This window comes from Micrasema longulum, unplaced genomic scaffold (genome assembly GCF_059751315.1).
Source record: "Micrasema longulum isolate JH-2025_06_02 unplaced genomic scaffold, ASM5975131v1 h1tg000549l, whole genome shotgun sequence".
Lineage (NCBI taxonomy): Eukaryota > Metazoa > Arthropoda > Insecta > Trichoptera > Brachycentridae > Micrasema > Micrasema longulum.
In genome coordinates, this window is record NW_028277745.1 from 299,229 (window position 1) to 587,586 (window position 288,358).

Consider the following 288,358-nt stretch of genomic DNA (forward strand, 5'->3'; position numbering starts at 1 on the left):
TTTTTCATCACAAAAGGCCTGACTTGTGGGTTATTACTAAGGATCTGACTTATTTGACATCACGGAAGGATGTTTTGAGGAAAAGTAAAGAAAAAAAAGTATAAACAATTTGCAAATGAAACGATTTTTCATTTTGTGTTTATAATCACTCGCAATGTTGTCTGCTTCTTCGATTCTCGAACAGGGGGAGCGTTGAGGGCAATTTCTATATTTAAAATTGAGGTATTCATAATTAGTGCAGAACCAGGTGCACAGATGTGGAACCCCGTTAGGTGTGAGGCGAGCGACTTGGCCACCAAGAGCTGCCGAATGGTTTCACAGAACACGTAAGTGGCTAGTAATGGCGGCCAAATGTACTATATTTATTGTACTTACATAATTATACTTTTTGTCCAGAAAAATACTAAGACTTGTAGGTAGTGTATTTTTGTAGGTGTGCTGTCCATTTGAATAAACCTTGAGGGTGAGGGGGAGGGGAAAGGAAAAAACAATCATTAAAAATGAAATTATTATTCTATATTATTTATTGAATTCAAATTTACATACACTCATATTGAAGCCTTTGAACATTGTGTTCGGATGACCCGAATCATATCTCGAAGTGGTCAAAGCGCGCAACAATTCATGAATAAAGAAAAGGAACAAAATATTTACACGATTCTCAAAAGTAAAATAAGTCATTAAAAATATGATCCATTCTCACAATAGTTCTCTCGGTTAAGTAACAACACTGGGAATGTTACACACCGATTATATTACCTTTAAATATAAAGTGACTTCCGTATTTGGCTAATGAGTATTTTACAGCTGTGATTGCCAGTAAAATACTAGATTAAATAAAAAAATAATTAACAACAATTCATAGTCTCCTGTTTACAAAACTTTATAGTAATGCGACAAATTTTCTAACTATAAGATATAAAACATTATTTTACAAACTCTCCGGAGCGGATAACTTCCTACAAGATTCTTTATAAGAATATGTCATAGATCGCGCCATACATTGTACATTTAAACTGATACGGGGTTTACAATCTTTCCATAAAAAGTTCTGCACATTCGCATGCAAACTGCCATCGGCTCATATTCAATATATGCAACGTCCAGGCACCATCCACCTCTCGTATAGAGATAGTGATACTACAATAATGATATAGACGTAACAAGCGATATAATATTTATGTTCGTCAGCTTGCACGAGAATGTACAGAGGAAAGATTTCTGCTTGTAATTGAACATTGCCGCGGTATGGGTATGTAGAGTTTCTTCAGTACAGAGTACGCGGACTGCCTTATATTATAAGTGGCGTAGACTTTACTAATTACGTCACGATAAGATAATGGGAGAAATGCGTGTTCGAGTAAATAATTTCAGTTCTAACGATTGGCGGTTCTCGTTATGTCTCTAATGAACACGGTGTGAAGAGGGGGGCAGGTGAACACTTTAAATGTAATCAATTCCTAGGAGCCGTATCTACGTACAGCACGCGAGCACTCCGCACTAAATGAAGTGGCTATATGCGGGATTATCTGGAATGTTTCTACCGTAAGATCCGGTACACGGAGCGAGGTGACACAGTTAGAGAACACGCCGCATTCGGGAATGAGACAAACTGCCGCCAGCGGGCAGAAACGAGGCGACTAAATCAGAAGCGGAAAATAAAGTAAAAACTAACATTAATCTCGAGACACGAGCCGGGTATACAGTCTTGGCCAAACTCGAACCATAACGCCGGAACCCGAGCGGGAAATAAGAGGATTATTACAATAGGGTTAAGCATCAACAACAGTATTACGATAATATGTACACAAGTAATACTCGGAACAGTCTGTGTCCGTGTCACTTCCGCCGCACTAAGTGGCCGCCGCGCTCGGTCATTTGGCGCGGCCGGAGCACTTCTTCTTCTTGCGCTTGAAGAAGCAGCAGCACCTGCGGACAGACGGGGCACGTTAGTGCGGGCTGATGCGCGGGAGGAGGGCGGGAGGGAGCGGGGGAGCCGGGTATACGGGACGGGGGGCGGCCACTCACTTGGTGTCGTCCGCTAGGTCGGTGTCCTGCTGTGGCTGGGTGATGGGCGTGTTGGAGTGGCCAGCCGTGGGGTCGTCAGCTGCCAGCTCCCCGTTGGTGGAACTCACCACCTGCAACCAACACACTCCTAGTTACTCTCCATTGCTACTTCCGACCTAGCAAATTCTGACCACAATTTGCCCTCTGTCTTAGCTATAAAAAGTAAGAGTGAATAACTATGCTTATGTCATATTTTTAAAACATTCAGTGCTGCAAAACAGTGTTTATTCATTTAAAGTATCTTCGTCGGTAACCTATAATTGAACATGTCTAAAAGAAAAAAATGTATGCATATTTTGCTTTTCATACAGAAAACGTTATTTTACTTTGTAGATAAATGTAAACTTCCCATTGTAATCGGGGCCCAGCAGGCAGCAATTAGGTTTGGGGGTGGGCCGTATGAATATGTCTATTCTTTTTAGGGGCCACGCGACTGTCGACGTTACTCGTGCTTTTGTGATCCAAACACAATTTATTTAAAACCCATTGGTTTTGCCCAATATGCTATGATGCATATTGGGCAAATTAAAGAATTGCTATGATGAAAGGATACAATTTGAAATTACATTAAAATTCAAAACATGCAGATTATTACCACACTCGTTACTCTGAACATTTTTATTTACAATAAAATAAAGTCCTTAATTGACGGCTGGGCTGGAAGCACTACTATGGTCTGTTCAGAAACTGAACAGGAATCTGCAGGGCCAGAAGGGAATACTTCAGTCGTCAACTGCTACAACAATAGCTGGTCTAGACTTTTCGGTGGGACACAATTTTTTTAAAACAGGTTTGTTTTATGCACATACACATTCAACCTTTTCTATTCCGCTAGGTCTAGGTATTGCTATGGCAGTTCCCAGCAGGCCGCGAAATTTTAGGCAATGTTTGGAAGCTTTCATTCAAACCGCTGTCATGTCGATAATTTTAATAATTCCTAGTGTCCCACTGTTTCATCAAGCTTCTAACAGATGTCTCTGAGTGTATGAAATCTAAAATCATTCCGAATACTTGACCGCAACGCGTAAAGCGCATACAAAGGCGTGCGTCTTTATGGGCTATTTTTGTATGGCCGGCCCTCCAAGCACAGAAAAGTGCGTTAATGCGCTTATGGCACCCTATCGGTTGATAATGAACATTTACTATAAGGCACAAGGAACATTTTTAAAAAATATAAATGAAATGATCATTAAATATTTGTTACTGAACGAACGTTCCATAAACCCAAATATAGTGTATGTGGTTTATTAGTATGCCTCCGCAATTTGATAAGGAAGGTGCGGAGATGATAGTTTTCATTTGACTTATTTGTTTTAACAAGTCAATTGAATAGACCCACCTGTTAGATTCATTTCCTATGCACATAATTTACCAATATATTAAATATTTTAATATTTAAGATAATATTCCAATATTCATAAATGCATGTTCAGTTTAGGGCACAAAAAGGGTCTACTATGCTGTCATAAGCAAAAGGGCAGTTATTTGCAAAAGTCGTATTTTGAGATATTAAACTTTTTAGTATTTTTTTAACTTTATGAAAATTAACAAAAAACTGTAAATAATCATAAGTGAAAACATAGTATGTCAAATTGTGTACATTATTTTTTTTAGTACTTGCTCGCGGGTCACTAAGTCGGTGGTGTCACTCGGAAAAAATAATAAGTTTAGTTGCGTGGGTCAGTGTCTGACTCGCAGGTCACAGGTCTGCCATCACTGTTCTAGAGCATAAAACCTGTGTGTGTCATATCTACACTGAGATTTTGCTTATGGATATCTAGATATGTATTGTGTTATTTCCTTAAAAAACTTGAAATATTTGTAATTAAATATTTTTTTACTATTGCTGTATTTCAAATGGTTCAAAATTTCATGTAGAACTTGATATTAAACCTGATATTTAACTTATTTTGTGATTTTTGTCAATAAAACTGTTTTTTTAACTTTTGACTAAAAATAGGCAAACAACCAAACATATTTATGTATTTTCTTAAAAAGGAATAACTCGCTAAGTTTATATTTTAGAGGCTTGTCAGCGGGTGGGAAGACAGGATATGGAACGAAGTTATGAAAAATACACCACAAAAACCAGACCAATTGCGAAAAAATTCTCTTTGAATTTTTTAGTAACTGGTAGGAATCGAACCCGCGAGTGAGTTTCACAGTTACCCGTCTAACCAACTGCACCAAGGCGCCTATTAACGCACTTACTTTTACTTAATAGTTCAGTAGTAACCATTTACAGATGTTTGGATAGAATACCCCCTCATCAACGTACTGACATAGTTGGTGAGCGAACTATGTTTATAGTAATCATTAGAATACTGATAACTTTGATCTTCACGTTGTAATGCGCAATGATTATTTTAATATCGAAACCCTTTTCATGATGATATTTAAAGTGTAAAATTTATTTGTAAAAAAAAAAATATGCATAATATGTGAAGGAGAAATTTCCAATTATTGTCAGAATTTATCTGTCAAGGAATATTATGTTTTACTCTCCGTAATGACAGCAGCATAGAAATGTTTCCAATATTTAAAACATGATTTAAAAATATATTTATATATACTTAGAAGACAGAAACCCTAGTACACTTTGGATTTGTAAATGAAATCACATAAAATGTAAATAAAAAAATGACAAAATGAACTAGAAAATATTAAAAGTGGAACTACAAAATTTGTAGGCCAATGCCAGTTTAATGAATTCTTTTTTAAAAGTAATATTATAATGAAATTAGAATTATTTTTGAGTTCTTACTAAAAACGATCATCAATATGAATAAAACAATAAAAAGTGGCACCAAGGAGGAAATTTTTAATGTTTTTCAATGTACGTCATTTGAAAGAGTGCAAGGCCGAAAAGACATTGATTGTATTACAGTAAAAAAATATTTTTTGCATAATCATATTTTTTTACGAAATTGCAGGTTACATAGATTAACAATTCCACCATGCGTTATATTTTTAGCATTGCCATTTACACAACAGTGGCGCCCTCCTTTGTTTTCTACTCTATTTTGACAGCCTATAGGTTTAGCAAAGTTTTTAAACGAATTCTAAATTCAAATTTATTTATAAAATGTTTTTTAAGTATTGAAAAATCTACATTACAAAGAAATTAGTCATATTGTTTGTACAATAAAGAATTCTAAAATGTTAATGCAAAAAAAGTTATGCACACTAGTACTAAAAAATCAAGTCAAAAAAACAAGTCTTGATTCAACATGAGACTTCGTATATAAATTAAATAATTAATTTCCTATATAATTAAAACTACAGGAGGTTGGACTACATGAGACTACAGGGAAATTATAATTAATATATTTATGATTGACAATAGTAACTTTATGGAGGGATAAGCAGCACTCGAGTAAAATATCAAAAAAAATATCACTGTAATAATTTTGAAGTATAAATTTATCTTATCTTATGCATATGTAGCAGAAAATTAATTTAATTATCTGATTGACTAAAATGCAGATTATATTCACTACTAAATTCTTACTCAATATGATATTCCATTCTGTTATAAAAAAAACAACGCAACTTATCATTCATTTTATGCGGAAATTGCCGATAGAAATTTGTACCAAAATAAGTCTGAAAACAAAAATTATGTTAGGACATGTTTTGTTAACTTACGAGATACATTAATAATTAATCTGTAAATGTAGTATACTTCAGGAAGAAGTATTGTGGGCTTAAACCAGATAGAAATTTAGTACCATTACACACATCCTGTGCCTTGTAAGAAATTAACAAAACAAATTAATGGGTATATGGCAAAAACGTGATCATTTTTTCGATTTTTGAGATATTAATATGTATATGTATTTTGGAATATTCAAATTAACAAAATATGGCTCCTTGTCTTACAAATTGTAAGGAAAAAAAAATAATACATCAATTAAAAACCTATTTTATTTTATATTAACGCAGTGCTTCACGAATAAAGTTTTTAATCTTGTTTTTGCTCTTCTGTAAAATTTCTCATTTGCCAGCTTGTTTTGCGTACCCTTTCATTATGGTTTAAATGGATACAAGAACGGGTTTATTTTAAGATTAAATTCAGAATTAAAGAAGAATCGTTATTACTAACCATAACATACAACTGCTTTTATTCATAATTTCATTCATTCATTATATAGACAGTGGATGGGACAAGAGGTAATCTTAATAGCAACGGACAGCACAGAACCACGGGTAAATGACAGTGTACAGTGTGACAGTTTGGTCAGTGTGACGGTAAGGTCTGTGTAACCAATACCCCATCTACAAAGGCCCGGGCAAAGACAGCGTCCCCGGTGGCAGAATTAGCTTAGAGGCCATGGGAGAGTCTCTACTGTAAGCCTGTCATACTTACGGGAACATATTTGCTGTTTAAACCACTGCTCGCTTACAATACTTTAAAAATGGTAAATTGCAATAAAAATTATTCTTAATTATTTATTTGCTTTTTGTATAACTTGATATTTTTATGTTTTTTTATTATGTATTTTTGTATTATTTAATTTAGAACTCGGTCTTATTTGGCATATTATTTATTACTCCCATTTCTTACTTCAGTGTAGAGTGAGTTTCTAGAAAACATATCTCAATTATCATTTCAATTATGATTTTATGTATATTTTTATTATTGATTTCAATGATACCATTACTTTGTTTTTTTTTCAATAATACTATATTTAACTATTACTTTGTTGATTTCAATGATACTATTATTTTGTATAGTTGATTATGTATGAATCTAAATTTGTATAATTTATATATTAATATTAAGGTCTGATTATCTTTGTTAAATTGTACTCTTTGGAATTTTATTATTTATTACTTATACCTTGTTTATCTGGATTGTTATTATATTGCATCACATGTCAATTTATTTAATCTAATTAATTTTACTATGTATTTTTTATTGTTAATTACTATGGCTTGACACGGGCACAGCCTAAAAAGCCTAAATAAGTTCACTTATATTTAAACGAGAGTAATTTTGAATGAATAAATAAATAAATTAGTGTAAAAACTATTTCAGTGTACTGACTAGATTTCGGGTATAAAATGTTTCTAACATTTTCCACCAACTAAATACTCTAGTGAAACTGCCTTGTGGTGCAGTGGTCTCGGGTTTGATTCATAACATGAAATATTGAATTAAAAAGGCATTTTTACACTAGAATACTCCATAGTTCCTGGACTGCCACCTGAAGCGTAAGACTGATCTTATTATCTTTTTGTAACAAAAATAATCAAGTTACGCTGCGATTGGTGTACCAATGCAGTGCCTTATGCACCATTAGGCGCGGAAAAGGAATGATGATGATATAGATAGTAAAGAATAAATAGTAGTCTCATTGAATTATAGGAACTATATATTTGTTACAAATTATGCATGTGTTTTAAAAACGAATTGTTCGATTCTATTTATTGGTAATATGTTAATGTGTGTGAATGTTGATGTGAAAATGGAACACACAACAGAATGTAAGTTACATTTGACATTTGCAAATGTCAACATTTTCGGGATCTTAAGAGAACCATTTTGTTTCCAGCGCCCAGGCCTCGAGTCTAGATGGTGTTGGTCTAACGGAATGGTCAATAACAGTGGTCAGTGTAACAGTTTGGTAAGTACGGTGTGGTCAGTGCGACGAGTGTGTGTGTGTGATGGTGTTGTCGACGTGACAGTGTGACGGTCGGGGTACCTGCACAGATCCGTGCCGGTCAGCGGGCGTGAGGTGTCCGGCCAGGGCAGGCTTGGTGTGCTGCGTGGACGCCTCCAGCCACGCTCCCCCCTTCCCCCCCTGCGCAGAGACAACAACCACTCATCACTGAACCTTCTTCGCTAACCCTCGTCCTCATTTTTGAGAAGTTTCCAAAAGACAATGAAATGAAGGGAAGGACAGGTGGGAAGTTGAGCAGTCGGTTCTATATGAGATTGGAAGTGTTGGGGCCGCATTCCCGTGTTATTTGAGTGCCAAGATGAGGACCTTGTGTGAGAAATCTGTGCAGGATTAGGATGATTCCGAAGAGGAATATTTATTGGAAAGGGTGAGGAGACGGTGCGATGATTTAGGAGCAAAATCTGTGCTTATCAAAGTAGTCATGCGGGAAAGGACAAAGGAAAGATGTATTCTGTAATTAGATACACTATTGTAGAAACTTAATTAGCAACCTTAGACTATAATTATGCAACTACAATGATGTATGTAATATTTTACAACATGATACTGATATACTTTTGAGTAAAGTTAAAAAACCTCAATTTGGTACATTTTCAATTTTATACTGCTGAATTTACATTTCACACACATACATATAAAAAGATATATCACTCTAAAAAATACTCAAGCGAGAAAAGCCAAACCACCCGAAATACAGATTTGAAGGAGGAAAAAAGGAATCATTTCACAGATTCAAACATACAAGAATCACAAATTTAATGATAATAATCAATTACGATCAATAAAAAAAATATCGACAATACTCCACAAAATTTTTCTACAAATCTGAATGTTTTACAGCTGCTATTTTGAAAATGTGTGCTGTCAAAAGTTGATGAATACATCGTCTGTGTAAGTTCAATACTGCATATGAGCCAAAAAAAAATATTTTTTTTTGTTGACGTCTTCAGTTGAATGGGACAAGCCAAATTGATTGCTGTACTTAAATCGAAATTGACCAATAGACAGCTTGCTTGCATTCTATTAAATTCAATACTGTGAACGAATCATCTCTACTACAGAAGCAAGTAATACAGCGAATACGCCATGGGCAACTGCCAGAACACCTGCCACAATTAACTTCATATAGGCACATAAGATAGTAAAAATAGATTTTCTTATATAAATCAACAGCATAAAATAAACTGCATTCAAATTAATTTTTTATCTTTTTTTTAGGAAATCACATTTTATTTTTATCTCTCCTGAACATTTTGACAAATGGTTCTTCCACAGTATTTAACTTACATAGTCAAAATATGATTTCTATTGCACAGTGTTTAATTGGCATACTGACTACTACTCTTCAGAAAGCTGGAAAATTATGGCAATGTTTTGACACTGCCATAATGCATGTATGCACCATTTAAAATTAAGTGGAATAAAGTGAAAGTATCAGCCCAAAATAATGGCCAGTTTGTTTAACAATTTTGAATCTCCAAACAAGTTTCCCTAATTTGTGAAGACTTAATTGGACACCGCTATATTTGGGCTAGTACAGACTTTGTTCCTACAGAAACGAGGATAATTTCACAATAGATACAATTATGTGTATGCGCTATCTATGTATGTATAGTGGAACTACTCGGGATTGAGTGCCTGTTCTAAATACTAACACACTTCAGTTCCGGGAGTGTTATTCAGTGTATGGCACATACATTCACACACAGGGACACACGCACACGCACGTATACGCACACACTGGAGGGGAGTAAGGTGTGTGACCAACCTCCAGCGAGGGATCCGCAGTCCCCAAGCCGTCCAAATACTCACACAACTCGTCCTGCCACATACAATACAAGGTATAATATGATACTAGGCCAGCACCTCTCATAACAAGACATGACCAATCCTATTTATTTGCTCATCGGTAATATATTTTTGATCAAAAACACTTAGGCAAATAAATTATATTTTTAGATAAATTGAAGAAATAGAAGTGCTTGGACAAAGAAAAATGGTTGGCTTAATTTGTAAATAAATATACCAAGAAAAGTGTGCAAATACATCCTCAATAAAGGTTGATAAAAATATGTGTTTTTAATACTTACATCTTATTTATTTATATTGCACTTAATAGTGGCCCAAAATATGTTATAAAAGTGCATAATTGCAGCGATTGATAAAAATATAGCGCACTAATTATATATTAAAAATAGTAATGCTGAAATCGCAACAAACAAATTTTTAAAACATTATATTTGAATGAATTGTAAATTATCACAATCTAAAAGAAAATTCAACCAGGGACAGTTGAGCTTTCTACCTGGTGTAAGTATTAATGATTATTTGCAATTTTATTTCATGATTATTTGCAGAGATATTTGATAAAACAAACTCAACACTTTTAATGATTCATAATCTTGTGGAGGGTGACAGATTGTATACTTTCAAGCATTAATAAAGTCTATTGAAGGACAAACAAATAGTGACATTTGTAACTGTGAACGGACAATACATCATCGAATAATGTAATTTATAAACACGAAAAACTAAAAGTTTCTTCTGAACCCGTAAATGTATAAAAACTCATTTTTAGTATCGGATACAGAAGGAAGCAAATGTACTCATAGTAGATGATAAAATTGAAGGATAGATTTATTAAAGAAGTTCTAACTTTGAAGCTGAACGAACACCAGAGAGCAATCCAAAAGTATAATTATTTCAGGGGAAAAAGTAAAGAAGTAATATAAATGTATAAAGAGAGAGGAGGAAGGGTCCCGGAGACCGAGACGAGGGCGTACCTTGTGGAAGGTCGGATGTCGCTCGCGGTTGGGCGATACCACCAGCTCGTGCGCAGTCTGCAGCGAGCCCACCGGCGTGGACTGGAACACACAATACTCGTCAGTTGGGGGACACGATACACGGTAAGGGGGGACAAACGGGGTGAGGAAGGGGACACACGGTGGTGGGGAAGGGGACACACGGGGGTGGGGAAGGGAACACACGGGGAAGGGCGCACCTTGTCAGATTTGGTCTTGCCCACGTTGGAAGGGGGCGCATTGCGCAGCTGCCGCATGATGTGGAGGTTGGCGGGCTGCGAGTACACAGACAGTGAGAACAGTGCAGACCACAGAGTACATTACACAGGGGAGGGGAGACTTACCATGGTCTTGCCGGTCCAGTCGAACTCTCCGTCGTCCAGGTACCCGCGCCGCTCGAACAGTTCCCTGAACATGCGGCGGAGCTGCTCGTAATCCGGCGTCTCGAAGAAGTCCAACCTCCGCACATAGCGCAGGTATTTCGCCATTTCCTCGGGGTGTCCTTCGCATAATACCTGCGAAACAATTATCAATAACTCTTAAAAGATCGTGCTTAAAATCCCTCTAGAGACGGTGCTGTAATGTCGTGTTACATTAACCAAAAGATTTTGAAATACAGATATTTAAAAATAAAAATTTAACACATACATATACTGTTTTATATTTTTTTTTCCAAAATTTGTGAAAAATAATCATATAACCTAGGCTTGTAGCAAAATACGACTTCGTTACTTTAAAAAAATAAGAGAGATATGTATATCAAGTGTTGTATTCTACGTAGACTCATGTGACATCATAATCACACAAGGGTATATATTATAGACAAGCAGACTTTGCTAGTGTGCGGTGCGATTTGCCTACATTATTTTTCCTTAAAAAAAATTTAACAGTTCTTAAATTGGTTGATTGTGGTGGAATCGACAGCAATATTTCAAAAAAATTCTGGTCAGAAGCTACACTGCTGGAGAGGAAGTTTTTCTCAGGGTTAAGGTAGAATCGGGGACAAAATAGCTTCCAATGACCCTGCAAATAGGTGCTCGGGTTACGTTGATACATATCATGCGGGGGTAATAATAGTCATCATTTGTATACATTCTCAGTTCTGTCTTCCTTCCACATTAAAGTGTGTTTTACGTAAATGTACAAAATATCGAGACTTACCTCGATTGGCGTAGCTCTTTTGGTATCGCCAATCTTTTGATATCGCTCCTTGAGCGTCTCTGCCTTGAGTCCTTGCCAGGGCAAAGAGCCGCGTAAAAAGTACATAAACATATGACCCAGCGCTTCCAAGTCATCTCGTCGGGATTGTTCTAAAAGGAAAATATTCATTGAAGATTAGTAATTTCAGTATTATAAATATCACTTGATTTTCAAAATCTTGTCTTAACTAGTGATGAAATGGATAGTGGGATGTCCGGCCGCCGAACATCCTTCAAAAAAAAAATTAAGATTATAATATATCTAGTTTTTCTTAGTATCTTCCTTTGTATATTGACCATGTTCAGGTAAAAGGTGGTAACCCACGAAAGAAAAATTTTACATGATCAAAAAATAGTAAGAACACCCAGGTACTCGAATTTCTCTCAGTTAAAAACTAAACTTTTAATGGTCATAAAATAAAAAGGGGTTAAAATATTTTTATGAAATTTTTAATGATCACTTATTGATCCATGAGTTGCATATCTTCAGGTTTCTGGCAAAAGTTGGTTACTAATATTTCACTAGTTATGAGATACTGCACATTGAAAATTCAAATAAAACCACAAGTAAAATATTATATAACATTATTTTTTGTATTTGTTAATAGACTATTAAACTAAAGCAAAATTTTTATTTATACATATAATTTTTTTGCACCACAACAGGCCAGGAGGCACAATTACAGGGGTGCATTACATCACAGAATACCCAGGCTTGAGAAAAATCACATTTTTTCAATTTTGTGTTGTCTCCGTGTGTGTGTTATATTTCGTATTATCAGCACTACGATTTTTCAAAGTTTTGTATTTTTCGAATAACCCCGCGTGTGACTTCAGAGGTTCTCTTCCGCTTATTCTCGATCAGTTCTGCCCATTGGTCCATTCACGATAAGCAAACCGGAAATCTTCTATAACTCTCTCATCATTGGTTGATTTATATGAACCAGTGACGTCGTTGGTTTGTTTTTATCAAAATGTTTTTTATTATTTTTTTCATACATTTTCAGGAAACTTTGCCATATAATTTAATGCTCAAATTTTTACTGCACTCAAGTAAACATTTATTGTATCCAATTTTCCGTAGGGCCGAAGTTTCCCATTATAATGGTTTTGGGTAATTTCACCCCTTGCGCTTTATTATTTCACACAAATATATTTATTGTAATGTAATTTTAAAAAAAATAATAAAAAAGACATTTTTTTATTTGCGGGTTAAATTCTTTTTCCAGTGTTTTTGTCAACACTGGACTAATATTTTTATGCAATTTTCAAATAATGGGGGTTACTTTTCCTTTTCTGCAAATTTTCGTAGTTCAATGAATATTAGGTATCCGCCGGGTATTTAACTACTATCTGGTATCTGGCCGGATATTGAGTAACTATTAGGTATCTGGCCAGATAGTAAAATTAGGCTGGATAGTTACCGGATATCCATTTCATTTCTAGTCTTAACTCTTACCTTTGCCGAGATGGGTATTGATGGACATGTATCGCGCAGTTCCTGTGAGTGACTTGTGCTCCCGGAAAGGTATATGTTTATTGGTCTCTAGGTCAATATATTCCTTTGCGAGTCCAAAATCTGCAATAAAAAAAAAGAGCATGATTCTCATTGGAATTTTCAATGGTTCAAGCGGAACATTAAGGATAAAGGCGAGGTACTTAATGCATACAAAGATAGAATCATAGTTACTTACCAATTATATGAATAATTTTTTCTCTTTTAGTTGTATTTCTTCCTATTAAAAAGTTTTCAGGTTTTACGTCTCTGTATATGAGATGTCTACCGTGGACATACTCGATCCGATGCAACTGTAATGTGATAAACAACGATATAGCAACAAAAGTTGGTATGCAACGTAGAGAGCAAGAAAGAGCGGACTTAATTACCAGTTGCATGGCGATCATCAGTACAGTCTTGAGGGAGAACCGGCGACCGCACAGGTCAAACAGGTCCTCTAGGGAAGGTCCCAGTAGCTCCATGACCAGGGCGTTGTACTTGCCGCATGGCCCGAAGTAGAAGACATCGGGGATGCCCTCGGCGCTGGAGGGAGCTGCAAGGCAACGAGCATGTAGCGATAGTAGACAGAGAGAACAACGAGTGGTGCGTAACAGCGGCAGTTAGTCAGGCCGCACACCAAACACACATTTGTATCGTCACAATTATTGCCCCGTATACCTGCAGGCGGGTATGCACATCAGATGCACAAGTTTGACGCCGTTGAGTATCGGGCGAGACGGTAAGTGCGCAACATATTTCTTAATCGAATGCGGGGGTTTTTGAATTGTCGAGTTTTGTCAAGTTTTTACCAAGTATACAGCAGAGATCGGAAAAATACTAAATTTCATCAACAATATTTAGAGTTTGTCCAAATTTTTGTAGACAAGGACTGGATTCAACTCCCTGGGGAGCTATTTATATTAACTTATTACAACAGAGATGAAGAACATTATTAATTAACTAAATTTCATGATTATAGACTTGCTATTTATAGTAACAAATTGAAAACAGAAGTCATTTGGGCTAAAACCACCAAAAAATTCAACAAAATGGGTAAGTACACAGGTATTAAAATGTTTTAAATTTGAAAATGTTTTTTTGTTTGCTGTACAATTTTATGAAAAGAATTTGAATCACAATTGAAAAAAATTGTTTAATGATAATTTCAATATTCACATTCTGCATCTGATGGTGCATGGGACACGTTACATTAAGGTAAGATGATCAGTCTTACGCTTCAGATGCCAGTCCTGGGACTATGTAAAATTAAAACATATAATTAAAACACATTTTAAAATAAATATTTCGTGTCAACCATGTTGGGAATTGAACATAAATTATAAGACCACGAGGCTGAAGAAAAAATTATTGCCACTTTTATTTTTTATAAAAAAGAAATATTTGCGTACTTATGATTCACCCAAATATTTAATTTTGCGGGGCATTTTTAACAAATTGTAAATAACTCACTTTTAGAAAATAGGAATCAAGTTGAGGTAAAGTGGGATTCGAACCACAGACTTTTGAGCCGTGAGTCCGAGACACTAACCACGAGACCACAACCCGATTCATTAAAAAACTGTCATCGTCTGACTATGATGACGACTTGAACGAGTGTGCTAAACAATTAAATTACGGTTTCAGTGTGCGTGTATAGGACAAAATTGTTGCGAGTTAATAGTAACAGAAATCGTGGTGACGTAGATGTTGCGCACATGTGGTGTGTTTTTCCAGTGTGCGGCCTCACTTAGTCAGTGCACTTACCATGTGTGCCCAGAAGTTTGTAAAACCGGTACTCAAGATGAAGCTGCGGTGCCTTGGATTTCATCTGCTCCATCTTGATAGCCACATGTTCATTGTTGTACAAGTTCTTACCTGAAACAAATCAATAATAGTTTCATTACTAAGCATCAAAATTGATTGTAAAATGTTTTACCCGAGATTAATAAATTATAAAATATTAATAATAAAGTAAATAAAAAAGTGTTTTGTGTTTCATAAAAAATAATTACATATTATTTATTTTGTAACATGTTTATAAATGAATTATGGTAAAATAACAAACTTAGTTTTGGATTAATAAATTTACTATACAGGGGTAGGCGCTTGAAGTGTTACCAACTTCACGCTGCTGTAGCAACCAAACGGTTAATGACAGTGCCCTCGTTTTGACACGTAAAGTCTGTTATTTTGTTATACTGAAGCATATCGTTTTACGTCACAGTTAAAAAAAAGTTATCAAAGTGGAATTCAAACTCAACAGTGTTATTGCTCTGTGTTTATCTGTAAAATCGGAACCAGCCATTATTAATGATCAGTGACATTTACATGTGAACAAAATGTTGTGTATTGGACCATTTCACGTTACAATGATACTGGTAGCATAAAAAACGCCATGGAGGTAGACATCCAAAAACAGCAACATCGACAGAAATGGTTCGAAAGGTGAAGGCCAGAATTCAATGTAATCCGCGACAAAGTGCAGTTCAATTGGTGAAAAATCTCAATGTGTCTGCTCGTAGCATGGGGCGCATATTAAAACGTGAACTACGATTGAAGCCCTACAAAATACAAAAAGTGCAAGATTTAACGCCTGTACAAAAGGCAGTTCGCTTAGCAAGAGAAAAGGTGTAAAAACACTTGTACGTTGGTGGCGAGCTAGAAAATTTGGTCTTTTCTGATGAAAATATTTTTGCGGTTCAGCAATATGTAAACAAACAAAACGATAGTGTATGGTTACAGTGCAAATTAAAATAAAATTTAGACCAGCAAATTGCACCGCGAAAGCAAGCGCTTGCATCAGTGATGGTTTGGGCCGCAGTAACTGCCACAGGACACTCACCACTCATTTTCATTGAACAGGGCGTAAAGGTAAATCAGCAAATCTACCGTGAAAAGATTTTGAATGATGCGTTGTTACCTTGGGCACGTAAAAAAATTAGTAGAAACCATTGGACGTTTCAACAAGACTCGGCACCATCCCATAAAGCCCGTGAAACCCAACTTTTTTGCAACAAAAAGTTCCCAACTTCATTTCATCACAACAGTGGCCTCCATATTCCCCGGACTTAAACCCAATAGACTTTTCCATATGGTCTTCCCTAGAGGCCAAAGTATCAGATAAAAAAATATGAGACGGCCGACGCTTTAAAGATTGCTCTTCGTCGAGAATGGGAAAAAATACCATTAGCCCACATTCGTGCAGCGTGTGAAGCCTTCTTGGACAGACTAGATGCTTTTATCCACGCTAAAAGTGGCTACATCGAACAATAACATTTTATTTTTAATTGAAATGTTTTTACGATACACTTAAGTTTTTAAATTTAAAAATCAAAATTGACAAAATTACAGAATTTTTAATCGGTAACACTTCGAGTGCCGACCCCTATATTAAAAAAAAACACAAGTATCGCCATCCCGAGAGACATGAATATATAACAAAGTCAATAAACAACATCGTTGTCATAACTCCTTCCTATAACACAACATTTGGTGCAAGATTATTCCTCTGCCTAATTGTTTACTATGCTTCCCCTTTAAATGAAGTTAACATATAACAATAAATATTTATAAAAAGAAACCAAAATCTGGCTGAAACAAATTAGTACAAAAAAAATATTTGAGTGACATGTGAACAATGATGTTAACGTGCTCTCCGTTTCTGTGCTCGACTGGTCATACAAAAAAAATCCCTACTTAATGTCTTTGTACGCCCTTTACGAGGTCAAGAATCCCAAATGATTTTAGATTACGTACATTCGGAGACATCTGATAAAAGCTTGATAAAGCGCCGGACACGAGGAATTATTAAAATTATCAACACGACAGCGGTTCAAATGAGTTTCTAAAAATTGACTAAAATTTCACATTCACAGTCCTCCATAGAACAGGTTTACCTAGTAGTCATAAATTAATCTTGGATTTATTTTTTTTATAGTATAATACTAAAAAAATAGTTTCTAGAGCATATTCCTCCCAAAACTCAATTAGAGTAGGTGTCACATCATCACCATAGTCAAATCCTAATCCGCACCTGGAGGTGCATAGGACACTGTATTGGAAAAATACATGTGGTGCATTTAGTCTTACGCTTCAGGTGCCAATCCAGAGACAGTGAAATATTGCAGTGTAAAACCACCTTATAGACACATATTTCATGTTTACTCACTCAGGAATCAAACCCAGGGCCTCAAGCATGGTAGGCGAACACGCTAACCACTAGTCTACGAGGCGGACTTTTCTCTACTTGATTTTCTTTAGCAGGATTTTTACCGAGAGCAGATATTGAGTCGAAAACACTTGTCCAGGATTCCGGTTCTATTTCACACACACAACTGTATTCTTTATCCACCTGAACACAGAAAGTATGTCGCAGTGATTGCCAATTCAATTAATAAAATTGTTTATATATTTCTGAACTATTTTTTTAGTGTGTGTTAAAAAAACTCAATTACACTTGGAGATGCATATTATGTGGTGTAAACACATGGTGTAAACAAAATGAACGGAGCACAGTAATTTCTAATAAAAATATGTCAATCGAAGCTAAACTGGCAGTGCACAACGAAGTTTTAGTCCCAACACTTATGTATGGAAGTGAAACATGGAACTGGCAGAGGAAGGATGAATGCCGAGTGAACGCGGTTGAAATGCGATCTCTTAGACGAATGTGTGGGAAATCAATGTATGACAGGGTTACGAATGATGAAATCAGGCGAGAGTGTAAATCTGAGTCAAGTATAATTGATAAGATTAAGAAAGGGTCTCTGAGATGGTTTGGTCACGTAGAACGAATGGACGACGAAAGAATGGTAAAACAAGTATATATGGCGAAAATGAACGGCAACGTGAGACGAGGACGACCAAGGAAGACGTGGCATGATCAGATAAACCAAAATCTTAAGTCTGGTCATGTCAAAAGCAGACAGAACCGAAGGGCATGTATGACAAGATGTATGAATGTGGAAGAGGCTAGGATTGTATGCCAGGATAGACGTGTGTGGCGGTCCATTCTCTCTGCCTACCCCTACGGTGAAATGGCGTGATGGTAGTAGTAGCGGTGTAAATATATTGTTGGCTTCACTGATATTTAAAATTTTAGTATATGAATTTGTTTTTCAAATATGGCACATACAATAAAGCCAAACAAGTACATTCCCCCAATACGTCAATAAAATAATGTAGATAAATGATATAGAGCGCCAATGACAGACCATTCGTAAAGAAAATATTGTTTTTTAAATCGGAGATATGGATTTGAGCGATTCATAATAAAAAAATTCTAAATATTAGCATGAAAGACGAAGACTGTAAATATTATATTATATTATGTGATAATCAGGACATTTCTCTATTAGTGATATCCTCCTCTCTATGATTATCGAATGGAGCTTCTCGCTACTATCCGTGGCTCTGTTATAGGTCCTCTCGGATATACAGATCTGGCGGCTTCCAAAAAGAATTTCAAGGTTTATAAAAACTTTTGTAATCATTTTAGGGAATTGATCATGTCAAATCAATTTAATCTCAGTCCGCGAAGAATTCACTTCCCTCTTTTCTCAATCCAATGAAGTGCATATTATGCACTTATGTGGGCATCGCCAAGGAGACTTTTGTCCTCAGATGCGGTGTGCGGTATGTGGTGGGCAAGCTTAACTAAAACTAAACAGAACTAGAAATTTCGATAAATGTTTTTGACTCAATGAGGTAAAAATCCTGGAAAATGTAATCGAGTGGAAATAATAATATGTATCGATGAAGATAGCGTATTTTCCTAGGTATTTGTTATTTTGTTTAATTAATTTGAATTTTTATGATTATGAACACAGTCTAGTTAGTGCCAAAAATAATAAAATATAAACACTCGTTCAGCAACACAAATTAACTGTATTGTCCCATTTGTATCAACCGCCTTTGGTAAAAAGCAATATAATTACTCCAAAGATATTTAATGATTTATTGCCAAATATAAAAGACTCAAAATGTAAAACAAATTTTTAAATAAAAATAACTGCACATATAAATAGTGTAGCGAGAGATTTTGTTGAAAAATATATGCAAATAAAAAAATGTAGTACTTTATATAATTGGTACACATATTATTTATATTTTTATGTATTTCATTGCTTTATATTTGTTTTATTATATACTATACTATATTATTTATGTTTAAGTAACATGTATTCTTGGCACATATATAAACTTTATATTTGTATAATAACGATTTTTAATTTCTTACATTTGATTAGCTAGGCATTTATAATTAAGTAGTTTTAGTTTTTCTTTTTTATGTTATTGTTTTATTAGTATAGGACTACTTATGCTCTAAAGATAGAAAATCTCCATCTTAGAACAGGCTGTGCCATGTTAGATGGAGACTATCATAAACAGAGAACACTCCGTTTTCATTTGACATTAATTGGTTTTATATAGATTCCCTGTTATTAAGTATGTATATAATTTTTTTGCAATAAATTTATAAATAAATAATAATAAATTATCCAAATTGAAATACTTACATATGAATATTCATGTATCGTAGGATACTTAAAATCATATTTTTAGTCGCAAATTAATTCTGTCAACCACATTCATCAATTTATCTCACAATATTTACTTGGCGATATTTAATTAACCTTAAAATAACTAGATAATATAAAAGATTTAGGTAAACAATAGATAAGATTTAATGCTAGAGCTAGATAGGTTTGCGGCTTGTTAATATTTAAATTGTCACAATTAAGGTTTCTAAATTATAACTAAATCCATGCTTCATTATTAGATATTAGGATATTTATATAAGGTGAAAATATACAAATATCACAGATTAAATGCTTATAGTTGCGACAAAACATAAGTATATACATAATCAAATTAACTAAACAGTGCGAGTAAATAATCCAATTAGAGGAATCCTCATGAGTTAGAATTTTGAATTTGATGATTCGTCCAAATATGTTAAATATTTGAGATAAATCTCTGAGGGGAATACAATTTTCATTTATTATTATTTACAGCTTACTGTCTTTTATAGAATATAACTATATATGTTGGTTTTTATAAGTCGAAACATTACATTCAATACTTTTTACATATTTTATTTATAAAACAAATAGCAAGTGTCTAAAAGGAAAGTGTTTCCACATCAATGTTTTATTTTTAATGTGATATACATTCATTAATGGTGTTAGTTAGAATACCGTAAAAAGTTTTCAAGTTTACGTCGTAACTAGAAAATTTTTCATCCCAGTCCATAACTGACAAAAGTTTTGTAATTATTCCACGTGTGACATCACATATTATCTTCTGAGTTCAGTGAGTTCTGCTGATTGGCAAATTGGCTTCCAGTAAACCAGAAATCTATCACAACACTCTATCATTGGTTGATTCGGAAGAACTAGCGACATAGTTCAAAGTAGTAGTGAAAAAAGATTGTGTGAAAAGGTGATGGTTATCAAACAAACAGCTGTTGGAACTAATGCTACCTATATACATGCAGTTAATAATTGTAATTAGTGTAAAATGCTAATGTATGAAAATACAGTGCAAGTTCAGGGAAGCTATGAATAATGAAATAACGCTTACTAAATCAATATTCAAAGCGAGTCTTGCCAGGAAGCTAACCCGAGAACTCGAACGTGGTGGATAAACATAACAAAAAAATAAAAAGCTCTAGAGATATTCAAAACTTTTTTTATGTGTTAAAGTTATGAATAAAATTATGGATTAAAGAAAAAACATTTATGTAAATCAAAGTAAGATTTATCTAAATGTTAAAAAAAAGGTATTTTTACTGAAAACACAAAGAAAAAAACGTTTTAGTCTCTCTCCTCTGAAGCGGTCTCTCCTCTAAAGTTTGAGTTACGCAGTGATGTTTGCTTTTGAATTCAAGTGAAAATTAACACATTTTATTTATTTATTGATTTATTAATGGACATTGTCCATGTATACAATTTATAATGCAATATGTAGGGTATTTTATAAAAATTCATAATCAAAAACGTCAAACAGATCATTGTGACGCCACAAAATAGTTAAATAATTACTCTTCTGTAATATTATGATTTACGACATTAGCCCTTATAGATCCAAACCTACTCTCATAAGTGCTAGAAAAAGAATGTATTTAATTATACTAAAAAAAGAATGTATTTAATTATACTAAAAAAAAATTAAAAAAATAATAATTCGTTTCGCCCGGGTGAAATCTTACAACAGCAACTTCGTTCACCTTACAAGCTCGCATTTAACAGATATGGCTAAATTATATGTACTACTTGGGCAAAACAAAAAACAGTTTTTAATCTTGGTGTACACATTACAGAGTTGAAATTAAACAGGTTTACTTGTACACATTATGATAATTTTTGTATTTGCACAAGTATGCTTGTTTACCAAAATGTATCACTCCGTGATAGTGTTGGTTTATAAACAATCTATAATTACCCCTGCTAAAGAAAATATACGACATCATATAAATCATCGGCAATACAGTACAGTGTAAGATCATTGTGCAGAATATAGTTGGATTTCTTCATCATATACTGAGAATGAAGGAGGCTAAAATAGTAGCAGGTTTAAATTTTAACAATTGAAATATGTACTTAATGTGACTTACATTCGGGAATTATTGTTTTGAACAATTTGAGTAAAGAAATAAACGTAAAAGCGGCCATAACGTAATACATAAGGCATGGGAGTTTGTTTTCTAGTAGAATTACAATTGAACCTCTATATTCGTCAACCCCCATCTTTCTAATATTTTATAATCGCCACATTTCAATGTAATTTTTTTCCCACATATTTGTTAGTATTTTCCGTGTTCGTCGTCACTCCCACTGTTGGCACTGGAACATCGGATGATACAAACAGACAACATTGGACAAGTTCTTTGTTAAATCGAGTGCTGCTGAAACATTGGCAAATTGGACCTGATGATCAGAATTGGGATAACTATTGGTAGTTTTGTTTTAATTGATGGCAACTAGTGTTCTTAACATTAACCTTCTTCCTCTTCTACTTCTACCACTATGTATATCTATTTAGCACAATAAAGTAAAAAAAAATAATTCACATTTGTACAATTTTTAAGACAGATTAATTGAATTTCAGTTATTTATTATAGGAAAAACTGTTTCTATATTTATTAAACCACAGGAACAGATTAACTATGAATATAGAGGTTTCGTATCCTGATTGTTCTGCATCATAATACACTACTGTGATTGTACTTCTTGGCTTAGTGGGATGAAAAAAATCATTAATAAGAATAATAGATGTAGTTCAAATTTCAATACATTAAATGATATTACAATTATTTTATCTTTTGTGCCGCATAAGATATTGGTTGATAAAAACAATATACACATATGAAGCGTTTGATAATGCCTTATAATACTATCTAAACATAACATCTTTAATTAATTTGCGATGACAGTACAGTGAAGAACTTATGAGTTATCTCTACCTGAATTTCTTTGTCAAGCTTTTAGGGATATTGAGTCATTGTCTTTTGTTTTCTTGTCTCACAGATATGGGCCTGTTTTTTCGGGGGAGGGGGGGGGGGCTTTAGATAATCTTGCGCAATATGAAATGTTTTTTAACTGTACTTATTACTGTATGTGAGTTAATAGTTGATTACTATATGAGTAAACAGACAATAAAAAAAACACCATATGAATACGATATTGTCAGTATTTCATAAATCTAACTAACTAACTAACCATCACGCCATTTCCCCGGAGGGGTAGGCAGAGAGGATAGAACGCCACACCACTCTGTCCTGGCACACTTCCTTTGCTTCCTTCACATTCATACATCTTCTCATGCACGCACGTCGATTATTCCGACTTTTCACATGACCACTTTCAAGAATTTGTTGTACTTCATAAATCTAAAGAGTAAAAATTAAAAAATTTTAATGTAACAATGAACGAAATATTTTTGCAGGAAAGTTAACATTTTGGCCTATTTTCATTGGTATCAAATTAACATAGAAACTATATGATTTCAGTCCACGACCCCCTCAGCGGTCACAAGGACCTGTGGGAGTCTGTAAGAACTAATGATTTACACAAATTTGAGATCAGCAGATTGAAAATCAGCCAGGAGAGCAAAAAATGTAAACAGAATGTTAAATTTCAATGAATAATTATATTTAAGTATAGAATAAATTATGAAATAATGTACAGAAAATTATACTTGTGGATTAAGGGTCTCTCTAGCCATCATTATTATAGTATATTAAATTTATGCCTCGGAGTTCATAAGAAAAAAGAGCAAAAATCAACTGCTTTTGAGGGTAAATACCTTTTTTGTATCAATTTTGAGAACACAGACAAGATAAAAACTGAATAAAATGACAGGCAATCTCATTTTGAAATAATTTATCCTTGAAAGCATTTTGGCATGATTTTGTATATAAAACAACAAAATGTTGCTTTGATGAAAATAGATAAGATTTCTAGAACACTATTTCTAATGAAACAAATCCATGGAATTTCTACACAAGTCAAGTGTGACTTAACTCTTAATGCAACGTTTCTCTCGGCCATAAACAAACCACCAAACAACACTAACAGGAACTGGAAGAATTATTTCAAACCTTCACTAATTTTTAAATTACGAATGACTAATCTTAAAATCTGTGAGGAAAAATTAAAATGACGGAACATGTTATTCATTTCTAAATGACTTAATTTACATCCAATAATTACTTATTTGTATGTCGGTTTCGGGTTGACTAAACCACCTCAGAATAAATAATTCAGTGATGCATACTTTGCACTAAAATATATAAATGCCGGTACTTCCATATTTCCTTCTCCATCTCTGTTGTAATAAGTTAATCTTAATAACTCCCTAGGGGGAGATATATACTCTTATGTCTACAAACATTTGGACAAACAAAAAATATTGTTGATTAAACCATGTGGTCCAAGAAGCATAAAAATTGAAAAATGTTTTCAGGTCAATCAGATAATTCTCACCCACATCAAAAAAGGTTTCAGCCATTTAACTTCACAAAAATCAATATTGAAAGCCCCACCAACTTACCTGGATCTGTTGAGGTCTTGTGCCCTCTTTTCAGATCTGCATATTGGAAAAAACTATTTTTATTTTTTAGCTTAATGAATGATTAATAACTTTTTTAAATTTTTAATTAATATTCTTTGTTTACAAAAGATTTCTATTCTTTGAATTTACTACTTTCAATGCTCTTATCACTGTCAATGTACCTCAGTATATATAGTCAATTTGTCTGTCACCTTCAATCTAATTTTCCCAATTCTGATGGCGACAAGGTATGTTAGTTCATTAGCTTGTTAGTAAACCGGCAGAAACAAGACTGACTGGGAGAACCGGAGCCATCACCACCCCTCCACCGGCCATTCTATAACAGTTCATACAGAGCTACCATTTCACTTTTTTTTGCCTGTTTCAAAGACACCCGATTCAGACATCTATAAAAAAAAAGATTCAAACCTATCAAGCCCAAAAGAAAACCGAAGAGCATAAATTCACTCTATTTAATAAATAATAACACATAAAAATTTAAGAAATTTAGTGGTAGTTATTTTCTCCGAGTTCCTCAACCTCTATAAACCTTCGACAGCTCCCTATATTTATCCTGAGTTTTATCTCTCCACTTAACCATTATTAGGTAATCTATGTATTTTTCATCGCATCAATATTTTAATTACTCTCCTAACGTGTATATGTTTAACTGCTTCATGTTTTGTGAATAATTTGCATTTAGAATCTGACATTCACATTAGTAAAACCAAGCAAACGAAAACATTAGATACAGATATTATATTTCATGTTTTATCACAGTCTACAACATTTGCAATTATTTCTGACTATTCAGATTATTTTGTTTTTCAGATTGTACCTGTAAGTGAAAGATAATAAACTTTTAAAGCTTCAATCACTTTTCATTGTAAACATAGCATTATTGGGTAGGTAGATAAACTGTGAATACTTTTGGTGAAGCAACTATACCACTGTGAGGTAAATAAACCCTGCTCAATAACAAACACGGAACTAGGTCAATTTTAGCTGTGAAACAAGTGGAGTCCAGAGCGCACAACTTCTATGGAAGCAGTACAGCTGAATTTCTTATATCGAGGCTGTTTAACAAGCTTCCCGTCGAGGTAACTTCCACATCAAAAATCAAGACTTCTATGTGTAAAAATGTGATGAACTTTTATTTATCTTTTTTGACAAATTTGTAGTACTGTTTTTAAATTTATAGTATTGATTATAATAATAATACATATATAGTTTAATTCCACTTTTATTTGTAATTTTTACCAGTGATCGGGTTTCGTCGTGACCGACATCGCCAGACTGGTGGGAGACTAAACAAATTTCTATGTTATATACAAGTACAATCAAGGGTTACTAATCGTGATTTTTATATAATTGTGGGAATAAACAAGTTATTTAAACTCGTTATTAAATCATGACGAAACCCGGTCACTGGTAAAAATAATAAATAAAAGTGGAATAAAACTATATATGTATTATTATTATAATCAATACTATAAATTTAAAAACAGTACTACAAATTTGTCAAAAAAGATAAATAAAAGTTCATTGGTATTTTTATTTATTTATTATTACCTTATTAATTTATTATTATAATTATTATAATAATGTCAGTAGAAAAACTCAATCTATTTGTAGTATTCTTTCACTTTTTGTTTATTTGATATTGTTTTATTTTAACGATAATTACCTATGTTTCTTTATTTGTATTAGAAGCGCGCTGATAAACATTTAATTTATTATTAGTTTGGTGCATTATAGATTTTGTATACATTCATATATAAATTACATGAATAAAAAAAAGTTGAATGCAGTAGACGGCATGCTAAAATCAAGGTTTCATATATGAATCTAAAAGGTAATTAAAAAAATATATATAATTAAGTTTCATTCAATTCTCAATAATATTTGTAGACACATTCATAAAATATTTAAGTTCTAAACTGTTTAATGCAAGGGTAAAGTAACAAATAACAAAAATATTATGCAATGGGAATTAATCCTCGTACATATACACAATTAGCTCATTAATCATATTCAGCGTAGGTAATTCATAGAGATCGTCACAGTAAATTAAACTTAATACATATATGTAACTTGTGTAAAAGGACATTTAATTTGTGGAATGGAGTGCACATTGGCAAAAAGAAACTTCATAACAGACAACTAATATAAAATAGTGTTGTATTTGCAAACATAATCAGATTATGCGACTGAATTAGACATGCATGCAATCTGTTACAGTAGCATCGTAGAACCATAATATGTAATATTTTGTCCTTATTGATAAGGTTTATCTTACGAGAGAGAAGTGACTGTCCTTCAAGGGACTAGTTCAGAGTACTTCACTTTATTACTACTAATTAGCGGGAGGTTGGAGTTTCCTCTAAATAAATTGGATGATTTATGGAGGCACACAATTTACTATGGAACAGGCCAACATAGAATTTCCCATTTAAAAATGACACTATATTGCCGATATTAGTTTTCTAAGGCAAAATTAATGTTAAATTTCAATAAAAGATAAGCTTAAGCTGAGATAGTGATTGAATAATAACAAATGCATAATTTTTTATGACATAAAAAATATCTTTCAATATAATTAGGTTTCATTTACACCCTCCCAAAGCGAAACCAATTTACATAATTATTAATAATAATGGTTTATTACAAACATAACAATTTCTTTATCTACATTTTTTTGGTAATACATTGATCTGGATTAAGTGTATAACTAGGTGCAAACTGTTTTAAGGCGCACACATTATAATGTGTAGAGCAAAATAAACAAAACATAACTAACTACTAGTGAATTTATTATTTGTAAAAAAATATTTAATTACATTCTTCATCTCTGTTGTAGGATAATAAATTTAATACTTCTTAAGTTAGCTTATGTTACAATTAGTACATAAACTTATATTTACACATACTTTAATTAAATATACTATATATTTAATTACGTATAGTAAACATAACATTTATTTTTAATTTCATTTAAACTCTTTTCATTTTTCATACATTCAGGCATCTCTTGATACATTTTTCTCTTGATACCTTTATACATAATGTAATTTTTGGAATCATTTTATTTTTTTAAAGAATACTTATTATTTCCATATGAATACCATTGGGCACAACCCATTTATTTATTTTGAGATATTAATTTGCATTTTTTTTTTACGGTCCTAGTTATTTTACTATTTTAATTATTCATGAATTTTAACAAACTTTTCTTTACCTAAACCCAGAAACCATTTTTTTGCAAATTCATTCAATTGAATCTGGGTCATGGTTTTACAATGTTCGGGTTATACATTTAATATTTTGGTACCAAAAAATGAAATTTCTTTGCCCGAATTCAGAGTTTGTTGTAGACTCCATGACATGGGGTATCCTGTAGTGTTCTTTTGGGATAATATTTATGTAGAGATATATTTTATTGGATTGTTATTTTTGAACATTTTTTATTTTATATAATTATATTTTGTACCTTTTTTTATTTAATCTACTTACGTATGTATGTTTAAAGATGTTTTTCTCCCTTTTTGGATATATTTGAATTTTTATATGCACATACTGTTTAATTTTTTTTATAATCTGTAAGGTTGTTCTCTGTATGAAACTGTTGTGTATATACATACATGTTTATTTTTTAATGAACTTTATATTTGGAGTGTTTATTTTTACTAAACAAGTATATCAATGCCTGCCGTGTATATTAATAAATAAATAATGAGAGAAATATTTACCGAGGCGAAGTTCCCCGAAGTTACCGCAGCCGATCTTCTTGCCGACGCGGAAGTTGGGCCCCACCATGAGCACCCCAGAGGAGGAACTTACGGAGTGTCGTGCGCCCCCCGTTGCGCCTCCCGTCGTGCCCCCTGCCATGGCGCCCCCGGGCCTGCCGGCGCTGAGACAAACAAAAAACACATCTAGAGACTCGGCCCAAGCTAACAACAAAGCTGAAAGACAATGCTAATTATTACATTGGTGGGCTTATTGCTATGGAGGAATCTTCAATTAGAATCTATACAGGTTCAGAGACAGGATTTACAGTTTCTTATACACAACAGAAATAATATCATCGCCTTAATTTTAATACAATGAAAGTCACTAAATGATAACTTTACAGGAGACGGTTTTTCTTTTTACAAATATATTTAGCTTTTCAGGTATACATGATTTTTAAGTGTTCTATCGAAACAAATGTTAACTACAGTACTACTGACCACCTACTGACTCACGCTATGCTATATTCCAAGAGATATACATCTTCTTTGAGATATGCATTGTTCAAAAGTCATTTCCGTCAACAACTTTTTTGTTAAAATGACTGAGATAGATTTTGAAAATGTTTTTGCACATTTGAGCATGTTTTTCATTCACATATAATTTAATTCTTATTTTAAATCACTGATAGTAAGTTTTTCCTCCCCTTTCCAACATACCTTCACTAATGTTTTTTTGTTACTTAACCTTTTTTACCTGTTATTGGGTTAGTATAAATATAGTTTTTTCTTGAATTTACTTTAGCATATTTTTAATTATTTAAAAAACAAAACTTTTAGTGCTGTTTTTTCCCCGTTATATTATTCATGTAATTATAAAGAAAAAAATATAGATAATTGATAACCTTAGCATGTTATATAATTATGGAAACTTCACTGGTTCATTAGAATTATGTTCATAGGAAATGTGACCACATTTCAGATTATCGTAGGTAACTGAAATGGCTCAAAATTATACAGCGGAGAGACTATTATTCTCAAAACTTCTGTTAACTGTACTTCATAGTTGCTAACGCTCCTTTATACCTTCATAAAAAAAATTCAACGCTTATCAGTTCGGGGTTTAAATTTGTTCTAATTCTCAAAGCACCCTCTTAATACCCATCCACAATTTCTCTTTCTTCTCTAACTCATATAGTGTCCATGCGGCTCGACTGTAGAATCATCTTCCATCCACTATCAAAGATGTTACTACAGTATCTGCTTAAATCACATCTGAAGAAACATCTGTTTTCCCTTCCTTAATCTCTCCTCCTTTCCTCTTTATTCCCCTTTCCCACTGAGTAAAAGTATTGATTTAAGGTTATTTTTATTTTTGTATATAATTAGCTTGATTGTTTTTATTTTCTATTGAATATGTTTTGTAGCTTGAATTATAAAAATAAACCTTTTATTTTATTGGTCAGTTGGAAGAAATTGCCATTTGGTAATAAGCCCGCCAATGTACAATTAACATACAAAAAGTTAAACAAAATAAAAAAAAAGAATTATGTTAATTTCGTATACTCTAAAATTTTGTAAATTGCACAGTATGTAATAGAATTTAAAAAAATAAATAAATTATAAGCTGAAAAATATTAAATTAGTCTCAAATTAAGGCGACGACATACACAAATACACCATTAGATATTTTTCATTTCTCTTAAATAAATTTAATGTAGCAAGGGCGGCACAGAAACGGGTGCAGGAAAAGAGTCGTAAGGAGAGTAAGAGTAAGAGGTTCCATGTAAAGATAATGTTTCAGATGTTTCTTAAAAGAGATTAATGAAGGAGTGTATTTAATGTAGAGAGGTAGATCATTCTAATGTCAAACAGCTTGCACATTAACATGTATTGGGGCAAAGAATGTAGGGCGTTGTCTCTTGAGAAGGGCGGAAGTGATAGACAATGTTTAGGTAAAAGTTCTGGTGGTTGGAGGAATACTTTAGTATTTGGGTTGTAAAGAATGTTACCTACACAATAGTGATGACACTGAAAATTTATACTTTGTTAAATAAGAGGCGATTTTAATTTAGCGCGGGTGTTTTTTTTTTAAATTAAGCAAATGCTATTTTGTAAACATTCTAGGCACTGGACTACAGTGTGAAGGTGAGGAATTTATTGATGTTTGTCAGTATAGTAAACCCGAATTTTTGTTGCCATAATTCAAATCTTGAATTACAAGTCTAAGCCTACTGTTGAACAAGCGTTCTCACACCCTAACAAGTGGTCTCTTGCGAATGCGGTTTATTGTGTGCCATAGAAGATGGCATTCACACAGGATTAGGCTAATTTCTGACAAAACTACAAAACCACATTCGAGACAACCATAATCTTTACCAGCCACGGAATCCTGAGAAGTTACCTCCGTGGTTTCATAAGGGACGATAACACCTGTTGTTTCTATGTTTGTTTTTTAGCTTGCAATGCGATAATTTCGAAGCAGAAAGGTGGAAAAACTAAATATCATTAACAGATGTTCACAGAAAACTGATGTCATGAAAAAAACGTTGTTTGTGGAGAGTGAAAATGGTTATTAGATGCATCAAAACAATGAACATTATACATTTTCAATCTGTTGATCGTGGGGAAAGTATTATTTGTCAAAAAATTTTGGTAATACTTCCATATTCCGTTTTTAAATGTTTATTATTCTTTTCTCCGCTATTGGGATAACAATTTTTAACGATATAATCCTTTGACTGTTATATCAAGTAAGTACTTGTCGATAAAGAGTTGTACATATTGTAGAATAAACGCCTAGTTATAATGGGCCATTCCCCGAAAACATCCCGTGCGAAGACACCCTATGTGACAAAAGAAGACCAGAGAATGTGAGAGCACTTCATAGCCAGGATTGTAGGGTGAGGGGCACACGGGTCGCAGGGACCATCAGGCTGCAGCGGTTACTCACCCCGCGCCGCGCTTGTCGTCCGGCTGCCGCTCGCGCGCGCCGTCCCGCTTGTTCATGATGAAGAGGTGAAGAGTCGGCGCGCTCAGCCCGCGCGCGCCCAGCCGCACCGCCACTACCGCCGGCCCGGCCTCATCTGACCACCATCGCCTCCGCGGCCGCTACTGCGAGCGGCGCCTCACCTGCAACCGACCGCGAGAGCTACACGCTGCGCCCCAACCCCGACCTATCGCGGACCGAATACTTCGAGGTTATCTGCGACACCGGAACGGTCTGGTCGGGTGTCGAGGCGACCGGATCCCTTCCGAGAATACACCTGTCGGAAAACAAAACTCTTTTTAGACGAAATCAATTACAATTTCGCGCGACGCTACTTCGCTGGCGCGAGGTAAATATCGTCGTTATAAATCTCGTAAAAGGACAATGCTCGCCATTACACCGCGGGCCAATACCCTTTGCCGTCACTCACGCGCGATACTCGAACCAGTAATCAATGAAGGCGCGTGATATTTATTTCAACACCTCGGTTTATTTCTCGATATGCCGATATTAAATCCGTCGGAGCGGAAACGAATCGAAAAAATACATACACCGTATCTCTCGGAGCAGCGTTCCAAACTTCAAACGGAACGATCGCAAGTCGAAACCTTAAGAATGATAGTACTAAGATATAACTAGAAAGGTGTAAAAATGAGAACCGTACTTGGGATAAGAACATTCACTGAGTAAACTTCGATATGCACTGCACTTTTAACGAAATAAAGTATCTCACTCGGTGAATAGAGAGTTTACCAAACACGGAACGAAAATATTCTCGGTACAAAATCGCTACACCTCAACACCGAGCTTGAGGCAGACGATGATTCACGTTATGTCAGGAGCGCATGCGTCAAATTTGCGATCGTAATTATTTATTAACTCAAATTTTACCACTTTTTACACGGATTATCAAAGACAAAATGACGACAAAAAAATAATTATTATTTTAAAAGTGTTTTGAAATCATAAAACATTGATGAAAAATTGAATTACAAAAATATATTTATAAAAGCACTTCTTGATATCATTACACAACGGAAAGAGGCGTTTCTTGCGATCATACGTTTTGTATCCATGGAAACCGATTAAACCGTCAAACAAGGTAATATTTGAAAATAGAATGTTCGCAAATTTTGTTTCGGGAAACTGCTCAAGATTGGTTCTCAGGAATAATGAAATTTATGATAAATAATGGAAGAATTAGTAGGGAACGCGATATTTATTATTTTAAGCATAAAAGAAGGTGAGTACACCTATTCCGATAGGTTTGAAATTAATAACCTAAAAATGCATCTTAGCCATAATTTTTGACTTTATCTCGTGTGTTTTCGCTGGTTTGGTTTTCAGGGCAAAATTTCAATTATTTTCGAGAGCCTCTAATAATATCTTGTTCTCTGAATGGGCACACACTTCGCACTGACCCGGTTGGTCCCGCGAATGCCCCACAGTTCGACTCTGAGCTCATTTGGGAAACCGACAAGAAGGCCTTGAGAAGGTGAGGGTGAATTATGATTGACAATTTTATGTTTTTTAATAGTCTAAGTGAATGCCTGTTTTTTAAATATGTTTTTATACATAATTCTCGCACAATGGCAGTTTACTGATTATGATGTAAAAGCTTAAGAACAGGAGGTAATATTCACTCTGCATTTTGAATAGGAAACAACACAACACTCATTATGCCCTATTATCTTTATTGTCTGTAAAAGAACGAATGAGATGTAAAGGCATACCGGCAGACACTGATCGTATTATATACCAATAGAATGCGTGTTGGTTCTGCATACTTATAAACCGCCATTTTTGTAATATTGAGTGCGCTTTACAAAGTGATTCTATGAATATTGATTTTAATTTGACTTAAAATATAATTAATAATTTAATACAAGCTACGGATTTATTAAAAAGATTTAGAGAACAGGTGTTTTATAAATTTTTTAAACATCACTTCAGTTTCACTCTTTTGCTGGGGGAGCATTCCATACCATAGGGCCTACAAACTCAAATGCGCGTTCAGCTAATTTAGTGCGCTGGTTGCGTACAGGTATAATAACCTTTCTTATCGCCGTAGATGTAGCTGATCTAAGCATAATCTTCTTCTCTGGTCTCAATCCTGGGATTGGCTGGCAGCAATTACTTTCATTCTTCTCCTCCATTCCTCCTTGTCTTGTGCGGCTCTTTTAAAGTCAACATATGATGAGCAGCGCACATCCTCTAATAGGTCCTCCAGGTACTCTCGGCGTGGGCGTCCCCTAGAATTTGTCTCCTCGGTCATCCCCTCCATTAAGCATAATATGGTGATAGAATCCAACCCGCGATGCGAGTTTTGTAGTTTAGTGCCTTACCAACTGCGCCACGGCGCCTGTCAACTGGTCCAAGAAGAAATATAAAAATTGGAAAATTATTTTCAGGCGTTGCCTAGTGTGTTCGTTGATATAATTCAGATGAATCTTTTCACAAAAATGAAGGTTTCAGCTCTTTTACTTTACTAAGGTCAATTCAAGAAATATGGATGTTCAAACTGGCAAAATGGTGAATGCTACGCTGTTAAGTGGACACTAAATCAGCCAATGGCAGGTCATAAGCCCTGTAAATGTCTTGACTTCCATATTTCCCGCTCTTAAATGTTCTCCATCTCTGTCATTATTTGTTAAATATTTTTTAGTTAACTCATTTCAGGAATATCCGTTTATTATTTTGTAAATAAAAATATAAATTGATGTGCTAACTTTTGTTAATTTATTAATCATTTTTTTATATTAATTTGCTAATTATTGTTATAATCTGTATACATGCGAACTATGGATAAATAACAGACTAATTTCTGTACACCGCCTTCAAGTGCAGTACAGCGACGCGTATCGTATTATATTTAAGTACTATCGGTATTCTAGTGTATCCAATATGTTTGCAAAAGGAAGAAATCGTGGTTTTGCTGGATTAATGAGGGACCGGGTAGCTGGAGCCAGCGAGCGCCTGATGTCATCAAAAGGAGGCTTGTATGCATCAGACTCCAAGGTTGAGAGAGAGATGAGCCAATCTTTTGTGTTCCTCCCTCAGTGCAACTTATTCTTAAATTATCAATTTTTTTTCTATTTTCATTTAATAATTATTTAATATTTTTGTTAAAACATGATGTGTTTTGTTTTCTTTTATGTATTTTTTATTTTATTTTATTTATACTTTTACATTTGTATTTTTTTTATACAGAATAATGTTCCCTTGGGGTGTCTCGTGCCGAGGGAAACATTTTACAATAAGTGAAACATGCCTTAAATTAGTTATTTAACATAGTTATCATAATAAGAAAATAAAAACGTAATTAATCCAATGAACCTAATTATCATCCTTGACATAATAAGCAAAATAAACTAAAATAATCATAAAAAACATAATAAATTCATATAGACTTGTAGACCAAATTTCATAAACAGGACACAAATTTTTACCTATTTGGCTTGATCCACTCATCGATCCGTGCGCAACCCACCTCCACTATCCATTTCTAAATAGCAATTTTATATTGTCAGTAATTACTAATTGTCCTTGGAAGTAGATTGTTTACTTTAACCGGGTAATAGGTCAATCCTCTTTGACCAAAGGTTGTATTAAATTTTGATTGTTTTGCTTGAGTATCTAGTAACTCTTGTATTTGTAAAATGAGTTATGGAAGGTAGAGAATAATGTTTGTGTGCGTACAGTAAGAGAGCTTTTACAAAAAATTGTTTTACATATGTTACATTAAGATTTACGAATATACAGAGGGAGCTAGTTCTGATTGGGACTCTTAAGATAATTTTTATTGTACCTTTTTGTGCAACTATTATTTGTTTGATCAATGTTTCATTCGCACATCCCCATCCAATTATTCCATATTCCAAAACTGATTGACTTATTGCGTAATATATTTTTACAAGTTCTTTTAGGCTAATTATATTTCTTATAGTTTTAAAAAAGTAAAATTGTTTTTTAAATTTATTTTTAACATGTTCGATTTCATATACCCCAGAGACTTGCACTCACCACCTGAGGGTTTGAAATAAATATTTATAATATTAAATAAATAATAATAAATATGGATAACTTATATAGCTTATAACTTATAAATAACTTATAAATCCGTAGCATGTGACAAAAAAATAAATTATTTAAATTAAATTACAAATTTAAAAGAATCACTATGTAAAGCGCCCTTGAGGTATTTTGTAACGAAAATGGCGCTATATAAGTTATCCATAATAATAATAATAATAGCGCCATTTTCGTAATATAATACCTCAAAGGTGCTTATTGTTATGATTATATAATTAACGGTGAGTTGGTTACAGTTTGCGTCTCCAGAATGTGCCCTTGAAGTTGCGCCTACAGGTGGGAGGTAAAGACACTCGCGGCTACCTTTCCCTCAGTCTCTTGTCTGCGAGGCCCTGCCCCACTGGCCGACCTTTGCCACTTCAGGTACCCTAAATCCATTTATATTTACGATGTCTATTCCCCGTATCCGGCAGAATGTAGAATACAGTTCTGGACATGAAATAGAACCAGAACCCTGGACGAGTGTTTTCCACTCATGGCTACATCATCATTTTCTATCTACACCTAGTGGTGCATAGGGCGCTGCATTGGTATACCAAATGCAGTGTATTTTGATCGTTACAAAGATAAGTGTTTTTGATTATCTAGACAAGTGTTTTCCACTCAATGACAAAAAAGCTTACTAAATCGAGTGGAGGTTTGTGTGTCAATATTTTGAGTACTTATGGACAAGTACTACATGGAACCCTCTCGGAGAGTTTTTTAAGGTTATTTTATAGGTATTTTAAATGCCTGTAATGGTTTTAGATTAACATTCTTTTTTTTGAACATCAACTACATATAAAGCGATTTGAGCATATAAGTAAAATACATAATTTTTAACTAAGTCAATTTGATTGTGCACACATATTCATAATATATTATGCAATTAAAGAATAGCAAACACCTCATACAAAAGAGTTATATGTACATATTATATAGCATAAATAAACTACAACGCCAAAAACACAAAATTTAAAATTTTATATACATATGACTTACAATAATAAACTCCAACAGTAAAAGTATATAAAAAGGCAAAAAAATTGGATATATATAGACTTTCACAACAATAAGAGATGCTCAACCGAATTCAATAAAATTATAATGAACGAACTAGACACGGAATAAAAAATGACAAAAAACGGTAGTAGACATTCGCATAATACAAGATCGGCTGAAATGTACTATATTCAAAGTTTGAAATCAAGGCAACGACAAACAAGATTTATAAATCAAAGACTTAAACTCTACAACATTTTACCCGAGAAAACAAAAAGTAAGTCAACTTTTTCCCTCAGAGCAAAACAGTATCTAATGACTAAAAGAAATTCATATGTGACTTATTAAATACAATAAATGAACATATTGTACAAAGTAATATTCCGTAATTTATTTATGATATTTAAACAAATTTGAGATGAATAAGTCACTCGGATACCAAAATAATATCTAAATTCCACACAAGTCATGGTCAAAATAGTTTAGTTTTCATTAGTCATTTTAATTAGTCATAATCATTTCCTTTCCGCGTCTAATGGTGCATAGGGAACTGCATCGTTACACCAATTGCAGAGTATCTTGATCATATTTGTTACATGAAGGTAAGATTATCAGTCTTACGCTTCAGGTACCAGTCCAGAGACTATGAAATATTCTAGTGTAAAAACACCCTTTCAAATAAATATTTCATACCATGTCGGGAATCAAAGTCGAGACCTCTTGAATGGTAGGCAAACGCGCTGACCATTACACTTAATTAGTATTACTGTATTATTATTTTCTGTTATTTTTTTATTTAGTTAAATTTTTTTCGCGTGTATATTCGAAATTATATAACTTCAAATTACTAAATAAATATAACAGTGTAAGTCACTCTCCAAGGACAAGAGCTAGTCTTTTTTTTGGAAAGTAACAGCTATAGCATTAAAAAATCATAAAAGTAGATTGTATATAAAAAAAAACATGTATCAATTATGTAATTATATTAATCAATAAAAAAAATAAAAAAAGCGTACATAATGATAATACTTGTTAATTCTAGGAAAGGCCCTATAAACATCGAAATGATCAAATTATAGCAACAAATTATTTATATTTTTTAAAAGCAATCTATTGGCATATCACATAACAATTTCTACATTAAAAAATATCATCTTGGTGGTAAGAATATCCAAGTGAAAAATATCTAATATTTATTTTTGTAAAATTTTCTTTAAACATGTAGTATTCTTTTTCTTTCTTCTTCTTTTCCACATCCGCTCCTAAGTGGAGCATGTGGACATCACCAGTTGCCTCCAGGAGACCCTATCGCCCGCCAGCATTTTCGCCTCTTCCCACTTCAATCCAGCACTCCTTAATTCCGCCGAATAAAGTTTAAAGATCGTCAGTGACGGCCTTACAGGACGGCGTGAGTCCGCAGGTTTAAAGAAGAGGCAACTTGGGTTTAGGTTCTCCTGAGGCATGCGCAGCACGTGTCCAAGCCAGGTCCGCCGCCGCATCCTCAAGACGCTCGTTATAGGAGGCTGCTGCGTCCGTTCTCGGACTTCAATGTTAGTTATAAAATCTAACGACCTTATACCTAATATTCTTCTCAAGCACTTACTCTCGAAACTCAGAAGTTTGGTATATCCAGCAATTTCCTGAAAGTTTAATTAAGTTAACGACAGAAAGATGTATTTTTTGTTAACTTATTAGTCAACGTAAAAGTTATTTTTCTCAAAACTTTAATATTGTAGCTCAGTTCTTTTCACCACCAAGACGAAAATATGTATGAATACATACAATTAGGCGATTAATGTTTTTTTTTTTAATATAACGGAAAATAAAAATAACAGAATTACAGTAACCTATTTTTCCAGGCAGGTCACGGTTGGCATCGAATTTTGGGCGCCAAAGGAAGTCCGGAACTTTTACTGCGCCTTACTTTAAGAGATTCCTTGGAGCCACTGCCACCTACTCCACAGGTAATTTTGCATTTTTACATTTCGTAAATTATTTCCTCAATACCGATTATTGTGGAATAATAAAATAAATAAATACTTTCAGACTATATCTAACTACTGACTAATCATTAGAAATGAAAATTGCATTTTTTACTAAATTTTTTGTTTTCTTCACAGAGTAAAAGAGACCCAGCTGATAGTGCAAAAAGGAGACCAATTGCACATCAGTCTCAGTACCCTCATTCTCAGGATGGTAAGTTTTTTTATTTTTAAATTGGGTTTATTTTAACCTAAGTATGTCTAAATGTTTGTAGACAAAGACTGAGTTCTACCAGCCCGTTTCTCTCTACTGCTAGATATAGGACTCTTCATAAATTTTCCATGATTTTCTTTCCTGGGTACTCTGTTTCCACCCATGTCCCACGAATTCGACGATGTCATCAGTCCATCTCCTCTGTGGTCTCCCTACTTTCCTTTTATTTTCAATTAATCTCCAATTAAGTATTCTGGGGGTCCACCAATTAACTTTTTGTTTCGCTGCATGAATCTCCCACTGCTATTTTTGTCTTCTCACTCTTTCTGCAATATCGGTCACTTCTGTACGGCGTCTTATCTACCCACTCTTTATTTGGTCTCTTAACGAGACACTCAAAATTTGTCTTCCATTAGTCCGCTGGATGCACTTAATTTTGTGGACACTTCTGGCAGTGAGTGTCATGGTTTCGAGACTGTATGTTGTCACCGATAGAACACAAGAGTTGTAGGCCTTCAGATTTTTTGGGATTTGTGTGTTTCAGCTTTCCAAAAGCAGCCTTACTTAACCTGATCTGTCTACGCAGTTTCGCAGTTTGAATTAGTTTTCCCAATTTGATTTTGTGCCCAAGGTAAATGAACTCGCCAACACCACCAATAGTTTTATTTCCAGTATAATATACAGGGTGTTCATTAAACCCTGTCACATCCGAAACCACGATGATCAGTATCAGCAAGAAGACATATTGGCACATTAAAATAATTTTTTAGAACGAATAAAATTTTAATAAATAAAATATCAAAAAAAGCAAATGGTTGCTTACTTCTGCAGGGGAGTAACAAGGAGGGGGAGTCTGATACTGTGCCGCGCTCCTCTCACTTCTCCCCTGCAGAAGTAAGCAACCATTTGTTTTTTTTAATATTTTATACCAAAAAAAAATCTTTGTTCTAAATATTTTTTTTAATATGCTAATATGTCTTCTTGCCCATACTGATCATCGTGGTTTCGGATATGATAGGGTTTAAAGAACACCCGTATATTGCTAGGTGTTGGACTCAAAATCTCTCTAAAGGATTCATATACATAGTTCTTTTACCATAGTTTCCAGTTCATTCACCTTTTCACTTATTATTATTATATCGTCTGCAAAACGGATTCTACCCCTAGGGAGTTATATTCTAGATTAAACCAGTTGATCTAGGTTTTAGCTCTTTTAATTTACAAAAATAGACGGATGGAAAAATTGAAGAAATATAAATGTTGAAACATGGGCAAGGTGATAAATGTTACACAGTACGTAAAGCGATCACTAAAGCCAGCCAATGGCAGATCATAAGCCCTGTGAACGACTAGACTTCCATATTTATTTTTCAAAAATGTCCTCTATCTTTGTTCTATTGCATGTTGTAATATTTATCCCTATAAATGGACAATGTCCGTAAATAAATAAATATAGAAATGTTAATTTTAAGCTAATTAAATACAACTCATCGCAGATGGATCGATAAATATTTTTTTTTTTGTTTTAGCTGCAAACTGTTTACTATTCAGTTTGCATGTGTTTTTTTAACAGATAAAAATATTCATAATTTCTTTATCCTCATATAATGATGCATGATATTGTTACAACAAATCCAGCATATTTTATACTATTAATATAGATTCCCCGGTATTAAATATGTGTACTTATTTATGCAATAAATTAATACTAAGGGGAAATTCTGTAGCATTTAGGTTAAGAGGTTCATGTCATTAAAATTGAGAAAATAAGTTAGGTATGCAGTTCCACCCGAGGTCTAAGGAAGGGTTGGGGGAAGAGATGCGAGTTTAGAAAAAATATTCATTTTGATATTTCAATAATAAAATAGGTTAATGTCGTATAATTCGAAAGTACAATTAGGTAAACAAGTACATGTAATTTGTATCAAAATTGTCTTTAACAGCATATGGGAAGAAACACAATATGATATGTACTGCTTTACCTATTTCATTCTTAAGTTATCATATTTCAACTTTATCCTACAATAGAACTCAAAATTGTATGTCAAAGAAATAAATCAGTAGGAAACTTTAAACGCCTCCCCTGCATAATCATCTAATAGTGACCTCTTTATCTAAATGCCACAGAATTAACAATCAGGTTTTGGAAAAATAACAGCCTAAGGTTTAGCTATGGTAGCTAATTAGTACACCACATATACATACATATTATTAAAATACTGAATTTTATCTGATTAACAGGTTCACTGCCAACTCTGCCATTTGGCGGAGTTAGAGTTGGGAAGCAGATTTTAATCCATGTGCCAGCTCCGCCTATTGGCCGAGTTATCATTTTTACATTTTTCCACAAAAATATATACATATTCTTTTGCCTTATTTAATCTCCATGCCAATATGATAATGAAACATGTTCGATTTTTTTCGAGATTTCAATATTTTAGCCTGGCAGTGAACATGTTAAATGGAAAAATAAAATGTGTGAAAATGAGAATTTTTGTGTTTGCAGGAAGAAAAATTGTTTTATGTTTTTGTGGTCAGAATAATTTTGCAAGCATTTTCTTGTAGGTACACTTAAAGTTCCGATGGCTGGACTGGAAGATTTATCAATTTACACTAGCAGAAGTATCTCGAGCAAACGTTCATTGAAATCAAGACCGGGACTTAGTTCCACCTTAGAAGACGGTGTTAACATTTCCAAGGAGCCTACGAGAGATGTGGAAGTCCTAAACTCTAACCGAGAAATAACTTTTATCGATACAAATGCGGAAATTTCTCCAGAAAAAAATAATGTAGTTTTTGTCTTAGATTTGAATTCTGAAAATACCACTCCAAACAAAAATGCTATAGAGAATAAAGAACTTGAAAATAGAAATGAATCCGCAGTCACAGTAGATAAGAATCAACAAAAAGATATTCCCTCAACTTCGGAATTAAAGATTGAAGAATTACCTACTCAGAAATCAAATACAGAAGATGTGCCAACATTGAATTTAAATATTGAAGAAGATGACCATAGTGAAACATTTGACTCTCATGAAACTTTTGAAAGGTAAGTTTATTTTTTTTAAATTCTTTATTTGGGTAACCAACAGCTATATTTATCTCTTACATATAAAACATATGATTATTTGCAAATAAATCTTTGTTTAATGATTTTGTTGTCACATTAAAATTATTAAAAGTAGTTTAGCCAAGTTTCATTTTTGTAACATAAAATCAAAAGATGGAATTGAGTATACTGATAGTAGATAGTATATTTATTTTTCCTTTGATCAACATATTCTGAAAAAGAACACTCACAATATAATGGATATATGAAAAAGGCATAATAATTTCTGCAAAAAACTGTAAAATATTATAGCTTTAGTTTCTTTATTATTATTTTTTTATTAAAAAAGAATTATTTTCGTTCTTATGATTTACCCAAATATTTAATTTTATGGGCCATTTTCAATGAGTTTTCCTATTATCTTGGTTATAAATTTTACATATGAGTCGTCTATTTCCAAAACCCGCTATCTCCCTATGGCGGCCATTACCTATGTACACGTATAGTACCAAAATTGTTATTTACTTCAGGAAACTTTGACTTTTTCCAGGAAAGTAGCCGAAGCCAAAGAACGTCCATCTGCAGTTTGTAGTGCACGGTAAGATTTTTTTTGACTCGTCTATATATTTTTAGAAAATGTTATCCCCTTCAAGGAACAACTCACTAACTAAAAAGCAAATAATAACCATAAGTCATTTGCAGTTTTTTTAGTTATTTTAAATACTTTTTTAAAATTTAAAGCATAAGTATTCAATAAAATAATAATGCTTAAATGTCAACTCTATCCTATAAATGACCTTCTGGTAGTTGGGGAATTCAAATGCGAGACTGACGATATAATACTGTTTTGTTATTACATTTTTTAACTACTATACAAGTAGTGTGTAAAAAATAAATACTCCATCATCATCAAACCCTTATCTGTACCCGATAGTGTATAGGGAACTGCATTGTTAGATCTAATGCGGTGTAGCATGATCATCTATTACAGGAAGGTAAGGTAAGGTGATCAGTCTTATGCTGTCAGTTTTTCTTTTTTGTCTTTTCAAGTCAGGAAACGGTTTCATAAATAAATAAGTTTTTTTTCTTTCTGATATCGATTCTATTACACAATTTTGAACTTCTGGAGGTAAAGCGGTCTGAGTGTATTATGAAATGATGATGTTCAAAATCCCTTAGGGTTCTCTAGTTTGACGGTCGGATTTTGAATCATTTTTTGGGATTTTTTGTGAGAACCAATGAAGAGATAGAACTTTAGAGTTTTTTTTTATTTATTTATAAGTGTTTCAAGAGTATACATATAAATTTTTAGCTAAAAATATCTATTCGAACCAAAGTTATAGCGCTCTGAAGGCACATCCCTCGAAAAAATAGACGCTCACTTTCTCCACAAAATCAGCTGATTGGCTTATCTAAAATTAAAAAAATTATTTTTTTATTTGTAAGCTTATATCCACGGAATGAAAATGTTGAAAATTGGATTTTTGACAGACTTCGGAACAGAAAAATTCGAATTTCATGTATTTTTTGTCAACTTTTTGTTAGAATATAAATATTTTTAATTTTGGGGTAGTAAGAAATCATACCGCGTGCGTCTATATATTTTGAGTTGACCCTATAAATTTGAAGTGAATTGGCCAAGCCGTTCTCAAGATATGATGGAGGAAAGTTTGAAAAACATAGTATTGAAAAAACATGTTTGAAGTTTCAAGTACAGTTGTTACAATTGATACCAGCTCTCCGAGTATCTGCCTCTTCTAACTGCTGTATCCTTATAATGGCTTCGAATTTTGAAAATCCACTTTACCAACATATTCTAGATATATTAAGGAAACAATTAATGCAAATAAAAACGATTTATTTTAACCCATCGAACCAGAGAACCCCCTTAATTTGAAATGATTTATCTAAATAATGTATGCACATATTTTATTGTTGGTTATAATTTCAGAGTTCACTGTTCCTGTGAGCGGGGTAATAGTACGGTTTCTCCTCCACAAGGTTAGTCTTCTTACTCCTTCTGACTTGAAATGCTCTACCTGAAGTACATATATTTTTTTCCACATGCAATTGTTTGAAATCAGCAGAATTGACTATCGTCTTTCACTTTCTATACCACTGTGCCGATCTTTTATTACCTTTCATATTTTTTACCTGTCTTGTTAAGGTGAATGGCAACATTGAAGTGAACGAAAAGTTATGCAATACTCATCATTGTTTAGTCATATCTGTTGCAAAAGTGTAAATGCAATATTTTATTTGATACCGAAAGGCCAATAAATTTATTTATAGCTATCAATGTTTTTGTAATAACATACATACACTTAGGTAATGTTATCTACATATGACCTACCAATCTGAACAATACAATCTTGTAAATAATTACATTCTTTATTGTATATTTATTTTGAATTATTTGAAGTTACTTTTATTTAAAAATAAATAATTTTAACAATTGATTTCCATTTTGGATTTTTTTCTGTTGGAAATAATATTTTAGTTTCTAAATATACAATGAATTCTTCAAAAAATTTTCATTTGTATTATTATATTTAATGGTAAATCCACAAACAGGTCTTAGTATATTTATTTTTAAGAAAGTTTAGTGCTGTGAGAAATTGGATTTAAAAAATGTATACTTACGCGCAGTAATTAGAAGATTAAATTGTGGAACAAAAAACAAAAATGTTCCAAAATGAATGGTTTCCACATATAATCAGACCAATGCCAAAATTTTCAAACCAGCACAAAAGTTAATTTTATGCAGGGGTTCGCACTCGAAATGTTACCAATTAAAAATTCTATAATTTTGTCAATTTTTATTTTTTGATTCAAAAACTTCAGTATATCATAAAAACATTTCAATTAAAAAAAAATGTTATTGTTCGATGTAGCCGCCTTTAGCGCAGATAAAAGCATCGAGTCTGTCCAAAAAGGCTTCACACGCTGCACGAATGTGGGCTGATGGTATTTTGTCCCATTCTTGGCGAAGAGCAATCTTTAAGGCTGCCTTTAAGAGCGTCCGATTACTGTAGCACCCAGCCTATATATTTTTAACTACTACTACCATAACGCCATTTCCCCGTAGGTGTAGGCAGAGAGAATGGACCGCCACACACGTCTATCCTGGCATACAATCCTAGCTTCTTCCACATTCATACATCTTGTCAGACATGCCCTTCGGTTCTGTCTGCTTTTGACATGACCAGACTTAAGATTTTGGTTTATCTGATCATGCCACGTCTTCCTTGGTCGTCCTCATCTCACGTTGCCGTTCATTTTCGCCATATATACTTGTTTTACCATTCTTTCGTCGTCCATTTGTTCTACATGACCAAACCATCTCAGAGACCCTTTCTTAATCTTATCAGTTATACTTGACTCAGATTTACACTCTCGCCTGATTTCATCATTCGTAACCCTGTCATACATTGATTTCCCACACATTCGTCTAAGATATCGCATTTCAACCGCATTCACTCTGCTTTTATCCTTCCTCTGCCAGTTCCATATTCCACTTCCATACATAAGTGTTGGGACTAAAACTCTGTTGTGCACTGCCAATTTAGCTTCGATGGACATATTTTTATTAGCAATTACTGCGCTCAGTACACCGTTCATTTAGTTCCCCGCATTCACTCTCCTTTCAACATTTTTTTCTACTCTTCCATCTCTTGAAAACATACTTCCCAGATACACAAATTCTTTTACTTGTTCAAGACATTCGTTGTTTACATTTACTTTAAATTTAAATATTAACCAATAGGTTCTACTTTAAAATTTGGTTTTTACAGATTCATTATTTTGGCATCTTGGTGATGTGATGTAGCATTAGTGGCATCTTTTTAATATACAATACAATTAAATATGATTCTCTGTTACTTAGTAACTGGCAGACTATCTCCAGACTCCAGGAGGGAAGTTTTACTGAGTGCCGTGAACCAACTGGAAGATTGGAAAGAACAGCAGCAGGAGATATTCAGATCTCGGGTACTTTCATACTTTAATTTTTTTTATTTAATTAAAAATGAGTGTTGTGCCTATGATGTCACATGAGACTGAGCATAGGATACCAGAATCGTTTTTTTTATTATTCAAAATAATGAGGTATATTTTGTAATAAATAAATTATCTGATCACTCTGGCCAACAAAAAAAAGTTTTTTTTCTCTGAAAGAAAAATGTAATTCTGATACCATTTTCCTAACAAAGTGAGAAAAAAGGATACAAAAAACAAACATCAACTTTGCATCGCATTAAAAAAAATCAAAACTGATCAAGACGTTAAAATTCTTTAATGTATGCCGTTTCGAGCAGTATGCTACATGCAATACAAAATCTTGAAATAAAGGTTTAGATTAAGGATAATAATACCTTTACAGGGGCACCTCAGGTAAAGAATAACAATTCCATTGTTATTTGCACAGTTAGGTCTACCTACCTTAGTTCGGAGAAACATTTTTGCAGTAAATATATATTTTTTTCAAATGATTATTTATTGGCAATAAATTTTTGCTCTAGTACAACAATGAGCCACTAGAGCAAATTTGATCCAAATAGCCCCCTTTACCTACCATTTTTTTTTTGTTCCACTCTCTACCAATCGCGTGTATAATAAATAATCTGACTCTGTATGTCCAAAAAGAGCAATATGACTTATGTTTGAGAATTGTAGTTTCATTAACTTATTTATTTAATTTATATTACTCTCTTGTTATATGATGCTAAATAGTATCCTGTATGTTTATACCCCTTGGTAACATCACTAGATTTTCAAAAGAATATTAAATAAAATAAAAAATATGGCAATGCAATTGCCACAAGGATCAACCTAAAGTAGCTTGTGTATTTCATTTATAAGGTACAGACACAATTTATAGTGACACAACCAGGATCGGCATATGGCTGTTAACTGATTGGTAATCTACTCATAACTAACTCGTATTTTTATAAATTTGTTTTTTTTGTCAAATTAAAAAGAATGCAAATGGGGGCTAGATTTCTAACCGTCCATGCGCTCTGTAGCTGAAAGACGTGCTGTAATCTAGCTCCTATCTGTTATAATTTAAATAGATCATAATTGAAAGCGAGAAACTGGAATCCCAACAGTCCAGCGCTCTGTAGCTGCAAGACTGCAAGGTTATTTATTTATTGTACAGCGCCCTTGAGGTTTTGATTTTCACAAAAATACCTCGTACAGTCAGTCATTATTGCAAAGAATAGGGAAATATCACATACTATAAATACCGATAAAAATATATGAAATGAATTTAGAATAATTAATTGTATTTTCAAAATCAATATGTAAATTGTGGAGAAATGTTTTCATAGATAAATGTAAAAAAGAAATTTAATAAAAATATGTTGCAAGAAAAACGCGACATGTTTGCCTTTGATGTGACGTAAAGATTCGTGATAATGTTCTAAACTAATTTCAATGGCCAGGAACAAATATACATGAATCGTGACGTATTAGGGACGTGGCCAATGGAATGACCCTTTTTGCGGGAATTCAAAATTACAAATTTAAAAGTATTTTTTATGTTAGTAATAATTAGCAAAGAAAAAAATTTTTTTACTGGACAGTATTTCATAGACCTTCATTACTTTCAAAATGTAAAAAAAAAAGTGTGATATTTCCCTATCGTGTTAAAGTAAGTTGATGTTCACAGATGAAGCAGCGGGAGGCTGAGGTCCTGCAGCAGCTGGGGAGGGAGTGGGAGGAGCGGCGCCGACTGGAGGAGATGCGCCTAGCCGCGCATCTGCAGCACTCGCAGGACCTTGCCGCGCGTCTGAACTCTGCTGCCGACCAGCTCTCACATCGACAAAATAAAGTTAGCAATCTTGATTAATTTATCATATTTCAACAGGTGGAGAACAGTAGTAAAATTCACTATTCCGCTTATTTTTGAACATGCGTATTTCTCCAATTTGTGAAGTAAAAGAGCTCATTCATACTGGAAATACTGCTGTCTTGATAAAATTTGACTATTTTAGTAAATATATTTATAATTATGCAAGTAGAAATGTCGGCCTCGCGGTGTAGTGGTCAGCGAGTTTGCCTATCATGCAAGAGATCTCAGGTTTGATTCCCACTATAAATGTTTTTTGTTAACTGGACTGGCACCTGAAGCGTAAGATTGATCATCTTACCTTTATTTAACAAAAAATATTGAGATACGCCGCGATTGGTGCACCAATGCAGTGCCCTATGCACCATCAAGTGTGAAAAGGGTATGATGATTATAAAATAGAAATAGATATTGAAATTTATTGCAACAGAGAGGGAAAACATTTTTAAGAAGGGCATATGGAAGTCTCGGTATTAGGCTATGGGACCAGTAGCTCTTTTAAAATAAATAAAGTAAATTTTTATTTTTGATTTTGAATATTGTTTTGATTATTTTGTATAGTGTTGAATATGTTAATAAGTATTTTTGATTTATATATAGAAGAGTCCCGACTTAACACGGAGTTTTCTAACAAGTCGGGACATCAAAAATTATAATTGTGCTCTATGATAAAATTGTGTATTTGGTGCATTAAATAAAATAAATGAATAAAAAAAAAATCACAAATAACTATCGACGTGCTTTAAAATATGCTAAGCATATGAGTGATCACAATGAACAATAATGAACATGCCTAAGTTATCGCGGTCATAAGTCAACGTGTGTGTAATCTCACTCGTGTCGGTTTATTTTTTGTTTTCCTCGTAAATAAATACAGTTCATTGCCAAAAAATCGGCGTTTATTATGAAAAAAGAATACTATATATTGCATTTGCAAAATAGTAAGGAGTATCATTAGATTATCATTGTATAAACAAAAAAAGGAAAATTAAATTACAATTAGTATGGCAACTGCTTTTTTTGACTTTTGGCTTGTCAACCGCCGGTTAAATGCAATAAACAGCATTATAAATAATAAATAAAAATAGCAGTTTTGGAATATTTTCCATATTTACATCTGCGAAATTCAAATATGTAATTGCGCAGCAGGATTATAAGTCGTGAAATGTAAATATTTTGACATTTAATATTAGGTGTTCACGGATGTTCCATTGTGATCGCGAATACGATAAACGACCATGGTGAGAAATTTTTATTTGTGATTGAGCTACAGATGTTTCGAATCTCACCCATATCAAATATTTCAGCTCTTTTACTTCACAAAAGTCAACAGATGGAAGAGTTGAGAAAATGTGGATGTTTAAACATTAGTAGAATGGTGAATGTTACAGTGTGTAAACTGGCCACTTAAACGCAGATCATCGCAGAAGTGATGTAACTTACTAACACATGGAATTGAGATAATCGCATTCAAAGTTTAGTAATTAACATAGCCCTGCGTACAAAATGGGAATGATGCGAGCAGTGCCATTTATTAATGGATGCAAAAGGTGGGTCCAATCACTTCTAGTTTATAAAACACAAAGACCCTTTCCAATGTTTAAATCAATTTATATATATGTATATTTGTGGGTTACAGATGTTAGTATGCTCTGGTCCCGAATCTTCAAAATATTGTATTTTCTTTATTACAGTTGAAGTCGGCTAGAGATGACCTAGAGACATTATATATATCCAAGTACCACCAACTCAACGAGGCCTCTAAACGAATGGAAGATGACTTTACCAATGAGATAAAGAACCATGACAAGAAGTTCTCTCAGTTAGAAATAAAATTCACATTTGCGGAAAAAGAAAATGCAGATCTAAAGGTTAGTTTTAAAAAGTCTACATGTTTATAGCCTTACATATTGCTTAAATGCTCAGTTTATTTTATATATACACGGTTTTTCAGGGCCAGACCGCGAAACTTCAGAGGAACATTCCTCATTGTAAGCTTAAAAAAAAATTCCTAATAACTTTTTCCAGTCATTTGAAAAAAAAAAAAAAAATTATGATCTCAAAATGGAGTAAATCTTAGGTAGGGGTTTATGGAGGGACTGCTTGTCCGAGAATTTAAGGATTTACTATATTTTGAGATCATAAATAAAGAAAAATCCAAAAAGAGTTTTTGGAAAATTTTTATTAGGATTTTTTTTAAAGCTTACTATAAGAAATGTTTCTCTGAAGTTTCGCGGTCTGGCCTTGAAAAACCGCGTATATATAGATCAATATTTGATACATAATATTGGCATTTTTTACCATACAAATACTGCAGTATGTAAAACCTGAGTTGAGACAATTATTTACAAATAACAGTCAGTATGTGTTCGTTTTGTCGGCCTCGTAATGTAGTGGTCAGCGCGTTTGCCTACCTCACAAGAGGTCTCAGATTTAATCCCTGACATGGTTGACACGAAATATTTATTTGAAAAGGTATTTTTACACTAGAATATTTCATAGTTCCTGGACTCGCGCCTGAAGCGTAAGACTGATCATTTTACCTTCTTGTAATAAAAATGATCAAGATACTCTGCGGTTGATGTACAAATGCAGGTGCCCTATGCACCATTAGGTGCGGAAAAGGGAATGATGATGTGTATGTTTTATTAAGTTTGTAATTTATAAAAATGTAATAAAAATAAAAATTAATAAAAAGAAAAATCGCAAAAATTATATTTCCATTTTATCTATAAACCATATACATAGTTTGAAAGTGAGTTTATTGCAGGTAATTAGGTACCTTTTGACTCGCTTCCATTTGCTCAACATCTAAAAAAACAATATGAATTACTCCTATTTACGTTCAATTTTTTTTCTGCCTTTTTTATTTGATTTTAAGTATTTTATAATGATCGTTAATTAGATAAATGTGTCAAAATTGCTAAATGCGTAATGGAAAAACCTTTTTTTAATGTCTTAGGAAAAATTAAGGCGCCAAGAGGAAGAAGTAAAGTCATGGAAGAACTGTTGCAATGCCAAGGATCAAGTGGCTCTCCGTGTTCAGGCAGATATGGTATGTATCTTTTATTAGTTTTATTCAGAATATTACTCGCATAAATATTACAAAAATTATAATATACAAGATAAAACTTATACATATTCCCAACAACTCATACATATTTGTGTGACAAATGTGTACACATGTCGCCACTGTGATTTTTTAAATAATTTAGTTTTTTTAAATCCCCGCTTTACTTTGAAATAATATTTTGTCATAATAATGTCCAAATACGTTGTTAAAGGAAGGGTTAAAAGAGCGATTGGAAAATTCCCAACGCTCTGAGCGCCACTTCAGGGAGAGATGGGATGCCGCTGCTCGACTTCTTCAGATGCAAAAGACGAGAGATACTTACAGGTACAAAACTTTAATACAAAATTATGTATATTTGTAAAGCATTAAAAAAATAAATGATAAAAAGCACATTTTTCAATTTCTTAGAATAGACAAAAAGGGAAGAAGCGCCTATAAAGTTAATATGAAAGCCTACAAAAGGCAACCTTCAAGAGTTTGACATAAAATGTGTTCTTTTGGGGCAAACGCCACAATGACTGAGTAATTCAACAACATTTTCTTGATTTTAGGTAACGTTAGATCTTTTTAGAATTATGTTTACCGAGGATAGAGTATAGTCGGGTTAGCGAAAAGAAGGACCATACAAGCAAATTGAATTATCCCTAAATAATGAAATCTTGGTTACCCGGAACATACTCAACATAGTTCTTGTTTATGTAATTTGATTTTATCACAGCCTTATAATATTCCATAAAATCGTTGTTAAATCTACTATTGCTTAAAAAAGGATTACAAAAGTGTCCCTACAGGCTTCAGAGAATAGTTGCCTGCCTTATTTATAATAATAATATTATGATATGTATCTACTAGTTTTTGTATGAATATGCTTATGGGCTACGAAGAGAATAATGGAATGATTATTTTTAGATAATATTGACCGAAACTATAAGGATGCTGTTGACTTAGTTGCACATTATGTTATTAAAATTTGAGAAAATATTTCCAGCAATAAAAACATTCTAAAATATAAAAACATATTTTTTTTGCAATTCTTGCCACATTTGAATTACTTTTTTTGAATCATGAAAAAGTGCATTTTCAAAGTACAATTTTATTATTCAAGTCTTTTGATCCTCTAGTGAATGCTTTCTGTTACTAATGGAATATCCAATTATTTGCTATTTCGAAATAAAATTCTCAATTCGAAGTAGCAAATAATAATGAAATTATCAGTGGATTTTATAGAAACAGCTGAAGATCATAGGGGTGTTTGATTTCAGGCTTCATCAGATACTTCAAGATGAGGAGAGTATGCTCCAACAAGAGAGGCTCACTCTCCAGAGCCTTGGAGATGTTCTGAGCACATTCCACCAGACATAACTAACACAATAATTAGAAAAAAATAATGCTGTCCAATTTCACTAACACTTTCTGAAAAGGCATAATTAATCAACACTGTATATAAAATTTTTGTGGTATATTTATGTAGTAATTGTTATTAATTTTATACACTAAAGTATATGGTCCTATACTTTATACTGTTTGTATATACTGCATACAACCATCATCATCATTCCTGTTCCACACCTGATGGTGCATAGGGCACTGCATTGGTACACCAATCGCAGCGTATCTTGATCATTTTTGTTACATGAAGGTAAGATGATCAGTCTTACGCTTCAGGTACCAGTCCAGGGACTATGAAATATTCTAGTGTGAAAACACCCTTTTAAATAAATATTTCATATCAACCATGTCGGAAATCGAACCTGAGATCTCTTGCATGGCAGGCTAACGCACTGGACCGTTGCACCACAAGGCCGACAACCAACGTCAACGTTGCATACAACCAGGGCATCACAAAAAGCCAAATTGCTAATTAGGTACAAACAATTGAAATAGGTTCTGGGTCAGGGGTTATCACCTTTAAAAAGGATAAATAGCTTTTTAGGTACCTGCAGTCTGATTTTAAGTTTGCAATAATTTAACAGGAGCTCGTGTTAACAGGGCTGCTATTCTGAACCACTCACGTGGCATGAGAAAACAGTTTTTCTCGTGTATTTTGTATGTAAATAAACGAGATAATACGGCCACGAGAGCGTTTGGAATATCACTTAGAATACGGATTTGAATTTACGTTCGATTCAGAATCAGACCGCTGGAAAGCCCTAAATTTCTTCAATTGAATAACTGCTTTAACAGTGAATAGTTGTTTTCTCGGAGTGTTCAAATTTTATTTAGTATAAAGATCCTCAACTATTAAGGACTTAACTCGAAAAGTTTGTGATTCAGTATTTTTGAATGATTTTGCACCTTTGCCATCAGGCTCGTTCAGTGAGCGTGACATTAAATACATTTTGACACTTTATTTTATTGTATTTATCATTTTTGAGCTCATTTACGGTATTTTTCTTCCTTAAGTATTGCAGCTCAAAATGTCATGGTCAGGAAACAGCCCATATATGCAATTGAACATTTATGTTGCCATCATAGAAAAAAAAAATAGGAAAAAATCTCCTCAAACTATTGAGATTAGACAAACAAGAATTAGAAAATACAATTGAAAAAGTGTGGTATGAAGATATTTCAAAATAACTTTTAAATGTTTATTACTGTATAAATATTCCGAAACAAAAAAAAGCCAAACGTATGTGACCCATCGTAGTGTTTAAGATTTGAACACGATCACAACTTGTTTCTTATTTTCTAATACAATTATTTACCCCTCCCTTGGTGAAACTCTGTCATTCGATTGAGCTGTTTCACCAAACTGTAAAGGTATCTTTTTAGTATATGTAAATGTATTGATAATAAAAGTTGTGTTTTTTTCATGTATTATGTAAACATAAAATATATTTATAAGATTAAAAAATGTTAAAATTATCTTTGTATTATTTTTTTCAATATTTTATTTACCCCTCGCATTCACAGTTTATTTATTTTATTTGGGAAATCAACAGTTCTACATACATATTTTTAGTAAACAAACAGATATAGTGTATAAACTCAGAACTAATAAGAGATTTCCACATAGTATACAAAGTTAGTAAAGAAAATATATTACATATCAAATAAATACATACAATTTATACATATAAAAATGTTATTTTCATGTACTCAATAATCAAAGAATTTTTTATATTTATTTTAAGAACATTAAGTTACTGTAAATTGGGCGGGATTAGGACAAGAATGCTTGAAGAGAGGATAAGGAGGGGAGGGGAGATGTACATATTTATTATTATAATATCTACTAAGTTACATAATGCATTTTTAGTGTAAATTTTAAATCTGACAGAGTGATGTTTGTACACATATTTGGAAACGTACTAAATAAACATTTTATATATTTTTATTTCATGAAGTAAACAGAGGTAGTTAAGGAAACATGCTAAAATATGACAGATTTATTCTAGCATGTTTCTGCATCTAAAACATCGATGGCTTAAAGTGCAAATTTGTTAAATCCCAGTTTTCTCAAAAATAACTTGACAATGCAGTTTTGCTTCATTGCTCTATAAGCATGTCCTGTATAAATTTGATATAAATTCAATGTGAACAAGCTGCCCACATTGACGAAAGAAAATGTAATGAAATGTTATGAATCATTATCATCATACATCGTCGTAGCAGGGAACATGTCCCCCTATAAGGAAAAAAAAGGCAATGGAAATAAGCCCCCTCCAAGCCCCATGATGGGATAGCGAATGGGCAGAGGCAGTTTCGAATAAGAAAAGGCAAGCCAAAGTTTACTCTTTAAACATGAGCCTGGAAAACGTTTTCAAACAGGTTGAAGCCAAAACAAAACACATCTTGAGAAACAAGAAAAGAATAGGATGGAAAAAATTATGTTGCACTTTGTCTTGAGATGTGCCTATCTTGGCCGTTTGGGACATGATACGCAGATTTAGAGGCTTTTTTATTCCATCAGTGAGACGTCTCTTGGGTGGGTTGAGGAGTTCGGCAACAAGCTAGCCTCACAGACTGCAAATAAATGGAATGAGTCCTCCCTATTGGTACCAGTTTACAAATAGAAGCTGGTTGGATCATAGCTATAGTTTATATGAACTGAAGACTATTCTGACCAGACTTGCCAACTCGACTCCAGGGATTGACGGTATCCAATATAGTTTTATCCAACATATCGGTGATACTACCCTCCTACATCTTGTAACTGATCAATGTGATCTTTGAATCAGGAAACATTCCCCCTTCATGGAAAACCCAATCCATTCTTCAATCTTCCAATCTATCCTTAAACCCAACAAAGACCCAAATTTTGGCTCTTCCTACCGCTCAATAACGTTCTCCACCCGGTTGAAGATGGCGAAACATATTTATTTATTTACTTGGTGAGATAATGCTTGGACCGGTTTGTGGAGAACTAGAAAAGTCTCCCCGAATCTAAATTTAAATTCAGGAAAAGAAAATGCACTATTGAAAGCGTGTCAATTCTGACATCCAAGATCAGAGCCGCTTTGACTAAAAAAGAATTCTTAATAGGTGTCTGTCTGGATTTAAGTGGAGCATATGATGTTATTATTCACATTCTAGAAGCTAATATACTGTGAATCAGAATCCTGTGAAAGCTCACGTCTTTCATAGCAAATTTGATTCATTCCAGAAATACAGAAATCAATGTTTGCAGTTATGCTGCGGTAAAGAGTTGAACAAGGTGCTGTCTCAGGGTTCTATCCTGAGCCCAATTCTCTTCATTATCTTATACGCATGACATCAGTGACATAGTTTCTATGGAGGCAAGTTTGCTTCAGTATGCGAATGATTTTTTCATGTATGCATGTGGGAAGAACCCAAAGAATCTAGAAAATGTTCTAAATGTAGGTGTGAGAAACATTAAGAATTGGTTAGTGGAACATGGTTTAGATCTATAGACAGGTAAAAGTATAGATGGCGAAAAACCCCAACCATAAAAGTTCAGCACGGAGATGTGTTAGTCCTTTTTACGACCCAAATATTGGGAATAATTTTGGATGTTCATCTTACATGGAACTCATACATAAATCACATAGTAAACAAGTGTCAAGCCGGATTGAATACGTTATGAGCAGTCTCGCGATTATGGTGGGGGAGTCACCCTTTTATACATTGAGACTTTTTTATTATGCATACATCCGGAGCCATCTTGACAATGCCTTGTTTGTTTTAGAACCATATTAAAAAAATAATCCCTAAAGACTCGACCGGATACAATCCCAAAGTCTGAGATAAGTCACCGGAGCCATGAAGTCCTCTCCAATTAACGCTTTACAAGTAGAGGCCTCTGATGCCCCACTCGGAATAATATAAACATTATGGTAAGGACTTTTAAGACCTAAAAATACAATGCGTACTGATTACAAGTTCTATAATGATCTTCTAAACTGCTGTTGATGAACTGTTATTATTTCACGTCCACGCTGTCAATTTGACCCATGAGATTTTGTTTCACCATGAACCCCAGAACACCAAAAAATATTTCCTCATAATAAAGTGAACATTGTCAGAATTTGATAACAAAGTAACAAATCTACAGCAGTCAAATACTGACCAAGAGGCAGTTGGAGACTTTCTTCACATTTAAAGAGAGAAAAAAAAGTATATCTTCTGTAAATCGTGCTCATGAGTAATGGAAGGAAGCGGAGAAATTATTTTTTTTCTTTAAAAAATACGGCAATCACAAATCCAACAGTTTTTGTAATTCTTACTTTTCGCAGTTTTCTTACAGATTTTATAAAGTAGTTTATTTATTGGTGTAAAATGATCATTTTTAATTTTTAAAAAGGCAAACGAAGCTCCAAAATCCAGTACTTGCAAGTGAAGATCTGTGTTTAAAAGTTGAATTTAAAGTTTTAGAAATTATTTTTTTTAGTATTATGCACAAACTAAACAAAGAAATTACAGAAATAACAAAAAACACAGAATTTGTCTGTGATAAATATGACAAAATCAACAAACAGCTTCAATATATTTCTGAAATTAAAAGTTCAGTCAGCGAACTACATGGTGATTCTAAAAAGAAATGAGTAATCATAAAAAATTTAGAAACAAAAGTTGATGCGCTCGAACAATCAGCCTGGATTAATTATGTGGAAACTTCAGGTGTGAGAGAAAGTGAGTCTGAAAATACAGTAAAAACAGCTATTCATTTGATAAACAAATTGGGGTTGACAGTAACACATGCGGACTTTCTTTCTGTAACACGTTAGTATGATAGAAGATCAAACCAACCAAGAAAAGTATCGATAAAAATTAAAAATGAACAAATAAAATTTGCAATACTCAAAATAAAAAAGAACCTAAATTAAATCAGAATTGAGGGAAAATCAAAGATATATATATATATATTGGAGAGATAATTCTTCATAATACAAAGATCTGTATGGAAAGCTAAAAGTAAAGCGAATGAGCTTTACGTGGATTAAAAATGGCATAGTAAACGTGGCACGAACTGAACAAAATTACAAAAATAACGATAAAAATTTATATTAGAGTGGTAATTACTTCATACTACAAAAGATCTGTTATGGAAAGCTAAAAATAATCTCAATGAGCTTTATGTGGATTAAAAATGAACAATTGATGAAGAAAGACACATCATCGAAAGTAATCAGCATTAAGCACGAAGATTCACATAGCTCTAAAATAGAAAACACTAGGTACCAAAAAAGTATTTTATACCATGGAAATTAAAAATGGACATTTTAGTTTATGGTTTTCTTTGTTTTTTATAACGAGCTATTTCTCGGAGATACTGAACAAAAGTATTGTCAACAGTTGTTTAAAAACTCCTTCAATTGTTTAAAAACTTTATTTTCGAAATAAAAACCTAAGTAATAAAATCCAAACAGGCGGCTTACTTCAGGACCGATGTCGTTGGGCATCAGGATTGGATGACTAAAAGAAGAAATCAAGTGGAGATTAGTCCACCTTAAGGTGTACTGGTTAACTCATTTGGCTACCATACCTGAGATCTCAGGTTCGATTCCCGGCATGGTCAGTCTTTGGACTAGCACCTGAAGCGTAAAACTGATTATCTTGCCTTTAGGTAAAAAATTACACTCCGACTGATCACTGCTGTCTCCTATGCACTGTGAGTGTTCGTTAGGACACGATGATAAATTAAATGACTTCAACTGACATTTGTGTGTCAAATAGCTCCATGAATAGTTTCCCCCCTCTCTTCCAAGGCCTCCCGTTCCTCCTGCGTTAACCGTACCGGCTGCCTCGACTTGCGCTCCACCTCGCCATGGGACTGGATCGAGGAAGCTACGCTATGTCTCAACCTCCATAGCATAGACGGTGTCAAACTCAACACCTCTTTTCTTCCGTTTGAGTATCCCAATAAGAGTATTACCCGGGATCGGTTGTGAAAGTTCTCCACTTTGCTCTGAATTGTGGCAAAGTTATCTGGATTCCGCTGACTAAAATAAAATAAAACAAAGATGAGTAATTATTTTTTCTGTGAACAAACATAATATCTTACAATATTGTGTGTTAAATTCAAAGTAAATATTTTACAAATAGAACCTTAGTGAAATTTTTTGACATTTGAAAAAAAAAAATATTTGCATATTGAACTTAGGATCTCCTGATACGGAGTCCACGACACATGGGACCACAACCGGTCTCAAATTGAGTTAAAAATAGATCAATGCTGGAAAGGCAAAAAAAAAATCAATTCTATTTATTGAAAAACAAATTATGTAATAAAAGTAAATAAATTGAAATATGATTTTGTTCTTTTCTAAGCAATCAATCAAGTCTCAAATAATTTATGCACTCATACGGCATCGCTTGTCGAAAATCTTTCATTGAATTTATTCATAAAAAGGACATGGTAATGTCGTCTATGGATGATTGGTGTATTTCCAAAAAATTTTTGATTAATTTTTAACAAAACTACAGCAACTGCTTTTTCTCTAAAAAAAACTCACTCTCTTAAGGTTAAATGCTTATAATATTGTGTAAATGTGTCCTCCGCACGGCAAAAATTCAAAAATCACGACAAAATTGTGCAAAAATCGTTTATCTAGGCAAGGCATACTGGACTGATTTAGGATCAAAAAATTTTAACACAGCATACATGCATATACATATTATATGTATAATTATTAATGGTGTGCGTTCCATATAAGCACATAAGCAGTGCCTACCCTACTAGAATTTTATTAAAACAATAACAAAAAATAATATACGATTTACTATTTGTAAAATTTTAAAAATGCGTCAAATGTATTTCGGTTAAGTCGTGTTTCGTTCCGATCGGCGCGCCGCTAATGGCAGAGGCACGAACTAAAAATGCCTATTTTTTGCAAATTGCAAATTCTTCAATTGTTTAAAAACATAATTTTCAAAATAAGAACCTAAGTAAAAAAATCCAAACAGGTGGGTAACTTTACATAAACGGCCCCGCCGATGCCGCTGGGCATCGAGGTCGATGACGTTTATAACACTATGTATGTGTCTAAGTATTTGATTGATGTTTTTGCCAACATTGAAAAAATATCACACACACGGTTGAAATTTCTGAAAAATTCTGAAATTTGTAAAAAAAAATCCAAGCTTTCCAACTTAAGTACTGGCTATGCACCGAATTACAATTTACAACTTCTTTTGTAGTTTTGGGGGTTTTTACAATGTTTTTCAGTTTTTTTTAAATGTTATATGGTCAATGCTTATTAAAATTTTTGAGTGAATGGTGTTCGATCAGTTAAAAACTTACCCCTGAATTATAAACATGTCTACTAACTTCCTTTAAGTGTTTCTCAATTCGCGAAAAAGTGGCAATTATTTGTGAAATAGAATGTTGAAATGTGTAAAAAGTTTTCTTTATCCTTATCCACAGTGTCAATATTGTGGAAAAATAAGAATGTTTATTTATCTGCATTTGAAATTTAGAAAATTGTATGTGGATAAACATTTATTATAATTTTCCTTAACAGTTTTATTTTTTCATTATCTGTACGAACTATACATATATTTATTTGTTTACTTGACGACAATATGCAGTGGCAATTAGCTTTTTAAAAAACCTCTTGGGTATAACTAGTAATGGTTATAACGAGCAAATTAAGCCAGTCCCATCTTTCTCGTAATAACCAAGTTCGACTGTATTTTAATATTTTAAACACGTGAATTAAATTCAAATTTCGTTTTTATTCTACATAGTGTTATTTGTTAATAGTATTACACATAATGTTAAATATGTCTTTAGAAATGTTGCAATTTGCCTGATCCTAACTTAGCGTTTTGCTATAAAAAAATAGTTACCAGTGTGACAAATCTATTTTCCACTGCAGAGAAACGAGAGTAGGGCGCAGGCGAATAGATTTTGGAATATTGCTGAAGATTTCTCTGGATAATACAGCTGACACTATTCTTTTGCAGCATGCCTTTGAAAGACTGTAAAAATAATAACACAGTAGAGTAAATAAGAACAAATGTAAACAGCATTTCATCATAATGCTGGTAATAATATCAAGTAACATTGTCAAAAAAGTTAAAGAGTTAGTTCCAATTATTTAAATGAACGAGTGATTGCGCAATTTATTTTTAATCTGGCAATATTTGAACCACCATAGGTTTCTGTTTAGGTACAAAGAGATGCATGAAATAAACCACAATTGAACATTGATATTGTACTGTAGCAGAACATTAGACGTGCTTACTTGATTGACTGAAGGTATTCCATGATTTCAGCTTCGTCAGATAAAGCAGCTTCTCTGTGTAGTATTTCAATTAGTCTCCGGATCGCCAAAGCTTCTAATGGCAAACCTTCCCAGTCCCAAGAGTCAGCCTCTTTTGGTATTTCTCCTTCCATTTCTTTTATCGCAACTGAAATCATGAAAAGCAAATTGATGTAGGTACTTTAGATTCGACATCTCATATTGACCTGTGTAAGAAAAAATGAATGCAGAGGAAACTTGGCTTACTGTGTATGAATTTCTTAACATCATCTTCAGACACTTTTGGAAATACTTTTGAAAAACGTTTTACTTGTGGATCGTCGTAAAATTCTAGTTTTTCTAACAACGAGAATTTTATCTGTGGTTTAATCTCCATTGTGTAAATTGTAACGGTAAAACTTATTTATGATATAAGTATGCACTAATTTCGAAAAATTAATTCAATTATCTTGTCACCTTATTGGGTCAATAACACAGACTATACGTCAATAACACCGGCCGCGCGAAACGCCATTCGACATCGTTATCGTTGACAGATAATACATAGATTACGTGCATACCACAGACTACAGGTGCATCCGTAAACAGGGAAAAACAAGTCATAGAAAAAAACCGTGGAAAAACCAGAGACAGACAAACAAGTACCTACCTTTTGAGTTTCCATTTTATTTTCTCACATTTTGATACGAGCTATATGTAGCTGTTTAAAATATTCATACAAAAAAATCTTTTGTCCCCATAAAAATAAGCAGGTATTTTCGTTTTGGATTATAAAATCAACCTCGTATTGGGAAAAACGCGGCGATATTTTAAAATATTTAAATTCGAATTTAAATATAACTTTCTAATACATTCTATTGTTCTCTAATCTGGGGTTTCTCAGCAAAAATACATTTAAGTATAACATTTTAGTTCATGCAAGCCAATTCCGAAAATAACAACATTTTAATTACCGCCTTTACAAATAAATACATTAAAATAAATCCCCATTTACCTAAGCCGTTACTAGGTATTTACAAGTATTTCGTCCATTATTAATGTCAATTACGACCTCCTGTTAAGGGGGAGTGGCCTGAAAAAATCTAAAATGTGATATTTAGATGGGATATTCAAAGTACTTGTAGTAATCTTAGACAGATTTTAAAAATACCTCGTCAAAATTTGAACTTTCTTCTAGGGCTCAATATCTTTTGTTTTTTTATATTGTAAGTTAACGAAAAAAAATCTCAAAGATTATGAAATCACTGAAAACAGTCATTTTTCGAATAGGTGTTAAACGTATTTGTAAATATGGTACGACCTTATTTTTTAGTTTATCGTAATGCTGAAATCTTCTTCTAAGGCTCAATATCTCGTTTTTTTTAAATAAGTTTTGTTGGGTCATTATATCGTATAAACTATCGCCATTTTGATTTAAAATTTACCCCCCCGTGATAACTTATGTATATTTCATTCAAGGAGACATTGGAAACGTATTCTCTTTTTTGCAATGAGCTCACCTCAAATAATACAAAAACCAAAGACGGGCAAAAATCAAAGGGCTAAAATCAAAGGGCAAAAATTAAAGGGCAAAAATCAAAGAGCAAAAATCCAGGGAAGTTCAATGTTTTTTTTTTAAACAACTGTTTGAAATCTGTTAGTTTTATTATTTATTCTAAGCACAGAATTGGATTTATTATTGAGGTAAATGATTATGGGTAGAACAAGATTTCGATTCAGAAATGCACATAATAGGAACGCTTCTAATAAAAACACTAACAAAAAGGGAGATAATATAGAGTTAATTTAATGTTGTATTAATTAAGATTAGGCTATACAGAATGTAGGAAACTGTGTAGTGAAAAATAATTAACCTTGGACCTTTTGATGCCTAATTTTCACCACCTTCAAAATTTAAAAAACAGGTCAGTAGCACTGCATACGCCAAGACTTTCATAATATCTTCTCAAAAATCTTTCCCAAAATGTTAATCTTAATAAACTTTTTAGAGGATCCAGTATTTATCTACAAATATCTGGGAATAAAAAAATGTTGATATAATGTTGTACCAAAATTAAAGTGAGTGAAAACATTAACGCTTATAATAACTATTTAAAAAATCCAGTCTTTTAAACAAACAGAAATTTTCAAACCCTATCTCTAAACTACACTATTTGCACATATGTACTACGGTTTTACTCAAGGTGCAACTTAATGTGATTCAAAACATAGTTTGAATCTGATTAGGCAAGTTGTATGCATGTTGAGCTGTCTACACATTTTCTAAAATGTATTTATTTGGCTTTTTGTAATTTCAGTGGTAATTTATTAAAAAAAAAACAAAAAAGTTATTGGCGTTATTTTTTAAGTTTCAATACATAATATTTAATTGATTTTTTTTAATGATTTGTTGTATGAACTGCTAAAATATTTGCCACAACTATTCATAACAAAAATAATACAATTCAGTAAAAAAAAATGCAATGGAAAATTTATTATGCTTTCTTTATTTAAATATATTTACACATATAAAAATACAGCATACATCAAGTAACCAATTTGTATTATATACCTATTCATAAAGTTTTTACAGACATTAATAAATAGTAATTCATATATATAAAATTTTATTAAGTACAATGTATATCATAAATAAAAATTACATGTCATTTGGAATGTTTTAAATTGAATTCTTATTCACAAAGAAATAATACTTAATATTTGTGTCAATAAAAGGTAAGTAATGATTGGTAAAATCATTAAAGCAATCCCATAATAAGTGCATAAGAGTATGTAAAAGTCATTAGATTTACTCATCTATTCTATCCATTCTAGTGGTACCAGCCAAAATATCAATTATTTATCTTATTAAGTACCTGGAGATAAAATTAATACTGTTAGAATTTTATAATAAATACATAAATATTTGGTGTTTAACTAATAAACAAGTAGAACAAAAATATATTAAACTATAGATAATGGACATTTCTAGTTACTAGTGCGATTTCAATAATTATTTTATAGCTAGTTTGTATAAAAATTATTAGGAAAAATAATTTTGAATTGCAATGAATACATTTTCCCCCATCTTTCAAATACTGATTTATAGGGCAGTGTTTTCTGAGATGTTATGTCGAGTGACAAAAACATTTCTTGTTATAATTTTTAACTGCATTGAAAGTTTTATTGATTGAATCGGCATTCACTTCGTAACACGGCATAGAAATACCTCTTTAATAAATTTGTATTTTACAATTGATTCGGTGAAGGCATTTATTAGTTATAAATATCCTCCACAGGATTAGAGAAAAGTGAAGCTAACAATTCTGGCTCGGTTAGATTCTTCTTAAATTTCTGTGCGATTTCTTGGATTTTATGTCTTCTGCGAACATGGGGCAGTTGATAACTGAAGCAGAAAAAAAATCATAAATGGTATTGTAAAATATAAAAAGATAAAAAGGTTGATTAAGGCTACCTCTTAACTTAAAGCAAAGAATCAACAAATAATTTATTGCAACAAAGAGGGAAAACATTATTGAGAAGGGAATATGGAATTCATCCGGCTGAACCATAAGAATCTCACCAACATAATAAAAGTTTCAGCTCCTTTACTTCACAAAAGTCAACAGATGGAAGAATTGAGGAAATGTGGATGTTTAAACATGGGTAGAATGGTGAATGTTACACGCTGTGTAAAGTGGCCACTTAAACCACCCAATGATAGGTCATAAGCCCTGTAAATGCCTAGACTTCCATATTTCCTTCTCAATAATGTTTTCCCTCTCTGTTCCAATAAATTTAAATATAAATAACTCCCTAGGGAGGAAATCCAGCCAGTCTGCAAGCATTTGGACATACTCAAACATTGTTGAATAATTTAAAGTAAAAATATTTTAAACACGCGTTTAATAACTCTAATTGTGACATACTTAATTAAAATTGATAGGATTATTATATATTTAAGTATAATGCACAGTTTGACAAGAATTTGCTTAGAACATCTGAAATAAAAATTTTGAGGGCAATTACAGGGAAAGCGCATAGAGATCAAATCCACAATGTAGAAATAAGACAGGGAGCAGAGCAAGAAGAAGATTCTTAAGGTTAAGATAACCTACCTATCATCCTGCAGCCGGGCCCTGCGAGCGATGTTGAGTGCCGTGTGGCGCAGGGCGGCCGGCAGGCGGCGCTGCTCCAGCACGGCCCCGTCGGCCAGGGGGGGGCAGGCGCCCCCGCGCACCTGCACGCGCACCACACCGCACTCCAGGGGACGCACCCACATGACGCACACGTCGTTGCGGCGCCACCACACCCCCGTCTCTGTATAGCGCAAGAGCCCATCTGACCGATAAATGAAGAAAAAAAAAATATTTTATGGCAAAAATTTTACTCCGTAACTATTAGGTGGGCTGATAATTAGTGAGGCTTGCAATGAAAAATAAAAATTTTCAGGCAAAAATAATTTTATTCTTCATCATAGTCAGTCAACTTTTAGCTCGATACTATGAATAAAGCAATTTTTCATATTTTTAATTCCTTCTGCATAATACGATTCCGGTAACTCTGCAAAATTGCCTTCAGTTTCCAACTGAACATCCTCATTCAATTCAAATCGATTTCCACAAAGCCTTCTTTTTAGTGATGTAATAATAACTTATATAAGTTATTAATTTAAAAAATACTTGGTACACTTCCACTTATTTATTTTGACCAATTAGCGCTTTCACCCTCTAATGGGCATCTTCAGACTGGTGAATATTATACAGTGTATGGATAATTTATATAAAACTAAATATTGTCTTAAGTGTAGGTACATTTAAAAATAAGTTGAAAAAAATACAATACGCAATATTGCAATGGAACAGAGTGAGACAAATGATCGAAACACGTGTTGGCGGTGTACTTTAAGAGGATATTCTATGCTATGAAAGATATTTATTGTTTTATTACAATGTACAGGGTCTAACTAAGGGGGCTAATAAGGGTGAGTTTTTAAATTCTATCTGCTGGTTTAATAAAATTCTATCACTATTATTTTTTATCCTATTTATTTCTAAAATTTCTAATCTATCTAACTTTTGACCTTTATGTCCTACATGTAAAATTTGTATGTTTTTTTCTTTATCAAAGTATGTTTAAATTCATTTGAATGTGATGCATAGTTTGATAAGTCGTTATTTAATCTATGTGAAGCTAAATGTTCTTTCACTCTATATTTAATAGCTCTCCCGCTTTTAGGTTTGTGAAAAATGCGAGTGCCTTGGACAGCCAGAAGGACAAATGCATCGATACTGGAAGAGCTCCATATTACAACTCGTCTATCAGTGGTGTGTTTGAGAAGGATACTGTCTTTCTTTGGACATATTGCTAGACGTGAGCCAGACAATCTAGAAAAGGCAATAATGTTTGGCCGAGTTGAAGGTAGGAGAAGCCGGGTAGAATCCCATATAGATGGACCGACCAAATAAAGACGGGGCTAAAATTTGATGAGTCAGTACGTCGGGCTGAGGACAGACTGGAGTGGAACAGACTAATCAAAAGTGTTCACGGTGATCACGATCCTCTGCATTGAGGGACCAACTTGGAAAAAGAAGAACAAATAGAAGTCGCGCGCGGCCAAATCTGGGGAATAAGGTGGATTGGGAAGCAATTCGAAGTGCAATTCATTCAATTTTCATTCATTCAACTTCAGTAATTTTTGCCCTCAATCGATCAATAATGATGCATAATACTTGCCAGTTACTGTTTTTCCTTTTTGCAAGTAATCGATGAAGACAATGCCATTAAATCCTCAAAATAAAGTGGCCATGATCATTTCAGCGGTTGTTTGCGCATTGGTCGCTTTGGAGTACTACCACAAACTTCAACCCATTATTTTTCTTGTTGATTTGACTCTGGATTGAAATGGTGGATCCATGTCTCATCCACAGTGATGTATATCGACGCAAAAACTCAAGGATCAGGCTAAAACAGCCCAAAACAAGCTTTCAAATTGCAAACTCGTTGCCACTTCTGGTCGACTGTATGCAATCGCGGCACCCATCGGGTGGAGAGTTGTCTCATGTTCAAATGTTTATGCAGGATAGTCTAAATGCGTTCTTATGAGATATTTACCATCACTAGATTTTGCTCACTTTCACGGGATCAACCATCACAATATCTTGGTTTTTTTAAATATCTTCTGGGATTGTGACCTCATTCGGGTGCCAACTTCGGTGCTTATCCTAAATGCTTGTACAATCAGTCTGATTTCAGCTGTCCACCGTTTTATGGTTCCATATGGCAGAAAAGGGTCACCATAAACAGAATAAAACCCGCGTTTGATTACTTCCTTTTAAAAATATTAATGAATCACGACATGATATTTGGCTTGATCCATTTTTTAAATAACAAAAAACTGAATTACTGCTCTCACACAAACAAAACACACTGAAATTTTCACAGATGCATTGTAATAGATTGTCCTTGAGAGGGACGTTTTTTTTGGTGCTAGATGCGCCATTTGTTGATAAGCTCACTAATTTTCAGCCCACCCAGTATTTATTTTCAACATAAACTCTGGTAACAAGAACAGCATCATGAGTAAGAAAGTTACCATGTTTTTCCAAATCATTACAGTTAAAACATTCACAATTTAATAATTTCACTATTGAGCCGAGTTCTGGTTCAGTGGTAGTGTCACAAACTCACGGGTCCCAAATTTGATTTTGTTTTTCTGGTAGAGTTGTTTCTAATTTTTAGAAAGTGACTTCAAAATTGAAATACATATTTGGCTAAATATTAAAATAAAAACTAATTTCTGTTTATTGATTATTTTTTAAATGGAATATAATTATGGATTATTGATCTCACCAATAGAAACATCAAGGTGATCTTCATAGCTTTCCAACCACACTATGAGAATTTTAGTGCATAACTGTCTGTTTCTCCTTCCACTACCTATAAAAATGGAAAGAAATAAAGGATACAATATAACCAGAAGAAAATATTTAAAAGAGATCATAACATTGTTGTGGCGGAAATATCTGTTAAGTAACATTTGAAAAATTGTTTAGGAGATTAATGAAATAATTTACCTTTTGATGATGGATTTTCTGTATAAATATTTTGTATTGATATATAAAAAGGAAAATGAAGTAATTTTATTTAAAAATATATTGGAGTAGATATATTCTGTTGAAACAAAATTGTATAATCTCATTGAGAAATAAAAAAATACTTTTAAAATAAGAGTTTTCAAATGTACACCACTTCATACTAATTGTTCAAATTTTGAAAAAGCAACGTCAAAAAAATCATTCCTTTTTAATCTGTTATTTTAAATACTTATTTCTATATAATTTCATTTGAAATCAAAAATAGTTTTTACATTTGACTACATGTTTATGAATATATTTAAGGGTATTAGAAGCAAACTTGGAAATCTCCATTGAAGGAGTTACTGCGATATTTGTGAAAAACTTTGAAAAAAAATTGAGATTTCTAATTATGTTTTCACTAACTCAATGAAGGATTTGCGGTGTCAAGTAGTATAATTGAAATCTGTTTTTGCAAGATTTAGAGATGGTTTTGAATTGCGCTATTATTTAGGTAGGTATGTTTTTATGTATGCTTCTAATACGCTTATTTATTGTACCTATAATTGTTTATTAAATTAATTTATCATAATGGGTTTGTAAAGCGTTTATCAAAAAAAAATATAACGAGAATGTGGTATAAAAAATGAAAATAAAATTATTTCTTACCAACTGAACTGAAACTCGAGTTTGGAGAATGTTTCTCGAAATCGAGTGATAGAGTTCTGGGTTTATCTGCGACAGAAGTTTTGTTGGTAGTGGTCGAGGCGACATTTGCTGAAGATTGACTGTGAGATTCACTCACACTCCTCTCGTACCAGTGGCCGGGTCCCAGGTTGTTGGAAACATCCCAAGAAGAGTTGCTGTTTGCTGATCCCATACTGCAGTGCGAAGGGCAGTTACCGTCTATGTCGGACTTCATGATGGATTCACCCACTTCCGTGTCTTCCTCCTTGTCAGTGGGGACTACGAATGCTATCTCTGAACTGGCATCGGCCCAGTAGAGAATGTGAGTGTCTCCATTATAAAGGGCGCCTCCGTGATCCTCCGTTTCTGCGGTAGATTGGTTCAGAGACTTGGCGTCAAAGCTTTCGTGGAAGTCAGGTTCTGCATCCGAGGTGACTGTTGGGTTGTAGCTGGTGTCAATGTGCCCAGTCCAACCGGCGTGATCTTTGACTTTCACGGGCCATCCGAGACTAAAATAAAATATTTGATCAAAATTTCAGGCACTTTTTCAATTTGTTAACCGCTCGAATGTAGATCTCAGCTCAAAATATCGGTTCCCGTTGAGTGCCGGAGCTAAGATCTGCACTTCAAAATCTTTAAGCGGAATTTATTATGGACTTTAGGGCCTAAAACGGATTTAACAGTTAAAACATTGTTTATACTAGCTAATAGCAAATTACGATTACAGTAGAACAAAATTACGATTTTTACAAACAAATTAGAACAGCGGGCCGGTTGATTGGCTGAAAAAGAAGCCATAGACTAACAAAGGTGCCCATTTTATCCAGTATTAGTAAAAATACTGAAATGCTTCAATTCTTTTTCGATAGCCTGTATATCCTACATTGGCTATTATTATTTAAAAATTCAGCTTTCGTTTTATTTTATTTTTTTAAGACAAAATTTTATATTATTTATGTTTAAAGCATTAACTTTGCGGTCAAACATTTTAACTAATGTTAGTAAATATTAGTATGTAACCACTTACTGACTTTTTATGTCCACTGGTTTCGAGACCTACCCGTACACATAAAAAATAACTAAAATTAAATAACATGGAGGTGTTTCACATTAAAAAGGCTTTGAAAAATAGTATTCCCCTAATAAATATTCAAATATCTTTTCATTATAGCCCACTTTTTGATTTAAAAATTAACCAATAGTGAAGCGTTCAACCTTCTAGCCCTTCCCCTTCCCATTCTCCAACACATCACTCAATATTGTTAATCTAATTTTTAGTGCATGTTCGGAAATGGTTGTGATTGTATCCCCATAAAACTCAGCATGTAATTCATGTATTTTTTCATAAATACTATGTGTACTATGGTGATGATAGAGGTGAAAGCGTATTGAAGTACTTGCATGTTGGAGTAGTGAGTGCCTTGACAAAGAGACGGGTATGCCTCGAAACCGGTAGACATACAAAGTCGGTAAGTGGTCTTATACTTAAATGAATGGCCTCCATTGACCATCAATAAATAAAAGTGAACTCACCCTCTTAGCATTTGTAAAAAGCCCCTGCTGACGGTATTACGCTTCTTAGTATTTCGTAGCAACTGTAAAGGTTCTCGCTGACCACGAGCGCAGTAGAATATGTGCGCTGTAGTAGCAGCTCGAGCTCCTAATCGGTCCAGTGCTAGCAATTCACAGCGGAACTCAGTGCTGGAAGAATCTAGTGCCAAAAGACGTGGTACTCCGCTCTGGATTAAGATAAGTGCATATGAGAAACTACGTACTAAGTTAGATACCATAAATTTATTCGTATTCATTTTAAAACTATAATACAGCATATGTGTATGTATATAACTAACAGTTCTGATGAGGCTGTTTTACGTTTTGTATAATTTTAAGAAGATCCTGTAATACATTATTTTTCTAAATCTTAAAATACTGTGCTAGAAAATCCCTCGGCATACGGTGTTGAAACGTCGTGTATTTAAAAACAAACATTTAACAAACATAACAAAAATTCATTATAAAAGTTATTAAAAAAAAACCGTCTACTTTTCCCACTGTTCAATTATTAAAAAAATTAAGGTTTTAGATATAAAATTGTTACATAAAAAGAATTGTTTGCTTTAAATACATAAAGGCAAAATAAATGATAGTGCTTCTAGGTCACAAAACGTAAGTACGCGACCTAGAACAGGTGGTAATATCTTAATTCCCAAATGAAAAACAACTACAGCTCAACATCATTATACTTACAGAGGAATATTTTTCTTTAATGAGATGAACAAAGAAAGTAAAAAGTACAGTCAGGAATATAATATATTTAAGAAAGAAGTGAAACGTTACATTTATAGCACTGTGTATGTGTAGCACTGATTAAAAACACCATTTATATATTTTTTGTGATTTATACATGTTAACCTTAAAATAATATTAATTAAAAATAAAATAAACAAACTATTGTAAGACGTCACTCCCCATTTTGTACACAGGAATTGTTTTTTTCTTTTACGTAATGGGAAACGTTAATGTAAATATATGTATTTAATTATTGTAAAAATTGTATTAAGTAGTAAAATTGAATTTATATTTGTTATCTGAATAAAAAAAGACAAAAAATAATATTGAAAAAATTCTAGCTAGTAAAAACAAAAAAAAATTATTTACATTTGTAAAGTTATTAAAAAAATTGCAACACACGTTAAAAAAAACATTTCAATTTATCTCTTTTAAAGTGGTCAATATTGAATTACGAGGTGATGGTTTGCTGTCGACAATATACTCTTAAATAATCTATTTTATATAATGAGGAAGTTCAGCGCTACGTGAAATTGAATATAAAAAAATGTTTTCTCACACATGGTAAAAATTAGAGCATTTCATTGTACGGCGAAATTTCAAAAATGTATGAAAAAATTAATAAAAATGAACTACTCTGAAATGTTACAAGTTCTTGTGAACTATCACCAATTAATTAGAGCATTGGTATGTGCTGTGATAGATTACCGGTTTCTGCATAGGCATTTTTTTCAACGTTTAGTGTATTTTGACAGCAACGGGGTTCTACTTTTAAACGTCAGTACAACTCGTGACGTCACTGGCGGAGTAATTACAAAATTAAAAAAAAATCATAGCGATCATAATACAATACACAAAAGCCGTTTTTTTTTTTTATTTTGGATTAGTTTAATAGTCTATTAACAAATTTTAAAAAACCACTGAACTTCTCCATTCATAAAAATAATCATAAAATGTAGACCTGTCTTGTATTCTATGAAAACTTATGTGACACAAAAGAGTTAAGATACACTCATACAAGACATTTAAGAGTTATAGTCTCATAATTACACATTTCATGTTTTATTATTGCATTAATGTGGTGCTATGCAACACAAGTTATTTTCTCCAGAAATTTAGAATAAATATGTAATTATAGACAAAATGTAGGTAATTTTTACCTTTTTCTCTCCTCCAATGTTTAGAAAGCCAAAGTGAGATAGAAAGAGACGAGCTGTTTGGAATTCTTCCACTGGTTCCGGTGGAACGCACTCCTCTGGGTTCTAAAAACATATACAATAAATGATTACGATTATTTTCAATTTATTATTAATTTGAAGAGAGGAAAGCCTTACAATAATACAAAAAAAACAATAACAGTGTAGTAAAACAGTATGTTTTGTTTTTTAGTTTTCAAAAGTTTTAATCAATATTTCAGTAAATACACATAGAAAAAAAAAAAAAAAAACCGTAATTTGCTCTATTGCATAGAACAAAAGCATTCCAAATTTATGGTTTGGTTTTAGTTTGGTTTTTAGTTTAACAACAAACGTGTAATGGACTGTTTCGGTTTGCGCTTGCAATTCTCAACCTAAGTCCCTACGGCTCGTTGTGTTGCTGTAATCTGTAGCTAACTTCGTAGTCAATAATCAAAGAATGGTTTTTCTCCGTACAAGCGACGATATTAGGTTATTGCTCGAAGAGATGAATGGTAAAGAATGTGAACTATACGAACTGTTAAATAACATTTTATAGAATAATGAAATGCTATAGAATCCTAAAAACAAGAGGTATGTACCATAGTTCAAGTGTAACTAAGAATAATCCAAGAAATAAATCTACTTTAATTAGAGTACGGTAATGTATTTGAAAAAAGGTGAGATTATTTACTGATTGTGATTCAGGATTATCCCTGGCAGCTTTTTCAATTGCTGCTTGAGTCTCTAATAATTTGAAGAGTTGCGATGCTCCCGGGTCATTCAATGACCTCAGAACAGAATCCAATGATGGGAATGATTTGTCACTGAAAATAAAAACATAATTTTGTAAGGGAAGTAACTGAAAGACATATTTGAAAAATGAATCGGTGGGTTTTAAACCTGCCCAAGTATATTAAATATACATGTATTTACAATGATAATATAAACAGAAGAAGTGTAAATATTTGATAGTTATATCAACAAAAATAAAAAAAAGATTTAAATTATAAAAGGGTATGTAAATTAAAACAATCTTAACAAAAAAACATATCGAATTTCTAAGATATTCACAGCCGTCATTCATTAGGCCGTATTCACAATCAGTTTTTCTGGGTTAAACAAACAAACAAAAACAAAACAAACCATTCAGTCATTTCTCCGTAGGGATAGGCAGATAGGTTAGAATGCCATATCATTCTGTCTTTGCATACAGACCTCGCTTCCTCTTCATTCATACATCTTCTCATGCACGCACGCTGATTATTCCTACTCTTGACATGTCCATCTTCAAGTATTTGATAGACTTGATCGTGTCATGTATTTCTCAGTCTTCCTCGTTTTTTGCATCTATCAACATTCGCATCGTAGATCCTTTAAGCCGTTCTTTCGCCGTCCATTTGCTCTACATGTGCAAACAGACACAGCACCCCTTTCTTGATTCTGTCGATAATGCATGTCTCGGCCTTACAAAGTTCAAGGATCTCGAGATTTGTGCACCTATCATACATTATTTTACCACACATTTTTTTTATTTTTTTTTATTTTTTATTTTATTTCATTGGAAAGCCAACAGACATTTATACATTTATAAGAATCAATTATACCATAAATACATATCATAAAGTCCAATTAGAGGCTTCCACATAATATTGTTATTGTAAATGTTGTCACATAAAAATTATACATAACATAAAATAACTAATCATACAAAACTTGTAATATTACTAGAAATGTAAATGAATATTGGTCACACAGTTGCACATTACAATAAATAATACAACTATAGTTGACCATACAGTGTTCATTTAATATGTGCCTACATATACATTTGCCTGAGGGATCGCATTTCGACAGCATTTAACGTACTTTCATAATCAATTTTCCGATTTCATACTTCGCTCCCATACATTAGAGTTGGCACTAGAACTCCATTGTGAATTGCCAGTTTTGCCTCCTGCGATAAACATTTATTTGCCAAACTGGGTGTTCTGTACTGTAATTCACCACTAAAATTAAAAACTTTTGTGGTGCAAATAAAAAGTGATTTTTCTGAAGAATAGAGGTTTTGTGCTGTAAATCATCACTGTCATTGGGCCTCCGGGCCTGCTATGGTAGAAAAAAAATCACATAAAAGCATAGAGTATGAAACAACAAAGATTTCAGATTAACAAGCTGCATATAGCAACTATGGCGAACCCCAATGATGGATGCTGTAATGCGAACTTCACACGGCATAATAACCCAGAAAAACTTATTGTGCAAAATAAGAATGTAAGGAGAGATAAAAAGTCAGTTGTCCTTACGCAGCGGAGGGAGGTCCCTGTGGCAGGGGCAGGCAGGAGGGGGCTGGGGCGGGGCATGGCTCCCAGAAGGGCACGGGGCGCGCGCCTCTCCAGCCCCCCACGCGGCCTCCGGCCCGGCTCCGTGCCAGCTGCCGGAGCTGCAGGGTCCAAGCGTGACGCCCGAATGCGCCTCTCAAAATTACTGTCAACAGAATTATAGCAATCAGTTTTTTTTGCATCACAACAGGCCAGGAGGCCCAATCCCGGCCTGAAAAAAAACACATTTGAATTATTGTGTCCTCACCGGAATCCAAACCCGGAACCTTCCGTGCGTGAATCAAGCGTCTTAACCACTACACCGATTGATACATTTTTGAAAACATTACGATTTTCCATTTAAAGCCTATTACAAATTTTAATTATGATACCAGACTTTATTAGTATTTTTAAATAAAAAAAATGTTATGTATCACTACGGTGAGTACATTCAACAAACAATTGTCCTAGCCTCGGGGTAGCGCAGGACCAAGATGCGTTCACTGTAGTGATCGCCAACGTCGGGGGACCTGATAAGGCACGGCAAGAAAAAGAATAAGATGTATAATAAATATTTTTTTATTCTCATTTAATATTTTTTCATTTTAAATCTATGTAAACTTAATGGGTCTTTTACTGTTAAGAAATTTTTGTTGTATTATATATTGTCTTACTAAATAAATAAAAAATCAAATAAACTCACTTTACCTAAAGACGAAAGTTTTTGGGTAATGAATGGACTAATTTTATCAACTACAAATCAACATAAGTGGAAAATAAGCAAAACAAAAACAGCAAAAAAACACAAATAAGAAATGTTATTTAAGTTTCAAAGGAGCAGCTTAAAGCTGATATGCTTAAATCTATTTTAACCAAAGTTAGTTATTTATTTATTTAAAAAACAAGTTATTTAGACCAGCTTTTGCAGCAACTTATTCCAACCATCAACAACCAATGCTTTCGCGGGTTAAGGTTGAATCTGGTACTCTCCAGCCCAAGACTCGAAAAGTCGAGCATCTTGTTTTAGTTTGAACATGGAATCCAAATACGTATCATCTTAAATTTTATGTAGGTAATATCAATGTTGTTTAAAATAATTAAAAATAATTTATACTTTTTGGTTTTGGGAAATTAACAATATTTTAACAAACAGCTATTGAATAAGTATTTTTAAAAATTAGCATGATACTCTCACAATTTTACCATAAGTTTACTAAAAAAACATAAAAATATATTTTCTACATACCCGTGAGAGTTGGTTGAGGATCTTGATCATTGGCAAGAGGTTCTTCTAATAGAGCTAGTAAAGTACTGTCATCTGTGACAAAGTATCGGAACCTGCAAGAATTATCCAAGTTTACAGAATAATGTTTAAGTGATATTTCTAATAATGAGTTATTTACAACTCGTTGAAAATGGAAATATTAGGGTAAATCATAAGAAAGCAAATATTTCTTTTCATATAAAAAAAAAAATACAAAACACATTTTAAAAAAAGAAAAATTATGAGTTAAAAATTTGTAGTGAATTCGTCAATAGTCACATGTAAGCTAGCTATATCGCCTATCAGCCGGAAAGAGAGTCACATGCTTAAACATCACACAAAACGCAAGACCTGCAAACAGAGGACGCTGTCAAAACTATATAAAACAAAAAACTGAAGATAGATTGATCTCTTTTCCACGCTGGCAGCTTTTCAACAAATACGCGTTATTTAATATTTAAAGCTCTTGATTGTAAATGATTCTTATCATTGTAAACTCAGTAAAAAATAAATATCATGTAAGTAATCTTCATAGCATATCATCTAATAAGAATGACCTACATAATTCCAAATAACTGCAACTATCTAATATCAGATTGGGAAATTCTTCTAACGGATCTTATCCAACGATAAATCTAGTAGAAAGAAATGATTACTTTAATGGAAGTATTCTTAATGTACCTGTGAATAACATTTTGTGGGGCAGCAGCGCAATGTCGTGCCAGCGAATGTTCCTCCAGGAGGGAACCTAAAGATGCTGCTCCATTGGCACTAGGATAACCCCCAACCTAGGGAACGGCCATTTTCATTATTTTTAGGACTTTGAAATTGATAAAGAAATTTTATAGAATACGAGTTGGCATGACACAAAATAAATATAATTTTTAGTTAATACAATACAATATAGTCAGGTCAATGCAATGCCAAAATCAGAAAACCATAATAAAAAAATATTGGGATTTGAAGCCGGCATTTTAATAAATTTAAACGTTTTGCTAAAATACTACTACTACTACTACCATCACGCCATTTCACCGTAGGGGTAGGCAGAGAGAATGGACCGCCACACACGTCTATCCTGGCATATATTCCTAGTTTCTTCCACATTCATACATTTTGTCATACATGCTCTTCGGTTCTGTCTGCTTTTGACATGACCAGACTTAAGATTTTGGTTTATCTGATCATGCCACGTCTTCCTTCGTCGTCCATTCGTTCTACATGACCAAACCATCTCAGTGACCCGTTCTTAATCTTATCAGTTATATTTGACTCAGATTTATACTCTCGCCTGATTTCATCATTCGTCATACATTGATGTCCCACACATTTGTTGAAGAGATCGCATTTCAACCGCGTTCACTTCGTTTTGCTAAACCAGCTACATTATAATAAAACAATGGGTCTTACATCCACAATTTCATACATTCACTGTAGTTAGCTCAGTTGGAAACTGATTTTTTAAATATATTTAAAAATTGTAAACATTGCCTTTTTTTTCCCAGTCACAAATGAAAAGTTAAATCTAAGTTCTGCTGAATGTGGGAGTTCAGCGGTTTTAGTTTATTTGTTAATAGACTATCAAACTAAGCAAAAAAAAAGAACTATTATCAGTGCTATGATTTTTTTAAAGTTTTGTAATTTTTAAATTACTCCGCCTGTGATGTCACTAGTTGTCATCGGTGAGTTGCCTGATTACTTAGTTGGCTTCCCGGAAACCGGAAACCAGAAATCTATCCAATGCTGTAGTCGATTACTTGATAAGCAAGAACTTGTGACGTAGATCAAAGCAGTTGATTTTTATAAAAATCATTTTTATGAATTTTTAAACATTTTTGAGAAACTTTGCCATATATTAAAATACTCTAATTTTTACTGCGTGAAAGAAAACATATTTTATATCGGAATTTCATAGCACTGAACTTCCTTATTGCAAGCATATAATTTGTCTTTAACTCACCTGTTCTAGAATCAGTGCTAGTAAATTTTCTGCCGCATCTCGTACTCTCATAGAGACGGGTTTCAGTTCCTTCTCATCTTTCATCTTAATTGGCTCTCCCAGTTTACCTAAATAAATTTAAATTTGAGAGAAAAAAAACTACATCTTAGTAAAATAAATTAAAATTTGAAAAAAAAAAATACATTTCAGTTAAATACATAGTTTCCACTTATCCAAAACAAATTTAGCCCATTTTTTATGTTATTAACACTGTACATTGTGAACAGAGCTTATTCCAACCACCATCAACTCCATTACTCAGAAAGTGCTTAAGTGGGTTTAGGTTAAATCTGTTTTTCTCCAGCCCGAGACAATGGCCTCAAAGTCGAATGACCTGTTTCAGTTTTAGAATGAAATTTGTCTGTTATAATAGAGATACAGAGTGAGACGGTACCAACTGAAGAGATTTTAGGGATCATTGCTCGGGCTGGGGTTGGGGTAGGCAGGCGCGAGTGGTCTCATTGTGTTCCCACCATCGTTCCGTCTTTAATTGTTACCATGACTTGGAATGGAATGTCTTAAGGTTTCATTGTGCATGTGTTTTATGAAAATAATTATTTGGTGGTCGACACTTCGGCATACCGACCCTTCTGCTAATATGATCAAATTACGGATTGAACAATTGGAAGAAACTGGAAGTACAATACGAAAAGGTAAACATTGATAACCCAGAAAATTTAGAACCTCTTAAAATGTGAAGTTGGTTAGAGCAGCAGTTGAGAAGTCAAATGCTCAGTTCGGAAGGGGTTGCTTAGATGTCACACCGCTCTGAGGAAATTTTTTAATAAAAATTGGTCATTTCCATCCCAAATTAATGCTTGTTTAAGAATTGAGTGTTATTGAATACGCAAACCACTAAAGTCACTGTCAGAATATGCTTCAACAAATCCCTCCAAAAGTAACTTTTTTCTGTAGCGACGAAACCCATTTTGATCTTTTTGGAGCTGTCAATAAACAAAAATTTCAATTTCTGAAAATAACCTAGGAAAACTTCACAAAAGACTACTCCATTGAAATCACAGCCATATTCGTCCAAATGAGGCAAAAATCATGTAAAAACTCGGAAATCACATTTAACAATGTATTGCTGCTGCAATTTCGTTGATATTATTTTCAAAATATGATATGAAAAATGGGATTATCTAATAATTTGAATAAAGTAAACTGCTTTTCTTTAAATTATATTATTTCTAGACTCTCAAAACTACTCAGTCGGCTCTGCTCCCCCCTGTAAGTGCAAAACCAATAGGAAGTCCTTTAAAAGGGTTTTCGGGTATGTGGAGGGAGTGCAGGTACCTTCCCCCATGGAACCCGAGATGCCCAGCTCCAATGTGTCATATATATATCGCACATCCGATGACTTTATTTTATCGGATGTGCGAAATGAGCATCCTGTTTCAGTTTGTCTGCTGTAGTAGTCAGTTACCTTGGCTCTTGGAGCCCGAGATGCCCAGCTCTACCACCTCCATGACAGTGTGCAGGCAGTGGGGGTCCTGCAGCAGGGGTGAGGGCGCAGGCAGCCAGGCGGCCAGGCACTGGTAGGCGGCCACAACAGACGAGTGTACGTCACGCGAGTGCGCCGGAGGGGGGCGCGAACACTGCGCGCTGATGTAGTCGCAGATCCAGCCCACCGCGCGCTTGCACTCCAGGATATCTGGAAGACAAAAATTCATTACAAACGTCTTCATTCAAAATCATACTGAAACATACGGGTACCAGAACAGAAAATCGATTCATAATAAAAAGGTCTATATCGTCTTGCCATAATAACTTCCTAAATATGTACCTACATGCATGTAGGTATTTGTGATTTCGGTTGTTCTGTATTTTAATTAAAAATATTATGTTCCATGTATTTAAATTTTGTAATAGGTTTTATCTGATTTCTCTGTTCTATTTGTTGTGTTTTATGGAATATTATTTTGTTCCCTATTTTTTTTTAATGTTCAACATTATTATTCAAACAATTAAGTAGTCTTTTTGTTCAATATTTCAATAGTTCAAGTGGGTAATTGGTAAATAAGAAAAGAACACACAGTAACACTTTATTCTAAGGATATAAAATATGATTTCTCATATCAACTTACCGATAACAATATCTGAAGCATGCAACATTCAAGCAATTAAAACACAAATATGTTTACATATTTATACATACTTAAAAAAGTAGATATCCATTGAAAAAAATAATAGCAAGTTGCTATTATTTTTTGCAAGCTTGATACCATTTTTACTAATATTTGGTATATTGGCTGATTCTGGCGTTTTATGGTTACTTCCCGATTTCGGCCAGTTAAATGTATTATGATCCGTTGTCTTCAGTGCCTGTCATATTTGACACTGACAGATATTTTGACATATTTTTATTTAATTATTTATTTCATTCTCCACTTAATTCATTAGCTATGTGCGATTATTTCTTATATATTAATGACTACTCTTATATTTTTTTATATCGCATATTAGGCAAAGATTATACACGTAGTATTAGGTATACAAATAAAACTAATGTCATTGACCTTCCAGCAATCTTGTATATTTTCATACTTTACATATTGGAATACTGCTTAGAAAAAACATAGAAATTAATACTAGAATTTGAATTTTGATCAAAATACTTCAGTGACTGCGAACAAAATTGGTTTGTAAAACACAACCGTCAGTTATCGTTAGGAACGGTCAAAGATTCGTAGCACTTAAGGAAGTTTTAAAGAATGTTTATAAAATCGACCATTCAAATCTTATTATAATACTTAAAATGTGAATCGAGTTGTGGCAGAGTAAACAAGTTTAATGTATAGGTTTTTTAGTGAGTTTATGTAATATAAACTAATTAAAAAAATATATATAATGGAGTTTTAATTTGTCACTGAATTGATTGAAAATCTACGATATTACCACTGGGCCACTACCACAAAGTGTATATAACCACAAAGTATCGCTGATAATATTATTAAAAATATTATTAATATTATGAAGGCTTTGTTATTATTTTGTACATAAACAAAGTATGAAATTTTTATTTTATATATGCTCATTTCTAAATACCGTTGGAAAAAAGATTTGTCATGTAACACAGTGGCGATACAATAATCCTACTATACCTGAGCGACTATTATGGAGTCGAGCAAAACCAGCCAGGAGTTCCAGAGCGGCTAAAGAAACCACTAAATCTGACTTCCAAGAAGATATTAGTCGATGACACACCAGGTATGTAGCTCGTACCAGCAATGCAGCTCCTAAATATGTATAAGGTTTTAATCAGAAGAATTTTTGCAGATTAAAACTTTCGGGAAAGAAATTAATTTGTATTATACATGAAAACGATATTTGAGAAAATGTGTCAAGTTTATGTACTTCTGTTAAAATAAGCATCGGAAGAAAGTCACAATAAAAATTTATGGGATACATGTTTACTTTAAAGAGCATTTTATTTTTAATGTACGTAATTAAGGAACCCGAAAAAAAAATTACAATAATTTGGCTTACATAATTTGTAATAAATGTGCATTATTCAAATAAAATTTTAGTAGAAACTTAAGTTTTGCAATTGGACAGTGCTATTATGTAAGATATTTATTAAAAATCAACTTTGAAAACGAGAAAATGAAAAATCGAAACATAAAAAAAACCCAGTTTGGAATACTTCATACACATAATAGATTCGGGTTGTGGTACTGTGGTTAGTGTCGTGGACTCACAGATCAGAGGTCCGAGGTTCGAACCACACACTACTTTAACTTGAAGTCTATTTTCCAATAGTGAGTTATTTACAACTCGTTAGAAATGACCCCAAAATTGAAATATATGGGAAATTTTCATTTAAAAAAAAAATGAATAAGAAATGTGTAAGCAAATTTTTAAAAAGATAATTATTGCGCAATTGGTCTACATAATTACTACGTGCAGAGCTGTAAGAGTTTTGATAAAAGAAATAGGTTCTAAGAGTGTCTTGTTAAACTTCAATCCAATCTAAATTACAATTTCAAGGTCAAATGAAATAAAAACTCATACCGAAAATACAAACCAACAATTGAGGGGAAGGGAAGGGGGGGGGGTTAAGCAAAAATGCCACTGTCCATGATCATTGTTTATGGGAAGACCAACAAAACCAGTAGCAAAAAGTCTGTTTAAGGGATACAATTATTATTTTGTGACATAAAAATTAAAAATACAAATCAATGGAGTTCTGACAAAGCTTTAAGCAAACAAAACATGGAAAATAATTCTTAAAATATAGTAAACCATTCGGAAGCAGACAGCACTGATTTGGATATGATATAAGATGATACATACCCAGTTTATGTCAGCACAGTTAAGGAGATGCCAGTTTGCAGGTGTGATGCTGTGTTTTTTAAAGTACATTTACGGAGACTGGATTGTTGTATACATGCGAACCACGAGCTCACTGCGTGATATCACGTGATTGGCCCATTTCACACCATGGCAAAAATCCACATGGCGTGATAAAATAACATAAAGAGGATTGATATTTATTGTCTTATAATTACTTTTCTATTTATTGTACGCAATAACTAGTACACCACGAGGCTGACTAACCTTCTCTTGATTTTCTTTTGCAAGATTTCTACCTCTGAGCAGCCGCTGAGTTAATTAAAAAAATAATATCGCGGGGTATTTACTACAAGTAGGTAACATCAAAATCAGGATAATGAGTTAACCACTAAAACACATTTTTAAATCTTTCTCCAAGAATGCTACAAACAGACGAGTCATGATGCATTTATGTAATAATATGATTTGAATGCACAATTTTATTATTTGTAGCATTCATGGAGGAGGACACAAAAATATGTTTTTAATGGTTAACTCAAAAATGCTGATTTTTAAAATGCCCAGTGTAGTAATTACCTTACGATATAATAAATGTCAAACCACCTTCATTTTACTGTGCCTTGTGGATTTAGATGATACATGTAAAATGCGCCATTCTCTGTTGGATGTCAAACGGCTGGTTTGTTTATTTCGAAGTTCTAGTAATAATGAACAGACAGTAGTGAAAATACGCTTTTGGGAATTTTGAGCTCTTAGAACATACATTGTAGAATGATTTACTATACTTAAAACATAAAATTTCACTCAAACATAAATAAAACAAGTGTAAACAAATAAACAACGAAAAATGGGGCAAAAAATTACCAAAGCCGTGAGTTGATGGTTCAATGTCTCTTAAAAGCGTATCAGCATTTGAGAAATCGTCGATGGAAGATAGAGCACCGTGTAGACTGTCCACAGAGCTGGTTCCGTGGCTCGTACTGCCCCCTTCTGATCTTCCTGGATCCCGCACAATACAAGGCACAAAATATACACAAGCAAAGCCACAAGGTAAAGGTGAAACACTGTGTTACTTGGTACAATTAACATTACAGATAATCAAACATGACATACAAACAAAACTGATCAATGATTGGCCACAGATCAAAGCCTGTTTATAATCCAAGAACTTTTTTAATATACCATTTTAATCAGAATATGGACTAAGTGATAATTTGAATAAAAATATCTTTAAATATGTAAATACTAAACATTTATATAATTGAATCAATTTGGTTGTTTGGATGACATAGTTATTTCACATATACATAAATAATGTGAAAAAATATCATAAAGTTGATAAATACTTACATTAAGGGATTTAAAATATAAAAAAATAATGGAAAAACACGATATTGCACCAAAACAAGCATGTTGTTGTATGACATTGTACCAAATGTGTAGTGATTTAGCAACCAAATGCATTTTTAAATTCTATAAAAAATATTTTAAAAACATGTGAAAAAAGCAGTCATATTTTTTCAAGTCACAAAAATGTTTTTACCTACATATTATAATGCACAATTTTGTTGGATAGCATTAAGTTTTAACTGGAAAAAAAAATAAGCAAAAGGAAAATAAACTAGTTAAAAAATAATCTGATTTAGGATATTTCCACATTATTATGTGTAGTGTAGATGAATAGTGATTGCTTACATTGTGCGATTTTTCTATTAAAACTATTGTGCAAGTGACTGAAAAAAATTACAACACAAACAAAAAACAAAACAATGTCTAAAGCACTTCAATTAAGACAGCAAAAAATAAAATGTGAATTAATACATAGATTAAATATAATGTAAGACACACTTTTTAAAATTTACACGGTTATTGGAAAATACATTTTATTAAAAATGATAAAATATCTTAAAATTTGGCTTAAAAATATTCCTATTTGAAGTCTAACTGAAATATAATTGGTACGATACAACTTACTCTAAAAAGAATATTTGTAAAATATTCATGATGTAAATAATTAATTTATATTACAAATTGAATGAATGCAAAAAAAAAAAAAAAAAAACAGTATATAAACCAGGGCCAGACTGCGAAACTTCAGGGGAACATTCCTAATGGTGAACTTTAAAAAGAATCCTAATATTTTTTTTCCAAAAACTCATTTTTTAAATTTTTTTTTTTATAATTATTTTTTCTGAATTTTTGTGCCTAACAATGTGTGCCTATGTAAGATTTACAAACCTAAAATGCAAACCTTTTTTACTACCTTTCTTCTATACTTCACTCGTTAACTATAAATCTTTTATTCTTTTTTTTACTATACATTACTTTTACTGAGTTTAACCATAACAATTAACTATGTTTTCTTTATATTACATAACTTTGTATTTAACTTTAATTTTGTACAAATTGGCTACGGCCATTAGTTATAATAATAAATAAAGAATTTAAAATAAAATGAATTTTTAATTCTTGAGACTAGCCTTCTACAAATCCCTAAAACTTCCCTACAAAAGCAAAGAAAGCGGCTGTGGGGAGGGGTAGGGGTTTGTGGAAGGGATGCTAGTCCGAGAAATTAAGGATTTACTCCATTTTGAGATTTAAAAAAAAATATATATATATTTTTTAAAAATGTTTTTTCGAAAAAAAATATTAGGATTTTTCAAAAAGTTTACCATTAAGAATGATCCTCTGAAGTTTCACGGTTTGGCCCTGAAACGGCGTGTATATTAGTTACATATTATCAATTTAGAAAGAAATTTTCAAACGTACAGTAAAACCTCAAATTACGTTTTTTAAAGGACCAACAAAAAAATGTAAATAGGGTAGTGAAAAAATTACGCAGAGATGTTTGAACCATTTTTTATTGCAACTTTTTGAATATGATATTCATAAACAAAAAATGTCCGTAAAAACACAATAAACCATTTTAAAAATTACAATTAAAACATGAAAATGGCATCAATAATTTCGATTATCGATTTAACTTACCAACAAGTTGGTATAATGATAGAGACTAACTTCAAACTCTTGTGCTATTAGTTTTCAGAAGTGATTTTGACTTTTTCCGGCCAACAAGCTGGTATGAGAATTAGAGACTAAGTTCAGACTCTTGAGTTGTCAAAAACACGAAAATGGCGGCAATAAATGCTCGCCATGCATATTAAAAAGTCTTTAAAATTACAAATATCTATAAAAAAGTTGGTTTAATGATAGACACTAACTTCAGTTGTCGGGCTGTCAGTTTTCAGTGCAGATTGCAAATTTCTCCGACGTTAATTGCGGGAAAAAATGTAAAACTGGGTTTATAATGTACTAAAACAATCAAAATTCAATGGGACTACAAAAATTATACGTAAATTGCGGAAAAAACGCGAATTGCGAGAACATAGTTTCGGGGTTTTACTGTAATAATAAAATCATTATCCCTTTCTGAAAGAATACTAAATTATATTACATATATTTACGGTTAAATAAATAAATGAAAAATGTGTTTCTACACTTCAATGAATTCAGTAGAATCAATAAAGAAAAAAACGAAAACTCGACACTGGCTAGAACACCCCAGTTAGGAGGTAAAAAGGCCATAAAAAACGAAGAAGAAGAATTAGTATGAAGAAACTAGGATAAATTTTATGATAATTGTACAAATACTAAAAACACTGTGACATTTATGCGCTGCATAGAATTAAGAATAGTCCAGAAACTGCATACGAGCATTAAACAGAAGGCGACTTAACTACTCATGACTGAGTAGTTTTACATTTTGACCCATTAGTTTCTTTGTAGACGTCGTTCAGTACGCAACTCCTGATTTGAATTCAACAATGCCGTGTTGTGTCCTTTTAAAGTGTAGAAATACAGCTAGGATCTTAAAGAAACAGGATGGGATCACATTTTATGTGTAATTAAAAAATGAATTGTAAGTAGCCAATACATTACTTAAAAATTGAATTATTTTTCTAACTGTCAGATTGTCGAAAAAAACTAAATGAACATTTCGCTAGTGTTGCCAGGGTAATAATTTTTTTTACCCTACTTTGCTCATCCAATGAGAGAACTAATGAAAATTGGACCTCAGATTAAAAAACTTTGTTGTGGACATTTGACCGACATTATCTTTAAAACATCAAATATTATTTAACATGATATAAAAATATCTGTTTTATGTAAAATAAAATTTGTTTTAAATTTTAAGTTTAAAGTTCATTAATTCAATTACCCTTTACTTATCTACTCTGTTATGTCAATCAATATTTCCACGTGCACAATACAATTTTAGAGAAATTAACAGAGTGCTTTTTTTTTACCTTACATTTGTGTTATTATTATATTTTTTTCCATCGTGAAACATTACGCAGCGAAATCAAGAATGCGCGCGGCGAAAGAAGAGCATAGTGGGGGGATTTTTGGACACAGTCCGATGTATTCAAATATGATTTTACGCTCCTTCTGGACTATTCTTAATTCTATGATGCGTTGCCTAAATTTATTATATTTTCAAGGCTGACCAGGAGCAAATTTAGTTCTTGAAAGTTATTGTGCATCACAAATTTCAACAGTTGGAAAAATATGGATGCTCAAACAAAGGCAGAATGGTGAAGTTACAGTAAAGTGGCCGCTTAAACCAGCAAATGGGGGGTCATAAGTCCTGTAGTTCCCTAGATTTTCATATTCCCTTTTATAAAACGTTCTTCATCTCTGTTGTAATATGTTAATCTTGATAACTACCTAGCTCCAGTCATTGTCTACAAACATTTGGACAAACTTAATGTCCAAATTGTATATTGTTTACTAATCCATAACGTTAATTGTGTGCAATTAAAACAATGGAATTTAAATACCAAAAATACATTGTAAATACAATCACCTTTGTATGTATTTTAAAATTATATTAATTTCTCACCGCTGGGGGGCTGAGCAGGGCCAAAGGAGCCCTGCGTGGGGGTGCTTCCGGGGGCGTGACTAACACACAGGTACAGGGCAGACAGAAGGGGCACAGCCAAAGGGGGCCACCACTCGGCCTGTACGGCCCCCATTACTAGGAGACAAACTCGCTGACTCAAATCACCGAAAGTAAGACCCCTGTTCAGAGAGACTAATATTATTATTTTTAAAATTTATTTTTAATATTATTTTTAACATTATTTTCAATATTATTTTTATTATTAAATTAAATATTATTTTACAACAAGATTTGATAGGTTATAGAGCTATTTCAAAATAGTTACACTCCCAAAACAGTTGCACAAAAACAAATTGAAATGTTTTTTTTTTTTTAAGTAAAAGGAAGCAGAATCGTTGATCTGCTGACTCGCCGGTATTTAATTTATCACAAAGTGAATTGTGTTTTAATCAATAAAACTTTATGAACATTTTGTTAATTAAATAAATAATTTAGAGGAATGTTTGCTGTGTTTTATTTTGCTGTCGAGTTTCATTTCAGGTTGGAACATACAACTACCAGATCAACAAATTTTAAAAATTTGATTGAAAATCTAAAAAAAAAAATATTTAGGGATATTTATTGATCGGTAATGAGACTTAGTTTAAAAATATTGCCAAAAAACATATTTATGCAAATGGAATAATTATTGTACCTATCTGGGTTTCCGGGCAGTTCTTTAATGGGAAGATTTTGAAAGTGATGAGGAACTACCAAAAGTGAGAGAAGAATAGAGATTGAAGCTCTTCTAAGTTCCTTCTTGTCAACATTTCCTGAGTTCAACTTTAATTCTTTTTCAGGTAACACCTTTTCTAATGCTTCTAGAAAATCAGGGATCAAAATGTATACTCCATCTAGATCCAATCTGCAAAAAAACATACAACTAAAATATCTTTGCTTAGCTAAAATAATAAGGAACACGAAGGCTTAAGTTATAAAATGTGTAAAAATATTCCTGGAATTTCTAGCTATAAAATACAAACAAATTAAATGCATGGAATTTACTTTTGATATAATATTGACCATTTTTGATAAGAAAACACATAAATCAGAAAAAAGGTGGTTGCGCTACATTTTACTACTAAGGTTGGTAAGTAATAATTTTAATATACCTCCTGAACTCTGATCAAAATGTAGCAACTGTGCATGTGTGTTGATAAGCAACACACATGCCACACACTTATAAGCTGCCGCATTAGTAAATTTTAGACCCTTGCACTGGGCAATTGTTTATTAGCTTAAGTTATACAAATGTATTGTGTCATGGGGCACGATTATTTAAGTTACAAGAACCAATTTAAATCATCATCAAAGCAAGCCTGCCTGCGAGAAGAATTTGGACAATAAGGTGGAGGACTCCAGTATAAGGTGAGCGTTTGTCATTTTGTATTGGAGTTCAAAGCATTGTTAATAATGTGTAAATTTTTTTCTTTATAGGCATTCAAATGAACATTTAAAAATAAATAAGTAAAGATAGGTAGTTGTATAATATGAGGAATATCTACCTGAAGATGTCCGAAGCATTTAATAGTACACTAGGTACAATGGCTGGGTCCTGCAATCCCCTTTGCACAGAAATATAAAATCTTGCATAATAGGCTGCAAGAACTGTTTCGCGCGATTGTTTTGAACAGAATACCCGACATAGAGCACCCAAAGCTTCAGCTCGACCTAAAAATTCAAACAGAAGTTGAAAAATTTCCAGCAGTACAAAAAAAAATATATACTTTTGCTTGATTTATTATTCATTCATTTATATTGATTGATTTATACCTTATTGCTTATGTATTTATTTGTTATTTATTATTTATTTATTTTATTTTATTTATTTATTTAATTTTACAATACGCCCAAGGGGCATTTACAAAAAATATACAGTTAAGTACAAACATAGTGCGTAAAAATTTAAAAGATAAACAATACATTTAGAAACAATAAGAAGCATACTGCCATGCAAAATAAAAAGTGAAACTTTACATAGTAAAAAGAAAAAATAATTTTATATGGATATAATAAAAGTAATTGAATTAAAAAGCAAATTGTAAGTAACTTGTAAAGAATTCAAACAAAAAAATAAATACATTTTCATATATTTATAAGTGTAAAAATAAATATACAGGTAACTACAAACAAAGAAAGTAATAATTTTATAAATACACAACGCATTAAAAGAAATAAAAAAAGATTTTATATACATGTAGAAACAATAAAAAGCAAACTGCAATGCAAAATAAAAAGCGAAACTTTGCATAAAAAAAAAAAGATTAAAAATATGAATATAAGAACAATGTTAAAATTAAAAAACAAATTGTAAATAACTTGTTAAGAATTCTAAATATATATATACACACATATATACACATACATATATACGTATAAAAAAAATGTTATTAACAAATTAATCTTAAAAACAAGTAATGAAAATTAGTTAACAGTAAGTATATGTGTGAAAATAATATAATATACGGTACACAAAAATATTTGATAAATTAATATCAGAAAGAGATAAGATAATAATAAAACACATCAAAAACAGAGAAAGAATTGTATGAAAAAGAAAGTTTTATTACGACATTAATAATTTGCTTCAAACAGTGCATTTAAGAACGTTTTAAAATTAATAATTGTCGTATTAAAAATGTCTATTTCACAAGTAAATTTGTTGGCTAAGGAATGTAAACGCGGAATCGGAGAGTGTCGTGCATAGTTAGTACCCACGTATGTACTCATAGTTGCAAACAACTCCGTACTTCTAGTGACTCGATTAGGTATTTTGAAGTTAATGAGATTCAGGAGTTCACAACAATCGAGCTCCGAATTTAAAATTTTAAATAAAAAAAGGAGGTCATTTATTTTTCTACGATCTTCTAATAAAATTAAATTTAAAGTGTCTAATAAATACGTGTAATTTATGTTATCTAAGGGAATATTTAATTTAAAATTTACAAATCTCAAATACTTTTTTTGAATTCTCTCTATGTTCTTAATGTGTAATTTATACAGAGGAGACCACACAATGGAATTATATTCTAACTGACTGCGAACTAGTGCTACATACAAAATATTTATTACTTTAAGTGAATTAAAATCTTTGACAGTGCGAAGCAGGAAACCTAATGTTTTCATGCTTTTGTTCGTTATGTTGTTAATATGATTAACGAAATCTAATTTTACATCAAACACTATACCCAGGTCTCTAATTTCGCTCACTCTTTCGAGCAATATATCATTTATAGTGTATTCATACATAATAGGGTTTTTTTTACGACAGAAAGTAATTGATTTGCACTTACTTACATTCAAAAACAAATTATTTTGTATGCACCAACTATTTAGTTTATTTAAGTTTAACTGAAGTGTTTTACAATCATTAACGTTTGATATTTCCTTATATATTTTTATGTCGTCTGCAAACAAGACAACTTCTACATCCTCAAAAATGGAAACAAAGTCATTTATGAAAAGTAAAAACAGTACTGGTCCCAAGTGACTTCCCTGTGGTAAGCCGCTAGAAGCGTAAACCGGTTGTGATTTTGTAGAATTAACTTTAACATGTAATTTTCTATTAAGTAAATAACATGAAAACCACTCCAACAATTTACCTTCTATCCCCAACGCTTGTAATTTCCTTAAAAGAAGTTTATGAGACACCTTATCGAATGCCTTCGAAAAATCAGTGTATATGCTGTCAACTTGTTTTTTTCTAGTAAATGCCTCTACAATATAATTTTGGTACAGAAGTAGATTCGTGGCGGTAGATCTACCCTTCACAAAACCGTGCTGATTGTGTTCTATCAAATCTAGTAATTTTGGATAAATTTTATCCAATACTAATGACTCAAAAAGTTTTGATATTGTAGATTGAATACAGATAGGACGATAATTTTTTATATTAGTATTATCACCTGTTTTAAAGATTGGGACAACAAAACTATTATTATTTAAATATTATTTAAAACTTCAAGTACAAAAAATAAGTACTTTGGCGGACTTAATGCTAAAAGCAATATCTTTCAGCCAACCAAAAATCAGACTGATCAAAAGAAGAGATGGTCAAAAATTTGTACCAAAAATGAAAATATATATTTAGAGTACATACATGAAAAAAAAAACCCTAATTAATTAAAAATAATAGCAGCTTTTTTAATGGGGAGATAAAGCTTGCACAAACTTTAAATAAGTACATTATGTTATACATATTAAAGGATGAGGAATCAGATAATGAGTTTGGAAGGAGAGAGAAAGAGGAACCAAGATAAGAAAAGGGATAAAATATATATTTTAAAAAAAACAATTAAATACAGCGAGCTCAGGATTTTTTTTCACATTGTAAACAGTGATCAGTAATAAAAATAATGTGACCTCACTGAGGTTATCCGTGCCGAGGACACTTAACAATATACTGTTTTTATATAGTACTGTTTCAGGCGTTTCTTGAAGATGGCTAGAGAAGGTGCATTTTTTATATGAAGGGGTAGCTTATTCCAAAGTCTAGCACCTTGAACGGAAAAGGAATAGCTAAAAAATTATGTGCTATGACGAGGAATGGAAAGTGTTCTCTCCTGAGAAGAGGGAAGCAAAAGACCATGATTAGAAAGGTAAATGAAATTCTCAGCACGATATCATGGAGCGCAAGGGTTGTGAAGAATATTATAAAGTGACAGAGATTGAAAGTTAATGCGCTAATAAAAACGAAGCCACTTGAGTTCGGAGCGAAAGAGAGATACATGGTCATACTTTTTGATATTGAAAACAAAACAGATGCTTTGATTCTGCAAACGATCCAGACGATCTATGAGTTCTGTATTGGCGTCAAGATAGCAAATATTAGCATAGCACAGAAAAGACAATAGAATAGATTTTGACAGATTTTGTAATTTGGTTTCTTTTCAAAATATAATTTTATTCGATAATGTGTACATTTTGAATAAAGTAAGCAATTCATTAGTAAAAGGTGGATAAAAATAGAGGTATTATTACTTTTTGATATAATTAATAATTGATTAATTTCAATACAAGAAAATAATAAAAGAAAAATACTCAGAAAGTGGTATTCTCAAATAAACAAACACAGAACAGATAGATCTTGAGAAAAGAATATGGAAATCCGGGCAACCTGTAGTTTATTTACAATTACCTGGTTGATAATTTTGAACATGATGACCCAATGGCATATCTGGCAATGAAGGGGGAGGTGTTCCTTCAGTTCTCTCTGTAAGTAAACAAATTGTAGGGTTAGATCACACTCTTGGGATGTCTCTACTAGTCTTAACAACGGTCACTTTGAAAGGCATCAGGTTCTGACATTTTTGATGTCCACTGTTGACTGTTGGTTCGCACTTCACACATGAACTACAGGACGTGGACCTGACCTATGAGGATGCACAGGAGTCATCTGCCGACAAAGATGCCTGGAATGAATTTATGGACTACTGTACAGAATGCACAAAATTTGTTTTGTACCTTTCTTACGGTCATTGGTCTTCGGATTTTGTCTTTATTGACCCAGGGAGTCCTTCTTTATTCTAGGCCTTTCTCTTATTACAAATATCTCCTTTTAATTTTGTTCCTTGCATTATGTTTCTTGTATATATTTTTTTATTTTATTTATATTCTATGGTTGTATAGTTGTTATGAAATGGAGATCTTTCTTATGAGTTTTGAGTGACAATCGTGTATCAATGAAAACCAAAAGAAAAATATACAAACCGGAGAAAGACCAGCAATGATTTACAGTTCTGAATACTGGACTTAATAATGCGCATGAACAAAAAATTCTACAGATGTGAGATGAATGCGCAGGTGGTCGGGAGGTGTGACAAGGCTGGATAAAGTAAGGAAATTTAGGGGCAGTTTCGGGGTGGCTCCAGTTGCAGAGAAGATGAGGGAATGTAGAGCGAGATTGTATGGCCATTTAGCAAAGCATGAGGAAAATGAGATGCATACGGTCCAAAAAACTTAATGAGGATCGAAGTAGAAGTCAACCCAGTGCCACACGGTGGAGCACTATAAAAAGAGAGATGAAAGATGCCCAGTTGGATGAAACGATGGATGGTAGGGGATTGTGGAGAGGTAGGACAAGGAGAGATGACTCCAAATGACTGATGAATTGGAAAAGGGAGAGGAAGAAGAAGAAGGAATTCTATAGTTATTGTTATTTGTATAAACAGTGAAACCTCTATCTGTCGTTTTTAAAGGGACCTATTGAAATAATCTATGAATGAAAATATCAGAGATATTGAGGGGATTTGAGGGATGGGGATATCATGTTGGCATCTGTTCATATCATACCATCTCACCTAACATTCATCTGCATAATTTGTATTCTTAAAGAATAAATTGATTAACTTTATACACTACGCAGCTGACAGAGAATCAGCCAGGATTCTAACAGCCGCGGGTAGATAGCGGGCTTTTAGGTCCCCTCAATGTGGACTCTACATGCTTCACCTAGAGAGAGGACATAGATTAAGTGAAATAATAAATAATGTAAAAGAATATCTTACGTTGAGAAGATGCTTGGTTAAATGTGCCGATGAGCGCTGCTTCAAATAACCAATCCCCAAATAAATGGAGAATAGAATTAACTCTCGGGCGCTCTGGAGCGAGGGGTGGTCTCTCCACCGTGTCTAAAAATACGAAAGATTTATTAAATTTTGGCGTCTGATTTTTTTTTACATACTCAGAATATTTGTAAATAGCTCTAGTGTAATTTTCAACTGAAGAAGCAACATATAGCTTTCATTTGTCAGTGGTTATATTCCTGTCAAAAATAATTTATGTCTATGTTTGAACATCCATTGAATTCTTCCATCCGCTGATTTTATGAAGGATGAATCCTTGATGTGGGCAAATCAACTAGTGCACGGTCTACAAAAAGAAACCCATTATTTATTTAATATTACATCATCATTCTCTTTCAGCACCTCATGGTACATAGGTCACTGCATTAGTACTCCAAGCGCAGGGTATCTTGATCATTTTTGCCACATGAAGATAGAATGATCAGTCTTAAGCTTCAGGTGCCAGTTCCAGGAATAAGAAATATCCTAGTGTAAAAGGAAATTTTAAAATAAATATTACATCTCAATCATGTTGGAAATCAAATCCGAGTAAGCAAAATGTGCCGACCATTAGACCACAAGGGAGAAAATTTTATGTATTTAATATTTACAATATCATTTCATAAAGTGAACGCCGAATCAGTAAATGGAAAAAAATCTCACATATCAATAACTATTTAAAGTGAGCAAATGGAAGATTTATGTTAAGTGGCACAGAATTCAGTCTAGGGACCTGAAAAAATATTAAAAGAAGCGCATAATTACTTACTAATTACAGGAACAGGGTTCGGAGGAGTTGTAGGAGCAACACTCACAGGACGACTACTTGTTAATCCGATAAGTGATGCTCGTGGCAGACCTATATTTTCCACAAAAATAATATTAGTTTGTCGGAGAATAAAAGATTATGATTTGAATACAGTTTGACATACGTTTTGAAAGAATCAAAGCATTTGTAGAATATTTGTGAATATTCATAGTTTTTATTCATCACACCTCATGAATACATTTAGCTGAATGTGCATTTGTTACCAAAAAGGTAAATGCTGTTTTTTTTTACTGTTATCAGATATACAAACTATATTGAAGAGTTCCAGAGAATCAGTTAGAAGACAGGCTTTATCAAAATGTGTAACTGATCGCTGGTTGCATCTCATTCAGTTCAACCTCTAAATTCCTAAATGTGAAGAATTATATTTTGTGAAAAACTAGTCATATTTTAATGCTTTATGTACGAAACAAAGATTGGGATGGGATTATTAATTCATGTTTTACTCTTAAAGGAATGCTAAGAAATCCTTCGGCAAATGGTGCTGTAATGTCGTGTTACATTAACCAAAAGACGAAATAATTTGATATACAGGCATTAAAAACCGAAAATTTAACATACACATATTTATATATACAGTTTAATAAACTATTTTCCATAGTTTATAAAAATAACAACATAATTTAGGCCTGCAATAGCAAAATACGACATCATTATTTTAAAATATAAGAGAGATATATCAAGTCCTGTATTCTATGTAGATTCATGCAACATCATAGCCACACAAGAGTTAATATGTAATTATAAAATTATTGATGAACACAAAACTATGATTCTAAGCATATTTCTTAAATAAAATGTAAAATACCATTAATCTAATCTATAAATAATCATTGATTGATTTGGTATTTATTTTGTAGAACTCCATATTTAAACTTATAATATATCAAAAACTGATTTGAGTCTACTGAACACTTTATTTTATTTTTACAAATATAAAAACAAAAATTTCGTGACAGTTGTTTCGTCTTGTTAGGGCATTTTCAAACGAATGTGAAGATTAGATGGATTGAACGTCCTTATATAGTTATATAATTCAAGGTACTTAAGTAAAAAATAAAAATAATCTTATGAAATATAACAGTTCTAGTATAGTATATAGTTATAGTATATGTATGTAGTTATAGTTAATAGGATTATTTTTATTTTTTACTTAAGTACCTTCAGTTATATAACTATATAAGGACATTCAATCCATCTAATCTACACATTCGTTTGAAAATGCCCTAACAAGGCGAAACAATTGTCACGTGATTTTTGTTTTTATATTTGTAAAAATGAAATAAAGTGTTCAGTAGACTCAAATTAGTGTTTGATTTCTTATATTATAGGTTTTAAAAAATAATCCACCAAAAAAGAATAGCATTTTTTATTAAGAGGTAATTAATTATTTATTGGAGATTGTATTTAAAAATATTAAATTGACGAATTTCAACTATGCTTACAAAAAAGTACAAATTGAAAAAATAATTATTATAAAGCTGTGCAAATAAAAGCTAACTGTGCAAAATTAGATAGAAGAAACATGCATAGAACATGTTATATTAATTTCTCAATTTACAAAAATATGTAATATGTATTAAGTACCTATTTTTACAAAAATAAAATTTTAAAAAACACAACACAGAATGATAATATAAACAATTAAAACTCACAATAAGTTATAAAATAACAATACAGAACAACCAACAGTTTTCAGGAGCACATACTGTAAATATTTATTTGATAAAACATTCAGGGAGAAAATTAGAAACCACGAAAACATGAAAATCAAAATAATTGCACACCATAAATAATTAAAAATTAAAACAATAAAACAAAACGTAATATCTGTACCCCAGAAGGTTAAAACACGGGAGTCCACTTTTTACCGTTTAATAAGGTATTTTATAAAACACCGAAGTTCACATTCGTAATATAAATGATTTTTTAAGTTGAAATAAAAATCTGAAGTTAATATAAGGTTAAGTTTTAATGCAAAAAACATCAGTAGTCCCAGATACACTATTTTAATTATGTACTATTATTATAAAAATATTCATCATTTTACATTGAAAGTTCTTCATAAATTGAAATTATCTCATTCAGTTCAAAAGTTAGGATGTTTTGGAAATCGCACAATCACAAAACCTTGTTTCTTAAACATTTAGATCAATGTGACTCCCGTGGTTTATCCTTTAAGGTACAGATATCATATTACCATAAAAGTTAATCCAGAAACATTTTTGAATAAAAATACTGATCAGAAAATATTAGTTAAACATTGATCTTAAATATTCAGTATTCATTAAATAAATTTGTTAATGATAAATCAAGTGCGAAATAGCAAGAAAAATACTGTTTTAGGTTAAATTTATTTTCAAAATTGAATAATGTCAAGTAAACAAGGGCACTTTCACGTCAAGTTCAGTTAAGAAAGTTATGGAATGGACAACTTTCTTACCCGAAATGATGAAAAGTTTTGGTATACTTAATTTAGAACTGGTTATTTGAGATCACAGGCTGCATTTATTCAAACTTATTGAATATAATATAAACAATACATAACATTGTATTTTGGTGTGGATGCTTAAAGTATGTGATGTGAATAATGATCCATAGTACAAAAAATACACAAGTTAAATCCTATTATATTGGCAATGTCGGATCTACCAAATAATATGAATCTGAAATTGCTATATTTAAAAAAATAAATAAATATTAGTGTTCTTATAATTTACCTTAATATTTAAATTTTGGTGGCCATTAAATAACTCGCTATTAGGAATGGAAATCAAGTTGGGGTAGAAAAGGGGTTTGAACCACGGACCTCTGATTCGTGAGTCTGCAACACTAGCCACGGGACCACAAACCGATTCATTCAATTTGCGTAAAGCGGTTTTAAATCACACAAGAAAAAACCGATCCATATGGCCATGGTTGCATTTGTTGAAAATGCCTCCCAATACGCCTGGCTAGTCAGGGACAAGATTAATTGTGAATAGAAATTTTTTAAATATTATAAAATGCAACATAACCATGTGTGTATTTACTATTTTTATACAGTCTTTCCAAATATTTACAAAAAATCTTAAATAATTAAAAAATAACGGTGGTAACGGTATTTTTTTTTTCCGTGCGATGTCGGATAATTTTTATTAAATAGGTTTTAAATATGCACAATCTGAATATCTTAGTCCGCATCTAGACGGATGAAGAATACAGTTCTGTGTGTGAAATAGAATCCTGGACGAGCATTTTCATCTCGATGGCTACTCTCAGGTAAAAATTAGAGATGAAGCAGATATCTGGTAACTATCCGGTATTTGGCCTATCCAGCCTAATTTGACTATCCGGCCGGATACCGAATATACACCAAAATGCGAAAATTTTATAAAATCAAAGTTAATAATTTGATTTATTGATATTGACCATGTTAAGGAAAAAGTAAGTAACCCTCATTATTTAAAAAATTGACTGCCTATCCGTTTCATCACTAGTAAAAATCCTTCATTCAACACATACTCGGTACTGAAGTGGAAGGGAAAAAATCTTCTCAACCTGCCCATTCTGATAAAACCATAGCAGCCAAACCTCACTTCCTGACACTCAATTTAAATCAGCAAATGATACCACCACACCCTGCACATTGATTGTTATTTCATTACAATTGTAAAAATCCGGTCTAAATATTTAGCATATTTTTAACGTTATTCCTGATTTGTAAAAAGACCCTGTTGACACAGCCGTGATATTGATTTTGACATGTGTATGTTTTGTACCATCATTGAAGCAATAAAAATAAAAACATGTATGAAGTTAGGTACAATCATCACATTTTCTTCTTACGATTAGTCTGATGTCCCGCACTGGTGACACTGAAGCTCTTGGCGAGGCGGCGGTGTGGCGGGGGCGTGGCCCCCCCAGGCGCCGCCCCCGCCCCCGGGGCATCGCGCCCCCCGCCCTCGTATAGCTCCACCCACCAACCCGGCTGGGCGACGCCTGATGTGAATGTTTTGCAAACACAACCCAAAGCGTCACACGGTGTCGACATTGTAAACTTACCCTATTATTGTCGCAATCTTCAATTTACACTAATGGGCGACGATAGGCAATGAGTTGCGGATGAATTTGTTTTTTTAATTATGGCATGATTATGTGGCAAATAAATATTGTTTAGGCTGCGCACTTGATTCATTCTTGTTTCAAAAGAAACTCAAATTATCTTGAAAAGAATCCCAGTTCAATATCACCCTTGTTTGCAAGCATGTCTTGAAATTGACAAATTGATAAAATCAAAAACGTATGTACATGCTGATAAGATAATTATTTGAATTGATTTAGGTATGCTATTTATTTTTAAGCTAAGTATAGATATTTGAACATCATGTAACACCAAAGCAGATGGCAAGCAATTTCATAGTAAGTATTAAAAAAGTTGTTTTTTTTTTTTTTTTAAAACAACCATTTGAATTAAAGTAAGTATAATTGTTTTGAAACTTTAGAGACATATTCTTAAAATGATTGTTAGTGACCGACCAATGTTTCGGTTTTAACCAAAAATTGGCCAAAACTTCAGTTCAGCCGAAATCTTCGGTCGGGATTTGTCAGATTACATTTGTTTGTACTCGGATGCATCTTATGGCTTGTGACTCTTAAGTTATCGTGAGTTTTAAGATCTTTCGTTTTAATATTTTTGTAACTCCTTTATAGTTAATAAGTTAAAGTTCCTATAGCACACATTGAAGATCTGTTAAATATAAGTTATATGTATAACATAACAATTAACCAAAAAGTGCTAAATATGAACAAATTTACCGATTACATTTATGCCTTTTATTTCATTGTGTATTTTATTTAACACTTATTTTAATGAACTCGTAAGGTTTAACAATAAAAACGCCTAATTTTGGGCATTTTGAAGAGATATTTAACTTATTTAAATACGTTTCGGTTTCGGCCGAAACTAGAGCAGTAGCCAAAATTCGGTTTCGGTTTTGGCTGAAAATCTTGTTTCTGTCGGTCACTAATAATTGTACATTACATAAGAATAGCATTGGGACAGGCATTTTTTTTACATAAATAAGCTGTTTTATTAAACATTCGTAAAAAGTCTTCAAAAGTATGTTTAGGCGATTTGTGAGGCGCCATCATGAAATAGAAGCATAGTAATGAATGAAACAGATATCTGATAAATACCAATGTATATTGAAGATTGGCAGTTTTTGTATTCTATATAGTTAATAGAGGTGATCAGATACGACAAATCAAATTATAATCGTAACCATAATGAGTATTTTTTAGGTTACGATTGCAAAGTTAGATATATTGAGATACATTTTCAGATTAGTTCCACAGTATTTTTCCTATAAATCAACCCAGGTTATGTAACAATATAAATAGTGTTAGATACATGAAAATCTCTGAATGATTCCAAAGCATTGAAATGAACTAACTGCCATTTTAAAGGTGAAGTAAATTCATTGCTGTAATTAGTATAATAAAAATATAAAAAAATCCTGGCTTTTTATGCTTAACAGTTTGGTAAAATAAATAGGCAAAAAGCTTAGAGATAGTTCAAAGTTTGATCATTTTGTCAGTTGGTTCACTTCACATGGAATGGGCTCATTATTAATACACTTAAGTTCATATTACAGGGGTCAGAAAATGATAATAGATCTTGTGCAAGATTTGACCCAATGAATATTGTGTCCAGTAATATACCAGTTGGGTCAAATTCAGAAAAATTAGAACTCATCCTATTGTTCAACAAATATTTTAACCAAGATCTGCGAGCCATAAAAAATGTGCGCGTAAACCTCACGCCTATGATACTGTTGACTTCCAAGTTCAAAGCGTACTTGTTGGTGCTAGTGTCACATTTTTCATTCGTGGTCTTACTTGTTTCACTGCACTTTATTACTTCACATTTGACTTTTTTTTCTGGAAATACTGATTTTCAAAAAGGTTCACGATTTATGTTATTTAAGTAACACGGTGTTGACTGTTGTTAGCAGAAGAATGTATTGTTAGTTGTCAGTAGTTGAGTCGTTACAAAATGGCTCGTTTTGTCACCTGCGAAACTATCTGTTATCTATCATGGCACCATTAAAATCTACGTACTGAGCATACTTATGCACACTTTTCAATCCCAGAAACTGGTTTGTGTAAAATTGGATGTTTGATGGATGTATCGCATTATTACTGTCCCAGTACCTAATTATAATAATATCCAAATCTTGAATAAGTATATTTATTTTCAGGATACATTACATTTGAAAACTATGTAGCACCAAAGCTAGTGGTAAGTGGACTTATAATATTAATACTCTTGAAAAATAAATATGTGCAGTCTAATCAAAATATTTTTTTAAAAATACAACGATAAAAAATTCTCTCCATTTTCTGATAAAATTTCGCACTGACAAGTTATGTAAATCCTAGACTCCGATCATAATTAATGTAATAGTCACAAAAAATGGCAGATATCATTGTTTTAAGCCTGAACTGAACAAGTCAGATTATTAAATCCGCAACAAACTTGTATATATTATGTGAAAATAATACATGTGTATGTGAATTTATAATTTTACCAGCTTGTTAAATTGCAATAATAAAAAAAATTCAACAGACCAACACCCTCCCACATTTTAAAAAGTACAATAAATAATAGGAAATACGGTTTGTTTTATTTATAAAATATGTACATTAGAGTCCATGGGGTATTATCTTCTATTGTGAAGAAGTACAGTAAAATAAATAAACCCGACCTAAGATTTTTTAACATATTAAATAAGTGATTTAAGCAGCCAAAACCACATTTATTTGGTCCAAACCTGAAGATTTTAGCGAAAACAAGATTAAAAAAAGAAAAACAACCATTATTTTAATAACCCAGTCCTACAGAAGAAAAAAAACATAACTTTGAATTACCAATTTCGTTAGTATGTATATTTACATTTTTGAAATTTGAAATGGTGTTCAAATCATTAAAAATGATGGCCTGTGTTAAATCAATAGATAGTCTATCATGATGTTATAATCTTTATTGGTGATTCAAAGTTTTTCTCAGTCATTTCACTAAAACCTATGTACATTCTAGTCATTGCTTTATAGAATTGGGTTTTCAATATAGATATGTACATTTATGTATGTATTATTATGATCAACATTTGTGTATAAGTAAAATGGAGTTATAAAATGGGGTCATTTTCCAACAAGGGTGGTAATTTTCTTTCCTAACAATTCTCACAGAAAATCTAAACAAGCTTATGTCTCTTACAGATCTGACTGAATAAATATTAAAAAACCACAATTAAAAGGAATATATAAAGGAATATATAAGTACAGTAAAACCGCCTTTTTACATATTTCAAGGGAGCAAGAAAAAAAACGTCAAAATAAGGAAAACGCAAGTGAGGAAATGAAAAATGTATGAAAATAATAGGAATTACATCAAAATAAAATTGATTTGCTAAACTATAGTGTAAATATATCCACAGAAAAAATGTAAAAACGGCGATAAATGGAAATTGTCAATATTTATTTTTACCTAATTTCAATGATTTTTTATATTTTTTCAAACAATATTAAGTAATCTGTTTTTTCATTTCATTTGAAAGCAGCATGTTAAAATTATTTTATGTGTAAATAAAAAAAAAACGAAAATAGAATTTCGAATTAGCATAAAATAACATACAATAATTTTTCCACTATAAATGTTGGGAAATTTTATTTATATGGTATCATTTTTTTTTCTATGGCATAACTAAAAACAACTGTTATATAGATCGCGGCAAAATTGTTTCCAGTTTTATGATAACTTTTTAAACCAAATTTTTTATAACTTTAAATATTTCTATTGTTATGTTATAAACATCGCAATGTAATGATATTAAATCTTTATTGTTTCTAAACATTTGTCAACTGCGTATACAAGTCAATATGACGTTTTTGTTCAAATGAAAACTAAGCTAACCCTAAAGGAAGACACTTAAACAAAAAGGTCAATTACACTGCACCTGCCTTGAATTTAGGTTAAGACAATAATTTATCATTTATTAGTTGTTTACCTGTTTTTATTCTTAATTCGCGTGGCATACGCGGTGGTGCGCGGGCCGCGGCATCATTATTACGACATAATTTTGGCTTTTTTGACACATCAAATGAATTCCGAAAAGTTTTAGGCGTAAAACCAGGGTGATGAAAAATGTAAAAAACGTTAATTGGGGGGAATATTTGTATGACAATGTTTCGGTGTAAAAAGCGGGAAAATGTAAAATTGAGGAATGTAAAAACGAGGTTTTACTGTGAATACATAATGTGGATTACTCTCAAGAATAATGTTTGAATGATCTTTGAAAATTTAATTGATCATTGACAATTCAGTTCAAAATTTTTAGCTAACTCATATAGATTTTGCTTATTTAATTTGATTTAGCAATGATCAAAAGGAATGCACCCAGTATATTTCTCGATATGAAAAAACTTACCGAGAAAGGCATCGACTTGGGCCGCTAAGCCTTTCATTGCTTTTAAAAAGATTATTGGCAACACAAGTAAGCACGGGTGCTGACTGGGGTCACTACCAGTGCCTTGTGTGATGGCAAACTGAAAACAAATCAAAATATTTAATTTCTAAATCATTTGCACCTCCAATGGAAATTGAAATATTATACCATTTTTAGAAAAACTACGCATTAAGGGAATATGCGGTCGTAAAGCTATTTGGTTAATAATTTTTTATTTAAAATTTTAAAATTTGTTTATTTTTCTTTACAAAATTTTCATTACAAAAATACAATTATTTGAATACAGTTTCTCCATCACTCTCTCGCAGATGCCTTCCTGAATACTGTGCGAAAAAAGAGTCAGACTGATTATACCTAACGAAAATCGAAAAAACCGAGGTCTCGCATTACCGTTTTCCGCACCCTAAAACTGAACGGATTTAAAAAAAAAAAAGAGTATCAGAAAGATGCTACTGTGCCGGCACATTTTGTTTTTGTAAAAAATAATTATAATGTTTGTATACCGTATGTACGAAGATGACAGATAAAACTAGTCGCTTTTAACAGTTTTTGGATGGTCCTAGCTTTTATGAAAGACAATTAATCAACAAAAAAAAACAAACAATAGGACACCTTATGGTGATATCTTTACTGTCGTCATACGCAAAAAGGCAGTTATTTGCAAGTCATATTTTGAGATATGACGCTTTTAAATATTTATTAACTTGCCATAATCCAGGGGGAATATATGGAAATATATTTGCATGAAGGAAAGTCAGACAACGTATCCTCTTAAGTGATTAAATTTCATAGATTTTCACGGCTGCTCAGATACACAATGATATTTTCTGGGTTATTATGGCGTGTGCTGTTCACACTTTATTCCGACATTTCGGATTAGAGTTGAAATATCTTGAGATGAAAAATGATTTTTTCCTTTCCTATTGGGTAAATTTAAATGGAACCAAGATTCAACTGTGTAGTCAACTTAGTTTGTTGTTTTTACCTGGAGAAACTGCGGAGTTTGACTTATTACTTGTGGTCGACTCAAATCTACAGGATTCCCGATAGTATGTAACATTCTATACCAACTTTGGGATATGTTTTCATAAGTCATATCAGCTGGAACAAGGTTACAATCTTCTTCACCTGTAAAAATGGAACAATTAACAGCGTTTAGTTAAGTTAATTTATTAGTAAATGTTTTTAAAATATCGATTTTATATTGCAAGATGTGTAATCCTTATTCTATTTTTGACTATGGTATGTAATTGCTTGGACTATGAAAATATATTATCATCTATTCAATTCTGAAGTATCCTTAATGCCAATTTTCCAAAATGATTTTTTGTACAGAATATGATTCTCTGTAAAATTCCATTCCTCTATGTATAATCTAAAATGCCAAAGATGCAATACTTTTCAATAATTTCCGTTTATCTTAAACAAGAAGCATTTAAGGTCATTCATCTGAATTATCCTAATCCTTTAGGATACTATTGAAAGGCAAATATACTTTGAATTCTTCACAGGATTTTCTGGTTTTTAACAATTTCACAATTAATATGTGTTTAATTTAAATTAAGCTATATTTTTAAAAAAATATTGTATTGTAATCCGAAGTGTCGGATCAAATTTAGTATTGTATAATATAAAAATTTTGTAAAACATTTCAGCTCAACACAGGTTTTTACCTAAAGAGCAGAAATATATACAACCCAATGTAGCTCAATTTCTGTATTTGAAAATAAATAAATAAAAATAAAGTTGATGGTTTGAAGTAAATCTTATTTGACTAATACACTGAGACACCTTTGTCGCTGACTGTTTTTTGACACAATGTCTCCTACTATATAATTACTTCTATTTCACGTAGGTTTTAGCTGTCTTTTCACCATTAATGTATTGAACTGACGGCTTTAGCTGTCATTTACTAAATGAGAGATATGACTTTAATAGCCGGCATTATGGCGGAACAAGTTAAATTGAGTCTTGGGTGAATTATTACCAAATGTTTTTTTTTTACTAAATTAAATATTTAAGTACAATAGGTTATACATAGAGAATTCAGCCATTAGTAATTGGCGGCCTTACTTATGTTTAAAGCGGGGAACATGGGTCCGTACATATTTTGGAGAAGTCTTGCAGTAAGGCATAGTGTCACTCTTGTCCATTGTTCAGTTAAAGCCATACGGTGACGCCATTTCATGGCTGATTCTCGCAGGGTTTTCCACAATGGCGGGCTTGGAAAACATCTATAAAGCAAATACAAATGTTTATTACTATGAATACAAATTCCCACAATAATGGTTTAAAAAGGAGTAAACATGATTTTAAAATATTAATTTGAAGTATATACATAATGTGGATTACTCATGAGAATAACATTTGAATTTATTTTGAAAATTAAATTGATCATTGACAATTCAGTTCAAATTTTTAAGCTTACTCAGACAAATTTTGCTTATTTAATTTGATATAGCAATGATCAAAAGCAAAAATATATATATACAAAAAAAAAGTCATTTTAAGTCCACCACTTTCATGGGACACCTGTCTGATTTTTGGGGTAGCCGGTCAGCGAGAGAGCAATGTACTAAAACATAATAGTTTTAAAAAACTGTTTTTTTTTGTTTTAAAAAGACACATTGATTTTGGTTAAGATGACTAAGGAAACATTTTTACTAAGTTACCTGTGGCATGCAATTATCCACACCTCAAACAGTACAGACAGAACTCTCTCACAGAGCTGATCAGCGACATCATCCTTTACAGCAGGTGGAGCTAGTAAAGTATCATTGATGGCCAGTAGGAATGCCAATGACGAGCACCAAGTTTCCCGGGATAGTTCGGCTTTTGCACAAACTTGTTGTACACTGCGTAATACTCGATGACATAAAACTGCCTGTTTATTTATTGTATCAGAACCTGAAAAAAAAAAGTAAAAACATGATGCAGATATTTGTGAAAAATAAAAAGATGACTTAGGTTATTATATTTTTACAGACTAAAAAAATAAATCATTCTATCATAAATGAAACAAAGATATACAATAAGACATTTTTGTGATGCTTTTCACATTCAAATGTGACTTTTTAGTATAAAATACAATCAAAGAGTGCATCTACATATAAACAAAAGCATTAAAAAACTGTTAACATAACTTTATTTTATTTGAAATATTGCTAAGCTTATTTCCCTTCCAGAAATTAAGCGTGAGAGAAGATTATTTTAAATAATATAATTTTATCAAAACTTTAGAATCAAATCAAAATTTTTAGTAAATTTAAAAACATTTTTATAAAATCTTACCCAGTTCTTCCTGATATATAAATGGCAAGACTTGAAAGAAACACATACGAAAATAAGAAAAATCATTTTCATTAGTTTTTAACGGAGAATACAGCAGATTACTTGAGAAAATGTGTGCATAGGTCACTATTACTTCTATTTAAAAAAAAAAATGTCAGATTGAAGTGTAAAGTTTAAAACAGGTGCATATTTTAAATTTGATTACATTGTACTAAACTAGCTAAAATCTGGTATTATGACACAATTTAATAGTTGCAGTTTTGCAGTTTAGTGTATGTATTCTGTTTACAATTATTGTAAATTATTTTATTTTTTTTAATTAAAAAAAATACATTATTTGTTGTTCCTTTGTGGGTTGTTCCAAGTGAATCAGATGCACATTTTCATCAATTGACCATATAACGCCTACCAAAAAACCCTTGCGTGAACTTCAGAAACGAGGAGATGAATATAAAGTTACAAAAAAGAGATGCATAAAGAATTTAATCAAATGAAGAATGGAAAATATAAAAGAAAAAAAAATTGGGAAACATAATGAGTCTGAATGTAATAACTTGTAATATAGTAACTGAAATTATTTTTGTAAATATTGATTATTATGTAAGTTATAATTAGTATTTTAAGTTTTTTTTACAAGTATCTAAATAAATACATTACATTACATTTTGGTGGCGTAAATGGAACCACCTAAAGAGTGTATATAATTGGGGACAAAAGAATTCCACATCTGCTACAAAGTGGAGCATGTGGTCATCACCAGATGCATCTAGGAGACCCTATTGCCAGCCAGCACTTTCGCCTCCACTAAATACAGAAGAAAAACTGACTTTGACGGTCTTCCAGGATGGTGGGAGCTCGTAGGTGTGAGGAAAAGGCAACTTAGGTTAAGACTCTCTTAAGGAATTCGCAGTGTGTGCCAAGCCAGATCCACTGCCGCACCTTAAAGACGTTCATTATAGGAGGCTGTTGTGTCTGTTCTCGGACTTTAATACTCTCTAAACTGGTGTTTTGAGTTTTGGTAAGATGGCAGTATTCGCAGCCATGGATTACTGGCATTATACAAGAGTTGAATAGTAGTCATTTAGTTTTGACTGAGTAAAGTTTTTTCTTTTTTTTTTAGAAAAATAAATATTTGCATTCTTATGATTTACCCAAATATTAAATTTTGAGGGCCATTTTCAACGAGTTCAGATCGGTTCAGTGCCAAAAAAATCTATTAGATAAATCTCATCCGCATAAATAAAGGTTTCAGCTATTTAACGTCCCAAACATCAACAGATGAAATAATTGAAGGAATATAGATGTTCAAATATGGGCAGAATGGTGAAGGTTACACAGTATTTAAAGTGGCCGCTTAAACCAGCCAATGACAGGTCATAAGCCTTGTAGATGCCTAGACTTCTATATTACCTACTCTAAAATGTTCTCCATCTATTAATGATTGGGAAAAGATGGGTTCAACCAAATCTGGTTTATAAAACGCAGGGTAAGGAACCCATTTCAATGGGTTAGTCCATTTATACCTTTTTTGGGTTATATCCCTTATGCGCTGACCCGCCTCATCCTTTAATAAATTAACTTTTTTAGAAAGATAGCTTACCTTCTCCAGGTCTTGGAACAAACAGATTGTGAAGGTGTTGAATAATCTTCCTGGCATATCTCTCTGGCTCCTTCATCACGGGATCCGGAATTACGGGAGGAATGTGAGGAATAGGTCCCGAGTTGGGAGGTATCAAGGCAGATAGCCAGTCACAGTAGACAGTCACACAGTTGCGAAGGATATCTTGTTCCGTCAGTGGTAGAGATAGACCATGTCGAATTACCTCCATTACCCATTCCACCTAAAATTATTAAAATCAAATAAAAATAAGCAGCTATTGGTACACCTATATCTTTCTCTTGCTATTTGCAGAGTTATTCCTGGAAAAATAGTTTAAGTGGTTTTTAAATTGGTTGACTTTTGAATGCTTTCCTTTATGATTTCAAATCTTGTGTTAAATAACTACTTGTGTTATAAACTGATAATTCCATTAATCATAACCCTTTTTTGAGAACACCGCATGAAAACAATCAATACACCCATATTAAAAATAGGTGTCATTGATTGTGTTCATGTTTTGATAGTGAATATCGTATATATTTACTAAATAACACAACTCTGAGCTTCATCACATTTTTATAATAAAAATAGGCCGAGTAAATCATTTTTAGGAGTTGGAAATGGATGAATTGAATTTCAGTTATGTCTTGTGGGAAAAATTGTTTCTATATTCATTATGACCCCCAGGAACATATTCCTTGATCACTTTTAAGAAACGTCTGAAACATTATTATGCATCCTTAAAACCCTACTTCCCATTATTTTTATTTAACTTTAAAACCTTTTTTTTGTTCTTTCTCTTTCCTGGATCCTTCCAAACTCATTACCTGATCCCACATTCCTCAACATGTTATGTGTAGAAAGTCTTTTTACTATTTAACTTTATGTGCGCAAGCTTACCTGCCCACTAAAAGATGGCTGTTATTTCAAATGAATGATTATTTACAAATTTGAACAATTTTTATTTTTTTCATTTTGATTTTTAACAATCTGTTTTTTGGTTTGGTGGATGATATTTCTTTTACCATTATGACTGCCAAAGTGCACATATTTTTGCACTAGAAGATTTAAATAAATAAACAAATATTAATGACGAATACAGAATATCCAGTGTATCTAAATGTCAAACCTCTTGGTGCGTAGCGAGAGGGGGCTGCTCCACCTTGGGCTGTTGGGGTGGGGGCACGAGCTGGCGCAGGACTGCGGCCGCCACGTCCCTCCCTCCCCCCCGCAGGGCACCCAGCACCCCGCCCCCGGCACCCCCACCCAGCTCCACACACCCCCACTCTCCGTACATGTCGGATGAGCCACTCAGGCTTCTCTCCTATAATCATATTTAATATATTTCTAAAATTAAAAACGACAACAGAACAACATCATTATACTTACAGAGGAATACAGTTAAATTATTATTTTTTTAAAAGTATCGAATGACATTATGCTTTATAGATATACATAAGTAAAGATAAAATAGTGAATCAAAGTAGGTAGGTACATAATTAAATGTATTTGAAAATTTATTTAAGTGTAGGTAAGCAAAATACAAAAAGTCATAGTTATTTTTACAGCTTTCGATTAATGCAAGTTATTTTGATTTTATCGCCGTTTTACTCTAAAAACTGACGAGGAAAACGAAACATCAATTTTTTTGAGTCGGTGTGGTCAGACAATGAGGAACTTCAGCCCTACGGGGAATTAGATACAAAAAATGTTTTCTTGCGCGCGGTAAAAATTAGAGTATTAAATTTTACGGTAAAGTTTCTTGAAAATGTACAAAAAATAATAAAAAATATTTTAATAAAAACACACTACTTTGATTGACGTCACTGGTTCATATGAACCAACCAATGATGTGACAGCTGTGAAGGATATCCGGTTGGCTTACTGTAAACGAACCAATGGGAAGAATCAACAGAGAACAACCACTGACGTCACACGCGAAGTTCTTTCAGAAATACAAAACTTTAAAAAATCATAGCGCTGATAATACGATAGGTAAAAAAAATATAAAAATATTTGGCTTAGTTTAATAGTCTATAAACAAATAAAAAAAATTTAAAAAGACACTGAACTTCCTCATTGGAGAATTTACAAAATAATTCTGTCTACCAAAAGTCGGAACAAAAGTAGACTTATTTATTTATTCACTAACTTATTTATCAACTTCAGGATACACATATATTGTCCACTTATAACATTTTATTTTAAACAACTAAAATCCCGCCAAATCACTTTATGTGGCTTGCTGGTGAATAAAGGAAATAAAAAGTATAGCCAGGAATACAAAATATTTAAGAAAGAAGTAAAAATTGCATTAATAATTTTTTTCAAATGGCACTCATTGAAAACACGGTATATTTTGCTATTTTATTAGTAATTTTGTTACAATATGTCCATATGGTGATCTCAGTATTTGTAGCCACTGCTTGAACAGGGGTGAGTGGATCCACCCTGCGGTGGATTAACTTCAAAAGTTGGTATCAATAAGTCAAGTTTGGCTGTACTAGAAATCGGTAAGATAATCACCTTGGCTTCAATATAATATTGAAATACAATGTACCGAGCAATAAGTGACAAAAACTGAGAATAAAGGAAAATAGGTTGTGGAAGATAATGCAAATACACATTGCTTTATGAAGAGAATAAGTAATATGATAGTGAATTATCAATACCGAATGTTATAGTTGTACATTTTTTATCTTAGTCATTCATAAAAACCATAAACATACGATTGCTTCAAGTACACAATGTCAAATGGTTGGATAATTTATTTTTTTCAATATTAACGCTAATTATTGCATATGAAACGGAAAAATATTATTACGCTTTTGTTTGCTAAGTGTATAATATATCTATTTCACAAAGTTGAGAGAAGATTGTCAAATATCTTACTTACATGTTTTTTTAAGCGTGGCATTTACTAAACACTGAGCGAATACGTCAGGCCACTTCAAACAATCATAAAGTAATAATTATATGGCTCTCGCTATGCTTCTAATGTAATGTTCGAATAAATTAATCTACGAAGAATGCACTACCGTTACATCGTTTATTATGTTATCGCTGTATGATAGAAATGGTATATTCATAGTTCACCAAGTTGAAAACCTACCTTGAAATTGACCTTATTGAATACACCCACATTCATAAGTGAAAATGTAATTTATGTTATAGAAACAATATAATTTATTTTGACAAATCGTCAAAATTTATTTTCGCATTTGATAATATTGACAAGTCAGACCAGAAGTCTGGAAACAGAGTTGCCAGTTCAAAAAAGTATGCTCTCGCTTCTTTTTTTTAAAAATGTACAGAGAGGTATCTACTTATTCGATTTTTTCATTATTTTTGTAAATATACATATACAAAAAATAAAATGCAACAAGTTTGGATTATTTTTTTTGAAAGCGAATTTAAATTAACAGGATTCAAGTTTTTTAAATATAAATAAAGGCTCTGCGTGATACAATATATTCCAAAAAATAATACGGAAGTAAACAACAGAGATAAGGAACTTTTTAGAGAAGGAAATATGGAAGCATATGCATTTACAGTACTTACAACCTTTCATTGGTTGGTTTAAGTGGCCTCTTTACACATTGTGTAACATCCACCATATTGCCTGTGTTTGAAAATTTTGTAAATGCTTCGACATCTATATTCCTTCTCTAAAATGTTATCTATCTCTGCTGTCATTTTTTGATCTTAATAACTCCTTAGGGGGTGAAATCCAGTATTTTGTCTACAAACATTTAGACAAACTCATAATATTGAAACGGAAAGTTGTCGATAGTCTTTGGTTCCGTTCTTGTACCGTCCGCTGATCGTCTGTCAAATTAATATTTGTGCATCTGTGGTCCGGTTTTTCTCTACATGGATTGAGGCTAGTTAGAAGATAAAGATTTTTGTTTATTTTTTAGTATTCAGCACAAAATGTTGTGTAATAGGCTGCTGCCGCCAATAAGGCTTCTAAAAGGTTCGTTGTTGTTTTTATATCGCTCAATGAAACGTTAAACTAATACATTTTATCGAATTAAAATCCTAACCTATGTTTTAGCTGGTCTTCCGAAAGTTAAATACTTGAGTACCGATGTCTCTAAATGTGATGGCCTGGTATCTGCATTAAACCGTTTGAATATAAGTAAATCAATTGAAGATGTACTTGATGAAAATGCATCGAATATTATGTTTTCTCCAAGATCGATTACAAGCATAATCCCAAATACCAATCACATAAGAACACCTATAATGGATTTTCCTCTTCTACCCTTTACACACCCCATTCCTAAAATCAGTATAATCAGGATTGAAGATAAACCGTTGATAAATAATCCACTGGAATGTCCCACGGAACACGATTTGCCTGAAAAACAAGCAATAAGGTTGATAGTTATACGAAAGAGAAAAATGAGGAAGCACAAACTAAGGAAACTGAGAAAGCGAATGAAGTTTGAATGGGCTAAGGTAAGAATATCAAAATACCATTCTGTTTAACTCTTATTATTTTAATAAAATGTTACATTTTTCATGCGACAATTTAAAAAATATAAAACTGTAATACTATGATATTTATAGATGGCAGACAGCAAGTTATTACGAACAGTTACTGCCTTGTAAGGTATATGGAAACTAACTCTATCTGTCAATCTCTACTTGGGTTGCTCAAATGTATGTTTAAAATTAAATTTGAATATCATCATCAAACCCTTAGCCACACCTGATGGTGCATAGGGCACTGAATTCCTAGAGTAAATGCAGAATATCTCGATTATCTGTTACTGGAAGGTAAGGTGATTAGTATTACACCTCAGATGCCAGTCCAGAGACAGTAAAATATTGCAGTGTAAAAACATATTATTTAATAGATTATAATATTACTGAATGTTGTACCGTGGCTAGTGTTGCCGACTCACGGATCAGAGGTTTGAACCCCACTCTACCCCAACATGATTTCCATTTTCTGACAGTGAGTTATTTACAACTCGTTGATTAAAAAAACAAGTGATGTCGACCTTCCTAACAATCGAACCCAGGACCTCAAGCTTTGTAGGTGAATGCGCCGACCATCATATTATGAGGTGGACCTTTCTTCACTAACAGTCTCTAGGCGTTTCTGTGAACTGACAATTCTTGTGCTTTTCCAAGTCAAGTCTGCATCCTATAGAAATTGAAGACAGCTTAATTATAATAATTATTATTATTTATTTATTTAATGCACACAATACACAAATTTATCATAACACAATTTTAATTTTTTAGGTCCCGACTTGTTAGAAAGTTCTGTGTTAAGTCAGAACTCTTCTATATATAAATCAAAGTATTTATAAACAATATATGAAATAATCAAAACAATATACAAAATAATAATAAAAAATATACATGATAAAAACTTATACATTTCAAGAAATGGAATGCAGATAAGTTATTCAATAGTACATGGCAATATGTAATTAATAATTAATAATAATTTTATAATTCAATTTGGTAATTAATAATTGATAGTAAACATAAATACAAATAATTCAATAAAATTATAATAGTAACCCATCTATATGGTAGAATATGTAATTTTATTAACATAATAATAAATAATTTTATGCTTTGATTAGCAATAGTTAAAATATATTTTCACCAATTATTAAGCATCACTATTAAGTTTATTCAAAGATAATATACATACGTATATGAATAATAATGAAGACAGAATCGATATTATATGTTTATTCCCGAAGCAATCTTATACAGTGTCCTCTACCCCTTGATAAAAACCAGTTATGGATCTTCATCTTAAATAAAAACATTGTTTTGGAGAGCTTAATATGTTCATCCAAGACATTAAACACTCTTGGAGCTATTTATGAAAAGTGTCTCCAAGCAAACATTGTATGTGTTCTCGGTATTAAGTAGTTGAGGTTATGCTAAAACCTTGTACGGGCATTCCATTGTTATCCATCATTATGGATAACTTATATAGCGCCATTTTCGTAATATAATACCTCAAGGGCGCTTTACGAAGTGATTATATTAAGAAATAAATTTAATTTTAACATTTTGAATTTGTAATTCAAGCAAAACAGTTAACTTTGTTATCACATGCTACGTATTTATTCAAATGATTTAGAGAACAAGGGGGTTTTAAGTTTGATGCTTTATAAAGTAGGTAAGCGTGGTTACGGCCGTTGGAAGACATCAGCAGTATGCGGCTCAACAAACCGAATCCATTATCACTGGAGGTTTCTGCGTATTTTGTCTTCATTTGTTCCTTACAAAGTCAAACTGGTGTTGTAGATAAGGTTTTAAAGAGTATAGGATTATCTAGGCTTCATTAGTCTGACCAATCAATTTGCTAAACAATTTGATTAAGGATCGTTCTATTGTGACTGGTGGGACGTTTGATTCAAGAATTCGACCAACTTTGCATTGTAAATATGTCATCAGAAATCTAGCTATAGTATTTTTTTTTAAAAATAAGATAAACAAAAATTTTATTATACTGCTTTCAAGAAAAAGCCAAACAGTCAATATGTTCTGTGTAATTATTATTTGAATAAATGTGACTCGTGGGACACTGGAAAATCCCTTCTACCTTTTATGTGCATTTGAAGACAAATTTATGCCAAACTACTCAATATAAATGAGAGATTTTTTTGTGTCATATAGCATGTAATATGGAATACTTATGTTTTAGTGAAACGTAAGTCTAAAAACAGTTGTAGAAAAAACAAAAAAAAAACTCAATTGTGACCGGTGGGAGAGAGCTTTGTGGCTAATGGGATTTCTAAATAGTAAATATGTGTAATAGTTTCCATGGACAAAAAGTCATTGTTTATTATTTTGAAAAACATTTTTGTATAGATTTATAAAAAAAAGACATTTAGCCATATTATTATTAAATTAGAGGTGATGCATGGAAATTCAAAATCATCATTTTCCCACTTTACATGGAATACCCCTTAAGCAATCTTTGATTGTGTATGGGTTTATTTTTTGTGGAAATACTTATCTTTTATCTGTGCATTATTTTTCGTATTCTTTTCTTTTAGGTGAGACAACGCCGTGAAATGAGAAAGGAAAAGCTTTTTCAATCAGTTTTGATCGCTCAGATTAAGGAAGCCGAGCAGTTTTCAGCTGAGAAATATGTCACCGATAAATTCAAAGAGGCGTATGATATTCGAATTCCAACTCATTGGAAAGGAAAACCATATCCTGAATTCTACATCAGACAACTCATGGGATTAGATCCCAAGATAAATTATAAAGGATATAAATAATACCACAATGTTTAGTTTTATGTATACAAATCATTAAATAGTTCTGTACAAACTTGCGATAAGTGTTTTATTTTTTTCCATATACATGTAGTACGCTCTCCATCGGTATGCAGTTTGCAGCATATATCTTGATTATGAATTTATTATGTAGAAGTAAAATGAAGACCAAACTAGTGGTGATAGACAGAGCCAATAGACTTCCTTCATCAAACATATTAAATCATCTTGAAAAAGTGCACGACTTTGTCTATTTGGGCTCAAACATCAGTGACACCGCTGGTTGATACAAATAAATTAAAAGGCAGATCGCTATGGCTAAAGTTGCAATGGGTAGACTTATCAAGATATGGAAGGATTGAAGCATTACCAAAACTATGAAGGTTCGTCTTGTCAAAACTCTGATTTTCTCCATATTCCTATACCAAGTTGAAACATTGACATTGAGAGTCAGAGAGAAAAAAGATTGATGCATTCGAAATGTGGTGCTGGAGATAAATGCTCCGGATCCTATGGACGGTGATGCGTATAAATGGGTCCATACTGAATGAATTCAATATTGGGACCGACCGTCAACTATGTGTTGCAGGCAAATACTACAATATTTTGGAAACATTGCCAGGAGAGAACCAGACAGCCTAGAAAATATCGTTTTGATGGGGGGGAGTGGAGGGAAGAAGATCCAGAGGTCGCTCAGGTGAGCGACCTTGGGTGAGTACTAGGCATGGGCTAAGTAGCTCCGGTAAAAGATCGGATATATAATATATCCTTCCAAGCAAAGATATATATCTGCTTAACATATCCATATCCGCTTACTATATCCGGGAGTTGTATGGATCCACGGAGTGAGGCCGGTTATTATCTGTCTTAATACATATCTTTCTTGAACGGTTTTAATATTTCTCTCCTGTTGTGGGTCACGCCCGTGTTTTTGTCACAAATACGCACACTATTTATTACAATTGTATTACATAAAATAGTAACATATCCCGAACTTTATAAGACCAAAAGTACTATGATGAGTTGGGATACAACGTAATGGAAAGTGGAAGACATATTATTTAAAAATACAAAAATGATAACGTAAACATCAATTTCATATCACCAACTGGACAACACGCAGCTCTGTGTGTGCACCATTTTGTGATCAATTACAAATAAATTTATGCGATGTCTCGCAGCAGTTTCTTGGAATGGCCTCTCCCCTTAGGTAATATCCAATTTTTAATATTTCTCCTGAAGATGGCTATTGTTTTGGAGAACTTAAAATAATGGGGTAATTACTACAACAAGGTAACTTTAAAATCAGCAAATTTTCAAAATCGAAATCAACAACTAGACAAGTATAGTCATGCCTACAAATCATCATAATATGATTTGAATAAATTACGACTTGTATATTTGAAGCATTCATGGGGGAATATACAAATATGTGTTTTCAGTGGGTAACTCATAAACTTCGCCAATTCCGGTCCCAAGCCCGTGCTCTGTCGAAACAAAGAAAAGAGGAAATTGAACATCCAAATCAATAATTATAATTATATGATCCGAATTCTCAAGCTACATACTGATGTACTGTGGAAAAAAGAAAACAGAAAGGTCCCACTCGGGAGTTGGAGTCTTACTACACGAACGATATGAAGACCAATGTGTTTCTTTTTTGGGTGATACCGTGTGTGTTGGATTTGTTAAGCACACACGGTATCACCCAAAAAAGAAACATATTGATAATGGTGACCGTGAAAACCTTCGCACCTAAGATAAAGACCACATCGATAACATTGACTCTACGCGAATGACAGAATCATAAGAGTAACCATCGACATAAATGACAAAAAGACACACTTAATTATTAAAAGTATATAAGTACTAATTATTTATTTTTCTTTAGTAGAATCAACAATAAGATATGGTATAAAGTCGTGGGGACATTCGACTAAAACTAATATTAAAATTATCCAGGGTCTACAGTACTCTATGGTTAAGCGAATTGTACCTGCAGAGATTTACGAACAAAGAAGTAATAATGATCTCCTGTACAAAACAATCAAAACTCTGCCTGTTCGAGGACTACTGTGGCTTTGCATCATTTTGGAACAATTTAATAGTAATACATTCAAGTTTCCTCTCAAACATAACCATAATACACGCTTCACGTCTAATGCTGGCTCGGTAGTACCAAAAGTATATAATAAGTATGGAAATAGAACTCTCAAATATTTAGTACCTAGAATTTTTAATTTATTACCAAAAGAACTTAAATTTAACTCACATTGTAATACGAGCAAAATAAGAGAGTGGCTACTCGATCAAGAGTTTATATATGAATAGTAGCTTAGGTGTAAATATTTTAATTTTTAATATATTTTCTTGTATTTAAAAAATAAATTTATATATTATTATTTGTATAAACATGTTTATTCTGATTTTTCCGGCTGTTAATTTGTATCTGTTATTCATTGTTTTCATTAATGAAAATAATATTAAGTTAGTATAAATATAATCTTCACCAACAAGCTACAAAAAGTGGCTTGGTGGGATTTTAGTTTTAGTAAAAATATAACAAGTGAATTTTTTTAAATTGTAAAAATGTATAATTATACTATTTAAATAAAAAAATCTTTTTTGTAGTATATATGCACCAGACATAGAATTAAGAATAGTTCAGAAGGAGCGTAGAATCATATTGGAATACATCGGATTGTGTCCAATAATCCCCCCACTATGGCCGACGTTCGCCACGCGCATTCGTGATGTCCCCGCGTAATGTTGCTTGATGGGAAAAAAATAATCTTAACACATGTAAGGTAAAAAAAAGCAATCTGTTAATTTCTCTAAAATTTTATTGTGCATGCGGAAATATTGATTGACACAACAGAGTAGATAAGTAAAGGGTCATTTAATAAGAGTTGTTGAATTTATGAACTTTGAACTTAAAATATAAAACAAATTTAATTTTACATAAAAAATATATTTTTATACTTAGGTATGTAAAATAATATTTGATGTTTTGAAGATAATGTCGTTCAAATGTCCCCCACGGCGTTGTTTAATCCGAAGTCTAATTTTCATCAGTTCTTGCATTAGATGAGCAAAGTAGGGTAAAAAAATTGACTACCCTGGCAACACTAACGAAATTTCCATTTTGTTTCTTTGACAATCTGACAGATGGAAAAATAATTCAATTTTATAGTAATGCATTTGCTACTTAAACATTCGTTTGCTAATTACACATGAAATGTGATACCATCCTGTTTCTTTAAGATCCTAGCAGTATTTCTACACTTTAAAAGGACACAACACGGCATAGTTGAATTCAAATCAGTAGTTGCGCACTGAGCGACGTCTACAAAGAAACTAATGGGTCAAAACGTAAACCTACTCATTTATTAGTAGTCTAGTCGCCTTCTGTTTGATGTGCGTATGCGGTTTCTGGACTATTCTTAATTTTCTTAATTCTATGGCACCAGATATCTAAAAAACCAAAAGAAGACTCAGAAAAATTCTATGATGATTTGCTAAAGCTAGGGTTTCCTAGGACAGCGGTGCCCGTATCTTAACGGCCGTAGTGAACGGTGATGCGGTGGATAGCCGTCGTAACGGTGCCGAGAGAGTGGTTTCCTATGAAAACGGTGTTATCAACACCGTTTTGTAATGTTTCCCTAGGAAACCACACTCTAGTCACCGTTAAAACGGCAGTCCACCGCATCACCGTTCACTACGGCCGTTAAGATACGGGCACCGCTGTCCTAGGAAACCCTAGCTTTACAGTTAGGTAGGTATTGACAATACACCTCACCGCAGTCAGAGAAAATAATTATCTTAGGTGACTTAAACGCAAGAATCGGTAATGAAGTATTGAATGGATCATACCTTCATGTAACAGCTGATCGAAATATACTACGCTTGGTTTAAAAATGCAGTGCCCTATGCACCACTGGGTGCGGAATGAGGAATTATAATGATGAATTAATACCTACTTGGAAATATTATGTCACGGATATTTCGATTACGGTTCTTTTCCTTTAACACCTGCATGCCCTCTTTTAATTTTAATCTCGGTCCCAGTGACTCAAAACGTATATAGACAAGTGTAACATCACAAGAGTTATTTTAAATATTTTGAGTGTCCGTCGTCAATTTTTGTATAATATTTTAGATCAAAGAAATGAGTTCGGATTAACTACAAGTTTGCGTAGGTATTGGGTGAATTCGGTAACGATTTTAGTTATAGTAGTATTGAAAGTGTTTTACGATGCCTATAATTAAAAATATATTTTTTAAATTTTAAGGTTTTTGTTATTACAGATTGCTACAAAAAATGCGCTTAAATCCGACCTTTATAAGTTCTAGTTTAGTAGTAACATAAACTAAAAGTTATTTAATAACTAACTTTGCTCTACTACAGCCCCTACACGGCGGGAACAAAGTTTTTAAATTATAGAGCTGAACGGTGTAAGCAGGCCCTAAGGTGCCAAAAATACGCCTGGGATTTGGGTAAACTTTGTTTGAATTTAGTGTGAAGAAAAATTAACTCGGATAAAATACACATCAATGTTGTTCTAATTTGTAGATACTAGTGATGATGAAATGTCAAATTAGGGCAATTGCCCTAATTGACTTTGTTAGTAAATACAATATTCGAAAAATTAAATGACATGAATCGAAGGAATCCAGGAATGGTATTCTAAACGGGATTGCGCGCGAAGAGATCGCTTTGTCAGCGTGTATTTAGTATTTAGTACGTAAATACGCGTTAAAAATGCGTTTTCTACACGCGCTTTTCCGTTCAGAATATCAGCCCAGTTAGTGTCTGTTTACATATTTTAACGTCATTGATATCATAAATACACTGATCTTCCATATAAGATAATTGAAGAAGCTGCATTTGGATTACCAATGCAGAGCCCTATTCACCATTGGTTTCAGATAGGGGTGATAATTAAAGACATATTTTTCATCAAAACTGTACATATTTCTTACTTTTTTTTCCCTCTGTTTTTAATGTCTTATCCACAGATATATTAAATGGTATTATATGATATTATACGATTTTTTTTTTTTAAATGAGGGTTAGTACCTTCTTTTTTAAAAATATTATGAGCATTTTTCTTCTTCACTTTATACATATACCTTTATTTTTAAATTGCGTCTTTTTGTACAATATAATTAATAGCATTGGGTACATTTATCTCTTTTTATCTATTTTTTGTAACGCCAAGTTTATATTTTTATTTTGCATTGCAGTATGCTTATTTGGTTTCTACACATATTTAAAAAACGTTATTACGTTGTTTTTTCCAAACTATTACTAGGTAGTTATTTATTTATTTATTATTTATACATTTAACCATATTTTTTTAAAATTAGAAACTTTGCCCATCTTGCAAGAGTTGCATCCCGTTCCAAGCTATGCAATTACATTTTTATATAATATCGTTTACAAATTCATTTATTTTAAAGAAAGAAGAGACAAATACAAAACAAACTTGCTACAATAAATATACATAAACAAAGAAAACACATTTTTTAAACTCAATATGGGCGAAACTTTTTGATTATCATTTGTTTTATTTTTATTTCTCTGTATTATATTTCACCATCCTGTAAGAATTTGCAATCCATGGCATGCATCAACCTCTCTGACTCCCTACGACCAATGTCATGAAAAAGCGTGGTCAACACTTCCCTTAACCCGACAACTCTCCCGCTTTTCCATAATTCCTGTAAAAGTGTTATTTCTGTAAACGCCCCGCGGGCGTGTTGTAAAATTCAATAAATAAATTAACATGTCTGCGTGACATGTGATGTTGATGACCACATCTCCCTAAGTCCTAGATTTGCCACTTTCTTTATTCATGAAAGGGTTTTTATTTATTTATTTTGTTTATGTAAGAAACTGTTTAAATTTTTTGGTTCATATTTTGTTGTGATATTATGATGTTATAAATGTGTTTAACTCGCTTTATTTTATTGTTGTTTCGAACATGTACTTAAAAAAAAAGTTCTACAGTCTCTAATGAGGAAGTTCAGCCCTAAGGTAAATTGGCTATAAAAATGTATTCTTACGCGCGATAAAAACAAGTGCGTTAAATTGTACAGCAACGTTTTTTGAAAATGTATAAAAAAAAAAAAAATAATGATTTTAATAAAAGTTAACTATATTAAGCGACGTCAGTAGTTCTTCTAAAACAATAAATAATTAGAGAGTTGTGATAGATTTCCGGTTCACGGTAAACCAAATGACCAATCAGCAGAACACACCAAGAATAAGGGGAAGAGAACTTAAGAAGTCACACGAGGAGTAATTTCAAAAAAACAAAATTTAATAAAAGTCGGAGTGATAATACGACACAAAAAAAACATTGATTTAATCTTAGTTTAATAGTCTATTAACAAATAATATTTTTAAAAAAACACTGAGGTCATTGGATAATAACTTTTGGAAATATAATTAATTTGTGTTATACTTTATATTACATGATTAATAAATAAATAAAAAAAACAATAATTATAAATAATAAAAAATCGAGTTCGACCAAATTTTTTTTAGACAAGGACTAGATTTTACCACGTAGGGAATTATTAAGATTAAAATATTACGCCAATGATGGGCAACATTTATTTATTTATTGAAAGAAAACAACAGCCATTACAACAAAAAAAATATATTTACAAATAAATCAAGATTATAGGCCAATTATAGTTTTCTATACATTACTAAATACAATGTCAAAAAAAGAAGAAAAAAAGCGTACATTAAAATAGCCACTTTGCATTATTCCACACGTAAAAATAAATAAAATATTACCATAATAATGAAATAATAAAAAATAAAAAAAAGTTTTTTGTTTACTCGGACTTCAAAATCCTTTCGCCGGCGGATCCATACGGAGTAATACGGAGCTATCAGTCCTCCCTTCTTTCTTCTTTCAAACAGGAGAAAATAATTACAATATTAAAGGGTAAAAAAAATAAAATATTAGGTAGGTACAGTTAGGTTAAATTATAATTATTATTTTAAATTAGGGTTCTAGCATTTTCTTTAAATTAGTTTAAAGTGAGGAAATATATATCTATTTCAGCAAAAAACGTGTAATAATTATTTAAAATTCTGGGCATAGATGCATTCTTATTATTACTCGTGCTGGAAATACCAACATGAAATAATTGTTGCAGCCGAGTTGTACGTTGAGGAATACGAATTTTAATTTTCTCAAGCAGTTGAGGGTAATCTAAATTGTTATTGCATATTTTGTACAGGAAAACGGTATCATTGATGATTCTTCTAGATTGTAAGGTATCGATTTTGTGATGTACTGCAGCTTCTTCATAGTTATTGAAATGTGACGATAGTTTAGGTGATTCAAATATTTTTTTTAATTCTTTCAATTCTTGAAATATATTTGGAATATTGAGGAGACCAGACAGTGCAACAATATTTAAGGATACTGCGTACATGTGCAAAATATAGTGTTTTTAATGTCTGTAGATTGTTAAATGGCTTACAGACTCTCATTATGAGAAGGAAATACGGAAGTCAATGCATTTATAGGAATTTTGATATGTGGTAAGCTTGTTAAGGTGACCACTTTACATACTGTGTAACATTAACCATTCTGAATATGTTTGAACTTCCATATTTATTCAATTCTTCCATGTTTTAATTTTTGTGAAGTTGAAAAATGGAATCCTTTATTAACGCAGGAGAAAATCAACACGTGGAAGAATTGAAAAAATATGTTTTTTTTAAAATACAGGCAGAATTGCTCACGTTACACAGTTTATAAAGTGGCCACTTAAACCAGAAAACGTCAGGCCATAAGACGTGTAAATGCCTAGACTTTCAAATTACCTTCTCATAAATATTCTCCATCTCTGTTGTAATATTTTGATCTATTTATTAATTTTTATTTATTTATTTATTTACATACATAAGTTTATTGTACATTATTTGAGACATAAGTCCCAACTCCATGGGACTAAAAGTCCTGTGTTGAGATGGGACTAGCAATTAGTTGACACAGACACGTGATTATATTACCACAAATATAGAATCAGAAGCATAAAAAATAATAATATAAAAAATAACTATATATATGGCACATCAATATGGTAAACAGAAAATTCAAATATTCGGAAAATCATCAAGGAGAGAAGGAAAATGCAGTCCTTAACTATTTTTTTAAAAATAGTTTTTGTCCTTGAGAGCTTAACACTTTGTACCCCGGAGCCGTGTAAACACGTGATTATATAACCATGCGTTGAGTCCCGGTCTCGTGTTTTCACGTGGTTTACCAATTGTCTAAAAAAGTGCATTTTATTGACATCTAGTGACTTTTATTAGTACTTTTTCGCGTACACTTTTACTAGTACACGGGACCAGGACACAACGCGTGGTTATTATAATCATGTTTTTACGCTGCAACTGCTCCGGGATAAAAAACACAAAAAAGAAGTGAGACAATGTATATGTGCGAACATTGCAATGTGTGGCTCTCCATAAAGACCAATGTCGGCAAAACTATCATACAAAAATATTTTATTAAATTATTTAAATAAATATGAGAAGTATCAATTAATTTAACCAAGTATTTTCATAGTTATGACACTTTTAAGAAACCCTTCACAATTTCACAAAAATGGGCCGGGCACAGGGTAAATTCTATATGTATTCAGCCGGTACTCAAAGTGTTAATACTATTTTGTTGAGTTTTTTTTTTACCTAACACGTTAACACATAAAATTAGCGGTTTGCAGTTGGTTTATTTTTTCTATTTAATTATTTAAAATAATGTTCATATTTCTGTGTACAACATGCATCACGGATTAATTATGAGCTCCATACTCCTTTTATGATATTGCATTTAAATTAAACCTTTGTAGGTACGCTACGCCTGTCATGTCCGTTGTCCTAATTTAATAATTCAACGAAATTGCAGTTACGCGTGTAAACATTTATTATGCATAATATGCACCAATACCCAGATCTAACTAACAGACCTCGCTATGTATTCCAGGGACATCAGACATGTCTGCTCCAGCTCACAGCTGCGCCCGAGTCCGAGATACACCCGACTAGGATTTCCAATTAGGGGAATACCGCAAACATAATGACGGTCCGTCCAGTACTATACCGTATAATAGTACCGAGTTGCCTAAGCACCTGGTGGAAATAAATTTTAACAGGACGTCCCTGCAAATTTATGTGGATTTTCCCGCCTGAATCGCACACTACTACATGCTATCAGCTTCCGATACACGACAAGGGTCTTACGAACTTCCTGTATCTATGGACTACAGACGAATGTCGCTGTTAGGCGCCATTACACAGATAGCCATTATTGGGTTTATTGCTAATCATTTAGGGTCGGTATCATTTACTGGAATTCTAGGATAACGTTACGCAGATACACATTAGACAGGCGCCGCACACTGCTTCGCTTCATACAAGCTAGACGCTATAGATTCGAACGATGACGCCACAAAAGTATTCCAGGATAATAAGCTTGGCAAATGTACGCTTAAGTGAACGTAGTAGATAGCAGTCAGTCCACAATTTAAAAAAATAATATATTGGCGTTATCGGATGCAGTAAGGTAAGTTCTATCTTTTGCTAAATACAGCCAGACCGCTTTAAAACAAAAAACTGTAATAATCACCTTCTGAAAATAGGTCGATCACAAAAACGGCGTTCCTCAATTTGCAGAAAACACCCACAGGACTAGAAAAATTTAACGGTACTTAAAAAATCATTAAAATCAAATACATAATTAGATTTTTGTTTGTAATATAAAAAAATATACTGTAAGGTTTTTTCCCTTGATTGAACGCGAAGAGAAGGAGGTGTCGAAAATGCTCATTTTCGTCCTTGCATTAATCATTTATCATTTGTCGAAGTCAAAAACATTCCAAATGTTTGGTAGATTTGATTATTCACTATTTTCATAAAAATGCTATTATCTCAGTTTCACTTTTTTATGGCTGGCTGCTTTCTGCATAACTACGTTCAATTGGTTTGACTAATTCATGGTAAAATTATCATGGTGACTAATTCATGGCAAAGTACACATATTATATTTATTTGTGATTACTTAGTTGTATTCATTCGTTTACTGTCGCGCGCTACTGTCAAGGTTGTATTTTAAGTTTAAAGTGTTTTTTTTTGTTCAGAAAAATATGTACATTACTTTGAAAGTTATGTACTTAAGTTTTATCTCTTATGTTATTTTGAAACATGGTAGGTGCTCCAGTGAAAAAATATACACATTTGGTCATTTTGGTGTCCATTTTTTTTTCAAATTCTCGAGAATTTTTCTCTAAAACTTTTTTTTAAATATATATATATATTTGGACCCCTGTATTTAGTAACCTTACGTGTCATGTACAAAGCTAATGTACTCGGAAAAATCATTTTTGTTTGTCTTGGAAATGGGATGTTCGATCACTGATTTTGGTTTATTACCTTTATGAGTCCAATCATTATTGTTGCAAAGTTCAATAACAATGGCGCGTGATAACTACTTTTCACTACAGCGTGGATATCTGTTAAGGATATTCCATCTTTCCTGCATTCTGCTTCAAGATTATGGCGTTGTAAACTAAAAAATGGGCACTGAAATAACAGATGTTCGATACTCTGTGAAGAAATATCATCGCATGGACCATGGTCATCATTCCTTAATTTAAACCTATACAGATAACTTCTCATAGCTCCGTGTCCGGTAAAAATTTGGGTCGTTTCGAAAGTACTTGGTGATGATGACGGAAGTTTTCTGCATCAGCCAGTGTTGGGAAAAACATTTTAGTGATTTTATCTGTAAAAGAAGCGCAATAATGATCCTCCCAACGCTGCTGCGTATTTTGTTTTATATAAGGTTAAGCAAAGCTAATGGGAAATTTCGAGAAGAAAGGTGCCGTTCTTTTACAAGTCGCGACTTTTGCTCGTTCATCTCTAAAACTTTACAAAATGTATTTAAAAAATTTTTGTTAATTAATCTATTATCGTTTTTTCTCGAAAACCTCGCATCATGCTTATTTATTTATTTTTCAGACACTGCGTGCATGATTTTCATGCAATAGATTTTTTTAATGTGAAAGAGTTTATCTAATCAAGAGTTTGTTGCAGTGTATATTAATTTTAAGAATAAATTTTAAATTAAATATGTTACACTTCAAACACGTACTTTTACAAAGATTTCAATTTCTTGAGAAATTAATGTAAATTTTTTTTTCAGTAAACTATCACATAATAATAATAATTATTAAAAAAATAATAGTTATCATATATTATAACACAATCATGTAAGAATGAAAAATATCGTATGTGTGGGTTTCGAGACCATTGAAAATTTTTACCATTTAGCTTGTTTGAAACGAATCACTGTGCGCCGTGGTACAGTTGGTTATACGCCTAACTGTGAAACTGAGGTCGCGACACGGGTTCGATTCCCGCCAATTGCAAGAACCCAGGATATATTTTTTTATTGATTGGTCAGGCTTGTGGTTTATTTTTCATAACTTCCTACCACATCCTCTCTTTTCCATCTGCTGACAAGCCTCTAGGGGTTTAGGGGGTTTTTCTTTATAAAAATAAAAAATGTCCATGTGTATTTGTCCGCGAAAGAGAGCAAGAAGAACACAGTTATGAGTGTAAAATATAATTAGAACCCTGGACGCGTTTTAAAAACTCGGTGGCTATCTCAGGTGAAATCCTGAAAATGGAAATCGAGTGTAGTGTGATGGTTGGCACGTTCACCTACCATTTTGTGGTCTCGGATTCAACAACTAGGAAAATGAAATATTGATTTAAAAGGTGGTTTTACACCTGAATACTGTCCCCGGATAAAAATACGGCGCATTTAATAAATCATTGCTGTACCCTATCCATCACAAGGTACCGGTAAGGGTATGATTATGATGATGATCAGATAGATGAATAGAAAATAGTTTAAGAAAAGATTTCAGTAAGGTATCACATTTTCATTTTCAGAAAATATACTCGAAAGAAAAACGGAAAAACCAACTCGTAGCATTTTGAAAATTGTTTTGTCAGCATTCATCAATTTGAAGGACAGATATATGGTCTTATTAGTGGCTTGAACAAATAATTTCCAGTTATCAGACTGACATCAAATTAGATTATTTTTAAAGCGCTCGATGTTACCGGCGATTTAAATTAAAATGACTTTGATTATTTTTTGGAAGATGACATATCAGAAAACTATCCTCAATTCTTTACTAAAGGTGAACTATTTTCAAAATACATTAAACAATAAAACCAGAGAATAATTCTATGAATAAAACATTATTTTATCAAAAAAGAATTGCTACAAATGAAATTTGTCGAATGAAAACTAATTGTTCGAAATTTCAAAAGGTTAGACCTTGTTTTAGTTTCGTTTATTCAATAAAATTTCTGATGACCACAGGGAAAATCTACTGGTACATGCATTGTGTCCAATTCAAATGCCCGTATTGAAATACAAGTAATAAAACTCGAACGAATAAAATATGTCAAGTATTCAAATTGTGAAAAACACAGCGTTATATATTCTGTTTATTTTTATTCAAATTTAATGACAATACTTTTAGAAAATTATCACAATTTCCGTAAAGTTCTTTTCCAAAGCTTTTGTTTGAGTGTACCATCAAAAATACTCGCTGTAATTTTATGGTAAAAGCATAAAAAAAATCTGGTGCTCATTAAAACTTTTTCAAAACCTGCGTCTGCGGTAGAAGCATATAAAATAATCTCAAAATAGCCAATTAATGACGTCTCAATCACGTTTCTACACCCTTTTCAAATAAAAGATTTACCATAAGAAAGATTTCAAAATACAAGCATTAAATTTTTATCGGCGTATTAACGGGAAAACTTTGAATAAAGCGTATCTCTTACAATTTAAATAGGTTATATCGACAGCCTTATTTATAACAAAGAAAAACCCAGACAGATAACGTACTTACATTTCAAAAAGAACTTTGAGATCTGTCTAGTTTACTTGTTATTTTGACTTATACTATTAATATTTCGTAGAGTAGATGTATTCAGTACGTCTCAATATTATCTATTAAACTTGCGAATCTGTTTTCCAATAATCCATGTCTAAAGTGAACGAGATATAAAATATTTCGATAGATAAAAGACTATTATTGATTTCAATAGAATTTATATTTACCAGTTTCAATGTTCAAAGCGTCTGATATTTTTTTAGTATTAAAAACTATTAATTTTACGTAATAAATTATGTTGACAGTATTCTGAACGCTGCTGAATATAATGAATGCCAACATACCGTTTAGGAGATTAACAGCTTCGTTCGGTACACAGGCAACTAATTGATTTAGTAGAAATCCAAAACCCTTCATCCTTATTAATTACTACGCAGTCTTTATAACTTTCTAAATTTACTTAAAATAAATAACAAAAGACTAACTAACTTAGACGCATAAAAGTTTCACTGTCATTTTATTTTTCTTTTATATAATGTACAGTAAATTGTTTTACTATACTACTGTTTATTTATTAATTTCAAATTATATTAGTTTACACATTCATCAACTTATTATGGATTTTAGCCCGTGACATAATGGACCTTACTTATTTATTTACATAGATAAGGTTATTGTACATTATTTTTTTATTTTTTTTATTTATTTACAATTTTAAAAAACCCGTTAGGGTTACATTAGAAATTTAATATTGTCTAGTCATTTTATGTCTCGTCTAGTCTAGTTATTTGAGACAATAAGTCCAAACTCCATGGGACTAAAAGTCCTGTGTTGAGATGGGACGATCAATTATATGTCACAGACACATGAGTATATCACCACAAATATTGGATCAGAAACATAAAAAATAATTATAAAAAATATTTGAAAAAACATATATATGGCACATATATATGGTAAACAGTAAACTCATCATTTGGAAAATCATCAAGGAGTTTCTTACTCAAATCCCTCCCACTAAGGAAAATCCAGTCCTTAACTCCTTTCTTGAAAATAGTTTTTGTCCTTGAGAGCTTAATACGTTCTTCCAAAATATTGAACTCTCTCGGTGCGATAAATGAGAGATGTCTCTGAGCAAAAGTCGTACGGGTTTTGGGTATGATATAATTCATGCTCTGGGAAAACCTCGTACGGACATTCTGCTAAGACCTCTTCTTATTGTTTGACCAGAAGTGTGTAAGTGCTTATTTATAGGTACAGTTGTCTCATATCCAGCACCTTCATGCATTGGAACAGCTGTTCTGATGGGTATGTTGGATATAAACTTGATATAAAGTTACGCCAAGGCATAGTGGTAGAATATGGATGGAAATAACATCCTTCTTCTACCATTATAATAAGGATGGTATTCCCATTCGTATTCTGCCACTATGCCAAGGCGTAACTTTATACCAAGTTTATGAGTAAGGCCCAATAATTAATAAAGGAAAAAATAGTAACTTAAAATAAATAATAATGACATAATATGATACAGTTACAATATAATCCCTGCACTGACACCAGAAGCGTAAGATTGATCACCTTACCTCCCATGTAATATAAAGATCTCGATACGCTACAATGAGGAAGTTTAGTGCCACGGGAAATTGGGTACAAAAAATGTCTTATTACATGCGGTAAAAATTAGAGCATTAATTGTACAGCGAAGAATCTCGAAAACGTAAAAAAATAAATTAAAAATGAACTACCATGAACTACGTCACAAGTTCTTCCAAATACACTTATGATGGAGTGTTGTTATAAATTTCCAGTTTCTGGGAAGTTAATTCACTAATTAGCAGTACTCACCGACTAGAACTGAAAGATGTTACTACATTATCTCTGTTTAAATCACGTCTGAAGAAACATCTCCTTTCTCTTCCTTAATCTCTCCTCCTTTCCTTTTTCCTCTTTCCTCTTTTTTCCTTTTTCCCATTGAGTAATAGTTTTGATTTAAGGTAATTTATAAACATATACGTTTATTTCTATTTTTATATATTTTTAACTTTTTAATCTTTTTTTTCTATTGAATATGTACTGTAACTTGAATTATAAAAATGAAACTTTTATTTTATTGGTTGGTTGGAAGAAATTGCCATTTGGCAATAAGTGACTTGTGGCGTCACTGTCAGAGAAATTACATTTTTTTAATTTATTGCAACAGGGAAGGAAAACATTTTTGAGAAGGGAATATGAAAGTCTAGGCATTTACAGGGCTTATAACCTGTCATTGGCTGGTTTAAGTGGCCACTTTACACAATGTGTAACATTCACCATTCGGCCCATGTTTCAATATCCACATTTCCTCAACTCTTACATCTGTTGACTTTTGTAAAGTAAAAGAGCTGAATCTTTTATCACGTGGGTGAGATTTATCTGGCTGAACCAAATCACCTACTAGGCAACGCCTGAAAACAATTTTCCAATTTTTATACTTCTTCTTTTACCAGGTAGTTAATTAAACAACGTTTGAGTATGTCCAAATGCTTGCAGACTGGCTGGATTTCCTTCCAAGGGAGTTATTCATATTTAAATTTGTTGCAACAGAGAGGGAAAACATTTTTGAGAAAGGAATATAAAAGCCTAGGCATTTACAGGGCTTATGATCTGTCATTGGCTGGTTTAATGGAAGAGTTGAGGAAATGTAGATGTTCAAACATAGACTAATGGTGAATTTTATACAGCGTGTAAAGTGGCCACATAAACCAGCCAATGACAGGTCATAAGCCCTGTAAATGCCTAGACTTTCATATAACCTTCTCAAAAATATTTTTCCTCTCTGTTGCAATAAATTTAAATATGAATAACTTCCTAGGGATAAAATCTAGCCGGTCTGCAAGAATTTGGATATACTCAAATATTGTTAGAGAAATTACAAAATTACAAAACTTTGAAAAAATCGTATCGTTGATAATACGATACATAAATAATGAAAAAAAATGTTTGCCTAGTTTGATAGTTTATAACAAATGAGAAAAAAACACCGCTGTTCGGAGAAATAATGCAGTGCTCTGTGCACTATTAGGTATGAATAGGGAAATGATAATGATAATCTTCACAATCTGTTTTATTAAAATTTGTAATTTTTTATGTATTTTTTTTTTGTTTTCTCACAATAAACATAATAATACAACAGAGTATTAAAAAAATAAAGCATTATTAAATATCAACGAAATACATATTAATAGAAAAACAGTAAACAAAAAATCCCACAAAGGCATGGCCTGTTCGTGGGTATACAAGAAAATGTTAATGAATTTTTGCTCCTATAATAAACAATGGACAGTTATAATTAAGCTTATATAGCCAGCATTATCATTCCTTGTTATACCTTCGAAATTCTTATACTGGTTTTGAATGTCTATAAATGCACATATACATATATTTACGTAATATGAAGGTTCTAAGTTAGGGAACGTTAGTAAAAAGATGTTCGAAGATACCCCCCGTATTAGTCATGTCATTGAAAAGGGTTTTTAGAGCGAAATGCTCGGTATTCGCCAATAAGTTGGCATTTTTCGTTTAAAATACAGTTGGAAAGGTTCTTGGAAACTAGCAATTTATAACATAGAATGCAGACTCACTTATTCGAGGGTTAAACGGCTTACTAAACTCAAATAATTCCCAGAACTAAAATATCAATTTGACAAGCATTTATTTCTGATAGATAGCAGCAAATTGTTCCTTACTAAAATATATTTCAAGGCAAAGTAACACTCGAAGCTTGACCCTTAAATTTACCCCCCTTTCATTAAAAATGTATGCATGTAAAAAAAAAACTTAGTAAAACATAGTTTTATTATCAATTAAGGGAAACTATTTGTCCATTGCAATGTTTTAAATATCCCATGTTTAAGAAAAATCACTTTTGAGGATTAATATTTGTAACACATTATCATATTACAACTGATAGAAAACATTTAAGAGAAAGGAATATGGATTAAATATTTAGGGGTGATATTTTAATTTAATTTAATTTAGTAAATTTACGTGCAGAGTCCATTTTAAACAAATGATATTATAACGAAAAATACAGTTATGCACAGTGACACAAAATTATAAATATATGTTCTTTTTTATAATATATTTATACTTATACTATTTATAATATGTATATAAATATCAATAAAAAAATGTAAAATGATCAAAAGAGTCTTTTTAAAAATAACCAATCTCTTTTGTTAAAAAGTTCATATTGTTTACCTATCAGATTTTTAGTATATCCGGTAATTAATATTTCCTAATGGTTACGTGTTGTCTGCGACTCTAATTTATACTTAGTCTAAACAAAATGCCGATTATTTAACTCTTGTATTATGCCAGTACTCCTATATGGGTGCGAACCCTGGCATCTAAACAAAACTCAAAACACCAAATTTCTTAGTTTTGAGAGTAAAGCTATGGTTTCCTAGGTAATCGTTGCTATCATCTAGCAGCCGTAATGTGCCGTGATGCGGTAGGCTTAATAAGATGCCCGTCTTAACGATGTCCAGAGATGTAAACTTAAGGAAAGCGGTGTCGTTATCTAGCGGGCGCCGGGCGTGACAACTTATCTGTCAAAAAATTGCGCTGGAACAAGCGCCCGCGATTTATCATATTTTTCAGTAGTCATCGTGTAGAAATCAATTACGTAGAAATTATATCATTATAAGAAATGTTTTGAATTAGAAAAACAATATTATAGTAGATGACGAACTTTTTTCTTGTAGCAAATAAACATTTTTCATTATTCATATAATCTGATTATTATTTATATTATATTCGTAATACGCATTTGATATTTCAAGTGCTGTCCCGATATTTTTCCATAAATTTTGTTTTCACCGGGCACTTTATAGTCTTTGCTCTTCACATCAGGAATATAAGAAAATTAAAAATTCCATTGACGAAACAATAATTTGTATAAAGAGTTCTTATATCCATGACGGTCAAAATTTATAATAAGCTTACCAAAAAAAAATTGTTTAAAATTTTTTTAGTGTTAAACATGTTTCTAATAAATGTTTATATGGTATAAATAAATAATTTGAAGATGCAATTGAATAAATTAAAATGTATTTAAAATACCGCGAGCAACTGACACCATAACTAATAAAATGTTTAAACTGTTTGTATTTTCTTAACTTTTTATTTATTAACTTTGCTATTTCTTTTTTTATTATTGTCTAATTTTTTTTAAATTTTTTCATTATCATAATTTTTATTTGTTTTTGGTCAGACTGTAAAAAATTGATAGTGGCAATAAGTCTGCCATTTAACTGTGTATACCATTGCTTTATTGAAGAATATATTTATATTTTTTTGGATTTATCACATTTCATAGTGAACCGGGTTGTGGTCCCGTGGTAGTTTTGTTAGTCACTCGACCACTTTCGATTCTATTTATCCAGCACAAGTTATTTACGGCTTTTTCGAAATGGTCGGAAAATTGAAATATTTAAGTAAATGATAAGAACTCAACTATTTCGCTTTTATTAAAAAAATAAAAATATGTGGTTAATAAAGATTTTTTATTATTATTAATATTATCATTACATAAAGCTTCATAATTTTTTACAAAATCAATAAACATTTCGTAACTGTCCAATAAGTGCGAATGTGAAGTTCAGTGTCTTTTTTTATTTATTTTTATTTGTTTAAAGACTATTAAACTAAGGCTATTTTTTTTTTTTACTTATCGTATTATCAGCGCTATGATTTTTAAAACTTTGTATTCTGAAATAACTCCCCGTGTGACGTCAGAGGTTGTTCTCTGTTAGTTCTTCCCATTGGTTTGTTTACGGTAAGCCAACCGGATAGCCTTCCCAACTCTCGCATCATTGGTTGGTTCCTTTGAACCAGTGACGTCAATCAAAGTAGTGCGTTTTTATTAAAATATTTTTTATTATTTTTTTCGTACATTTAATGCTATAATTTTTGCCGCGCGCAAGAAAACATTTTTGTATCTAATTTCCCGTAGAGCTAAAGTTCCTCATTATATGAAGGGCCTTTTTCGGATATTGTCATTCGTTCTCATAACCATATTGCAAACACGAATGGAAGCAAAACTGTATTTACTGGTATCACAATAGCCTGTATCCATTTTAGTATTTTTAAAATATTTTTTATAATTCTTCCATCTGTTGATTTTAGTGAAATAATAGAGCTGGAACCTTTGTTGTAAAGAGATTATTCTGATTGAATTATTTTGCATACAATGAAACACCTGAAAACAATTCCCCAGTTTTTATACTTCTTATTGGACCAGTTGGTTTGTTTCTTAATAACTCTCTAGGGGTTGAAATCCAGTACTTTATTTAAACTCATTTCGACAAACTTATAACTAAATAAGATTCGGTATGAATGTACCTACCTAGATTATGTTACTAAAGTAAATACATTTTTAAAAGATCCTCAAAATAAACATTTGAAATGCGTGTTCGGGGCCAGTTTTTCAATCCAGATTATTTATATATTTTGCTCTTCTTTTAGAAAACTTTTACATTGAATATTTTTCATTATATACAATGTAAAAGAAGCGAGAATATTAAATGACTAGCTTATTGATTTGAGTTAGTAGGTAGGTACACGTACAATGCATAATGTTTTAGATAATTAAATATACCAGACCAAAACAGAGATTTTATAAATCCTTATGGGTGAATTAATAATGAAGTGATATTAGTGAGCATGAAGTGTCCGGGCGGGTGAAAACTACAGTTTTCGGTGTAAAATAAAACCAGATTTTTGGATTCGGATTATTATATTTTTCATTACACTTTACATTTATACATACATATCGGTCATTCACTGGTTATTCCACATGCTATCACAGTGATACATTCCAGTTCGAGCAAATCAACTATTTTTTTATTTATTTTTTGTTTATAAATCATAAAACACAAAGTATTTTACAAGTAAAATACGTTGAATTACGTTCTCAGGAGTTACAACAACTCAATTTGGGGCATAAATAATATTAACATTAAAAAAATAACACATGTTGAGAACAACAAAGAAACAAAGCAAGTTTAGCACCTTGATAACTAAATATAGCACAATAACAACTATGCACAATCCTGTTATGTTTTTTCTGAATACGTCAAAGATGCCGCGTTCTACGTTAAATCAGGCGACTGAAAAAAACTGGTGGTCATAAATGTCAACCGTATTCTATCAAGGGAAAATAATCATTTTTTCTAAAAATTAAGTTGAATAAACTTCCTAGATTGTCCTACCTACTAAACCCTAGTATTGCAAATATGTTATTGCGTCACTCGTTTTTAAAATGTCAACATGAAACAATTGTTTAATGTGTCGTATCACACTGTTATATTTTATCATTATTAAACTAGCACCTAAAGCGTGAGATCGATCGCCTTACTTTATAGTAAATAGTTGCGATAAGCTGCATTTATTTTATCTTACAGCGCCTTATGTTCCGTCAGATAAAGAAGGCCTTGACGATGATAATTTTTATAAAAAAATACGTTCAAAATCAACAGTTTGTCACTGATTTATAATTTCAAATGTATATGTAAAAATATACATGAATAGCCATTTTTTTCTTTTTTGGCGGTTTGTCGTTCTATTCTCTCTGCTTAATCTTTTGTAGAAACATTATGATGGCTATATACTTTATTAATTGTTAGAGCCTTATTGTTAATATTATATATTCGTAGGTATTATTAAATATTGATATTTTTTTTAAAACAAAAATGCAGTTATTGCAAACATAAGCAACGGGAAAAAAACTGATTATTTGAAAATTACAGTTTTAAAAATGTAATTTATCCAATCACAAAAATATTTTTTATTTCGATATCTCACACTTAGCTAAATCTGTTAAACGGACCCTTGAATGTCTAGACTGACCATATATGGTGATATATCACGCATTGAGCTCGTGGCAAGCACGTGTAACGAGGGCCAGTCTCGTTGAACAGGGTATAGTTATTTTTTCAAAGTGAACGGTTTGGGTATGTAGAAGGAATTGCTTTAAGGCAATACGCCCGCCCTTATATGAATATAAATTGTATTTTTTAATTAATTTAAACGCCTTACAGGTTTTTATTTGTTTTACATACATATACGGGGTGTTGTTTAAACCCTGTCACATCCGAAACCACGATGATCAGTATAAGCAAGAACATATATTGGCAAATTAAAATATTTTTTTAAAACGAATAAATTTTTAAAAAATATACATAAAAAAGCAAATGGTTAGGTTAGGTTAGGTTAGGTTAGGCATACTGATCATCGTGGTTTTGGATATGACAGGGTTTAAAGAACATTTTGTATATAAAATCGGAAATGAATTTTATAAAAAAGCAGCAAATAAAACACAAACATTTTTATATATTAGTAAAAAATATATAAGTATAGGTACATAGACTATACATATATTACGGAGGAGAGATTAAAATCGCATTTTCCCCATCAATGAGGAAGTTCAGTGTTAATAGACTATTAAACTAAGCTAAAAAATCTTTTTTCCAATTTCTATATATCGTATTATCAGTGGTATGATTTTTAAACTTTTTTATTTCTGAAATAACTACTCCGCGTGTGACATCAAAGGTTCTCTTCCGCTTATTCTTGATCAGTTCTGCCCATTGGTCCATTCACGGCGAGCAAACCGAAAATCATCCATAACTCTTCTTTCATTGGTTGATTCATATGAACCAGTGACGCTGTTCAAACTAGTTCGTTCTTATTGAATTATTTATTATTGTTTTTTTCGTACGATTTCAGAAAACTTTGCCGTACAATTTATTTAAAAAATACGAGTATATTTATTGTATCCAATTTCCCATAGGACTAAAGTTCCTCACTATATTAAAAGAATCTTAAAATTAGACGAAGTTAGAAAAATTAAAATTAGAATACATTAGATTAGCTCTCAAGGACAAAAACTATTTTCAAGAAAGGAGTTAAGGACGGGATTTTCCTTAGTGCGAGGGATTTGAGTAGGAAACTCCGTGATGATTTTCCGAATGCTTGAGTTTACTGTTTACCATATTGATGTGTCATATATTTGTTTTTAAATAATATATTTTTTATGTTTCTGATCCTATATTTGTGGTGATATACTCATGTGTCTGTGTCAATTAATTGCTCGTCCCATCTCAACACAGGACTTTTAGTCCCATGGAGTTGGGACTTATGTCTCAAACAATGTACAATAAACTTATGTATGTAAATAAATAAATAAGTATAAAAAGTTTATAGAAAGTACACAATTTTAATCAACATAGTAGTATTTAGGTATTTAAATATAAAGTGTTAAATAAATAAAAATCAAATTTTGGTAGGGTGGTGCATATTTTGCTGGAAAATATGTACATATAAAATGCCCTGTAATGCCGCAGTTGCAGTCCATCAGCAACACTACCAATAGTCCTACTCCCTAGCGTCCATGAGTGGTCTCTTTGGCCCCGCGAGCCCTGGGCAATGTGGCCACTGGCATTAACATCAGTGCCATAGCAGATAGGGAGAGGATGAATGGCGAGTGTCCGGCGCCATAAAACGGGACCCCTCCAGCTAAGGGTAGGTAGCCCCGACAAATTCCACCGAAGAAGGCAACGGGAAACCACTTCGGTCAATAATTCCCAGGAACTATAAAGAGAAACCAAACAACCAAACTATAAAGAGAAACCAAACAATGACCCCGAGTCTCGGGTGGTCCTTAAATGGACCAGGGGTGCATAGAATCTCCCGGCTCGACATAGTAGACGTAGAGGGGTCGGAAGAAAACAGCTTTCGTGGCTTCGAAACATCCGAGCATGGACCAGGATTAGAACTGTGGAGGAGCTGTTTCGCACTTTTTAGGATAGAGAACCTTTCTCCCAAGTTATCGTCAACGTCTGGGGGACCCGACATGACACGTGAAGAAGAAGATGAAATAAATTAAACATGTACCAATGTGGGCTTATTGCTATAAACAGTATCTGCTAACAAATAAAACACAAATTGGTGTCGGTTAAAGCTTGTATATATTTTCATAGAGCTGTTAGTAGGCAGATAGCGTTTGTGCATATTTCATTAATCAAAGACATGCGCCGTGGTGCAGTTGGTTAATGAACTAACCGGAAGCTGGTGTCGCGGGTTCGAAGAATGTTTTCGAATCGATGGCTACTCTCAGGTAAAAACTCCAAAAAAGGATTTTAACTGTAGATGAATCCGCCTTACTGCGTAGTGGTTGGCGCGTTTGCTTACCATTTTTGAGTTTCAGAGTTAACTTAACTTCCTGGCAGGGTAGACGTGAAATCTTAGTTTTAAAGGTGGCTAATATTTTATTGTAAGGCTTATTATGTAAGAAAAGTGACCAAGATACGCTGCAATTGGAGTTGTAATGCAGTAACCTATGCACCACTGGACGCGAATAGGAAAACAATAGTCATGGTGGAAAAGGAATTACTCATATTTAATGATAAATTATTTTGCTTTCTTTCCTTTTAGGCTTTTCTTTTCTTCTGATAATACCAGAAGTAAATATTCAATTAAGCTTAGGGACGGTCTTTGTTCGACCTCTTTCAAATGAATGTCGTATTTTTTCTACGCGAGTATAGAATACTGTGATAAATATAAACGATAATAATATCACGAAATATAATACCAGTCCTCGAAGGTCATGAATAAAACAAAAATAAACATATAATGAATTAAGACTAAGAAAGGTTGTAAGAAATAAAAAATAAGGTAAAACATAGAGATAAATTTGTTTTTCCATCTCCGCATACCGCAAATTTTCCTAGACTATATTTCTATCAAATAATTCCGCAAAACTTATTACTTGCTACCTCAAAACCAATATTTTAAAAAGCATGGTTAGCAAACGCCCCAACCCCAACACTACGAAACGACTTATCTCCACTCTATTTTCCGTTTTAGGATTCGAACTGAAAGTAGCCATCGAGTAGACAAAACTCGTCCAGGGTTTAGGTTCTACTTCAAACACAGAACTGTATTCTTCATCCGCTCGAACATGATACATCTCGCAATAATTTGTATCGACTGTCGAAATAAGCATTAATATTTTTTTTTACCTTATCCACGGCGAAAAATGCAAAACACTGTGCACAATTAGGCGCTGGCAAATAATGGAAGAATAAAATTAAAATTTTGCAAATTTAAAAATATATGGTGAAATTGGAAGGGAATCATGAAAGTTACAGACAATAACAGATCTTATGACTTGTTATCTTATGTTGCTTGATTAAAATTACTAAATTGAAAATTATTGCTGGAATGCAATTTTAAAAAAAATAATTTATTTTTTTAAAAATCGTTTTATTGGGTTCTTATGATTTTATTATTTTTTATTTATTTTACTTTTTGTACATAAGTACTCGTAATGTTAATTGTACATTGGCGGACCTATTGCCAAATGGCAATTTATTCTAACCAACCGATAAAATAAAAGTTTAATTTTTATAATTTAAGTCACAGAACATATTCAATAGAAAAATAGTAAAAATATACAAAAATATAAATAACTGGATTTGTATATTGTATTTACACAAATATTCAAAAAATTTCGGGTCACATTCAACGAGTTGTAATAACTCACTATAAGAACATGGGAATCTAGTTGGAGTAGATTGGGTTTCGGACCTATGATCCCTAAGTACGCAACACTATCCACGGGACCACAACCCGATTCATAACAAATAATCATAATTATAATTATAAAGTAAAATAACTCTTTTCAAAGTATATTACGTTATCTATGGGCTATTGTAAAAATACATTTGTAGGTATTTTACGTTCCTCGTAATTTTATAAAGCGCGCCATGTTGAAAATATATGTTTTAGTATTCTATTTGGTGGCCTGGAGCTTTCTAAAAATGATGTCAAATTGTCCTCGTTTGCGGACAGAGCGATGTCGTTTGGTGTCTTCGATTTTCCGTTGTCTCCCGACTACAATAGACGGGACAAATGAGGACCCGAGTGCATTTGTCACTGGCTGCAATCCAGTGAATCAGTTGTCAACTAATGACCAGCGTTTGTGCCAGAGCATTTTCCTTGTTGGCGAAATCCGTCGCAGTAATATAGATACACGAAGCAGAAACTTGCGCTATCGACAAGTCATACATGGACAGTGGACATGACGGAATGATTAATTAATTATAAGCAAAGTACCTACTCATGATTGCTGTGTCTGAATTAGAGATGGGCTTTTCGGTTATTTAAAAGGGGTAGCAGTAACAGTCACTGTTTCACAAATTAATTCTCCCTTTTCGGTAATGTGTAGCTAGTAGACATGGCATCTTATAACTTTAATATATTTATACACATAACATACGCATACCTCCATCTTGAATATTACACTGATATCTGGTTCTCTGTTTATAAATAGAATATTAATTGAATCGAGTGTTAAAAAAAAACTTAAACAAGTAAAATACAAATTTCATTTGCATTTTCCAAATTATACAGATACATTAAAATTTCATAACCTTGATTCATTAATACGCAGAAGAGATATTTTCGGTCAGATCCTGCTTTTCAAAATTGTAAAGAATAAATTTCATCTACTTGCTTACCGTGTCCGCTCTAGACCAACTAGCCTGTCTGATATTTTCGATATTCGTAATATTAAAACTAATCATCGGAAACATTCTACCATCCCTCGTATATGTGAAGCATTTAACAAGAACTTTAATAGTCTAGATGTATTTAACACTCCATATAATAGGTACAGAAGAGAACTAAGAGGCTTGATTCAGAATAACAGAGAATATACGTTTTGTCTCTTTTTTGCTCCTAATCAAATCCAATTTCCACTACTTACTTTCCTAACCATTCTTCACTACTCCTTACTAATTACCTTCTTAACCTTCCTATGATCTCCGTGTCTCGTCCATATTTATTTTATTTTCATGCATAGTATATTTATTCTTTGTATAGTTTAAACCGCCATCGCTTTTTTGTAGTATAATCTAGTGAATACATATTATTAGATGGCAGGCCCTACTATGCATACATTTTTTAAAAAGTTTTTATTTATGTTAATTTATTATTAATATTTAAAGCATTAACTTTTGCAGTCAAATATTTTACTAAATGTTATTAAATATTTGTATATAACCACTTACCGACTTTTCTATGTCTACCGGTTTCGAGGCGTACACGTCTATTCGTCAGGACACCGAGAACATATAAGGTGTCTTCACAATAATAATTTCTCTGAATTCGCAAATCACCTAATCAATTTAAATCATGACTTTAATTAAAATAAACCAGCCAATGACAGGTTATAAGCCCTGTAAATGCCTAGACTTCCATATTCCCTTATTTAAGGTATTCTCCATCCTTGTTGTAATTAGTTAAAAATACAGGAGTTAAAATCTCACACACAAATAATAAAGGGTTAAAAGTAAATAATATGGAAATATTTCACATTAGGAAAGCTTTAAAAAATAATATTCCTTTGATCAATAATGAAACCAACTTCCAATATAGTCCTTTACACGATGTTCCACTGTAATGGTCACCCATTAAGCTTACCCCCCCCTCCATCCCCTCGACTTTTTTCACTAATTCTCAAACAACAGAATATTTTTATAATTTAATCAGTGCATGTTTGTTCTAATCAGTGCATATGCTTAAAAATATGCATGTCGTGTTGGTTTTATATTTTTGTGCAACAACTATAGTGAAGGTGTATAGTGGGTTTTGCATGTTGGTTTGCATGTTGGTTTAATTGGTGTCCCGACGAAGAGACGGGTACGTCTCGAAACCGGCAGACATAGACAAGTCGGGAAAGTGGTTATATACAAATATTTAATAACATTTAGTATATTCATTTAACCTGTACATGAAAGTAAGCGAACTAATAGGCTTGATTCAGAATAACAGATAATAGACGTTTTGTCTCTTTTTTTGCTCTTAAATATTAAATCAAATGTCTTTTTCCACTCCTACTTTCCTTTAATCATCCTTCACCACTCCTTATCAATTCCCTTAATTTACTTTCCACTATTTCCTTGTTTTGTTCATATTTCTTTTATTTTAATACATTATAGCATATTTATTCTTTATATAGTTAAAGCCATCGTCGTTTTATTTTAGTATAATTTAGTGAATACATATAATTGGATGGCAGGCCCTACTATGTTTACATTTTTTATAGTTTTTATTTTTAATTATTTAACCTGTACATCTGTTTATATTCGAAATAAATAAAATAAAATAATAATAAATATAAAAAATTTTGGGTTAAGATTTTCGGTATTCCTCTGTTATACATTTACGTATCGGTTAAAATATTTTGTTGTTAAAAAAATTATGCTTATTGGGAACAGAAAAAGTATTTATTCAAAAATCTGAGATAAATCACCAATACAATAGAAAGTTTACTGAGCATGTTGCTGAGTACGTAGTAAAACTGCAATCTTAATATATAATAATTGTCTCACATGCTCTTTACGTCTCACTCTCGATAATACAGGTATATTCTGGAGCGAGAGAGAGGATTTCCCCCATCACACGCGCGAACAGCAAATTACTTCTCGTATGGAATGGAATGAAGTGAAGTGGAATGTTTGCTGCTGCTAGACTTCCTCACTGGGATGGACTGCTGTGACACCAGATAGCAGGTCTCAGAGAACGGCTGGGAAAAAGCCCTAACATCATCATTAGCCAACTGGTGGAACATTGCTGATAATCCAGGTTGTGGCAGCATTGGAGCAGGACGCTTAACTAACGTCCTTTTTAATTCTTTTGCCTATTGTATGTGTATTATTGTATATTATTTTTCAATCCTTTTTGGTTTTCTCTTGAATATTTTATTTGTTTTACATTGTTCAAATCTGTTTATGCTATTCTTTATCTTGTTTTTCTGATTATTTATACTTTGTAATGGTTAAACCTTTTAAACTCTTTCAAAGATGGTGAATGGTAATTATATTGATTTATTTATACATTCCATAATATACACAATTTTTCTTTCACTTTGCCCAGCTGTATGAAACAGTACTTAGGATTTTTTTGTTATATAATTTGTTTTTTCCATTTATTCTTAAATTGTTTAAACTTTTTACTGAATATGTTGTAAAATTTTAGGTTATTTTTTTTTATAAATCTTGCATTATTTTTAGGTTTCATTTTTTTATAAATCTTAGGTAAAAGATTTTTTCGATTTTTATTTTATTTTATTTTTGCACCACAACCGGCCAGTAGGCCCAATAACAGCAGTGAAATATATCACAGAACACCCAGGCTTGAGAAAAATCACATTAATTTATTGTGTTCTCACCGGGAATCGAACCCGGAACCTTCCATCTTTGAGTCAAGCGTCTTGACCACTACACCACGGAGGCCGCCTTTGAAAGAAAAATAAAATATGATGCCAAATATGTTAGTATTATAAATTTTTGTAAAAGGCGGATTTTCCGTTTATGTTTATAAAATAAAATATACGGCTGGTTGGGTTTTGCATTACCCGCCCAATCGAGCTGGTATAAAAATTATTATTATAATTCTTATTTACTATACGTCAGAAATTCTGTCTTTATATTAAATTTATATTAAATCAATTTATTTATTAAAATACTATTAATTTATTGGCACTGAAAATTTTTATCGAATGTAAACTGGTTTTTAAAATCATTTAAACCTTAAAGCTAGGTAGTTAAGATAGCCATGTAGGTATCATAGAAAAGCTTTATTCAATTATTGCGCACGAACTTTCTTCCAACGTTCTAAATTCGAAATAATTTTCGGCGGTGTTGCCACAAGTGAAGCGGGAAAACTGCGGGGCGCGTTCCGGCAAATATTCCGTGCAAATCACTCGCATTTAAGAAGCCATTACGTGGCGGGCTGCCAGTACTGGCTCTCGTGTCGGGTAATGCAGGTGATGATGGATCACGAAAGGCTCCTAGAAACCTTAATTGATAATGCGAATCGTCCGTTGGTGGTAATTGATTGTAGCGTACCAGGCGCGCCGCTCACCGTCGGCGGTCGGCGGACGTGTCGGGTGTAGTGTTTCGAGTTCCGACACCCAGAACATGAAGCGGCCGAGGATTACATGAGAATTTCACACGTGGCTTTAGGGGCTACTAAATGCTGTATTCATTGTTCGCGGGGGACCGTTGAGGAAAGGTTTACTTATGAAATAGCAGGCTTGTAGGCTAGTAGCCCGAACTGATTCAGAAAAACACATCAGCATAACACCTTCAGACCTACAAAATTTTTGGAAGATAAAAAAATATTTAGTTTTCTATACGTATTAAAAGAGAACATTTGACGAGCGTTTTCAAATCAATGGCTACTCTCAGATAAAAATCCCAAAAAATTAAGCAATCGTAGTGTAGTTCATTCACGAGTCACGAGGTCCCGAATTCGATTCTTGGCAAGGTCGACCTGAAATATTTGTTTTAATTATGGCTTAACACTACAATAATTCAATGTTTTCGGACTGGTACCTGAAGCTTAAGACGTATCACCTTATCTTTACTTACTAAAAGCAGCTTGTTGCTATGTCTGGAATTGAGCTCAAGAACTCTTGCGTGGTAGGTAAACACGCTGAGCACCAGGCCAAATTTAGTAAAAAAAACATGTTTTATAGTTGTACAGTTGTACTGACTGAATCCATGTCTGTTTCATAGGTGAAGTTCATGGCATCCATAAAGTCAATTTAGGCCATGTTGCTAGAGGTCACCTGAAATCAGATCCGCGTCCGATACTTCAGACGTAAATTCCGGAAGGACTCTCAGCCAGAACCAGATGTTTTTTTTTTAAATAGGTAAGTATGGTAAAGGTTCTCGGGAAGCATCCGCAGTATATGGCCCAGCCAGTTCTATTGCCTCCGCTCGATAACAGTTGCCACCGGAGGTCAATGCGTTTTATGTTGAATTTTCACATTCCGTACTATGTAAATCAAACCACTACACTCAAAGTTCAAAACCGATACTGTTTTTTAGATTAAGTCAATAATTAATAATGCTCTGACTTAACATGAACGAATCATTCTGGAGTATAATTGTCTCATCATATTTTCAAAATGTCAGAGCCCCTTCTTAATTCCCATTTAATTCATGATTAAAATGTCACTATCTGAATATTTGAGTTTTTCATTACTCCCCCGTCTTCCTTTTCCATGTTTACCCTTTCCTCTCTTCATAGTATGGTATATTTTAACTTAATTTAGGTTTCTCAAAAAAAATTATTAAAACCATTTTTTGTTTTGTAATCAATTTTAAAGATTCTTATATACCTACTACACTTATTATTTTTTTTTCTACTAACCCGTTTCAAAGCTACACAAGCTTCTTTATTAAGGTATTAGTAAACTATAGTTTGATACAGCAGCTTGAGTAGCTTTGAAACCGGTGGGTAGAAATAATAAGAAATAAGAGGTTAAAAACAATGTTTTTTTATATTTATTTTATTGATTTACAGTATGTTCATAAATTACTTATTTTCTCAAATTTTACGGTAACCCTTTATAGGACACCTAGAACAAAGTGGTACTTACTTAATATACACCAGAATCGAGGTATTTATTTTCTATTATTTTATATTAATAATAAGTTTAATGTCACAAGAGTATCGTAATAACATACATCCGTAGATCAGCCTTTCCGGTATGCAATATGTTAATTATCTTAAAAAGAACACGACGAAAATATAAAAAGGAAGACGCAAATCAACACTAAATATGTTTTTTTTGTATTTTAATTTTTCACCACACCAAAAGACCCAATTCCGGTGGTGAATAACATAACAAAACACCAAGTCTAAGAAAAAAAACATCTATCACCAAAATCATCAAAATTTAATTTGAAAAATGTGTCACATAAAGGGTTTAGGCAATATGTCAGTCCTTATATAAAGACTGTATATATATATATGAAGTGCTCAAATTATTATATAAATAAGCACAACATTGTTTGTTGTTAAAATAAATAAAAAAGACGATGAAATACCTGAAAACTAACGAATATCATTGATATTATTTATAATAATCCTTTTTAGGTAAACTAAATTTACTTCCATGACACAAATAAAACACATACCGCATTCCAAATACCACACTCCAAACTGTTTTATTCATCAGCTAGGACACGGAATGTGATATAAACTAACTTTTAAAAATGACAAAAAAATACAAATAATCGGTCCTCGTATTATGAAAATTAAATCAACATATTATAATAATAATGTACACTGTGAACCTCACCCATAGAATTAAAATTTATTTGTTTATTCATTACAAATTACATTTGTAAACAAATTCGCTTACCAATAATGGCTTTTAAGGCTTTATCCGTGTTAAACCATAATAATTATATCATTAAAGTTTAAAATAACAATTTAAATAAAATACAATATTTAAATAACAAAAAATAATAAAATATAAATCGTACGTATTTAGTAACAAACATAAACCAGTATACATAATAATAGAATCATTCAATTTAATAGAATATAATACAAAAACATAAATGTAATAAAGCCAATAAAGTATCTATAAATTGAAGAAATAAATAATGCCGCGAAATAACGGTTTTTACAATGTTAAATAATAAAACGAAACATTAACACATATAGTGGAAATAAAATAAGGGAGGCAAGAAAAAAGAGATACAATTGATTATTTAGTGAGAGTAGAAACTAACTGGTTTTGAAAGATATTACAAAGATGAAGAACTTTTAGAAAAGGAAATATGGAATAAATCTCACCCGCATCAATAAAAGTGTTAACTCTAACTTCATAAAAATCAATAGACGGAAGAATTGAAGTAATACGAATGTTCATACATAGGCAAAATTGAGATTTCAGAAGGTTTATTTATTAGATTTATTTTCTTATTTATCTTCAAAGTAATAACTTTGTGGTCAAACATTTTAAATAATGTTAGCAAATATTAGTATTTAACCAATTACCGACTTTTAATGTATACCGGTTTCGAGACGTGACCGTCTCTTCGTCAGGACACTCACTACACCAACATGCAAATACTAAAATACACTATCACCTTTACCGTCACGTGGTAAACATAGTATTTACGAAAACATACATAAATTACATGCAGAGTTAAAGGGGATTTAAACACCACCATGTCCGAACTGTCTGCATGTAATTTATGTATTTTTTCGTAAATACAGGGTGTTCATTAAACCCTGTTACGTCCGAAACCACGATGATCAATATAAGCAAGAAGACATATTGGACCATTAAAATATTTTTTTAGAACGAATAAAATTAAAAAAAATATATATAAAAAAAAGGAACTGGTTGCTTACTTCTGCAGCGGTGAAACGAAGAGGGTGAAGGGGGGAGTCTGATACTGTGCTGCGCTCCCCTCACTTCTCCCCTGCAGAAGTAAGCAGCCATTTGTTTTTTAATATATATTTTTTAAACTTTACTTTGTTCTAAATATTTTTTAAAACATGCTAATATGTCTTCTTGCGCATACTGATCATCGTAGTTTCGGATGTGACAGGGTTTAAAGAACACCCTGTTTATACATTGCACAAAAAGTATATGTATACTATAATGACGGAAAAGGTGATAGTGTATTTTAGTATTTGCATGTTGGTATAGTGAGTGTCCCGACGAAGAGACGGGTACGTCTCGAAACAAGTAGACATAAAAATTCGGTAAGTTGTTAACTACTAATATTTACTAACATTAGTTAGATTTATTTTATTTTGGTTTTTTTCTTTTTTTAGGTAGATACTTTCAGCAACGAATGTACGGAAATGTTTTTCAAATACTGGCAATTACTACATGTCACAGCGAAAATATGTAACATATTATTACAGTGTTTGAGATAATATTATAAATGCCTTAAACGTGATGCTATTTTATTCTGATTATTCTGGAAGTTTCACTATAATTATGCGGGCGCTACGTCTTTAAATTTGTCAATACTTTTTTTTTATTTGTGCTCGGAGTTTGCTACAGTTTTATAAAAAAATATGTTCATTATGATTTTAACTGTTTTTTGGGATTTCGCCATATTGTGTAATCTTTTTGATTTCGCATAAAACTCTAGTGTCTTACGGTCGCGTCGCGTTTTATCTCACTTATTAATTATTTAATATTTATAACTAAGTGATGTGCAGTGAAAATAGTTATTAAACGTCTTGAGTATGAAGTGATTCGTACTTGTGTTAAATCTGGGCTGAAGATCTGACTGCAGACATGGGGTAAGTCCTCGTTTATTTCTGAATATATTTACGTTAATAATAATTAATACGGCTTTTTATATCGAAAAACAAATAAAACTATTCTTTCTAGTTTCTATTTTAAACGCTTTTTACTGAAATAATATAATGGATACAGTTTTTTTATTGATATTTCTTGGCGAAACTGCGTTTTAATTATAATAATAAAAATGCTGTACATATTTTTTTCTATTCTTATTTATAATTTTTACCAGTGATCGGGTTTTGTTGTGACTGACTTATCAGAAGATGGAAGTCTAAACGAATTTTTATGTTCTACGAGTATTTTATTTATTTATTTTATTATTTAATGCACAAAACACACCATTTGGCGTATGTATAGCCTGTGAGCTCGCCAATACATGACAGATGACATTAACATAACCATAGAAAAACATGGCAGTTGAGCTCTCAGAAGTAAAGCAACGTGAATGCAGCAATGCTTGAACTACATGTCAATAATATTCTAATAATAAATAATATTATTTGGCCATACGGAACTTTAAAGCACACCTTGGTTTAATTACTAATAGTATTTTATCGGTTAGGTAGGTGTATTTAAAAAAATGTTGCGTACCTGAAAAAAGCACAAATAATTATGTTTTTGTAAATGATGTCAGTAGCGACACTCAGATAGTGGCTTTGTGACGTTATGACATTTTTTATAAGAAATTCATGGCGTAGCCGAAATACTGTTATAAAAACGAGGATGTTTTTGTTGATTGACGTTAGCAGGCGCTACCCAGGGACGACTTTGTGACGTGAGAAATTATTTAAAAAAAGAGATTCATGGCGTAGCCGAAATATTGTAATTAAAACGAGGATGTTTTTGTTGATTGACGTTAGCAGGCGCTACCCAGGGGCGACTTTGTGACGTGAGAAATTATTTAAAAAAAGAGATTTATGGCGTAGCCGAAATATTGTAATTAAAACGAGGATGTTTTTGTTGATTGACGTTAGCAGGCGCTACCCAGGGGCGACTTCATGACGTGATGAAATTATTAATTTAAATATTTTTTTTCATTTTACATAGCGTAGCCGAGATAAGAAATTGCGTGGTGTTTCGAAATTTAACCGTGTAGGTAGCCGCCTAGTTACAATATTATTTTTGTATTTGTATAACTCCTGTTTTATAATGTTTATGTATTTATCGCTATAAGAATTAAACTAAAGATAGTTTTTACTTTTAATCGCTATCCGTTTTTTAAATTATGTTTGTAACACTCAGTAATATTTATTTTTCAAGTATTCAATGTTATTTTTGCATTTTAATTAATATTGTTAATATAAAGCGTATTTTTATTTATTCGAATTTACTAGACTGTTTTTATTACAAAAAATAAAAATGCATATTTCTCTATGTATTTTTCTGTTATAAACTAATCTATTAAAATAATACACGTCAAATTTCCATTGTCTGTTGATTTTATTTGCAATCTTCTTTTTTTTCGATGGTTAAAACTCTAGGAAATTCAAAGACAATAAAATTTTTACTGTCATATATTGGCGAGCTCACACGCTATACATAGCCCCACCATTTTTTTATAGAGCACAGTTATAATTTTTTATGTCCCGATTTGTTAGAAAATTCCGTGTTAAGTCGAGACTCTTCTATATTTAAATCAATAACATTTATTAACATATTAAACAATATACAAAATAATAATATAAAAATATAAATAATAATATTTTATATATGTTGAAAAATGGAATGCAGAAAAGTTATAAAATAATACATAGCAATATGTTATTAATAATTTATAGTAATTTTATAATTCATTTCGGTAATTAATTGATAGTAAAAATAAATACAAAATAATATAATAAAGTAATAATAGTAACACATCTACATACATGGTAGAATATGTTATTTAATAAACATAATAATTATGTTAAAATATATTTACAAATAATTATGCATCACTTTCAAGTTTATTCAAAGATGATATATATGGATAATAATGAAGACAGCGTCGATATTATATATTTATTCTCAAAGCAATCTTATACTGTGGTCTTACAGTATACTTACAAATAAAGGAAGATATTGTCAATCATGATTTTATATAATTTTGATTAATGTGGGTAAGATTCATTTGACCGAGTTATTTCACCTACGTACACTAAGCATTGCCTAAAAATATTTTTCATTTTTTTTGGACCAGTTGGATTTACCAACAATATTTTGTGTTTGTTCATTTTTTACAAACAAAGTCTTGATTCAACCCTTTGGGGAGTTAGTAAGATAAATATATTACAACAAAAATGAAGAACATTTGAACAAATAAAATATAATATATTTTTATATTTTGTAAATGATTTGCTTACCCGTTCTTAGAATTCCGCTTAAAAAATCAAAATGACATAAATAGACATATTTTAACAGAAATGAAGAACATTTTAGAGAAAGTAAAATATAATTCTAGGCATCTACAGAGCTCATGACTTATCATTGGCTGGTTTATGTGGCCACTTTATACACTGTGTAACATTCACCATTCTGACCGTATTTGAATATCTTTATTCCTTCAACTTGTTCCATCTGGTGATGTTTTTGAAGTTAAAGAGCTGAAACCTTTATTTATGCGAGTAAGATTCATCTAATTGAATTATAATCACCCACATACTTTTTTTTTTCTCCTCTTGTTCCGTTATTTATTTCTTTGCTTATGCATACAAATCTTTTTTCCTTGTATGTTTATTTTGTACAATAGTTATTTATCACGGGTCTGAGTCCATTCCTTCATTCATTTTTTTCATTTTTTTAAACTATGGCCTTTAGAAAGTCAATGTATCTTTTGGCAGTGGCTTCATTTTTTATTACGTCCTCTGGGTTTTTTTTAAAATTTGGCCGTATTGTGCGCACATTTGTATGCAGTTTAACCTCTCGGCGTCAAACATAGGATAATCGTGTAATATTTGGAGGACGTCCTGAGAGCTGAGTCCATCACACTAGGCCTACATACTAGGTCCTTCACTTCTCTAAAATCAACAGATGGAATAATTGAAGAAATATGGATGTTCAAACATAGGCAAAATGGTGAATGTTACACAGTGTGTAAAGTGACTACTTAAACCAGCCAATGACAGGTCATAAGCCCTGTAAATGTCTAGACTTCCATATTGCCTTATTTAAGGTATTCTCCATCCCTGTTGTAATTTGTTAATTTTGATTATTATTTTGTCAAATGTTTTGTTAGTGTAAACCGTAAGGGTGTATAAATAAATACATTTTAAATAATAATGAAAATAAAAATAAAGAAAAACAAACACTTATAGAGAGTTGATGAAAATGTGCAATGCGTTAGCATGATTCCTTGATAACACAGGTTAATTTTTTTAATGCGTCCTTTCCGAGGATGAAATGGGAAGAAACGCATTTTTATTAAATTCATTACATTTATAGTTTCGAAAGGTTTGAACCACAGATATATTTAATCCCGTTTGAACATATGAAATGATGGAATAAAAAAAATTCAGTCTTAAAATATTTATTTTTGTCGGCTGTAGGAAACCGCTGGGCGGTATGAGCCAGGTTGGTTTATATCTTTAATGTTTATATCTTTGATGTTCCATATAAAAATCACGTATCATCAGAAATATAAATCATGATAAAAATTATAACCAATTTCGTTTAGAATTCGAAACTCGTATCTCGCTTAAATCCTTCTAAAAAATTGATGTTCCTTAAGAATATTCTTAAAAACTCCATCTCATGTTGAGTCAATCGGAAATATTTGCTTCGTCATCAAGCGACGTTTTTAGGATTAACAATTTTTATTTAGCACACCAAGCTCGTAATACTGACAAGGTAAAATAAAAATAAATATTATTACGAATATAATTCGGCCTTGGAATTTTATCTGCATAACTTATTTTCTTTTCGTAAAAATACGTACTCACTCAATATCCTTGTCAATATTAATATTGTTTATGATTCCATAATGTGGAGCTGGTAGCATTACCATCTTATATACGAGTATATTTTTTAAAAATTGAAAGTAAAAACTTAATATTTATGTTTAGTGCCTTAAGCAATTTTCAGCTTTTTAAAAAAATTAACGTGCCTATTTTAAATGACTTAATAAAAAGTTGGCTTCGTGGTGTAACGGTCAGCGCATTTGCCTACCATGCAAGATGTCTCCGGCTCGATTCCCGGCATGGTTGATATGAAATATTTGATTTAAATGAGTGTTTTCACACTAGAATATCTTTTAGTCCCCGGACTAGCATCTGAAACGTAAGACCGATTATTTTACTTTCATGTAGCAAACATTGTCACATTACACTGCAATTGATGTACCAATTCAGTGTCCTATGCACCATTAGGTGCGGAAAGGGAATGATGATAATGATGAAAAAAAAAGTTTAAAGACTTTAATGAAATGGAAATCTCAGTGTGCATATATCATATATTGTGTATATGAAATCTGTATAAAAATTTACGTGAGGAAGTACAAGTTTATGAAAATGTTTTATTTTCTGAACAAAATTCATTTCTTGTAAACATAAAAAAATAACAGTTTCACTAACTTCGTCTGTTGATCTGAGAGAGCTCTTTGAACCTCTATCACAACACGGACTATCCCTTCGTTCTAGTAACGAGAGAACCCTTTTAATACCCTTTCATCGCTCTAATTTTCTTGCCCCCTTTTTCACAGTAGTAGTTGCTCGATTATGGAATAATCTACCTACTAATGTTAGAGACGCCCCTTCTTTATTTTCAAGATTGAAATTTCACTATTTAAATATTTAAGTTGTTCCTTTATCCTTCTTCTTTTCTTTCCATCCCCTCTCCTCTCTTCATAGTTTAGTGTTATTTTTTAAATATTTAAAAAATTATTTTGTTGATCTTTGTTTTTAATTTTGTATAAAATTGCAAGATTCAATATTTTATCTTTATTTTTAAAATATTATTAATTTATTGCAAAAAAATAGTATACATACATAATAACAGGGAATCTATATAAAACTAATTAATGTTAAATGAAAACGAAGTGTTCTCTGTTTATGATAGTTTCCATCTAACATGGCTCAGCCTGTTCCAAGATGGAGATATGTCCATGTACTTGTAATATTCTCAAACTGAACGGTTTGGGTAGGTAGGAAGAAATTGCCTTAAGGCAATATGCCCGCTCTTATTTTTTTTATTAACATAAACGGCAAATCTGCCTTTTACAAATATTTATAGTATTAACATATTTGGCTTAATATATTTTTTTCAAAAACATGAACATTAAAAATAATATAAAAAAAAAAATCACACCAAAAATTAAACAAGATTTATATTAAAAAAAATAACCTAAAAATTATACAGCATATTCAGTAGAAAGTTTAAATAATTAAACATTCTACAGTAAAACAACAAGAAAATCATAAGTACTGTTTCACACAGCTAGGCAAAGTGAACAAAAAATTGTACATGAAATGCATGAATAAATAAATATAATTACCATTCACCATCTTTGAAAAAGTTCAAAAGGTTTGTTCTATAGGAACAGTACCCTACACTAAATATATTAGATACGTGGGAATAACTATTGCCGAGTTCATGAAGTCTATTTAATACTGCATTACAAGTAGTACACACTGTCCTTGAATTGTTGCTACAAAACGGTGGCACCTGTCTAGTCATTCTTCCGGGCACCCTGAAGTTGATGAGGGATAACAATTCAGGGTAATCCCATATTGAATTTACAATTTTAAATAAATTTAAAAGGTCTATAATTTTTCTTCTACCGTTAAGTTTTAAAAAATTTAATGTTTTTAGTAAAAAGTCGTAATTTCAAAATTCATGACTGATATGTGTATATAAATTGTATATGTATATAAAGTGTAAAATAAATAGACATATTAGTATATTTAATTGATTCGTTCGAATTTGCAAATGACTATAGGCAAGCCAAAAAGTGAGTTTTTTAAACTTATCTTTGTGGCCAGCAGACTTATATAGGCCGTAAATTTCATGTACATGTTAATACGTAGTTTGGGGTTTCTCTAAGTGCTTACTGCTTCCAGTAGCTAGTGGGTAATTACCGAGTCAATAGCAAAATATGCTTTCAGGATTTCTGAACACAAAACTCTTCACGAGTTTATTTTGTGGAACCATTCGGTGAAAAGTCTTAGGTTACGGGTACTTTAATTTGGGGCCGGGTAGTGATTTTAATTATTATAATTAATTATTTAAATAAGGTATAGTGACTAAAAATATAAAAAAAGTCGACCATAACCGAGATTTTCTTTTGAGTATATAATATTTTTTACCCGAGAGCAGGCATCGATTCGCAAACACTCGTCCAGGGTTCTGGTTCTGTTTCACAGACATAACTGTATTTTGATATCTATGTATGGGGGGAATAATCACGTAAGTCAAAATGCCTTAGTTTTCAGGAGAAAGTTTTTTGTGTCTCAAACATTGCGGGAATCAAATCAAACATTTTGAGAAGGTGTATAGTGGGTCTTGCATGTTGGTTTAATTGGTGACCTGACGAAGAGACGGGTACGTTTTAAAACTGGTAGACATAGAAAAGTCGGTAAGTGGTTATATACAAATATTCAATAACATTTAGTAACATTAAAAAAAAAAATACTTTCGTTCTTATGATTTACACAAATATTTAATTTTGAGAGCCATTTTCAACGAATTATAAATAACTCACTATGGGAATCAAGTTGGGGTGAAGTGGGATTCGAACCACGGGCCTTTGAGCCGTGAGTCCGTGACACTAGCAAAATATATTTATCATCATCATCATCATTCCCTTTCCGCATCTAATGGTGCAAAAGGGCACTGCATCGGTACACCAATAGCAGTGTATCTTGATAATATTTTATTATTACACGAAGGTAAGATGATCAGTCTTACGCTTCAGGAACCAGTCCAGGGACTAAAAAATATTCTGGTATGAAAACATCCTTTTTTTTTATGTAAAAGGGTGTTTTCACACCAGAAATTATTATTACATGCATTATAATATACGGCAATTAGCTCAAAAGTGACATAACCCACAAACATGTAAGGCTGAGATAATTGCATTCAAAGTTTAACCATGCAGCTATAAGGTGTTCAAACTGTCAATAGTGTGAGTAGTGCCATCTATTAATGATTGGGAAAAGGTGGGCCATGGGACCACAACCCGATTCTAACATTGAAAGAACGTCCCCTTTTTCTCCTTGCTTATAGGATTTGGATTATTTCTAATAACCGGGAATACATAGTAAGTAACTCTTCAATGTTACGCCATTTAAGGCATAAAGTTAGAAAAGGGAGTTTTTCGATAAAACTTTTTTTGTACTCGATAACTGGTTGAGCCGATAATTTGTTTTGATGTTTTTTAGCCAGAAGACTCATATTATGTAAGTAGACACTGTCTAATTTTGGTTTTGTGTAGTTGCTACGCCAGACGGAACATTTTTAGTTTGGCTACAATGTTTGGCCCGCGTGTCTCTTTACTTTTTCGACTGAATGTTACGCACGTCTTTTTGAATTGACAAGTATTTTGCTATTTTCGCCGTTAAAGGTGTTATAACTTTGCCTAAACTCGCACAACGCCGCAAACAGTCTGGAATGAAATGTGGATATATGATAAAAAATAATTGAAATCTTCTATTACTATCGAGCAAGATAACAATAGATAATTCCTAATATTTTTTTTAATTAAAAATTAATTGCTCTAAACCATATGAATTATTGTGTACCATACAGACCAACTAGGTTTAGTTACTTTGGATGTGGTTCAATGCAAAAGTAAGTACATATCCACTGTCCATAAAGACACTCAGTAAGTAGATAAGTGGATACTGGAGGTGGGTTGCGCACGGATTGATAAATGGATCAGGCCAAATAGCTAAAGCTGTGTTTTTATTTATTAGTTTTTATAGGATAAATGTTAAAAGCAAAATATTTTTTTATGTGTATTTAGGGTATGTATCGAAATAATGATAAATATTTTCCTCGGCACGGGACATCCCAGAAAGGAACATTATTTTTAATAAAATTTAAAAATAGTAAAAGATTAAATAAATGTCGATATCACGAGCGTGAGGTTTTCGATTAGGGAAGCAGTCATTTGGTACTAGCTACATGAGTAAAATATGTACCGACTACTAACATAGAATTTCAATCTAAATTTGTTACAATAGAGATGAAAAACATTTTTGAGAAGGGAATATGGAAGTCTTGGCGTTTACAGGGCTTATGACCTATCATTTGCTGGTTCAAGTGGACAATTTACACACTTTGTAATATTCTCCAATCTGCCTATGTTTGAACATCCACATTTCCTCAACTCTTCCGAAACCTGTAATCTGCAAACATTTGGACATACTCAAAACATTGTTACAGTAATTCGAGTTTAGTGCTTCAAAATATACTAAAAAGCTATTTTAAGCAATAATTTCACTATAAAAGAGTTATAAATTAATATAATATTAGTTAATAATTCGGAGTTAAAAATTATAACACCATCGGCATCGTGTCAATCAATTTAAGTGCTAAATTTGCTATAAAACAGTAACAATATATGAAAAATACATGTGGATTGGTTTGTTCGACCTGCTTCCACAAAGCTCCTAAAGATCTCAATTTGCGTATGAGTGAAAATACGAATTCAGTACTGAACGACCGCCTTGTATTATTCCCGAATTAGGATGAAGCGCGGTGAATGTTACTCCGGTTCACGCGTAATCGCGCAGGAGAAAGATTGTGTGTGTGCTTATCACATTTTTTTCGCAGAACCCATCTCATATCGCTATGATTAATAACAAAGTAATTTAAATGTATTTTTTGTTGTCACAAATAAGATTAATAAACTTAAATCTGATTTTATTATACAAAAAAAAATGGTATTGTTTAGAAGTCAACTTTTTAGGGAAGCATCGATTTCTTCCAATCTATGGACGGACCGCGCATTGTAGATATTGTATTTTGCGGACGATAAGACGCATCGGACCATAAAACGTACCCCAAAATGTATCTATAATTTTTTTGGAAAAAAAAATGTTTTGGACAGTAAGCATCAAACCCTAAGATACACCCTAATTTTTGGTTGATTTTTAATAGTAAAAAAGTGCGTCTTATGGTTCGAAAAATACAGTATGTATTTATTAGATTGATGAAATACGACAAATTCATTTAAATTCTGGGAGAAGATAAATCCTAGTTGGTCCTAGAAGACAAAATTAAAAATAAAATGGAAAAATATTTGATTTACTGGTTTGCAACACAATAAAGTGAGAAACCTAGTTTACGTTTGGGGTTTTAAATAAAGTTAATGAAAAATTACGTTACAAAGGTCTTCTTCTCACATTACAAAGCTTTAAAAAACATTTTTTCGTGTATTTCTTTGACCCAAACAAGTATAAAAACGATTGTGCCTGCAGTAAACCGACAACTTTACGCAACTTTCGATAAAGAAAGTACCGTAGAAAGTTGTTTTATTAGTTTTCAGCCGCGGCTAAGGAATACATTTTATTCGTACTATAAATTTAAACTGCTTTTGTTTCAAATTCAAAACACTTCGGCGTTTTATGAAGACGGCTTTGTAAATAATACACTGGCGTTAAAAAATACTTTCAGCCGACTCGAGCATTCTGAAAGTAATTGAAAGTCATCTAAAAAGATATAAATTTTTATGCAGTGAAATTATCTTTCGAATTAAAATGAAATCTTACGATTTTTTCCCTATAAAAAAGTATTTCGAAAAAACCAATTTAATTTTATTATTTATTTTTGTGGTATAGCATTTTTTGACAGTTTTAATACTATCTATTATCATTATCATATCCCTGTCCACACCCGGTGGTGCACGGGGCACTACACGAGTTCACAAAACGCAGATCGCTTTAGCCATCTTTTGAATTAAAATACAGCCGCTATGCAGAGCTGAAATCTTTAATGACGCCGGTAAGAGTCTTCTGGCTAAATTATTTCACCAATTAGGCAAAGCCTGAAAATACTTATTAATTTTTATCATCATAATTATGATTCCATTTTCGGCACCTTGTGATGCATATACCATTGTATTATGATTACAAATATTTCGATCGCCTGTTACATTAAAATACGGTGATCAATCCTACGCTTCGGGTGCTAGTCCAAGAACAATAAATATTCCAGTTTAAACAACCTTTGAGATGTATATTTCACGTTGACTCTGCCAGGAATCAAATCCAAGTCCTAAAGATTGATAGACGAGCGCGCCGACCAACGAGACGCACTAAATTTCTCTTGATTTTCTTGATGTGGAATTTTACCTGAAAGCAGCCTTCGAGTAAAAAAAATTCTTTCAGGGCTCTAGTTTTTTTCACACAGATAATTATTGTTTTATCAGCAATTAGTAATTTTTATACTAGTTGGTTTAATCAACAATATTTTTAATACACAATTTTGTAAACAATGATCGGATAGCACCCTGTCGTAAGTAATTATGATTAACACAATATTTATTTATTTATTTATTAATGAAATCATACAGTATTTATATAAAACAAGGTACAAAAGAACAATTTTAAAAAGTAAGACCAATTACAGATTTCACACTAATGAATGCAGGAGGAGAGGGGAAAAATAATTTAATTCTAAAAAAGTAAAAATAAAAATATTACATAAAAAGTTCATAAACAGGAGAAGACATTGTAAAGCTACGTTACTTTCTATTGCATCAATAGTACTTTTTCGAAAATGTTTTCCCCGTCTGTTGCAACAAATTTAGAAAAAAAACGTTATTTACTAAGACGCTTTCTAAGGACATTCATAAGCTCTGTAAATACCTAGAACTCTTCCTCGCTCTTCATGTCTTTAATCTTCATTGTTATAACTCTAAGGTGTGGAATCAGTCTTTGTCTACAAATATTTATGTATTAAAATTAACTGAAAATGCTTTTTTTTACCAACGAAAACTTCACGAGTTTTTTAAAAACATTATTTGAAGAATACATTAATATGCATACAGATAAGTAAAACTACATTAATTAATTGAAAAATAAATTAATACCAACAGTTCTTTACAAATTAGAAGTGCGAAAAGGGAAACAGCACAAAAACATTTTTAAAAAATAAAATTATTTTAAACCTATAAATAAAATCAAGGAAAAACACACATTAAATTTATTTATTTATGAGAAAATATATCGTTTACTTTACAAATTACATTACATTACAAATTTTATTTGTACAAAATATTCGTAATCAGCAATAGCGCTGGTATGAGGGGATATAATATATTATGACACTAATAAAAGTCGATAAAATAACATCACATATTACTCGTCATATACTTATACAGAAATTAAAATGATTTTGATTATACTATAAAAAAATATATCATTTTATTATCTAGTACTACCAAGTACTAGTTTCTCTTACCCATGAAATACAAGAGATAAGCCTCCCTGTTGGTACTAAACTTCACACGGAATGAATTACCGATGCCTTGGTATTTATTGTCCAGAGTATGAATTCTATTGAAGACTGCATTTTCCCATATGTTGCCAAAGTATTGGTAGGTTGGCCGAGTTGTCCTTTTCGGTACATAAAAATAAATATTTTTTTATGTAATTCTTCTGTACTTGTGATGTCACTGAACTACTAAACGGCTACCTAAACGGCTTAACCGATTTATGTGCGGTTTTCAGAGAAATGTAGATCTTTGTATTTCGCGTGTTTGTAGATAGATTAAAACCTTCAATCTTATATGCAAAAATAAAGTTAGGAGCATAAATGTTTTATTCACCGATCTACCAGGGTTGCATTCGAGGAGAACGCATATAAAAAAAATGGAAGGATGTTGTTTTTTTTGCATAAAAAAAATATGTTTTTGAATGTTAACCAACAGCATTAGTTTTTTGTTGATCTTGATCGGATTTGTTCCTTAAATTCCTTATAATTTCTACCTATTTCTTTCTTTTTACTGGATTTTTGGTAATACTAAAAAATATTCACTGACATTTAGTACATCTTTAAAAATCGTATTCCTACATAAGTGCACCCTTGTTGGTGAGAAGAGCGAAGTTTGAAATTTGAAACAGATTTCATATTTGGAAAATATTTTATTTTATTTTATGGAATTCAACCATAAACAAGTACCTAGGTACACACTTAAATTCAGTATTTGAATATTAATTATTCATCACACGCACAGAAAAATTATGTATATGGCTGGTGATATTGCACTTTTTTTTATTTTGCTTTAGGCAACAGCAAATAACCCAATGACCAAACGAAAAAAACGAAATGTCAAATATGATATAAATATAGTTTATCGAAAATTCGATTGTAAAAATACGTTTGGTAAACCAACGTCTATCAGGTTAGTTAGTTATACAAGTAAAGTATAATATTTGGTATAAATTAAGTACAGTTATAATTTTCCTATCACTTAATCTTAATAAATTCAAAATACACAGTAACAAATTATAATCTGAAAATTCTATTACATAACCTAATTTGAAATTGATAAATCGCAAAAACTAATAAAAATTACAAAATACTGTAAATAAAAATATAAAAAACTGTTTCAAACATTTGATTACTACGGGCCATTATTTTCATATACAGCAGCATCTGTCATTGTTTTCGTGACTTTCCACGCCACGAATACTGAATCAGAAAATAAAACGGGAACAAACAAAGAGCAGATAATAACATTTTCTTTTCATAAAAGGGCATCAATAGTATCATGGAACGAAAATCTAAATATGGCTCTGAAAATGTTTTCCGTCAAAGTGCGACAGAAGGTTCCGTTTATCGGAAGTAAAACTTCCATTGCCCGAGGGCTAGTGAGATAAACCCTTGTATTTTGTACAAAAAACCTTGTTGTATGTACTTTATGAATAGACGTTCATTTTCATATTTGGACATTCTCCGATCTAAAGCTTTCCTCTACACCATTTTCTAACAAATATTCATTTCTGATATCGTTGAAAAATCCGCCTTGTCAGCCTCGCGGTGTAGTGGTCGCGTTTGCCTACCATGCAAGAGGTCTTGGGTTCGATTCCCGTCATGGTTGACATGAAATATTGATTTAAAAAGGTGTTTTAACACTCGGAATATTTCATAGTCCCTGGACTGGCACCTGAAGCGTAAGATTGATTATCTTCCCTTCATGTAAATAAAAATAATCAAGAAACATTGCGATTGGTGTACCAATGTAGTTACCTATGCACCATTATGTGTGGAAAGGGAATGAAGTAGTACTGAAGTACTCGAAAAAACATATTTTTAGCTATTTGGCTTGATCCACTCATCGATCCGTGCGCAACCCACCTCCACTATCCATTCTTAACAGCAATTTTCTATTGAGAGTACTTACTAATTGTTCTTATGGACAATGGAAGTAGATTGTTCACTTTAACCGAGTAGTAGGCCAATCCTCTTTGTCCGAAAGTTGTATTAATTTTAAGTTGTATTTGCAACATCAGCCTGGAGTATCTAATAACTCTTGTATTTGTGTAAGGAGTAATGCAAGGTAGAGAATAATGTTTGTGTGCGTACAGTAACAGAGTTTTTATATAAAGTTGTTTTACAGATGTAACATTAAGATTTACTAATATACCGACGGAGGTAGTTCTGATTGGGACTCTAAAATAATTTTTATTAAAGCTTTTTGCGCAATGATTAATTATTGGATCAATGTGTCATTTGCACAACCCCATCCAATTATTCCATATTCCAAAACTGATTGACTTATTGCGTAATATATTTTTACAAGTTATTTTAGGCTGATTATACTTCTTATAGTTTTAAAAAAGTAAATTGGTTTTTTCAATTTATTTTTTACATGTTCGATTTGATTGTAACCAATGCTTTCCTAAAAAAATGACCTCTTCGAATAAAAAATCAGTAACTTTTTTTTATAAAAAAAAAACTGATCTGAAGGTTAACAAATCGTTTAAGTAACTTCAACAAATATTTTTTAATTAGTTTGTTGTTGTAGCGATCTGAGATGGGTTTAATGTTCATTCATTAATAACTTCAAAAAAATTGCGGCAAGCTTACAACCTTTCGACTGCGCAGTTATGTGTTGCCAATTTATGGGGAGTTCTTTAAACTGCGGGGAACCTCAACTTGATTGGGGATTTTGTGGAGATTGGCACTATGGGGGAAAAATGCGGTGATTTTAACATTTTACCTTTTATTATCAGTAGCAGATACATCGATAGTTAGTGATTAAAACATCGATTATGACAAATGAAATTGTTATTTATCAAAAGTAACCCTACATCGACTTCAAATAATAATTCGGAGAATCCCTAATTTGACGGAAAATGAAAACAATGACAGTTTAATGAGCACATTAGATACGTTAGTACGACTGATTGCGCTTTGTTTTATTTTCTTGAGAAATGTGCAAAAAAATATAAATTTTTTAGATGATTATTTAAGGAATTTGTGGGTAAACAGGAATCTGTTTTCCTCAAATTTAAGTTATTTGACATAGATTTTTGTAGAATTTGAAAAACGAGATACTTAAGGGAAATTGGATACAATTTTTTTTTTGCGCGCGGTAAAAATTAGGGCATTAAATTGTGATGCAAAGTTTCTTAAAAAAATAGTAAAAAACATTTTGACTAAAACGAACCACTTTAAATGACGCCACTAGTTCATATGAATCAACCAATGATAAGAGAGCTGTGAAAGATATCCGGTTTACTTACCGTAAACAGACCAATCGGCAGAATTGACAGAGAATAAACGGAGGAGAACCTCTGACTTCACATGTAGAGTAATATCAGAAATGCAAAAAATCGTGGCGTTGATAATACGATACATAAAAATATTTTTTTCTTTTTTAGCTTATTTTAATAGTCTATTAACAAATAAAAAAACCACTGAACTTCCTCAATAGTAATGGCAACTCTGAATGAAATACACTAGCGCTCCGTCTAATTTTGGGATGACTGCGTTCATCTTTTGATTTCTGGGCGGTCGCCTAGTACTGAATTCACTAGTCCGCGCATGCGCAATTGAGATCCTTAGTATCTCTGTGGCAGCAATTCTAAAGAACCAATCCACGTTTATTTTCCGTACTAAGTGATTTTGTAATAGTCAATTAAGCACTTAAATCGGTTGACACGACGGTATTATAATATTAAACTTTAAAATACCTATAATGATTTATGATGAAATTACGGAATAAAACTGCTTTTTAGTTTTTTCAAAGCACTTAACTTAAGATACTGTGTTGGTCGTTTATATGTAAGGTTTATTGTCCATTGAACGATGACACTCAGACGTGCAGACATTTCACCTGAAATTGAGCAACGACCGGTAAAGCGAGTTATCACTTTATATTGAATACAATACAACATATTTTGCAAGACTAACAGTATAACACAGAAAATTTCCATCTACGTAAGATCAACGTCCTGTAGTTTATTCACGCCATGGAGACATTTAAATCAAAGAAACGAGGCCTATAACGAGACTACAGGGCGTAGTATGCCTAGTCAGCCCAAAGAGTCAGTCCCAACAAGTCAGCTTAACGCAGTAACTTTGTTCCAGCATGTTTTTCAAGTGCAGCTAGTTCAACTTCTCATCGCTGTAACGCTCGCGCAACATTACTTAATTCATTATATATTCGCCATGTAATGAATAGGCATTAATCAGCAACCTCGTGCCTTCTGGCAATCTCTAACTGGGGCGTAGCTTCTAAGCTCCACACCAAAAATAATACTTATACATATTTGACCTATGTACGAGTATCTAGTACCTAATTAGTGTTTTCATTTCCTAATAGAAAATCTCACCGCACACCCTTGGCAGGGGCGGATCGTGTATAGAAGCGATTATGCGCATCTTAGCATTAAATTTGACTAACCATACTAATGTTTTACTGTCACTTTATTTACAGAAAAACAAATAAATAATTACTATTTATTTTAAGTCATTTCCACCGTTTGTATTTTTATCCTAATATAAATATTAATAATAACAAAGCGCGCCCAGCGCCTGCGGTGAGCCAATAAACTACCCAATTATTCCAACTTATTTTTCATACAAAAAACTATATTTCGAATGTCGTTATCCCAGTGCGGGTATTTTCTCTTAAGCGAAGTTACGTCGTTTGAATTGATTTCATGGATGAGAGTTGTTGTATTTATTTATTTGACACTTTATATACATATACAATAAATATACATATATGGGCGGGCATATTGCCTTAAGGCAATTTCTTCCTACCTACCCAAACCGTTTAGTTTGAGAAAATTATACATGGACATATTGAATCTTACAATTTTATACAAAAGTTAAAAGCAAAGATTAACAAAAATAAATATATATAAAGAATAACACTATACTATGAAGAGAGGAGAGGAGATGGGAAGAAAAGAAGAAAGGTAAAGGAACAATTTGAATATTTAGATAGTGACATTTCAATCTTGACTTAAATGTAAATAAAGAAGGGGCGTCGCTAATATTAGTGGGTAGATTATTCCACAATCGAGCGACTACTACTGTGAAAGAGTAGGCAAGAAAATTAGAGCGATGACAGGGTATTAAAAGGGTTCTCTCGTTACTAGAACGAAGAGATAGTCCGTGTTGTGAAAGAGGTTGGATGAGCTCTCTCAGATAAACAGGCGAAGTGGGATTATTTAAAATATTGTGAAGAAGTGATAGAATGTGAATGTTTCTTCTATGCCTGATACTAAGCCAGTGTTGTTGCGTGCGATACTCGGTTATGTGGTTAAATTTGCGAAGATTAAAGATAAACGAATACAAATATTCTACAATCGTTCTTACTTATCAAGCAATTCAGAGTTAGCATCTGGATAACATACATCCGCGTAGTCAAGGAGTGGAAGAAGTAAGCTCTGGACTAATGTTTGCTTAACATTAATTGGCAAGGAATTCTGTATTCTTTTAAGTGAGTGCAAACTGCTATAAAGTTTACGACTAACTTTATTGACCTGATCGTGCCACCCTAAATCCTTATGAATGATAATACCTAAGTTTTTGACTGAAGTCATGAATGGAATTTCTGTTCCATCTATTTTGAAAAGAGGAAGTGTGGAAAAATTCACCTTTCAATACATTTGTTTACTACCAACAAGTACAATTTGGGTTTTTGTTGGATTTATGAGAAGTCCATGTTTTTTTGTCCATGAAGAGATATGGTCGAGTGCAAGTGACATTACTCTATGTGTTTCAACAATGTCAACGGGCTTGAAATGAATATACAATTGCAAATCATCGGCATATAAATGGTACGAACAGGGGAGGTTTTTTGTTATTGGATTGATAAAAAGGGAAAATAAAAATGGAGAAAGTACCCCCCCTTGTGGCACACCGGCGGTAAGATCAATCCAATCTGAAAAGACATCTGCCATTTTAACGCATTGACGACGGCCACGTAAATATGTTGAAAATCCATTTATCGCGGATGAAAATAGATTTAAGGACTTAAGTCTAGCGAGAAGCAGGTCAAAATCAACAGAATTAAAAGCACTACTAAAATCAAGTAGGACCAAAAGCGTTAGACGTTTATCATTCATTGCTTGTCTAGTGTCGTCAGTTATTTTAACTAAGACGGTAGTAGTGCTGTGTCCAGCCCGAAAACCAGATTGCAGAGGATCAAGTTGATTATGGAGTGTCAAATAACAGTTAATTTGTTTGCAAGCTGTTCGTTCAATAACTTTGGAAAAGATAGGCAAAATGGAGATGGGTCTATAATCTTTTTTGGATGCTGATATGTATCACACATAACCGCAGAAAAATATCAATTAATAGTATATATTACTTACAATATATTATGTACCTTCTATGTAAGTACAAATATATGATTTTTTTATAGCTTACTTCGCCACTGACCCCTGGTACCTATGAATTTTGATTTTGACCCGTGTATATTGATTGCTTATTTAAAACAGTATTATATCTACGGAAAATGGTGAATGAACTAATTTCCGTTTTTAAAATCTCTCTACTTTGACTTCAAAAGATCCAAAAATAAATAAAGGGTCGGTGTTGTCGATTGCGCACTGTGTAGAGTGTGAAGCATACATATGTACAGGTATGAGTAACCTAAAGGGGTAACAAATTATACATTCGTTAGGGCCGGTTCACAAATCTCCAGTCTGACAAGCCTTAATTTAGGGATTCGATCCGGTATTAGCATACAAAATATCGACATCCATTTACGCAAACTCTGTGGAAAACGGATTTGTCCACGTTTAAAAAACGGCCAAATAGGGTATCGGTTTATCTGACGGGGATGAATAATTGCGATTTTAATGAAAGTTTCAGTAAATAGATATCAAACCGTTGAGTAGTGATCAATATGTTTAATTTTTTTACGTATAACTTAAAATGCTGTTCAGTAATAATTGAACTGTAAAATGATTTTCTCTGGATCCGGGCGAATAAGGAATACAAAATTGTGTGTAAAATATAATCGGAATCCAGAATGAGTGTTTTCGACTCGATAGCGACTCGATAGCTGCGTAAAAATCCTGAAAAAATAAATATAAATTCCGCCTCACAGTATCGTCGTTAGCAAGTTTGCCAACCATGCTTGTGATACCAGGTTCGATTTCTGGAAAAGGCAACATGATATATTTGTAATACTTAAAGCATTAAATTTGTGGTCAAACATTTCATTGTAAATATTTTTTTAGTAGTAAAGTAAGTCCTTGTATTGTTTAAATTCATTGTATAGTATTTTTGACTGTCCTGCATTTGTTTTTTTTTGTGGTAGTAATGTAGTTTTGTCTGGCATTATATTTCAGAGAGATTTTAACTACCTCTATCACAACATGGACTATATATTCGTTTTAGCAACGAATGACTGTTAATACCCATTCACTGCTTTAACTTTTTTGCCTCCTCTTTCACAACAGTAGCTGCTCGATTGTAAAATAATGTACTCGCTAATGTCAGAGACTCCCTTAATTTCTTTTCTTAATTTAATTCTTAATTTACATTAAAATCAAGTTCGAAATGGCTTTACTTTAATATTTGTGTTTTTCTTATCTTCTTTTAATTTCCTTTCCATCTCTCTTCGTCTCAATTTTCGTTCAGTATTTGATGTTACTCGTGACATAACGTTATACCTTATACCTCTATTTGTAATATACTGTTATATGTGTATAACGTTATACCTCTATTTGTAATATTCTGCTTGAAACCTCATAGAATTTAACCTTATTTTATATTGTAGACATGAAACCTTTATTTGTACCCACCTAGGTTTATCAATCAAACATATTACTAACATTTGAATATTTTATATCTACTAGCTTTTAAATTGGTATTCCCTGTATTTTTAATATTTTTAACTCATATTTTATTTAGGGTATCACCGTTATCTTTATATTTAATAGAATACTTTTATAAATTAGATTAATTTGTGAACGAATGTATATTTTTTGAAACAATATGTTTTCATGTTTTTATTTATTATTAATATATAATTCTATTTTGTTTTGTATTGCTGTTAATATTCAATAAAGTTTTTTATGAATTATAATTATACAACATGAAATTTTCTTCTGAATTATTATAATGAATTAATATTTTTACAAACAAGAAACTGTGTAATTTTATTTTGTTTTAAACTAACAACATTTCATCAATTATTTTTCGATGCACATTATTAATGATTTGTTTTTTTTATTTTTATTTTATTTCTTTTCACTATCGTACAATTTTATCTTGTTCTAAAATACAATTGGTAATTTAAAATGTTTTTGTTAATTATTATAAAATTCAAAGCTTCGTTTAAAATTATTAAAGGTATTTAAAAAATATATATACATATTTATATTTTGAGGTCGGCCTTGTGGTGTAGTGGTCAGAGCGTTTGCCTACCATGTAAGAGGTCTCTGGTTCGATTCCGACATGATTGACATTTAATGTTTATTTGAAAAGGTGTTTTTACACTACAATATTTCATAGTCCCTGGACTGGTATCTGAAGCTTAATACTGACCATTTTACCTTAATGTAACAAAAATGATCAAGAAAAACTGCGATTGGTTTACCGATGCAGTTCCCTATGCACTATTGATTGCGGAAAAGGAATAATATGATGATGATATTTTGATTCTCTGTTTTACGTTATATTATCATTGATTTTTATATTTTTTTAAAAGTAAACATGAATACTTTTTTGTATTCTTCTTCTATTCATTTTATATTTTTACTTACAATTCATTTAAATACAGTTTTAATTTTTGTTTTAATATTTTTTTAAATAATTAAAGATATATGCATTATATTTATTATTTGTCATTTTTATTTAGAATATTTGAGAAACAAATTTAGTATAACATCATATTAAATTTTCATGCAATACATTTCAGCTCAACACAGGTTTTTACCCGAAGAGCTGAAATATGTTCAACCCAATGTGACTGAATTTTTCGGATTTGAATAAATAAATAAATGCATCTTACTAATTAGGTATATTACAACTGCGTAAGGTGAAAGAGTTTAAAAAAAAGTGTTTTAAGCTTTGAGCGCACCTGATGGAACCTTGTTATTTTAGGGTTGACAAATTGTACCGGCCGCGGCCCAAGCTTGGATTACACTTAATCTTAGTGAATGAATGACATGACCTCGAGGATTACCTGTGATTTCTACATTTCAAACATTTTCAAGCCCTTGATAAGACCATTCATTTTCCTTTTCTTTTATTTATACTACGTATCTTATCTTCAAAACGCCAATCAGTATTTAAAATAAAAGTAAATAATCATAATAAGAATAATAATTATCAAAGTTTATTAACAAAAATTACAATAACTTTATCTACTACATAAACACTTAGGTAATAGATTTCTCTGGATCATGTCTAGTCTGCCTAACTAGGTACAACCTGTTTTAAGGCAGACATTTTCATGCAAAAATAAACAATAACATTACTCCCTACTTGATAATATACTATACAGTCATACAATATTAATGTATTAGGAATTTATTTTTAGTAAATTTTCCGATTTTTCTCGACCTAAATCCAGTAACCAATTTTTCCAAATTTGTTAAATTGAATCCGGGTCATGGTTTTGCAATCTTTGGGTAGCATATAGTTTGCCCGAATTCAGAGTTTGTGATAGACCCCATGACCCATCCTCTAGTTTGACTTCTGGTAGTGTGGGAGTGTTCCCTTTTGGGATTTGATAGAATAATTTACTTGCACAAACATTATTATTCTAAAAATATATAATTGTCTTATATCTAAGATCTCGAATTCCTCAAATGACTTGACGCTGGGGTACCTGAAGGGCATTTAACATTTGCGTTATTTTGGAATAAATTTTAGTGCGAGGTTCGAACCTTAGACCTCTGATCCGTGAGTCTGCGATACAACTACGAAATCATAACCAGGTTGATAATATGTAAAAAATAATAGCAATGCTGGGAAATTCGATATATTTAAAAAATAATATTTAATTGTTCAAACTTAGCAAATTGTAAAAATGACAGATAAACAAGCTAATGAAATGCCATAGGTCCCGAAAATGCAAACATCATCATCATCATTCTGTTTTCGCAACTTATGGTGCATAGGGCACTGCATTAGTACACCAATCGCAGTATATCTTAATCATTTTTGTCACATGATTTAAGATGATCAGTTTTACGCTTCAGGTATCAGTACAGGGACCATGAAATATTCTAGTGTAAAAACACCTTTTTAAATAAATATTTCATCTCAACCATGTCAGGAATTGAACTCGAGACCTCTTGCATAGTCAAACGCGCTGATCGCTACAATACGAGGCCGACCAAAATGCATACGCTTCCATATTCATAATCAATCTAAAATATCGATATATTTTTTGGGATGTTCCGGCTTTTCGTAGATCTCTTCGCGACTAAACAGTGTGGGATGAAGTTGGATTGGCATGGTTTAGCTCAAAGTTTTTGGTCTTTCGTTTTTTTGAATATATTGTATACAATTATTGTTTTGCTCTTGTTTGTCTTTGCTAAATAGTTGTTGTGGTTGAGTGGTTTGTCCATAAACGTTGTAAATTTGGTAAGGTCTCCAAAATAATTTAATTGAATTCTACTTTTATTTGTTAAAGTACTTGTGACGCGTTTCGTCTTGTTAGGACATAATTAAAACTCCGCGTCACATATATTTAAAAAAAAGAGGAATTAAACAGTGTGTGAAGTGGTCATTTAAGCCAGCAACGACAAGTTATAAGCCCTGTAAATGCCTAGACTTCCATATTCCTTTCTCAAAAATGTTTTCCCTCTATTGCAAAAATGAAAATACCAATGAGTGTTTTGTTTTAGATACCTTACCAAATTTTGATATGGAATTCTACCAATTATCTGTATACATAATAAATACATAAACATTGTATTTATTACGTACAAACACTCTAATAAAATGTGTATAAAATTGTTAAGAACACAAGACTACACAGTCAGCGAAATCTCTTGACTTTTTATAGTATGAACAATCTTAAAACGAGTAGAAAGCTAACAGACCTCATCTGGCTATACAAAATCCTTAATTACTACCTAAATACGTCACCTCGTAATTCTCGTAATCCAATATTCTGTCTATACACATAGAGAGGATCCCTAAGCCCAACACCCACCCGCAGCTACCATAGAGTTCTGAGGGACTCAGGACTCAGGTCAGCAGCGCATAGAGGATAAAAATATTCCTAAGGGATGCAAAATCTATGCAGATTAAGAAGGGGGGGAGAATGATGTATGGACAGAGGCCAACACGTCGTCCTCACCCCTCAAGATCCTCTCAAGACCTATGTTTTTTTTATTAAAAAATAAAGTACCTACAAAATTTACAAACAATTTACACAAATAAACGTATACAGCAATAATGACTTAAAAGTAAAGTAACACAGAAGTAGTAAAAATATAAAAATAAAAAAAAATACATGTTCGGCGCCCCTGAGGTATTATATTACGGAAATGGCGATATATAAGTTAGCTATAATAGTAATAATGTCTAAAATATTAAAAAAACAAAAAAGATTTGTGCTGTTACATGAAAAAAATCAAGAGTATCGAAAATAAAACATATAAACAATATTAAATTACAACAAATGATTAAAAACTCGGTTATTTACAATGAGAGAACGGCCTTGAATAAAGAGGGACTCCCTGTGTGAACAGAGGCAGAGGATCCAAATACCACCCCAGTAAGGGGAGGACAAACCAAGAGAACGTGTGCGTTCTGCTCGGAAGGAAAGACAGACCCAACTCTATCAGCATCCCACAGAAACTGTCACCTGTCCCACCATATTCAACCCACCTAGGCGTCCGCGCATCTGAGGAGCTCCCAACGCGATACCCAAGTCCGGACAACCCGACGGAAGAGTGTAAAATTTGGATTGTTGGCCATCAGATCCACATTCCACGCTGGTCGCATAACCCCTGTCAAACTATTCAGCATCTCATCTCTGGCATCATCCAATGGCACACAGTGCCACAGGATGAATTCGGACTATTGATGGTCATCTGATCGACACCTGTCAAAAAAATAATTGGAAATAATCTTAAAAAGTATTCCCGGATAGATCCTGTTCTTCAGTTCGAGAACTATCGGCCACCAGACGTTATCGAAGGCACCAGATATATCCAGAGATGCCTATATACATGTTCAAAGGGACGTTTCAAGCGAACTACATAATATTATCAACGCATAGGCCAGCACTGCACGGATTATGTATACTCGCTGCCCTAGTTCTTGTATGTTCGATTAACCATTTTTAGCAAAATTGAGGTATGAATGCCAATATGTTCATTATCTTATTACGCGTCCATGTAGCTAAAGAATTTTTTTTTTCTGTTATAAAATAGTATTTTGAGCATTTTTTGAGTGTCAATCATAGCCCAGGAATATTATACCAAAATATCCATAAACATCAAATGTTCCATAACCAGCTGATTTTTTGCACACGTCTTCTATTTATGGTACTTAATTTTTACTTAAAACTCCCCAGCCCTCCCCCGCTTGAGTCTGAAGATATTTCATTATACAGGATGTCCGGTGGTATTTATATATTTAAAACCGTTATAACTTTTAAACGCAAGTAGCTACAACAACGTAAAGTGTGGCGTTTTGATCACAAAATTACGTTTTTATTTATTACAAAAAAAATGGTTGAAAGAGTGGCGTTATTTCGCTATCGAGGCGTAATTAAAATACGATTTTTGCTCACTGCGACGGCGACGCTACGCAAATTATATAAAAGTTACAATATTCGTACCATAAATTAAATAAATTTGAAATCGAGTTGACAGATAAAAAGGCTTCAGAAACAGCTGTTAACAGTCGTGGCCAAAGCCAAGCTTCATTTGTATCGTCTGCGTCGCTCAAGCCACGGTTTCACCAGATCTGGTATTTTTCTTTATTTCTGCTGTTTCTATTTCAAATAAATTTAGGGTAAAAGAAACATGCACACTAATATTAGCGCATGCGTGAGATGATAAGATAAAAAGGTCGTCCGCTAGAGCCGAACTCGTTATCTTTTAGCGGTAGTATTGAATAAATCCCAGATTCTTTGTATTACATATTTTTACTATCAATTTGTTATTTACATATATTTTTACTTGGCAGTGTACTGCTTTGATGCTTTCACTTAAATCACTTTTGCTGTGAACGGTGACGGGTCTGTCAATATTATGAATCCAGTATATAATCTATTTGTGTTGTCCAGTTGTTTGTCGTTGTTCCTTTATAAAATAAACTTTTCCGAATAGCGCTAATGCTGTTAAAATAAATGAATAAATACATATATTCCTATCTCTAAGAAATTCTTTATATCTGTTGAAAATTTTGTTAGCAAATATGAGACAGTTAAGGGCGTGAAATGTGTAAACAAGGGTTTAACGTAAACACACGTTTAATCGGGTTGTGGTCCTGTGGCTAGTGTCTCGGACTCACGGACCGAAGGTCCGTGGTTCGAATCCCACTCTACCCCAACTCGATTCCATTTTCTAATAGTGAGTTATTTACAACTCGTTGAAAATGGCCCTCAAAATTAAATATTTGGGTAAATCATAAGAACACAAATATTTCTTTTTAAAAAAAAAAGAAAAGATATACCTTCTATAAGCGTAATTTAGTTAGAAATAAACATTGGAGCCTGTCGGCCTCATGGTGCAATGGTCAGCGTGTTTGCCTACCATTCAAGAGGTCTCGGGTTCGATTCCCGACATGGTTGATATAAAATATTTATTTAAAAGGGTGTTTTCCCACTAGAATATTTCATAGACCCTGGACTGGTACCTGAAGCGTAAGACTGATCATCTAACCTTCATGTAACAAAAATGATCAAGATACGCTGCGATTGGTGTATTAATACAGTGCCCTTTGCACCATTGGGATCGGAAAGGGAATGATGATGACGAAATATTGGAGCTAGGGGAATGTCGCGTCGCTCGAGGTATTGTTGATACATCTACCTATGAAAAACGTGTTTTTGTGCATCGTCTAAAATACCTTTCTCACGTGTGCTCGTGAGCCTACTGAGTTTTGTTTTCGTTTTGTCGAGTCATAACTTTTTAAAGTTATTTATATATTTTTTTAAAGATATAATTTTTTAAACGTTACACAATATTAGAGCATGTAAAATAATTGAATCGGATAATTGAGAGACTGAAGAATGTTATGCGTAATTATTAATGTTTCTAAAAAATCGATTTATGAACGCCTCTGTCTTTGTAAATTTTGTTGAAAATAATGGCTAATAATCCCGTTTCCACATGATTTGAAAATAATGAAAATCTTTTCATGTAGGAAAACAAATGTAAATAAGGATCTGCGGTGCTTATTCCATTTAAGGATAACAAATAAACATTAAAACATCCTTGATTAATGCCCACATAAACAACTTTACTATATGGCTAACATCACTGATTCTCAAACTAAAATACTTTTTTTGTTATTCAGTATAAAAGCGTTATTTCCTCTTGTCCTTGCGGATGAACGACACAGTTTTGTTGTGTGAAATAGAATCAGGATCTTGGACGATCTTGAAGGTTAAAATTTTATGAAAGAAAATCGAATAGAGAAGTCCGTCTCGTAGTGTCCCTGGACTGGCACTTGAAGCAGACTGATCATCATAACTTTATATAATTAATATTTAAAACATTACTGTCAAACATTTACCGTCAAACACATACCGTCAAACATGAACTTTACCGTCAAACATTAACTTTACCGTCAAACATTTACATGTAAGGAAATAATTTTAAATGGCTCCTAACCGACTTTTTTGTTTCTACTGGTTTTGACATGTACTAACATGCAAATTTCACCATGCACTTTTACAGAAATATAAATCCAACGAGCAGATAGGACAGATGATACTAAAAACTAACACTATCGTGTAATAATATACCTCCGTGAAAAATTTCAACGCTTATTTGCTCATAGTTTATCACTTCATTCTTATTCTAAGAGCACCCTCTTAATACCCTTTCACAATTATTCTTTCTTCTCAAACTCATACAGTGTTCATGCGGCTCAACTCTATTATCATCTGCCACCCACTTTTTTTTCCTTTTTTATCTGCATTTTTGGTATACATAAGTTACAAATACGACGTACGACTTTTGCTCAGAGACATCTTTCATTTATCGCACCGAGAGTGTTCAATATTTTGGAAGAACGTATTAAGCTCTTAAAGATAAAAAATATTTTCAAGAAAGGAGGTAAGGACTGGATTTTCCTTAGTGGGAGGGATTTGAGTAGGAAACTCCTTTATGATTTTCCGAATGCTTGAGTTTACTGTTTACCATATTGATGCGCCATATATATGTTTTTAAAAATATTTTTTATAATTATTTTTTATGTTTCTGATCCTATATTTGTGGTGATATATTCATGTGTCTGTATCATATAATTGCTCGTCCCATCTCAACACAGAACTTTTAGTACCATGGAGTTGGGACTTAAGTCTCAAATAATGTACAATATACTTATGTACGTAAATAAATAAATAAAATACCAAAAAACCTATTGCACTTAAAAAAAACCCACAAAAACATGGTCTATGAGTTAGTATACATAAAAAAAACTAAATAAAGCAACAATACGATAGACATCTAAATAGTAAAAAAAATAGTGCTTATATTAGAACACAATTTTTTATCGCTAAAAATAAGAAAATCATCATAAAAGTATCAAATGTGTTCCGAGAGTACCTACAGTCGTTTTTACACAAAAAATATTTTATAGTCCCAAGACCGGTACCTGAAGCGTAAGACTGATCATCTTGCCTTACGTAACAAAAATCATCAAGACACGCTGCGATTGATGTACAAATGCAGTGCCCTATGTACCATTAGGTGCGGAAAAGGAATGATGATGATTATCTTTAGTATTAAGCTAAAAAAATAAGTGAGCATTCTTGTAAGACTTTTAATAGTTGTGCCTACAGTTAAGCCATTTTTGAACGTTTTCGCACATTTTAAGGTAAAATTATCTCTGTTCACGTATTACACATGGAAATAATGTTTTGTTAATAGTAAACTATACATATATTTCTTGGCGAGCATATTAAAAAAAAATCAAATGCTTACTATATGCCGGTAGTTATGCCTTGTTTGCTTATTTCACCCCATTCAAATTTAATTGGTAAGTGGGATTTTTATGTTTACTATTTTTACTGTTAATATATGTATTTCATTACTATGTAATTATTCTTTATTTTTCTAATAATCTGCTTTACCTATTTTGTATATTTAAAAAAAACTTAAAAAAATATTTTTAAAAAAAGTAATAATAATAATAATCATAGTTTATTAACAAAAATAACAATAACTTTATCTACTACATAGTCTAGTCTGCCTAACTAGGTACAACCTGTTTTAAGGCAGACATTTTTATGCAAAAATAAACAATAACATTACTAACTACTAGTTAATCTACTATACAGTTTTACAATATTAGATTATTAGGAGTTTATTTTGAGTAAATTTTCAGATTTTTCTCGACCTAAATCCAGTAATTTTTTTTTTACAAATTCGTTAAATTGAATCCGGGTCATGGTTTTGCAATCTTTGGGTAACATATTGAATATTTTGGGGCCCAGAAACCGAATTCAGAGTTTGTGATAGGCCTCATGACCCATCCTCTAGTTTGACTTCTGGTAGTGTGGGAGTGTTCCTTTTGGGATTTGATAGAATAATTTACTTGCACAAACATTTTGATCCTCAAATATATAATTGTCTTATATCTAAGATCTCGAATTCCTAAATAACTTGACGCTGGGGTACCTGTAGGGCTTTTTAAAAATTATTTGAATGATTAATTTTTGAGCAGATTCTAGAGGTTTTGATATCGATTTATTAGTGCCTCCCCATCCTATTATGCCATAAGTTATAATTCAGTAACATAAAATAAATATAGTTGCTTGGGTTTAGTTAGGGGTGGGTAAGATGTAACGTATTGACCTGAAGATATGGGAAAGTTTTCTAATTTTTTGTGTTATATATTCTATGTGTTCTGTCCATTTAATATATTTATCAATAATTATTCCCAAATATTTTTTTCAAGTATTTCAGAGCACATTTTTAATTGAATGCATTTTATATTTTATGTATTTATTAATTTATTAATTTACACGCTCTACGGGCTTTTACATGTATTAGAAAAACATTCAAGTGCAACAGTGAAACATAAGTATGTACATTTAGTTAAAATTTAAAAATAACATAAGAAAAACTAAAAGATACATTAATAAGTAAAAATAAGAAATTGTACCAACATAGGTATATGGGTATATAGAAAAATATTTAATATATTTACATTTAAAAAACATACACACATACATACACATGCATATATATGCATACACACACACACACATATACATACACATTTATTTATATATATATATATATACATTATTATAGAGATACATGAGAAAAAAAAAGTAAATAAAGAATAATATTATTCTAAGTCTATCAAACTAGGCACCGGTAATTATAAAAAATATAATGGATCTCCAAGTGAACGTAGTTATGCAGAAAGCAGCAAGTCTACAATTTCGAAAAAATGAGATATGAGGGTGCAGTAAGATCAATTCTATGTTCTGCTAAAAACAGCCAGACCGTTTTCATACAAAAAACTGTAAAAATCACTTTATGAAAATAGTGCCGATCACAAAAACGGAATTTCTCAATTTGCAGAAAACACCCACAGGACTAGAAAATATTATGGTACTTTAAAATTCATTTACACTGTTCAAATACATAATAAGATTCTTATTACCTATCCACAATTCCTCTTTCTTCTCTAACACATATAGTGTCCATGCGGCTCGACTGTGGAATCATCTCCCATCCACCATCAAAGATGTTACTACATTATCTCTGTTTAAATCACGTCTGAAGAAACATCTCCTTTCTCTTTCTTAATCTCTCCTCCTTTCCTCTTTCCTCTTTTTTTCTTTTTCCCATTGAGTTCTAGTTTTGATTTAAGGTAATTTATTACGTTTATTTCTATTTTTATACATCTTTAGCTTTTTAATCTTTTTATTCTATTGAATATGTTCTGTAACTTGAATTATAAAAATTAAACTTTTATTTTATTGGTTGGTTGGAAGAAATTGCTATTTTGCAATAAGCCCGCCAATGTACAAATAACATTGTGTACAAAAAGTTAAATAAATAAATAAATTTAAAAAAAACATTCCAACTGTTGTGTGGATTTGATAATTCACTCTTCTCACAAATGTGCTATTATCTCAGTTTCACTTTTCTATGGCTGGCTGCTTTCTGCATAACTGCGTTCAAGCGTTTTCGAAATAAATTAAAGTACTTAATTATAAATAAAAGTTTGATGTTAGCTTGATATTCACGAAATTCGGAATGGAAACTCATAGGAAACATAAACTGTCTGTCTATTTTGTAATTTGCTGTAGGCGTTGATGGGTTTTCATTATTTCCACAAATCAATACTGAAGAAGCGTGGAATGGGCAATTAAGAAGGGTTATTAAAATGTGTGAACACTGTCGACTTGCCGTGATTTGTTTTACGATCGAACTTGACAACGTGTGTGTTATTTCGAGATAAAATTATCACCGAGAGAAATATTGGTAGATTATTTATGGAATACACAAAATACTCGTAAAGACAAACACAAAACGAAAACAGTTGCGATTGTTTCTGTTTTTTCTCTCCGTGTCCGGGTGGTTAAAGAATACAACTCTCTGTGTTAAGAGGAAACGCGGTCTGACTTTTCTTCGTACAAATGTATTCCCGTATTTTCTCCCTGGATTATGGCACTAGAGCAGTGATTTTTTTAAACATAATAATGCTAATATGCTGTTTATTTTTTATGTTAATTTTTTTAAATATAAATCTTGTAAAATTTTTGGGTTTAATTTTTTTTATAAATCTTGGGTATAAGGAAATTTATCATTTAAAAAATATATATATATCCAAATACGTAAGTATTATAAATTATTTTAAAAAGCAGATTTACCGTTTATGTTAATAAAATAAAATAAAATATAGATATTTACTATTGGCGTATCTCTATCGTTTTGATTTTTTGATTAGTTGTTTCTTATGGGAGATAGAATCATCCAAAAACTCATTAAAAAAACACAGTTTTATCTGCCGTCTTCGGACGCACGGTATACAAATATGATGCTCAAATTATAATATATATTTTATCTATTGATATATTTAATGTGTCCCATAATTTATTTTAAAATAAATTAAGACTCATTCTATCGGGTGGCGATACGCTCCCACTTGTTTTTAATGATGAACACGCTTACACACACCTGAATACTTACTCTCACACAAATACAAACAAACTAACCTGTACACTTACACTCATACAAATACGCATGCACACATTTAAAAAATGTATTATATTTTAATATATTTGGTTTATATTTAGAAACTTTGTTGGTTTTTTTTTAAACAGACTTAAATTGTTATTATCATTTATTTATTTTACAGAAACATACGGTCAACAATGATAAAATTACTAAATGAAGATAAGGTTTAATTATAGATAGATCTGCGAAGTTTCTAAATAAAAATCATTCATATTATAAATCCGCGTTGCTGTGTAGTGGGTGGCACATTCGCCTTTCTTACTTGAGGTCACAAGTTCTATTTCTGGGAAAGTGGACTGATTATTATTCGTTTCAAAACTCACTCAGAGTTTTTACGTTTAGTACAAGTTAAAACTAATATGTATGCAAAGAAAAGAGGATTTCAACTCGTAGGTAATTTTCTTGTGTGCCTTCATTCTAAGATTAGACGTGACGTTGCGAAAAAAATATGACGTCGTGCGTGACAAAACGGATATATCGTTTCAGTCGAAAATACAATATAACTTATAGAATAAATAAACAATTAGCTATATTTGTACATTTTCCAGAATTTTGTCAGTCGTCTGCTAGTATCATTTCTATAGTACCCAACAAGTTACACAAAAATAAAAATGAACAAAAGCAATATTTAATATAACCGATAAAAAATGTAAAACGAATTAAAAAAAAATAATAATAAAAATCAATATGTACTTATATTGTGGAAAAACGTTTTTTCACACAACTTTAAAAACATGTATTTTAAAAATTTTTACAAAAACGCGACATGTTTGGCCTTAACAATTGTGACGTTAAGATTCAAGTCAAACGGTCACAAGCTATCACAAGTCACAAATTCATTCGTGGCGTATTAGGGCCGTGGCCAACGCAACGTTTTCGTGGAAATTAAAAATAATAAATTAAAAAATATTTCTTACGTTGCTCATACGTTCGCAAAAAAATGTAAGAAATTAAAAATCGTTATTATACAAATATAAAGTATATATATGTGCTAAGAATACATGTTACTTAAACATAAATAATTAAGTATAATATATAATAAAACAAATATAAAGCAATGAAATATAAATAATATGTGTACCAATTAAATAAAGTACTACGTTTTTTGATTTTCATTTATTTTTCAAAAAATCTTTCGCTACACTATTTATATGTGCAGTTATTTTTATTTTAAAATTTGTTTTACATATTGAGTCTTTCATATTTGGCAATAAATCATTAAATATTTTTGGAGCAATTACATTGTATTGCTTTTTACCAAAGGCAGTTGATACAGATGGGACAATACAGTTAATTTGTGTTGCTGAACGAGTGTTTATATTTGGTCATAAAATTTGAAATTCTATTATTTAATTATTGATGTCCTAGATTAGTTTTGTATCCCTGAAGTCCTTGGGCATCGTAGGGAGACATCTATCTATTATTATTGGTACAGCGCGTTATGTAATATGTGTAATTAGGTGCCGCCCGCGCTTTCAAGCGCATGGCGCTCGGCGGAAGACTAAAATTAAACAAAATCCTCTTTCTGCTATCCAATGGTAAATTCATTAACTGTTTATTACTTTAAAAATAAACTTGAGCTCTAGGCAAAATAAAGGAAATATTCCGGTAAAATAAATCTCGAGATAATTACACTCCTTTGACAAATTTCAAACGGTAATAAATAACACAAATCTAACGGATATTGCATTTCAAGTACCTATGAAATAAAGGTATAATTAGACAAGGAAATATTATTTTCCTTCAACATTTCCTTGATATTAGATTACTTTGATTATTTTAAAAGTGGAGTTTATTGGTTTCGTATAAAAAATGTATGTATCGTCGGCGTGGTATAATGTGTTAGGTAATGAAAAGGAGTTGTATTATTATTTATTTATTTATTCACGCAAATACATTACGTATATTAAAAAAAAAAAAAAAATGTGTCCCCACTTCTATGAGGCCAAGAGCCCTGTGTTGCGTTGGGATACAACATAATGGAAAGTGGAAGCATGTACAATCTATTAAATAAAAGGAAAAAAAAAATTGCATCAGCATATTCTTCCTTTATGAGTGTTATCAAGTGGCAAGATTTGTATGCAAATATAGAGTGATGTGGTGTTCTATCTTCTCTGCCTTCCCTTATTCTTCGAGGGAGTGGTCAGTGCTATTCAAGCTCTTGACGTCACTGCGACCTGTGAAGATCTATTGTGACGGGCTGTCTACCCTTACGGGGAAACGGCGTGATGGTTTGTTTGTTTTTGTTTTGAAAAAATAAAAAATAGACGTAGAGCAAAATTTATTTAATTTATTTTAGATAATAAGTTGGCCACTCTACACACTGTGTAGCATTCACTATTCTGCCTATATTTGAATATCCACATCTCCTTAACTCTTTCATCTGTTGATTTTCGTGAAGTAAAAGGGCTGAAACCTTCATCATGTGGGTGAGATTATTCCGGCTGAACCATTTCACCTTCTAGACGATGCCCGAAAACACTTTACATAGTTTGTTTATTAGCCACTCAAATCGGCCAATGACACATCATAAGCCTAGTCAATGCCTAGACTGCCATATTTCCTTCTCAAAAATATTTTTCCTCTCTGTCACAACGAATTTTGATCTAAATAACTTCCTAGGGTGGAAATCCAGCCTGTCTACAAACATTTGGACATGCTCAAAATGTTGTTGATTTATAACGTTAAAAACCCGTTTGGGTTAGAACCCGATATTTTAAATATTAAAATTACATTTCCTGGGTAAAATATTTTATAATTTACCAACATAATAAATATTCTGGTGTACACATGTATTTTTTTGTGAAAAAATATTTAGGTTAACTGCAAATCCAACTTTCTTGGTGCAATTTTTATACATACCCAAGTTGGTGTTTAACTTATGAAATACACTTATTGTTAGATATAAATAAAATAAAAGCACTTAATATACTACTCGTATCTCTAAAACGATGCTACTTTTTATGCTTGTACACTCGTTGTTCTGAATTCTGCAGTAGTTTTTTGGAATAAAAAATGAAGATATGATTTTACTTTAGTGCTGCAAAACCACATTTACATATACCGATAAAAGTGTGTGAAATAGATTTCGAAAAATTAATTTTATTTTCAAAATCAAAATGGGAGAAATGTTTTCATTCATAACTTCAAAAAAAAATGATTAAAAAATATGTCCCGACAAAAACGCGACATATTTGACCTTTATAATTGCGATGTCTAGATTCATGATGATGTTCTATTTCAATTTAAACTGTCACAAACAAAGTTCAAAATTTAACTAAATCGTGACGTATTAGGGCCATGGCCAATTAAAAAACCGTTTTCGCGGGAATTCAAAATTATAAATGTACATTTTTTTTCGATGCCACTAATAAGGAGTAAACAATACTTGACAGTATTTCTTTATTTATTTGTAAAAAATATACATAATGTATTTCCCTATTGTGCGCTATTTTTTGTTTTTTAAATTAGAAACGTCATATTTGACAAATGACATACAGAGACATGGGAGATTAATAATAGAGCGCTAAACAGCGCCGTACATTCATCAATAAGGAAATTAGGCCCTACGGGAAATTGTTATTAAAAATGTGTTCTTTTGCGCGGTAAAAATTTGAACATTATAGGTACTGCGATGTTTCTTGAAAATGTAAGAAAAAAATAATAAAAACGATTTTAATAAAAACTAACTACTTTGCGTGAGGTCACCAGTTTTTCCGAATCAACCACTGATAAGAAAGTTGTAATAGATTTTCGGTTTATGGTAAGTCAAATGACAAATTAGCAGTACTCATCGAGAAAAAGTGGAAGAGAACTTGAGACGTCACATACGAAATCATTGTAAAAATACATCATAACTTAATTTTAAAAAAAATTAATTAAATGGAAGGGCCCTTTTTTAGACATTGTTTAGTGTCTGTTAACAAATAAATAAATTTTTAAAAAACCACTGAATTTCTGATTGGATGCTGGAGGAACTCGAAGTAATGCGCATTTTTGAACATTTCGATTGGAAAAAATGTGTTAAAAGAATGTTTTTTTTTTATAAAACTAGTTCCTTTTTAAAAACCTTTTCTTGCTAAACAAAAAGAAAGAAGAAAAGATAGATTGAGAAAATAACGAAGTAGCGGAAAGTATTATGTTATTTAAAATCCAATTTAATTTCAGAACCGTTCATGGAAATAAATGGAACCTTTCAGATCTTTATGGTTTGTTCGAACGGACTAACCCTTTTTGTAGTTTCCTGAAAAGCAAATTAACTTACCGAAGTTTTACATAATTTAAAGTTCCCGAAGAACTTACCACTCAGTACACAGAATTCAGCAAGCCGTGAACTGGAAAACGCAATTTATTTATCCAAAGAGTGTTAAATTATTCATTCAACTAATTACACATTGAGAAGACCCGGATTCTTAATAAACATTAACGAAAATTCACTTTGGTAATCTTTGTCTTGGATACAATTTTATATGTCGCAATCCCAAAAGTACACGGTCGTATTTTTAAATCGAACAGGAGGGCAAAAACAATATTTTAAACTTATAATATTAGAAATCAAACACCGATTTAAGTCAACTGAACAATTTATTTTATTTTTACAAATATGAAAACAAAAATTTCGTGACAATTGATTCGCCTTGTTAGGGTATTTTCAAACGAACGTGAAGATTAGATGGATTGAATGTACTTATATAGTTATGAGCAAATTGTGGGTTGTCCTCAATGAGATGGGGGTACCAGCACACCTTATTTGCCTGATAAAATCACTTTACAATAAAAGCTCAGCAATTGTGAATTTTAACAATGAACTATCAGATAACTTCCCAGTTCGAAAAGGCGTTAGAGAGGGTTGCATTTTGTTTCCCGTCTTGTTTAATATATATATTGAATATATCATTCGAAAGGCACTTAACGGCTGGACAAGTAAGTTCACAATTGGAGGAAGGAAGTTATCCAACCTGAGATATGCTGATGACACCTCACTTATTGCATCTTCAGAGATTGAAATGAAAGAACTAATTGACCGAATAGATGCTGCTAGTTCAGATCTGGGATTCTCAATGAATATGAGCAAAACTAAGCTTATGATCATTGATCGAGCTAATAAAGTAGCGCCATTATCCTTACTGGGCAACTTAGAAAGAGTCAACAATTTCATTTATCTAGGTTCTCTCATCAGCGATGGCGGTTTGTGTGAAAGTGAAATACAGCGACGTGTTGGTATTACCAAAAGTGCTATGAGTCGGCTGGTGAAGATCTGGAAGAATCGCAGTATAACCATTAACACCAAAAAGAGACTGGTTAAGGCCTTGGTTTTCTCAGTGTTCATGTACGGTGTGGAGTATTGGATACTGAGGGAATATGAAAAGAAAAAAATCGAAGCTTTCGAGATGTGGTGTTGGCGGCGAGTGCTGCGGATTCCGTGGACGGCCAGACGTGCGAATGCATCTTTTCTCCAGGAACTGGACATAGGAGAAAGACTGATATCCATGTGCGAGAAAAGAATCCTGCAGTTTTTTGGGCATATTTTCAGGGGAGACTCTGATAGTTCGGAGAAAACTATTCTCCTGGGAAGTGTCGAAGGGACAAGGTCGCGTGGACGTTAACCGACAAGATGGAGCGGCACAGTCACTGAGTTATCAGAATCATCACTGACAAATGCCTATAGAAGAGCACAAGACCGTTCCAGATAGAGGGAGACTTTCCACAGACGAGCCATGCCTGGAGTCAGGCGTAATCACCATCCTCAGACTTGAGGCACGGATTGAAGAAATATATTAATGTAATTCAAGGTACTCAAGTAGAAAATAAAAATAATCTTATGAATTATATCATGTACATTAATCATAATTGAGGGAAAAATCAATAGTTAAGGGCAAGGCTAAGTGTTTAATAGGTAATGGGGAATTCAGGTATTTATATTTGAATTTTGGAATAAAATATAACAAAGTAAGTATTTATTGAAATAGATGTATGTATTGTGAGGAAATTAATGAAGTTTTATAGTTTTATAACTTAAGATAATTGTTGTCGAAAAGATATCAATAATATTACAATAGGTTGCTGTTTTTTTTTAATTTTAAAACATGATTGAAATATTATGAAGAAATTTATATAAACATGAATGTATTATTATACAAAATTTCTATTTTTAAGAATTTCTTAACAAAATATACAAATGATTCATCTGTTATTTACGCGTCATGTACATACAGGGACAAAGTGAATCATTCTTCCCTATTCCTTATCAATTGCCTTCTTAACCTTCCCATGATCTCCGTGTTTTGTCCACATTTATTTTATTTTAATACAAAGTATATTTATTCTTTATATAGTTAAAACCGTCATTGCTTAATTGCAGTATAATTTAGTGAATACATATTATTGGATGGCACGCCCTACTATGTATACATTTTTTTTATAGTTTTTCAAACAAACCATCACGCCGTTTCTCCGTAGGGGTAGACTGAGAGGATAGAACGCCATAACACTCTATCTTGACATACAGACCTCGCTTCCTCTACATTCATACATCTTCTTATGCACGCACGCCGATTATTCCTACTTTTGACATGTCCATCTTCAAGTATTTGATGGACTTGATCGTGCCATGTTTTTCTCGGTCTTCCTCGTTTTCTGCATCCATCAACATTTGCATCGTAGATCCTTTTAGTCATTCTTTCGCTGTCCATTCGCTCTACATGTCCAAACCAACGCAGCACCCCTTTCTTGATTCTGTCAATAATGCATGTCTCAGCCTTACACACTTCACGGATCTCGACATTTGTGCACCTATCATACATCGTTTTACCACACATTCGCCTGAGGGATCGCATTTCGACAGCATTCAACCTACTTTCATCATTATTTTTCCAATTCCATACTTCGCTCCCATACATTAGAGTTGGAACTAGAACTCCGTTGTGAATTGCTAGTTTAGCCTCCTGCGATAAACATTTGTTTGCCAAAGTAGATTTTAGTGCACCGTTCACCCTGTTCCCGGCACTATTTATAGTTTTTATTTATATTAATTTATTATTAATATTTAAAGCATTAAATTTGCAGTAAAACATTTTACTAAATGTTATTAAATATTTGTATATAACCACTTACCGACTTTTCCATGTCTATCAATTTTGAGACGTACCCGTCTCTTCGTCAGGACACCGAGAACATATGAGGTGTATTCACAATAATAATTTCTCTGAATTCACAAATCATCATTAATTTGAATCACGACATTAATAAAAATACAGGAATTAAAATCTTACATACAAAGAATAAAGGGTTAAAAGTAAATAATATGGAAATATTTCACATTAGAAAAGCTTTAAAAAATAATGTTCTTTTGATCAATAATCAAACCAACTTCCAATATAGTCCTTTATACGACACTGTAATGATCACCCTTTTAAATCTATTAAGCTTGCCCCCTCCCTCCATCCCCTTGACTTTTTCCATTAATTCTCAAACAACAAATTATTTTCATAATTTAATCAGTGCATTTTTGTCCTAATCAGTGCATGTGCTTAAAAAAATGCATGTCGTGCTGGTTTTATATTTTTATTACTATGGTGAAGGTGTATAGTGCGTTTTGCATGTTGGTTTGCATGTTGGTTTAATTGGTGTCCCGACAAAGAGACGGGTACATCTCGAAACCGGTAGACATAAAAAAGTAGGTAAAGCTAGGGTTTCCTAGGACAGCGGTGCCCGTATCTTAACGGCCGTAGTGAACGGTGATGCGGTAGGCAGCCGTCGTAGCGGTGAATAGAGAGTGGTTTTATTTTTTAACGGAACACCTTGATAACAATCAACACCATTTTTATAGGAAACCACTCTCTAGTCACCGTTACGACGGCTGTCAACCGCATCACTGTTCACTACGGCCGTTAAAATACGGGCACCGCTGTCCTAGGAAACCCTAGCTGAAGTGGTTATATACAGGAATTTAATAACATTTAGTATATTCATTTAACCGGTACATCTGTTTGTGTTCGAAAAAAATGAAATAAAATAAAATAAAGTAAATATTTTGATATTATATGGCTTAGCGCTACACTTTGAGTAATAGGGGTACAGGATTGGAAGTCGGAGTGCATCCATCTTGCATTTTGTAGTTCGCTAGATCTCGTTGTGCGGTGCCGTGTCGCACGGCAGAGGGCGGGGTGCGGGGCGCCCCAACCGCGGGCCGGCCTGGCCCCGTACAGAGTTATTAATGACCCCGTAAGTGAAAAATTTTGCCGATGCATTAGTTTCGGAGACACATTTACTCTGGTAATATATTAGGAAGCAATATGTCACCACTGGTTACAGAGATTCTCAAACTAGGCATGTTTAAAACACGCGATAACATGAATTGTGTCCTTTTTTTTCCAAATCAAAAAATATTAAAAAATAAAACTCAACTCGTCTGGGTCTTATTATTAATACAAAACAGACTCAGATTATGTGCAACAAATCCTGTCCTGACCCTGATCAGCCTCTCTATAAATACTTGGGAGTACACATAACTGAGGATTGAAGGATGCATAAAGAGCTCGCAACCTGCCTAGGAATTGCTGGAGCAACTTTGAAAATGATGAGTGTTGTCTGGAACTCTAGTTTATACTCGGTCAAAATGAAATGCTGATAATTCAATTTTGTATAATGCCAGTTCTCCTATATTGGTGCGAATCTTGGCACCTTACCAAAGCTCAAAACACCAAACTTCTGAGTTTTGAGAGTAAGTGTTTGAGAAGAATATTAGGGATAAGGTGGTTCGATTTTATAGCTAACATTGAAGTCCGAGAACGGATGCAGCAGCCTTCTACAACGAGCGTCTTGAAGATGCGGCGGTGGACCTGGCTTGGACTCGTGCTGCGCATGCCTCAGGAGAACCTAAACCCAAGTTGCCTCTTCTTTAAACCTGCGGGATCACGCCGTCCTGGAAGGCCGTCAATGACGATCTTTAGACTTTATTCGGCGGAATTAAAGAGGCGCTAGATTGACATGGGAAGAAGCGAGAGTGCTGGCTGGCGATAGGGTCTCCGGGAGGCAACTGGTGATGTCCACATGCACCACTTAGGAGCTGATGTGGAAAAGAAGAAAAAATAAGAGTCAAAAATAAAACAAAATGGTAAAAAATACATGTCATTCGAAAGAAATTTTTCTGCTCTAAAAGAAATTGTATTTGCTTTAACGTCACATATTTTATTTTATTTAATTACAAGCCCTCAAAATGAAATGTCAAGCAGACGAAAGTGAACATTTTCGACACCCCGTTCTGTTCGCGTTCAATCGAGAAAATTTAGCTGCTAAAGCTGGTCGCGAAATTTAAGAAGTGTAAGGCAAAGATGCTATAAATTTTTACTAATTTGTTGTAAAATAATGAAGAAGAATACATTATTGCCCAATTTATTGCATTTTTTTTGTGTCCTCTTGTTTTCATCATTCCGGAAAAAACGGGCAAAACTTATGTAAAAAGATTAACCCTTATTTTGATGAAACACACTACACAAAAATAAATATAAAGAATTATATCTTCTTTTTCTTTAGCCAGTAACCGTCCACCCTCGAACGTTGACTTACTAGTGGAGCTCGGGTCGTCCCGGGTTTCTGGTTGTGGTCTAAAGTTGCCAGCACAGGAGGCGTTTCGTCCATTTGTCGTTTGATAACCAGCCCAACGCTATTTCAATGTTGAAACTCTTTAAATAATATCCTGCACCCTGGTTTAGTTCTTATAATCTAATTTCTAACTTTGTCTCTTAGACTAATCCCCAGCATCGCTGGCTCCACGGCTCTTTTTGTGACTCTCGGTTTATATCCACTTTTGTTGGATAGTGTCGGTCTTGAATTCATATTTAGATCCTTTTTGAATAAAATGATATGTCTGTTGTGTTTTTCACAGTTGCAGATAATCGAAACATTTACTTATAAAACACACAAGTTTTTTTTAAAAAATGAACGCAAAGAAGGCAATTACCCACAAAAATACTTTTATTTTTTAAATATTTAGAAATAATATACCTGTACCTCAGAGGCAGACGGATGCAAATCCAAACATCAAATGTTCAAAACGAACCTAAAGAATCTACTTTATTTAAGTAATTTCTAATAATTTATATCATTGATTTGTATTTTCCGTATCTTAATTCATTGGTTTTTTCATTATAAGGCTTACCTTTCTTCAAAATCAATGGACATGATCATAAATTTGATACGAAAATCAAAATGTCATTTTACCAAATTCTGGATTTGCATCCGTCTGCCTCTGAGGTACAGATACTATACATAATATAACGTTTTAGTAATCGATATTGAAATATTTACTTGGAGTCCAAATAAAAATATAGTTTTAGAACGAATACATCTCATCAAACTTTCATCCGCACTTGATGGCGCATAGTACACTGCATTATTAAATCAAAACGTGTCTTAAAAAAACTATTACAGGAATTTAAGGTAATCAGTCTCACGCTTCAGGTGCCAGTCCAGGGACAGTGAAATATTTCAGTGTCAAACTACCTTTGAAAATAAGTATTTTATATCAATCTTCCCGGGAATCGAACCCTCGAGCATGGTAGGCGAACGCGCCAACCATTTTACTGCGAGGCGGACGTTATTCCGCTAGATTATCTTTTCCAGGATTTCTCCCTAAAAGCAATCAAATCAAAAACACTTGTCCAGAACTCTGGTTCTATTTTACACAGGACTGTGTTCTTCTTCCGCCCGTGCAAAGACAAAACAAATACAGGTACAAAGTAAATTGACGCAATTTGTAAAATTAGGTACCTAAATTGAAAGACAAAAAAGTAACTTTAAAAATAAAACGACTTCGACAGTTTGCGAAGAGCTGTCCTAAAGGAAAGAACTTCTTCAAACGTCTTTCAATACTTTGGGAGATAAATGAAGTGATGAGTTAGTAACGACGGTTTTTGTACGTGGGTTTTTGTCACAGCCGTTTTTACTATGTAGCGTCATCAGTTTTGGATCCGTCTATTTCTCCTTGTGACGAGGTGCCTTTCAACTTCCAACCGTCTCGGTTCTTTTTATTCGCGACGGCAACTTTAAACTGATCCGGCGCTTTTTACTTTGTGGTTTGAAATACCTTTGAAATGATCGAAAAACCGCCTCTGACTGGTAACAAGATGACAATAACATTTATTGTAACTTTTCTAAGTAGAAAAAGTTAGTGCAGTTTCAAGTGTCGAGCTGAAAACAAGCAAAGGCTTCGCGAATGCCCGGGAAATACCAGTGAAAACGGAATTTCTTTGAAAGCATATTTTTTAATATTTTAGTATCATAAATTTGTAAAAAAAAGATGCGTTAAGTAATTGGATAAGATGGATCACCTCAAAAATTGATTCGTTTTTTTGATGAAAATATTATCATTTTTTATAAATACCACGTAACGTTATATTATATGTAATAAATAAAAAAAACTTTTTTTTTCTTGAAATAAAAAATCAAATCACGAGAAAAAGCAAATAACGAGGCCAAAACATTGAACTCTTAAAAATAATTCTCATTTTAGTTCGAAGGAAAAATATGTAGTTAGAAGTAATTTTACACTTATTTGTTTATAAATTTGTATAAACCACTTAATTTTTTTTTTTTATTACACTTCGACCGGTTTCGAGGTTACTACCTCATCGTCAGGAATTTAACTTACTTATATTCGTAATTACACGCAATGCTATTTATATAATAAAATATTGTATGAAAGAGACAGAAAATTGAAAGAAAGAAGTAATTTTCTTTACATATTGCCAATAACACTTTTTAATACTTCATTACTATACTTGTTTACTATATTATAACTATACCTTTGTGTAAATATTTTTCTGTCCCAAAATGAGCTTGGTGTAACTCCTAGGAGTACCATTTTTTTGTATGATTTAATATTTTTTTTTTTAATTTAAAAAAAACATAAAAATGTGTCCATTTAATGGTGGAGATAAATTTTATGTTTACTTATTTTTAACCATTAGATTTAGAGTGTCCAATTACTATAGCATGTCCAATTACAATATCACCTACCCCATGTTATTGAAGAAACCTAGGCTGGTATTCCAAACACATTTACAGTGATCTATGATGCGTATTTAGTACGTAAAAACGCGCTATAATTGCGTTCGGAATACCGGCCCTAGGCAGGTATTCTGAACGGGATTGCGCGCGAAGAGATCGCTCTGTTAGCGTGTATTTAGTACGCGTATTTACGATGATGGTTATTTATTGTAGAAAAGTACATCGTTAGTTGTCAATAGTCGCGTTATCACAAGATAGGTCGTCGTGTGAAATTACCCGTTGGTAATGGCGCCGAAAACATCTACAAATTGCGCAATTTTAAATCCCAACTGCCCAGTGTAAAACAACAAAAATAGTAAAATGGCCTAAGCATTGTATAAGAAACAGCAAATCATATTTTTTCTAAATTTTTTGGCCAAGAAAAATGTGCTTTATTGTTTGAAATTTTGTATTGCCTATTCTAAAATTCCTTTACATTTTCTGTAAATAACATGTAAAAATATAAAGTATACACCTGGTTGGATTTTTATTAAGTCTAATCAAGGACTGATTTATTATAATATTAGTTTTTTTGTATTGCCAACTTAAGTTCTTATTAATTTAGGTTTCTTGTATTGGTAGCTCAGAATACGCGCCTATGTTCAGAGCGCATTTAAAGGTTATAATTGCCAACGCAATGGCGTTATAGCTTTATGTCTCGACAAATCCTTATCCTTATCAGTCTAAAGTTCTTTGATTTTATATTGGCTCTGGAGAAGTTAATCACCATTGTTATATTTATACCAATGTAATTGATAGCAATTAAGTAAAGTTGTACAGTTAAAAGTCATACAATAAACTTAAAGATTTCCGAACGGAAAGACAGCGTTTTTATTCTAGTCAGTCTTTTTATAAAATACAGTTCACATTCTAACAACACCGTTTAAATCCAAATAGTGTAAATCCATTAAAAATTAACTCCATGCTTCGAAATAATGTTATTTATTCATAAGTAAACGTGCGTAAAAACTTTGATCACAAAAATCTTCATAGAAAAACCTTTGTGATTTCTACAGACTTTCATGTAAATAGATAAGCTTAAAGAAAATATTATATCCCATTGAACAAAGGTAAATTCGAAGGATGCTCGTTTAATGGGTCAAAGGAGAATAAATATCTCCCCTAGTACAAGATACTCAATCATTGCCTGCCTACAACAAAAAAGATTATTTGAATGCCCTTATCTTTTCCCGTCCTATTTCTTTATACAACAGTTGAACCCTAGTATCTGCAAATCTTGTCCTTTTAAAAACTTTCTCAGCGATTTATTTTCTCTAGGATTTTTTACCCTTGAAGTGGGCGTACAGGGTTAAGCCAGCGTGACTGATAAACGGCTCCCCAACAAACGCGCCTGAATCAAAGCTTTAAGCCAAAAGGACGAACCCGTAACCTGTGAATTTCCAGCAATCATTTGTAGCAACTCACTGATAAATGCTTTAGCAAACAGAATAAGCTTTTTTCTCTTTGTAACTTCGAGAGCAGGAATCAAACGATACGCTTATTTAAGGATAGCGTCATGCAAGATTGAACCTTTGGCTTATAATATATGTACATACTCTTGAATCGAACCAACAAGACCTTTTATGGAATCACGATGTATTTCATTATAGATACATGATTTATTCATGTAAATCTTTAAGAACAAATAATAAGTACTTTGGTGGACTTATTGCCAAAAGCAATATCTTTCAGCTTACTAAAAAACAGGCTGATCAAAAGAAGAGTAGGTCAAAATTTTGTACTAAAAACAAAACATGAAAAAAACATAGTTATTAAAAATAATAGCAGTTTTTTAAAGGGAAGATACGGTTTGCACATGTAAACTTAATCAAATCACAGTATGTTTTATATCGAGCCATAATTGGCAGAACAACGTAGTGAATTGTGCAGGAGAAAGTTTTTTTTTCTTCCATATATTTTTAAAAATAATTCGGTAAATGGGATTTATGATGGTTGGTTATTGCCAATACCTAAATGACAGCCAAATTGTTTAAATACCTTCTACTTTTAAGATAGTGGCGGTAACGCTGTTTTGCCTATAACTCTGACAGTGGTGCGAGCTAGCGTAACCGCCAACATTGTCGTCGGTTACGTTGTTTTTCTTAGCTTAAAAATAATATGTCAGCATATTTTTATTTTTTAAAGAGTGGAATGATGCGGAGTAATACACCGAAAACTATAATTGGCCTATAATTTTGGTTTATTCGTAAATATTGTTTTTTTTGTTATCATGGCTGTTGTTTTCTTTTAATAAAGAAAAATGAATATCCTTAAATTTGGCAGGTGAATTTTATAGAGCTATGATGTTTTTAACACTTGTGCAGGGGGCAATAAGGAACATTTTTCCTTTAACAAACGCAATTCGCCAAACATGTCGTTTATGTTGTTCTGCCGATTATGGCTCGATCTATTAAAGGATGAGGAATGTGGAAACAGGTAATAGTTTGAAAGGAGAAAAGAAAGAAAAGGAATAAAAAGTATTTTTAAAAAAGTGAAAAACCTGATGGAAGGTTAGGTTTTTAAGCATTAATACAAAGCAAACATTTAAAACGAAGCTTTCGAAATCGTTTTGAATAATAATACTTTGTTGTTCAGTAATTTGCATAAACTATTTAAATTTAGGAGTTTTGGAGTTAATATTGATTCTTAATATTTGTGATGGGTTTATTTATTTTACGCTTTTGATAGTAATTTTTGATAATATTGCACACTGAGTAGAATACTGTTGTAACTCAAAATTGATCGATTTTGAGTAATAGACACAGTCAAAACGTGAATATCGTTCTGCATATTTGACTAAAACAGTCATAATTCTATCACAAATACCCGAGAAGTTAAACCAATTGTATATTTAATTTTTTCATTATAAATTTTTATGTATTCTGTATTTAATAAAAAATAATTACACTTTTATTCAATCCTGATGTACCTACTACAAATACATTATAAAAAAATTACTGAAAAATCTATCACCTTTTCTTGGAAGTATAACTTTATGTATAGTGAAACTGAATTTTTGCTATCCTGTAAAATCAATAATTTTGAGTTACAACAGTCTTTTACTCAGCGTACGATATGTAAATTGAGGAACTTAGGATTGGACGATGCTATACTTGGATAGTTGAACAGTTACCTAACATCTAACTTCTGGTACAAATATTGAATTTAAATTCTGATCAATTTGAAGCATTTAGCGGAGTACCTCGGGGCCCTCATTTGGGACCAATTCTGTTTTCTATATTTATTAATGATATAACAAGCATATTTTAAGATGCTAAATTTCTTATGTTTGCAGATGACATCAAGGTATTCAAAACCAGTTAAGTTATTCAAACAAACCTCTAACTTAAAAAAAAAGTAATATTATAATTAGTGACGCATGTGAGGAATAATATTGTTGATGATATGTTCTGCTCAATAATTAATGTGCATACTACAATGTATCTAAGAACGGTCCACGGATTCATGGGCATTGGCAACCATAGAAGAAAATATTGTTTATTGAATTCTAATTCATAATGATCGATTCAATAATTTCTGGTTGATAGAAATGGGAAGATTTTTGTTTATTAAAAAAAATATATTTATTAGGGACATCAACAGTTATACGTGTAAAAAAATATAACAAATAAAATATGCATAGAATAAAACCAATATCAGATGTCCACAAAAATAGATGAATACTTGTACAATAAATGTCAGTGTGTTTGTGTTAGTGCAAGTGTGTGAGAGGGTAGGTGAGTGGGTTTTACAATGAAATGAGGGTGGAGATGTGTGTTTATTTAATTTAGTGTCAAAAAGATGAAAAATAAGATTTTTTTATGGAAACTACTTCGTATAAGAGAAAAAACAACACGTTTCAACACTTAAATATATTATTTTTATTTTCCAAAAAAAATTAAAATTATTTACATAACAACCCAATTTTTGTTTTGTTTTTAAATCAATAAATAATAAATATATATACATTTAAAAATACTGAATACGCCATCGACGTTTGAACCTGATTGATTCATTTTACTTATACGAACCCGCATATACTTTTCCACGACTCGTCGATTTCAAAACAAACAACAAACAAACCATCAAGCAAGATAGAACGCTACATCACTCTATCTTTGCATACATATCTCGCTTTCTCTACATTCATACATCTTTTCATGCATCCACGCTGTTTATTCCAACTTTTGACATGTCCACCTTTAAGTATTTTTTAAATTTGGTCATACCACGTCTATCTTATCTCGGTCTTCCTCTTTTTCTGCATCCATCAACATTCACATCGTCGATTTACAGAACAAAAATTTAAATTCATTTGGAAATTAGAACATCCCTAAGTAGGACAGTTTTCATTTTTAATATTTTTTTCGTGCGATTTCGAAAAAATCGGAAAGGTTTAAAGTATTATGCATATTTTGAATTACCTGAAAACGAGACTTGCGCCCCGTGGGACAAACGTCACGATGACGTTTTGGCGCCAAACTTGTACGCGATGTTTATTAGAAGCGCAGTCAGCAGTCATGACGCGTGACGTCAAAATGACGCAATGCCAACTGCGCTCCTGTCTGATGGCAAAACGATGCATCTATATTTGCATCGTTTTGCCGTGATACGGCTCAACATATTCTACTCTCTGAGATCTGTCATATGGTAACTAAGATTTTTTTTATGAAGCTTCCTAGCTAATTGGCAACTTGGTGTGACAATGGAAAAGTTCTGATTTAATTGCCATAAAGCATTTTAAAATCGATTATCTCAGTTCGATCTTTTTTGAGATGCATCATTTTGCCATAAGACAAGAGTGCGGGCCGTTTTGTATGTGCTCATTTTAAACCCAAAGTATAAACGGAAACTTGTTTTGAATGCATTGATAGTTAAATCATTAGAATCGTAAAAATCCGCTCCAAATATGTATTCTATTATATATTTGACGTTATTTCTGATTTGTGAAAATATTTGTAATATAAAAGAAAATTGTAGAAGTCTGAAAACTCGTTAAATGAAATTCAATCTGTTTCATAGAAATCGTTCGGATTCGATAGTGCAAATATGATAAAAATGATTGCAAATGCAATATTTAGTTGGCCTTAATACCCGGAGTGCAGTCGCGAGTCCTAATCTGATTTCCTAGGGGCGTGTGTAGCGTCTTCTTCAATTTCCGATCGCCGCTAATACGGGGTGGGGGCAACACATTAAGCGGGGCGTACAGCGTAGGTGGGGCGGTATCTACGGTCACCATCTACCGCGGGTGCAAGCCCGCTAACCTCTTCCATTATATGTAACCCTGGTATCCGATACTTTTGTGTAAAGGGCGTGCGTCGGCATTTTAATTAGGTTTTATTTTAAAAAATCTATTTGTGTTCTTATTATTTACCCCAAATATTTCAATTCAACGAGTTGTAAATAACTCAATTTTGGAAAATAGGAATTGAGTTGTCATAGAACGGTATTCGAACCTCAGATCGCTGATCCACGAGACCACAACACTAGCCACCGTACCATAACCCTTAGTTGGCTCAATGGTATTTTGAATATGTCTAAATATTTGTAGACTAGGCTGGATTTCACTCTCCAGATTAACATTGAAATTTATTGAAACAGAGGGGGAAAACATTTTAATAATGAGAATATCAATTCACAAAAGTCAACAGTGGGAAAAGTCGAGGAAATGTGGATGTTTAAACATGGACAGAATAGTGAATATTACATAGTGTGTAAAGTGGCCACTTAAACCAGCTGATTGCAGGTCATGAGTCATGTGAATGCATAAAGTTTCATATTTCTTTCTCAAAAATATTTTCCTTCTTTGTTGCAAGAAATAAAAATAAATCAAGGGTGTTTGATAATTGAATTTATGCACAAATAAAGCGCCGGATGATAAATACATTCGTTTTAAATAAATACGGTTTAAGAGTTTGGATATCCATAAAATAAATACAATTACAAACATAAAACAATTGTAGGTCAAAACATGATTTATTTTTTGAGAAAAAACAAATCAAAAAGTGTCTATTTGTGGTGCAGATAAAGTCTTACGTTAACTAAGTTTGGAGCATCAGATAAAGAGTGTCCAATAACTATAGCACCCACTCTAGTTTAATTTAGTTTTCAGAAAGTCAATTGTAAAAAAATATTTCATTAATGGCACCTTTTCTGTACTTTGTTATTTTGATTTTGTGTAGGTACTAAAATATAAGAATATTCTATAACAGGAGTAGTATTTGATAACTACATATTTATTATATTTCATAATATATAATTATTTAATTATCTATAAAACGTAAATATTAATTTAGTGATTTCACATAAAATAAACACGAAATTTGTACTATTGTAATTTAACATTGAAATTTAGTGGTTCATATATTATTTATTTTATTTTTCAAGTTTTTATTATCCTTTTGTGTGATAAAAACCTCCGAGTAATATTGTGCTACAGCTGTAGTGACGCCATTTCACTCTGTTGCATAGAACTAAAGTGTTGCAAATTTTTGGTTCGTTTTTCGATTCAACAACAGACATGTAACAGACAGTTTCGTCGCTGCGTTTGCGATTCTCGACCTGAATACCTACCGTCCACTGTCTCGTTAATATTAAACTCATGTAAAACGCAAAGTTGTGTGTTTATTTAATATTCATATTGTGTACTGAATCTTTTGAAAAATCTCTGAAATAGGCACGTTTCTCTCGTCATAATTTGAATTTGTATTTATTTATGCTTTAAGTTAGTGCATATTATATAAACTTTTGATAACATTACAATTTTTATTCGAAATTTCTCAAGAACATATTTTTTCAGATGAATTTTAAATGTTTTATCCTTTTTATTTCTTCCGGTAACTCATTGTACAGCTTCAATTCCTTGTACAATGAGTTTTGAGATTCTGTTTTTCTTCTCAAAAGTCATCTTTTTTTTTATCCCTAGTCTCATAAATATGACATTGTTGGTTAAATTATATATTTTTTTTAAATTTCATCAATCCTCTTAGTTATTTTATGCATAAAAATTGCTTCATTATAATTTATTTGTTGCTTTACTGTGAGCGAGTCAATTTATTTCTACATTAGAATGCTTATTTCTTTTGAGTATAATCATCATCGCTTTATTTTAAAGAAGTGGTATATTTTTAGTTTCGCCTTCATTACACAAAAAATGAATGAAGGAACAGTAATTTATGTGGAGACATAATAAATAATATTTTTTTAAATAAGAACACTACTCTTTATATCTATAAGTGATGTCCGAGCTCTGTTGCAATCAATTTCTTTCCATGTTCCCAACCGTGTCACCAGAAGTCAAAATCTGCTATTTATAAAATCTTCTAAGAGCAACATTGGTTTTTATGCCCCAATGTCCAGAATGTGTAGATTAGTCAATACGACTTGGAATTTTTTGGAATAGATCTTCCGGCTTTTCGTAGATCTCTTCGCGACTAAACAGTTTGGGATGAAGTTGGATTGGCAAGGTTTAGCTCAAAGTTTTTGGTCTTTCGTTTTTTTGAATATATTGTATACAATTATTGTTTTGTCCTTGTTTGTCTTTGCTTAATAGTTTTATGTTCTTTTTGTTCAGTTTCTTGCATTTATGTTTCTTCATGTAACTGTTGTAATTGGCTTAGGCCGTATGTACATAATAAATATTAAATAAATTAATAACATTTCGTAATCATCCAGTAAATTATTATTTTTTGATTTTTTTTTGTTACATATTGAGAATGTGTTTGAAATATTTAAATATCAATCTAAGTAAACTCCGAGAGACTTTATTTTATTCACAGAATTTATATTTAAATTATCAATATGAATATTGTATCCTTGGGGTAGATTTTTTCTCTTTATATTCATATATTTTGTTTTTGCGATATTTAATTTTAATATACGAGTATTCACATTTAACCGTTTTGATGTATTTACTAAATCGTAATTTATCTTATTTATCACTGTATCACAATTATCGCCTGATATGTAATCTAGTGCATCATAAATGACCATTTTGAGTACTAAACTGAAAAAGTAACTCATAATAGGCAACTTTTTTCTATTTTTTATTTCCGTTTCGTGCACTCATTTTGAACTCGCCATTGTTTTAACTAGTTTATAAAATAATAAAGCGCTACGTAATCGACCTATATACATTATAGTAGTGCGCGCCCTTGACGTGAGTTCTACCGACCTGGGTGCCCTTTTGTCCGGTTAACCGAATGGCGGCGGATATAGCATTAATACTTTATACCTATACCAAGAAAAATTTCATTGAAATTAAGGTAATTTTGGTTTTCACGTCGTTTCTGTAAGACGGGAGTTTAAAAAAATGGAAATGAGCGAATAAAACAAAGTCAAAGATTCGCGGCCGGTTAAACCAAACAAATTTAAGGTTGACAAAAATATTAAGTTTAAAATTTTGACTATTTATCAATTTTCTTTTAAAAATAAAATTGTTTTAAAAAAAAAATTTTTTTTGCATTAAAAAATATTAAACCAAAAAAAAATATTTATCCTCACTGGAGTTACCCGTGTCGAAAACACTTAACAACATACTTATTATTTTTTTACACGTTAAAATACATTGGAAACAATGTATAACGTACAGAGAGAATTTCAGAAAATTTTAAAACGGTATTACGCATAGTTTAAAACACTACATATCTGTATATTTAATTTCTCTTTTAATATCTCAAACTAGTATCCCTTCCGCAAACTTCTATCCCCCCGTACAAAAAAAATGAGAATGAAACGTATTTGACCAACGAAACGATACTCACCAGACGCGGACAAGGGAAGCGGCTGGGTAGGAGAGGGGTAGGGGTTTGTGAAGGGACTGCTTGTCCGAGAAATGAGGGATTCACTACATTTTGAGATCGCATTTTTTATTTTTTTTTAAAAGACTGTAGTCGGGTAAAACGAATGCAAAATAAGAAAATCACACGATTTTGCCATTTTAAAACGAATGTTTTTTTTAAATCTCGCAATAATAAAAAAAAAAAAAAACATAAATTAAATAAAAACAACAAATTTAAAGGCATTTCTGTTAAAAAATATATTTAAAAAATTTATGTAACTAAAATATAATTACTTTTAGACAGGCAGATTACGCCATTTCAAATTTAGGCTTAACTTAGGTATCTGGGATCTTAATAAATACTAATTATTGAACAAAAATTTATTGTAATAATTTGAAGATAATACATTTAACATAAAAATGGCCGCAGCCAAAATTTAATTTTTTGTTTTTAAAAAAAATACAAGCATTTTAAATCACATACATTTTTGTGACTTTTTCCTTTATTTCTACTTCAAATTATGCCTTCGGTTATACTTTTTAAAAAATTGATCTACTTCAGTTGAAACCTTTTTTTATAGGATTGTATTATCTTTTTTTGAAAAAAGAAGATAATTTTGGTTGTAAATATTCAATGTAAAACAATATCTTATTGAATTTTAGACTGACCTTCAGACCAGCCCTTCCAAAAAGCGATTCGGGCCATCAGAGATCCCAGAAATAATGATCATTCACAGTGGTGGTTTTGCATTTAACCCCCTCATTTGTAGAATATTTCTTCGGTAGATATCTGTATCGGGACCCTAAGTGTTATTTGAATTATTTCACTTTCACAGATGAAAATGATTTTTTTTAAACGAGTCGCCATCTTATTATTTAATTCAAAAAAAACATTTTATAATATATCAACAAACTTCCATTGAGAAATTGCAATAAAAATACAAGGCCGAGATACACACTATCAACAAAATGATGAAAGCGGTGCTGCGTTGGTTTGAACAGCGAATGGACAGCGAAAGAACGGTTAAAAAGATTTACAATGCAAACGTTGATGGCTGCAGAAAACGATGAAGACTAAAAAAATCGACGTGCGTGTGTGAAAAGATGCGTCGATGTAGAAGAAATGAGTGCTGTATGCAGAGACGAGTGGTATGGTGTTCTCTCTCTGTCTATTCCTGACATCGTGATGGTTCGTTTTTGAATTTTCATGTTTATATTATTTTTGGCCCTGACTCTCCCCTTAAAGTCGTTATATTCAGGTGTACTAGCAAATAATTGAATTGGTATTCCCAGTGTTTTGTAAATATGTTTAGTTACAAAATCGTATGATCGCTTAAAGCACGCGACGGAGTGAGAAAATGGCTTTAAACAAAAATTGCAACTACAAAAAAAGTTGTCTAGACGAGAAAGGCACACGATTATTTATATAACCCAGTACATAAAATACAAATACTAAATTTTAAATGACTTTTTGTAAAGGATTTAGGTTTTTATCGTAAGTCTAGTCTGCTAAGTTATTCTGAACCGCTTTCGCGGCCGTAAATAACGCTTTTATTTTATATACAAAATACGCGAGATAAAATCCTTTTCTATGGCCGCGAGAGCGTTTTAAAAATCAACACATTATATAACTCATGAATTCAATTAAATCTTTGCGAAAAAAAAATATTCGTAACATAACGTTTTTTAATTTATTACCAAAAGAACTTAAATTTAACTCACATTTTAACAAGAGCAAAATAAGAGAGTGGCTACTCGATTAAAAGTTTATATATGAATAGTAGCTTATGTCTAAATATTTTAATTATTCATATATTTTCTTGATTTAAAAAATAAATTTATTTAATATTATTTGTATTTACATGTTTATTCTGATCTTTCCGGCCGTTAATTTTTATCTGTTATTCATTGTTTTTATAAATGTAAATAATTTTATTGAGTTAGTATAAATATAATCTTCACCAACAAGCTACAGAAAGTGGCTTGGTGGGATTTTAGCTTAAGTAAAAATATAAAAAGTGAATTTTTTTTTAAATTGTAAAAATGAATAATTATACTATTAAAATAAATAAAAAATAAACTTTTAAATGTAACCAGGGCAGAACCCTTTAGTCTTATGATCTAGATAGGTTGGAATTAAGGAGAAAGATTTTAGACTTGATAATTCTTTACAATATAATTAATTGTAGTATTGACTACATTTATATATATCCTTAAAATCAGGAACTCGTTATATTTTATTAATTTTTAAAATATGTATTTTTATTCCCTTTCTTTTCTTGCTTCCTCTAACTCTTACCTTCCAAACTCATTATCTGATTTCACATTCCTCATCCTTTGATAAGTACAATAAAATGTACTTTTTTATATGTTATGTACGTTTAGTATGGTAATATGTGAAAACCTAATTTCCCCGTAAAAAAACTGCTGTTATTTTATAAATAAGGTTTATTATTCATTTATGTAAATATAATAAGCAAATATTTGTATTGAATCACTTACTATATTTTTACAAATATCTTAAGTATTTCAACAATGCTCTGAGTATGTCTAAATGCTCGCAGACAGGCTGGACGAAACGTTACAATGTGTAAAGTGGCCACTTAAACCAGCCAATGACAGGTCATAAGCCCTGTAAATGCCTCGACTTCCACACTCCCTTCTCAAAAATGATTTCCCTCAACAGATTGCAAAAAAAATAGATAATTATTCACTTTACAAACTGTGTAAAATTCACAATTCCGTCTATAGATAAAAGTTCTTACTTTTTAAAAATATTTTTGTTCGTCTTTTTTGTGAAGTAAAAGAACTGAAACCTTTATTGATGTACGTGAGATTAATTCGAATTATTTTACCTACTAGAAAACGAAATTTTTCAATTTGCTTAGGCTTCCGTATTTTCTTCATAAATTGTTTTCCATCTCTGTTGAGATACGCTGAGGAGGTTTATCGAAAATTATTTAGTTAAACTCCATTATATTAAGATGCAAAAAATGTTCAAATAAAATAAAGATAATATTTCTCGATGATTTATTGTTTCGGGTATAAAGTAAAATCTCATTCTGCCAAATTATTTAGGGAAAGTCCGGCTTAATTTTCCTTTTACGTAATATTCGGGGGATCGATACCTTCAGGATCAACTTTTTGTGAACTTTATAAGGAAAAGGAACAATAAAACCTTCCCAGAAATGCTAAAGCGAAGCTCAAGTATTTTACAATGACTTTTCAAACAACGTCGAATTTCTATTGTATGTTGTTCTTAAACATTACCGATATAAAAGCTAATCGAATGAGATGTTTAGAAAATAAAAGAAAATGTGTGTTTTCCCAACAATGGCAGGATTATATACTTTTACGAGAATTAAAACCCCTTTAGAGTTACTTCAAAAAAGTAAATTCTTCTTTTATGTCACAACGTATTTGATAGAAAACATTTTAACGTTCTGACTGGTTTGTGCTGTAATTTACCACTATTATTGGACCTGCTGGCATGTTGTGGTGCAAAAAAACCAAAAAAAAAACTTTAATACGTAAACTGACATCATATTTTTAAAATGAATCAAAGTATGAAAAATGAATTTTCTAAAGAACAGTGTATTTGTGACACATCCTGTTTCTCGCATGTACCTTTCATATTTTATTCTATGCTAGAAAAATCATGGCTTTTTAGTTTTCTCTGTAGGTGAATGTGTGATTTTATTTTATTTTTATGACAGTGGAACAAAATTTTACTCCCAAATAGTTTCTAATTTGGGAGGGAAAATGAATAATTTAATTGTCAATGACGAAGTTCAGTGATTTTTTTATAGACTATTAAACTAAGCCAAAAGCTATTTGTTTTAATTTCGTATATTGTGTTGACAGCGTTATGATTTAAAAAAAATGTATTTCTGAAATCACACCGCATGTGACGTCAGAGGTTCTCTTCCGCTTATTCTCGGTGAATTCTGTTCGTTGGTCCGTTGACGGTAAGTAAACTGGATATCTTTCAAAGCTCTCTTATCAATGGTTGATTTATATGAACTAGCGACGTCGTTCAAAGTAGTTCGTATTAGTTAAAATACTCTTTATAATTTTTTGTAAATTTTCAAGAAACTTTGCAGTACAATTTGATGATTTAGATAAAATCATCAATAAAACTAAATCATTAACTATGAAGTTTCATCAAGAAATGTCTAAAAACAACATCAGTAAAATTTAATGTCCTAATTTTTATTTTTACGGCGGGCAAGAAATCATTTTTTGTATCCAGTTTCCCGTTGGGATGAAGTTCCTCATTTTTTTGTATGCTGATGATGCCGTGTTACATGCTAAAAATGAGCCCCAGCAATTCTTGGTAACGAAAGGATACGATGTACTCGTATGCAAGGGAAGATAAATGTTGTTAAACTGCGTGGGATGGTTTTGTCAAGAGACGAAAGTATGACCAAATGTGAAATCACGTTGAATGGGGTTATATTGTAACAGGCTGAGAAATTCGTTTACCTGGGAAGTATGTTAACTAGGGATGGAAAGAGTAAGTTTGTCGCAGGAGGCAAAATTAGCAGTTTAAAATGGAGTCCGGGTTCCAACCATTATGTATGGGAGCGAAGTATGGAATTCCAAAAATAATTATGAAAGTAGGTTGAACGTTGTCAAAATGCAATCTCTCAGGCGAATGTGTGGTGAATCTATGTATGATAGGTGTACAAATGTCGAGATTCATGCATAATGTGGGGCAAGCGTTTTTGACAAAATCAAGAAAGGAGTGCCGTGTTGGTTTGTTGAAGTAGAGCGAAAAGACAATGAAAGGATTTACGATGCGAATGTTGGTGGATGAAGAAAACGAGGAAGACCGAGAAAGACACGGCGTCAAATTCAACAAATATTTGAAGACTGAGATCAAAAGTCGGAATAATTGGCGTGCGTGCATGAGAAGATGTATGTAGAGAAAGTGAGGTCTATATGCAAAGACAGAGTGATATGGCGTTCTATCTCCTCTGTCTTTCCCTATGGGGAAACGGCGTAAACGCATGTTTGTTTTTTTGTATAATTTTACACATTTTTTTTACTCTGGGGTTCATGACAATGATGAGATACAAGGTAGACATTATTTAAAAAAAATATTTAAAGTGATGGAATATTTACTTTACTTTTTCATATTTAAGAGAAAACTTTCCGTCAAAAATTAAAGTTACGATTGAAAATAATTTAATGGAAACGTCAAAAACAGATTCATGTTGTGTAAAAATGGTCTTATTTTTCAAACTTATCAATAGACCTTAATCGTTTAGTTTTTTATTACTACCGTGAGTTAATTGTAAAATGGTTTATCATAAAAAAATATCCTTCGTGAGAAAAAGTTACTTTGAAGATGTAAAGATTAACTTTATATTCCAAAATAAATTACTAAATGCATACAGGGTGTTACTTTTTGAATAACAAAAAAAACTTGCGTGTTAATGAAAACACGGCATAAATGAGTATTATTAAGTGAAAATGTATGGAAATATATAGATTTTACATGACAATTTATTGTCATCATAGTTTTTGTAGTTGAATTTTTTTATTTGATGAATATTATTGATTTTTTATAAATGCTCATATAGGTACATGCCTGTATCGAAAAATAAACTATTACTACTGTATTTTACGTGTCCAAGCGGATGAAGAGTACGTGTGTGAAATAGAACCCGAATGTATGCAATTATTGCAAATGATTTGTAAAAATAATGATATAATTTAGGCCTGTTGCAGCAAAACACGACTTCTTTATTTAAAAAAAAAGAACATACACGTATCAAGTATTTTTATTATTATTATCATTTGCATAACAATAGACCAGGATGCCTAATTATAGTGGTGAATTACACCACAGAACACCCAGGCTTGAGAATAATAGCATTTAATTTTTGTGAACTCACAGAAAATCGAACCCGGAACCTTTCATGTTTGTCAAGCACCTTAACCACTACACCTCGAAAGCCACACTACATTCTATGTATGTGACATCATAGTCACACAAGAGTTTTTTTTTTATAGAGTTCTGGGTAAAATTTACGTTACACAGATTTTTGTGCATATTATGGTATTTCGCACATCTATTGTAAGGTAAACAGCTTTAAAGACTTTAAATTGGAGAATATAAAATAAACTTAAATTGACAAAATACTATAAAAATAGTAGGCCTCGTGGTGTAATGGTCAACGCGTTTGCCTACCAAGCAAGAGGTCTCGGGTTCGATTCCCGACATGGTTGATATAAAATATTTATTTAAAAGGGTGTTTTTGCACCAGTATATTTTATAGTCCCTGGACTGGTACCTGAAGCGTAAGACTGGTCATCTTATCTTCTTATGACAAAAAAAAAAATTCACTGCGAGTTGTGTGCCAATGCAGCACCCTAAACACCATTAGGTGTGGAAAGGGAATGATGATGATAAAAATACAGGTGACTGTAAATAAGTATTTATTCCATCTGCCAGTCTGTAGCACTAACTTTGCACAACACTATTTACTTTATCGTTCTTGCTCTAACCATATATTTTTTTTCGTTTCTTGATATATTTTACATGCCCCTTAATTTATTTGAAAATAAATTAAGACTTATTATTTCTGGCTGCGATACGATCTCACTTACTATTTAATGATGCTCACACTTACACACACCTGAACACTTACACCCACACTAATACACATAAACACACATCTACACTTACTCTCATACAAATACACTAAAACACATCCTTTTGTTGTAACACAATTTAATAATATGTATGATTTTTATTTAGAAACTTCGCTGGTCTGTCTTTAAACCGTATTTAAAAAAAATAAATTATTTCATTGTCGACTGTTTGTCAACTGTGTGTTGTTAAAATAAAAAATGGTGCACATTATAGAGTCAGTAATAAATGTTATTTAAAAAAGAACATCCTCTATACTTCACTCTAAAATCGCATAATACAAAGTTTGTAGGAACGTACGTATGTAGTTTACTCGAATAAACAGAAAATCAATATCCTTTTCGTATTTTTTGCTCCCTGGCAAAGTTCCAAATACCCACAGTACTGAAACCTAAGAACAAGTAGCGTTTCGATTTTTTACTAGTCTGGGCTCTGGACCAACAAGACGACGATAATAATAATATTTACAGTTTTCATTATCTGAACAAGAGGGAGGGTAAATAAACAGCTTTTATTTGAAATCACGCCCCGAGAGATGGATGCTCATACAAGCACCACTTAAATAATTCTCTCGTATTTTTCTGCGGATCCAATGGAGTTTTACAGAACCATTATTATACCGAAGGGCTGTAACGTTATATCCTTAACACGTATTTTTATGTAACCTTTTTATATGGGACGGCGAATATAATAAAACCCCTCTCTGATGTTGAGGGTATTATTTTTGTTAAAGTGAAACAAATATTACTAACGGGCCAAGTTGTTTTAGTTTTTCGCTTGCGATTAAACGTCTTTTTATTTTCACACTGTGTTATTTTGGATTGGGAAAAAAACGTTGAGGATTGGTACATAACCTTGACTTATTTAAACCGAATAAAAAAATTGTGGTCTTTACTTTAAGCTAAAATACAAATATGAAAACTTCAGAAGGCAAAATAGTCAAATAAAGCACTAGAAATAGGTACATGAGATGAAGAGATTTTGGAAACATCTTTTGAAAATGTAATTTTATTAATGCCACTTCGGATTGCTGCCGTCATCAAGGCAAAAAGAGCGGACCTCAAAAATTTGAAAATAGTATTATTTTGTATTCTATGATAATGTTCATATTTTTAACAAAAAAAATATGTTCAAAAGTTTTGTTTTTTTAATCTTTTTAAAATCGATTATTTAATTTTCAAAATCTACTATCCCATTTTTCAAATATTTACTTATTTCAGACAAAAATAGCTTACACAAGAGAAGGCAAGCCAATAATGTTATCTCATTAAAATATATCAGGCTGATCTTAATTTTATTTCAAAATATTTGAAATAAATCTAAATTTGTTATAACACAGAAGGTAAACATTTTTGAAAAGGAATAATGGTAAATTCGGCATTTACATGCCACTTTACACACTATGTAACTCTGGCCACTTACAGCCTGCACAAGCCCTGTAAATGTCTAGACTACTATAATCCCTTCTCAAAAATGTTCTAACTCGCTGTTGCAAACAAATTTAGATCAAAATAATTCCTTAGCGAGGAAATCCAGACTGTCTTTAAACATTTGGACATACTCAAAATATTGTTCATTAAGTTAAATTTAGACATGACACAATTTCTGAAAAACCTTTTATGATTAGAAAATGCATTTTTTGTGACTGCTACGGAATATTTACGAGTCATATCATTAATTGTAGTGCTTTTACCTTTATAGGTAGATTACGCACACAGGGTGAAGTCTAAGCTTAAGCGAGTCGTTTAGTTTACATCCGCTGGCTTTGCGTGGTATAAATACAGTGAAGCCTTTATATTCGTCAAATCCCATATTCGTAAAACTCTATAATCGTAACATTTTGATGTCAATTTTTCTTAAGTTCCTTGTCAAATGGAATATTACCGAATCATCGGCAAAACAGACATGATCAGAATTAGGATTACTATTTGCCGTTTTGTTTTAATTTATGGCAACTGTTATTTCAATATTAATTTTCCTTCTCCCCGCTTTTAGAACTATGTATCTATACATCTATTCATTACAATAAAGTTATTAAAATATATGTACTACTATTGTGCAACGTTGATAATTGTATGAAAGATCTGAAAGAATTAAGAATGGGAGCAAAAATTAGTGATATAACTGTAAATTGTCTTTTAAGTGTGCTTCTTGCAAGCAGCAAAAAAGACCTGCAATTCTTGGTAACAAAAGTCAACGATGAGTGCAAGAAAAACGATTGGCCAATAAATCGAAAGTAATGGTTTTTGAAAAGGATGAAAGTATTATTAAATGTAAGTTCAGTGTGAACGAAGGTATTCAGAATTAGGTAGAGGAATTTGTGTATCTAGAAAGTATATTATGTATAAGTATATTATGAAGCCTTTGTAAAAACTAAAATATGTTATACGCAACTACTATGGGGAGCAGGATATCAAAATGACATAAACAGACTACAAAGACAACAAAATAAAATATTAAAGTTAGTTTATGACCTTCCCTATTTAACTGCAACTAGAGAACTTTTTAAACAAACTAAGCAATTAAATATAACTGAACTCTTTCAACTAGAATCATTAAAATTTATCCATAAATTAGCCACTAATGTAATTGTAGACGAAGAACTAAAACTTGTAAAATATTGTAATCGACATGGATATAATACGAGAATATCAGACAAATACCAGGAGGACAATCAAGACTAATAAACCAGGGACTGAAATTATACAATAAACTACCAGACAAAAATAACAAAAGACTCAGACAAACTTTTCAAAAGACGTAAAAAATATTATTTTTAACAACAGAGTATAATTGAAAAATGTATGTATTATTCTATGTAAAATGAAAGAAATAATCCGTAAGGGTTTATAAATAAATTTTCAAATAAAAAAAATATGTTTACTAGGGATGGAACGACTAAGAGAAATATTGAAAGGAGGGTGAGTGCCGGGAACAGGGTGAACGGTGCTTTTTTATTTTTTTATTTTTTATTTATTTGGATAACCAACAGCTATAATGATATCATATTTATATAACAAAACAAATAACAAATAAGCCAATTACAGGTTTTCACAAGTAGCATCACAGTAAGTTAAAAAAGATTCTCGAACATAAAATGAATAGTAATTAAATGTAAATTTAAAAGAAAAGAAAAAAATACTACGAGTTATTTTGAAAGCAAACGCCGCACGTTATTAAGATTATTTTCAAATAAATCTATGTTAGATGATTTATTTAGTACATTAAAATTATTAAAAGTTCGCCATAAATATGAATTTTGCCTATAATTAGATGAAACAAGAGGTATGTGAAGAAAAGGGTTATTTCTTAAAACTTTGGAAGGAACATTGATAGAAAGTTTGCAAAGTAGTTCAGGACAGTCAATTGAACCAGAGGCAATTTTAAGTAAATAAATTATATCCGCTATTTCACGACGTTTTTGCAGAGGCAGTAGGTGATGTTTTTTACATATATGAATATACTGGTCAGATTTAAACTCAAGTTTCAACCGGAAACACATGAACTTTACGAATTTTTTTTGAATATTTTCAATGCGTGATATCTGCACATTGTACATAGGATTCCATATTTGTGATGCATATTCTAAGTTGCTTCGCACCAATGTACAGTAAAGGATTTTAAGTGTCTTTGCCATAGTGAACAAAGTAGAGCTACGCATAACAAAGCCAAGCGCACGCGATGACTTTTTTATGATGCTGTCAACATGGGCGTCAAAAAGTAATTTACTATCATGGAAGACACCTAGATCCTTTACACATAATGAGCGTTGGAGGTTTTGACCCTTAAGCACATAGTTAGTACGTAAAAAATTTACTTTGCGACTAAATGTAATAACTGAACACTTAGAAGGATTAAGGTCCAAGCAGTTGGAGTTGCAGTAATCCTCTAGACGGTCGAGATCTGACTGCAGATCAAAGACGTCAGCTGGGGTCTTGATTGTTGCAAAAATTTTCATGTCGTCAGCAAAACAAAGCAACGCGAAGAGGTAAAGCATTTATCAATATCGTTAACAAAAATTATGAAGAGCAAAGGTCCCAGAAGAGACCCTTGAGGCACCCCGCTGGGGACCCGTACCCAACTAGAAATAAAATTATTAACCACTACCGCTTGCGACCTGTTGTCTATATAAGATGAAAACCATCTGAAGAGGTCACCTCTAATACCGATTTTAGTTAATTTTTTTAATAGTAATTTGTGATCGATTCGGTCGAAGCATTTACTGTAATCGGTGTAAATAACGTCTACCTGATGACCACCGTCCATTGAATCAGTAAGGTAATCATTAAGTAAGATTAAATTTGAAACAGTAGATCTCCCTTTTAGAAAGCCATGTTGAGATGGACTCAGTGAGTTTTTAATGGCGGAATATAGTTGGTTATAGATTATTCTTTCAAATACTTTAGACACTATACACAGTTTAGAAATTGGTCTATAATTGACAATATCGGTTTTAGACCCTTTCTTGTGGACTGGTGTTATAAAAGCGGATTTCCAAATATGTGGGATTGTGCATTCTTTGAGAGATCTTTGGAATAGCAAAGTGATTGGTACACATATAGTACTAGCAGAATTTATGAGAAAACATGCGGGAAGGTGATCAGGTCCAGCTGATTTTGATGTATCTAGCTTTAAGAGTAGATTTTTTACATAGTCTGTGGTAATCACTATGGAATTAATATCTGAGGTATACACATGAGACGAGGTAGATGAGGGATTAGTGGAATTTCTCGATTGGATACTAGCTGGATTTAGAAAAGTGGAGTGAAAATATTCAGAAAATGCGTTGCAAATTTCAATACCAGTGTTTACTCGCATATTACCTAATACAAGACTATTAGGAATACAGTTAGATTTGGATTTGGACTTCACATACGACCAGAAATTTTTAGGTGAGTCCTCGATGGACTTTTCCACGAATGCAATGTAAGAATCGTGACAATCCTTTTCAAGATGTTTGATTCTATCACGTAATAATTTAAAAGTTATTAGATTGGAGTGATTGCCGTAAGTCTTATATTTTCTTAAGTATTTATCCTTTTCTTTAATTGCTTTTACTAGCGCGGGGGAGTACCATATAGGATATGAACTGTTCAAAGTCTTAACAGCGGGTACAAATTTATCTCTCAGATTTGTAAAAGTATTGTAAAAAAAGTTTACGGATTCGTCAAATGATCTAATTGAGAATTCAGTATGCCAGTCGATGTCAGAGATTGTACTATTTATTGAATCAAAGTTTGCTTTATTAAACAAATATTTAGTTAGCGGTTTTAAATCTACCTTGGCAGACAAATGTTTGTCGTAGGAGGCAAAACTAGCAGTTCAGAATAGAGTTCTGGTGCCGATGCTGATGTATGGAAGCGTAGTATGGAATTGGAAAAATAATGATGAAAGTATGGTAAATGCTGTCGAAATGCGAACGTTCAGGCAAATGTGCGGTAAAATGATATATGATATCGAGAAATTTCGAGATTCGTGCACTATGTAAGGCTGAGATAAGCATTATCAACAAAATCAAGAAAAGGGTGCTGAGTTAATTTGGACATGTAGAGCAAATGGACAGCGAAAAAACGGCTAAAAGGATCTACGATGCGAACGTTGATGAATACAGAAAACAAGGAATACCGTCAAAGACATGGCACGATCAAATTCAACAAATACTTGAAGATAGATATGTTAAGAGTAGGAATAATCGGCGTTCGTACTTTACGAGATGTATAAATGTAGAGAAAGGAAAGTCTGTAAGCAAAGACAGAGTGATGTGGGGTTCTATCCTCATTGTCTACTCTAACGGGGAAACGGCGTAATGGTTTGTTGTTGTTGTACAATAAAGTTTACCAACAATATTTTGAGTCTGCCCAAATTTTGTAGACAAGGACTGGATTCAACTCTCCGGGGAGCTGTTAATATTAACATATTAAAACAGAGATGAAGAACATTTTAGAGAAGGTAATATAGAAGTCAAACCAGCCAAGATAGGTCATATGCCCTGTAGATGCCTAGACTTCTATATTACCTTTTCTAAAATGTTCTTTATCTCTGTTGTAATATGTATATACAGTTTACGTTTAAATGACATAAAAAAAAAAAAATTGTACTATTTTTAGGAGTTGAAACAAATTGATTGAATTTCAGTCAAAAATTGTTTCTAAATTTATCACGGTCTATATTCGTTAGATTTCGAAGAATAGATTAATGACGAATACAGAGGTTCCACTACGTTTATTGTACTACACTGGTACATGAAACTTAAAAATTATCACCTTGCCTTCGGGTAACAAATGATCAATATATATAGTGCATTTGAATTTTCAATGATGCATAATACAGCACTGTGTGAATATTAGGGTATAATGATGATGACTATTATAACATTTAAATGACTGATATATTTTTTTCGAATTGACCAGTAGAAAGTCTGATGATCTGTAGAAGCTGTTTCTAGTGCATATTTTTTTCACCGGTAAATAGATACCAATATCTTTATCAAAAACAAATCTCATTTATGTTTAAAGCATTAACTTTGTTTTAAATTTTTTTAATGAATGTAAGTAAATATTTTTATTTAACCACTTACCGACTTTTTATCTCTATCGGTTTCGAGACGTACCCGTCTCTTCATCAGGACACTCACTACACCAACATGCAAATACTAAAGTACATCATTATCATCATCATTCCCCTTCCGCACCTAATGGTGCATAGAGTACTGCATTGGTACAACAATTGCAGCGTATCGTGATCATTTCTTTTTTTGTTACATGAAGGTAAGATGATCAGTCTTACGATTCAGGTATCAATCCAGAGACTGTGAAATATTTCGGTGTAAAAACACCCTTTTTTTTTTTTTTTTTTTTTTTTTAAAAAAAAGAAATATTTGCGTTCTTATGATTTACCCAAATATTTAATTTTGAGGGCCATTTTCAATGAGTTGTAAATAACTCACTATTAGAAAATGGAATCAAGTTGGGGTAGAGTGGGATTCGAACCACAGACCTTTGGTCCGTGAGTCCGAGACACTAGCCACAGGACCACAACCCGATAAATAAACATTTCATATCAAACATGTCGGGAATCGAACCCAAGACCTCCCGCATCGTAGTCAAATGCGCTGACCATTACACCAAGAGGCTGACATATTCACCTTTACCATCACCGTAGTATAAAAAGTATTTTCCAAAAAATACATAAATTACATGCAGAGGTAAAGGGGATGCGAACACCACCATGTCCAAACATGCCCTCAAATTAAGTTAATAATAGACGGCTAACAAAGAGACGGGCACGTCTTGAAATCGGTAGACATAAAAAGTCGGTTAGTGGTTAAATACAAATGTTTACTAACATTCATTAAAAATAAATCTATTTCATCAACTTTAAGATAGTCTGAAAAAATTCGACATCCGCAAAAATAACACGGCGTGTTTATTTTTGCCGTTTCGTAAAAGGGGGCAATATTTCAGAAAGTTGGAATAATTATGGGGGTTAAATTACCATATTAAAAGGTAATGTTTATCTGAGAGCCCGTAGATGAAATCAGCAGGCTAGTTAACCTTTTTACATCCCCTTTATGGCGACAACCATTCTTCCCCGAATCGAGTTAAATGGGCTATAATGGGATATTTTGCCAATAGCCTTACCCGAGAGGATTCTTACTGTAATTTTACGCCCTGCTAAAATATAGCGAAAGAAAATGTTATGTTTTTATTTGGTAAAACGATGATGTATGTAAAAACATCATCATAACGAAAACGAAGAACGGTTTGATCTATATATATTTAATGACGCGGTATCGCAGTTCCTTCAAAAATAAATTAAGGTAAGTTTATATAAAGATTTTAAGAATCGCAGTACAACCATTAATACCAAAAAGAGACTGGTGAAGCCCTTGGTTTTCTCAGTGTTCATGTACGGTGTGGAGTGTTGGAGACCGAGAGAATCTTAAAAGAAAAAAATCGAAGCTTTCGAAATGTGGTGTTGGCGGCGGATGCTGCGAATTCCGTGGAAGGCCAGACGTACGAATGTATCTATACTCCAGAAACTACACATAGAAGAAAGACTTACATCCATGTGCGAGAAAATAATCTTGCAGTTTTTCGGGCATATTTCTAGGGGAAAAACTATTCTCCTGGGAAGTGTAGAAGGAACAACGTCGCGTGGATGTCAACCGACAAGATGGAGCGGCATAGGCTCTAAATTATCAGAATCATCACTGAAGAATGCCTGTAGAAGAGCGCAAGACCGTTCCAGATGGAGAAAGACTGTCTTCAGACGAGCCATGCCTGGAGTCAGGCGTAATTATTATCCTCAAGATACGAGGCACGGGTTGAAGAGAGAGAGAGAGAGATAATAGTAATTATTATTATTCCTATATTATTTTAATACTAACGTTATCATATTTTTAGAATTTATTATTCATTTTATTAATAATTGTAAAATGTTTACAAAGATTTTTTATAATACCTTTTTGCGTTAACCTTTATAATTGGTGTTTTATTGGAAATAAAGGAAAATGTCACAAAAATGTATGTGATTTAAAATGCTTGTATTTCTTTTCAAAATTAAAAAATTAAAATTTAATTCGGCCATTTTCATGTAAAATTTATTATCTTTAAATTATTATAGGAAATTTTAGTTCAATACTTAGTCTTTATTGAGATCCCAGATACCTAAGTTTAGTCTAAATTTGAAATGGCGTAATCTGCCGGTTTAAAAGTAATTATATTTTAGTAACATAAAACTTTTAAGTATATTTTTTTAACAAAAATACCTTTGAAAAATATTGCTTATATCTAATTTATGTTTTTTTATTTTTTTATTATTGCGCTATTGAAAAAACATTAGTTTGAAATGGCATAATCGTATGATTTCCTAATTTTGCGTTCGTTTTACCAGACTACAGCTTTAAATCAGTCAGAGATTAGTGATTTATGTTAGCGAAAATATAATATCTATCTTGTGCGATCGATGTTGTAATTAATATTAAAATGCATTGAATATGTGGTATGTTTTTATACCACCAAGTTTGAATTATGTAATTGAAACACATTTTATATATACTTTATTAAAGATATATTTAAATATTTCATTTAAAATGTGTTTTGTTTTTGATGGGGAAAAAAACGATATGATTTAAGCCTGCATTATCATACATTCGTATGATCGAATAATTTGTTTTAAACGTTTTATTAATAAAAAAAATTAATGAAAACGTGAAGTTAAAGCATCGCGTTGAAGTAAATACACATGATAGAGTATTTGTTCTTATGTTTTTGACAGTTAATAATTCTAGAACCGCCACACAGAATTTTCATTTTTAAAGGTAGAAAACCTTTTTGCCTTTGATGGCTAGTAGGATAATGAAAAAATCACATTTTATGTTTGAAAACTTGACTTCAATGAGAGTCAATATTTTTCCCGTTGAGAAATTCAAGAAATACATTATAACATAAAACGTACATATATTTCTTATTTTCAGAATGCGAAATTTTTCATCTATCTATCTGACTATCTATAAGGTCCAATGTCGTAAATCGTAATATTATTTAGCCATTTTGTAGTGTTATAATAAATTGTTTGACGCCTTTAATAACAAATATTAATAAAAAACATTACAACACGTGAATGTGTTTTTAAAATAGTTAAACATACAAGTTTTTTAAATTAAAATCGACCCTCTATAAAATGGTGGCAAGATAAAAATTAAATCTGGCACTAGCCCTTCTAGAATTCGTAGAAGATACTGAATTTATGAAAGTCTATTTTGAGTCAAATAAATGTCTCAAAATTAACGACTCTATAGATTATTTAGAATAATTCAGGGAAAATTTAATCATTTCTATTATTTTTAATTTGACTCAAATAATGAATAAATGATTATTAATTAGTACTCTCTCTGTGTCCGGGTGGATCAAAAAAACAGTTCTGCCTGTGAAACATGACCAAAATTCTAAACGAGTGCTTTTAGCTCGATGGCTACTCTCAGGTAAAAATTCCGAATAAAGAAATCTAGTAGAGGTAAATCCGCCCTAAATGCTTGAGGTCCCGGGTTCGATTCCTAGGAAGGTCGACATGAAATATTTATTGAAAAGATATTTTTAAGCGTAGGGCTGATCACCTTACTTTCATGTAACAGATGATCTATATACACTGCATAACGTGTACTAATGCAATGTCGTATGTCCCCTCGATTAATAATTTATATGTGAACAACAAAGCTAAAGTGAATGTGGACAACTCCCTGTCGACAAGTTTCAGCACAGAAAAGGGAGTCCGTCAAGAATGTATTATATCTCCATCTTTATTCAACATATAATGAGAAGAAAAAGGCTGGAAAAGAAGTTTTAAAATTGGTGTTTCCTAGTCAACAACCTCAGATTTGCAGATGATAACACGTTACTTGCTAAAGTTGAGCTGGAAATGGCAGATATATTGGCTCGGGTAGCAGCAGAAAGTCGCAAATTTGGGTTGAAAATAAACAGAACTGAAACGAAGCTCATGATTGTTGACAGAGCCAATATGCTACAACCACAAACTAGACTCCAAGACCTTGAAAAAGTTCAAGATTTTGTTTATTTAGACTCATCCATCTCTGCGGGTGGTGCATGCATTTTAGAAATTAAAAGATGTATCCTAATAGCAAAAAATGCCATGACTCGACTGACCGAAATTTGGCTAGATCGGGGCATCTCGAAAAAAACTAAAATATTCATATTGCATACGCTTGTGTTCCCAATATTCTTGGATGGCGCGGAAACGTGGACAATTAAAGCACGTGAGCAGGAGAGAATAGATGCCTTCGAGATGTGGTGTTGGCGTCGAATGCTGAGAATACCATGGACAGCCAGAAGAGCAAATATCTCTATACTGGAAGAACTCAACATAAAAGTTTGCCTATCTACCATATGCTACCAACGTATGCTGCAGTTCTTCGGTCACTAGCTAGACGTGATCCGGAAAATCTGGAGAAAATAATAATCACGGGCGGCAGTGTGCCAGGACGAAGAAGCAGAGGCAGAGCTACAGCTCGATGGATTGACCAGGTGAAAACAACCTCACGGGTGACCCTATATGGAGCTGTGGAGAGGGCGCAGAGCCGTGAAAAGTGGAGACGCTTTGTCAATGGAATGGCTGGTGAGAGTACCAATGATCACGACCCTCAGAATTGAGGAACGATAGAGAAGAAGATGTCCCCTCGGGTGCGACAGGGGTATGATAATGATAATTATTAAATTGATTCATGTTTTAATTTAACATTTAATATTTGAGCCCATTGCTGGTTAAGTGTACCAACTATTATTTAAGTAAACTGCTTATATTACATTTCTGTAAGAAGTATAATCTACGAAACTTTTTTTCTGGTTGATTATGTACAAAACATCTATGTTAGTTAAACATATTAAAAGAGTTTAGTAATAAAAATTAAGCAAAGGCTCACGAAGTTCAAACTTTGAATACAAAAGTTCGGCCATTTTGTCAGTTGGATCACTTCACCTGTAATGAGCTTATTCGTATGACGGGACCTTATCTACATATCATAACATAGTTTAATATGTTAGATTAGGTCACGCCATACGAATAAGCCTATTGCAGATGAACTAAACCATCTAACAAAATGACCGAACTTTTGTATTCAAAGTGTTAACTCCTTGAGTCTGTTGCCTAATTTTACTTACTTAACTGTTTTGACACGTTTAACTGACATATTTATGTTTTGTAAATAACGTACCAGGAAAAAAGACTGTTGTGTTAGATAAGATATTCGCATACAAAGCCTTTTAATATTTAGGGAAAAAAATAGTCGTTTTAACTAATAATTCGAACACATTTATGACAATTGTTATAATTGCTTCTATAAGATACGATAAAAACACATACATAGGCACGCTTTAGAAAAAATATTCAAAAATCTTTAAGTTTGTTTTAAACAAATTGCAAAGTTCGGCCCCGCCCCGATTCGAAATTGCGTTGTAAATTTCCCTGGATATTGGATTGTACAGTGAAACAGAGAAATGGTCCAAAAGTTAACAAAGCTCTGATTTACCCCTAGTAAAGCAGCTGTTACTGGAATAAAAGTAACGTGGAAAACCCACTATTTTACAGAAAGCCTCCGGATGACGGAACCCTTAGTATTGGTAAGTATCAAATCTTCGATTTCAACTTCAGCGTCTTAGAATACGTCACGTTTTTAAAACGAAACGCTGATTTGAATAAAATTTGAAAATTTGTCTATTTGTAAATATTTTTATTTTGATTCTTGTAGTAGGGCATAAATAAACATATTTTTATGTATGCTCTAATAATTGTATTAATTATTTATAAACTGTCTTAACCTTAAGTTTGGATTTTGTTTTTTTTTCGTCATTAATAATATTTTTTCCCGTAATATAATATCGTAATATTTTTTCACTGCGTTATATAAAAAAATATTTTTTTTACTTCAATTCGCTTTCACTTCTACTAAACATATGTAGATTTTATATGAAATAAAATACGTATGTCGTAAATATGTATGGCGGATGGAGAAAACAGTTCTGAGAACCAGAACCCTGGACGTGTGTTTTCGACTCAATGGTTACCTTTAGGTAAAAATTCTAAATAAAGAAATCAAGTGGAGATAAGTCCGCTTTGTTGTGTAATAGTTGACAAATTCGCCTACCATTTTTGAGATCCTAGATTCGATTTCTGGTAGGGTGGAAGTAAAATATTGATTTTAAAGTTTTTATGTACGGCAACATTTTATTGTTTCTAGACTAGCACCTGAAGCGTAAGTCTGATTTTATTTAATATTACCAATGGAAATAAGCCTGCTAATATATTTGTTTAACTTACAAAATATTTAAAACAAAACAAAATATTTAAGTTAGCATATGACCTCTTCTATCTGACTCCAATCTACGAACTTAAAATAAAAACTAAATAATAAAATGTAACTAAACATTTTATAACCAAAATCTTAAAAAAAATTCTTCAAAAAGACAAAAAACTAAAACTTGAATTAAAAATATAAAAATAAATACCAATACAATACGAGAATATCAGAAGAATGTCACATACAACATTCTAAAACGAGACACGGACAATCGAGACTAATAAACCAGGGACTGAAATTATACGAAAAACTACCAGATAAAACTAAATAAGAGATTCAGACAACCTTTTCCGAAGATATTATAAATTAAAATCATCAACAACAGAGTATAAATTAAAGATGAAAATGTGAAATGAAGGTGATTATCTGTATGGGTTAATAATTTCATTAAAAATATGTTAAAAAAAATAAAAAATCCATATACCTATTTCACAAAAATTAATTGAAGTGGAATGGACTTTCGACATTTTAAAAACAATTTGAAAACCAAACAATGGCATCTTCGTGAAGTAACGGAGTCTGACTTTAGCATGGGAGGTTCCGGGTTTGATTTCCGACGAAAACACAAATATTTAATTAGATTTTTCTGTAAGTGTAAAAAGTTAACACAATTTGCAAATGACAATCGATAAACCCGGCCCCCTACCAAGCGAATAATCCGCCTTAAACTTCCGCTCGCTTTGATCCCGAGTATTTCAAATGCGGGATGTCATATGAATTCAAGATAGAATTATTAGTGTGCCTGACTGATAAAGGGAACCTTTCTAACTACAGGCACTACGAATTATTATTTACATAAACGATTACAATTTTTCTTTTTCGTGACATTTATATTCCGGGATACATTTCCCTCATAAATAAAATAATCTTGTAGCAGTCTTCAAACAGAGATGGTTTCTTGTAAATATATTTTGATATTATTGTAGAGCGAGTTGGAAAAACAAGGCTGTAAGAAGGCAGCATGATGTCGCAATGGAATCTATCGGCGAATGTATGGTAAAATTATTTACGAAAGGTGAACATGATTGATGTTTAGTATAAAACAGCATTTATTGATATTATTTCTGGCCGATTATCTTTCTTTCCCACCTTTCCCTTGACCCATCTATATGGTACCAGCCTAGCATCAAAAAAAAAACATTTACAAAAATAGAAAATTTGGATTTGTAACATTATAAACAACATAATTACATGACGTCACATTGATAAGAATGCTTTGAATCGTCGCTTGATAATGTAAACGTTTTCGTTAAATATCATAATCATAGTGAACTTTCATCATGCGCACCAAAATTAAAAATGCATCCTCATCGCATCAAAAGTAGGTCCATTCTCGTGCTCCTTTCCTTTATTAAAATATTCCAACGTTGTACAAAATTGAATGATATTCGTTTTTACATTTTACAGTCCGTTTTTCGTTGGAAATTGATATCTATGTAAGATATTTATTTAATAGGGATTAAGCTGTTCAAAATATCAATGCATGTAAACCTCATTATTATTAGTGAGCGACCGAAGTTTCGGCCAGGTTCGGTCAGTAAAACAAGTTATGCCGCGGTTTCGGCCAAAAATTGACCAAAACTTCGGCTCTGCCGAAACCTGCGGTTGAGATGTGTCAGATTACATTTGGCAGTACTTGGGACCATTTTATGGCTCGTGACTCGGTCGCGTGACTTGTGAAATTTATTCCATTTATTTCATTGTGTATATTTAAGATTTCTTTTAATGAATTCGTAAGGTTTAACAATAAAAACGCCCAGGCATTTTTAAATGACTTTTAGCCTATATGAATGAGTTTAGGTTTTGGTTTTGAGTGAATATCTGGTTTCGGTCAGTCGCTAATTATATCCATTATTATCGTTTCCCTATGTGGTGCATAGGCACGGCATTTGTGCTCCAATTACACAGGGTATCTTAATCGTGGCTGCTGCATGGAAGGTATGGTGATCAATCTCAAACTTGTATTTCATGTGTCAGAAAATGGTACAAGATTTTGTGCACGATTTGACCTAATCAATATTTCGTCCTATAATGCTCAAACAGGGTGACATCTGTGGGCTAATTCAGAAAAATTAAAACAAGTCATATTTTAAACAAATGTTTGAACCAAGATCTGCGCGCGCATAAAAAATATACTCGGATATTCCTCGCCAGTGACGCTGTTAACTGCCAATTTATATTGTCAGAAAATATTTTCTAACAAAATTTTGAGTTTGTTCAAATTTTTGTAGACAAAAACTGGATTCAACCCCCTAAGGAGCTATTAATATTAACATATTTTCACAGAGATGGAGAACATTATACAGAAGGGAATATATGTCTAGGCATCTACAGGGCTTATTATCTATTATAGTCCAGGAACAATGAAATATTGCAATGTAGAACCACCTCTGAAGTTGGTATTCTACGTCCATCTTGCTAGCAATCTAACCTAGAACCTCAAGAAAAGTTATGGCCAGCAGATCAGTTTGACGCAACGATTACACTTGTCGGAAAGGGATAAATCAAATTGATTAGTGACAGCCCAGTCAATTGAGTTTTTCAATGAAATGTCTAGTTAAAGTCATCACCTAGAGATGGCGGGATTTTTTTTCGTTCGATAGGTATTACTGAGCTTGAAAAAAAAACTGCACATGTGAATTGAAACGCGCACTTGTGACATTTTGGTTACCTGCTCTGAACTTGTGCTTCAAGATCTCCACCACAGCGTAGCATTGAGATCGCCTCATCTCCGTAAGCCAACAACGTATCAAACCTATAAAAATATAGCCTCCTTGAAGTGCTTTACAAAAAGCGGATCGAAGTGGACGCCACTGTATTTTCAAATGTCAGTTTTCTTTATCCCTTTTTGATGGGTGTTAGTTTGTTGCGTGTGTTGAACTCTTAGAGCAATAATACGCCACTGGCTTATAGAGTCGCCCGTACTGACGAAAACCGATTATCATGATTATCAACCACGAAGTTAGCTACAGTTTACTATAGTACAACGGGCCATAAGTAATCTGGTCGAGAATTGCCTGCGCAAACCGAAACCATCCGTTACACATTCGCTATTAAACTAAAAACCAAACCAAATATTTGGAACGCTGTTCTATGCAATAGAGCCAAAAGGCTAATCTAGAAAACTCGGCTCGGGTAACCCCAGTGAGGTCACATTATTTTTATTATTAATTATTGTTTTTAAGAGAAAAACAAGAATGAATAAATAAAATAAATAAATTATTACTCTGAGGTGGAACTGCTGGCAATTGATATTACGTAATATACACGTGGCACTTTGCCAACAGAAGCAATTAATAATATTATAGGACTTATTTTTCATCAAATATAATTAAAAGTTCAACACACCGCAAAACACTATAATAAATCGAAGTACTATTTACACGTACCAGCAATTATTATGCAAGAATGGTAGGCGGAGGCGCCAATTACTACACTTCAATTCGGGCTTATCTTTACTTGATTTCATTTTTACCTGAAAGAAGCCATCGAATTGAAAACACTTGTCATGTTTTTATAGAAATAATTGTATTCTTCATCCACTCAGACACAGAAAAAACATGCGTACCTGCCTGTCAGCAGGTGGGAAAGAAATATGGAAGGAAGCTGTAAATTATACACCACAACAACTAGACTGATTGAGAAAAAAATCTATCTTTGTAGTTGGCGGGAATCGACGTCCCGACACCAGTTTCACAGTAGGCCGTTTAACCAACTCAGCCACGACGCCTTTCAAATATAAGATGTTTATCTTAATCTGTTAAGGTATACGCCCCCGAAATAAATTAGTGTGAAAGCACTAAAATTGATGACTTGAATGAGGTACACGCACAACTCAAGAATTTAATCATAATATTGAGTGCTTTTATGCAATTGTGTGTGTTATAACCACAAATATTCAATTAAAAGGCTTAACATATAAACTAATGAAAGCTTCTGCCGTTGGCAACCATATTTATTGGGAGTTTCAGAGATGCTTTGAAAGCCTCCAGGCAACACTTTGTACTGAAATTCCTTCGTCTTCAGATGAAACAGTTTTCACTATAACTTCAGTTTGTGAGTTATAAAGAACATTTTGCCTAGATATTAAAACGGATCAGCTTATTTTGTTGCTTTAAATAGATTGAGAAAAACGACATTGCAACTTTAGATATAAAACATTTACTTATCAATTTATCTTAGAATGTAATTATTTTTTTATTATTTGTCGTATTTGGTTTTTTTTATTTTTTTTATTTATTAATAAAACATATAAGACATGAATATCATGATATTATATTCCCAGGAGTTGTACGAGAAAACTCATTTGGGACGGTACATAAAAAAAATAGTACATTTTTTGTAACAATACATAGTATACATTTAAACAATAAAAATTTAAACAAATTTTAACAATCTATGAACTTAATATTAAAAAAGGAAAGAAAAAAAATTACATAAAATCAATAATACAAAACTTTGAGAAAGTACAACAAAAGCTCTTTTTTTTAAATGTCTCTATGTGAAATACACGAGTTTGCTGTATATTAAAAAAAAATGGATAAAGTTAGTTTTCTAACCCGATTTTTTATCGTATTCAATTTTTTATCGTATTCAAAAACCAGTAAAAAGGTAAATATAAAACCCTAAAATTCGATTGATTCCTACCAAAATACGAAAATTTTACCCATACAAAACCTATGAAATCGATTTGTTCTTGTCTTTGACAAAATATTAATAGGTGTAATCTTTCTTATCTTTAATCTTTCTGTGTGCTCGTAATGACTACCTTAGACATCTGCGGCTCAAACTGTTTTATCTTCCTGCTTGCAAAACCAGCCCGCCAATGGTAATGCCAGTAGGAAAAGCAATGTCTTTACATAACCGCATCTCTTCGGATTTCAAAATTTTTGATGTTGTTGAAAAAAAGTACATCTTCTTTCGAACAGTTTCCTGTTACTCAAGACATGGGTAGTTTTTCACATTTAAATTATATTGATATTTTTTTTTGTGTTATGAAAACCTAAAATGTATTTTTGGTAAAAAAAAAAAGTGTAAAATAATTAAATTGAAATTAAAATTAACAGCCAACACGTGTGTTTAGTACAAAACATATTTTTTTATACTATTTTTACCAATTTACCTTTCATTCATGTCATTGTCTTGATCTTTTTAAACAAAGATTATAATCTCACACAAGGCTGAATGCCATTATTTTACATAATTATAAACTTAAGAAAGACACAAAATGCTGAACACTGTCTGGAACGCAGTGGACCGAAAGGTCTGTTGATGTCTCACAATAGTCCGGCATCTCCTCAGTGAGTTTTCTGTGGTTTCCTCTTCTTAGAAAAGCGGTTCCAAAACAAGGCCACAGCCGATTATACTACCAGATCCTGACACAGTAGTTAAAAAAGTAAGAAAGGACTCTTTTGCAGTAAACATAAGCCTCGCATTTAAATTTATTTGAACAGAGAGAGAAAACATTTTTGAGAAGGGAATATGGAAGTCTATGCATTTACAGGGCGTATGAGCTGTCATTGGCTGGTTTAAGTGGCCGCTTTACACACTGTGTAGGATTCACCATTCTGTCCATGTTTGAGCATCCACATTTCCTCAACTCTTCCATCTGTTGACTTTTGTGAAGTAAAAGAGCGGAAACCTTTATCATAAGTATCATTTATCGTTTGTCATAAGCTCTGTAGATGCATAGACTTCCATATTCCCTTCTCAAAAATGTTTTCCCTCTCTGTTGAAATAGATTTGAATATGAATAACTTCCTAGGGAGAAAATCCAGCCAGTCTGCAAGAATTTGAACGTACTCAAACATTGTTGAATAAGCCTCGCACATAATAAATATGTATGACAAAAATACGTAACTCCCATCTAAAAAAACGGTTCACACACACATTTCTGTATGAAAAATGATTTTTCTCAAAGACATAAATAAAACCGATTACATAGTACCTGGTTAAGAGGACTGAATCAATTAATTTACCGTTCAAATTAACTGGAAGCAGATAAAAAAAACTGTTCCGTAATGCTGGCAATATCCGAAAGCGGAATGGATATTATGAAACCGTAAATAACGTAGAGTTGAAGCGTAGACCTCCCTAGTAACGGATGCGGTAACGGCCGTTAGCTGATAGAGGAATCGTAGCCGGTGATTCCGTACCACACTATAATAATTATTTGTAACGGATTGGGTCCTGTGTGCATTTGCAGAAGCTATTTAATCCCGAATTTGACCCAGTAACTTACGCTTCAAACATCACACAAGTTACGGTTATGGATTTTTAGAATCCCGTAATACTCGACTTGCTATTTTTCATTCTTGCATTTCGGAACTAAAAGTAATAAGTATTGCGTGCTTTTATTCATTCGCAATTAAATTTCATCGATAAATTGTAATGACTAACGTTCCCATTCAATAATAATAAATAATATAGTTTAATACTATAAAGTTTACGTGGCTAAAGGTTTCTATGTAAAAACATACTTATCATACCCCCTCCCCTATTTGCATCCGGTGGTGCAAAGGGCAGTCACTATATTGGAATACCAAATGCAGCAAACTTTGATCATCTGTTAAATGAAAGTTATGTGATCAGTCTTTTGCTTCAGGTACCACTCCAAGAGCAGTGAAAAATTCAATATTAAACCACATTTAAAAACAAATATATCACGTTAACTCTACAAGAAATCTGACCCAGGATCTCAAATATGGCAGGGAAATGCAAATGACATATACCCACTCGATTACTTTTTCCTGATTTTTAGCTAAGAGTAGACATCGAGTCGAAAAAAATCGTCAAGGGTATGATGAAGAAGTTCAAAGCGAAGCACCTACCCAAGCTTTTTATCCGCCGACCAGACCAGTCCAGTAAAAGCAAGAGACAAAACCAAACGTGAACAAAATACATACTCTCTCCCCACACGTAAAATATTTTTTCAAGTTAAAATTTGTGCATTTGTACAATATGTAAGCTTCGATAGGAATTAGCGACAAAATCAAGAAAAGTCTTCTGCGTTGATTTGGACATGTAATACGAATGAACGGTGAAAGAGCTGCTAAAAATATTAACGATGCGAATGTTGATGGACGCATCGAGGAAGACCGAGAAGGACATGGCATGATCAAATCAAACAAATACTTGAAGATGGACATATCAAAAGTCGGCATAAATGGCGCGCGTGCATAATAATATGTATGAATCAATGAACGTGCATGATAATATGCGAGATAGGTATGCAAAAACAGAGTGATTTTGCGTTCTATTCCCTTGGCTTACGCTTATGGGGAAATAGCGTGACGGTTTGTTTGTAAATTTACGGGCTAAATAAATTAAAAATATTTTTTATGGGGTTAAAATAAAGATGTTGTACCAAATTTGTTGCAACAGAGAGGGAGAACATTTTGAGAAGGAAATATGGAAGTATTGGCATTTACAGGGCTTGCGACCTGTTCATCGGCTGATTTAAGTAACCGCTTTACACTCTGTAACATTCACCATTCTCCCTTTATTTAAATTTCCACATTTCCTCATCTCTTCCATCTGTTGACTTGTGTGAAGTAAAAGAGCTAAAAACTTTATCATGTGGGTGAGATTCATCCGGTTGAACAAATTCACCTACTAGGCAACGCCTGAAAACAATTTTCAACTTTTTATAATTTTTTATTTCACAATATTTTGAGTATGTCCAAATGTTTGTAGACAGGTTTGACAGGTCACATCTTGCCAATGACAGGTCATACAGTTTTTTATGACATTTGCTTAGACTTCCGTATTCCCCTCTAAAAAATATTTTCCCTTTCTATTGCGAAAATTTCGAATTTTGCTTTTCTCCCTGGAATAAAAATCTAGTGTCTCTACAAATATGACGACATACTTGAAATATTTTTGATTAAACTGATTGTTATAAAAGATGAAAAAAATCGAAAAATTTAAAGAAAAAAATTTACCTGATAAGATTTAGACCTCACCCATATCAATACTATGTTCAGCTCTTTTACTTCACAAAATGCACAAGAGTTAAAGAAATACGGATGATTAAACATTGGTTGAATGGTAAATGTTACACGGTATGTAAATGGCTACTTAAACTACTAATGACAGCTCTGTAAATATCTAGACTTTTAAATTCTCGTCTCAAAAATGTTTTTCCTCTGTGTTGTAAAAGATCTTGTTTGTTGGAAAATACTTATTTTTATGATTTTTTATTTATTATGATTCTGAGAAAATATTGAATAAAAACTACAAAAGAATCGAGTTCATTCGTTTGATTTAATATTTATACAAGTTTTCAATTAAACGTAAAAAATATGAGAAAACGGAAATTTCACGAAAATCCTTGAAACGAACAGCTTAAAGTGCGAGTATATTCTAGATACATTTTTTATTAAAGCCTATATGAAGGTTTTCGAACTAACACGTGTAATAATAATAATGTGGATTTTTATAATTTTGTTTGCATTAATTTGATATTCAAAAAGTAATATGATAAATCCACACGATTTCAATAATTTCTGCGCCGGAAATCAGAATTTTCAAATGAAGAAATATTAATTTCCGATATTTGACGTTCAATATAAACAGTTTCTTATTGCAAACAAATATGAGGGAACGTTAATATGCGCTGGATGAAATTACTTTCGGAGAAATTGTATTAAACATTTTTCTTGCATTCAAACACAGAATAGAGTGCTGACAGCTACTGTTCAATATGAGTTGTGGATAATTTAAGATGGTGATTATTTTTACGAATAATTTAGGTAGCGCAATTTTTGTCAAATCAACATACGGGCGCTGTACGATGAGTATTTCAACAAGGAATGATACATACAATACTTAGTTTTTTTAAAACCGATATAATGTATATATCAGGGGCGCGCGGTTAGGTTTTCGATTAGGGAAGCAGTAACTCGGTACGGGTTGCTACTTAAGTTTTGAGATATTGCAACACCAGGGTGAATATGTCAAATCTCACATCGTCATCGTAAAGTTTGCAATTTTTAATGGTAAACGTACTCAGAATGTTTTGTCATTTGAGTGATATTTGTGTTGTTTACAGATACTTTAAAAATTGATTTTGTTAAAAAAATAGAACAAAATCGTGAACATTTTCGTGCGGTGAATTTCTATGACTTTCGAAGTAGATACCAACAACAGTGTGTCGATGAACTCGCTGCGACTTTTGGTGATGAAGCGCCATCTTAAACCACTGTGTTTTGCTGGTTTTCTGAATGCAATCGTAGTCGCACTTTGTTACAGGACGAATTTCGTGAAGGTCGTTCAAAATCGGCTTCTGTGTTAGAATAAATCAATGCTTGCGTGAACTGATATTGCAAGATCATCATGTGACATACCGTGAGATTAAAGCATGCTTGGACATTAGTTCCACTTGCAAACATTCAATATTGCATGAACATTTGGTCGTCAAAAGATTTGTTCGCGTTTTATATCGCATAATTTGACAATCGCTCAAAAAAAGGCTTGTGTCGATTGGTGCAAACGAATGTTTAGAAAATTCAATCGCTATGCTTCAAAAGACGTCTATAAAATTGTGACAGGCAACGAATTATGGAGTTATATTTAGTAGTTTAATATTATAATTCCAACGTATCAACCGATTTAAGTGCTGATTTTGTTATAAGACAGTCACAATATACGAAATATAAATGTGTATCGGTTAGAATTGCTTCCATTGAGCTACTAAATATCTCAATTTGCGCATGCTCTGACTTGTGAATTCAGTACTGAACGATCGTTTTATAGGAACCATCAGACCTACGCAGTTCTAAATTTAGAATAAGATGAAGCGTAGTGAATTTTTCTATAGTCTGCGCGTAACTGTGCAGGCGAAAGGCTGTGTGTAGGCTTGTAGGATTTTTTTAGAAGTCATTTATTAATATACGATGACCACATCTCAGATCGCTACGATTAACAACTAACTAATTAAAAAAATATTTTTTGTAGTTACTAAAAATATTAATTTACTGACAACTGATTTCATTATATTCGTATAAAAAAAGTACTTTTTGTTTGGTTCAAAACCGCGTATGAGCCAAAAAAATGTACACACTAAATGCAGCACTAAGCACCAGTCTTGTGTTCCATTCAACCTAAGTTCCGGAACCTAACTTGTAGTCAGTAAACGTGAAGAAGCGTAAAAAGGCGCGACACACAGCTTTGAATTCCTAGTAAACTGGCGTAGAAGGTTGGTCTTTTTTACTCAAGTACGCGTTTTGAACGGCTATGTTCACGCAACAATGTTAATTTTTTGGAACATAATTTCAAAATTTCGTTGTATGAATCATCATCTTTATTTAATTATACCTCAGTGTTTTTGGCGATTTCAGTTGAACGGGATAAGTCGCATTACTTGGTGTATTTGAATTTCTAATTTGACCGATACATTGCTCAATACCGCGAATAAATTATCCCCACTGAAGAAGCAAGCAATACCGCGTATTTCCCTAAATCCAATACAGCAGATAAGACGTACTAGATTTGCGTAAAGACAATACCGAATACGCCACGCCTAACTTCCAGATTAACTGCCTCAAGTAAGTTTGTGCAGATGCATCCGATGGTAAGAATAGATTTTCTAATGTAAATCAACAACGCAAAATAAACAGGATTTAAATTTATTTTTATCTTTTTTAAAAATGAAATCGCAAGGTGTTTTGTCCCTCCTGAGCATTTTGACAAATGGTTCTTTCGCGAGGTTGAACATACATAAACGATATATCTATATATTTATACATATATTTGGGTAATTTATATAGCGCAGTTTTTTTGTGAAAATAACATCAAGGGCGCTGTACAATAAATAAATATCCCGGCACGTCTTGCAGCTACAGGGCGCATGGACAATAAGAAATCTAGACCCTATTTACATATTTTAAAATTTTATTTGACAATGAAGTTTAGAGTTTAAGTGATATTTTGAAAAATTAAATAAAAAACAAATTTATAAAAATAGAAGTTAGATTACAACAAGTCTTGCAGCTACTGAGCGCATGGACGATTAGAATTCTAGACACCATTTACAAGTGTCATGCTAAAAAGTAAACAATAAAAAACTTAACAGATAAGGCACCGTTTCGCCACTATGAATAACATAACAGATAAAAAATATTCGAACGGTAGCTTTCGTAGATTTTGGGAAGTCGCTAGTCACTGTTGCAGTGTCAAATATGTGCAAGCACATGTTGTTTGCTAAATTCCTGGAAGATGGGTGTAGTTGCCGGAGGAGTTCATATTGATGTTCTTTTGCAGTTATTTCTTGATAAACTCCATAGTTAGTGGTTTTTATAAAATTATCAATAAAACCTCCTTGTTAGTGATATAAACAATTGCTGACTCTTTACATCTATTGGTTTCGAGACGTACCCGTACGTATAAAATATTGGTAAATAGTTAAATAGTATTTACTAACATTCATAAAAAAGTTTAACTACAAAGTTAAATATTTTATTTTTATTTTATTTTTTATTTTATTTTACTTGGAATTTTTACAGCTGTTACATAATTTTTCTCCATAATTTTTCTATGCTCATTACTCGTATTTAAAAAAAATGTATTATTGATTTATAAAAGTGGATATGTAAGAATTTAAATTGATATATTTATTTTTATATGCGCTTATTGCTTTTTGTAAAGGACTGTATGTTATCTTAAGAACAAATAAATAAATATTTAGTAAATCAAGTATGTTTTAGTAAAAAACGTACGATTGAGCAGAGTGATCGTGACAACAGTATGTTGAGTATGTACAAATGTTTGTAAACAAGGCTGAATTCCACCCCCTGGTGAGTTATCAAGATAAAAAGTTATTGAAACAGAGAGCGAAACTATTTTCGAAAAAATATATACTTATTACGAAAGGTTGGGCATTCACAGGGCTCATGACCTGAATTTGGCTAGTTTGAGTGATCACGTAAGTCAGCCTCGTGGTGTATTGGTCAGCGCGTTTGCCTACCATGTAAGAGATCTTAGGCTCGATACTCGACATGGTTGACATGAAACAATTATTTTAAAAGTGGTTTTTGCACTGTAATATTTCATAGTCCCTGGACTGGCACCTAAACCGTAAGACTGCTCATTTTACCTTCATGTAATAAAACATGATCAAGATATGCTGCGATTGGTGTACCAATGCTGTGCCCTATGCAACATTAGGTGCGAAAGGGAACGATGATGATGATTAAGTTTTCAACTTACACACTGTGAAACATTTACCATTCTGTTTATGTTTGAACATCCACACTTACTCAACTCTCATTGTTCGGATCACAATTTATATCTACTTATCCATATTTGTTCCACTTACCATTTCCTAGCATACTCCAGGCAACAATAATAACGCGTGTAGAGCTTGTAAAAAACACATTAAATTCGGTACACGACTAAAGTGCTTCCAACACACAAAATCAACAACCGATTTGTGCCAGCGTCTACTCAGACCGCCATTTCCTTACAAGCTGTGCCAGCGTGACTGCTAGCTTCTCCGTCAGGTTTTGGCAGCACGTCATGCCCCAACATCAGCAGGTTAGTGGAGATGCACAACCTTCCTAACCCCACAATACAGTCCAATCTCCAAATTATCCTCCTCGGGACGAGATATATCTTCACACCTTGTCCACTCCTCGACGCTCATATTAATATGTGAGATGAACCCATGTATTCAACGTCATCTTGATTATCATCATCATTCCATGTCTGATCCCTAGTTGGAGCATATGATATCCACAAAGAGCCTCCATGTAAAGTAGGCAAGCGTGGTTAAGGCTCTCAGGAGGCATATGCAGTATATGGCCTAGCCAACCATATCGCTTCAGCTTGACAACAGTTGTCACCGGAGTTAGCTGCGTTCGTTCTTTTATTACTTCATTCCTCACAAAGTCAAACCACCGCACGCCCAAGCTTCTGAGACACCTATTCTCAAAACTCAGAATTTTGCTATTTCGGGCCCTAGTGAGGTGCCGCGATTTGCATCCGTAGAAGAGAATAGGTGTCATGCGGGCATTATATAGGCGGCATTTGATTTGAACTGAGTAAATATAAGATCTCCAGACAGCCTTCATACTGTTGAATGTGACGCTTGCTACTCTTTAACTGCAATCCCAGTTTTTTTGGAAGCCGCCATTTGCTGTATCATATACCTACTCCCATGTATTCGAAACTCTCGACCCTTTAGATGATTTGGTTTGACAGAGTCAGGGGGTTTTGAGCATCAAGTCTCGAAGTGTTACAAAGTACATGGGTTTTTGCAATACTTATTTTTGAACCCATGTATGCGGAGTACCAATTTAGTTCATCTACTGTGACCTGAAGACCCCCGACTGAATCGTCAATTGTAACCGCATCATCGGCATTCGTTTTTAGGGTGGGGGGGGGGAGATGGATGTTCCTCGATATAGTGGAATTGACTTTCTAAGGATAAAGTCCATAAGAATTATAAAAAAAAACGGTGCAAGGACGCAACCTTGGCGAACTACGGTGGCGACCTCAAACCAATATGTGACAACATCGTGAATTCTGATTCGGCATTCGCTTCTTGAGTGAAGGGCTTTAATAAGTTCGATAAGTTCAATAAAATCGATAGATTTAATGTACACCGTTATAATTATCTTGTGGCTGAAAAAGGTATGAAAAAATCATTACACGGAAAAAAAATATATTTAATGTAAATATATGTAATTTGGACGTATCAACGAATCCGTACATGATATACAAATGTGGCTTAATACACTTACGAGTTATTCCGTCGTTCGCTGCGTACATACGAAGTAAACAGCTGATTGCATCCCATTGAATTAAATGTACTAGGCATGGAATTTTCTGAATTAAAATCAAGCACGGAAAGATTAAATTTAAATACAAGAACATGTACGAGAGCGGAAATTGCTATTTGTATAGAAAATAATTTCATTATAAAAATGGCTTATTCAGCATTCAATATGGTAGCGCAAGCGGTATGCGGCCTGGTACGCTCGCCAAAAATCAAAAGATTATAAGCCAAAGGGCTTTTAATCAAACACATAATTTTATTGAATGGTTTATCATCATACTCATTTGTGCATACTTTTTTTCTATCAGTTTATACCTAAAATTGAGAAGATGTACGATTTAGACATCTTTAACGACTCAGCTCTCTACTACAAACGGAAGCTGAGTCTTATAGATTTTAATGTTTAGTATTACTAATATTATTATTGTTATTATTGGAGCACATAAAGGAATTTGCTTATGTGTGCCCTACTTCAAAGTTTAAAGTTACTGTAATATTAGTATCATTTAGCCTCTTTGAAAATAAACAGAAACAATTAATATTAAACCAGGTACTACCAGAATACACACTACATAAACACCACATCTTATACACATCACTCCATACACCTCACTCCACGCACTACATTTCATACTCACAACAATAAAAACACAATCGCTAGTAAATTCACACAAAGCACAAATTTTTCTTACATCTTGTTGTACTGTTAGATAGTTGTTTCATATATTGTGCTGTGTACGTAATTGGTGCTGTGTTAGGTTTATTTTTTGTTCGTAATATTGTCTAGATTTATATTAACATAGCACTGTGTGCACAACATTAAATTTAAACAAATAAACAAATACCTTCTTTCATACATTTTGCCAGTTTAGACCTTTTTAGTTCCATAACTTTTGTAAGATTTTTATATTTTTTTATATAATTAATTTTTTACATAAGATTTTCATATTTAAATCATCTCTAGATGTTACTTAGAATAAATATGCTGTATTATATAAAAGTAAGTAAATGCTGCCTGCCTCAGAACAGGTATTTACTATATCTCGTGAGGGTGGACGGTGTCTAATATGTTTGATTTAAATTAAATTGACATAATGGGGAACTTTAGCCCTACGGAAAATCGGATGTAATAAATGTTTTCTTGCACGCGGAAAAAATTGAAGCATTAAATTGTAAGCAAAAGTTTCCTGAAAATGTACGAAAAAATAATAAAAAAACATTTTATTAAAAACGTATAACTTTGAATGACGTCATTGGTTCATATTCAACTCAATTCAATTCAATTAATTTATAAACAAATAATATATAATAAACACATAAATACAAACCAGAATTCAAGACGTACATATAATAACACGAAAAAAAAAACATGAAAACGACTCTTGTCAAAGTAGGAGAATCCTGTTCCTGAAAACCCCTTTCGGATACATGAAACAGATCAACATCAAGAGCGACGTTGTTCAGCATAGCGGTAGCCCTTCCAACAGGCATAACCATCAGCATGTTGGTACTGTGTATTGGAATATGAAACAACCTATGCTGACGCTGTCTTAGATAATTATCAGGAACATACAAACCAATGCTCCTGATAAAATCAGATTATCGACCATACCGGGCAACAATCGATGAAAATGTGTAGTCAAAATATAGTTTCCTTCTAGTCTCTAAACTGTTGTGGCCAAGCATACCCTAAAAAACTCGGTCGACTTTGAGCCGAAAATAATACCCGCACTCTGTCATGTAGAGATTTCGTACAAACTTCTTTTGTATTTTCTCTATCATAAGCGAGTACTTCAGTTCATATGGCCCCCAAATCATCGAGCAACTCTCGAGTCTACTTCGCACCAAGGAGTGGTAAAGATTTCACAGTACGCGGGTATTTTCGAAAACCCTGGCAGGACGCAGAACGAATCCTAACATCTTCAATGATTTACCACTGATTGCTCAGGGTGCTCACAAATCTAACGCCCAGATACTTAACATTTAATGTTTGTATCAGATTCTGGACATTCATTTTGCAGCGAAAACATAGAGTTTTTTGGTCCCTAGTGAAAGACGTGACCGAACACTTGGAAACGTTCAGCCGGATGAATCTCACCCACGCGATACAAGTTTCAGCTCTTTTACTTCACAAAAGTCAATGGATGGAAGAGTTGAGGGAATGTGGATGTTTAAACATGGGCAGAATGGTGCATGTTACACAGTGTGTAAAGTGGCCACTTAAACCAGCCAATGACAGGTCATAAGACCTGTAATACTTCTCAGTATTTCTTCCTCTAGTATAATCATTGTCTCTGGATCTGCACATGTAGCGTAAGAATGATTACCTTACCTTCTATGCGATAAAATGAATACTGATACGCTGCAATTTGAGTAGTACCTAGTAATTTCAAACGAAAAAGAGCACCGCTTACAATTTTTTCATCTTCCGACTACAGTTTTAATTAATGAAGTGCAGATTAAGACATGTGCATGTAGGAACATAGTCATCACGGAAATTACAAGAAATAAGATTTGTTTTTTTGTTATTGTAAACAAAGTAGTGAATCTCGTAACTAACTAATTACTAATTACACCGCCGACCTCTGCATATTCCCACGGAGAGGCGTCATTACCATATCGAGACCAGGCCCGGTGTAGGTACTGTATATTTAGTAGATGCTTTACAAGAAAGAAATGCCTAGAATTCCATATTCCCTTCTCAAAAATGTTTTCCCTCTCTGTTGAAATAAATAAAAAAATTAAACCTAAGCTTGTGCGCCTTACCCATTCACATATCCACTTGAAGAAGACGAAAATCGTACAAAGTATATACATATGAATGTGAATTAACCTATAATATGAGAGCTATGGAAGTTTTCCGGTTTGGTTGCCATGGATGGACCAATGGAAAGAACTGAATGAGAATAAGCGGAAAAGAACCTCTGACGTCACACGCGGAGTTATTTCAGAAATACAAAACTTTGGAAAATCTTAGCGCTGATAATACTATACATAAAAATTGAAAAAAAAAAATTGGCTTAGTTTAATAGTCTTTAACAAATAAAGAACAAAAAAAAAATACTCATCTTCCTTATTGTTTTACACTTAATTTCACATATTTTTCACTATTTTGCAAACAAAACATAATGGGCTTACTCATAAACTTGGCGTAAAGTTCCGCCTAAGAACAGTGGTATAATTCGGATGGGAATACCATCCTTCTTATAGGGGTAACTTTATGCCAAGTTTATGATTAAGGCCCATTGTATTATTTACTATAATTAATGTGAATTTTCGGCACTGAACTGATAGGCTACTGTACTGAACTGTATTGGTACATCAACAATGTAGCGTATTTCGATCTTCTGTTACTTGAAGGTGTGGTGGACAGTTTTACGCTTCAGGTGGCCAGTAACAATTTATTTCCGTTGTATCATGGATGGAGTAAAGCTTGACCGAGCGTCGACATCCAGGGATCTCGGGGTGCTGTTTGACGCTGAGTTATTATTTAATCTACATATAATATCATTATGTAGTAACTCCCTTAAAATGCTTGGATTTTGTTCTTAGAAATGCCAATTTTTTCCAAATGTTCAGGTTCCGAAAACATTGTATAATTCCTTGGTAAGAATTCGCTTGGAATTTAGTTCCATCATTTGGTCGCCAAATAAAACCACGTATTCCTTAATGATAGAGAGGGTACAGAAAAAAAATCTGCGTCATCTATGAGTATGGATTATTATTATTTTTCAACTCATTGGTGGTCGCATACATAATTCTGATATTCTGAATGAATTCAGTCTATTTGTCCCTGATCTTCAACATCTTCGACACAGGTTAAGCTACCTACCACGATGCAGAACTAACCTGCCAATGGTTATGCCGGTAGGTAGAGCAATCGTATCGCCTCGGATGTCGATTTATTTCATGACAGTGGGATTACTCTTAGGAGGTCAATTTCCAAATTGTAATATGTATGTCAATTATACATGACTTTTTTTTTTCTCTTTTCAATCTAAAAAGTCTGATATTTATATTTTGTAATGTGTTGAGAATTAATTAGCCGCAATATTCATTCAATGAGGAATTTCAGTATTTTTTTATATTTATAATAAACTATTGAACTAAGCCAAAAAATAATATATTTTTATATATCGTATTATCAGTGCCATGAATTTTTAAAGTTTTGTGTTTCTGAAACAACTCCGCGTGTGACGTCAGAGGTTCTTCTCTGTAGTTCTCTCGATAAGGTCGTTTACGGTAAGCAAACCGAATATCGTTAAGAGTTCTCTTATCATTGGTTGGTCTATTTGAAATAGTGAAATTGTTCAAAGTCATGCGTTTTTATTAAATATTTTTTCGTACATTTTCGAGAAACTTTAAGAAAGTATTGAATGTTATAATTTTTACCGCGCGCAAGAAAACATTTTAAGCATCCAATTTCCCGTAAAGCTAAAGTTCCTTATTGAAAATATCATAAAATCGAATATATTTGTTTTGTTTCTTTTAAGAGCTTTTGAACCTTATCGATAAAGTTTTAGTATTTAAATAATTTATTTTAATATTTCAAACTTTAAAGGTTTTAACTTCTTTGTGTGTTAAATTACTATATGGTTTCGTAGAGTAATGGAAATAAAGTATTGTAGAGTCTAGACAGAAAATAATCGATTTGCTGAAAAAAGTAAAAGGTGGTTTTATGTGATAATCAATTCTTTTTTGTGTAAAAAAGATGAAATACTTTGATTCAAAACATTTTTATATAAAAATTTTCTAATAGTTCAGGACACTATTGGGACACCAAATATACCGTCTTATTCTTTAGATGCCAGTCCATGAGCAATTATTGGTTGCACTGTAAAACCACCAACCCGGGTTGCATACAAATTTACACATTTACGATTTATTTACTCACCGAAATCACAACCTACCAAAATTAATTAATTCATTTTTTACGTCTCTATTTTTTCTGCTTACGTTGGCAGTTGTCATCACACAGAACCGTTCGTTTTTTCGCTTGACTCGTTTGTTTTTTTAGAGCGGTTTCCTGTCCTAAATAATATTTCAAACAAGTAGTAAATATGTATTTGAATAAAATTACACTAAATTTATTTTTGCTTTCCGTTACGGACTCACTGTTTATTGAAAATAAAAGTTTAACAATTTGTACAGCTTAAAATAACATTATTTAAAAAATTTCTATATGGCAAACAAAATAATTTTTACATCCACAGGAATTGATTAAAATCTAAAAGGGTTAAAACATATATTTTACTTTAATTATTTTATATATAATATAACGAGCTGAACCCGGCAATGCAAATGATGAAATCAGGCGGGAGTGTAAATCTGAGTCAAGTATAATTGATAAGATTAAGAAAGGGTCTGTGAGATGGTTTGGTCACGTAGAACGAATGGACGACAAAAGAATGGTAAAACAAGTATATATGGCAAAAATGAACGGCAATGTGAGACGAGGACGACCAAGGAAGACGTGGCATGATCAGATAAACCAAAATCTTAAGTCTGGTCATGTCAAAAGCAGACAGAATCGAAAGGCATGTATGACAAGATGTATGAATGTGGAAGAAGCTAGGAATGTACGCCAGAATAGACGTGTATGGCGGTCCATTCTCTCTGCCTACCCCTAGAGGGAAATGCCGTGATGGTAGTAGTAGTAGTAGTAGTAGTAACCCGGTTATGCTTTGCTATTGCTAGGTTTGAGTTTTTGCTAAATAGATTAAATGAACACAATCGAAAGATTGGTACCAATGATTGTATTTAGTCAAAATTAGATATGTACGACAGAATATCACAATAAAATTTTCTGTCTCGGTATGTTTTGCGTTTTTTAAAAATAGTTATATTTGTATACCGTGCTCTGTGCGCCCGAAGACAGCAGATAAAACTGTGCTTTTCAATAGTAAACTTTAAAAAAAACCAAACAATATAGGGACACGCTAATGGTAAATATTTATAATGTGTAAAAAAAGAGGTCCGCGCTGGTTTGGACATGTAGAGCGAGTGAACAGCAAAAGAACGGCTAAAAATATTTACAATGCGAATGTTCATGGATGCAGAAATAGAGGAAAACCGAGTAAGACATGGTATGACTAAATTTAACAAATACTTGAAGATGGACATGGTAAAAGCCAGAATAATCGGCGCGCGTGCACTAGATGTATAAATACAGAGGAAGCGAAATCTGAATGCAAAGATAGAGTGATGTGGCGTTCTATCCTCTCTGCCTACCCTTTTAGGGAAACGTCGTGAAAGTTTGTTGTTGCTGTTGTTATTGTAAGAAAAAAAATTCTCTAGTACAGAGAGAAAATACGTGAATACGTTTGTATGAAGAAAAGTCGGACGGCGTTTCCTCTTAAGATAAAACATAATTAAATATACTACAAAACTTAACATTTTTTTTAGTAAAAACCGTTCGGATAAACGTACAAAAGATTTTGTAACTTTTCATTCTTAAGTAGGTACCTAAGTACTTTCTTATGATTGAATTCCAAATCTTAAAATAATAGATATTCAAATATTGAATTTTAGTGGGTACCTAAGTACTTGTTTATGTTTGAATTCCAAAACATAAAATAATCAATTATTTTCAAATTAAGAATTCTTTAAGCAAATGACAAACTCTGCTCACGGATGCACTTTAGTCGGGAATACGATTTTCAAAAATGTACTAAATGTTAGTTAATATTATTTTAGTATAACCAAAAATCCAGTAAAAAGAAATGAATGGGTAGAAATTATATGAAATTTAATGAAATAATCTGATTAAAATCCATAAAAAAACAAATGCTGTCTGTAAACATTCAAAACCCATTTTTTTTATACAGAAAAAAATAACATCCATTCATTTTTTTTGTTCTCGGCGAATGCAACCCTAATGATGAATAAAAAAAACATTTACGCTCCTAACTTTTTTTGTACTTAATAAATTGAAGATTTTATGAGCTTTAAACCTTTTCGCGGTAAGAACGTTCATTTATCTGAAAACCGCACGTAAATCGGTCCGGTAGTTATCGAGTCCATCGAGGAGAACCATTCGAACATTGCCTTTTATATATATAGATTAATTAATTCCTATATTAATTATCTACGTTAAATTATCTAATTATGAACATTTAGATCTGTTTGTATTTAATATTTCATACTACTTGATCGATAATGTCTACCTTATACTGTAAAACTTTGTTCCCTAAAGTATCTCTAAATAATTTAGCAAAGGCCTTTAAAGGTCAAGATAGTTAGTATTTGATCCATAAAGTCATGGTCGGTAATTTTCCCAAGAAAAAGCCAATCCGCAAAATAAAAAAAATTAACAGCAGTCTTTGATTACCAAAATTATCAACAATAATGGAAAACGAAATAAATTAACATCGAAAATAATTTCGTTTACTCACATTTCTTTTTTATTTTGACTGAGTATATTCAACAACGCGCTTAGAGTCTAAATAATAAAAAAAATAATCTAAAAACAAGTCTGCTTTGACTAGATGTTCATTTATTTTTGGAATAATAACTACTACCAACACTCACATATATACATACAAAACAAGCAGGTAATCTTTTAAGTCCCAAGACACAAACTAGTCGGGCGCTGACAATAGGTATTTTATGTACTTATAAATCTCACATCCCGCAAATCGACTAAATATTTACACTTTTTTTTATTTACACACGAAGGTAGTGTGGGGACCAGAGAGTAAAAGACGAGGATGTGTTGTTGTCTATGGCCGTAGTGCCTAATGTCACTCGCCTTTCTCTGCCTCCAACAGTTTTCAAAAGTTTTCTTTGTTTAACCTCTGTATTTTCGTGTTAAATTGTTAGGTTACTTAAATTATTTTTATTTATTTTTTCTTGAGGTTAAATCCATTAAATCAATTTAATCGTATGTTTTTATATGAAAAAACAAATAGCTACTATCTAGTAGAGTATAAAAAAATATCTCTACAAAATTGTGACCCACGACAATTTTTTTACAAATTTGTTTTAAATTTTTGATACGAATTTATTTAATTGAAAACTGTAATAAAATGAATGAATGAATAAATGAATAAATGAATAAATGAATAAATGAATAAATGAATAAATGAATAAATGAATAAATGAATAAATGAATAAATGAATAAATGAATAAATGAATAAACGAATAAACGAATAAACGAATAAATGAATAAATGAATAAATGAATAAATGAATAAATGAATAAATGAATAAATGAATAAATGAATAAATGAATAAATGAATAAATGAATAAATGAATAAATGAATAAATGAATAAATGAATAAATGAATAAACGAATAAACGAATAAACGAATAAACGAATAAACGAATAAATGAATAAATGAATAAATGAATAAATGAATAAATGAATAAATGAATATACGAATAAATGAGTAAACGAATAAATGAATAAATGAATAAATGAATAAATGAATAAATGAATAAATGAATAAATGGATAAGTGGATAAGTGGATAAGTGAATAAGTGAATAAGTGAATAAGTGAATAAGTGAATAAGTGAATAAATGAATAAATGAATAAATGAATAAATGAATAAATTAATAAATTAATAAATTAATAAATTAATAAATAAATAAATTAATAAAATAATAAAAGAACAACGTGTATTCTTATTTAACTAAAACAACTAGTAGCTAAAAATAGAGAGCGCATAAATACTATAGTAGTCGTCATTTACGTTTAGTTCAAACATTCCTAGAGTCTCTACCCACCAGGGTTAAAGTTATTTGCAAAGTATATTTGTCACGCGCGACATCAAAACAATGATTGTACTTTTATAATTATGAGGAAGTATCATTTTTTGATAAAAAATCGTAAAATGAAAGTGTGGAATTTGAAATTTATTACCGTACGGTGGAATAAAAAGCGTCTTGCGCTTTTTCTAGCTTCCTGATATTTGAAGTTAACGTCAAGAAATAGTTTTATTTTAATTATCGCTATTTAATACAGCAAAATAAAACAATATATAAAAAAAATAATCAAAGAGGGAAAATTTTTTTGAGAAGGGAATATGGAAGTCTAGGCATTTACCAGCCAATGACAGGTCAAAAGCCCTGTAAATGCCTAGAATTCCATATTCCCTTCTCAAAAATGTTTTCCCTCTCTGTTGAAATAAATTGAAATATGAACAACTACCTAGGGAGGAAATCCAGCCAGTCTGCAAGCATTTGAACATACTCAAACATTGTCTGAAAAAGTATGTTTATTTTTTAATTAAAATGAGTATGGTGAAGGCAGGAAGCACCGGAAGAAACGTAACTCCGTTAATTCTATTTTTTATGTTTTACTTCACCGGTACTCGGGTATGATAAATAGCATGATGATTATAAATGTAAAATAAAAACGTTTTCCGATAAGTAGAATATAATATCTCTACAGTAGAAAAGAGGGAGGAGAAAGGAAAAACAACAATATTCAGAAAGTGACATTTCATACGTGATTTGAACGTAAATAAAGAAGAGGCGCAGGCGTCTCTGATACTAGTGGGAAGATTATTTCATAACCGAGTAGCCACTACAGTTAAAGAGGAGGCAATGCATGTTGTCTTAATAGAATAAAAATATTTTGTCTCGGTTAATAAGATATCTATTGAAGTAATTTCCTTCGCCTCTGTTGAGATATCGGTCTCTTTAGACAAAATCCTAAGAGAGTGTTATATCATATCAATGCTTAGCTGACAGAATGCATTAAGTCATTGAAACAAGTTCCGAGATAATCGCATTTAAAGCTTCTTTATTCTTTCGAAGCACTATTTCTCCCACAATTTTCTTTTACTACAATTTTTTTTTAAGCGTTGAAAGGGTAATCTTTATTGTAGGCATAGCATAAAAAATCAACATCTTGCGCCTATATCCGAAAATATTAAAAATATATTAGGACTGTTGACTTAATGCACTCTGTCAGTATAGCCTCGATATGCAAATCTAGTAATCTGTGATAATTCCATAAAATAAATAAATGTACAATGTGCAACTAGTTCTTCAGAATCAACCAATGCTAAGAGAGTTGTGATAGATTTCCGGTTTACGGTAAATCGATTGACCAATCAGTAGGGCTCATAGAGAAGAAGGGGAAGAGTACTTGAAACGTCACACGCGAAGTAATTTAAAAAATACAAAACTTTAAAAAAATCATAGTGCTGATAATACGATACATAAAAATTATGTTGTAAAAAAACATTTTTTGGATTAGTTCAATAGTCTTTTAACAAATAAATAAATTAATTAAAAACACCGAACTTCCTCATTGGAGTAAAATAAAGCTACTCTCTCTGAACTTTCCTTCAGTAACATGAAGAGTGTCGATATCCGAAGAGCATTTGAGTAAAAGTAGGTTATTCGATACCTTTTTTGATAAGATTCTCTTGGAAGACGTTCCTCTGATCACATCTTCTAGTATCAGCTTTTGTCATGACTCCCAGTTCCTCTTGCTCGAATGCCAACACCATGTCTATCTTCCTTCTGCCATCTCGGAACAAAAGGGTTTCTAGTTCAAGATTGGGATTAAAGAAAAAAAAAATCACCAAGAACCGAATTTTTCGGACCATGAGACGCACTTTTTTACTCTGAAAATTCAAGTCTTACGGTCCGATGCGTCTTATCGTCGAAAACATATTTTTAAAATAAAAATAGATAGATAAATTTTGGGTGCGTCTTATCGTCCATAAAATACGGTTTCTAAAAAAATAAATAAATAAACGCTTGAGATTCTGTCGACCCTCCGATAAGCCACTTTGTAATACGTCATTTCAAAGGGCCATAGTTTTGTGGGATCCGTTTTTGGTATTACATAGATCCTGTTAAAAACCCTTTTATGCCAAGACATGTTACTGCTGTCCAAAGGGTGATTTCACCTTTAGTACTATCACGAGTGGTATAATCTTGATTTGGTCAACTCAACTGGATGTGGTCTGTCTAAATGTTTATACTTCGAGTGTAAAACATCATATGCCTAGTAACATTTTTTAAAACACGTATATTTTAAAAGAAACATTACCGTTCTTATGATCCAAATATTTCAATTTTGGATTCCATTTTCAACGAGTTGTAAATAATTCACTTATATGAAATTGGAATCAGGTAGTAGATCGGGGTGTGAGTCTCGGACTTTTAATCCGTGTGTGTCTACGACACTAGCCACGGGACCATTGCCCGGATTTAAGTGTTAAATGTCTTAGATGAAAATATGACTTATTTTTGAAATTGTGTCTTTAAGATAATGTAGGAATGATGATTTAACAAAAAAATCTTTAAACTCTTTTGCAAAGAAAAAAATGAAAATGTTAATTTTCACCGTCGTCAAGCTTCTATCCACACCCTAATTGGTGCATAGGGCACAAACTCGGAACACCAAACGCTTCGTACCTCGACTTTTTGTTATACGCAGGTTAGGTGATCAGTCTAACGCTTCAGGTACAAGTCCAGGAACATTGAAATATTTCAGCGTTAAATTAACGAATGCCGTACGTCGATTTTACCATGAATCGAACCCGGGATCTCAAACATTGAAAGTGAATTCGCCAATCACTACACTACGAAGCCGGTTAATCCCAATTAGATTGAATTTTTAAAGATTTTTATATAAGAGTAACCATCGACTATAAATCGCTCGTCCAGGATTCTGGTTTAATTTATACACAAAACTATATTCTTTATCCTCCTAGACCAGGATTCTTAGTATATGTTTATGATAAACTATGTTTTATATTTAAAAAAAATAATAATTTTATTATTATGTTTGATTATGTATTTATTTATCACTAAGCAGTTTTCTAAAACTGTCTTTCAATATTGGCATGGAATTATGTATAAATTCAAACAATCATAGTCAATATTTACGTTAAAATGCCCTAGTATTATGAAAATTTCCTGGGAGCGAATTTGTATTATATACATATACAATAAATTTATAAATAAATTAAAAATACAAAACACACGTTTAATGAAAATTTGATACTTACCTTTAAATGTTGAAAAAGAAAAAACCCTTTTCCGGAAATACATGAAAAATATAAATATCTCAAAACAGTGGTAAATCAAAAATATTTATACCAGAAACTTCAATATAAAAGAAATATTTATTCAGATTTTATAAATAAAGTATTTGAATGACAGGTAATTGAGCATGCTTTATTTATTTATTTATCTATTCATAATTACACAATTAACATGTTCATGAACTTATTATCGCACTTAGGCTCTGTCCGTGTTAAGCCATAATAATAAACAAGAAAAAAATACATAGTAAAATAAATTAAACTATAATAACATGTGGTGCAATAGAATAACAATCCAGAAAAATAAAGGCTAACACAATAAACATCTCATTTCAAAGAAGATAACACAAAAATAATCAGATATGAATATTAAAATATAAATTAGGGTCAAAGCACTATTAAATGACCACCCCCCAGTAAATGACAATTGGTTAATAAAACACAATAAAATAAGAATTGCTACACGTGTCAAGTCAAAGTTTTTTTAACTCTTGAAACTATGACAAAAGCAATAGGCGGACACATCTTTTGGTAAGAAACAAATCTATCAGTTTTGAACTGTGAGTTGTCAAAAGGTAATAGTGCGTCTTCCCGTTATTGTTCTGAGATTGATAGTGTTTTTATAAGGAAAGGTGTTGTAAGTGTTTTATTTGATGCTATTCCTTATGCAATTCTTTGAATATATCCATATTCTAATGTGTTAGGGTGTTTTACAATGTTATGATATAACTAAATCTGAGTATTATTTTTACTGGGGTAGTAGTGGTCATTCACTGGTGATTCTGCTATTTTTTTAGAGTAATATTAATTATAATTATAAAAAAGTAAAAATACTTGAAAAATTAATGTGTTTTTCATTGTTTTCTTTTATTTTGTACGCTTAAATAATGAAATTTATACCTTTAATGTGGATTTCACTACAAACTGAACCTTAAACGGTCATTTACTAGTGCTTTCACCCTATGTAAATTTAGTCACATAATCAAATATACAAATTATGCAATCATTAAAATCAATAGAAAATAATACAAAAATACAATTATATGACCTTGTCCCTTTATAATAAGGTAATCGGCACCAGAGACCGTACAACACACATGATATTATGTATTTTGTAGTTAACAATTGAGGGAGTTAAATGCAAAACCGCTTCTGTCCATGATTGATGTTTTTGGGAAGACCAACAAAACTAGCGGAAAAAAGACTATTTCTTTTAAGTTAAATGTGCAACTTTTGAGTGGTGTAACAGGTAGCAAAAGGTTTATTCATTTTTATTATATGAATGTGCCCATTGATATTAAAAAAAAAAAAAAATGGCTACGGGTTTTGTTGATCTTCCCTAAATCGGTGTTTTCTTTTGTACCACAACTGGCCGGGAGGCCCAATTACAGTAGTAGTGAATTACAGCATAGTACACCCAGGCTTGAGAAAAATCACATTGAATTTTTATGTTCTCACCGGGAATTGAACCCGGTACCTTCCGTGCGTGAGTCAAGCATCTTGACCACTACACCACGGAAGCCACCAAATGATCATGGACTGTGGTGGTTTTGCATTTAACCCTCTCAATTACGATTTTGATTGAGGATTAATTAAATGAGTTTGCATTTCGATGTTTATTTTCTAACATGCAAAGCCAATTAATTAATAAATAAATAATCAATAAGTAATTATAAAGTACTTAAATAAAACAATTACAAGATAAGAGTTCAAAAGGATTGTAACTCTAGATATGTTAGAAATGTAGAATTAATGATTCCTAAATGTAATACACTTAATGTTCTGATCCACCAGTTGTGAAATAATGATGTGCTATTGATTGAATTGGTATTAACTTTGAGGTATAACATGATTAAATATATTATTGATAAAACACTTTGTTCTTAGACCACTTAAGGCTGTCACTCTGACAATAAATAGAGCTTTCATTACTGTATATTTATGTTTAGTTTATTATAACAGCTGTAGATGAAAGGGTCTGTGCCTTTCGAAATCAGTAGTGCTTTGAAATAAACTCAAGCGGTCAAAGAACAATCATCATTCCATGTCCGCTCCCTAGTTGGAGCATATGGTGTCCACAAAGATCCTTCTGGCATATTTGTCGCTGCCAGCTCCTGTGCATCTATCCAAGTCAGGTTCGCATCCCGTAGTTCTGACATGAACTACCGACGAACAGTCAGCAGTGAACGTCCAGGACGCATGCGAAAGTCGAGAATCTGATGCCTTGTTAAGTAGGCAAGCTTGGTTAAGGCTCTCAGGAGGCATTTGCCAACCGCATTGCCTCCGCTTGATGACATTTGAACGTAGTTATGCAGAAAGCAGCCAGTCCACAATTTTGAAAAAATGAGATATTGATGTCATCGAGTGCAGTAAAGTCCATTTTATGACCCGCTAAAAACAGCCAGACAGCTTTCATACAAAAAATTGTTTTAATCCCCTTTTGAAAATCACAAAAACAGCCTTTTTCAATTTGCAGAAAATACCCACAGCATTAGAGAAATCTTAACAAATTTTAAAAATTATTAAAACTGGTCAAACATATAATTAGACTCTTGTTTGTAACATTAAAATAACTAATAAATTCGTTGTTTACGAGTATCATTTGTTAAAGTCAAAAACATTCCAAATGTTGTGTAGATTTGTTTATTCACTCATTTCACAAAGGTGCTTTTATCACAGTTCCATTTTTCTATGGCTGGCTGCTTTCTGCATAACTACGTTCAGTTGTCACAGGAGTTTGCTGCGTCCGTTCTCTTATTACTTCATTTCTAACAAAATCAAACTACCGCACACTCAAAATTCTTCTGAGACACCTATTCTCAAAACTCAATATTTTGCTATTTTTGACCCTAGTGAGGTGCCACGATTCGCATCCATAGATGAGAATAGGTGTTATGCTGGCGTTATATAGGCGGTATTTGTTTTTTACTGAGTAAATATGTATCTCCAGACAGCCTTCATACTGTTGTATGTGGCACCTGCTTCTCCTAGCTGCACTCCTAATTCTTTTTGAAAGCTGCTATTTTCTGTAATATATGCTATAAAATACATAATTGGTCTTGTTCGACTGTGTCAGTTTTAAAAAATAATATAACAGTAAAAGATTTGCACATAGGTATTATTTTTTTATTTATTAATATAAATAACAAATAAAAATATAATATTTTAATTTAACTTTTGTACACAATGTTATTTGTACATTGGCAGGCTTATTGCCAAATGGCAATTTCTTCCAACCAACCAGTAAAATAAAAGTTTTATTTTTATAATTCAAGTTACAGAACATATTCAACAGAAAAAAAAAGATAAAAAGTTAAAAATAGAAATAAACGTATTTGTTTATAAATTACCTTAAATCAAAACTATTACTCAATGGGAAAAAGGAAAAAAGAGGAAAGAGGAAAAAGGAAAGGAGGAGAGATTAAGGAAGAGAAAGGAGATGTTTTTTCAGACGCGATTTAAACAGAGATAATGTAGTAACATCTTTGATGGTGGGTGGGAGATGATTCCACAGTCGAGCCGCATGCACACTATATGAGTTAGAGAAGAAAGAGGAATTGTGGATGGGTATTAAGAGAGTGCCTTGAGAATTAGAACGAAGAGGTAAACCATGAACTGATAAGCGTTGAAATTTTTCACGCAGGTATATAGGAGCGTTATAGGACTATGAAGTACATTGAACAGAAGTGAGAGGGAGTGGTAGTCTCTCCGCTGTCTAATTTTGAGCCATTTCAGTTGCCTACGATAATCAGATATGTGATCATATTTCCTAAGACCAAAAATGTACCTTATGCATGTATTCTGAAGTCGTTCAAGTTTATCGAGTTGCTCACAGCTTAAATCAGTCATGGAAACATCAGCGTAATCTAGAATGGGTAGTTGTAATGCTTGTACAAGGGTGCATTTAGTACTAATGGGTAAGAATTTTAGCAACCTTCTAAGTGAGTGTAGACTGAAAAATATTTTGCGGCTTAATTCATTAGTATGAGCTCGCCAGCAGAGGTGTTCATCCATTTGTACTCCTAGATTTTTTACGGATTTCCTGTATTGAATATTGGTACCATTGACAATAAAAGGATTCAGTAAAGGTATGTCTCGCTTACTAAGCAATCTTTGACTACCTGCAAACATAATTTGTGTTTTAGATGGGTTTATTAAAAAACCATACTCTTTTGTCCTATATGTCCTATCCTAATATTACAACAAAATACATTTTTTAACATCAATTGAATACATATATTTACATTAATACATATAACCATCACGTAAAAGAAAAAAACAATTCTTGTGTACATAATGGGGAGTGACGTCTTGCAATAGTTTATTTTATTTTAATTAGTAATATTTTTAGGATAACATAAATAAATTACAAAAAAAAAAATAAACGATGTTTTCAATCAGTGTTCCATAAAGAAAAATTATAGATGTAATTTTTCACTTCTTTCTTAAATATATTGTATTCCTGACTGTACTTTTTATTATCTTTGTTCATTTCACTAAAGAAAAATATTCCTCCATAAGCATAATGGTAAAGTTATTGCATTTATTATTGTTTTGATTATTAGTTGAAAAACGGTTAAGTATAACACGTTAAATAATAAAATGGGCGCTTCTAAATCTCATACATGATTTAATTTAAATTTAATTCAGTCGCATAATAAAGCATTTCGTTACAAATTGCTCAACGTTGGTCTGAATGAGTGCAGTAGCTGGCATTTTAGATACAGTGGTTGCATTTCGCAACTGTGAACGAATGCACTTTTTAGCAAAGGGAATTGCAACGTTGCAATTCTCATAAAGCTTTTAGGGAAGGGATGGCTTTACTCCCCGAGCTCATTTTGTTTTACACTAAACTACTTACGGAATCTGCTTATTTTAAAGTGCCCTGCATTTAAAAATAGATTGATATTGTATCATCAATATCTAAGAACGTAGATGCACGTGAAAATTTGTTGCTAATTTTTTTAAAAATGACGAAAGAACGGCTATATGTTTTATCAAACTTATAATATGAAACAATCACTTGAAAAGCGATAATAATATGAGAAATAAATTTTAAATAATTAATTGTATTTTAAAAATCAATACGGATTTGGTACAGAAATGTTTTCATACATAATTTTAAAAATGAAATTAATCAATAATATGAATCTTAACAAAAAGCCAACTTACAATTAAAAAGAATAGTGAAGATGGTTCAGAAAATGTTTTATTATTTTTTTTTTTTTTATAAATTAATAACCCGCTAAGACTCTATTTTGAGGCTTGTCAGCAGGTGGGATACAGGGGATATGAAAGAAGGTAATCAAAAATACATCACAACACCCAGATCAATTGAGAAAAATATCTTTCTTAGATTTTTTCTTACAAGTGGCGGGAATCGAACCCTCGGCGCCAGTTTCACAGTTGGCCGTCTAACCAACTGCGCAACGGCGCCTGTCATTCGATTCAGACAATATTATTTACAATGTGGATTGTATAAAGCATTTAATGTAGTTTGTGACATTTCTAGGAGGAAGTTTATCGTGATGATCTTTTAAATAATAATACACACAAACAAAAAAACAAACCGTCTCACCGTTTTCCCGTAGGGGTAGGCAGAGAAGATAGAATGCCCTATCACTCTGTCTTTGCATACCGACCTCGTTTACTATACATACATATTCTCACGCGCGCACGCCGATTATTTCAACTCTTGACATGCCCATCTTTAAGTATTTGATGGACCTGATTGTTTGCACCACGTCTTTCTCGGTCTTCCTCGTTTTCTGCATCTTTTAAAATTCACATTCGCATTGAATAATAATAAGAGGAAAATATCACGTACCAAAAATACCGATAAAAAGTATATGAAATGGATTTTAAACATTAATTGTATTTTCAAAATCAGTATCGATATTGTGGAGAAATATTTTAATACATAACTTTAAAAAAGAAATCATTAAAAAAGATGTCCCTACAAAAAAGCGAAGTGTTAGGCCTTGAAAATTGTGATGTCATGATTCGTAACGATGTTCTATTTAAATTAAAACAGTCACGAATAAAGTTGAAAATTTAACCGAATCGTGACGTATTAGGGGCGTGGCCAATGAATGAACCGCTTTCGCGGGAATAGAAAATTATAAATATTTTATATTTTACTAATAAGTTTTTTTTTTATTCGATAATATTTCATTATCTGTTGTTGTAAAGGCGGAAAAAGAATAAAGATTTGTGTGTAAAATAAAATCAAAACCCTGGATGAGTGTTTTCGACACAATAGCGACTCTTGGTTTAAAAAAATCTGAAAAAAAAATAAAGTGTGGATAAGTCGTTGTATTGAATTGTATTATATTGGCGCATTTGACTTTTCGCCAACAATGTTTGAGGCCACGTGTTCGATTGCTGGCAGAGTTGATATGAAATAATGGTTTGAAAGGTGGTTAAGGACTTTTACTCCAGTAAAAAACGAAATCGCAAAATTCAGTGTGGTGTATCAGCAAAGGCTCAGTAACCACATCAAAAGTCTGGTCAGCAGCTTACGAGATGTAAATGGAGATGTTAAGTGTCTTAATAGATCTGGATTTGCCAAATAGATAGATAGCCTACTAGTTTAATAAAAAAGAATATCAGAAGTCACCTGATGACTCCGCTCTCTTACTAAATAAATCATAAAAAAACAGATTGGAGAATATTAAAATAGTTTAGTTTAATTTATTTTTACTAAAACTTGCTTTCATCTAAATTGTAATTCTTACCCAGCCTTGAAAATGTACTCTCCCATAGGAACAGGTTGTACTTATGATGATGACTCTTAAATCAATTTTGTGTCGAATATTTTTATTTTAATTTTATTTTAAATATCTTTAGCTTTTAATATTTTTTTTCTATTGAATATGTTCTGTAACTTGAATTATAAAAATAAAACTTTAATTTTATTGGTTGTTTGGAAGAAATTGCCATTTGGCAATAAGCCCGCCAATGTACAAATAAAATTATCTACAATAAGTAAAATAAATAAAAATAACCATTTTCTTTGAGTTATTTACGACTTGTTCAAAATGGCCCCTTAAATTAAAACATATTCAAAGAACAAAAAATTAATAAAAATAATATGTATATCATACGTAACATAAAATAAATAAGATGTTGCTCAAGTTGTAACGTTGCACCATTAAACATGAAATATTCTAGATATTCATAAGTTCACATACCTACAGACACGAACATCGAATTATTATTATTAAGTATTGTAAATTAATCAACGGTAGGGCAGATTTCTATGGAGTAAAGAAAAAAGTAAAAATACGCCTAAGTTTCATTTTCTTTGCATTAATCTTACATATTTTCTTTTATACTTATCTGAATAACGTGTTTCCTGCGGGCATTATTCAACCCCTGTTGCTTAATGTCTTCTAACTCGTGGTCACGCCATTTCTCTACACAAGTAGAATTCGTAAATCCGATAAAAATATTAAAAAAGTAAATCGAGACCGGAAAGTTTTGTTCATAGGCCCCGAAGTACGAATTGTTAATATGTTTATAATAAAGTTGGCATGTTGGAGTTATTACTACATGGATTTATTGTGGATGTATTACGTAATATTCACGTCTTTCTATTTTTATGATGATTGTATAATTTGTTTACTACGTAGCAATATAAATCACCTAAAGTAAAACGATTTCCACAATTTTCAATTTGGTTCATTTTATAACAAATGGCCCCTATTCCAATACAAATTATTAAATAATTTACGAGATTGCTCCAAATTAAGGAGATTGATAAATTTTAGAATCTCTCACAGACCAGACAGGTTTAATAAAGGTTATTAATTTCACAAATTGATAAATTTTAAAATAGATTTTTTTCTTCCTTCTTTTGATGTTTTGTTTAATTTTTATTCTTGTATGTATAAATAATAATATTTCTTGAAAACCTTATATTTCGTAACCAGTTCATTCAGAATTTGTTAGCCTTAAACATGCTCTTTGTCTGGTTAGGCAGCAAATTGTGATTTGCAAATGTTAAAAATATATCTATCGGCGGGGTAACAATTACGTAAGTCAGCATTTTTCATATTTTTTATTTGCTTATCTTGTTGTATGAACGTAAGTCACATAACTTTATTAGGGATAAAATTACTAATGAACTTTATTACGCAAAATAAATTTATTAGTTATCGGCTGGAAATTTTTTTTCTCCAAGAAGAACCCTTTTCTAACTTTATTATACCTTAAAGGACAAAACATTCAAAAGTTATCACCCACAATCCTTAAAATGTTACATGATTAGAATGACAGCTGTCAGAAAAAGTGACGACATAACTTTGTAGTAACGTCAAAGGAGATATTTATATTGACACACGAAAAATCATTTGTATCTGGCGTTTTAATTTTTTTTTTTTACAACGCTTGAAACATAAATCAATATTAATATATAAAATCAGCGTTAAAACAAAAAGAAAACTATTAACGACGTTCTTTCAAGGTTACATAATTTTGTAAAAACGTTAGAGATGGGACAAATTGATCAATGTAAATTGACCGAATAAAAAAATAATTCATTTGATGTTGTTCATAAAAAATGTATCCCTTCTCCCTTCTCAATTTTTTTCCCTCTCTGTTGAAATAAATTAAAATATGAACAACTCCCTAGGAAAGTTAATCCAGCCAGTCTGCAAGCATTTGGACATAATCAAACATTGTTAAAGTATAAACGTCTAATTTTTTGTTGAATAATTGTGTTAAACACACTATAACAGGCTTGTTTTTGCGTTTTTTATATCATGATTGCATGAAATAACTGATAAAGTTGATTTGATCAGTGAACAGTAATTTCCCTCAATAATGAAATTAGTTTGACAGCCGTCACTAACTATGTATTCCCGATTATTAACAAATTTCCAATTTCAATAAGTATAGAGAAAAAAAGGAAATTATTTCAATGTTGGATTTGATTCCCGTAATGTCTGAGATACAAAAAACTGTCTCCTGAAAACTAAGGCATTTTGATTTATGTGATTGTTCTCCCTATCCATAGATATATGCAGATATACGATGTTTCAGGGCCAGACCGTGAAACTTAAGAGTAACGTTTCTCATGGTAAACTTTAAGAAAAATCCTAAAAATACTTTTCCAAAAAAAAATATTTTAAAAATGGAATTGATTTAATTTATCGAACAAACATCGTTTTCACAAACCACTACACCTCTCCTCTGCAAAAATAAAGAGATAAAAAACGTATTTGAACAACGAAGCTACGTACTAGATGCGGACAAGGGAAGCGGTTGAGTAAGAAAGGGGTAGAGAATAGTGGAAGGAATGCTCGTCCAAGAAATTGAGGATTTTCCCTATTTTCAAACTACATAAAAGAACATTTAAGAAACGTATTTTTGGAAAAAAAAAAAAAGGATTTTTTATAAAGCTTACTGTGAGGAATACTCCTCTGAAGTTTTACGGTCTTGTCCTGAAACACTGTGTATAATGGATTGCTGAAATTATCTAAATACTATTATTTTTTGTATAATTTCATTTTTGTATTAATATTATAGTAAAAAATATTATTCTTTTTTTTTCTTTTATTAACATGTACATATCTACCAAAAGCTCCATAAACATAAATAAATAACTCAATGACCCTTAGAAAATGATTAATTTAGTACCAATGTATTGTTTATTATTATTTTAAAAACAATATAAAGCTTCTTAAGTTTTGTAATATAAATTACAAATGCAAAAATAAAAATATTCTAGTAACGAAAGCTACGTTGAATATTTTATAACAATGTAGAAATAAATATAACTAAATATTGCATAATCTGAAAATACTCTCGTACGGTAAGCCGCTAAATTAGTAATAAAAGTTAAAGCCTTAAAAAATAACCGGAGTAAGTTTTTACATAAAAAATAATACATAAACTTGATAACGAAAAACTGCGCGAGGGTTAGAGATTTCATTATTTTTTCAATGATCTTCTGGAGGATTTTTAAATACGCGTTGCGGAGCTATACGAAGGGAGCTATGAAGTTTCATCGATTAATAAAAGTTCACACTCATTATTATAAGAAACATACTAAAGTCGGCGATGAAACAGAAAGTAGGCAATTTTGTTTTAAAACTATAAATAATAGTATCTAAAGCACTGGCTATAATATTTTTGATGTTAAATATTTTAAAGTTTGTTTAATATCACTAAAATAAATTAAAATTGAATGTTTCATCCGGTTTCGGAACACGGCTATTCCTTTGTCAATAAACCAACACACTTTTATCTTCTTCCTGGCACTGTCCCAACTCGTTGCCTGGGTTGGCTGTTGGGGTCGGTTTTTCTCGTCTTAAGCAGTACAATTATCGTTTATGGGCGTCACTCTCAACTAGCCCGTTTCTCCGCAGGATTTTGAAACATCTTCCTTTGAATAAATGTGGATGAAGATCCATAGACATTGCCTTACTTAATGTATGGTTTGGTGGTCTCCGTCTTATGTGCTCAAATAAACCAATAAAAACTATTTTAAATCTTATTAAAGATAACACTGAATAAAAATTATTAGGTGCTAACACAAGTTGAGTCCGTTTTTTCAAATCTAAAAATGAGCACTAAAAGTAAAACAAAATGATAAAAATTATACGTCATTCGAAAGAAAAAAATTTCATTCTATAAGATATTGTATTTGTTTTTACGCTACATGTATTATTTCAAGCGATTAGCCTTTTAAATAAAATATCAAGTAGACGAAAGTGAGCATTTCGACACCTAATCGCATTCAATCGAGGGAATAAAAGAGAAAATATATAAAAAAATTAGAACAATATAAGTGACCAATTTGCTGTTAAATGATGAAAATATACTAATAATACATCTGTGAATATGTGTTTAGTGTTTCACGTCCAGACTGCAGATTCTCGGAAAAGGATTAAGGGGTAGGTGTCAGTACATTTTCATTACAAAACGTTTGAGCAAGAATCTGTTATTTAAATCTTTCAATTGGTTATTAATTGTACAAATATTATTATTGACAGCTAATTGAACTTCATATTTTTCGCAATTAACTCATTTTAAGCCTCTATGAAAAATGAATATCTTACATATTGGATCGTTTCGTTTTATATTAATTTATCCACCCTTCAGACAATCGTCTTCCTTTCAATCATTTTCTTGCTGGTTGGTTAAAAAACAATTTAAACACGTAACTTTCTCTATGTATCCGTCATGTTAGTTTAGCTTACCCATTTCAGTTACTTTTTTTCAGTATTTACTGGTATATCTTTTTATTTGTTATATTTTATGTGTACACTTCAGTTTAATATCGTACCCACCAAAAACACTTATTTTTATCTTTTCCGTGATTGCTAAAAATAGACAAGTCGTAATTCATTAAAATCATACAATAATGATTTAAATGCATGTCTTGTCCATTTGTAACATTTATGGAGGAGGATAAAAAAATGTGTTATATGTGGGAAACTCACAAATGCTGATTTTAAAGTTGACTAGTTGTGGTAATTACCTAGCGATATGATTCAAATGCATCTATGATGTATATTACTCGAATGATTGTATATATAGTCCCGACTTACACAGATTTATCTAGCAAGTCGGAAATAAAAATAAGGACTAATTGTGTGATAAAGTAATTTAGTACATATAATAATATATAAATAATGATAATAATATTACTGTTGAACAAAGGGGTTTTGAGTAGAATGCAATTAAAATCTATAACCTACTACAAAGAAAAAAAGGGCTGAGTTGGGCTGCTTTCGGCAAACTAAAATATATTTTTAATAATAAAGAAGTCCCTATATGCTTAAAAATACAAATATATGAATCGTGCATATTGCCGGTGATAACATGCGGTCTAGAAACCATGTTTGTAATACAAAAAGTAGCCAGAAATTAAAATGCACGCAACTATCAATGAAAAGACAGATGCTTGGTGTATGTCTGAGAGACAGAAAGAAATGAAGAAATAAGGCGCCAAACTGGAGTTGTGGATATCATAGATCGTGCAGCGAAATTGAAATGGCAGTGGGCAGGACATTTGGCGAGACAAAATGATGGCAGGTGGACACCCAAAATAATAAATTGGAGACTATGAGCAAACAAAAGATAGGTCGACGACATTGCTTCTATTGCCGGTAAAAAGTGGATGATGAAAGCAGGTGATAGGAAGGAATGGAGACGTTTGGAAGAGGCCTTTATCCATCAGTGGAGGGAGGCTGAACAAGAAGAAGAGGAAGAAAAAGAACCTACCGCCATTGTTCATTAAAACAATTATTAACGAGAAAATGTTCAAAAAAGCTATAAAAAAATGGATGGTAGAGGTGGGTAGAAATAAAAAAGATTGTCTCGTTCGCCCAAACCAACATTGAATCACTTGTTCCACAAACGTATTGTTTATGTTATGATTGGTCTTTTATTGTGCGTTTTATAATATGAATAATATAGGTATACAGAAATGAAATATAAATACCTAGTGTTTTAAACAGTCTTAACATTTTGTAATTAATCTCTTTATATTAAGTTTTCTTTATATATTCTCACATGAAAAAAAAAGTTTATTGGTAATTGTCCTCGGCACGGGTAACCCTAGTGCGGTTATTTTATTTTTACAATTGCAAATGTGAAATGTGAAAGTTAAGTATTTTGATTTAAAAAATCTTTTTTAGTATTATTTTTACTAAAAAAATCACGCAGTAAGCATAAAATCAATGAATTAATACATGTTTTTAAATGAATTATTTGAAAAGCTTTCAAAATTTAAATAACGTTGTTTATGTTTACAATACATCTTTTTAATAAAGTTCTTTTAAAACTTATGCTTTTAAAAAATAAAAAGCTTCTGAATGATTTTATCACATAACAGGTTCATTAAAAATGTTATTAGCTTCAATAAAAATGACAAAATATGATCTTTATAGTTTTCGGCTAATATTGTCGTCTGCCTAGTTTATATTAAAATTATAATTTACGTATCAGGGCCTAACTTGATAAAGAGCCCTCGCCCAAAGCTAATATTCAAGGGAAAATAATTATACTTTCATTTTAATTTATTTTTATAACGTCAAGTTCTTTCTTCGTTCTACATGCTCTTTAAATTATCGTAGTAAAAATTGTACGCTTGTAGTAGGTTAATATAAAATTTTAAGAACGTGTCGAAAATCCAATTAAATTGAGGGCACAAAAAAAATGGATCCAGGGGTGAGGTATGCAAGGGATAGATAATAATATTTTCTTTCTTACAATGTAGGGAAGGCAGGCGATAGACTTGTTAACCTATTCAGTCCATGTGTATTTTCAAATACACACTAAATTTTAGATTTATTTACTCACGTATCTACACAAATTAAAAAGCGGGGAACTTATTTTTCAATTACTCGTTTCCCTAAGTATGTCTTTTTTTCGGCTTATGTTGGTAGTCAGTACTAAATAAAAATATTAGTTTTTTAACTTATGTTAGTAAACATTAGTTAGATTTTTATTTATTATTTTATTCAGAAAACTTACAATCATACATAATAAGTATTAAAAATAAAAATTTTCGAACATAAAAATACCAATTGGATAGTGGATATCTAGGTAGAGGTAAAATGGATTGTCTCGTTCGCCCAAACCAATATTGAATCAACTGCTCCACGAGTGTATAGCTTTCGTTAGGTGTTTGGTTTTTCATTGTGCGTTTTGTAATATAATTAATATTGATGTACATAAATTAATAATAAACACGCAGTGTTTAAAACTATCTGAACATTTTGTTAATTAGTTCTGTTTATTAAGTTAGTCTTTTTTGTTTATTCTCATTTGTAAAAATATTTTTAAAAAAAGTACATTTTAAGTGTCCTCAGCACAGGTAACTTCAGTTAGGTAACATTGTTTTTATTATTAATTATTGTTTATAAGCTAAAAAATATAAATAAATAAAGTTTTCATTTATTATGAAAAAGATATAAACATAAAATGTGACAAAAACTAAATAATTTTAAAACATAAGCCAGGAAATAATAATTTAATTTAGTATTTGTACACTTACCAACTTTTTACGTTTACTACACTAACATGTAAAGAAAACCCACCTTTTTACTTAAAAATTAATCGATCTCTGTCACTCATGTCCTGCTAGCCCCTTCCCTTTCCAACCCTCCACCGCCACTTATTCTCCAACATATCACTGAATATTATTAACCTTATTTTTAGTGCATGTTCAAACGCGGTTGTAATTGTATACCCTTATAACTTTGCATGCAATTTAAGATTTTTTCGTTAATACTAAATGTGCCACGGTGATGATGAAAGTGTGTTTAGTATTTGCATTTTTGATTAGTGAGTGTCCTGACGAAGAGATGGGTACGTCTCAAAACCTTTATACTTACACAGTCGTTAAGTTGTTATATACTAATATTTATTAACATTAGTTGAACTGTTTGACCACAAAGTGAATGCTGTAAACATAAATAATATTAGTTTTTTACACCATTACACCATTTCAAATTTAGACTGAACTTGGTTATCTGGGATCTCAATAAAGACAATGTATCGAACTTAAATTTGTTGAAATAATTTAAAGATAATAAATTGAACACGAAAGTGGACTATCAGACTTGCCCCAATCGTTTTCGGTAAGGGCTGGTCGGTGAGGCCGGCTAATTTGCGGGTCTAAAAGTAATTATATTTTAGTAGCATAAAACTTTGAGGTATATTTTTTAACAGAAATACCTTTAAAAAATATAATTTTTATTTAATTTATGTTTTTTTATTTTTTTTAGAATTGCGCGATTTAAAAAAATCATTCGTTTTAAAATGGCAAAATCGTAAAATTTTGCGTTTGTTTTACCAGACAACAGCCTTAAAACATAATAAAATTGTTTTCAAAGTTATTTAAAATAACAGATTCTTTACAATTAAGTACTTCTAATATAAACATAAAATATTATGATTAATACATAATGACATAAAACAAATCAGAGATTTACGAGAGCTGTCTGTTTTCTGCAAAACGCACATATTAGGTTGTGTGGTCAGTCAAACTTTAAAAATCATTAAATCTTGTCGTACACACAGGTTAATTATTTTATGTATAATAAAAAAAATTCATGCATGTATTATTTATCATTTGTCAAAGAAAAAAATATTCCAACTGCTGTAAAAATTCGATTATTGACCGTTTTCACAGAAGTGCTATTATCACAGTTTCACTTTTCTATGGCTGGCAGCTTTCTGCATAACTACGTTCAACTTCTCTACCTTCTCTAACTCATATAGTGTCCATGCGGCTCGACTGTGAAATCATCTACACTATCAAATATAGTTATGCAGTATCTCTGTTTAAATCACGTCTGAAGAAACATCTCCTTTCTCTTCTTCAATCTATCTTGCTACCATATTTCCCCTTTATTCCTTTTCTCCATCATGTAATAATTTATCTACAAATATTGTTGTTTCTATTTTTATATATGTTTATTTTTTTTTTCATTTACTATTGAATACGTTTTGAAACTTTATTTTTTATTAGTTGGTTGGAAGAAATTCCTATTTGTAAATAAGCCCGCCAGTGCACAGTTTACATTATGTACAAAAAGTTAAATAAATAAAAAAACACAATTCAAAATGTTTTTTTTTTTTATTTTTATAATTCAGGCTTGAACGGCTTAAATACGCGAGATAATATTAATTTCTTACTCAATATGGTCCATGCAATATCTCGCTTTAAGATCTTGCTAGGATGTGGGCGGGCGCACACGGCAAAGTTTGAAATCCGCGGACAGATGAGTCCCGAGGGATTATTTCATTAAACTCTTCAGAATTATTCTTTTCTCTCGCGTAATTGGCTTTTCAGCTTTGCCTCTCTCATCTCTCGAATTAAAAGTTTAAAACCGACCGTTTAGTTTTTGTTTCTGGCGAGAGCAAAAAGTGTAATATGAAATTATTGTCAAAGTCAAGTAATTTTTTTCAACTTTTCTTGTTTTAAACAGTAAGCCAGTGTAATGGTTCTACTATCCAGGCAAGATTGCTAGTAGCTTGGGATTAAAAAGTAGTCCGGAGACAGTCTTTTTTAATGATTACGTAATCTTGATTTTTTTACGATACTTTCAATGATTATTCTAGTATTATCATTAGTATTTCTAATCTCAGGATTCTACAGTGGTAATATTTGTTGTAATTACTAACGTGAATAACGAATAACAAAATAAATTAAATAAACTAACCGTATTGCAAAACTAACCGTTAAGAATTATTTTGAAAAAAAATATGATTCAGCAGTGTAAACTCGATGTGAAATCAATTGGAAGTACTAACATACAAGCAAAAAATATTTTATGTTTCGATTAAATTTGTGTGCAATATTAAATAAAAAAATACAGAATTATGGAAAAAAATGATCAACATGAACATTATCACAAAAATAAGGAATAATTAAAAAAAAAATATTTAAAGATGACAACCATGAAGTTTCGCATAAATAAATTGTCTATGTTTTTATGAATGTATGTATGTGTATGCGCATGGGTGTATGTACGTGTGTGTGTGTATGTACATGTGTATATATGTGTATATTTATAAATACATGTGTGTATATATGTGTATGTCTGTATGTATATGAATCAAAATGTGTATCCGAATAAGTTTATATTTTGTTTGTCTGTGCTCTATATTAATTTGTTAACTATTATAATATATAAAAATGTAATTGCCTAGCTTGGAACGGGGTATGTACCCTTGTTAGCTGGGCAAAGTGAATATGGAATTGTATTTTGATAAAAAGTGTGAATAAATAAATATAAAAAAATAGAATTAGGTCAAAATCAGACTCCCATTTAGAAAAAAGGCAAAGCGGCAATTTGACATAAAAAAAATTAAATGGATTTGCGAATTCTTTTTCTTTATCGAAATTCTAACTAGAGGTTAAGTAATACGTGTAACACAACTTTTGAATGAAATATTTGTGAATTGTTATTATTAAATCACAAATAAGAATATGTTTATGTATGCCCTAATTTAATATTAAAAATAATAGAAACATTATCTATTTGTTTGTTAATTTTTATTTTTTATTCATACAAATACATACATATTATAAAAAAATACAATGATAACGTCTGCCAAACTGTATGAAGCCAAAGGACCTTTGTTAAGTTGGAATACAACATAATGGAAAGTGGATGCATGAACATAATCAAATAATAGCTGAAATAGGAATTACATAAACATACATATATTTCAAAGGCCAACATGCTAATAAAATATAAATCTATGCAATATCTCGCAGCAGTCTCCTGCAATGGTCTCTTTCCTCATATAAAATCTAGATTTGTGCACCCCTCTTGAAAATGGCTTTTAACTCTTATAGTTTTGTTAATCTGATATTTTGGCCTAAAATAACAAAACTAATGTGTGACTTACCCTCCTGATTTCTTACGCCTTAGCTGTACAAAAAATCACGTCAGGATGACTTAAAATATTTGACGAGAATTGAAACCATAAAATTTGTCCCAAAAAATGTACAGGGAAACAAACAAAACGATGACATGATTATAACCAAAAATGCTGATATACGCAAATAAAATACCAGAAAAAAAACAACACTACATCGTAAAAAAGCAAATACAAATACAGGGCAGTTAAAAACACTATACAATGGACTTTAACACTTCAATGACTAACCTTATGTACTCCTTGAAAATTCACGTTGTGGATAAATCAAAAATAAACCTTAGAAAGCAGTGAAATCCCTACTAACCGTACAAGACATAACATGTTTTTTTTTAAATTACAATTTTAAACATTGTATTAGGGTTTTATTATCAAATAAAAAGGTCAAATTATGTTATGTCTCATACCTAACCTAACCTAACCGTATGAGACATAACATGATTTGACCTTTTAATTTGTTAATAGAACCCTAATATAATGTTTAAAATTGTAATTTTAAAAAACTAAAAAAAGATGCAACGAAGATGTTCATCAGACCTACTTTCTAAGACTTCTATTAAATACCCATTCACCGCTCTATTTTTTTTTGCTTTTTCTTTTACAGTAGTAGCTGTTTGAATGTGGAATAATCTATCCACTAATGTCAGGGACGCCTTTATTAACATTTTAATAATGATTGAAATATCACTATCCAAATATTTGAGTTTTTTCTTTTTTCCTTCTTCTTTCCTTCCCACTTTTATCCCCTCCTCTCGTAAAATATAGATTTTGACTTTATTTCCGTTTCTTTCAGAAAAAAATAACATGTGTTTATGTTTTGTTTAATAATAAAACGATGTGAACCCGGTGATGCTTTGCTATTGCTAGATTTTAGTAGGTATCTAGTCGTTTATACAGTAAATGAACACAATCGAAACATATATATCAATAATTATATTTAGTCAAAATTAGATATGTAAAAATACTTGATTATTTTTGTGTTTCGGTTAGCATAAATAGTGACGATATGTGGTGACCGGGAATTTTGAATAAAAGGTATTTAACGTCAAACTTTGTCGTCAATAACGTCAAATTATAAAAAATAGCGAACGTCTTTTTATTTACAAAAGTATTTATTAAAGGACATTTTTACGTATAACTCTATTACTGTTACATACATAGGCTTTACAAAAAAGTGTTCGCGATTTTATAAAATAATCCCTTAAGAATTTTTAAATGACGTAATAAAACACTCTTTATGAAGAATATTTAGCAATAAAGAGTTATCTTAATTTAATCTGCGAGTTATCTTTTAATGCATCGTCAGTGAAGTAGTAATCTGAACATTCAGAGATACTATCTTCCCTTCTATTCTTCGCCTTATGAACAGTCCCAACTCAATAGCTCCCTTAATGCTTTTCCTTGCAATAAACAAAACAAAGAATAAAGTACTGTATTCGAGAGGTGAAGTCTAATAACTTTAAATTTGTAAAAATTAACTAATATAAGAACTACAAAAGATTTCACTCGAATTGTTTATTTCTCATCGTCATTTGTAGATAACATGTCGGTACACATTGCGCCTGGGGTGGTATTCTGAATCTTCTCTACTCCCCAAAGAGTGATTATTTTTAGATTTATATTTTTTTAATGTGCCGACACTTTGCTTTACATAATGACCACTGATGATTAAACGTCAGATGATGTATAAAACGGTTTAAAAAATGGAAAAAAACGAATACGGTTTGGTCAATTCACACTTTATTTAGTGTGTTGGGTAATGGTTAAGGTCGCAATAATGATCGAAAGAAAAATCATCATAATAAAATAAATAAAACAACTTTGTTTTTAATCACTAACTTTTTCTTCTCCACCGACCGGTTTCAAAGCAAACAAACTTCTTCTTCAAGGTTTACGTAACTAATGAATTAATTCCTATTTTATTTTTATCATGTTAACTAAATACTACACGTGGACCCAGTAAATTAAGTTTTTTTTATTTTTTATTTTTGAAGCTAGACAAAAAAGTTAGTGCTTCGAATATAACATTTATATTAAAAAATCATCATGTTCAAATTTAATTGTCGTTTAATCATCAAATGTGGCCATATTTGAAGCAAAGTGTAAACGCATGCAAAAAAATAAAATCCCCAAATTAATCAATTTCTTTGAGTCAAAGGAGAATAATAATACTATCCTTGACCGATACTAGTGGAACAAGCTCGGAATTTTGAAATATTCCTGAATATATTTTCTATCCGCACAATTAAGGCACAAAAATTTTAGAGGCTTGAGGAGCAAAATAGATTTTTTTCTACTTAATTCAACAAATAATAATGGCACAGTGATCATTATGAAATTGTTATTTCAAAACAAAACAATTAAAACTAGATGGCTGAAGGGAGTGGACATTAATCTCTGTATTCGGAGAAAAAATCAAGCTGAGGAAAGTACAACCTAATCTCATGTGCAAATGATAACTTGAAGGTGATGACAGTAGAATATATTTTCCTCACGTTGAGTTTTGTCTCTGAACTTGGGCATAAGTTGTGTCTTTGGTTATGTGAAAAAAGCTATATAATGTTTTTACTATTAAGATGATCAATCTATTTTTTAATTAAATTCTTTTTCAGGTCCAAATTACTTCATTGTTCTAAAATCGGTATTTGTGATTTATTTTGGAGTTATCTTCCTTTATCTTTAACGTAAATATACTTCCAATCCAAGAGGATCCAATCTGTACAGTAAAGGAAATTGAGATCTTTAACATCAGGTAAGTTATTCAGGGAACGGCTGATAGATATTGCGATTCAAAATGGCGTTTGAGAAAGATATGTACAGGATAGAGTGTTTCAAACAAGATAATACGATATTCGTAGAAACATATTGGAAATGTTATCCACGGTTGCACGTCGGAACTCTTTGTATTTTACTTTTCATAAAATTCAATGACTTCATTGGCATCGTGATTCTGTCGAAGAATAAGAACCATATCTGTATCAATTGTAAAAAGGGAAAGGCAATTGTAGTTTTCAGTAATAGTTAATGATTTTTTCCTGTAAGCTTTTTAACATAATGGTGGATAAATAAAATAATTACAGGTTTAGATAGGCATTTCACGATTATCATAAATTATTTTCTAACCATTTTCTTAGTGAATCATTATCAGGATAAACGTATGATTGATCAAGATTATATGTCCAGGTGGACGAAGAATAAAGTTTTGAGTATGAAATACTTTGAACCACAACTCTGGACGAGTGTTTCCGACTTGATGGCTGCCTCAGGTAAAAAATCTGAATATCAAATAAATAAAACATATCAAAAATTTAACTTATCTCTCTAATCTTTCACTTTGCTCTTTTCAAGAGAGAACATATTTCATTTCTCGACATACCGCATCATTCTTCGGCAATTCCTTTTCTGTTCTAAGTGCCCGACTTTAGAATGAGCAACATCTTCATATAAAAGAATGCACCTTCGTTGGCCACTTTTAAGGAACGCCTAAACATTATTACATGTCTTTAGAAATCAAACTTCTCTTAATTTTTTTACTGTTTTTTTCTCCTGGATTCTCTCCCCGTATTTATTCATAACCTGATCCCGCATTCTTAATCATAATATGTGGATCGCAAAAGTATTTTTATGATTTGGTTTAAACGAACAAGTTCTATCTGCTCACTAAAAAAAAAATGTAATTTGGAAAAAAATGATTTTTTTTTATTATTAAGTACAAAAACTGATAGATTTTTTTTGTCATTATTATTTTGATTGGCTGATAAATATTGTTTTTAACAATAAACACGCCAAAGTGCGTGTTGAGTTTTAATAAATAAATAAAATAAATACGCTCCAATTCGACATCATAATATTAACATTGCCAAGTGGGCAAAATTGTACGAAAGATTTCGATTTAAAAAAAGCAGCGTTGATGACCAAAAATCATTCTTATTCAACAATTTATTTAAAGTTCACCCCATTTAAGGGTACGCGTGAGCGTGGACATTGTCAATTGTGCTGTAAGATTACATCCCCAGATAACATTATAGCAGAATTCAATGCACTTGCCAATATAGAGAATAAAATACATAGCTTTTGAAGGCAATTTATGTTTTCACACGCTACTGCTGAGCGGAATAAGCGCCTCCTATGGCGGAAAATTTCGTTTTGAATTTCGAATTCATTCAGCGAGAACGAACGATTTTTCAGGACGCTGAAAATTTTTCAGGGCAACATGTTTGAAATGGTTCAAATACACATATATTTATTTTGTACACTCGGGCAGGAAGGCACGCACATACACAGGAACTTGAATAAACACAGTTTAATACATGCAGATTATCTACAAATACGAGCTCTACTGCAATATGTATATGCATGCATATTGTATGTAGCATGGTGCAACGTGGCGCACGGCGAAAGCGGTTTATGTAAGTGCAATATTAAATGCACACAACTTCACAGTTTTTTTGCGAGTTCGAATTGAATCTTTAAATCGAAAGTTAAAAATATTATTTCAGTTCCAAAAGATATTCCGAATCAGATAGTTATTGACTCTTGAGTGGCTATGATGTCACATGAATCGACGTAGAATACAATGATCGATTCTTATTATATCTCTCGTTTTTCAAAATAATGAAGTCGTATTTTGCTATAACAGGCTAAAAGAGTACAATTATTTGAATAAAGTATAGAACATAGATGAGTAAAAAGTAGATGCATACATATGTTATATATATAAATATACATATGTAAGAGTCATCCGGAAATCAATTCGCAGTATCAGCACCTACTATCGTATTAAGGACAATGCAAAAATTAAATCACACGTTTCGTTTATTTAACTTTTCATACATAATGTTATTTGTAATTGGCGGGTTTATTTCCAAATGGCAGATTCTTCCAACCAACCAATAAAATAAAAGTTTTATTTTTATAATTTAAGTAACAGAACATATTCAATAGAAAAAAAAAGATTAAAAAGCTAAAGACAAATAAAAATAGAAATGAACCTATTTGTTTGTAAATTAAGTTAAATATAAACTATTACTCAATGGGAAAAAGGAAAAAAAAGAAAAAAGACAGCAGGAGAGATTAAGGAAGAGAAAGGAGATATTTTTTCAAACGTGATTTAAACAGAGATAATGTAGTAACATCTTTGATGGTGGATGGGAGATGATTCCATAGTAGAGCCGCATGGACACTATATGAGTTAGAGAAGAAAGAGGAATTGTAGATGGGTATTAAAAGAGTGCCTTGAGAACAAGAACGAAGAGGTAAACCATGAACCGATAAGCGTTGAAATTTTTCACGCAGGTATATAGGAGCGTTAGGACTATGAAATACATTACACAGAAGTGAGAGAGAGCATACAATTAATAATCAATAAATTAAATTTACTATTGACAAACTTCTAATACGAGCGGATTTAAAAAATGCTCAGAAATACGGAATCAGTATACGACCTCAAAATTTCATCAGGAAGTAAAATGAATGCTGGAATTGTATAAGTGATAATATCCTCAGTTACAACGTGCAGTTACGATATGCAGCTTGTTCTCATACCGCCTACCGCACACCGCATCTGAGGACATAAGTCTCCTTGGCGGTGTCCACATACACAGAAAAATAGCTTGTTGCCGTACGATAAAAGCTGTTCGAAAAAGCTTTCTGTAATATGGTAGCCTCAGCATCTTTGCGCTGAAAGAAGATAATCCAGAAGTACATAATATGAAGTTAGTTAGATTGAAGATAAGGGGGAAGTGAATTCATCACTGACTGGGAATAAATTGATTGGATATGATTAATTCGCCGAAATGATCAAAAAACTTTTTAAAAGCCATAAAAAATCCTTGGGAGGACGTACAGGATCTGGCAGCCGATAAAGATGCATGAAGGCTATTTGTTGACACCATATGCTTCAACTAGGGAGCGGACATGGAATGATGATGATTTTTCATATGACACTTAAATTTTATTGTATGATGTATTAGTTTTATTTTTTCATGTGGAAGGTTCTTCGTAACGATTTTAACAGGACAAGTAAGCATTTCAGTAGTCACGACTTAAGTACATGGCAATTCTAGAATGTACTTAAGTAGTTCTGAAATAAGTTGAAGTTAAGTACAGCCAGGCAAGCTTGGCAGACCTCTAAACTAAGTTTCGATATTAATTGGTGTTTATCACACTCTGTGCGGATTAAAGAAAATTGAAAAAGTTTTTAAAGAGAACGTGGTTTATCTACTATGTAGTGAGCCCTGAAAAGTTTCTCATTAGTTGTAAGTGGGTTTTGAAAATTTAACGACCGCATGTGCTTATTTTCTTTTATATAGGGCCTTTCAAGTACCGGAGTAACTAAAACAGAAACTTTAAGTACAATAATAAATCAATATTTCAATTGAGAAAACGTTTAACGTATTCTTCTTCTTCTTATTTTCTACGTCCGCTCTTAAATGGAGCAGTGGACATCACCAGTCGGCTTTAGGAGACCCTATCGCCAGCCAGCATTTTCACCTCCTCCCACGTCAATCCAGCGCCTCTCAGTTCCACCACAGTTTCATTTATTTAAGAAGGATAAAAACCGTAAAATGTTCAGTAAACTGACGTACTTTAAGTTATTTATTATGATGGTATTTAATTCATTATAATACGTTTATCGGTGCAAACATAGAAAGTTGACAGATTTAAATATCTTGGAAGTGTCTTGGTTGAAAATATCGACTCAGCAACTAAAATCAAATGCAAAATTGAGGCAGCCCGGCAGCATTCAACAAAAAAGAAATATTTTCTGTTATTTGTTCTGGTGTTATTTAAAAAAATAACCTTTAAAACATTTATTTTATGAAAAGGAATCACTTGATTATTACTACTTACGGGGTATTTTAAACTAGTTTTAAATAATTTACTAATAGAAAATGGAAATAACTTTGAGGTAGAGAGGAGTACGAACCTCGAACCACGGAACCACGATCTGGTTTTCATGTCCCCCTTGCCAGAAATTCAACCAAAGACATGAAGAATGGTAAGCAAACACGTCAATCACTACACAAAGAGGCGGACTTATCTCTTAAATTCCTTATTCAGTATTTTTACCTGAAAGCAGCCATCGACTCGAAGACACATGTCCAGTATTCTGCACACACAGAACTGTATTATTCATCCACCTGGATCCAGATAATGACGTAATTTTTAATATACTAAATTCAATTTAAACTATGTAATAAAATTACGACTAAAAATTAATGTATTATTTAGGACAAATAGCGATTTTTCTGAATTTTTTTGGAATGCCTTTTTTTAAGGGGGCAACCCTTCTTGTAAATAGTCCGCTTCTTAGTTTATTTTAATTTTATTTATTGGGGATATCAACAGTAATATATGTAACAAAAATACAACAAATAAAATATACAGAGAATAAAACCAATGTCAGATATCCACAGAAATACATTAAATACACGTACAATGCATACTAGTGTGTTTGTGTGAGTGTAAGTGAGTGAGAGGGTGGGTGAGTGGGTGTTATATTGGAATGAGAGTGGACATGTGTGTAAATATTGCACAAGTGTCAAGTGTCGAAAATACAAATATATTTAAAATATTAAGAATTAGAGATAAAATATAATAATAAAAAATAAAAAAAAAGATAAGATAAAATAAGACTTTATTATTGAAACTAAGTATAAGACAAAAAAGTATGTTTTAAGACACGCATATAAATAAAAAAACCCGGGTGTATTTAACAAAACAGTTTTTTACATCGGTTAATTCAAGTTTATCTAACATTAAATTGATCGATTTTGGAATAACCGAAAAATACTCAAGCATGTCTGCGGTATGAAATTAATGATGTATGTTCAAATGCGTATAATTAATGGTTACCGGTTTCCAACACCGGGATTCTGGAACAATCGTCTTCCGTCGCGTATTTCCGATATCGAATGAAAATGTGAGGCACCGAAAATCGGATAGGTTTCGGACAAATCGATTACTTATAAGGCCTTACTTATAAACCTGGTATAAAATTGCGCCTAGACATAGCGATAGAATAAGAATGGTGCAGTAAAAATTCTTACTTTTAAACCTCGCATAAAAGTATACCCGATATAGAGCTGGGATGGCGACCATAGAAACTTATTCCACACTTGTACCCGCGTCCAACGTGGTATAACACTGGAATAAGCCAGCGATCTCCCGTCGGTTACATTTTTCAGTAGTAAAACTGATTACATTTATCTCAAATTAAATCAATTTTGAAAAAATGCGGTCCTTTTAAAGATTTTAAAGTAAAATATTGTTTATTAGTGCAAAAATGTTCATCAAATAATGTACATTATATTCTGATAAATTTTATTTAGCATTTGTTTTGAAAATGACCCTTGCTATATTTTGCAGTATTTAAACAAAAGATTTATAATATTACATTATAATTATTTAATGGGATACTTCATTTCATTTCATTTCGGTATGTAATTTTTTTATGACTAATGTCAATCGGTACTTGGTGTAATATCTATGAATCGTTTTTCTTCAATTATTTAAATTAAATATTCTCTTTCAAAGTCCATGACGCCCAGAAAATATATAAGAGTTTATTTACAGCGTATTTTTTTAAAAGAATTCCAAGTCTTTAAACACCACAATAATAAAATAAATATCATTATCGTTTTTGATGGACTTGGATATCTAAAGTTACGCTTAAAATTAGATTAATTCGTTTTTTTTTGTTACTAACACTAATGTTAATAACGTAACGTATTTGTAACTGCAAATGAACACGCAGCTTGTTCATAAATGTACCCAAAAATGTGGCACGGTCAAAAATAAACGATGGAATAAGCTTAGTATAGTTATACTAGGTCGTAAATATTTTTGTAAGTAACCTTACCGGGTATTAATTGTTACACCGGGTATAGTTATTCTTTTCTATAAGGGTAGACACGTTACAGGCACGTCACTATGATGGAATTGGTAAATAGTTTTTTTTATTCATTATCGGGCACATTTATTTTATCGCCTTCAAAATTGCATCCATCTGAAGCGATGCATATATGCCAACGCTTAACCCGTTCACCCATACACTTTTCATAATCCGATGAAAGAATGACTTTCAATTCCCTCGTTTGAAGATATTTCGTTGGAAACGCAAAACTTCAAGCAAACTCTTTGCTAAATATATATTTTTTTTAATTTTTAAATGCGACGAAGTGCAAAAACTAGACCGATGTAAACAGATGCCAAACAAATACTAATGATACAGATGCCACCATGTTTTATTGAAGTGTCGGGGAAAGAAAAAAAAACTTCGGATCGGTAAAGCGCGCATCATTTAAAATACTTATTCCCCAAACTTTTTGATCATATTCGTTTCAATTCGTGGCTAATTGTCTTCCTTACTTTCATTATTTAACGGGCTTTTGTCGTGACCAGACGTGACGCTACGCAGAATAATGCTGCCGCATGTGTTGAGAAAACGTTTTTTTTTTTTTAATAAAAAAAATATTTTAAAACTATTTGTACATAATATAATTTGTAAATTGGCGGGTTTGTTGCTCAATGCCAATTTCTTCCCACCAACGAATAAAATAAAAGTGTTAAATGAGAGTTTCTAAACGTATACAATAGACAGTAAAATAGAAAAATAAAAATGTACATAAATTGAAAAAGCAATATTTGAATATAATTAACCTTAAATCACTACAAGTATTCAATGGGAAATAGGAACAAAGAGGAAAGAGGAAAGAAGAATAGATTAGGGAAGAGAAAAGAGATGTTTCTTTAGACGTGATTTAAACAGAGATGCTGTAGAAACATCTTCGATAGTGGACGGGAGATGATTCCATACTCGAGCCGGGTGGACATTGTATGAGTTAGATAAGAAAAAAGAACTCCGGGTGGATATTTAGAGGATATTTTGAGAAGAAGAACGAAGAAATAAATAATGAGCTGACAACCGTTAGCTTTTTCACGAAGATCAAAAAAAGCGTTAGGACTATAAAGCACAGTGAACAAAAGCGAGAAGGAGTGATAGTCTCTCCGCTGGCTGTCTAATTTTGAGTCATTTCAGTTGCCTACAATAATCAGAAATATGGTCATATTTCCTATGACCAACAACAGTCCAGCCCATTCAAATCTTTCATAAGCATTGTTTTTTATGTGCGTAACAATAAATTTTCATTTAAATAATTGAAATGTGCGATAACACAATAAAAATAGAATATTATTTTACCGACAGGCAATAACGAGTTATTCAACAAAGGGAAAAATTTATGGAAATACGAGTATTGAAACGTAGGAAAAATGGTGAATATTACACAGGTTGTAAAGTGGTTACTTCAACCAACTAATGACAGGTCACAAGCCCTGTTAATGCCTAGACATCCATATTCCCTTCTCTTCCATATATTTTTGAAATAACTGTCGGTCAGTGCTGATATAAAGCTGCTCATAATCCATTCACGGAAGAAAAAAAAAACTTAATTTCAGTTCATGTTCAAGCTTTCTCTTAGTTTACATAATGTAGACATCGTTAAAACGGCCGTCTTATTATACCCACATATTACGGTCGCTAGATATTGGCACCGTTTTCCTAGGAAACCATAGCTTTATGTCTGAATACATACAGTTCCGGTAAAACAAAACCCACAGACAGACGTTAAGTTAGAAGATAAGCATCTTTCTTCATTACAACGTCCCGATTGTAAACCAGGGCCGCGATAACAATCGGAAGGTAAGAGAGTTATTTTTAACTGTCTATGGATACAGTCAATTTGAATTTTCTGTATGAAGATATGTATATTTGTATGAAAATTTGAATATCTTTGTCGACAATCTGTAATTTGACATGTCTTAATTTTTTTCGAAATGATCTTCAATTTTTCATACAGAAAATTCGATTTTACTTCATGGGCAATTGAAGATAACTTTCTTTTGTAATATAAGCCCGGGGCTGCGATTATAAAGATTGTTTTCATCGGTACATACCGAGACGGTATTCTTAACATTTGACTTGTCATCTCGACGTCATGTGATCGAATTAAACCAATGAATGGCCCCAAAAATTTAGTTCGCGTTTCTTACTTAATTAAAATTAAAAATAATTCTCAAATATATTTTAAATAGGCCCTTGTGACCAAAAAGGCCCTCTGTGACCGAAAATGGCCACTTTTAAGCGATTATAAACTTAAGTAAATTCCCTATTTTATTTAAACCTTGTCCTATTATAATAATAAATATATATAATTAGGGCAGAATCCAGCCACAATATCTCTGCATCTGGCGGTTTGTTTTCAAAACTGACAGTTATGTCAGAATTTCATTCGACTTCAAAATTGTCTAATTTTTCTCTCATATTTTTAATAGGCTTTTAAGAAAAAAAAACAGCCAATTCAGAACATTAAAAATAATTGTAATTAAAGCCAAAACTGCTCGGCGGAACAAATTTTTTTTCACTTTTAATCAGTAGATATGTGTACCGTGAGGTACTAGACCCATCGGTACAAAACAATGTACTTATTTAAAAACCTGAAGATAGGGGGTCGGTAGTGTATCTTCGTTATCACTCGGGAGAATTTATCTTAAACTATACCGACATGCTGAAGGTATGACGTCCTAAACTTCCCATTGTAATCACGGCCCCGAGATTAATCTGTGATTGGAGTCTAATCTAACCAATAGCAGGCTGTGATTGGTCGTGAAATTTGAGATTCCGATCTCGTTTTACGCGGCCATAAATTTATATCGATTTTGAAGTCCTTCTGCCTTAGAAAATGTTGGCGTGGAAATATTTTATTACAGATCCCGCACAGGTGAAGCGGAATGGTGTACGCCCGTAGAATAAAGTGGAGAGCAGTTTGTACGGCTTTCTCGATACAGAGTTACGTGACATAATATTGAACAGCCCGTCCGTCCTATCGAGAATGCATATTACTACATTTACAGCATTATTTTTCAAAAAGTTCTTTGCTATCAAAATACGTTTTGGTCTAACTTGGAAATATTCGCATCTCGGAGAAATTGGTTTCGCGCTACAGTCAATTTGTTCGTTATTTATATTTATTGTTGTTTACACAGTGCTCTATGTTGGTATAATACAATGATATTATTACAAAAAAAACATAGACCTAACTCAGCACCAATTACGTACACAACACAATATCTTTATATATATAATTCCTCTGTACGTGTGATGTCACTGAACTCCTTCTAAACGGCTTAACCGATTTCGTGTGGTTTTCAGAGAAATATAGATCTTTACGCTGTGTGTGTTCGTAGATATAAAAATCTTCAATCTAATGTGTAAAAAAGAAGTAAAGAGCATAAATGTTTTATTCATCGATATACCATGGTTGCATTCGAGGAGAATGCATTGACAAAAAAATGGAAAGATTTGTTTTTTTTGTGAATAAAAAAAGTTAGTTTTTGAATGTTTACAAACAGCATTTGTTTTTTGTGGATCGCAATCAGATTCTTTTCTTAAATTCCCTTTAATTTCTATTCATTTAATTATTTTTACTGGATTTTTGGTAATACTAAAATAATATTAAAGTCAATACATTTTAAAAAATCGTATTCCCACATAAGTACACCCCTCTGTTGGTGAGAAGACCGGAGTTTGACGTTTGCAAAAAGAATGCCATATTGATTTTATGTTTTGGAATTCAACCATAAACAAGTACCTACTAATATTTAATATTTGAATATAAACAATTTTTAGTTTTGGAATTCAACCACAAACAAGTACCCAGGTACCTACTTATCAATAAAAAGTATTTTTCCAAGGCATGCCAACGTTAGGGCAGGACAACGTCTGTCGGGTCAGCAAGAATAATATAATTTCTAAACAGAACAACAAAAATACCACGATAATATTTATGATTATAAAACGCGTGATTCTATTTGTGGTGGTATCTTCATTGTTGTGTTATTAAAAAAACAAAATTCTAAAGCTGATAAATAATTAATTTTATAAGAAAAAAAAAACTGATTACATAATATTGAGGTTTTTTGTTGATATTTCTTGATAAAACTCCATAGTTAATGATTATGATAAAATTATAAATAAACTTATCAATGAAACTTCTTGGTTTAGTTTTCATTTTTATTATTTTGACCAACAAACCAAAATGACAAAAAAAAACTCCTAAAAATGAACTGTTTAGCAAACTGTTGTAAATATTTATGTTTCTGTCCCCTGTTAAAATACTTATTTGATCTTATCTCCAAAATATGTTAAGAATAGTATAAAAACTGTAAATGTTGTAAACAATTCACCAGTCTTGAAGATGCCTACTTAAGGGAAAGCGCTCGTTGCTCAAAATAATAGAAAGTAAAACTAAACCGAGAAGTTTCATTGATTAGTGATTTTACATTTTATCGATACGATTTTTTATATTTTTTTTAAATATCATTAATACACTAAATTTATTTGTCAATTTTTAAAATGTGTACATGGGGGCTAAATTTCTAACTGTCTATGCGCTCTGTAGCTGCAAGACGTCCTGTAATATAGCTCATATCTGTTATAATTTTTGATTGATTTTAATTGAAAACGAGGAACTAGAATCCCAACCGTCCATGCGCTCTGTATTTGCAAGACGTACTGGGATATTTATTAATTGTACAGCGCCCTTGAGGTGATTTTCACAAAAAATGGCGCTATTCGAATTATCCAACTATATTTATATACAAAAACAAAAAATAGCAGGTTCATCCATCTAATTAAAGTTTTTCACAAATATAATAGTAGAACATGTTACACACTAAGCAGAAAATTACAATTATGATACAAGAAAGAAAATAGAGCACTGTAAGAAGGTGAAGAAAAGAAAATAATGGATAAGGGAATAAAATGGAAGAGAAAAAGAGGTATTTTCATAATATAATTAGCCGATTTGAAATTCGCTTACGAAAAATAACATAAAATATTAAAAATGTAATGTACCGAAAAGGACAACTTGGCAAACCTACCAATACTGTGGCAACAATATTTCGACTCATATGGTAAAAATGCGGTCATCAATAGACTTCATACTCTAGGCAATAAGTACCAAGACGTTGGTGATTCATTCCATGTAAAGTTTAATACACACAGGGCGGCACTTCTCCTGTATTTCATGGGTAGGAGAAACTAGTGCCTAATAGTTATAGATAACATTTTTATTTATTATTTCGTATTGTTAAAAATTGTTTTCATTGTTTTATTAATGTTTTTATTTTTTTTTCTTGATTTTTTTGTATAGGTACAAATTATTCTGCTTTATCAACTTTTTTATATAAGTAAATATTTTTTTTTGTATACTCATATACTACGAGATGAGCCCGGCAATGTTTTGCTATTGCAAGATTTATAATATTAAATGAACAAAATCGAAGGTTTGATACTAATTATTGTATTTAATTAAAATTAGTTATGTACATTTACATCATTCTTTTTGTATTTCTTAGATATTTATTAATAATTACTAGGATATGCAGTATTTTGATAAATAGGTATTTTTGTTTTTCTGTCACTGTCTTGCAGATGCTGTGCGGAAAAGACAACTGCATGTCGTACTTAAAAAGGCGCTTAACTATAATATACGAAATCGACGCTTCGTTGTCCCATTTTCCGCACCTAAAAACTGAACCGATTTTTTTTTTTTTTTTTAAGTATCAAAATAAAATATTTTTTTTTGTTTTCTTTTGCGTAAAAAAAAATAATGGTCATGTTTGCGTACCGTGCGCCCGAAGATGACTGATAAAACTGGACGCTTCTATGGGTTTTTGGATGGTTCTAGTTCCCATAATAAACAATTTATAAAAAAAAAAACAAATCAATAGGGACACGTCAATGGTAAATATCTATAGTCTGAAAAAAGAATCAATGCTCAAGTGCCATAATCCAGGTAGAAAATACGATAATAGGTTTATATGAAAAAAGTCAAACTGCGTTTTCTCTTGACATTAAATATTATTAAGTATATTTACAAGTAGTGAAATTCAGGGGGAGCCACCAGTAGAATCAGCAATAAGAATTGCATCTTCTTTGGGAGTCAAAATAGAAGAACAACATGTTAAAAAGGCGTACAGAATCCAGGATAGGCGACCGGGAGCTCCAAAAAAACTCATTCTTCTGTTTCGAGACGTAAAAAAGAGAGACCTACTACTAGAAAATAGAAAAAATGCCAGAAATTCTACTTCTTCTACTCCACTGTATATAAGTGAAGTTCTCACACCATACTTCAAATACTTGTTATTTGAGACTAAAAGCAGGGCGAGAGAAAAAAATTACAAGTTTGTATGGTTTAAAGACGCTAAAATATTAGTAAGAAAGTCGGAAAACGACAAAATACTTACAATAAACCACGTTGAAGAAATTAAAATCAAGTTAGTATAACCTAAAAAATGTTATAATTGCACACACTATTGGAAATTTAACTAAACTTAACTACACCTAAAACATATGCACTGTGTCATTAACACACTCTCTCAATCGAAATATAACAACAAATTTACTTTTTACTTTATGCTAATAAAACAAACAGTATTTTATAAAACATCATTCTAGCTTGTAACTTGTAAATATGTTATGTAAGTACATATGTAAATATTTTTATAATGAAAGTTAGAATTTAAAACCATAAAACTTGCTAGTAATAATTGATTCAATAAATCATCAATAGATGGCAGAGTGAATTATTTAGGAATAATAAATTTTATTAACATTATAGGTAAAACAAATAAAATATATTTATTATTTAACCTTATATAAACTAAATTAGATTTAAAAAATGCCTAAAAATTAAGTATAAGCAAAGAAAAAAACAACAGTTCTTGTGTACCGTTTTTAATTTTGATTCATATGATTTACTTTTTTGCTCTATGTTTTTTAATACAAAGCATGATTATGTAACTTTAAATAGTAACAAAGCACTAAAATGGTACTTTATAACTTCTCAGCGGCAATGGGTATTTATTGAAATATATATACATAAATACAAAGATATAATTTACAATTCACTATAATAATTACATTGCGTTAATTAATTGATTTTGTTAGTTTTTATTTATTTATAATTAACTATAACATAGTGTGTTATGTAATGGTGTGTGCAATTTCTCTTATTTTATTATTAATTTAGAATGTATAAGTACTTTAAATAACTATAATGTCATTATGATGGATTATTCGGATATTTTGGAAAACCTACCTTATGAACACAATAATACAATTATTGATGACACTTCGAAGTTGAGGAATTATGACTGGAATAAATATAATTTAAGAATTATCCACCAAAACATTAGAAGTATGTCAAACTTAGACACCTTTTTAGTATTTTTGAATAACTTTCCTAGTGAGTTCGACGTTATTGTTTTAACTGAATGCTGGTTGGATTTTCATTGCTTACCCAGTAGCGTATTGGGATATGATGAATATCATACTACAAATTATATAAATAAATGCTCTGGGGTGGTAGTGTACATCAGATCAGGGTTACATGTTGACATAACCGAAATCAACCTATCGCAAGCAAATTGCTTAAGAATTACATTCGAACATAATCTTTGTATTCTTGCTATATATAGATCACCGTCCTTCGCAAATATCGATACGTTTCTTGACTCCCTCGAGACCATATTAAACGAAATGAAGAATTGTGCGAATCAGATCATTATTGGAGATACTAATATTAATCTACTACATGACAAACACATGCAAACAAATTATTATAAATGCTTTCTTGCCGAAAAGGGGCTGAAACTACATTTTGAAGCAGTAACTAGAGAAGAAAGTAATACTTGTATCGACCATATAATAACAAAGGGAATAAAATATTGCGATTCCTTTATTATTCATTCTCATATAACCGATCATCACACCATTTCTTTATGTATAAATTCTGAGACCCCTCGTATTAAAAAAAAAGTTTTAGAATATTCTACAGTTATGTATGAAAAACTTGCAAAAGATTTAGAAAATGAATTGTGGAATAATGTATTTTCAGAGATGGATGTTGATAACGCATTAGAAAATTTTATATTATCCTTAAAACACCATATTTCCAGAAACACAATTTACAAATTAATTCCTAATAAAAAACGCAAATTAACACCTTGGATTACAGATCAGATTGTTAAAACAATACATAAAAGAAATGCACTACACAAAAAAGCACGAGATAATCCAGGTGATATTTCAATAATATACGAATACAAAAAACACCGAAATTTTTGTAAGAAAGAAATTAGAATAGCCAAAGAAAATTACTATAGCAAAATAATATACGAAGACAACAATTGCAACCCACGTAAAATGTGGAAAATGGTTAGGAAAATTACAGGAACGTCTCTTACAAAAAAACTGCCAATCGAAAAAATGGAGACCAATGGTAATTATTTAAATTCAGATAGTAAATTAATAGCTAATCACGCTAATGTATATTTTACCTCTATTGGTAACTCCCTTGCACATAACATACTTAACAAAATTAAACTAAACGAAGACGCCCTCGTAAATAAAATTAATATTGTACCTACACTACATAAATTAGATTCAATAGCCATTACTCCCGGTGAAATCATAAAGACAATAAAGTGTCTCAAATCGAGTAACACTACAGGACCAGACAATATTAGCTCAAAACTTATAAAATATATTCAGGATTACATTGCAGTTCCACTGGCTTACATATTTAATCTCAGCTTTAATACAGGAATATTTCCTAGGCATTTGAAGGAATCTTTTGTAATACCAATATTTAAAAATGGTAATAAACATTTAATCCAAAACTATCGACCTATTTCATTACTAAATACTATCTCAAAAATAATAGAAAAAATTGTTAAACAAAGATTAAGCTATTTCTTAGAGCATAACGACTTACTGTCTAATAATCAGTTCGGATTCAGGGCAGGATTAAGCACAGAAAACGCCATACTTAAGTTGACCGAGACAATTACAACATCTATAGATAATAGTAAGAAAAGCTTAGCGGTTTTCCTAGATTTAGCAAAGGCATTTGATACCATTTCTCATAAAATACTAATTAAAAGATTACAAAATATGGGCATTCAGGGAATTATCCTTGATTGGGTTAAAAGTTATATATCCAATAGATTACAAAAAGTAAAAATTGGCAATGAACTAAGTGATGCTGCAGAGTTAGACTATGGTGTTCCCCAAGGAAGTACATTGGGACCGCTACTGTTCTTGGTATATATTGACGGACTTTGTAGGAGTGAATCTCTTGGAAAAATAATATCTTTCGCTGATGATACAGTATTAATATATAGTGCCCCAAATTGGGCAGAGGTTCATGACAAAGCTAACAAAGATATGATGAGGGTAAACAATTGGTTGAACGACAATTTGCTTACTCTCAATGCAGAAAAAACAAAGTTTATCTGTTTCAGCCCATCTTCGGTGGGACAACCAAACTCCGGGTATGATCTAAAATTACATCATTGCATAAATAATGTAAATTGTAAATGTACACTATTGGAAAATGTCACTAGTGTAAAATATTTGGGTTTAAAAATAGATAAATTTATGAGATGGAACCTACAAACTGAAGAAATTTCTAATAAAATAAAACGTTTGATTCATTTTTTCATACCTTTAAGAAATATACTAAGGATTAAAGAATTAAAACAATTGTATCATGGATTGGTAAATTCAATACTAACGTATGGTCTGATTGGCTGGGGAAGCTGCACTAAAACGACTATGGCTTCAGCAGCTATAGCTCAAAAATCAGTGTTAAAAGTTATATTAAAAAAACCATACCGATACCCGAGTGATTCGCTCTTCAAAGAATTTCAAGTGCTGGATATTCGTCAACAGTATATATTGAGGTCAGTAGCGGTCACACATCTCAACAGGGAAAAATACGCAAGGGTTTGTCATGTTCATAATACTAGACACTCCAATAAGGATCTGATTCTACAGAGAGGAGTCAATACTTTTTTAGCTCAAAGGCAGCAATATTATATAGGCCCGAGGGTATATAACCTTATCCCAGTTTCGTGGAAATGTGGTGGGATTGCCAGGCTGAGGAAGGTGTTGACTGCATTCTTAATCCATATTGGTCGGAGGGAGTCAGAGAATTTGTTGTCCGATGTAGAAGGACGTAAGCTGGTTGCTTGTTTTAATAGTAATGACTTGGGACTTAGGATATAGAGATTTTGGTATTATTTATGTTTTCTCTGGATATTCATTGTTTACCTTTAAGACTGAAAAAGCACACATTATGATAAAACTGTAAATACTTTTAAATATCATTGTAAAATACATAATTAACTGCCTTAGAACGGGGAAGCTATCCCTAGTTAGGCAGTTTAGATGAACAAACAGCAAAAATAAAAAATATGTATGCTTACTGTTATTTGCTTCATAACGCTTTTCCGTAACCATGAAAATAGATTCGGTTTTCTTAAATAAACCCATTGTCCTATTATTACACATGATGCACCTTGAGCCCTTTAAAATTATGAAACTTACTTATGCCCAAACGATCAGTCATGTCCACACGTATTAAATCGTATCCTTAGCCGCGTGCAGAGGTATTGAAGTGAACTTTCCATTTAATCCGAACTAAAATTCTTGATTGTGTCTTAGAAGCGTGTAAAAACCGTTTGAATAAACGTAAAAAAGAAGATGTAACCTTTCATTTGTAAATAGTTACCTAGTAATGGTTTATATAATAAATATTCAAATTCTGAATTATTTTTTAAAATGTCAAACTCTGTTCTTATTGCCAACAGGGGTGCACTTGATTTTTTAATACGATTTTCAAAAATGAATTGAATGTCAGTTAATATTATTTTATTATTACCAAAAATCTATTTAAGTAAATAATCCAATTGGGATCCACAAAAAACGAATGTTGTTTGTAAACATTCAAATATAATTTTTTTTTTGTATACTAAAAACTAACATCCTACATTTTTTTAGTATATGCATTCTCACTGAATGCAGCCTTGTGGGTTGATGAATAAAACGTTTATGCTCCCAACTTTTTTCTACTTAACAAATGGAAAATTTTAAGATCTATAAATCTACTCAGGCCAGAGTTCATCATTTCCCAAAAACATCACGTAAATTGGTCAAGTAGTTATTTAGTATATCGAGGACACACATATGAACATTTCCTTTTAAAAATCTTGTTTTGTAAATTAATAATAATCCATATAATTATTTTGTTTATCGTTTCGTTTAGTGTTATTCAAAATTATTATGATTTCTCTATTATTATGTTTTTTTTTCATATTTTTTTCACATGTTCGAAGTATTTGTATTATCAATTTTCCTTCTAACTTCTTAATTTGTAAAGAACTGTAAGTATTTATTTGTTTTAAATGCTATCTTTTACTTATTTATTATAATTTAACTCTACTTACCAGTATGTATATCACTGTATTTAAAACTTATGTGTAACTATTTAAAATTTTCAACTCACTCTTTGATGCGCCTGAACTGCTGAGCTCAATAAAATTTAATATCCCAACTAGAAACCTCAGACAAAACTTACTCTTTCATACCAATAAACCATAGAACTAACAATGGTTTTTATTCTCCTATGTCCAGAATTCTTAAGTCTGCCAACAAACATACCACTCTTGATTTCTTTGATAACAAGTTGTCTTCTTTCAAACGATTACTGAATCAAATTCAATTATAAACACCTCTCTCCCGCTTCCACTCCCACAAAGTCTACTATAAACCATTGAGTCTTTCTAATTTTTTCTTAATAATAATTTTCTATGTATAAATGTGTCCATAAAAATGCCCATTGGGCGTATATAAATAAATAAATAACAGGCACTAAGTGATGTTTATTTTAACAAAACAAATTAAAATAATAAAAAAAGTAAATTAATTATGCACTGATAAATATTTCATTTTAAAGTGTTTCTAAAAGCGTTTTTTACAGTCATAAAATTTCGTATTAAAAATATGTAAATGAGAACAGAGTCCTAAATTTGTTGCAATAGAAAGGAAAAGTTTTTTGAGAAGGTAATATGGAAGTCTAGGCATTTACAGGGCTTATTTTAGTTCTAAATAACTCCCTAGGGAGGAAATCCAGCCTATCTGCTAACATTTTGACATACTCGGAATGTGTGCGGACCAACTACTGCTTTACAAAATTATGACAGGAATGGTTGACTATACAGAGCTGCTTGGTTTAATAAAAATACATGTGCCAGCCAGGATTTGTAGACGGTACCACCTGTTTCATGTACCAATAAGTAAAACATCGTATGTTAAAAATGCTTTTTTTCGTAGGACTTTTTCAATGCACAATACAAAATTTAAAAATATAGATTACACAAACATCACTCTGTCAGATATAAAATTTACACAAAAATGTATTATGTAACTTAGTAGACATTATTATAATAAATATGTACATCTCCCCTCCCCCCCTTATTCTCTCTTCAAGCATTTTTGTCCTTATCCTGCCCAATTTACAGTAACTTAATGTTCTTAAAATAAATATTAAAAAAATCTTTGATTATTGAGTACATGAAAATAACATTTTTATATGCATAAATTGTATGTATTTATTTGATATGTAATATATTTTCTTAACTAACTTTGTATATTATGTGGAAATCTGTTATTAGTTCCTAGTTTATACACTATATCTGTTTGTTTACTAAAAATATGTACGTAGTAATGTTGATTTCCCAAATAAAATAAAATAAATAAATAAATACTCAAAACTTTGGAGTAAGTTAAACTTGAAGCAGTTACGATGGATAAATGAGTTTGACACAATTTTTTTTGGAAACGAATTATAAAAAAAAATGGAACTGTCGCATGTCGTGTTGATTTAACGGGAGAATTTATTGCTTTATTACTTTATTTAACTTTATTTAACTCCAACAGTAGAAGTTTATAAAATGGCAAAACAATTTGATATACCCAAACTTTACTAATTAGAGACGATCAAATAACTTAAAAAAAAAAAAAATGAATGAACTTATAGACACGAAATTTAATATGACAAAAACAGTAGTAGACAATTACATAATTCAAGATTGGCTGGCTGGAATGTACTATATTTTCTGTTTTATTTTTCATTCCCTTTCCGCATCTAATGGTGCATAGGGCACTGCATCGGCTCACCAATCGCAGTGAACCTTGATCATTTTTGTTACATGAAGGTAAGATGATCAGTCTTACGATTCAGTCACCAGTCCAGGGACTATGAAATATTCTACTGTTAAAACACCTTTTCTAAATAAAAATTTCGTATCAATCATGTCGGGAATCAAACCCGAGACCTTGATCTGAGAACCCGATAACTAACTATTATTTTCTAGTTTATAGGGAGAAATATTTTTAATACTTTATGTGGCGTATTAATATTGTAACAATATGTGTATTTTTATTAAATAAAGACTCTCTCTCAACGCTTTACCCGAGGAAAAAAAGAACAAAAAGTCAGTTTTTGCCTTCGGAGCAAAACAACATATAAACAATAAGAATAAGTAATTCACATACACTTAATTAAAAATATGTACAAATTTCAAATAATCCGTAAGGGTTTTTGAAAATAATTTTGACAGGTATTGTATCTTATCATTATTTTTATTTTCCATTTTTATTTTGTTATCGAATTGTAGTTGGTTTATTTAATGTATAATATTGAATGCAATTTGTTTATTTTACATCACGTGTAGCAATGTAGTAGAATTTTTGTGATTCAAATGATATAACTCTGCACGAGTAAAAAGTTTTTATTTATAGTTTTTTATTCAAAAACGAGCCCAAACAAAACGGCTCGCAGTTGCTGAATATTTTACAGCCTCTAAGACGTATCTTATCTTCATGTATTAAATGATCAATATAAGCTGCAGTTTAGTTTATAGATTACCAATAAAATTCCATATTCACCGATGGGTGGGATAAGGGAAATTATAACAATGGTTTTCAGAAAATTTGTTTAACTCCTTCTTTTATTGTAAGACAAAAATATAGTACATAAAACTTTAAAAAAATCCAATCCCATTAACTCATAAAATACTATGCTAAAAAATGCCTTTGCAAACGGTGCTGTAACGTCATGTTACATAAGGCAAAAGACGGGATATTTTAAAATACTCGTATAAAACAAAAAATTAACACACATATATACGAGTATATGTATGTACCATGCGCAGACTGTCCATTTATTGGATGGAACCAATGCTTCCTTAAAACATTGATTCTAAACAATCGGCGCCTAATTTTTTAAAAATATCAGCTATTAGGTAACATATATTTTTATTACTAAAATTGAACCGAATTGTAATTTATTGTTACCAACAACAAATATTTTTTAACTAGGTTGTTGTTATTCATAGCGATCTGAGACGGGTTCGATGTTCATTCATCTTTTAAATAAAACAACCTTCCGCCTAAGCAGCTTTGCGCTAATTGAAGTTTAATTTATTACGTTCCATCAAATTCTGGAATAAAACACTGTGTAGGTCGTTGGTTCTTATGGGGCGGTCTTTCAATACTGAATTCACAAGTCCACGCACGCGCATTTTGAGATCTTACTAGGTCTGGGGAAGCAGTTCTAACAAACCAATCCATATTTGTTTTGCATATATTGTGATTGTTGTGATTGAAACGGTGGTATTATAACATTAAACTATAAAATATAACTCTTTTATGCTGAAATTAATATTTTAGTTTATTTCAAAACACTCGAATTACTATGTTGGCAGTAGGTACATATTTTACCTATGTACTTAGTACCAAGTGACTGTTTTCCTAATAGATAACCTCACCACACGCTTATAGCATTTACATATATTGTTTTATGATACTTTTTTTATATCAAATACAACAAGGATGGAGAATACCTAAGAAAAGGGAATATTGAAGTCTAGGCATCTACAGGGCTCATGACCTGTTATTGGCTGGTTTAAGTAGCCACTTTACACATTGTGTAACATTCACCATTTTGCCTATGTTCGAACATCCATATTTCTTAATTTCTTCCATTTGTTGATTTTAGTGAAGTTAAATAGTTGAAACCTTTATTGTTGCGAAGAGATTCATCTGAATGAATAATTTCTCATTCTAGGCAACATTCATAAATTATTATTTTGTCCTATTGTAGCATAATACGACTTCATTTATTAAAGGCAATAAGAGATGTACCAAGTTTTGTATTTAATGTAGACTCATGTGACATCATAACCGTCATACAAGAGTTAAAATAATGTAATTAAAAATATTTTAATATAATGAATGTCTCACAACTGACCTTATTTTTAGGTACGACCCGACGTATTTAATTAACTTAGCAGCGACATTGTGAATTCGTAAATAATTAATTTGCGTTTCAGTTTTAAATCCTTTTGCCCTTTATTTAAACTCTGTAATAAAGAATTACTTAAGTTAGGGCGTGAATTATTCTGCTTATAAATAACCCCAGATTTCTAATACTCATACACTACCTAACTTTGGAAATAAATGATCTTATTTAATCAAGGCAGCACGCAAATGTCTACTGTAGACCAACCTTGTAATTTAAGCATACGAGTAACCCGAAGAGAACTCTCATTCTGTCAAAAATACGTCGATTTAATAGAGCTTATTTTTCACACCTTGATTTCCCCCAAGAAAAACACAAAACAGTAAACGTTGAACGATTTGTCTCTGAACCAAATTCAACAGATTTTTTTTACACATACACTGATTGATTTCTTTGTACACTTTAGATATTCATGCTTTTTTGTACCTTAGAAGCAAAAACCTCCGAAAGCAGTGAACAGCGTTTGGTAAACATCGGATATTTTTCTTACTTTCTTTACTGAAGATTAAAAATAAGTTGTAGGCGGCAATCAATCTTTGTTTTTCCTTCGCAGTTTTGTTGTTTTTATCATGGCCTACTCGTATTTATGTATTTTTATTTACACAGTGTTAAAAAGAAAGAAACGGCCGGGTGTGATTTATTGCTGGTGAATATAGCTAAAGATGTTTGGAAGTAAAGCTGCGAGGATATATAATGGCTATTATTCTTCACATTATTCACAGACTTGTTTTGCGAAGTTGAAAAATGCCACTTAGACAGTTTATCCATAGTCTGATTCGAGTTTAAATGGCAGATATTTTTTTACCTGATATTGGAAGAATAAGATATATAATGGTTTCCCACGTCACGACACTCACTCTTAACACCGAAAAAACTTTTTTTCGCAAAGCTTTATTGTTAATATTTTTATTATGTTTTAAGTTTTTATGGAAGACTAATTCTTTTCTAACAAAATATCGAGTTTGACAAAAGTATATCGTAATATCAAAATTATAATATATGTATTTATGTGTATGTAAACTACTAATTAATTTTTATGAATCTACCGATTCTAGCTTGATGGAGATAAGCAACTACTAAGGGCCTCGGGTAATTAGAATCGCGGATGCGCCATATTAGTTTTCCATAATACAAATTTATTTACAAATCTTAGCGCTTGAAACGTTAGTTATTCTTAATAATAATAATAATAATAAAATACATATTATGTTATTAAGGATACAACATAATTATTTTTTATTGTAAAAATGATTGCACTGTGTATTGTTATGTTCAGCACATTTTTAAGTTAAGTATGAAAAAGAAAGGGAGCAGAAATCAACCGTAATTTTAATAAATAATTGAAATATAAACCCCCTAATAACACCATTTTATTATTTTACAACCATACTCTTTGACAAACATATATTTTAGTTTGTCTGTCTTCCCACAAAACGTCTAACTAACGAATAACTTTACTTATGTATTTTTTCACTTACAAAGTCAAATACATTTTGTAGTTTAATGAGTCCACAGTTCACAATATTTACACCGAAACACAAAGTAAACGGAAAATCACGGCACGTTTATAGGTTTGTTATTTTAATAAGAATTATTAACCTAATTTAATAATATAAAACAAATTCAAATCTATTTTTAACCGCCTTGACATCAGTTCCGCATTCCATATTTATTTAAAGCATGACCGACGGCCTTACAAAAGTGACTGTCGATATTGTAGAACATTGTCTCTGTCACACGCGTCCAGTATAAAATGAGTGTATGAATGACAAAGACGGCGCTATACAAAGTAAATTATGCAGGCAGTGTCTTTTTGTATGTTACCATTCCTTTCGGTTCATCGATTTGAGCATCAAAATTTCAACCAAACAAAAAATACTCTTATTTACTTAAAAATAAGGCAACAATTCCTATGCACGAGTTTAGTCGGTCATCATGCCACAGCAAAAATCAGCGGGTAAGATAAAATAACAAGAAGATGGTTGATATTAAAAAAAAAAAAAAAAACATTTATCAATCGGCATTTATCACAATTTTCGTACACGAAACATTACACCATGAGGCCAACTAATCTGCACTCGATTTCTTGGAGTAATTTTTTTCCCGTGAGTAGAAACTAAATAAAAAAACCAAAGAAGAAAATAATAAATAAGTATCCACACGCCCTAACTTTACCGGACCGAGTGGAATTGAATACGTGTGAAACAGGCCCGTTCATGACATATATAATTATTTTTTTTAGAATAAAAATTTACATAATATTAAGCCTATTTGCAATAAATTTACGCGAAAAATACATCGTACATGATTTTCCTCCTTATTTTGATAAAACAAACAAAAATATTAACCTTTATTTGACGAACACATTTTTTGTTTTTTGATAAATTATGAAGTGCTGGTGATTATGTACAAGGATCTCTTAACATGTTTATAGCAATCACATGCATCGGTTTATTAATCAAGTTTGAATTGATCAAGCGGTATATCCGATGCAGCAGCATTCTCTAAGTTCGAGATGACGCATCTCGGATGACGGACGTTGTGTAGTCAAAGGCGTATAAGCAG

At 32.1% G+C, this 288,358-nt stretch overlaps 4 protein-coding genes and 1 pseudogene across 11 annotated transcripts; 2 read left to right on the forward strand and 3 right to left on the reverse strand.

Moving 5' to 3' along the window:
* Positions 1-509: 509 nt before the first annotated feature.
* On the reverse strand, positions 510-31,861 carry gish (casein kinase I gish). Of its 5 annotated transcripts, none has more exons than XM_088227970.1 (14): positions 31,689-31,861; positions 30,989-31,167; positions 28,057-28,217; positions 15,017-15,127; positions 13,642-13,805; positions 13,449-13,563; positions 13,214-13,333; positions 11,717-11,865; positions 10,900-11,070; positions 10,538-10,618; positions 9,523-9,576; positions 7,776-7,874; positions 2,029-2,138; positions 510-1,929 (listed from the first exon to the last, which is right to left on the reverse strand). In XM_088227970.1, the coding sequence occupies exons 2-14, from the start codon at positions 31,042-31,044 to the stop codon at positions 1,875-1,877; spliced, it is 1,446 nt and encodes a 481-aa protein (XP_088084096.1). In that variant the 5' UTR covers positions 31,045-31,167; positions 31,689-31,861; the 3' UTR covers positions 510-1,874. The 5 variants fall into 5 exon arrangements, with proteins under 5 accessions (XP_088084096.1, XP_088084095.1, XP_088084098.1 ...); XM_088227969.1 differs by having other exon boundaries at positions 30,989-31,301; XM_088227972.1 differs by lacking the exon at positions 9,523-9,576.
* A 252-nt stretch (positions 31,862-32,113) lies between these two features.
* On the forward strand, positions 32,114-52,761 carry LOC148280698 (uncharacterized). The gene is made up of 14 exons (XM_088227966.1): positions 32,114-32,267; positions 32,372-32,519; positions 35,353-35,479; positions 37,957-38,061; positions 38,218-38,293; positions 40,859-41,342; positions 41,893-41,940; positions 43,294-43,343; positions 45,229-45,332; positions 47,014-47,175; positions 48,888-49,064; positions 50,156-50,248; positions 50,478-50,590; positions 51,529-52,761. Exons 1-14 carry the CDS (start codon positions 32,216-32,218, stop codon positions 51,626-51,628), a joined length of 1,839 nt encoding a protein of 612 aa, XP_088084092.1. The 5' UTR covers positions 32,114-32,215; the 3' UTR covers positions 51,629-52,761.
* Positions 52,762-57,041: 4,280 nt separating this feature from the next.
* Positions 57,042-60,502, reverse strand: LOC148280699 (uncharacterized). The gene is made up of 4 exons (XM_088227974.1): positions 60,181-60,502; positions 59,917-60,082; positions 59,519-59,650; positions 57,042-57,669 (listed from the first exon to the last, which is right to left on the reverse strand). Exons 1-4 carry the CDS (start codon positions 60,308-60,310, stop codon positions 57,396-57,398), a joined length of 702 nt encoding a protein of 233 aa, XP_088084100.1. The 5' UTR covers positions 60,311-60,502; the 3' UTR covers positions 57,042-57,395.
* A 1,905-nt stretch (positions 60,503-62,407) lies between these two features.
* On the reverse strand, positions 62,408-110,007 carry LOC148280700 (ral GTPase-activating protein subunit beta). Of its 3 annotated transcripts, XM_088227976.1 has the most exons (28): positions 109,868-110,007; positions 107,885-108,079; positions 106,756-106,996; positions 104,537-104,771; positions 103,938-104,098; positions 102,850-102,992; positions 101,826-101,943; positions 97,183-97,335; positions 93,295-93,384; positions 92,469-92,591; positions 91,100-91,174; positions 87,468-87,633; positions 86,618-86,827; positions 85,924-86,102; positions 81,885-82,019; positions 79,829-79,963; positions 78,151-78,378; positions 76,686-76,792; positions 75,407-75,513; positions 74,708-74,799; positions 73,447-73,627; positions 71,835-71,967; positions 71,126-71,227; positions 69,210-69,415; positions 67,659-68,185; positions 66,766-66,852; positions 64,032-64,254; positions 62,408-63,319 (listed from the first exon to the last, which is right to left on the reverse strand). In XM_088227976.1, the coding sequence occupies exons 1-28, from the start codon at positions 109,901-109,903 to the stop codon at positions 63,190-63,192; spliced, it is 4,518 nt and encodes a 1,505-aa protein (XP_088084102.1). In that variant the 5' UTR covers positions 109,904-110,007; the 3' UTR covers positions 62,408-63,189. The 3 variants fall into 3 exon arrangements, with proteins under 3 accessions (XP_088084102.1, XP_088084104.1, XP_088084103.1); XM_088227978.1 differs by lacking the exon at positions 97,183-97,335; XM_088227977.1 differs by lacking the exon at positions 81,885-82,019.
* Positions 110,008-110,571: 564 nt separating this feature from the next.
* LOC148280701 (uncharacterized) lies at positions 110,572-114,041 on the forward strand (annotated as a pseudogene). Its single transcript, XR_015822541.1, has 3 exons — positions 110,572-110,731; positions 110,813-111,219; positions 113,799-114,041. The product of XR_015822541.1 is annotated as an uncharacterized LOC148280701 (transcript).
* Positions 114,042-288,358: the final 174,317 nt, after the last annotated feature.

Coding starts and splice junctions, on each gene's coding strand:
- gish (XM_088227970.1), bottom strand. CDS start 31,044: ATGAACAAGCGGGACGGCGCGCGCGAGCGGCAGCCGGACGACAAGCGC. Junction 11,866..13,213: donor CAATACCCATCTCGGCAAAG/GTAAGAGTTAAG, acceptor TTTTCCTTTTAG/AACAATCCCGACGAGATGAC. Junction 1,930..2,028: donor GACCTAGCGGACGACACCAA/GTGAGTGGCCGC, acceptor GTCTGTCCGCAG/GTGCTGCTGCTTCTTCAAGC.
- LOC148280698 (XM_088227966.1), top strand. CDS start 32,216: ATGGAAGAATTAGTAGGGAACGCGATATTTATTATTTTAAGCATAAAA. Junction 50,249..50,477: donor TCCGTGTTCAGGCAGATATG/GTATGTATCTTT, acceptor ACGTTGTTAAAG/GAAGGGTTAAAAGAGCGATT. Junction 50,591..51,528: donor AAGACGAGAGATACTTACAG/GTACAAAACTTT, acceptor GTTTGATTTCAG/GCTTCATCAGATACTTCAAG.
- LOC148280699 (XM_088227974.1), bottom strand. CDS start 60,310: ATGGAGATTAAACCACAGATAAAATTCTCGTTGTTAGAAAAACTAGAA. Junction 60,083..60,180: donor TGTTAAGAAATTCATACACA/GTAAGCCAAGTT, acceptor TCATGATTTCAG/TTGCGATAAAAGAAATGGAA. Junction 57,670..59,518: donor AAAATAGATTTGTCACACTG/GTAACTATTTTT, acceptor ATTTTATTTTAG/TCAGCGGAATCCAGATAACT.
- LOC148280700 (XM_088227976.1), bottom strand. CDS start 109,903: ATGAATGTGGGTGTATTCAATAAGGTCAATTTCAAG. Junction 101,944..102,849: donor AAACTCCGCAGTTTCTCCAG/GTAAAAACAACA, acceptor ATTTGTTTTCAG/TTTGCCATCACACAAGGCAC. Junction 87,634..91,099: donor TGTTCAAAATTATCAACCAG/GTAATTGTAAAT, acceptor TTGAATTTTTAG/GTCGAGCTGAAGCTTTGGGT.